Source organism: Ornithorhynchus anatinus, chromosome 1 (assembly GCF_004115215.2).
Source record: "Ornithorhynchus anatinus isolate Pmale09 chromosome 1, mOrnAna1.pri.v4, whole genome shotgun sequence".
Lineage (NCBI taxonomy): Eukaryota > Metazoa > Chordata > Mammalia > Monotremata > Ornithorhynchidae > Ornithorhynchus > Ornithorhynchus anatinus.
In genome coordinates, this window is record NC_041728.1 from 181,950,528 (window position 1) to 182,234,650 (window position 284,123).

Genomic DNA, 284,123 nt, shown 5'->3' on the forward strand with positions numbered 1-284,123 from the left:
CGCAGTTGGTAATAATAATCATAATAATAATGGAACAAGCAGTGTGGCTTAGTGGAAAGAGCCCAGGCTTGGGAGTCAGAGGTTGTGGGTTCTAATCCTGGCTCCGTACCTATTACCCTATTTATTTTGTTAATGAGGTGTCCATCCCCTCGATTCTATTCATTGCTATTAAGTTGTCGTGTTTTTGTCCGTCCGTCCGTGTTTTTGTCCCCCGATTAGACTGTGAGCCTGTCAGTGGGCAGGGATTGTCTCTGTTACCAAATTGTCCACTCCAAGCGCTTAGTCCAGTGCTCTGCACATAGTAAGCGCTCCATAAATACTATTGAATGAATGAATGAAGTCACATCTCTGGGCCTCAGTGACCTCATCTGGAAAATGGGGATGAAGACCGGAAGCCCCACGTGGGACAACCTGAAAACCCTGTCTCTATCTCAGCGCTTAGAACGGTGATCGGCCCATAGTAAGCGCTTACCAAATACCATCATTATGATTATTATTAAGCGCTTACTCTGTGTCAAGCACCGTTCTAAGCACTGGGATCTTGTCGTGTTTGACGCCGTCGTGACCGACCCATAGCGGCGCCACGGACCCATCTCTCCCAGGAGGCCTCGCCTCCATCGTTGCGGTAGCAGATCCACAGAGTTTTCTTGGGAAAAATCCGGAATCGCCTGCTTCCGTGTAGTAAATTTGAGTGTCGGCCCTCTCCCGGGCCGCCGCTGCCCAGCGCCGGGGCGTTCGGACCTGTAGCCGACGGCCTGCCGCTCGCTAGCCACTGGCCGAGCTGGGAATGGAACGGACGGGCCTCCGCTTGCCTCTCCCTCCCGAAGTCGAGACTGGTAGACGACTGGAAACCCTCCAGGTGCCACCCTGAGAGCGGGTAGCACTGGGGTAGATCCGAGCTAATCAGGTTAGACGCAGTCGCAGACCCCCCGTGGACTCCCGGTCTTCATCCCCATTTCCCAGATGAGGGAACCGAGGCCCAGAGAAGGGAAGTGATTTACCCAAGGTCACACAGCAGGCGAGGGGCGGAGCCGGGATGCGAACCCAGGTCCTCTGACGTCCAGGCCCGTCCAGCCGCTAGGCCATGCCAACCCCTGGGATAAAGAGAAGCGGCGTGGCTCAGTGGAAAGAGCACGGGTTTAGGAATCAGAGGTCGTGGGTTCGAATCCCGGCCCCGCCACCTGCCAGCCGTGTGACCTCGGGCAAGTCACTTCACTTCTCGGTGTCTCAGTTCCCTCATCTGTAAAATGGGGATTAAAGACTGTGAGCCTCACGTGGGACAACCTCATTACCCTCTATCTACCCCGGTGCTTAGAACAGTGCTCCGCACATAGTAAGCGCTTAACAAATTTTATTTATTTTGTTAATGAAATGTACATCGCCTTGATTCTATTTAGTTGCCATTGTTTTTACGAGATGTTCTTCCCCTTGACTCTGTTTATTGCCACTGTTCTTGTCTGTCTGCCTCCCCCGATTAGACTGTAACCCCGTCAAACGGCAGGGACCGTCTCCGTTACCGACTTGTTCATTCCAAGCGCTTAGTACAGTGCTCTGCACATAGTAAGCGCTCAATAAATACTATTGAATGAATGAATGAACAAATACCAACATTATTATTATTATTACTCTCTGTCTCTTAGTTACCTCATCTGTAAAAATGGAGATTAAGACTGTGAGCCTCATGTGGGACAACCTGATTCCCCTGTATCTACCCCAGCGCTTAGAACAGTGCTCTGTACATAGTAAGCACCTAACACATACCGACATCATTATTAAATGCAAGATAATCAGCCTGGAAACGTTCCCCGTTCCACACGAGTCTAAGAGAAAAGGAAAAATCGAAGGAGACTTTCCTCATCGTGAAGCCCTCGTTTTCCTCACTCGTTCTCCCTTCTGCGTCACCTTTGCGCTTGAATCTCACCCCTTTAAGAACTTGCTATTCACCCCTCCCTCCGTCCCAGAGGGCAATTAATTTCCTTTTGGGTGTTTGCCTGCTGTCCCGAGGGAGAGGAATGAATAAGCTGTCTGCCTGGGTGGATGAGAGGGTTCATAATAGTAATAATAATGCTGGTATTTGTTAAGCGCTTACTATGTGCCACGCACTGTTCTAAACCCTGGGGTAGATACAAGGTAAACGGGTTGCCCCACGTGGGTCTCACGGTCTTAATTCCCCTTTTACAGATGAGGTCACCGAGGCACAGAAAAGTTAAGTGGCCTGCCCAAGGTCACACAGCTGACAAGTGACGGAGGCAGGATTAGAACCCACACCCTCTGACTCCCAAGCCCAGGCTCTTTCCATTAGGCCATGCCTACTGAATGCCAGGCATTGTATTAAGCGCTAGGAGAGAGCCAAGCTAATTCATTCAATTGTTTTTTATCGAGCATGAGCCCGTCACTGGGCAGAGGATTGTCTCTATCTGTTGCCGAATGGTCCGTTCCAAGCGCTCAGTACAGTGCTCCGCGCATAGTAAGCGCTCAATAAATACTATTGAATGAATGAATGAGCGCTTACTGTGTGCAGAGCACTGTACTAAGCACTAATCAGGTCGGGAATGGGTCCCACTTGGGGCTCGCAGTCTTAATCCTCATTTTACAGATGAGGGAACTGAGACCCAGAGAAGCAAAATGACTCACCCAAGGCCTCCCAAGCAGACAAGTGGCGGAGTGGGGATTAGAACCCAGGTCCTCCCGACTCCCAAGCCCGTGGTCTAACCGCTAGGCCGTGCTGCTTTTCCTTCATGTTCACAGAGGAATAACCAAAGGGAGATGAGGTGAAATGACAGCAAGAGAGATGGGGGTTAGACAACAGGAAGAACTTCCTGACCGTGAGGGAGACCTTCCAGGGTCTGAACATCTACCATAACAAATTAAAAACTATCACAATAAACATTCAATAAATACCACTGATGGATTTCCCTGATGGATGAACCCTGATAGATTTCACCGATGGATGAACGTGCCGAGCACTGTTCTAAGCGCCGGGGTAGATACAGGATCATCGGGTTGTCCCACGTGAGGCTCCCAGTCTTCATCCCCATTTGACAGATGAGGGAACTGAGGCACAGAGAAGTGAAGTGACTCCCACAGTCACACAGCTGACAAGGGGCAGAGCCGGAAATCGAACCCAAGACCTCTGACTCCCAAGCCCGGACTCTTTCCACTGAGCCACGCTGCTTCTCACAAACACCATATTTATTATTATTATTACTAGGCACTTAACAAATACCATGAGAAAGGGAAACCGGTCACCATTCAGAATCCCTCCAAACATTCATTCCCACTCTCCATCTCCTCTAGGCTAAACGCCTTCCCCCTCCTCCCCAATTCCGTGGCTCAGTGGAAAGAGCACGGGCTTTGGAGTCAGAGGTCATGGGTTCGAATCCCGGCTCGGCCACTTGTCAGCTGGGTGACTGTGGGCGAGTCACTTAACTTCTCGGTGCCTCAGTGACCTCATCTGTAAAATGGGGATGAAGACTGGGAGCCCCACGTGGGACAACCTGATTCCCCTGTGTCTCCCCCAGCGCTTAGAACAGTGCTCGGCACCTAGTAAGCGCTTAACAAATACCAACATTATTATTATTATTATTATAATTGCTTTTCCCGGCAGGAATCCAGCAGCGTGGCCTAGCGGCTAGAGCCCGGGCCCGGGAGGCAGAAGGACCTGGATTCTAATCCCGTCTCCGCCACATGTCTGCTTGGGTGACTTTGGCCAAGTCACTTCATTTCTCCGGGCCTCAGTTCCCTCGTCTGTAAAATGGGGATTGAAGACCGTGAGCCCCACGTGGGACAGGGACCGTGTCCAACGCGATTAGATTATAACTACCCCAGCGCCTAGAACAGTGCTTGGCATTTAGTAAGCGCCCAACAAGCACCGTCATGATTATTATCATTTTTACCGGTTGGTTTGGTCCTGGTTTTTCTTCGTCTTTTTGAATCGTGGTACGTGGGACAGGGACCGTGCCCAACGCGATTAGTTTATACCTACCCCAGCGCCTAGAACAGTGCTTGGCATTTAGTAAGCGCCCAACAAGTACCGTCATGATTATTATCATTATTATACCGGTTGGTTTGGTCCCGGTTTTTCTGCGTCTTTTTTAATCGTGGTGACTGAAGGTTGGTGCCTTGTTCTGATAAGATGAAGGATTCACTTCCCAGCTTTTGAATGTCACCCTTCTATTAATAACCTCCGTGTCATGTCATATTAATAACAACACCGCTTCGCTGACTCATTCAGCTTGAGGTCCGTTAGTAGTCAGTGGTATCTATCGGGCGCTTGCTGTGTGCCGAGCGCTGCACTAAACACTCGGGAGAGGACAAGAGTACCAGTACTTTTATACAAGAGTATAAGAATACTAGTATTAATAATAATAATCGTAATAATGTTGGTATTTGTTAAGCGCTTACTAGATGCAGAACACTGTTCTAGGCGCTGGGGGAGATACAGGGTCATCAGGTCGTCCCACGTGCAGTCTCCATCCCCATTTTCCAGATGAGGGAACTGAGGCCCAGAGAAGTGAAGTGACTTTCTCACAGTCCCACAGCTGACAAGTGGCAGAGCCGGGATTCGAACCCCTGACCTCTGACTCCCAAGCCCGGGCTCTCTCCACTGAGCCACGCTGATATTATAATAATCATAAGAACGGTGCTGGGCACATAGTAAGCGCTTACCAAATACCATCATGATTATTATAAACAGACACGTCCCCTGCCCCCAGTGAGCTTCCAGGCCAGAGGGGGAGACGGACGTTAATATAAACAAGAAGCGGTGGGGCCGAGTGGGAGGAGAACGGGCCTGGGAGTCAGAGGAGCTGGGTTCTAATCCCGGCTCCTCCACGTGTCCGCTGAGAGATCTTGGGCAAGTCACTTCACTTATTCCTCCGTGCCTCGGTTACCTCATCTGTAAAATGGGGATTAGATCCCACTCCCTCGGGTCATGAGGGAATCAACCGTGAGCCCCATGTGGGATAATAATAATAATAATAATAATGTTGGCATTTGTTAAGCGCTTACTATGTGCAGAGCACTGTTCTACGCGCAGGGGGAGATACGGGGTCATCAGGTTGTCCCACGTGAGGGTCACAGTCCATCCCCATTTTACAGATGAGGGAAGTGAGGCACAGAGAAGTTAAGTGACTTGCCCACAGTCACACAGCTGACAAGTGGCAGAGCCGGGATTCGAACCCATGACCTCTGCCTCCTAAGCCTGGGGCTTTTTCTACAGAGCCACCCTGCTGTTCCACTTGATTCACTTCTATCTGCCCCAGTGCTTAGAACAGTGCTTGACACAGAGTATGTGCTTAACAGGTATCATAAAAAATAATCTGTAAATATGTTCATCACTTATAGATTTCAATGGTATTTATTGAAGCAGCGTGGCTCAGTGGCTCAGCCGGGCTTGAGAGTCACTTCACTTCTCTGGGCCTCGGTTTCCTCATCTGGAAAATGGGGATGAAGACTGGGAGCCCCACGGGGGACAACCCGATGACTGCGTATCTCCCCCAGCGCTTAGAACAGTGCTCGGCACCTAGTAAGCGTTTAACAAATACCAATGTTATTATTATTATCCCACGTGGGGCTCACGGTTGATTCCCTCATGACCCGAGGGAGTGGGATCTAATCCCCACTTTACAGATGAGGTAACGGAGGCACGGAGAATAAGTGAAGTGACTTGCCCAAGATCTCTCAGCGGACACGTGGAGGAGCAAGCTCATTCCCCTGTATCTCCCTCAGCGCTTAGGACAGTGCTCTGCACCTAGTAAGCGCTTAACGAATACCAACATTATTATTATTGAGGGCTTATTGTTCATTTATTCTCTCTCACGCTCTCTCCCCTGCAAATCTGTGCTACTCTCCCTCAGAAACCTCCGCTCTCTTGATCCCATCCATCTCTCCAAAGGCCTCTCTCCCCACCTTGCCCCCCGTCCTCTCTTCCCGCTCTCGATGATCAGGTCACCTCTCTCAACTCCACCTCTCTACTCATCTCAACCCTCCCTTCCCCCGACAGTCTAGAAGGGGAGACAGACATTAACAGGAATAAATAAATTACAGCTATGGATGTAAATTCTCCCTCTGCTCTCCCCCCCTTCCCCTCCCCACAGCACCTGTGTATATTTGTATTATTTATTACTCTATTTTATTAATGAGAATAATAATGTTGGTATCTGTTAAGCGCTTGCTATGTGCCGAGCGCCGTTCTAAGCGCTGGGGGGAGACACAGGGGAATCAGGCTGTCCCACGTGGGGCTCCCAGTCTTCATCCCCATTTTCTAGATGAGGTAACTGAGGCCCAGAGAAGTGAAGTGACTCGCCCACAGTCACCCAGCTGCCAGGTGGCCGAGCCGGCATTCGAACCCATGACCTCTGACTCCAAAGCCCGGGCTCTTTCCACTGAGCCACGTCTATATGATTCTATTTTACTCTATTTTATTAATGATGTGTCTATATCTATGATTCTATCCATCTATCGTGATGGTATCGATGCCTGACTACTTGCTCTGTCCTGTTGTCCGTCTCCCCCTTCTAGACCGTGAGCCCGTCGTTGGGCAGGGATTGTCTCTATCTGTTGCCGAACAATAATTTAATAACAATATTAAATAATGCCGGATTGACTGAGGTAGAAGAACAGGAAATGAATCCCCATTTTGCGGATGAGGGAACTGAGGCCCAGAGAAGTTTAGTTATTATTACTGTTATTCTTATGATATTTGTTAAGTGCTTACTTTATGCCAAGCGTGGGGCACTGTTCTAAGTGCTGGATAATGATGGCATTTGTTAAGCGCTTACTATGTGCCAAGCACTGTTCTAAGCGCTGGGGGAGACACAAGGTCATCAGCTTGTCCCACGTGGGGCTCACAGTCTTGATCCTATTTATTGCCATCGTTCTCGTCCGTCCGTCTCCCCCGATCAGACCGTGAGCCCGTCAAAGGGCAGGGACCGTCTCTATCTGTTGCCGATTTGTCCATTCCAAGCGCTTAGTCCGGTGCTCTGCACATAGTAAGCGCTCAGTAAATACTATCGAATGTACGAAGGAAAGGTTGTCCCCCATGGGGCTCACAGTGTCAATTCCCAATTTACAGATGAGGTCACTGAGGGACAGAGAATAATAATACTAATAATGTTGGTATTTGTTAAACACTTACTATGTGCCATGCCCTGTTCTCAGCGCTTGGGTAGATACGGGGTAATCAGGTCGTCCCACATGAGGCTCCCAGTCTTCATCCCCATTTTACAGATGAGGCAACTGAGGCACCGAGAAGTGAAGTGACTCGCCCACAGTCACCCAGCTGCCAAGTGGCCGAGCCGGGATTCGAACCCACGACCTCCGACTCCCAAGCCCGGCCTCTTTCCACCGAGCCACTCCACATCTGTTTAAGTGAAATGAGGATTAAAGCTGCGAGCCCTGTGTGGGATATAGAACGGGGATCAGGGAAGGAATCCTCAGCTCCAGTTCTCTCGCCCCGGTGGGGTTGGTTTCGTCTGGAAGGGAAACGAACGAAGGAAGGCAGGAGAAAAACGAAATGAGGAACAGTAGCTAGTAAAGGAATTTGTGGACCGTGGCTCTTTCCACAGATCTTCGACTCCCACCTCCTTCGGAGAAAGTGGGACCGAATAAACGCGCACGTGGCCTTGGGGCACAGAGAGGACTAACATCCATAGAGTGGCGTCCCTGGCCTCCTTTTAATTTCCTACCATCCTCCAGACTCTGGGCCTCAGTTCCCTCATCTGTAAAATGGGAATTAAGACCGTGAGCCCCATGTGGGACAGGGATTGGGTCCGACCTAATTACCTTTGATCTCCCCCCGGCGCTTGGAAAGTGCTTGGCACGTAGTAGGCGCTCAACAGATGCCGCCATCATTATTATTTTTATTATTATCATAGTAGGGGCTCGGTAATCACGACCGACTGACTGACCGAAGGAAAAACAAAGTTTCACCGTATGTCCACTGGAGGGTACATCGACCAAGCTTCCCCCCGTCCCCGGACTCACGATTCCTTTCTCCTTGCGATGTCCCGGAAGGGACGGAACGATAGGCGAAGCAGAGAAAGAATAAATAATAACAGTGTTGGTATTTGTTAAGCGCTTACTATGTGCCGAGCAGTGTTCTAAGCGCTGGGGGAGATGCGGGGCCATTAGGCTGAGGCTCACGGACTTAATCCCCATTTTCCAGATGAGGTCACTGAGGCCCTGAGAAGCGAAGTGACTCGCCCACAGTCACGCAGCTGACAGGTGGCCGAGCCGGGATTCGAATCCATGACCTCTGACTCCTAAGCCCGGGCTCTTTCCGCTGAGCCATGCTGCTTCTATGCTGAGGGGAGAAGAAGGAGAGAAGGGAAAGCATCCAAACCCTTCCACTGGCCCCTTCCGGGAAGCAGCATGGCAAGAGAAGCAGCGTGGCTCAGTGGAGAGAGCCCGGGCTTGGGAGGCAGAGGTCGTGGGTTCGAATCCCGGCTCTGCCCCTTGTCAGCTGTGTGACCGTGGGTAAGTCACTTCGCTTCTCTGGGCCTCAGTTCCCTCGTCTGGAAAATGGGGATTAACGGGGAGCCTCACGTGGGACGACCCGATGACCCTGTATCTCCCCCAGCGCTTAGAACGGTGCTCTGCACATAGTAAGCGCTTTACAGATACCAACATTATTATTATTATTATAATGGCATGAACCCGGGCCTGGGAGTCAGAAGGTTCTAATCCCGGCTCCTCCACGTGTCTACTGTGTGACCTTAGACAAGTCACTTCACTTCTCAGTGCTGCTCAGTTCCCTCCTCTGTAAAATGGGGATGAAGACTGTGAGCCCCACGTGGGACAGGGACCGTGTCCAACCTGATTTGCTTGTATCCACCCCAGCGCTTAGTACAGTGCCTGGCACAGAGTAAGCGCTTAACAAATGCCACAGAGAGGCAGCGTGGCTCAGTGGAAAGAGGCCAGGCTTAGGAGTCAGAGGTCACGGGCTCTAATCCCAGCTCCGCCGCCTGTCGGCTGTGTGACTTTGGCCAAGTCACTTCACTTCTCGGTGCCTCAGTTCCCTCCTCTGTCAAATGGGGATGAAGACCGGGAGCTTCACGTGGGACAACCTGATGACTTGTATCTCCTCCAGTGCTTAGAGCAGTGCTGGGCACATAGTAAGTGCTTAACAAATACCAACATTATTATTATTATCATTCTCTGGACCTCAGTTCCCTCCTCTGTCAAATGGGGATGAAGACCGGGAGCTTCACGTGGGACAACCTGATGACCTTGTATCTCCTCCAGTGCTTAGAACAGTGCTGGGCACATACTAAGCGCTTAAAAAATACCAATATTATTATTATTATTATTATTCTCTGTGCCTCAGTTCCCTCATCTGTCAGACGGGGATGAAGACCGTGAGCTTCACGTGGGACAACCTGATGACCTTGTATCTCCCCCAGTGCTTAGAATAATGCTTGACACCTAGTAAGCGCTTAACAAATACCAACATTATTATTATTATTATTCTCTGGGCCTCAGTTCCCTCATCTGTCAAAGGGGGATGAAGACCGTGAGCCCCACGGGGGACAACCTGATTCCCCTGTGTGTACCCCAGCGCTTAGAACAGTGCTCGGCACACAGTAAAGCGCTTAACAAATACCAACATTATTATTATTCAGGCCTGGAGTCAGTACTGACAGTCATGAAATGATTGAAACGTGTTGATGTGACAATTGCCAAGCAAATACAGATTTTCAGTCGTTGGAGCGATGACGCTCCCTTCCCCCTTCAAAGCCTTCTCGAAGGCCCACCTCCTCCGAGAGGCCTTCCCTGACTGCACCTTCCTTTTTCTCTTTTCCCGCTCCCTTCTGCGTCGCCCCGACTCGCTCCTTTTATTCATTTCTCCCTCCCAGCCCCGCGGCACTTACGTCCGCATCCGTCGTTCATTTATTTCTATTCACGTCCGTCTCCCCCTCTAGAATATCAGCTCGTTGCAAGCAGGTACCGTTTCTATTCTATTATTATATTCTACTCTCCGTTCATTCATTCCATCGTATTTATTGAGCGCTTACTGAGAAGGTTGAAGCAGTTGACAGTTTCTCCTCTCCTCGGATCGCTAACCGATAATAAAGGAACTGATAGCCAAGAGATACACCCTAGATTAAGCGTGGCTCAGTGGAAAGAGCCCGGGCTTGGGAGTCAGAGGTCAGGGGTTCGAATCCCGGCTCTGCCCCTTGGCAGCTGTGAGACTGTGGGCGAGTAACTTCACTCCTCTGGGCCTCAGTTCCCTCATCTGTAAAATGGGGATGAAGACTGGGAGCCTCACGTGGGCCAACCTGATGACCCTGCATCTCCCCCAGTGCTTAGAACAGGGCTCTGCACATAGTAAGCGCTTAACAAATAGCAACATTATTAGGAAGACTTGCTAGGAAGAGCTTAGAAAAAGTCATGAAATGTGCTGATGTAGCGAGTGCCACAGAAATACAAATTGTCGATCCTGTGGTCTTTCCGGGGACAGTGTAAAGATCCCAAAGCTGGACGGTGAATAAACAGGATGGAAAGAACATCGATTCTTTTGAAATGTGGTGTCGGAGAAGGCTTTGGCGAATACCGTGGGCGGCCCGAAAGACCAACAAATGGATTTTGGAGCAGATGAAACCGAATTGGTCTTTGGGAGGCCAAATTGTTGGACTTGGATGAGCCGATGTTGGACTATGAGGAGGCCGGGATTTCCCAGAAAAGACACTCAGGCTAGGAAAAGTCCAGGGAAAAGGCCGAAGAGGCGGACGGGCAGCGAGAGGGACAGAGACCCCATCACCCATAACGGAAGAACCGTTAGAGAGGTTCATTCATTCATTCAATAGTACTTATTGAGCGCTTACTATGTGCAGAGGACTGTACTAAGCGCTTGGGGTGAAGCAGCGTGGCTCAGTGGAAAGAGCACGGGCTTTGGAGTCAGGGCTCATGAGTTCGAATCCCGGCTCGGCCACTTGTCGGCTGTGTGACTGTGGGCAAGTCACTTCACTTCTCTGTGCCTCAGTTCCCTCATCTGTAAAATGGGGATTAAGATTGTGAGCCCCACGTGGGACAACCTGATTCCCCTATGTCTACCCCAGCGCTTAGAACAGTGCTCGGCACATAGTAAGCGCTTAACAAATACCAACATTATTATTACATATCGGTAACAGATAGAGACGGTCCCTGCCCTCTGACGGGCTCACGGTCTAATCGGGGGAGACGGACGGACGAGAACGATAGCAGTAAATAGAATCGAGGGGAAGAACATCTCATTAAAACAATAGCAAATAAATAGAATCAAGGCGAGGTACATTTCATTAACAAAATAAATGTTAATAAATAAATAAAATCCGCCGAGGTTGCGGATTATGGCAGAGGACGGCACCTTCTGGAGAAAGTGGAGTTGCTATGAATCGGAAATGACTCGATGACACTCAATAATAATGATAATAACTGAGAAGCAGCGTAGAATAATGGATAAAGCACAGGCCTGGGAGTCAGAAGGTCGTGGGTTCTAATCCTGGCTCCGCCACTTGTCAGCTGGGTGACCTTGGGCAAGTCACTTTAACTTCTCTGTGCCTCAGTTCCCTCATCTGTGAAATGAGGATTAAGACTGCGAGTCCCACGTGGGACAGGGACTGTGTCCAACCCGATTTGCTTGTAATAATAATAATGTTGGTATTTGTTAAGCACTTACACTGGGCAGAGCACTGTTCTAAGCGCTGGGGGAGATACAGGGTCATCAGGTCGTCCCACGTGAGGCTCACGGTCTTCATCCCCATTTTCCAGATGAGGTCACTGAGGCCCAGAGAAGTGAAGTGACTCGCCCACAGTCACCCAGCTGACAAGGGGCGGAGTCGGGATTCGAACCCCTGACCTCTGACTCCCATGCCCGGGCTCTTTCCACTGAACCACGCTGCTTGTATCCGCCCCAGTGCTGACTACATAGTAAGCACTTAACCAATGCCATTATCAGCAGTGTGGCTCAGTGGCAAGAGCCCGGGCTTGGGAGACAGAGGTCATGGGTTCGAATCCCGACTCCGCCCCTTGTCAGCTGGGTGACTGTGGGCGAGTCACTTCACTTCTCTGGGCCTCAGTGAGCTCATCGGGAAAATGGGGATGAAGACCCTCACGTGGGACGACCTGATGACCCTGTATCTACTCTAGTGCTTAGAACAGTGCTCTGCACACAGTAAGCGCTTAACAAATACCAACATTATCATTATCACTGCCGGGTGCAGAACGCCGTACCCAGCTCCTGGGGGGAGGACGATATACCAATAAGCCGCCGCATTCCCCGCCCATAACGAGCTGACCGTACGTAGAGTATAGAGTCTCTCGAGCGTTTAGTCCGGCGTCCGGCCCTCGGTAAGCGCTCAGTAAATGCAGCCCACTAACTGACCCTGGAGTGGGTGGGTGGAGACGCCCAAGAGAGCCGAGGGTCCGGTTTCTGGAAGATTAAAGGAGCTAAATCGGGCAGGCCGGGACGGGGAGTAACAGTAACCGTCTTTAGCAACTGCGAGAACCGGGAAACGGAAAAGAGATAAACAGGAGCAGGAAACTCTCTGACCCCCCCACCGACTGGCGGGATTTGGGGTCACCATCCGAGAACGGATTCATCCAGGGGCGGGACTGAGGCCCGGCCGGGGGAAGGGGCAGAAATTCCCAGCTCTGGGTGTGTCTGTGTGTGGGAAGGGGGGGGCCCAGAAAATAATCATAATTGTGATTATGCTAATCTAATCTAATAATCGATTAGACCGCAAGCCCGTCGATTAGACCGTAAGCCCGTCGATTGGACCGTAAGCCCGTCGGACGGCAGGGACCGTCTCCATCTGTCGCCGACTTGTTCATTCCAAGCGCTTAGTCCAGTGCTCTGCACATAGTAAGCGCTCAATAAATACTATTGAATGAATGAATGAATATTTGTTAAGCGCTTCCCAAGTGGCATCGATTCTATTTATCTTGATTCTATTTAGTGCCATCGTTCTCGTCCGTCCGTCTCCCCCGATCAGACCGTAAGCCCGTCAGAGGGCAGGGAGCGTCTCTATCTGTTACCGATCTGTCCATTCCAAGTGCTTAGTCCAGTGCTCTGCACCTAGTAAGCGCTCAGTAAATACCATTGAATGAATGAATGAATTTACTAAGCGTTGGGGTGGAGACAAGCCAATTGGGTTGGACACAGTCCACGTAGGGCTCACAGTCTTCATCCCCATTTTCCAGATGAGGTAACCGAGGCCCAGAGGCGTGAAGTGACTTGCCCGAGGTCACCCAGCAAACAGACGGCTGAGCCGACATTAGAACCCATGACTTTCTGAAGACACGGGCCTGGGAGGGTAATAATAATAATAATAATGTTGGTATTTGTTAAGCGCTTACTATGTGCAGAGCACCGTTCTAAGTGCTGGGGGAGATACGGGGTCATCGGGTTGTCCCATGTGAGGCTCACAGTTAACCCCCATTTTACAGATGAGGTCACTGAGGCACTGAGAAGTGAAGTGACTCGCCCACAGTCACACAGCTGACAAGGGGCGGAGCTGGGATTCGAACCCACGACCTCCGACTCCCCAGCTCGGGCTCTTTCCACTGAGCCACGCTGCTTAGGCTTGTTTATAATGGTGGTTTGTGTTGAGTGCTTACTATGGGCCAGGCACTGTACTAAGCGTTGGGGTGGAGGCAAGCAAATCGGGATGGACACAGTCCCCGTCCCACGTGGGGCTCACCAGTCTTTATCCCCATTTTACCGTCGAGGGAACTGAGGCACAGAGAAGTGAAGTGATTGGTCTAAGGTCACGCAGCAGACAAACGGCGGAGCCGGGATTAGAATCCACGTCCTCTGATGCCCCGGCCCGGGGTTCCATTTGGGCAGGGAATGTGTCTGCCGACTGTTGTACTGGACTCTCCGAAGCGCTTAGCACCGGACTTTACACACGGTAAGCGTTCAGTAAATACCTTGCTTGGGTTGATTTCTATTAATGCCTGTCTCCCCCTCTAGACTCTAAACTCATTGGGGCAGGGAACGTATCTGCCAACTCTGTTGAACTGTAGTCCCGCCTCCGCCGCTTGTCAGCTGGGTGACCTTGGGCAAGTCACTTCACTTCTCTGGGCCTCAGTTCCCTCATCTGGAAAATGGGGATGGAGACTGGGAGCCCCACGGGGGACGACCTCATCGCCTTGTATCCTCCCCAGTGCTTAGAACAGTGCTCCGCACATAGTAAGCTCTCAATAAATGCCATCATTATTATTATTATTGCTATTACTCTCCCAAGCGCTCAGTACAGCGCCCTGCAAACAGTAAAAGTTTGGAGAAGCAGCGTGGCTCAGTGGAAAGAGCCCGGGCTTGAGAGTCAGAGGTTGTGGGTTCCAATCCCGACCCCGCCACTCGTCTGCCCTGTGACCTTGGCCAAACCTCTTCACGTCTCTGGGCCTCAGTTCCCTCATCTGGAAAATGGGGATGAAGCCTGTGAACCCCACGTGGGACGACCCGACCATCTGGTATCTCCCCCAGCGCTCAGAACAGCGCTTGGGCTAGAGAAGCAGCGTGGCTCAGTGGAAAGAGCCCGGGCTTGGGAGCCAGAGGTCGTGGGTTCTAATCCCGACTCCGCCACTTGCCTGCTGTGTGACCTCAGGCAAGTCACTTCACTTCTCTGGGTCTCAGTGACCTCATCTGTAAAATGGGGATGAAGACTGTGAGCCTCACACGGGACAAACCGATGACCCTGTATCTACTCCAGCGCTTAGAACAGTGCTCGGCACAGAGTAAGTACTTAACAAATACCAACGTTATTATTATTATTGTTATTCTTCTCTGTGCCTCAGTTACCTCATCTGTAAAAATGGGGATTAAAAACTGTGAGCCCCACGTGGGACAATCCGATGACCCTGTATCTACCCCAGGGCTTAAAATAGTGCTCGGCGCATAGCAGGCGCTTAACAAATACTAAAATTAGTATTAATTATTATTATAGTAAGCGCTTAACGAATACCATCGTCATCATTATTCTTATTCGACAAATACCGCTGTTGGATCGATTGACGTGATTGCCCGTCTCCCCCTCTAGACTCCAAGCTCGCCGTGGGCCGGGCTCGTGTCTGCCGACTCCGTCGTCCTGGACTCTCCCGAGCGCTTAGTAGAGCGCTTAGCACCCAGCGAGCGCTCAACAGATACCGCCGACGGCCACGACGACGGGAGGAGAAAAAGCACAGGCCCCCAAGTCCTCGGCTTCCTCCTTCTCTCCCGCTGCTCCCCGGGCTCGGTGGAAAGAACCCGGGTTTAAGAGTCAGAGCTCATGGGTTCTAATCCGGGCTCCACCACCTGTCAGCTGGGTGACTTTGGGCAAGTCACTTGACTTCTCGGTGCCTCAGTGACCTCATCTGTAAAATGGGGTTGAAGACCGTGAGCCTCACGTGGGACCACCTGATGACCCTGTAACTACCCCAGAGCTTCGAAGAGTGCTCGGCACATAGTAATAATAATAATAATAATAATAATGTTGGTATTTGTTAAGCGCTTACTATGTGCCGAGCACCGTTCTAAGCGCTGGGGTAGACATAAGGGAATCAGGTTGTCCCACGTGGGGCTCACAGTCTTAATCCCCATTTTACAGATGAGGGAACTGAGGCACAGAGAAGTTAAGTGACTCGCCCACAGTCACACAGCTGACAAGTGGCAGAGCTGGGATTCGAACTCATGAATCCTGACTCCAAAGCCCGCGCTCTTTCCACTGAGCCACGCTGCTTCTCCATAGTAAGCGCTTAACAAATACCAACATTATTATTATTATTATTATTCTGTGGGTCTCAGTTCCCTCATCTGTAAATTGAGGATGAAGACTGCGAGCCTCACGCGGGTCAACCTGATGACCCTGTATCTCCTCCAGAGCTTAGAACGGTGCTCGGCACATAGTAAGCGCTTAACAAATACCGACATTATTATTATTACTATTCTCTGGCTCTCAGTTCCCTCATCTGTCAAACGGGGATGAAGACTGGGAGCCTCACGGGGGACAACCTGATGACCCCGTACCCACCCCAGGGCTTAGAACAGTGCTCGGCACATAGTACTGAGAGCTCCCCTCCTCCAGGAGGCCTTCCCAGCCTGAGCTTCCCCTTTTCCCTCTGCCCCCGCCTTCACCTCCCCTCAGCTAAGCCCCCTTTCCCCCCTCTCCCTCTCCTCCTCCCCTCTCCCTTCCCCTCCCCTCAGCACCATACTCGTCCGCTCGACCGTATATATTTTAATCCCCCTATTTATTTTGTTAATGAGATGTCCAGCCCCTCGATTCTATTTATTGTTATGGTTTTTGTCCGTCCGTCTCCCCCGATTAGGCCGTGAGCCCGTCACTGGGCAGCGACTGTCTCTATCTGTGGCCCGATTGTCCATTCCAAGCCTTCAGTCCGGTGATTAGACTGTAAAACCCGTCAAAGGGCAGGGACCGTCTCTATCTGTTACCGATCTGTCCATCCCAAACGCTTAGTACGGTGCTCTGCACGTAGTAAGCGCTCAATAAATGCTATTGAATGAATGAATGCTCTGCACGCAGTAAGCACTCAGTAAATACTATTGAAGGAATGAATGAATGGTTAGCGCTTACCAAATACCAACATTATTATTATTATTAGCAGGCCCGAGCTACTTTTCGGAGGCAGAGTGTCAGCACCAGCTGTCTCTCCCCCCTCCTCCTGTTCCTGTCCCCCTGCCCTGCTGGCTTCCCAGCCACGAGCCAAGGGCAGGTGGTCATCGGGCTATTTCGGGCCCCGGGTGGGGCCGGGCTCGGGAACAAGGGGGGGCTGAGAGATGGGCGGCTCGGTCACCCGGGTGGAGGGGATTCTTTCCGCCTCCAGAAGGGGAAAGGATCTCACTTTCGGAAGAGCGTGGAAACCCCAGACATTCTGGGGACCCTGCGTGGACTCTCCCAAGCGCTCAGTACTGTGCTCCGCACACAGGAAGAGGTCAATAAGGATGATGATATTAATAATGTTAATAATGTTGGTATTTGTTAAGCGCTCACTATGTGCAGAGCACCGTTCTAAGCGCTGGGGGAGATACAGGGTCAGCGGGGTGTCCCCCGTGAGGCTCCCGGTCTTCATCCCCATTTTCCAGATGAGGTCACTGAGGCCCAGAGACGTGAAGTTGCCAGATTGCACATTCCAAGCGCTTAGTACAGTGCTCTGCACATAGGAAGCACTCAATGAATACTATTGAATGAATGAATGAATGAATGAATGAAGTGACTTGCCCAAAGTCACCCGGCTGACAAGCGGCGGAGCCGGGATTCGAACCCTTGACCTCTGACTCCCGAGCCCAGGCTCTTTCCACTGAGCCACGCTGCTTCTCATTCCCATCCATCACTCAGTGGTATTTACTGAACGCTTACTGTGTGCAGAGCACTGTACTAAGCGGTTGGGAGAGGACAATCCAGCAGAGTTGGTAAACACGTTCCCTGACCACAGCGAGCTGGGAATGAATAGCCTCCTGGCCTAATGGAAAGAGCCCGGGCTTGGGAGTCAGAGGACCCGAGTTCTAATCCCAGCTCCGCCCCTTGTCTGTTGGGTAACCTTGGGCAAGTCACTTCCCTTCTCTGAGCCTCAGTTTCCTCACCTGTAGAATGGAGATTAGGATTATGAGCCCCCACGTGGGACCTCGACTGCGTCCAACCTGATTGTATCTACCCCAGCGCTTAGAACAGTGCCTGGCACCTAGTAAGCAGCGTGGCTCAGTGGAAAGAGCCCGGGCCTGGGAGTCAGAGGTCATGGGTTCAAATCCCGGCTCCGCTGCTTGTCAGCTGTGTGACTTTGGGCAAGTCACTTCATTCATTCATTTATTCATTCATTCATTCAATAGTATTTATTGAGTGCTTCCTATGTGCAGAGCACTGTACTAAGCGCTTGGAATGTGCAATCTGGCAACTTCACTTCTCTGGGCCTCAGTTCCCTCATCTGTAAAATGGGGATGAAGACCGGGAGCCCCACGTGGGACAACCTGATGACCCTGTATCTCCTCCAGCGCTTAGAACGGTGCTCGGCACATAGTAAGCGCTTAACAAGTCTCAACATTATTATTATTATTATTAAGCACTTAACAAATGACATAAAAAAAGAGAAGCCAAGAAGAATTAGGACAGGGAAGCAGCCTGGCCTAGTGGATAGAACACGGGCCTGGGAGTCAGAAAGTCATGGGTTCTAATCCCGGTCCTGCCACCTGTCTGCTGGGTGACCTTGGGCAAGTCGCTTCGCTTCTCTGGGCCTCAGTTCCCTCCTCTGTAAAATGGACTTGGAGCCCCACGCGGGACGGGGACTGTGTCCAACCCCATTTGCTTGTATCCACCCCAGTGTTTAGTACATCCCAGCTCTGCCATTTGTCAGCCGTGTGACTGTGGGCAAGTCATTTAACTTCTCTGTGCCTCAGTTACCTCATCTGTAAGATGGAGATTAAGTCTGTGAGCCTCCCGTGGGACAACCCGATGACCCTGTATCTCCCCCAGCGCTTAGAACAGTGCTCTGCACAGAGTAAGCGCTTAACAGATACCAACATTATCATCATTACAGTGCCCGGCACGCAGTTAGCTCTTAACAATCACCATAACTGTTATTATTATTAAATTGGTCAAGAAGGACATGTTTGCTTATCCTGGGTGGGTTGCGGCAGAGCGAAGGGGCTGGGATTCAGGTTGCCGGGGGTCAAGAAGGGAGTAGGGGGAGAGGAAGTGGAGGCAGGAATGGGGGGACGGTCTGGTGGAAAGATTTGGTCTGTGAGCCCGTCACCGGGCAGGAATCGTCTCCATCTGCTGCCGAATTGTCCATTCCAAGCGCTTAGTCCAGCGCTCTGCACATAGTAAGCGCTCAATAAATACTACTGAATGGATGAGAACAGGAGACGGGTCAGAGCTACAAGGGGGTGGGTTCACCGTGGTGAAAAATACTTTTTTATGGTATTTGTTCAGTGCTTACTATGTGCTAGGCACGTACAAAGCGCTGGGGTAGATACAAGCTAGTCAGGTTGGACCCAGTCCCTGTCCCACGTGGGGCTTTCGGTCTCCATCCCCATTTTCCAGATGAGGGAACTGAGGCCCAAAGAAGTGAGGTAACTTGCCCAAGGACACCCAGTGGACCTAAGTGGTCAGTGGGATTGGGAGGGGGGATGAAGAAAGGGAGCGAGTCCGGGCGATGCAGAAGGGAGAGGGAGAAGAGGAAAAGCGGGCGCAGTCAGGGAAGGCCTCTGGGAGGAGGTGGGCCTGCAGGAAGGTTAAAGGGAGAGTCAGATACTCATATAAAAAATATAAATCAATGGGGGGTGACCTAAGTGGTGCGGGACTGGGAGGGGGGATGAAGAGAGGGAACGAGTCGGGGCGACGCGGAAGGGAGCGGGAGAAGAGGAGAGGAGGGCGCGGTCGGGGAAGGCCTCCGGGAGGAGGTGGGCCTGCAGGACGGTTAAAGGGAGAGACAGATATTAATATGAAAAAAATATAAATCAAGGAGGGAGGGGGACCTAAGTGGTGCGGGGCTGGGAGGGGGGATGAAGAGAGGGAGCGAGTCGGGGCGACGCGGAAGGGAGCGGGAGAAGAGGAGAGGAGGGCGCGGGCGGGGAAGGCCTCTCGGAGGAGTTACTACTTCCTACTATTACTCCTGCTTCTGCTCTGCTGCTCCTCTGGTCCCCTGAAGGCCCACCTCCTCCGGGAAGCCTTCCCCGACTACACCCCCCTTTCCTCTCCTCCCTCTCCCTTCTGCGTCGCCCCGACTCGCTCCCTTTCTTCATTTCCCCCGTCCCAGCCCCGCACCGCTTACGTCCCTATCCCTCATTTATTTATTCCTATTCACGTCCATCTCCCCCTCTGGACCGTCAGCGATGGTGGGCAGGGAGTGTGTCTGTTTTATGTTCCATTTTCCTCTCCCAAGCGCTTAATAGCGTGCTCTGCACACACTAAGCGCTCAATAAATAGGATGGATCGACTGAGTGAAGCAGATTCTGATCAGAATTCTGACCCAAGGAAGGGTCCATCAGGTCCCCGGGCCGAGAAACGCTTCTCCAGGCTGAGCCGGTTTGACCAAGGATGAAGTCTCGAGGACGGAAAGATCGGGAATAGTAATCGGATTTTATTTTACCCCCTTTGACTCACTGGCTATTAAATGATGCCTATTTTATTTGCTAAATGTCCTTACTTCCTCCCATTCCTTAATAAAGCTCCCTTGTGGGAGATCAGATTCCTTAGAAGCAGCCTGGCCCAGTGGTTAGAGCCCGGGCCCGGGAGTCGGAAAGTCCTGGGTTCTAATGCCGGCTCTGCCGCTTGTCTGCTGGGTGACCTTGGGCAAGTCACTTCGCTTCTTTGGGCCTCAGTTCCCTCATCCGGAAAATAGGGATGAAGACGGGGAGCCTCATGTGGGACAGGGACTGGGTCCGACCCGATTAGCTTGGATCTATCCTAGCGCTTAGAACAGTGCTTGCCGCATAGTAAGCGCTTAACAGACATCACCATCATCATCTTCTACCCCAGTGCCTACAACTTGGGCGAGTCACTTTACTGCTCAGTGCCTCAGTTCCCTCATCTGTAAAATGGGGTTTAAGACTGTGAGCCTCACGTGGGACAAGGACTGTGTCTAACCCGATTAGCTTGTATTATAATAATCATAATAATCATAATCATAACGATGGTATTTGGTAAGGGCTTACTATGTGCCAAACACTGTTCTAAGCACTGGGGGAAATACAAGGTCATCCGGTTGTCCCATGTGGTGCTCACAGTCTTCCTCCCCATTTTCCAGATGAGGTCACTCAGGCCCAGAGAAGTGAAGTGACTTGCTCAAAGTCCCCCAGCTGACAAGCGGCGGAGGCGGGATTAGAACCCACGACCTCTGACTCCCACGCCCGGCCTCTTTCCACTGAGCCACACCTAGCGTTTAGTTCAGTGCCTGGCACATAGTAAGTGTTTAACAAGCACCTAAAACAGACATGAGAGCCCACCTGTTCATTGTTGTATTGTCCTCTCCCGAGCGCTTAGTACAGTGCTCTGCGCACAGTAAGCGTTCAATAAATACGGCAACGAATGAACGAATGGATGTCCTTAGAGGAGACACTCCCTGTGGGGCGACAAAGTGGCTTTAGCTTCAGTACTTTCCCAAGTGTTTAGTACAGTGCTCGGCACCCAAGGAACGTCCAGTAAATACCGTTACTGTAGCCCAGACTGTTCTCATTCAGTCACCATCATCATCTTGATCAACGGTATTTATTGAGCGCTTTCGGCGTGCCGAGCACTGTGCTAAGCTCTTGGGCGAATACGAAGGTAGACGCGTTCTCTGCCTTACAATCTGGAGGGTGAGACAAACGTTAATATGAATAAGATATTTAATAATCCACGATTTATAGGTATGTGCCTAAGTGTTGTGGGGTGGAGGGTGGGGCAAATATCAAATGCCCAAAGGTCACAGCTTTGAGATTAATCACAGATCAATCAGTGGCATGTATTGAGCGCTTACTGTGTGCAGAGCACTGTACTAAACGCTTGGGAGAGTACAAGAGAGTAAAGCCGATAGATTGGATCCCTGTCTACAAAGAGCTCACGGTCTAAAGAGGAAGACACACTTGAAAATAAATTACGGAAAGGGAAAATAATAGCGTTTAAACATTTATATGGAGTTGGGGTGAGTAGCAAAATGCTTAGATAAGCAGTGTGGCGTAGTGGGTAGAGCCCGGGCCTGGGAGTCAGAAAGTCACGGGTTCGAATTCCGACCCCGCCACATGTCTGCTGTGTGACCCTGGGCAAGTCACTTCATTCTCTGGGCCTCAGTTCCCTCATCTGTAAAATGGGGATTAAGACTGTGAGCCCCACGTGGGACAACCTGATTCCCCTATGTCTACCCCAGCGCTTAGAACAGTGCTCGGCACATAGTAAGCGCTTAACAAATACCAACATTATTATTATTATCATCTGGAAAGTGAGGATTAAGAGTGAGAGCCCCATGTGGAGCATGAAGCAGCGTGGCTCACTGGAAAGAGCACGGGCTTTGGAGTCAGAGGTCATGGGTTCGAACCCCGGCTCTGCCACTTGCCAGCTGTGTGACTTTGGGCAAGTCACTTAACTTCTAGGTGCCTCAGTTCCCTCATCTGTAAAATGGGGATTAAGACTGTGAGCCCCACGTGGGACAACCTGATTCCCCTATGTCTACCCCAGCGCTTAGAACAGTGCTCGGCACATAGTAAGCGCTTAACAAATACCAACATTATTATTATTATCATCTGGAAAGTGAGGATTAAGAGTGAGAGCCCCATGTGGAGCAGGGACTGACTACCTTGTATCTACCCCAGTGCTTAGAATAATAATAATGTTGGTATTTGTTAAGCGCTTACTATGTGCAGAGCACTGTTCTAAGCGCTGGGGCACATTTACAGTCTAATCGGGGGAGACGGACAGACATGTTCTTGTCTGTCCGTCTCCCCCGATCAGACCGTAAGCCCTTCAAACGGCAGGGACCGTCTCTATCTGTTGCCGACTTGTTCATCCCAAGCGCTTAGTACAGTGCTCTGCACATAGTAAGCGCTCGATAAATACTATTGAATGAATACAGGGTAATCAGATTGTCCCACATGAGGCTCCCAGTTAATCCCCATTTTCCAGATGAGGGAACTGAGGCCCAGAGAAGCGAAGCGACCTGCCCACGGTCACCCAGCTGACGAGGGGCAGAGCCGGGAGTCGGACCCATGACCTCTGACTCCGAAGCCCGGGCTCTTTCCACTGAGCCACGCTGCTTCCCATGTGGAGTGTCTGGCACATAGTCAGCGCTTAACAAATGCCTCAGTTATTATTTATCCATTCAATCAGGCATCATTCGTTCTCTCATTCACTCGGACGGTCACTTATTCATTCAGTCATTCATTCAATAGTATTTATTGAGCGCTTACTATGTGTAGACCACTGGACTAAGCGCCTGGAATGGACAACTGGGCAACAGATAGAGACCGTCCCTGCCCAGTGACGGGCTCACGGTCTAATCGGGGGAGACGGACGGACAAAACCAAGACAACTTAATGACGACAAATAGAATCAAGGGGATGGACACCTCATTAACAAAATAATTAGGGGAATAAAGTTATTCGCTCCCTTATTCAGTCACTGACTCCCTTATTCAATTCAATCGGTCATTCATTCCCGGACTGGGAGCCCGTCGTTGTGTAGGGATTGTCTCTGTCTGTTGTCGAACTGTACTTTCCCAGCGCTTAGTACAGTGCTCTGCACTCAGCGTGGCTCAGTGGAAAGAGCCCGGGCTGGGGAGTCAGAGGTCATGGGTTCAAATCCCAGCTCAGCTGCTTGTCGGCTGTGTGATTCTGATCCCGGGTCTGCCACTGTGTGACCTTGGATAAGTCACTTGCCTTCTCGGGAACCAAGGTTTCCTCATCCATAAAGTGGGGGGTTATAAATACCTATTATCTCTCCGCCTTGAGGCCGCGAACCTCGTGGGAAGCAGGGACGGGGTGGGAGGAGCAGCGAGGCCCAGTGGATAGAGCCCCGGCCTTGGAGTCGAAAGGACCTGGGTTCCGATCTGGCCCTGTGTGACCTTGCGGCTGCTGCGTGACCTCGGGCCAGTCACTTAACTTCTCTGGGCCTCAGTGACAGCTGGAAAATGGGAATAAGAGTGTGAGCCCCGTGTAGGACGGGGACTGTGTCCAACCTATCCCAGAGAAGCAGCGTGGTTGAGTCGAAAGAGGCCGGGCTTGGGAGTCAGAGGTCGCGGGTTCGAATCCCGGCTCCGCCACTTGTCAGCTGGGTGACCGTGGGCACGTCACTTCACTTCTCTGGGCCTCAGTCACCTCATCTGTATAATGGGGATGAAGACTGTGAGCCTCACGTGGGACAACCCGATGACCCTGTATCTCCCCCAGCGCTTAGAACAGTGCTCTGCACATAGTAAGTGCCTAACAAATACCAACATTATTATTATTATTACTATTAAGCACACACTCTTCCCAGAGCACTGTGCTGAGCACTTGGGAAAGTACAATAAAATAGAGTTGGTTGCCCACAAGGAACTCTCAGTGTACAAGGGGCTTAGATGCAGACCCGGAAATCATTTCCAAATAATGATAATGATAATAATGTTATTCGTTAAGCGCTTACTATGTGTCAGGCCCTGTGCTAAGCACTTGGAATGATACAAACTAATCGGGTTATAGGTAGGTGGAAGGAGGTGGGAAGCGGCATGGCTTAGTGAAAGGAGCCCAGGCCTGGGAGTTGGAAGATCTGGGTTCTAATCCCGACTCCGCCAAATGGTTGCTGTGTGACCTTGGGCAAGTCACTGAGCAGCGTGGCTCGGTGGAAAGAGCCCGGGCTTGGGAGTCAGAGGTCATGAGTTCGAGTCCCAGCTCTGCCACTTGTCAGCTGTGTGACTGTGGGCAAGTCATTTCACTTCTCTGGGCCTCAGTTACCTCCTCTGGAAAATGGGATGAAGCCTGTGAGCCTCACGCGGGACAACCTGATGACCCTGTATCTCCCCCAGCGCTTAGAACAGTGCTCTGCGCATAGTAAGCGCTTAGCAAATACCAACATCGTCACATGGTGTAGTGGTTAGAGCCCGGGCCTGGGAGTCAGAAGGAGCTGGGTTCTAATCTCCGCTCCGCCATGTGTCTGCTGTGGGACCTTGGCCAAGTCATTTCACTTCTCTGTGCCTCAGTTGTCTCCTCATTAAAAATGGACTGAGGCTGTGAACTCCATGTGGGACAGGGACCGTGTCCAACCCGATTAGCCTGTATCCACCCCAGCGCTTAGTACAGTGCCTGGCACGTAGTAAGTGCTTAACAAATGCCATTATAAGCAGCGTGGCTTAGTAGAAAGAGGCCGGGCTTGGGAGCCAGAGGTCATAGGTTCAAATCCCGGCCCTGCCACTTGTCAGCTGGGTGACTGTGGCCAGGTCACTTCATTCTCTGGGCCTCAGTTCCCTCATCTGTACAATGGGGATGAAGACTGGGAGCTCCACATGGACAACCTGATGACCCTGCATCTCCCCCAGCGCTTAGAACAGTGCTCTGCACGTGGTAAGCGCTTAACAAATACCAACATTATTATTATTATTAATAAAATGGGGATTAACTGCGAGCCTCACGTGGGACAACCCGATGACCCTGTATCTCCCCCAGCGCTTAGAACAGCGCTCTGCACAGAGTAAGCGCTTAACAAATACCATTATTTTTTTAAAAGTCTCTCGGGGAGTCATCGCCTGAACGAGACCGGGTATCTTGGGGTGGTGACATCACCCCTTTCTCGGGTCACAGTCCCGTTTCGGGGTAACGGGACTACGATGGCTTTTTTAAGAGAGGGGCCTGTGCTGTTGACTCATGCGGTTTCTGGCCGATCTTGAGACCCGGGTCTTTTTCCGGGGAGTTCTGCTTAATGCTAATAAAAAAATGATGAGGGAATACGTTAAGCGCTTACTACGTGCTCTCCTGGCCTCTTCTCCCACTCCCTTCCGCGTCGCCCTGACTTGCTCCCTTTCTTCATCCTCCTTCCCGACCCCCCCAGCACTGAGAGAAGCGGCAGGATGTACTGGGAAGATCCCGGGCCTGGGAGTCAGAAGGTCCTGGGTTCTAATCCTGGCTCCGCCGCTTGTCTGCTGGGTGACTGCGGGCAAGTTGCTTCGCTCCTCGGTTACCTCATCTGTACAAAAAGGGGGATTAAGAGAGTGAGCCCACTGTGGGACAGGGGACTGTGTCCGACTCGATTTGCTCGTATCCACCCCAGCGCTTAGTACAGTGCCTGGCACGTAGTAAGCGCCTAACAAATACTGTCATTGTCATCGCGTCCATCTCTATCATTTATTGATTTCGATTCATGTCTGTCTCCCCTTCTAGACTGTCAGCTCCTTGTGGGCAGGGGAGGGGTATATATCTTTGGGCAAGTCACTTCACTTGTCTGTGCCTCAGTTATCCCATATGTAAAATGGGGATGAAGACTGTGAGCCCCACGTGGGACAACCTGATCGCCTTGTATCCGCCTCCCGGCCCTTAGAATAATAATGTTGGCATTTGTTAAGCGCTTACTATGTGCAGAGCACTGTTCTAAGCGCTGGGGGAGATACAGGGGAATGAGGTTGTCCCACGTGAGGCTCACAGTCTTTATCCCCATTTTCCAGATGAGGGAACTGAGGCCCAGAGAAGTGAAGTGACTTGCCCACAGTCCCACAGCTGACAAGGGGCAGAGTCGGGATTGGAACCCATGACCTCTGACTCCCAAGCCCGGGCTCTTTCCACTGAGCCACGCTGCTTCTCTAACAGCGCTTTGCACATAGTAAGGGCTTAACAAATGCCATCGTTATAGTTCTGTTTATTTGTATCGATGCTATTGATGCCTGTTGACTTGTTTTGCTGTCTGTCTCCCCCCTCTAGACTGTGAGCCCGGCGTGGGCAGGGATTGTCTCTCTTTATTGCTGAGCTGTACTTTCCAAGCCCTTAGCACAGTGTTCTGCACAAAGTAAGTGCTCAATAAATACTATTGAATTGATAATAATAATAATAATAATAATAATGTTGGTATTTGTTAAGCGCTTACTATGTGCACTGTTCTAAGCCCTGGGTAGATCCAGGGTCATCGGGTTGTCCCACGTGAGGCTCACAGGCTTCATCCCATTTTACAGAAGAGAGAACTGAGGCCCAGAGAAGTGAAGCGACTTGCCCACAGTCACCCCGCTGACAAGTGGCAGAGGCGGGATTCGAACCCTTGACCTGTGACTCCCAAGCCCGGGCTCTTTCCTCTGAGCCACGTGAATGCGTCCGTTTATCGTTCCACCATTCTCTCCCAAGCAATTAGTCCAGTGCTGAGCACACGGTAAGCGCTCAATAAATACGACTGGCCGACTGACTGACCGATCTCCCTTTCCCTCTGCCCCTCTTCCCCTCCCCATTCCCCCTCCTCTCTCCCTCTGCTCGACCCCCTTCCCCTCCCCACCGCACTTGGGCCTATTTGTATAGAGAGAAGCAGTGTGGCTCAGTGGCAAGAGCCCGGGCTCGGGAGTCAGAGGTCATGAGTTCAAATCCCGGCTCTGCCACTTGTCAGCTGTGGGACTGTGGGCAAGTCACTTCACTTCTCTGCGCCTCAGTTACCCCATCTGTAAAATGGGGATTAACTGTGAGCCTCACGTGGGACGACCTGATTACCCCGTATCTGCCCCGGCGCTTAGAACAGTGCTCGGCACGTAGTAAGCGCTTCACAAATACCATTATTATTATTATATTATTTATTATTCTATTGATTTTATTAATGATGTGTCTAGATCTATGAGTCTATTAATCTATTCTGATGGTCTTGATGCCTACCTGTTTTGTTTTGTGGTCTGTCTCCCCCCTCGTAGACCGTGAGCCCGTCGTTGGGCGGGGATCGTCTCTATCTGTTGCCCAATTGTCCATTCCAAGCGCTTAGTATAGTGCTCTGCACACAGTAAGCACTCAGTAAGTACCACTGAATGAACGAATGAAGGAATCTAGCTGTTGTCTCTCCCCGGGCTCCTGGTCTTTCCGCCAGGCCATGCCGTCTCAGGTTGAATTGGAGCTTTTCAAGAGGACTTCCTGGCTCTGTTTTAGCGTCCCCCCGGCCATTACAGAGGCCGCTTGACGTGGACAACGCCGGGCGTCCTCCGACCGATGGAAACCGGGCCCTTCACGGCCCCCCCGGACAGAACTTTCTGGCTTTAGTGGCAAGAGCCTGGGCTTGGGAGTCAGAGGCCGTGGGTTCTGATCCCGCCTCCACCACTTGTCTGCCGTGTGACCTTGGGCGAGCCGCCTCGCTTCTCTGGGCCTCGGTCTCCTCATCCGTAAAATAAGGATGAAGACTGGGAGCCCCTGGTGGGACGAACCGATGACCTTGTATCTACCCCAGGGCTTAGAACAGTGCTTGGCACACAGTAAGCACGCAGCGTGGCTCAATGGAAAGAGCTCAGGCGTGGGAGTCAGACGTCACGGGTTCGAATCCCGGCTCTGCCACTTGTCAGCTGGGTGACTGTGGGCAAGTCACTTCACTTCTCTGTGCCTCATCTGTGAAATGGAGATGAAGACTATGAGCCCCATGTGGGACAAGGACTGTGTCCAACCTAATCGCCTTGTATCTACCCCCTTGCTTAGTACAGTGCCTGGCGCATAGTAAGCACTTAATAAATATCATAAAAAATATCATTGATCGATTGATTGATTGGACAGCAAGGTCCTCACACAGCCCCAGGAAGATAACAATAATAATAATAATAATAATAATGTTGGTATTTGTTAAGCTCTTACTATGTGCAGAGCACTGTTCTAAATGCTGGGGTAGATACAGGGTCATCAGCTTGTTCCACATGAGGCTCACAGTCTTCATCCCCATTTTACAGATGAGGCAAAGGGAAGTGAAGTGACTTGCCCACAGTCACCCAGCTGACAAGTGGCAGATCAAGGATTCGAACCCATGACCTCCGACTCCCAAGCCCAGGCTCTTTCCACTGAGCCACGTTGTTTCCCTAAGGAGAAACCTCTCTCCTACTTAGCCCCGCCCTTGGATCTTGTTTTCCCGATCTTTCTCGTGGTGGGCAGGAATGTGTCTATTTGTTGGAGAAGCCACGTGGCTCAGTGGCAAGAGGCCAGGCTTGGGAGGCAGAGGTCATGGGTTCGAATCCCGCCTTTGCCGTTTGTCAGCTGTGTGACTTTAGCCAAGTCACTTCACTTTTCTGGGCCTCAGTGACCTCATCTGTAAAATGGGGATGAAGTCTGTGAGCCCCACGAGGGACAACCTGATGACCTGGTATCTCCCCCAGCGCTTAGAACAGGGCTCGGCACAGAGTAAGCGCTTAACAAATACCATCATTATTATTATTATATTATTATCTTGTCTTCCTGGCCTCTCCACCGCCGCCTCCTCGCCGGGATCTCGTCTTTCTAAACCTCTTCCCCCACCCACCTCAGACCGTGAGCCCGTCGTTGGGCAGGTATTGTCTCTATCTGTTGCCAAATTGTCCATTCCAAGTTGCTTAGTACAGTGTTCTGCACAGAGTAAGCGCTCAGTAAATACTATTGAATGAATGAATGAATGAATGAATGAATGACGTCCTCCTGATCGCTCTCTCCCCCCGCCCTTCGGATCTTGTCTTCCTGGCCTCTTCCCCCTCTCCATCCCTGGATCTTGTCTTCCTGCCTCCTCCCCCCGCTTGGATCTTGTCTTAAAAACGATAATAATCATTCTGCTATTTGTTAAGCGCTTACTATGTGCCAGGCACCGTGGAGACAAACAAATCAAGTCGGACACGGTCCCCGTCCCACGTGGGGCTCCCCGTCTCCATCGCCATTTTCCAGATGAGGTCGCTGAGGCCCGGAGCGGTGAAGTTCATTCATTCATTCATTCGTATTTATCGAGCGCTTACTATGTGCAGAGCACTGTACTAAGCGCTTGAAATGGACAGATCGGTAACAGACAGAGACGGTCCCTGCTCTCTGATGGGCTTACAGTCTAATCGGGGGAGACGGACAGACAAAGACGATGGCGATAGATAGAATCGAGGGGATGGACATCTCATTAAAACAATAGCAAATAAATAGAATCAAGGCGATGTACATCTCACTGACAAAATAAATAGGGTAACGAAAATATAGACAGTCGAGCGGACGAGGACGGCGCCGAGGGGATGGGACGGGAGAGGGGGAGGAGCGGAGGGAAAGGGGGGAGAAGAGAGTTTAGCTGTGGAGAGGTGAAGGGGCAGGGGGTAGAGGGAGCGGAGGGAAAAGGGGAAGCTCAGTGTGGGAAGGCCTCTCGGAGGAGGTGAGATCTAAGTAGGGTTTCGAAGAGGGGAAGAGAATGAATTCGGCGGAGGCGAGGAGGGAGGCCGTTCCGGGACCGCGGGAGGACGCGGCCCGGGGGTCGACGGCGGGACGGGCGAGGACGGGGGACGGCGAGGAGGCGGGCGGCGGAGGAGCGGAGCCTGCGGGGTGGGCGGTAGAAAGAAGTAGAAGTGATTTGCCCAAGGCCACACAGCAGACAGTTGGTGGAGCCGGGATTAGAACCCAGGACTTTCTCACTCGCAGGCCCGTGCTCTAGCCACCGGACCGGGCCGCTTCTCTGACTTCCCGGACTCTTCCCCCCAATCACGTCGGATCTTGTCTTCCCGGTCTTTCTCCGCCGCCCGGACCTTCTCTTCCTGATCTCTCTCCTCCCGCCCCGCGGCCTCTGCCTTTGGGATCGTGTCTTCCCGGTCTCCCCCTCATCCCACCCCCAGCGTCAGGGCCCCCCACCCCCCCTTGGAGAGATGCAGCTGGGTGGAATCGCCTTCTTGGTCGGGAATGATCTGTCTGGGATGGAGGTGGGGAAACGATTCCCCAAACGTCTCCTACTTTGGCAGAAACTCTCCCAGCTTTTACGTCTGTAAAAGGAATGGAGTCCCAGACTGGAGAGAGGGGGGTCGGGGGGGGGACCGAAGGACGGGGGGTGGGGGGCCGTTTAGAGCAGCCAGACTGGGGAGAGTGGGGAGGGGCTGGGTTCGGCCATCGTGGCCTAGTGGCCGGACCCTGGGCCTGGGAGGTCGTGGGTTCTAATCCCCGCTCGGCCACCTCATTCATTCGATAGTATTTACTGAGCGCTTACTTTGTGCAGAGCACTGGACTAAGCACTTGGAAGGTACAAATCGGTAACAGATAGAGACGGTCCCTGCCCTCTGACGGGCTTACGGTCTGATCGGGGGAGACGGACGGACGAGAACAAAGGCCACTTGTCCGCCGGGTGACCTCAGGTAAGTCACTTCACTTCTCCGGGCCTCAGTTCCCTCATCTGGAAAATGGGCGATTGAGACCGTGGGCCTCACGGGGGACGGGGACCGTGTCCAACCCGATTTTGCTCGTATCCATCCCAGCGCTGTCACGGGTCCGGATCCCGGCTCTGCCCCTTGTCAGCTGGGTGACTGTGGGCAAGTCATTTAACTTCTCTGTGGCTCAGTGACCTCATCTGTAAAATGGGGATGAAGACTGTGAGCCCCACGTGGGACGACCTGATGACCCTGTATCTCCCCCAGTGCTTAGAGCAGTGCTCTGCACATAGTAAGCGCTTAACAAATACCAACATTATTATTATTATTACAGTGCCTGGCACGTAGTCACTGCCTAACGGATGCCACAGTTATTATTAATGTTAAGGCTGGGGACGAGGACCGTGTCCAACCTGATTTGGCTTGCATCTACCTCGGTGGAAAGAGCCAGGGCTTGGGAGTCAGAGGTCATGGGTTCGAATCCCGGCTCTGCCCCTTGTCAGCTGTGTAACTGTGGGCAAGTCACTTCACTTCTCTGGGCCTCAGTTCCCTCATCTGGAAAATGGGGATAAAGACTGTGAGCCTCACGTGGGACCACTTCATCACCCTGGATCTCCCTCAGCGCTTAGAACAGTGCTCTAAGCAGCGTGGCTCAGTGGAAAGAGCACAGGTTTTGGAGTCAGGGCTCATGGGTTCGAATCCCAGCTCTGCCACTTGTCGGCTGTGTGACTGTGGGCAAGTCACTTAACTTCTCTGTGCCTCAGTTCCCTCATCTGGAAAATGGGGATTAAGACTGTGAGCCCCATGTGGGACAACCCGATTCCCCTATGTCTACCCCAGCACTTAGAACGGTGCTCGGCACATAGTAAGCGCTTAACAAATACCAACATTATTATTATTATTATGCTCTGCACAAAGTAAGCGCTTAACAAATACCAACATTATTATTACTTAGTAGAGTGCCTGGCACATAGCAAGTGCTTAACAGGTACTACAATTATTATTAATATTATTATTATTCGGGCTGGGGGAGCAGGGGGAATTTGGGGGGCCACCAGACCTGGGAATAGGGGAGGGCGAGAGCTATTTGGGGGGGGAAAGGAGGTTCGAAGGATGGGGGCCAGGGTGGAATTATTTGGAGAAACTGACCTTTAAGGAGGCGGTCGGCGGGGAGAGGGGTAATAATAATAATAATGATGTTGGAATCTGTTAGGCGCTTACTAGGTGCAGAGCACTGTTCTAAGCGCTGGGGTAGACACAAGGGAATCAGGTCGTCCCACATGGGGCTCACAGTCTTAATCCCCATTTTCCAGATGAGGTAACTGAGGCCCAGAGAAGTTAAGTGACTTGCCCACAGTCACACAGCTGACAAGTGGCAGAGCTGGGATAGGATGACGGGGGGAAGACCCCGCGTAGGGCCGGGCAGAAGCCCCCTCGCCCCCACACCGTGTGCCCCGTCCCCCCTCTTCCCTTCACCCCCTTCTCTTCTCCCCCATCCCTGGGCCTGACTCCTCCCGGGCCTGCCCTGCCCGGTGATATCAGGATGAAACAATCACCATCGGGACATTCCTTCCCTTTTACAGTCACCGCTCGGGATGGGGCCGCGAAGCCGGGGGGCTGCCGTCGCTGCTGGGGAGATGGATGAGTCTGAGAGGGAACCGGGAGGCCGGGGTGGGGGGGAAGGAGAGGATGCTGAGAGACGTCTCTGACGGGGAACAAGCCTGGCCCAGTGGCTGGAGCCCGAGCCTGGGAGTCAGGGGGGCCTGGGTTCAAGTTCCGGTTCTGCCGCTCATTCATTCATTCATTCAATAGTATTTATCGAGCGCTTACCATGTGCAGAGCACTGGACTAAGCGCTTGGAATGGACGAATCGGTGAGAGATAGAGACGGTCCCTGCCCTTTGACGGGCTTACGGTCTAATCGGGGGAGACGGACAGACAAGAACAGAGTCGCTTCACTTCTCTGAGCCTCAGTTTCCTCCTCCGGAAAATGGGGATGAAGACTGTGAGCCCCATGTGGGACAGAATAACGATAGTGATAAATGTGGGTTTTTTTAAACACTTACTATGTGCCAGTCACCGTTCTAAGCGCTGGGGGAGATACAAGATAATCAGATCAGACACAGTCCCTGTCCTACACGGGGCTTTTAGTCATAATCCCCATTTTACAGCTGAGGGAACTGAGGCCAAGAGAAGTGAGGTGAGTCACCCAAGGTCACACCCAGCAGACAGGGAATGGAACAGGAATTAATGGACAACCACTGGAGCCTTCTGAGCATAATAGTTGTGGTATTTGTTGAGCGCTTACTATGTGCCAGTCACTGGAGTAAGTGCCGGTGGGGGCGGATACAAGCAAATCGGGCTGGACACAGTCCCCGTCCCGCGTTGGGCTCCCAGTCTTCATCCCCAATTTACAGATGAGAAAACTGAGGCCCAGAGAAGTGAAATGACTCGTCCAAGGTCACACAGCGGACAAGTGGGGGAGCCGAGATGAAGACCCAGGTCCTTCTGACACCCAGACCCGGGCTCTATCCATTATTGGGCCAAACTGCTTGGACACATGAACTGTATCCAACCTGATTTGCTTGTATCTACCCCAGCGCTTAGAACAATGCCTAGCACGTAGTAAGTGCTTAACAAATACCAAAAAAAAAAAAAGGAAAGAAGGAAGGGGCTTCCACGGGGAGAGCTGGGGGACAATCTTCCTTAACTCTGCTCCTCCTTGTCTCCAGTCAGTCCCACCGCCTCTGCAGCTGGGATTCAGAGAAGCAGCGTGGCTCAGTGGAAAGAGCCCGGGCTTCGGAGTCAGAGGTCATGGGTTCGACTCCCGGCTCTGCCACTTGGCAGCTGGGTGACCGTGGGCGAGTCACTTCACTTCTCTGGGCCTCAGTTCCCTCATCTGGAAAATGGGGATTAACTGTGAGCCTCACGGGGGACCACCTGATGACCCTGTATCTCCCCCAGCGCTTAGAACAGTGCTCTGCACATAGTAAGTGCTTAACAAATACCAACATTATTATTATTATTATTCCCTGACCATAATAATAATAATCATTATGGTATTTGTTAAGTGCTTATTATGTGCCAAGCACTGTACTAAGCACTGGGATGGATACAAGCAAATTGGGTGGGACACAGTCCCCATCCCCGTTCTTTTTGCGTCTCTCTCCAGGTTCCGAATCGGGATCCAGGAGAAACGAGATGGGAGAGGGAGGAGTGGAGAGGCAGAGGGAGGAGGGGAAGACCGTCAGCTGCTCAGGCAGACCCAGGAGTCCCCTTCCTCCCAGCGGCTCCCAGGCCCACAGACGCGGATCCCAGTTAATAATAACTGGTATATTCACTTCTCTGGGCCTCAGTCACCTCATCTGCAAAATGGGGCCCATTTTGCCCTTTCTCCCTCCTACTTAGAGTGTGGGACCGGATTATTTTCCTCTAGACTTTCCTCTAGACTTCTCCGCCGAGAGCGGGGAAACGTGTCTGTTGTATTATATCAATCCATCGGTCGATGGTATTTATTGAGTGCTTAATATGCGCAGAGCGCTTGGGAGAGTACAATATAACAGGGTTGGGAGACACATTCCCTGCCCTTCTAGACCGTGAGCTCGTCGTTGGGATCGTCTCTGTTTGTTGCTGGATTGTACCACCCAAGCGCTCAGTACAGTGCTCTGCACACAGTAAGGGCTCAATAGATACGATTGAATGAAAGAATGAATGCCAAGCACTGTAGTAAGCGCCAGGGCAGATACGGGATCATCAGGTCCCACGTGGGGCTCACAGGTAGGAGGGAAAACGGGGATTGAATTCTGGTTTTACCAATGAGGGAAATGGGGCTTGGAGAAGTGAAATGACTTGCCCAAGGTCACACTGCAGGCAAGTGGGGGAGGTGGGATTAGTGGGCAAGCCTTGGAAGTTTCTGATCATAATAACGGTGGCATCTATTAATAATAATAATAATAATAATAATAATAATGTTGGTATTTGTTAAGTGCTTACTATGTGCAGAGCACTGTTCTAAGCGCTGGGGGAGATACAGGGTCATCAGGCTGTCCCATGTGAGGCTCACAGTTAATCCCCATTTTACAGATGAGGGAACTGAGGCCCAGAGAAGTGAAGTGACTTGCCCACAGTCACACAGCTAAGTGGCAGAGCCGGAATTCGAACCCACGACCACTGACTCCCAAGCCCGGCTCTTTCCACTGAGCCACGCTGCTCCTCTATTAAGCACTTCCTATGTGCCGGGCACTGTACCAAGGGCTGGGTGGAGGGGATATAATAATGATGGCATTGGTTAAGCGTTTACTATGGGTCAAGCACTGTTCTAAGCGCCAGGGTAGATGCAGGGTCATCAGGTTGTCCCACGTGGGGCTCCCAGTCTTCATCCCCATTTTGCAGATGAGGGAACGGAGTCCCAGAGAAGTGAAGCGGCTCGCCCAAGGTCACACAGCAGACAAGCGACGGAGCCGGGATTAGAACCTACGTCCTCCGACTCCTAAACCCTGGCTCTTTCCACTAAGCCATGCTGCGCTGTTCATTTATTCAGTCATTTATTCATTCAATTGTATTTATTGAGCGCTCACTGTGTGCAGAGCACTGTACTAAGCGCTCGGAAAGTACAATTCGGCGACAGATAGCTGCAATCCCTACCCAACAACGGGCTGTTGGACACAGTCCCTGCCCACAAGGGGCTCACAGTCTTAATCCCCATTTGACAGATGAGGGAACTGAGGCCCAGAGAAGTGAAGTGATTTGCCCAGGGTCACACAGCAGACAAGTGGTGGAGCCGGGATTAGAACCCAGGACCTTCTGACTCCCGGGCCCGGGCTCTGGCCGCTAGGTCACGACTCTCCTCTCCGTCAAGCAGACAGCAGAAAGCACTGACCATCGCCTCCAAGTAGTCAATCAGCTCCCTCCCCATTACTGCTTCTCACTTCCTTTCCACTATCAACCAATCAATCAATCGTATTTATTGAGCGCTTACTGTGTGGAGAGCACTGTACTAAACGCTTGGGAGAGGACAACAGAGTGGGTAGATACATCTCCTGCCCACCACAGACTTAGGGTGAATATTCCTATCATAATAATAATAGTAATGTTGGTATTTGCTAAGCGCTTACTACGTGCAGAACACTGTTCTAAGCGCTGGGGGAGATACAGGGGAATGAGGTTGTCCCACGTGAGGCTCCCGGTCTTCATCCCCATTTTACAGATGAGGTCACTGAGGCCCAGAGAAGTGAAGTGACTGGCCCACAGTCACACAGCTGCCAAGTGGCAGAGCCGGGATTCGAACCCACGACCTATGAGTCCCAAGCCCGGCCTCTTTCCACTGAGCCACGCTGCTTCCCATAATAGATAATAATAAATAATATCACGATAAACAGTGTGGCCTAGTGGAAAAATCTCTGGCCTGGGGTCAGAAGGACCTGGGTTCTAATCCCGGCTCCTCCACTTGTCTGCTGTGCGACCTTGGGAGAGTCACCTCGCTTCTCTGGGCCTCAACGACCTCATCTGTAAAATGGGGATTAAGACTGGGCTCCCGCTATGGGACGTGGACTGTGTCCAACTTGATTATCTGGAGAAGCAGCGTGGCCTAGTGGAAAGAGCCCCGGCCTGGAGGTCAGAAGGACCTGGGTTCTGATTAGCGTGGCTCAGTGGAAAGAGGCCGGGCTTGGGAGTCAGAGGTCATGGGTTCGAATCCTGGCTCTGCTACTTGTCAGCTGTGTGACTGGGGCAAGTCACTTAACTTCTCTGTGCCTCAGTTCCCTCAACTGGAAAATGGGGATTTATTGTGAGCCTCACGTGGGACGACCTGATGACCCCGTATCTCCCCCAGTGCTTAGAACGGTGCTCGGCACAGAGTAAGCGCTTAACAAATACGAATACCAACATTATTATTATTATTATTATTATTACCTAATCGTTTAGCTTCATAATCGCCTCTCTCACCCCCTTTCGTCTTCTCCCACTTTTCTTCTGCGTCGTCCTGACTTTTTTCCTTTGCTTTTCCCCCTCCCAGGATTTATGCCCATATGTGTAATTTATTTATTTGTGCTAATGCTCACCCTTCATTCATACATTCCATCGTATTTTCTGAGCACTTACTGTGCGCAGAACACTGCACTAAGCCCTTGGTAGAGGAGGCTACAGCGATAAACAGTCACATTCCCTGCCCACAATGGGCTTACAGTCTAGAGTGGGGGAGGCAGGCTCGTTGTGGGCAGGGAATGTGTCTGTCCTCTCCCAAGCGCTTAGAACAGTGCTCTGCACACAGTAAGCGCTCAATAAATTCGATCGAATGAGCTTTCTGCACACATCTTCTCTCCCGCTTGGAACGTCTAACTCCCTCCCGCCCCCCACATCCGTCCACCGCTCTCCCCGTCTTCAAGGCCCTTCTGAAATCACACCTCCTCCAGGAGGCCCTCCCTGATTAACCTCTCGTCTCCGCTCTGCACACAGTAAGCGCACAATAAATACGATCGCTCGATGGATCGACTGCTCCCCGGCCCACGCTGACGTTTCAGCATTTCCGTATCACCTCAGCTCTCGGTTAGGTTCTCCCACGTCCGTCCCTCTACCACTTTTGACCTAGCTTTATACTCCATCGCTTCCTCTCTGCCTGTAATTTCTTTTAGCGTCAGCTCTCTCCTCACCCAAACCTCGTCCTCTCTCTGAATTTTCTAATACGGAAGACAACGCCGCCATCCTCTCTTTCTCCAACCCGGCCCGCACACTTTGCTCCTCCAATGCTAACCTTCTCACTTTACCTCGATCTCGTCCATCTGGCTTCCGCCCCCTCACCCACGTCCCGCCTCTGGCCCCGAACGCCCTCCCTCCTCAAATCCGCCAAACAATGACTCTTCCCCCCTTCAAAGTCCTACTGAAGGCTCACCTCCTCCCTTTTCCTCACCTCTCCCTCCCTTCCGCGTCACCTCGACTCTCTCCCTTTGCTCTTCCTCACTTCTCCCCACCCCACAGCACTTCTAATAATAACGCTGGATTTGTTTAAACGCTTACTATGTGCAGAGCACTGTTTTAAGCGCTGGGGGAGATACAGGGTGATCAGGTTGTCCCGCGTGAGGCTCACAGTCTTCATCCCCATTTGACAGATGAGAGAACTGAGGCACATAGAAGTTAAGTGACTTGCCCACAGTCACACAGCTGACAAGTGGCAGAGCGGGAATTCGAACCCGTGACCTGTGACTCCCAAGCCCGGGCTTCTTCCACTGAGCCACGCTGCTTCCCATGTACATATGTACATATGTAAAGATCTAGAATGCCATTTATTTATACTCATGCCTGTTTACTTGTTTTGATGTCCGGCTCCCCGCTTCTAGACCGTAAGCCCGGTGTGGGCAGGGATGGTCTCTCTTTATTGCTGAATTGTACTTTCCAAGCGCTTAGTACAGTGCTCTGCACACAGCAGGCGCTCAATAAATATGACTGAATGAAATGCTGTGGGCTGGGAGAGGGGAAGTACAAAGGGAGTGAGTCAGGGTGATGCAGAAGGGAATGGAAGAAAAGGAATGGGGGGCTTAGTCAGGGAAGGGGAGGAGATGGGCCTTCAGTAATAATAATAATGACAGTGTTGGTATTTGTTAAGCGCTTACTACGTGCAGAGCACTGTTCCAAGCGCCGGGGGAGATACAGGGTCATCAGGTTGTCCCACGGGAGGCTCACAGTCTTCATCCCCATTTTCCAGATGAGGTCACTGAGGCACAGAGAAGTGAAGTGACTCGACCACAGTCACACAGCTGCCAAGTGGCACAGTTGGGATTTGAACCCATGACCTCTGGCTCCCAAGCCCGGGCTCTTTCCACTGAGTCACGCTGCTTCTCTGCAGAGGATAACGCCAAGGTTCCGGGCTTGTGAGACGGGAAGGATGGTGGTGCCGTCTAGAGTGATGGGAAAGTCAGGGGGAGGACGGGGTTTGGGTGGGAAGATCAGGAGCTCGGGTTTGGACAAGTTAAGTTTGAGGTGAGGTGATCCAAGTAGGGATGTTTTTGAAAGCAGGAGGAGATGAGAGATTGGAGAGACGGAGAGAGATCAGGGCTCTGAGCTGTTGGATCGTTGTGGCCAGGGAATGTGTCTCTTTATTCTAATGTAATAATAATAATGTTGGTATTTGTTAAGCGCTTACTATGTGCAGAGCACTGTTCTAAGCGCTGGGGGAGAGACAGGCTGATCGGGTTGTCCCACGTGAGGCTCCCAGCTAATCCCCACTTTACAGATGAGGTAACTGAGGCCCAGAGAAGTGAAGTGACTCGCCCACAGTCACACAGCTGACAAGTGGCAGAGCAGGGAGTCGAACCCATGACCCCTGACTCCGGAGCCCAGGCTCTTTCCACCGAGCCACACTTCTTGTACTTTCCCAAGCGCTTAGCATACAATAAATGCTCAATAAAATGCGACTGACTGATTGACTCTCAGCCTCAAAGGTCCATAATCTTGGCGTTATCCTCAACCCAACTCTCATTCAACCCACGTCACCGAATCCCGCCGTCGGTTCCACCTTCCCAGCGTTGCTCAAGTCCGCCCTTTCCTTTCCATCCAGACTGTCGCCACGTTTATCCAAGCGCTTATTCTATCCCGCCTCGATGACCGCGGCAGCCTCCTCCCTGCCTCCCCTCTCTCCCCACTCCAGTCCAGACCTCACTCTGCCGCCCGCGTCGTTTTTCGACAAAACCTTTCGACAAAACCTTTCAGTCCACATCTCGCCCGCCTCAAGGACCTCCAGGGGTTGCCCCTCCACCTCAAAGAAAAACTCCTCACCATCAGCTTTAAAAATAATAATAATAATGACGTTGGCATTTGTTAAGCGCTTACTATGTGCCAGGCCCTGCTCTGAGCGCTGGGGTAGATAGCAGGTCGTCGGGTCGTCCCACGGGGGGCTCGCCATCTTCATCCCCATTTTACAGATGAGGTCACCGAAGCCCGGAGAAGTGAAGTGACTTGCCTAAGCTCACACCGCCGCCAAGTAGCAGAGTTGGGATTCGAACCCACGACCTTTGACTCCCAAGTCCGGGCTCTTTCCACTGAGCCACGCTGCTTCTCGCTTTATCATCTCACCCCTTCCTACCTCACCTCACGACACTTCTAGTCCAGCCCAGATCGCACACTTCGCCCCTTTTATGCCAACCTACTTTCAGAGAAGCAGCGTGGCTCAGTGGAAAGAGCCCGGAGGTCATGGGTTCGAATCACAGCTCTGCCGCTTGTCAGCTGGGTGACTTTGGGCAAATCACCTCACTTCTCTGGGCCCCAGTTCCCTCATCTGGAAAATGGGGATTAAAACCGTGAGCCCCACGTGGGACAACCTGATCACCTTGTATCCCCCAGCGCTTAGTACAGTGCCTTGCACCTAGTAAGCTCTTAACAAATACCACCATTATTATTATTACTTTCTGTGCCTCGTTCTCTCCCATCTCATCGCCGACCCCTCGTCCAAGTCCTTCCCCCGGCCTGGAATGTTCTCTCCTTTCCTACCCAACAGACGATGACTCTCCCCCGGCTTCAAACACTTACTGAAGGCCCATCTCCTCCAAGAGGTCTTCCCCGACTAAGCCTTCCTTTCCCCTACTCCCTCTCCCTTTGGCGTCTGTCCCCTTTAATAATAACGATGGTATTTGTTAAGCGCTTACTATGGACCAAGCGCTGTTCTAAGCGCTGGGGCAGATACAGGGGCATCAGGTTGTCCCACGTCGGGCTCCCGGTCTTCATCCCCATTTTCCAGATGAGGTCACTGAGGCCCAGAATAGTTAAGTGACTTGCCCACAGTCACACAGCTGACAAGTGGCGGAGCTAGATTAGAACCCATGACCTCTGACTCCCAAGCCCGGGGTATTTCCACCTGATACTCACCCCACCCTCGGCCTTATGACACTCACGTCCAAATGGGTCACGTATTTTGAAGTCGGCCTCCCACTGTAGATCGTAAGTTCTGGTCTCACAGTTCTGTTGGATTGGACTCTCCCAAACGCTTAGTACAGTGCTCTGCACACAGAAATTGCTCAATAACTTGATCGATAAGCCATCTGAGGACTAGAATTCTGCCTACTAACTCTGTTTTATCCCCCCGAGGACTTACCATAACGTTCCGCACGCAGTCCACCGTCAGCTCCTTGGGGGAAAGGATTGTACCTGTTAACTCTGTTGTCCTCTCCCAAGTGCTCCGTCCAGTGCTCTGCACACAATAGTGCTCCTTATTTTATTTATTTGCTTCTTTATTTATAATGGTATTTCTCAAGCGCTCACTATGTGCCAGGCACTGTACTAACAGCTGGGGTAGATACAGTCAAATCGGATCGGACGCAGTCCCTGACCCGCACGGGGCTCACGGTCTTAATCCCCATTTTGAGAAGAGGTAACTGAGGCCCAGAGAAGTGAAGTGACTTGCCCAAAGCCACACGGCAAAGCGGCGGAGTCAGGATTAGAACCCATGACCCCCTGACTCCCAGGCCAGTGCTCTCTCCTCTCCGCATGGAAAGAACCTGGGCTTGGAGTCAGAGGTCTTGGGTTCGAATCCCGGCTCTGCCACTTGTCAGCTGGGTGACTGTGGGCAAGTCACGTCACTTCTCTGGGCCTCAGTTACCTCATCTGTAAAATGGGGATGAAGACTGTGAGCCCCACGTGGGACAACCTGATTACCTTGTATCTACCCCAGCGCTTAGAACAGTGCTCTGCACATAGTAAGCGCTTAACAAATACCAACATTATTATTATTCTCTGGGCCTCAGTTTCCTCATCTGGAAAATGGGGATGAAGACCGTGAGCCCCACATGAGACAACCTGATGACCTTGTATCTACCCCAGAGCTTAGAACAGTGCTTGGCAGACTGTGGCCCGTCGTTGGGCAGGGACGGTCTCTATGTGTTGCCAATCTGTACCTTCCAAGCGCTTAGTACAGTGCTCTGCACACAATAAGCGCTCAATAAATACTATTGAATGAATGAATGAACAAATACCCTTATTATTATTATTAACGCCATGATGCTTCCCGTGTCAGCTCCTTGAGGGCCGGAATCGTGTTTCCATCGTGCTCTCCCAGGGACTTAGTATTGTACTCTGCAAAGAATAGGTGCTCAATAAATACTAGTGATCGACTGAACCTCGGAAGAGCTTATTGGACTCCCCACTCTCTGCTCCTCAGGACCCCGGAATCTGAGGGAGGCTGCAACAGTTAGGTCACCGGTCTAACGGGAAAAGCCGGGGGGCTGGGAGCCAGGAGACCTGGGTTCAGTCCCAGCTTGGCTACTGCCTCAATGATAAGAATAATGGTGCTATTTGTTACGCGCTTACTACGTGCAAAGCACTGTTCTAAGCGTTGGGGGGGATACAAGGTGATCAGGTTGTCCCATGTGGGGCTCACAGCCTTCACCCCCATTTTGCAGATGAGGTCGCTGAGGCACAGAGAAGTGAAGCGACTTGCCCAGTCACACAGCTGACAAGTGGCGGAGCCGAGGTTAATAACGTTGGTATTTGTTAAGCGCTTACTATGCGCAGAACACTGTTCTAAGCACTGGGGTAGATACAGGGTGATCAGGTTGTCCCTACGTGAGGCTCACAGTTAATCCCTCATTTTCCAGATGAGGCCCAGAGAAGTGAAGTGACCCGCCCACAGTCACCCAGCTGACGAGTGGCGGAGCCGGGATTCGAACCCATGACCTCTGACTCCCAAGCCCGGCCTCTTTCCACTGAGCCAGTTGTGACTCTGGGCTAGTCACTTCACTCAGTTGCCGCCTCGGTGAAACGCTCTGTACTAAGCGCTTGGGGGAGTCCAATACAACAGAGTCGGCCTATGCGTTCCCCGCCCAAAACGAGCTCACGGTCTATCATTCGGTGGTACCCGTTGAGCGCTTACCGCGTGCGGAGCGCTGTACTAGGCGCTTCGGAGAGTCCACTACGACAGAACTGGCCGACACGTTCCCCGCCCACACGTGGCCTGACGGCTACAGCCCGGGCCTGGAAGTCAGAAGGACCTGGGTTCTGATCCCAGCTCTACCGCCGGTCAACTGCGTGACCTTAGGCAAGTCACTTCACTCTTTCTGGGCCTCGGTCCCCTCATCTGGAAAACGGGGATGAGGACCGTGAGCCCCACGTGGGACGGGGACCGCGTCCAACCTGACGACTTCGTATCTGCCCCGGAGCTTAGTCGAGAGCCCGGCGCACGGTAAGGGCGTAGCGGGTCCCCCCGAACCCGCCAAAGCGAGCCGGTCGACGCCAGCGCTTAGCACGGCGCTCGGCGCCCAGTACGGGCCTGACGGAAGACAGAATCCAGTCCCTCCCGGCCCTCCCCTCCCCCGGCCTGGCCGAGCTCTCCCTTCTATAAATATCAACGTCCGCGCTCTGGTATGAGGCGGCGGTGGGGTGACGTTCCGACTTGGGACAAGATAGACAAACTTCGGCCGGGGGGCAGGGAAGAGGGTGAGTCAGAGCCGGGGGTGGGCGGCTCCGGGGAGGCCGGGCCCATTGGGAGCGGGCGCCGAGGAAGCCCCCCGCCCCCAGCCCCCGGATCACGCGGGGGCCCGTCTTCTGGGAAACCACCTCGCTGTTTGTGACAACACCCGGGGGGGGGGGGGGGCCTCGAACCCTCTCCGGTCCCTGGCTCCGCGGCGCGGAGGGGAAATCGAGGCCCGGACCCACCTCCCGCCCCCGCGAGGTCACCTTGCCGACGTGGTTGCCCGTCCCCCCTCCCTCAGCCCTTTCGGATCCGAAGCTTTGCCCACTGGACCACCCTGCCTTCCCTCAGAGGTCACGGATGGAGATTTCCACTCCGCTGACCTGGGCTGACCCCGGCCGGACCTTCCACCCGGGGCTTCTGGATATTTGTTATTTGCTGAGCGCTCCTATGTGGCAGGCACTGTACCAAGCGAATCAGGTTGGACCCAGCCCCTGTGCCACGCGGGACTCGCAGGCCCCAGGAAGCAGCGCGGCTCAGCGGAAAGAGCCCGGGCTTGGGAGTCAGAGGTCATGGGTTTGAATCCCGGCTCCACCACCTGTCGGCTGAGTGACCGTGGGCGAGTCCCTTCACTTCTCAGTGCCTCAGTGACCTCATCTGGAAAATGGGGATTAAGACCGTGAGCCTCACGTGGGACGACCCGATGACCCTGTATCTAACCCCAGCGCTCAGAACAGTGCTCTGCACGTAGTAAGCGCTTAACAAATACCAACATATTACTATTGCACAGGTGAGGTGACTGAGAGGCACGGAAGTGAAGTGACTGGCCAAAGGTCACCCAGCAGACGAGTGGAGGGGACGGGATCAGAACCCGGGTCCTCTGGCTCCCAGGCCCGGGCTGTACCCACTAGGCCGTGCTGCTTCTCTAAAATTCTTCCCTTCAGTGCGCTGTGACCCCGTCCCGGGAGCCGGGAGCGTTGGAGGGGGTGGGGGAAGGAGTGGTCGGTAGCCTTTCTGGCCCTCTGGGGGCCAATCCCGGGGGTCTCGGCAAGCCAGGGCCCAGTAGTCAGGAGGACCCGGGTCCCTTCAGCTCGGGGACGCTCCCCTCCACCGGCCGGGCCTGAGTGACCCCCTTCTCCGCCTTAGGCCTCGGGGAAGAGTTTCCCCTTCCACCACCTGGTCCCGAGCGACCCCCCCCTCCTCTTCTTAGGGCTCGGAGGGGCGCGTTTCCCCCTCCGCCACCTGGTCCCGAGCGAACCCCTCCTCTCTCTAGGCCTCAGCTTCGGGGAGGGGCCCTTCCTCCCTTGCCACCAAGCGCCCACCCTCGCTCCGCCTAGGCCCGGGGGCCCTCCAACCCGGGGGGTGGTCCCCTCCGCCCCCTAGGCCCCAGTAACCCCCTCCTCCGCCTCCCCACCCCCAGCCCGGGGGCCGTCGTCTCCTCCCCCACCCAGGCGGACACCCCGGCCCCCGCCTCCCCCCTCCCCGTCCGGCCCCGGGCGCCTCTCCCAGCCGGACGGGGGCACTGGAGAAGATGCAGCTGTCGGGGGGCGGGGCGGGACGGGGAGCCCGGGCGGGGGGACGGGCGGGGGCGATCTCGGGATGGCTACAAATAGCCGGGCCGGCCGGCGGGGGGGGGTCTCGTGTCCCCCGACTCCGCCTGGGTCGTCGTCTCGTCCTCGTCCAGCGGCAGCCTCGCAGCTCCCCGGCCAGCCCCACCATGAGCTTCTCGTCGTCGTCCAGCCAGCGCGTGTCCTCCTACCGTCGCACCTTCGGGGGCGGCCCCGGCTTTTCGGGAAGCTTCTCGGGGGGCTCCCCGCTGGGCTCCCCGTCCTTCCCCCGCGCCTCCTTCGGCTCCAAGGGCTCGGCCAGCTCGATGACCTCCCGGGTCTACCAGGTGTCCCGCAGCTCCGGCGGGGCCGGCGGAGTGGGCGGGCTGCGGGCCGGGGGGCCGCCGCGGGGGATCCCCCGCTCCTCCGCCGCCGGGGCCTACGGGGCCGGGGAGCTGCTGGACTTCTCGCTGGCCGACGCGGTGAACCAGGAGTTCCTGGCCACCCGCACCAACGAGAAGGCGGAGCTGCAGGAGCTCAACGACCGCTTCGCCAACTACATCGAGAAGGTGCGGTTCCTGGAGCAGCAGAACGCCGCCTTGGCCGCCGAGGTCAGCCGGCTCAAGGGCCGGGAGCCCACCCGCGTGGCCGAGATCTACGAGGAGGAGCTGCGAGAGCTGCGCCGCCAGGTCGAGGTGCTCACCAACCAGCGGGCCAGGGTCGACCTGGAGAGGGACAACCTGCTCGATGACCTGCAGAGGCTCAAGACCAGGTGGGTGGGACCCTCCTGACCTCTGACCTCTGGGAGAGGAGACGGCAGATCCCGGGGGCCGACGGCTCGGCCGGGCAGGGGAGGGGCGTCGGGGGAGGGTGGGCGGTCGGGGGAGGAGGGGTGGACGGGGCAGGGGAAGGGAAACAGAAGGAGAGGGACGGGAAGGAAAGGGAAGGGACGGGAAGGGAACGGGAAGGGAAAAAGAGGGAGAGAGAGGAGGCAAGAGAGGGGAGGGGAAGGAAAGGGAGCAAGGGGCAGTAAAGGAGAGGGAGGGGAAGGGGAAGGGAAAAGGAGGAAAAAAGGGGAGGCAAGAGATGGGAGGGGCAGGAAAGGGGAGACAGGAGAGGGAAGGGGAAGGAAAGGGGGGACAGGAGAGGGGAAGGGGAAGGGGAAGGGAAGGGGAGGAAGGGGCAGGAGAGGGCAGGCGGGGGAAGGGAAGGAGAAAGGAAGGAGAAGGGAAGGGGAAGGGAAAAGGAGGAAAAAAGGGGAGGCAGGAGAGAGGAAGGGAAGGAGAGGAAGGGGAAGGAAAGGGAAAGGGGGGGAAGGGAAGGGAAAGGGAAAAGGAAGTAAAAAGGGGGGAAGCAGGAGAGGGGAGGGGAAGGGAAGGGGAGGCAGGAGAGGAGAAAGGAAGGGAGGCCGGAGGGAGTTGGAGCCCCTGAGAAAGCTCTCCTGGTTCTGCAGACTTCGCAGCCTCAGGCCCACCCACCCACCCACTCGCCCACCCCCACAACCTGCACCCAGAGACCCGCTCCCCGGCAGGGCTTCGGGCCTGGGGGGCTGGCAGGGTTAGGGGGTGACCTTGTTGCGGAAGGGGGGGGATCCCAGAGCCCTCGTCCCACCCTGCGGGCCCACTGGGCCAGGGGGATGCCAAGGGTGGGGGGAACCAGGCGGGGAAAGGAGGTGGGGGGTGGGGGCGCTAGGGGACCAATGCAGACCCTTCCACTGGCGGAGGGGACTCGGTCTGCCCCAGGCACAGAGGCTAGGAAAGGTGTGTTTGTGCGTGTTCGCCTTTCGCCCACTTGGGCTCCACGGCCTAGTGGTTCGAGCCCCGGCCTGGGAGCCAGAAGGACCTGGGTTGTCATCTCAGCTCCGCCACTTGTCTGCTGTGTGACCTTGGGCAAGTCACCTCACTCCTCTGGGCCTCAGTTCCCTCATCCGGAAAAGGGGGAATTGAGACAGGGAGCCCCGTGAGGGACGGGGACGGTGTCCAACTCCATTTGCTTGTGTCCACCCCAGCCCTCAGTACAGCAACTGGAACACAGTGAGCGCTTAACAAATGCCATCATCATCATTATCACCCCCGTTCTAATCCCGGCTCTGCCACTTGTCTGCTGCGTGACCTGGGGCGGGTCACTTGGCTTCTCTGGGCCTCCGTTCCCTCATCCGGAGAAAGGGGATCGAGCCCGGGAGCCCCACGTGGGACGGGGACTGTCCCACCCAACTAGCCTGGATCTACCCCAGTGCTTAGAACGGTGCTCGGCACGTAGTGAGCGCTTAGCAGATGGTATTATTCACTCTCTTTGAACTGAATTGTATATTCCAAGCGCTTAGTACAGTGCTCTGCACAGAGTAAGCGCTCACTAAATACTAGTGAATGAAATGAATGACTGGGGGACGGTGGAGGGCGGGAGAGGGAGGGAATCCAGACTCCGGGTTCCTGCTGGAAGTGTCCGTCTCCCCTCCCCGGTCATTCATTCATTCAATAGTATTTATTGAGCGCTTACTATGTACAGAGCACTGTACTAAGCGCTTGGAATGGACAATTCGGCAACAGATAGACACAATCCCTGCCCACTGACGGGACTTCAAGGCGACTGGGAGGGAGGAGGGAGGGAACGCGGTGGAGTTGGCCAAGGCCCTAGCTCCGGCTCTCCTCTCTACCTCCCTCTCCCCGTAGGCCCTGTACCCATCAATCGATCGATCGATCAATCATTGCTATTTATTGAGGGCTTCCAGTGTGCGGAGCATTGTAATAAGCCCCGGGGAGAGCACGCCTCCTCTAGGTTAGTGCTTGACGCGTAGTAAATGCTTAACAAATAGCATTATTTTTACGATAGTAACTGCGGTATTTGTTAAGCACCTAATAATTAATGTCATTATTATAACAATATGATTGTTAATAATGTTGGTATTTTTTGTTAAGCGCTTACTATGTGCAGAGCACTATTCTAAGCGCTGGGGTAGATACAGGGGAATCAGGTTGTCCCACGTGAGGCTCCCAGTCTTCATCCCCATGTTCCAGATGAGGTCACTGAGGCCCAGAGAAGTGAAGTGACTCGCCCACAGTCACACAGCTGACAAGGGGCGGAGGCGGAATTAGAACCCATGACCTCTGACTCTCAAGCCCGGGCTCTTTCCACTGAGCCACGCTACTTCCCAGTAGTGATAATTGTGATATTTGTTAAGCCCTTACTAATGTGCCAGGCGCTCTACTAAACACTGGGGCGGATACACTCAAATCGGGTTGGACACAGTCCTTGTCCCATATGGGGCTCCCAGTCTTCACCCCCATTTTACAGATGAGGGAACTGAGGCACAGAGAAGCAAAGTGACTTGCCCGAGGCCCCACAGCGGACAAGTGGCAGAGCCGGGATTAGGATCCATGACCTTCTGATTCTCGACCCCGTGCTCTATCCGCTGCACCGTGCTGCTTCCCCTAACTGCAAGATCGTTATTCGTTCGGTCGTATTTATCGAGCGCTTACTGTGTGCAGAGCACTGTACTAAGCGTTTGTCTGGCAACAAACAGAGACGATCCCTACCGAACAACGGGCTCACGGTCTAGAAGGGCAGGGAATGTGTCTACCAACCCTGTTATATTGTACTCTCCCAAGCGCTCTGCGCATATTAAGCACTCAGTAAACACCACCGGCCGATGGACTGATAAAATATAACAGAGTTGCTAGACACGTTCTCTCACGTCGATCTTAGAGTCTAGAGGAAAATAATCCAGTCCCACACTTTAAATCGAAGGCAGTCGAAGGGCACTGAATTCCCATTTTGCAGATGAGGGAACCGAGGCAAAGAGAAGTGAAGTGACTTGCTCAAGGTCACCCAGCGGACGAGTGGCAGAGCCGGGATTAGAACCCAGGTCCTTCTGACGCCCAGGCCCGGGCGCTACCCACTAGGCCACGCTGCTTCTCGGCCACCCAAACGGAGAGGGATGGAGCCATTCTTAGGACCCGCCTGACCTGTGGGTTGGTTCTCAAGCGGGATAATCCTCCTCCTCCTCCTCTTCCTCCTCTTCCTCCTCCTCCTTCTACTCTCTTCCTCCTCCTCCTCCTCTTCCTCCTCCTCTTCCTCCTCTGTCCTCTCGCCCTCTCCCTTCTCCACTCAGGTTCTCCAATTAGGAACTGATCAATTGGCCACCACAGTGAATAGATCCCGGGCCCGGAAGTCAGAAGATCATGAGTTCTAATCCCACTCCTCCATTTGTCTGCTGGGTGACCCTGGGCAAGTCACTTCTCTGGGCCTCAGTTACCTCGTCCGTAAAATGGAGATTGAAACCGTGAGCCCCACAGGGGACTCTGTCCGACTTGATTTGCTTGTGCTCCCCCCAGTGCTTAGTACAGTGCCTGGCACGTAGTAAGACCTTAACAAACACCAACATCATCCTTATTGTCATTATTAATATCCTGTCCTGTTTTCACGCCCTTATAACATGTTGATTCTACTACAATCAGAAGTAGTCAGAAGGACCTGAGCTCATTGATTTCATCATATTTATTGAGCGCTTACTGTGTGGAGAACACTGTACTAAGCACTTGGAAGAGGACAATATTAACAATATACGCATCCATTCCCTGCCCACAACCTGCTTTCTCCTCTCCCAGTTCCCCCCGACCTTGTGTGCTGTGTGACCTTGGGCAAGTCACTTCATTTCTCAATGAGAAACAGCGTGGCTCATCGGAAAGAGCCCGGACTTAGGAGTCAGAGGTCATGGGTTCGAATCCCGGCTCCGCCGCTTGCCAGCTTTGTGACTTTGGGCGAGTCACTTAACCTCTCTGTGCCTCAGTTACCTCATCTGTCAAATAGGGATTAAAACTGTGAGCCCCAAGTGGGACAACCTGATCACCTTGTATCCCCCAGCGCTTAGAACAGTGCTTTGCCCGTAGTAAGCGCTTCCCAAATGCCACCATTTATTTTATTTTAAGTGGGAGAGCTGGAATTAGAACCCACAACCTTCTGATTTCCAGGCCCGGGCTCTCTCCACTAAGCCACGCTGCTTCCCGATTAAGGCTGTGAGCCCCAGGTGGGATGTGGACGTGACTAATTTGATGATCCTGTATCTCCCCCAACGATTAGTATAGTGCCTGGCACACAGTAAGAGCTTAACAAATACCTGATAAAAAAGCAAAAAGCTCTCTCGCATCACCCATCTCATTTTCCCCTTCACGACAACTTTGCAAATTAGGGAGCCCAACATCGTTCTCCCCGTTTTCCAGGTGAAAAAAACTGAGGTTCAGCGACTTGCTTCAGGCTGGTGGCAAGACTTGAACTCACACCCGAATCTAATCCCTTCTCTCCCTAAACCCTCCTTTCCTCTTCCCCCGCTCCCTTCTGCGTCGCCCCGACTCGCTCCCTTTCTTCATCCCCCCTCCCAGCCCCACTTACCGCTTACGTCCATCTCTGTCATTCATTTATTCATTCAGTGGTATCTATTGAGCGCTCACTGTGTGCAGAGCACTGTACTAAGCGCTTGGAAAGTCCGATTCGGCAACAAAGAGAGACAATCCCTGCCCAACAACGGGCTCACGGTCTAGAGGCGGGGAGACAGGCAGCAAAACAAGTCAACAGGCATCAACAGAGCCTGTCATTGGGCAGGGATGGTCTCCATCTGTGGCCGAATTGTCCTTTCCAAGCGCTTAGTACAGTGCTCTGCGCATAGTAAGCGCTCAATAAATACTATTAAATGAATGAATAGAAATAAATAGAATTATAGATATATAATGGATATACAAGCGGTGTGGGGCGGGGAGAGGAGGCAAGAGCAAAGGGAGCGAGTCGAGGTGACGCGGAAGGGAGGGGGAGCTGAGGAAAAGGGGGCCAAGTCCTGGAAGGCCTCTTGGAGGAGGTGGGCCTCCAGTAGGGCTTTGAAAGGGGGGAATAGATAGACGAGATAGACGAGAACGATGAGGTCAGCGCCAGAGGAGCGGAGTGGGTGGGTCCATCTCCCCCTCTAGATTATAATAATAATAACGTTGGTATTTGTTAAGCGCTTACCAGGTGCAGAGCACTGTTCTAAGCGCTGGGGGAGATCCAGGGGCATCAGGATGTCCCACGTGAGGCTCACGGTCTTCATCCCCATTTGACAGATGAGGGAACTGGGGCACAGAGAAGTTAAGTGACTTGCCCACAGTCACACAGCAGGGATTCGAACTCATGACCTCTGACTCCCAAGCCCGGGCTCTCTCCTCTGAGCCATGCTGCTTCCCATAAGCTCGCTGTGGGCAGGAAATGTACTAATAATAAGAAGAAGATGATGAATGGTATTTGTTAAGCGCTTACTATGTGACAGGCACTGTTCTAAGTGCTATTAAATGTGTCTATTATTAGTAATAATGATAATAAAAATGGTATTTGGTAAGCCCTTACTACGTGCCAAACACTGTTTTAAGTGTTGGGGTAGGTACAAGGTCATCAGGTTGTCCCATGTGGGGCTCACAGTCTTCATCCCCATTTTACAGATGAGGGAACTGAGGCCCAGAGAGTAATAATAATAATAATGGCATTTGTTAAGCGCTTACTATGTGCCAAGCACTGTTCTAAGCACTGGGGTAGGTACAAGGTCATCAGGTTGTCCCACATGGGGCTCACGATCTCCATCCCCATTTTCCAGATGAGGGAACTGAGGCCCAGCGAAGTGAAGCGACTTGCCCCAAGCCACACAGCCGACAAGTGGCGGAGCCGGGATTAGAACCCGCGACCTCCGTCTCCCAAGCCCGGGCTCTTGCCTCTGAGCCACGCTGCTTCTTCCATTGTCCTCTCCCAAGCGCTTAGTACAGTGCTCTGCCCACAGTAAGGACTGGATAGATACGACTGGACGAATGAAAGAATGAATAATAATGATGTTGGTATTTATTAAGCGCTTACTCCGTGCAGAGCACCGTTCTAAGCGCCGGGGGAGATACAGGGTCATCGGGTCGTCCCACGTGAGGCTCACGGTCCGTCTCCTCTGACCCTGGACCGGCAGCTCCTTCCGGGCAGGGAACGGATCTGTCAACTCCGTTGTCCGGACGTCGCCCAAGCGCTTAGGACAGTGCTCTGCCCATAGTGAGCGCTCCGGGCATCCCAACGATTGATGGATTCAGCGGCATTTATCGAGCGCTTACTGTGCGGCGAGCACCGGGCGAGAGTCTGGGGGAGGGCGAGGGAAAGGCACATTCCCTGCCCGCGGCGAGCTGGCCGTCTAGACTGATTTGGCCTCGCCTGCTTCTCCTGTCCTGCCCAGGCTCCAGGAAGAGATCCAGTTGAAGGAAGAAGCGGAGAACAACCTAGCGGCCTTCCGGGCGGTGAGTTTCCCTCTCCCGCAGGCCCCGCTGCCTCCCCGGCCCCGGCCCCCCTCCGGCCCGTGCTCGCCCAAGCCCCAGAGGGGCGGACTGGGCCCCAGAAGCGGCTGGGCCGGACATCCCAACCTGGGGGAGGTGGATATTCATTCGCTGAATGTATCGAGCGCTTACTGTGTGCAGAGCACTGGACTGAGCGGTCGGAGGCTACAGTTGGGCAACAGAGGCCATAATAACGACGTTGGTATTTGTTTACTGCGCTTACTATGCGCAGAGCACCGTTCTGAGCGCTGGGGAGATACAGGGGAATCAGGTGGTCCCACGTGGGGCTCACGGTCTTCATCCCCATTTTCCAGATGAGGTCACTGAGGCCCAGAGACGCGAAGTGACTCGCCCACAGTCACACAGCTGCCGAGTGGCAGAGCCGGGAGTCGAACCCGTGACCTCCGACTCCCAAGCCCGGGCTCTTGCCACTGAGCCACGCTGACCATCCCCGCCCCGACGACGGGCTCGCGGTCTGGAAGGGGGAGACGGACAGCGGAACAGAACAAGTAGGCAGACGCCATCAGAATAGATAAATGAGATACAATAATAATAAGAACGACGGCCTTTGTTAAGCGCTTACTATGTGCGAAGCACCGTTCTAAGCGCTGGGGAGGACGCAAGGCGATTGGGTTGTCCCACGTGGGGCTCACAGTCTTCATCCTCCTTTGACAGATGGGGTAACTGAGGCACAGGCACTCCCCCGGTCGTCTATCTGTCAAATTGATGACCTTGTATCTCCCCCAGCGCTTAGAGCGGTGTCCGGCACATAGTAAGCGCTTAACAGATGCCATCGTGGCTCGGTGGAAAGAGCCCGGGCTTCGGAGTCAGAGGTCATGGGTTCGACTCCCAGCTCTGTCACTTGTCAGCTGTGTGACCGTGGGCGAGTCACTTCGCTTCTCTGGGCCTCAGTTCCCTCATCTGTAAAATGGGGATTGACTGTGAGCCTCACGTGGGACGACCTGATTTCCCTGTATCTCCCCCAGCGCTCAGAACGGTGCTCTGCGCATAGTAAGCGCTTAACGAATACCGACATTATTATCATCATTATTGTTGTTATTAATAAAATGGGGTTGAAAACCGCGAGCCCCACGTGGGACGGGCACTGTGTTGCTTCCATCCACCCCAGCGCTTCGAACGGTGTGTGCCACAGAGTAAGCGCTTCACGAATATCACCGTTATCATCATCTCCCATGGGCCCGACCCCGGACCGCCTCCTCATCTGTTATTTTTCGGTTTGTTTTTTTATTCCATCTGTCCCGGGGGGCGGCCGGACCCCTCCCCTCTCCTCGCCCCGCTGTGCCCCGACCAGGACGTGGACGCAGCTACCCTGGCCCGCATTGACCTGGAGCGGCGGATCGAGTCCCTGAACGAGGAGATCGCCTTCCTGAAGAAAGTGCACGAGGAGGTGAGGACCTGGGGAGCGGGAGGGAAAGAGCCCGGGCTTGGGAGTCAGAGGTCATGGGTTCGAATCCCGGCTCTGCCACTTATCAGCTGGGTGACTGTGGGCCAGTCGCTTCCCTTCTCTGGGCCTCAGTTCCCTCATCTGTACAATGGGGATTAACTGGGAGCCTCACGTGGGACGACCCGATGACCCCGTATCTCCCCCAGCGCTTAGAACGGTGCTCTGCACGTAGTGAGCGCTTAACGAATACCAACATTATTACACCCCCATTAACTGGGCTAGTAGGAAGAGCCCGGGCCTGGGAGTCAGAGGACCTGGTTCTGATCCCGGCTCTGCCACTTGTCAGCTGGGTGACCTTAGGCAAGTCACTTCTCTGGGCCTCAGTCTCCTCAGCTGTAAAATGGGGATGGAGACCGTGAGCCCCACGGTGGACGGGACACCGCGACCAACCCCATTTGCTCGTCCCTACGTTTGTGAATAACCCCGACGGCCCCAAAGACAGACGGACTTTGGAGCAAATGAAACCAAAGAGGTCTCTGGGAGGCCAAACGGTCGGACTCGGATGAGCCGATTTTGGCCGGACGATGAGGGGGCCGGATTCCCCGGAGGAGACACTCAGGCTAGGGAAAGTCCAGGGAAAAGGCGGAAGGGGCGGAGGGGCGGTTAGATGGACAGACACCCTCACAACCGTAACGGAAGAACCGTTAGAAAGGTCGCGGATTACGGCCGAGGACGGCACCTTCTGGAGAAAGTCTATCCGTGGAGTCGCTGTGGATCGGCAACGACTCGACGGCACTTAATAATAGCCCCGGCGCCTAGTACGGTGCCAGGCACATAATAAGTGCTTAACGGATACCATCACTATTATTATTATTATTATCTACCCCAGCAATTAGAACGGTGCCTGGCATGTATTAAGCACTAAACAAATACCACTATTCTTATTATTTACCCCAGCGCTTAGATCAGTGCTTAGAATGGTACAAATACCACGGTAGCTATTACTAACACTGTAATCATTATCTATCCTAGTGCTTAGAACGGTGCCTGGCACCTAGTGAGCGCTTAACAAATACCACAATCATTAGTAGGATTATTGTCAATATTATCTACCCCGGAACTTAGAACAGTACCTGGCACGAATTAAGTGCTTAACAAATACCACAATTTTCTTCTTCTTCTTATTGTCATTATTATCTACCCCAGCACTTGGAATGGTGCCGGCACCTAGTCAGCACTTAACAAATACCATTATTAATATTATTATTGTTATTATTGTCTACCCCAGCACTTGGAATGGTGCCTGGCACACAGTAAGCTCTTAACAAATACCACAATGGATAGAGCCCGAGCCTGGGAGTCAGAAGGTCATGGGTTCTAATCCCAGCTCCGCCCCTCGTCTGCCGTGTGACCTTAGGCAAGTCACTTCACTTCTCCGGGCCTCACTTCCCTCATCTGGAAAATGGGGATGAAGACCGCGAGCCCCACGTGGGATGGGGACCGCGTCCAACCGGTTTGGCTTGGACCCGCCCCGGCGCTTAGAACAGTACTGGCACATACTAAGCTCTTAACAGATATTATTATTATTGTTATCATTAGGAGATCCGGGAGTTGCAGGCTCAGCTCCAAGAGCAGCAGGTGCAGGTGGAGATGGATGTGTCCAAGCCAGACCTGACCGCCGCCCTCAGAGACATCCGGGCTCAGTACGAGACCATCGCTGCCAAGAACATCTCCGAGGCCGAGGAGTGGTATAAATCCAAGGTGCGCCCTCCCTTTCCCCTCCTTCCCCCCTCTGTCTATCTGTCAATCGATCGATCGATCGACCGATCATCGGTATTGCTATTGTCCTTGTCTTTTACTGCCAGGTTCCTGTCTGTCCGTCTCCCCCGATTAGACCGTAAGCCCGTCAAAGGGCGGGGACCGTCTCTATCTGTTACCGATCTGTCCATTCCAAGCGCTTAGTACAGTGCTCTGCACATAGTAAGCGCTCAATAAATACTATTGAATGAATGAATGGTATTTCCCGCCAAGATCGCCTCCGAGGCCGAAGAGCGGTACGAATCCTAGGGGGACCCTCTCCTTCTCCTCCTTCCCCGTCTCTGCCTATCAGTCAATCTGCCTATCAATCGTTCGGTCGGTCAATGGTATTTATTGAGCGCTTACTGCGTGCAGAGCGCTGTACTAGGCGCTGGGAAGAGAACGATATCACAGACACATTCCCCGCCCACCACAAGCTTGAAGTCTAGAGACCGGTCTGCGGCTCCCCTCCGGCTCCCCGTCCGACCCCTCTCCCCTCCCGGCCCCGTCCCCCGCGCGCTCCGCTGGGAGCCGAACCCCTTCCGGGACCAACCCCCCGACCCTGTGTGTCCGCAGGTGTCGGACCTGACCCAGGCCGCCAACAAGAACAACGATGCCCTGCGCCAGGCCAAGCAGGAGATGATGGAGTATCGTCACCAGATCCAGTCCTACACCTGTGAGATCGACGCCCTCAAGGGCACGGTGAGTGACAGCCGGGCCCGGTGAGGGGCGGGTGGATGTGGTGAGTGACAGCTGGACCCCGTGAGTGGCAGGAGGGCCCAGTGACAGGGGGACGTGGCGAGAGGCAGCTGGGCCCGGTGAGTGGCGGGTGGAAGTGGTGAGTGGCAGCCGGGCCCGGTGAGGGGCGGGTGGATGTGGTGAGTGACAGCTGGACCCGGTGAGTGGCAGGTGGGTCCAGTGACAGGGGGACGTGGCGAGTGGCAGCTGGGCCCGGTGAGTGGCGGGTGGATGTTGTGAGTGGCAGCCGGGCCCGGTGAGTGACAGCTAGACCCAGTGAGTGGAAGCTGGACTTGGTGAGCGGCAGGTGGATGCGTTGAATGGCAGCTGGACCCGGTGAGTGGCAGGTGGATGCGTTGAGTGGCAGCTGGGCCCGACGAGTGACAGCTAGACCCGATGAGTGGCAGGTGGATGTGGTGAGTGACAGCTGGACCCCGTGAATGGAAGGTGGGCCCATTGACGGGTAGATGCACTGAGTGGCAGCTGTGGCTTAGTGGAGAGAGCCCGCGCTTAGGAGTCAGAGGTCGTCAGTTCGAATCCCGGCTCCGCCACCTGTCAGCTGGGTGACTTTGGGCAAGGCACTTCACTTTTCTGGGCCTCAATTACCTCATCTGTCAAATGGAGATGAAGACTGTGAGCCCCACGTGGGACAACCTGATCACCTTGTATCTCCCCCAGCGCTTAGAAGGGTCTTTGACCCCTAGTAGGTGCTTAACAAATCCCATCATCATCATCACGTGGTGAGTGGCAGGTGGATGTGTTGAGTGGCAGGTGGGCCCGGTGAGCGGCAGCTGGACATGGTGAGTGGCAAACTAGGCCCAGCCCGGGTTCTGAACTCTCTCAGTCGATCAGCGATGTTCACCGAGCGCTTAATACGTGCCCTTGGGAGAGGACAATAGAGTGAGTGGACATGATCCCTGCCCTCAAGGAGCTTCCAGTCTACCGGGTGCAGAACACTGTACTGAGCGCTTGGGAGAGGACAATAGAAGTAATAGACTCGATCCCTGCCCTTGAAGAGCTTCCAGTCTGTGTGCAGAACACTATACTAAGCACTTGGAAGAGTACGGAAGAGCTAGTAGAATCGATCCTTACCCTCAAGGAGCTTCCGGTCTACTACTGCTAATAATAATGATGGGATTTGTTAAGCGTTTACTATGCGCGAAGCACTGTTCTAAGCGCTGGGGGAATACAAGGTGATCAGGTTGTCCCACGTGGGGCTCCCGGTCTTCGTCCCCATTTGACAGATGAGGGAACTGAGGCACAGAGACGTGAAGTGACTTGCCCAAAGTCACACAGCTGACAAGTGGCAGAGCTGGGATTTGAACCCAAGATCATACTGTGAACAGAGCATTACTATGTGCCAGGGACCATAGTAAGCGCCGGGCTAGATGCAAACTGATCGAGTTGGGAACAGTCCCTGTCCCCCACGGAGCTCTCGGTCTTAATCCCCATTTTGCAGATGAGGTAACTGAGGCCCAGAGAAATGAGGTGACTCGCCCAAGGTCACTAACAGCAGACAAGCGGCGGAGTCGGGATTAGAACCCAGGTCCTCCGACTTCCAGGCCCGGGCTCTTTCCAGTAGGCCGCGCCGCTTCTCCGAGGTGGGATTCCACGTTCCCTGTCTTTCAGGGCAACTTTTTCGACTCCAAAGTGTACCCCCTCCACATCTCTGTGACCCACTCATATAATAATAATGATGATGGTATTTATTAAGCACTTACTATGTGCCAAGCTCTGATCTAAGCGCTGGGATAGATACGAGGTCATCAGGTTGTCCCCCGTGGGGCCCACAGTCTTCATCCCCATTTCCCAGATGAGGGAACTGAGGCCCAGAGAAGAATCCCTCCCCTCAGCACTGTGCTCATTTGTATATATTATTTATTCCCCTATTTATTTGCTAATGAGGTGTCCATCCCTTGATTCTATTTATCGTGATGATGTTGTCTTGTTTTTGTCCGTCCGTCTCCCCCGATTAGACCGTGAGCCCGTCGGTGGGCAGGGAGGGTCTCTCTCTGTTGCCGAATTGTCCATTCCAAGCGCTTAGTCCAGTGCCCTGCACATAGTAAGCGCTCAATAAATACTATTGAATAAATGGGTGAATGAATGAAGCGGCCGGCCCAAGGTCACCAGCGGAGCCGGGATGAGAACCCACGACCTCTAACTCCCAAGCCCCAGCTCTTGCCCCTGAGGCACCGTACTACTACTACTACTAATGTTGGTACTTGTTAAGCGCTTACTATGTGCAGAGCACTGTTCTAAGCGCTGGGGTAGATACAGTGGTAATCAGGTCGTCCCACATGAGGCTCACCAGTCTTCATCCCCATTTTACAGATGAGGGAACTGAGGCACCGAGAAGTGAAGTGACTTGCCCACAGTCACACAGCTGACCGGTGGCAGAGCCGGGATTCGAACCCATGACCTCTGACTCCAAAGGCCCGGGCTCTTTCATTGAGCCACCGCTGCTTCTCTTTCTTCTTACTAAGCGCTCGGAGAGGGCGCGAGACAATGATAAGCCGACACATTAGAGAAGCGGGCGTGGCTCAGTGGAAAGAGCCCCGGCTTGGGAGTCAGAGGTCATTCATTCATTCATTCAATAGTATTTATTGAGCGCTTACTGTGTGCAGAGCACTGGACTAAGCGCTCGGAATGGACAGATCGGTGACAGATAGAGACGGTCCCTGCCCGTTGACGGGCTCACGGTTCTCATCGGGGGAGACGGCACGGACGAGAACGATGGCGATAATAGAGTCGAGGGGAAAGAACATCTCATTAAAACATAGCAAATCAATAGAATCGGGGCGATGTACATCTCATTAACGAAATAAATCGGAGCGATGAAGATAGAGGACAGTCGAGCGGGACGAGCACGGTGCCGAGGGGTGGGACGGGGAGAGGGGGGAGGAGCGGAGGGAGATGGGGGAGAAGAGGGTTGAGCTGCGGAGAGGTGAAGGGGGGCGTAGAGGGAGCAGAGGGAAAAGGGGAGGTCGGTCCGGGAAGGCCTCTCGGAGGAGGTGAGCTTTAAGTAGGGTTTTTGAAGAGGGAAGGGAATGATTTGGCGGGGGCGAGGAGGGGTTCGAATCCCGGCTCTGCCCCTTGGCAGCTGTGTGACTGTGGGCAAGTCACTTCACTGTGTCTCAGTGACCTCATGTGTAAAATGGGGGATGAAGACCGGGAGCCTCACGTGGACGACCCGATGACCCCGTATCCTCCCCCGGCGCTTAGAACGGTGGTCCGCCAGAGTAAGCGCTTAACAAATACCAAGCTTCCCTGAGGCCGCCGTGCCTCGGCCCCGGCCGGCCTCCTCCCGTCCCGACGCCCTCTGACCTCCTTGTCCCCCTTGGCCAGAACGACTCCCTTGATGCGTCAGATGCGGGAGCTGGAGGAGCGCTTCGCCGGGGAGGCCAACGGCTACCAGGACAGCATCGCTCGGCTGGAGGAGGAGATCCGCCACCTCAAGGACGAGATGGCCCGCCATCTGCGCGAGTACCAGGACCTCCTCAACGTCAAGATGGCCCTGGACGTGGAGATCGCCACTTACCGCAAGCTCCTGGAGGGCGAGGAGAGCAGGTAGGGGGTGGGGATGGGGAGGACCCCGGGGGCGCTCGTCCTCTACACCGTAACCTCCGCTTTTACGATATAATGATAACGTTGGTATCTGTTAAGCGCCTACTAATGTGCCCGAGCACCGTTCTAAGCGCTGGGGTGGACCCGGGGTCATCAGGTCGTCCCACGTGGGGCTCACGGTCTTCATCCCCATTTTACAGATGAGGTGACCGAGGCACCGAGAAATTAAGCGACTCGCCCAAAGTCACCCAGCTGACAAGTGGCAGAGCCGGGGTTCGGACCCGTGACCTCTGACTCCAAAGCCCGGGCTCTTTCCAGTGAGCCACGCTGCTTCCCAATATAATAATGTTGGTATTTACTATTTCATTCATTCGATCCTATTTATTCATTCATTCATTCAATCGTATTTATTGAGCGCTTACTATGTGCAGAGCACTGGACTAAGCGCTTGGAATGGACAATTCGGCAACGGATAGAGACGGTCCCTGCCCACTGACGGGCTCACGGTCTATTTATTGAGGCTTATTGGTTGCAGATCACTGGATTAAGCACCTGGGAGAGTACATCACAACAGGAAACACGCATTTCCTGCCCACGGCGAGGGATTGTCTCTATCTGTTGCCGAACTGTCCATTCCAGGCGCTTAGCACAGTGCTCTGCACATAGTAAGCGCTCAATAAATAAAGCGCTCAATAAAGAGCTCAGAGAAGCAGCACGGCTCACTGGAAAGGGCCCGGGCTTTGGAGTCAGAGGTCATGGGTTCGAATCCCGGCTCGGCCACTTGGCAGCTGTGTGACCTTGGGCAAGTCACTTCACTTCTCGGTGCCTCAGTTACCTCATCTGTAAAATGAGGATTAATAATAATGTGGGTATTTGTTAAGCGCTTACTATGTGCCGAGCACTGTTCTAAGCGCTGGGGTAGACACTGGGGAATCAGGTTGTCCCACGTCGGGCTCACGGTCTTCATCCCCATTACCCAGATGAGGGAGGCGAGGCCCAGAGAAGCGAAGTGACTTGCCCACCGTCACCAGCTGACAAGTGGCAGAGCTGGGGTTAGAACCCACGACCTCTGACTCTCAAGCCTGACACATACCATCATTTTTTTTTTCCAGGCTGTCAATCAATGGTACTTATTGAGAGCTGACTGAGTGCAGAGCACTGTATTAAGCGCTTGGGGAGAGCCCTGTACAACCGAGTTGGTAATAATAATAGTAACAATAATTATGATGGTATTTGGTAAGCACTTACCATGTGCCTTGCGCTGTTCTAAGCGCTGGGGGAGATACCAGGTCATCAGGTTGTCCCACGTGGGGCTCCCAGTCTTCATCCCCATTGTCCAGATGAGGGAACTGAGGCCCAGAGAAGTGAAGTGACCTGTCCAAAGTCACACAGCTGACAGGTGGCAGAGCCAGGATTAGAACCCGGGTCCTTCTGTCCCCGAGGCCCTGGGCTCTACCCACTATGCCAGGCTGCTTCTCGATAGAGCACAGACCTGGGTGGTGAACCCCATGTGGGACAGGGTCTGTGTTCAACCTGATTAGCTTGTATCCACCCCAGTGCTTAGAACAGTGCTTGGAACATACTAAGTGCTTAAGAAATTCCACAGTTATGATTATTTTTAATAATAGGAAATAATAATAATGGCACTGTTCTGTAGCGCTGGGGGATACAAGGTGATCAGGTTGTCCCACGTGGGGCTCCCAGTCTTCATCCCCATTTTACCGATGGGGTCACTGAGGCACAGAGAAGTGAAGTGACTTGCCCACAGTCACACAGCGGAGAAGTGGCAGAGCCGGGATTCGAACCCATGACCTCGGACTCTCAGGCCTAGGCTCTTTCCACTGAGCCACGCTGCTTCTCTGCGAGATTACAGCGGGCATCTACTAAGCATTTAACGAACAGAAGCAGCGTGGCTCCGTGGTAAGAGCCCGGGCTTGGGAGCCAGAGGTCATGGGTTCAAATCCCACCTCAGCCGCCTGTCAGATGTGTGACTTTGGGCAAGTCACTTCACTTCTCTGGGCCTCAGTGACCTCATCTGGAAAAGGGGGATGAAGACCGGGAGCCCCACGCGGGACAACCTGATCACCTTCTATCCTCCCCAGCGCTTAGAACGGTGCTTTGCACATAGCAAGCGCTTAACAAATGCCATCGTTATTATTATTAAATACCGAAAAAGAGAGAAAAGAGTGGGGTTAGGGAACGGAAAGCCAGGAGAACCTTGGCTCGTCTGACACGAACTTTGACCTTTGAACTCCCATCCAGGATCAACCTTCCCATCCAGAGCTTCTCGGCCCTCAACTTCCGAGGTGAGTAGGGCCGGGGACGGAGAAAGGAGGCAGAACGGGGCGGCTCCATCGTATCTACTGAGCACCGACTGGGTTTCAGAACAGCGTTACTGAGCGTTCGGCGTCCACAGGGAGCCGCAGGCTAGAGACAGACGTGAATCGAATCGATAAATGACAGATCTCGGACGTCAGCGCCGTGGGGGTGCGGACGGGAGGGAGAAAGGGCCGAGTCGAAGCACGAAGGGAGACGCAGAAGGGAGCGGGAAAAGAGGAGGGGAGGGCTTAGTCTGGGAAGGCCCCCCCCGGAAGGCTTTGAGGGCGAATGCGTCTCTTTATTGTTTTATCGTCCCCTCCCCGGGGCTCACTACAGTGCTTCGCACACACTAGGCGCTCGGTAAATGCGATCGAATGAGTGAAAAGGGGTTGGCGCGGGAATCACTCGATCAACCGTATTCATTGAGCGTTCACTGTGTGCAGAGCGCCCCACGCAAGGTGGGAGATCGATCTACGGGGAGGGGATCAGACCAGGTCAGATCAGGGGATGGAGCGGGGGGCGTCTGCCTGAAGGTCGGGGGGCCGGGGGGCGTCCTGGACCCCGACCTAGCGGGATCGTTCGACAGAGACGAGCCCAGAGCAGCGAGGCTCGGAGGTCCACACCAAGAAGACAGTGATGATCAAAACCATCGAGACCCGGGATGGAGAAGTGAGTACATCCCCCCACCCCCACACCAGGCCTCGACTTCCCCCCACCATCCCATCGTCTTTCTTCCCCGTCTCCCGTCGGTCTCCCTCCCTCCGTCCACATTCCCAACCCAACTTCGCTCTCCTTTCCTTCTGTCTAATAATGACGACGACGGCATTCGTCCAAGCGCTCACCATGTGCCGGTTCTAAACGCTGGGGGAGACACCAGGTCGTCAGGTTGTCCCCTGTGGGGCTCACGGTCCTCATCCCCATTTTCCTGATGAGGAGACTGAGGCTCAGAGAAGTCACAAATACCAAGATTATTACTATGATCATCGGGTTGTCCCACGTGGGGCTCACGGTCTTCATCCCCATTTTCCAGATGAGGGAAGCGAGGCCCAGAGAAGCGAAGTGACTTGCCTAAGGTCACCCAGCAGACAAGGGGAGGAGGCGGGATTAGAACCCATGACCTTCTGACACCCAAGCCCGGGCTCTATCCATTAAGCGTGCTGCTTCTCCCTCCTTCCCCCCGGCACCTCCATTTCAGAGCATCCCCCCAACTCTTCTTCACCCCCTTTCCATCCTCCCCCGTTCTCTCCCCATCTCCCATCCTTTTTTTTCCCCTTTTCTTTTTTTTAATGGTATTTGTTAAGCGTTTACTATGTGCCAGGCACCGTCCAAAGGCCGGGGAGAGATAAAAGACAATCAGGTTGGACACGGTCCCTATCCCACATCGCACTCGCTGCCTTCATCCCCGCTTTAAAGCTGAGGGAACTTTCCAGATGGAATACTTCACTTCTCTGAGCCTCAGTGTCTTCATCTGTAAAATGGGGATGAAGAGGGGGAGTCCCACGTGGGACACCGGCTGTGTCCATCCTGATGAGCTTGTACCTACCCCAGGGCTTAGTACAGTATAAAATATACTAATAATTACAGCGGCCAGCACATAGTAAGGGTTTAACAAATGTCATTAAAAAAACCCCAACCAAAGAAAAATAGGTTCTCCTACTCCCGTCCTGTCAATAATAATAATAGTATTTGTTAAGTGCTTCTATGTGCCAAGACTAAGCGCTGGTGATAATAATGATAATGTTGGTATTTGTGAAGCGCTTACTATGTGCCGAGCACTGTTCTAAGCGCTGGGGGAGATACGGCGTAATCAGGTTGTCCCATGAGGCTCCCAGTCTTCATCCCCATTTTCCAGATGAGGGAACTGAGGCACCGAGAAGTGAAGTGACTTGCCCAAAGTCACACAGCTGACAGGTGGCGGAGGCCGGGATTAGAACCCACGACCTCTGACTCCTAAGCCCAGGCTTTTCCCACTGAGCCACGCTGCTTCTCTCATCAATCCTCCGCTACTTGTCTGCTGTGTGACCCTGGGCAAGTCACTTAACTTCTCGGTGCCTCACTTCCCTCATCTGGAAAATGGGGATTAAAGTGCGAGCCCCGTGTGGGACAACCTGATCGCCCTGTGTCTACTCCCATTGCTCAGAACGGTGCTCGGGCACATAGTAAGCGCTTGACGAATACCATAATAATAATCATTTATCAAGCGCTACTGGTGCCGAGCGCTGGACCGAGCACTTGGGAGAGGACGATAGAACGATTTAATTAATAATGCTGGGTATCTGTTAAGCGCTTACTATGTGCCGAGCACCGTTCTAAGCGCTGGGTAGACACAGGGGAATCAGTCGTCCCACGTGGGGCTCACCGTCTTCATCCCATTTTCCAGATGAGGGAACTGAGGGCCCAGAGAAGTGACTTGCCCACAGTCACCCAGCTGACAAGGGCAGAGCGGGGAATCGAACCCATGACTCCGACTCCAAAGCCCGGCCTCTTGCCACTGAGCCGCCGCTGGATTTAATATTAATATTCCCTGCCCACACTGTGCTAACTGCCTCCCGCCCCGTCTTCCACCTCCCTCTAGATCGTAAGCTCGTGGCGGGCGGGGACTCGGCGGCTCGCCCTCTCCCAAGCGCTCAGCACAGCGCCCCGCACGCCGCTAAATCCCACCGGCCGCTGTCGTTCCCCCCGCAGGTTGTGAGCGAGGCCACACAGCAACAACACGAGGTGCTCTAGAAAGCGACATCGTCCCCGGAGAGGTCCTTCCCGCCGCCCCCCCCCCCCCCAACACCCTCCTGAGACCGCCCCTCCGCCACGGCCCCGAGCCTCACCCGCCGCGGAGAACCTTCCGGAACCCGAGACCACCGCCTCACCGCCCCGCACGCTTAGCCCCCGCCCGGTGCCCGCGGGCCCCCCGACCCCCGAGCTGTCCGACGTTGGACCCGATGTGAGAAGCCCCCTCCTCGCCTCCCCCGGCCCCGAATCCTCGTCCCTGGGTCGCCCCCCGCTTCCTCCCCGACCGTCCCACCCGAGCAGGCTCGGGCCTGCTCCGTCACGGGCCCGAAGGACTGGGGGTGACGGTGGGCCGGGGGGCGGCTCCGTAATCCGGCCTCTCGACACCCCCAAACTCCCGCCTTAATAGCAATAATAACGTTGGTAATCTGTTAAGCGCTTACTGTGTGCCGAGCACTGTTCTAAGCGTGGGGTAGACCACAGCGGTCATCAGGTTGTCCCACGTGGGGCTCGCGGTCTTAATCCCCATTTTCCAGATGAGGTCACCGAGGCACGGAGAAGTGAAGTGACTCGCCCAAAGTCACACAGCTGACGAGCGGCAGAGCCGGGATTCGAACCCATGATCTCTGACTCCAAAGCCCGGGCTCTTTCCACTGAGCCACGCTGCTTCTCTAGTGTCCCCCACCCCGGGTACAGTCGGCCGATCGTGTTTATTGAGCGCCGACTGTGGTGCGAGCACTGGATAAGCGCTTCCCCCATTTCCCGCTCAGCCTCTTCCTCCAACAGGGATTGGCTGAGATGCTTCAGGTCAGTCGGTCGTACTTCTTGAGCGCCGACTGTGTGCGGAGCACTGGATAAGCGCTTCCCCCTTTCCCGCTCAGCCTTTTCCTCCAACAGGGATTGGCTGAGTTGCTTCAGTTTAGTCAGTTTAGTTCAGCTTGGTTGTACTTACTGAGCGCTTACGACAACAAAGAGACGTCCCTAGACCGTAAATTCATCATGGACGGGGAACACGTCTCCCTATTCCCTCGTAGCGTCCCGTCCCAAGCATTCAGAACAGTGCTCTGCGCGTAGTAAGCGCTCACCACATGCCACCGAAGGATCGATCGATCCCCATTTAATAATAATAACCGTAATAATAGTATTTGCCAAGCGCTTACTCTGGGCAGAGCACTGTCGAGGGGCTCCGAAGTTGGGGATAGGAGTCCCAAGGCCCCAGGCCACCACCTGTGGGCGGAGGAGACGACCAGAGCTCACCTCAGCGTCCCCTTCCCCGCCTCGCGCCCGCCTCGGTTCCCTCCCACCCCTGTGTGTCTTCTGGCCTGGCCCAGGAGGGCCGAGGAGGAGCGGGCGGCCCCCGAGGGAACCCCGAAAGTGCCGTATGTGGGAGCAGGAGCCGGAGAAGGAGAAGATGAGTGCGGGAGGCGATGCGGAGGAGAGGGAAGAGAGGCGGAGAGCGCGGCCCCGGGCCCCGGCGGGGGCGGGCGAGGCCTCACCGATCCCCCCTGCCCCGTTTTGCCCCCTCAGCCGGGGGCTTTCCGGGCAGCAACAATAAAGAGCAGAGCACACTGAAGCACGGACCCCTCCCCTCCTTTCCGCGCCGCCCGCTGCCCCCACCCGCCAGGCCCAAAGTCCGGGTTCTCTCCCCCCCTTTCTTTTTGAATGGCATTTAATACTACTACTACTAATGATGACGGTATTTCTTAAGCGCTTACTACGTGCCAAGCGCTGTTCTAAGCACGGGGGTAGTTACAAGGTCATCAGGTTGTCCCACGTGGGGCCCACAGTCTTCACCCCCGTTTGACAGATGAGGGAACTGAGGCCCAGGGAGGTGACTTGAACAAGGTCACACAGAGGACGAGTGGCGGAGCCCGGATTAGAAGCCACGGCCTTCCATTCGTTCATTCAATAGTATTTACCGAGCGACTTACTATGTGCAGAGCACCGTAACTAAGCGCTCGGAACGAACAAGTCGGCAACAGATAGAGACAGGCTCACGGTCTCATCGGGGAGACGGAACGGACGAGAACGATGGCGACAGATAGAGTCGAGGGGAAGGACGTCTCGTAAAACCGATGGCGACTAAAACAGAATCGAGGCGATGGACATCTCATTAACAGAATAAATAGGGTGATGAAGATACATACGTGCTGAGCCGTCGAGCGACGAGCAGCGGTGCCGAGGGGACGGGAAGGGAGAGGGGGAGGAGCGGAGGGAGATGGGGGAGAAGAGGGTTGAGCTGCGAAGGGGGGGGTAGAGGGAGCAGAGGGAGAAGGGGAGCTCGGTCCGGGAAGGTTCTCGGAGGAGGTGGGTTTCAAGTAGGGTTTCGAAGAGGGGAAGAGAATGAGTTGGCGGAGGCGAGGAGGGAGGGCGTCCCGGGACCGCGGGAGGACGCGGCCCGGGGGTCGACGGCGGGACGGGCGAGGACGGGGGACGGTGAGGAGGTGGGCCTCTGACTCCCAGGCCCGGGCTCTTTCCACTACAGCACGCTGAAGCGCTTACTTGTGCAGGCACTGTTCTAAGCGCTGGGTTGATACAATGTAATCGGTGGGCCAGGGACCCGTCCCCAGCCCCCGTTAGGCTCCCGGTCTTAATCCCCATTTTACGGCTGAGGGAACTGAGGCTACTTCTACGCTACAAATCGACTTGGAGAAAATTTCCAAGGAGTTTCCAAGGTTTATAATAATGCTAATAACGATGGCATTTGTTAAGCGCTTACTAGGTGCGAGCACTGTTCTAAGCGCTGGGGTGGATACAAGGTGTCAGGTGTCCCACGTGGGGTCCCAGTCTTCATCCTCATTTGACAGATGAGGTCACTGAGGCCCAGGGAAGTGCCCGAAGTCACAGAGCAGACCTGGTGGAGTCGGGATTCGAACCCATGACCTCCGACTCCCAAGCCTGTGCTCTTTCCACTGAGCCCCGCTGCTTTTCACTGGCCTCTACCTATGATAACGATAGCATTCGTTAAGCGCTAACTAAGCAGTGAAGTCGATAAAAGCGAATCGGGTCGGACCCAGTCCCTGTCTCCGCCGGGGTTCACGGTCTTAATCCCCATTTTACGGATGAGGGAACCGAGGCCCAGAGAAGCGAAGATGTTTTTGCTTGTTTCATTTTCTATTTACGTGGTATTCGTTAAGCGCTTACGATGTGCCAGGCGCTGTTCTAAGCTCGTAATCGGATCGGGGACAGTTCCTGTCTCCCCTGGGGCTCCTAGTTTTAATCCCCATTTTACAGATGGGGCAACTGAGGCAGAGAAGTGAAGTGACCCGCCCGGGGTCATCCGGCAGACAAGTGGCGGAGCCGGGATGAGAAGCCAGATCTTTCTGACCCCCGGGCCCGGGCTCTACCCACTGGGCCGTCCTCTGCTGGGGGTGAGGGGTGGTTCGGGGGGGGGGGGCGCGAGGGGATGGATGGCGATTGAGAAAAGGGGATCAAATAATAATTGTGGTATTTATTAAGTGCCTACTATATGCCGAGCACTGGGGAAGAATCAAGAGAATCAGGTCGGACCCAATCCCAGTCCCCTACCGGGCTCGCAGTCCAAGAGGGAGGAGAGAATAAGGATAATAATAATAGTAATAATTCATTATGGTATTTGTTAAGCGCTCACTAAGTGTGAGGCACTGTATTAAGCGCTGGGGAGGAGCCAAGCAAATGGGGTTGGACACGGTCCCTGTCCCACGCGAGGCTCACAATCTCAATCCCCATTTTACAGATACGGACAATGAGGCACAGGGAAGTTTAGTGACTTACCCAAGGTCACCCAGTAGGCAAGCGTGTGGAAGTGTGTAGAAGCAGCGTGGCTTAGTGGAAAGAGCCTGGGCTCGGGAGTCAGAGGTCATGGGTTCGAATCCCGGCTCCGCCACTTGTCAGCTGGGTGACTTTGGGCGAGTCACTTCACTTCTCTGGGCCTCAGTGACCTCATCTGTAAAATGGGGATGAAGACTGTGAGCCTCAGGTGGGACGACCTGATGACCCTGCATCTCCTCCAGCGCTTAGAACAGTGCTCTGCACATAGTCAGCGCTTAACAGATACCATCATTATCATTATTATAAGTGGCAGAGCTGGGATTAATAATAATGGGAATAATAATAGTGGTACTTATTAAGCACGTATTATAGGTCGAGCGTTGTCCTGAACAGTGGGGCAAATACAAGGTAATCAGGCCCCATATGGGGTTCACAGTCCACGTAGGTGGAAGGACAGGGTTTGAATCACATTTTGCAGATGAGAAAACGGAGGCCCAGAGAAGTGTAGTGACTTGGCCAAGGTCACACAGCAGACGAGTGGTGGAGTCGGAATTAGAACCCAGGTCCTTGCTCTTTCCACTAGGCCACACTGCTTCTCATCTCAGCATGGCTTGAGTGGAAAGAAGCCGGGCTTGAGAGTCAGAGGTCGTGGGTTCGAATGCCGGCTCTGCCACTTGTCAGCTGTGTGACTGTGGGCAAATCACTTCACTTCTCTGTGCCTCAGTTCCCTCATCTGTCAAATGGGGATGAAGACCGGGAGCCTCACGTGGGACAACCCGATGACCCTGTATCTCCCCCAGCGCTTAGAACGGTGCTCTGCCCATAGTAAGCGCTTAACAAATACCAACATTGTTATTATTATTATCTGCTTTCCTAACGATGATGTGGGACAAAACTGAACTAAAGGGACTGAACTCCGGGACCTGGGATGAGGTACTTGGGGGTGGGGGGCAGCGATCAGCTTAATATTAGTAATAATAGTATTTTTAAGTGCTTATTACATGCCAGGCACTGTTCTAAGCATTGGGGTAGATACAAGATAATTGGGTTGGACACAGTCCCCATCCCACATGGGGCTCATGGTCTTAACCCCCATTTTGCAGACGAGGGAACTGAGGCCCAGAGAAGCAAAATGACTCGCCCAAGGTCACACAGAAGGCAGGTGGAGGAGCCGGAATTAGAACCCAGATCCTTCTGACTCCCAGGCCCGGGATCTAGCCCCTAGACATTAGGCCATCCTGCTTCTCAGCTTGGCGACGCCGCTCACTGACTCCTTCTCTTTTCCACGCTGCGTCTCAGATGGAGCAGGGGCCTGGGAGTCAGAAGGTCACGGTCTGCCTCTTGTCTGCTGGGTGACCTTGGCCAAGTCACTACACTTCTCTGGGCCTCAGTTCCCTTATCTGGAAAATGGGGATTAAGACTGTGAGCCCCACACAGAAAAGTGCTCGGCACATAGTAAGCGCTCAACAAATGCCATTATTATCATTATTATTATTATTATACGGGACAGGGACTGGTTCCCACCTGATTTGCTTGCATCCACCCCGGTTTTTGGCCTGGCACCTAATAAGCGCTTAACAAGTACCAAAATTACTATTATTATACCATCTGCTTCTCGGCTCGATGGCATCGCCTCGCTACTCGTGGCTCGGTGGAAAGAGCCCCGGCTTGGGAGTCAGAGGTCATGGGTTCCAATTCCGCCTCTGCCACTTGTCAGCTGGGTGACTGTGGGCGAGTCACTTCACTTCTCTGGGCCTCAGTGACCTCATCTGGAAAATGGGGATGAAGACTGGGAGCCCCACATGGGACAACCCGATGACCTTGTATCTACTCCAGCGCTTAGAACAGTGCTCTGCACATAGTAAGCGCTTAATAAATACCAACATTATTATTATTACTCCCTTTCCTCATCGCCTCAGTTCCCTCATCTGTAAAATGGGGAATGAGACTGTGAGCCCCACGTGGGACGGGACTGTGTCTAACCACACTTGCTTGTATCCACCCCCGGGGTTTAGTACAGTGCCTGGCACATAGTAAGCGCTTAACAAAATATCATTATTATTATTGTATTCACCCAAACACTTAGTACAGTGCTCTGCACACAGTAAGCACTTGATAAATGATTGATCGATTGATTGATCGACCCCAGAGAATACCAATAACCCTTCGATATCTATGCTGTACAGATCACAGAAAACCCCAATAATAATAATAATGGTATTTGTTAAGCGCTTACTATGTGCACAGCACTGTTCTAAGTGCTGGGGTAGACACAGGGGAATCAGATTGTCCCACGTGGGGCTCACGGTCTTAATCCCCATTTTACAGATGAGGTCACTGAGGCACAGAGAAGTTAAGTGACTTGCCCACAGTCACACAGCTGACAAGTGGCAGAGCTGGGAATCGAACCCATGACCTCTGACTCCAAAGCCCGGGCTCTTTCCACTGAGCCATGCTTGAATAATTATGTTGGTATTTGTTAAGCGCTTACTAGGTGCAGAGCACTATTCTAAGCGCTGGGGTAGATACAGGGTAATCAGTTTGTCCCACGTGAGGCTCACTATCTTCATCCCCATTTTACAGATGAGGGAACTGAGGCCCAGAGAAGTGAAGTGACTTGCCCACAGTCACACAGCTGACAAGGGGCAGAGCCGGGATACGAACCCATGACCTCTGACTCTCAAGCCCGGGCTCTGGGTTGCTGTCCTACTCCAACCCAGCCCACCCATTTCGCTCCTCTAATGCCAACTTTCTCGCTGTCCCTCCAAGCAGCGTGGCTCGGTGGAAAGAGCCCGGGCTTTGGAGTCGGAGGTCATGGGTTCTAATCCCGGCTCTGCCACCTATCAGCTGTGTGACTGTGGCCAAGTCATTTATCCTCTCTGTGCCTCAGTGATCTCATCTGGAAAATGGGGATGAAGACTGGGAGCCTCATGTGGGACAACCTGACTACCTTGTATCTCCCCCAGCGCTTAGTACAGTGCTTGGCACATAGTAAGCACTTAACAAATACCAACGTTATTATTATCATTACTACCCCAGAGCCTAGAAGAGGACTTGGCACATGGTAAGCACTTAACAAATACCAACATTATTATTATTATTGTTATCATTGATACCCCAGAGCCTAGAACAGTAGTTGGCACATGGTAAGAGATTAACAAATAACATAGTAATAATAATTGTTATTATTATTACTATTATTATTTTCCCTCTGTCATGTTTCCCATCCCGCCTTCGCCCGTCCAGGCCTCCGGTCGCTGGTAAAACCCGGATCCAGGATTCCCCCCCCGGCTCCGCCCTCGCTCCCCTCCGGCCGCCGGTCGCTGGTAAAACCCGGATCGCAGAATCTCCGTCCCTCGCGCACGCGCCCTGGAGGGGCGGGGCTCGGTGGCTGATTCAGCCAATCGAAGCTCGCGAGTATCGATGACGTCATCGGTCTCCGGGCGGATTCTCGCCGGAGCGCCGCCCTCCCCTGCCCGCCCAGCAGGTGGCGCGAGAATGCGCATGCGCGGGTGTGGGGGGGGGTTGATGCAGGTGGTAACCGCAAAAGCAGCGTGGGTCAGCGGAAAGAGCCCGGGCTTGGGAGTCAGAGGTCATGGGTTCGAATCCCGTCTCTGCCACTGGGCAGCTGCGTGACTTTGGCCAAGTCACTTCACTTCTCTGGGCCTCAGTGACCTCATCTGGAAAAGGGGGATGAAGACTGTGAGCCCCACGTAGAACAACCTGATGACCCTGTATCTCCCCCAGCGCTTAGGACAGTGCTCGGCACCTAGTAAGCGCTTAACAAATACCAACGTTATTATTATTATTACAAGGAAGGCGAAGGGCCCGGACCACTGATGGAGTGGGTTCTTCCTCTCCTTTTTTTTTTTAATGGTCCTTGTTAAGCCCTTACTATGTGCCAGGCCCTGTTCTAAGCACTGGGGTAGATGTCATGGGTTCGAATTCCGGCTCTACCACTTGTCAGCTGTGTGACTGTGGGCGAGTCACTTCACTTCCCTGTGCCTCAGTGACCTCATCTGTAAAACGGGGATTAACTGTGAGCCTCACGTGGGACAACCTCATGATCCTGTATCTCCCCCAGCGCTTAGATCAGTGCTCTGCACATAGTAAGCGCTTAGCAAATACCAACATTATTACAAAGTTGATCAGGTTGGACCCAGTTCCTGTCCCACTTGGGGTTCACAGTTTTCACCCCCATTTTACAGCTGAAGGAACTGAGGGGTAGAGAAGTGAAGTGACTTGTCCAAGGTCACACAGCAGACAAGTGGCAGAGCTGGGATGAGAAGCCAGGTCCTTCTGACTCCCAGGCCCGGGCTCTACCTACTAGGCCACGTTGCTTCCAGCACATAGTAACCCATGAGAAGTAGTATGGCTTAGTGAAAGAGCCCGGACTTGGGAGTCAGAGGTCACGGGTTCTAATCCCAGCTCTGCCGCTTGTCAGTTGTGTGACCTTGGGCAAGTCACCTAACTTCTCTGGGCCTCAGTTCCCTCATCTGTAAAATGGGGATTGAGACTGTGAGCCCTACGGGGGACGACCTGATGACCTTGTATCTCCCCCAGCACTTAGAACACAGTGCTTGGCACATAGTAAGCACTTAACAAATACTATTATTCTTCTTCTTCTATCCCTTTACAGTTCCTGGGGCCCAGTCTGGCTACCACACATGAGGATTAGGTTCTTGGGCAGTGTGGCTCAGTGGAAAGAGCCGGGGCTTGGGAGTCAGAGGTCATGGGTTCGAATCCCGGCTCTGCCACTCGTCAGCTGTGTGACTGTGGGCAAGTCACTTCACTTCTCTGTGCCTCAGTTCCCTCATCTGTAAAATGGGGATTAAGACTGTGAGCCCCACGTGGGACAACCTGATTCCCCTATGTCTACCCCAGCGCTTAGAACAGTGCTCGGCACATAGTAAGCGCTTTACAAATACCAACATTATTATTATTCTCTGGGCCTCAGTGACCTCCTCTGTCAAATGGGGATTAAGACTGTGAGCCTCACGTGGGACAACCTGATGACCTTGTATCTACCCCAGCGCTTAGAACAGTGCTCTGCACAGAGAAAGCACTTAACAAATGCCAACATTACATTATTATTATTATTATTAATCCCCATTTTACAGATGAGGTCACCGAGGCGTAGAGAATAATGATGGTATTTGTTAAGCGCTTACTATGTGCCGAGCACTGTTCTAAGCGTTGGGGGAGATACAAGGCTACAAGGTTGGGGGAGATGCAGGCTCATCTTCCTGCAGAAACGATCTGGGCCTGACACTCCCCTTCTTAAACAACTCCAGGGGTTGCCTATCGACCTCCGCTCCAAACAAAAACTCCTCACTCTAGGCTTCGAGGCTCTCCGTCACCTCGCCCCTTCCTACCTCTCCTCCCTTCTCTCTTTCCCCTGCCCACCCCGCACGTTCCGCTCCTCCGCCGCCCGCCTCCTCCCCGTCCCTCGGTCTCGCCCGTCCCGCCGTCGACCCCCGGGCCGCGTCCTCCCGCGGTCCCGGAACGGCCTCCCTCCTCACCTCCGCCAAACTGATTCTCTTCCCCTCTTCGAAACCCTACTTAAAACTCACCTTCCCCGAGAGGCCTTCCCAGACTGAGCTCCTCTTCTCCCTCTACTCCCTCTGCCATCCCCCCTTCACCTCTCCGCAGCTAAACCCTCTTTTTCCCCTTTTCCCTCTGCTCCTCCACCTCTCCCTTCCCGTCCCCTCGGCACCGTACTCGTCCGCTCGACTGTCTATATTTTCATTACCCTATTTATTTTGTTAATGAAATGTCCATCGCCTCGATTCTATTTAGTCGCCATCGGTTTTTACGAGACGTCCTTCCCCTCGACTCTATCTATCGCCATCGTTCTCGTCCGTCCGTCTCCCCCGATGAGACCGTGAGCCCGTCAAACGGCAGGGACCGTCTCTATCCGTTGCCGACTTGTTCATTCCAAGCGCTTAGTCCAGTGCTCTGCACATAGTAAGCGCTCAATAAATACTATTGAATGAATGAATGAATGAATACAAGGTATTCAGGTTGTCTCACGTGGGGCTCCCAGTCTTAATGCCCATTTTACAAATGAGGGAACTGAGGCACAGAGAAGTTAAGTGACTTGCCCAAGGTCACACAGCAGACAAGTGGCAGATTCAGAATTCGAACCCGCGTCCTCTGACTCCCAAGCCCGGGCTCTTTCCAATAAGCCACACTTATAGCTTGTTGTGGGCAGGGAATGTGTCTGTTTCTTGTTGTGATGTACTCACTCAAGTGCTTAATCCAGTGATTTGCAACCAATAAGCCTCAATAAATACGATCGAGTGAATGAATAATAATGTTGGTATTTGTTAAGCGCTTACTATGTGCCAAGCCCTGTTCTAAGCACTGGGATAGATACAAGGTGATCACATTGTCTCCCGTGGGGGGGGTCACAGTCTTCACCCCCATTTTACAGACGAGGTGACTGCGGCCCAGAGAAGTTAAGTGAGTCACCCGAAGTCACGCAGCTGACAGGGGGCCGAGCCGGGATTAGAACCCATGACCTCTGACTCCCAAGCCCGGGCTCTTGCCACTGAGCCTCGCTGCTTCTCTACAACGTAAATTGTAATTACAATCGAGTGGTGCGGGCAGGAGAGGGGAGGTTAGGGTGGAAGGAGTAGATTTGAGCGTCGTTCATTTAGAAACAGCAGTTCCAGCTATTCGCTGTTGTAGACGTCAGTTGAAAACTGCTCAGTAAATCATAGACTCTTCCCAGATTTGACCCAATCTGGTCTAGACTTTGGGTTCATGGTGATGATGGCATTTGTTAAACGCTTACTATGTGCAAAGCCCTGTTCTAAGCGCTGGGGAGGATACAAGGAGATCGGGTTGTCCCACGTGGGGCTCGCGGTCTTAATCCCCATTTTACAGATGCGGTCACCGAGGCACAGAGAAGTGAAGTGACTTGCCCACGGTCACCCAGCTGACAAGTTCATCACTTTGGACTTTTAAAAAAAGCGATATTTGCTAAGCGCTTATTATGTGCCAGGCATTGTACTGAGGGTTGGGTAGATATATTTATTTCATTCATTCATTCAACTGTTTTTACTGGGTGCAGAGCACTGTACTAAGCCCTTGGAAAGTACAGTACAGCAAAAAAAGAGAGACAATCCCTGGCCACAACGGGCTTACATCCTAGAGGCCGGGAAACAGGCATCAAAAAAAGTAAACAGGCATCAATATAAATAAATAGAATTATAGACATATACAGATATATATATAATAATAATGTTGGTATTTGTTAAGCGCTTACTATTCATTCATTCAATAGTATTTATTGAGCGCTTACTATGTGCAGAGCACTGTACTAAGCGCTTGGGATGAACAAGTCGGCAACAGATAGAGACGGTCCCTGCCGTTTGACGGGCTTACGGTCTGATCGGGGGAGACGGACAGACGAGAACGATGGCACTAAACAGCGTCGAGGGGAAGAACATCTCGTAAAAACCGATGGCGACTAAATAGAATCGAGGCGATGTACAATTCATTAACAAAATAAATAGGGTAACGAAAATATATACAGTCGAGCGGACGAGTACGGTGCCGTGCGGATGGGAAGGGAAAGGGGGAGGAGCAGAGGGAAAAGGGGAAAATGAGGCTTTAGCTGCGGAGAGGTAAAGGGGGGATGGCAGAGGGAGTAGAGGGGGAAGAGGAGCTCAGTCTGGGAAGGCCTCTCGGAGGAGGTGATTTTTAAGTAAGGTTTTGAAGAGGGAAAGAGAATCGGTTTGGCGGAGGTGAGGAGGGAGGGCGTTCCGGGACCGCGGGAGGACGTGACCCGGGGGTCGACGGCGGGACGGGCGAGACCGAGGGACGGCGAGGAGGTGGGCGGCGGAGGAGCGGAGCGTGCGGGGTGGGCGGTAGAAAGAGAGAAGGGAGGAGAGGTAGGAAGGGGCGAGGTGATGGAGAGCCTCGAAGCCTAGAGTGAGGAGTTTCTGTTTGGAGCGGAGGTCGATAGGCAACCGCCGGAGTTGTTTAAGAAGGGGAGTGACAGGCCCAGATCGTTTCTGCGGGAAGATGAGCCGGGCGGCGGAGTGAAGAATAGACCGGAGCGGGGCGAGAGAGGAAGAAGGGAGGTCAGAGAGAAGGCCGACACGGTAGTCTAGCCGGGATATAACGAGAGCCCGTAACAGTAAGGTAGCCGTTTGGGTGGAGAGGAGAGGGTGGATCTTGGCGATGTCGTAGAGGTGAAACCGGCAGGTCTCGGTGACGGATAGGACGTGTGGGGTGAACGAGAGGGACGAGTCAAGGATGACACCGAGATTGCGGGCCTGCGGGACGGGAAGGACGGTCGTGCCATCCACGGTGATAGAGAAGTCTGGGAGCGGACTGGGTTTGGGAGGGAAAATGAGGAGCTCAGTCTCGCTCATGTTGAGTTTTAGGTGGCGGGCCGACATCCAGGTGGAGACGTCCCAGGGGCGGGAGGAGATGCGAGCCCGAAGGGAGGGGGAGAGGACAGGGGCGGAGATGTAGATCTGCGTGTCATCTGCGTAGAGACGGTAGTCAAAGCCGTGAGAGCGGATGAGTTCACCGAGGGAGTGAGTGTAAATGGAGAACGGAAGAGGGCCGAGAACTGACCCTTGAGGAACTCCAACAGTTAAAGGATGGGAGGGGGAGGAAGCTCCAGCGTAGGAGACCGAGAATGATCGGCCAGAGAGGTGAGAGGAGAACCGGGAGAGGACAGAGTCCGTGAAGCCGAGGTGAGATAAGGTATGGAGGAGGAGGGGATGGTCCACAGTGTCAAAGGCAGCAGAGAGGTCAAGGAGGATCGGAATGGAGTAGGAGCCATTGGATTTGGCAAGAAGGAGGTCATGGGTGACCTTAGAGAGAGCGGTCTCGGTAGAGTGGAGGGGACGGAAGCCAGATTGGAGGGGGTCTAGGAGAGAATGGGAGTTAAGGAATTCTAGGCATAGAATTCTAGAATTCTAGGCTTACTATGTGCAGAGCACTGTTCTAAGCGCTGGGGAAGATACAAGCTCATCAGGTCGTCCCACCTGAGGCTCACAGTCTTCATCCCCATTTTCCAGATGAGGGAACTGAGGCCCAGAGAAGTGGGCCTACAGTCACCCAGCTGACAAGTGGCAGAGCTGGGATTCGAACCCATGACCTCTGACTCTGAAGCCCGGGTTCTTTTCATTGAACCACGCTGCTAATCCAGTGCTGTGGGGCGGGGGGGGGGGGGGTGGAGCAAAGGGGGCGAGTCGGGGCGATGGGGAGGGGAGGGGGAGCAGAGGAAAAGGGGGGCTCACTGTGGGAAGCCCTCCTGGAGGAGGTGACCGTTCAGTAGGGATTTGAAGAGGGGAAGAGGGATTGTTTGGCAGATTTGAGGAGGGAAGGCGTTCCGGGCCGGAGGCGGGACGTGGGCCGGGGGTCGACGACGGGCCGGGCGAGCCGGAGGCCCGGAGAGGAGGTGAGCGGGGGCAAGAGGAGCGGAGTGTGTGGCTCGGGACGGAGGAGGACGGAAGGGCGGAGGGGGGAGGGGGCCGGGGGATGGGGGGCTTTAAAGTCTATAAAGACATTTAAAGCTTCACAGCCATTTATATTAATGTCTGTCTCCCCATCTAGACTGTAAGCTCGTCGCGGCCAGGGAACGGGTCTACCAACTCTGTTTTATCCTTAGATTGGCCTCTCCCAAGTGGTTAGTTCAATGATCTGCATTCATTCGTTCAGAAGTATTTATTGAGCGCTTACTATGTGCAGAGCGCCGGACTAAGCGCTTGGAATGGACAATTGGGCAACAGAGACAATCCCTGCCCAGTGATGGGCTCACAGTCTAAACCGGAGAGACAGATGGCAAAGCAAAACAGAACGAGACCAAAACAAGACCACATCATCAAGATGAATAGAATCAAGGGGAAGTACATCTCATTAAGAAAATAAATAGGGTAATAAATAATATATACAAATGAGCACAGTGTTGAGGGGAAGGGGGAAGAGCAGAGGGTGAGGGGGTGGGAGGGGAGCAGAGGAAAAAGGGGGCTCAGTGTGGGAAGGCCTCCCGGAGGAGGTGAGATCTCAGTAGGGCTTGGAAGAGGGGAAGAGAGTTAGTTTGTCGGAAGTGAGGAGGGAGGGCGTTCCGGGACGGCGAGAGGACGTGGCCCGGGGGGTCGACGGCGGGACGGGCGAGGACGGGGGACGGCGAGGAGGCGGGCGGCGGAGGAGCGGAGCGTGCGGGGTGGGCGGCGGAAAGAGAGAAGGGAGGAGAGGGAGGAGGGGGCGAGTGGATGGAGAGCTCTGAAGCCAAGAGTGAGGAGTTTTTGTTTCACGTGGAGGCTGATAGGCAACCACTGGAGGGTTTTGAGGAGGGGAGTGACAGGCCCAGAGCAGGCCTTTCTGCAGGAAGATGAGCCGGGCAGCGCAATGAAGAGTAGACCGGGGCGGGGAGAGACGGGAGGAAGGGAGATCCGAGAGGAGGCTGACACAATGATCCAGCCGGGATATTATGAGAGCTTGTTACCAGCACGATAGCCGTTGGGATGGAGAGGAAAGGGCGGATCTTGGCGATATTGTGAAGGTGAGATCTGCAGGCGTCGGTGACGGATCGGATGTGTGGGGTGAATGACAGAGCGGAGTCAAGGACGACATCGAGGTCGCGGGCCCGTGAGACGGGAAGGACGGCGGTGCCGTCCACGGGGACGGGGAAGTCGGGGAGAGGACGGGGTCAGGGAGGGAAGATGAGGAGCTCGGTTTTAGACGTGTCGAGTTTGAGGCGGCGGGCCGACGGCCGGGCGGAGACGTCCCGGAGGCGGCAGGAGATACGAGCCCGGAGGGAGGGGGAGAGGACGGGGGAGGAGATGGAGATCTGGGCGTCATCTGCGTAGAGATGATAGATGAAGCCGTGGGAGCGGGCTTCAAGGCTCTCTAGGCTTCAAGGCTCTCCATCACCTTGCCCCTTCCTACCTCTCCTCCCTTCTCTCTTTCTACCGCCCACCCCGCACGCTCCGCTCCTCCGCCGCCCGCCTCCTCGCCGTCCCTCGGTCTCGCCTATCCCGCCGTCGACCCCCGGGCCACGTCCTCCCGCGGTCCTGGAACGCCCTCCCTCCTCACCTGCGCCAAACTGATTCTCTTTCCCTCTTCAAAACCTTACTTAAAAATCACCTCCTCCGAGAGGCCTTCCCAGACTGAGCTCCTCTTCCCCCTCTACTCCCTCTGCCATCCCCCCTTTACCTCTCCGCAGCTAAAGCCTCATTTTCCCCTTTTCCCTCTGCTCCTCCACCTCTCCCTTCCCATCCCCACAGCACTGTACCCGTCCGCTCATCTGTATATATTTTCGTTACCCTATTTATTTTGTTAATGAATTGTACATCGCCTTGATTCTATTTAGTCGCCATCAGTTTTTATGAGATGTTCTTCCCCTTGACGCTGTTTAGTGCCATCGTTCTTGCCTGTCCGTCTCCCCCGATTAGACCGTAAGCCCGTCAAACGGCAGGGACCGTCTCTATCTGTTGCCGACTTGTTCATCCCAAGCGCTTAGTACAGTGCTCTGCACATAGTAAGCGCTCAATAAATACTATTGAATGAATGAATGAATGAGTTCACCCAGGGAGTGAGTGTAGATGGAGAACAGAAGAGGCCCGAGAACTGACCCTTGAGGAACCCCCACAGTTAGAGGATGGGAGAGGGAGGAGGAGCCCGCGAAGGAGACCGAGAAGTACATATCATTGATCGATTGATCGACTGATACAAGATGGCGTAGCGGATAGAGCACAGGCCTGGGAGTCAGAAAGTCATGGATTCTAATCCCAACTCCGCCACCTGTCTGCTGGGTGACTTCGGGCAAGTCAGTTCACTTCCCTGGGCCTCAGTGACCTCATCTGTAAAATGGGGATTGAGACCGTAAGCCCCAAGTGGGCCGGGGACTTTATCCAACATGATTTGCTTGTATCCACCTCACCGCTTGGTACAGTGCCTGGTGAAACGGTAGGCGTTTAACAAATGCCACAAGATAATCAGGTTGGACCCTGTCCCTGTCCCACATAGGGCTAACAGACTTAATTCCCATTTTGCAGATGAGGGACCTGAGAGAGAGGGAAGTGAAGTGACTTGTCCAGGGTCACACAGCAGACAAGTGGTGGAGTGGGGATTAGAACCCAGGTCCTTCTGACTCTCGGGACCGGGCCATTAGGCCACATTGCTTCTGTTGGTTCGTGTTAACCTAGAGTCCAAAATGTACTGAGCGTCCCTGACTTTTTTTTTCCATCACAGATGGGAGAATGTTTGTGAACTAGGGTTGTCTGCTACCTTCAAACACACACGCACACACAAGTCCTTGATAGATGCTTTGAGAATCAAACACCCATTTTCTTCAAAATGCTATTTGCTAAGTGCTAACTATGTGTCAGACACTGTTCTAAGCACTGGAGTGGATTCAAGTGGGGATTAAGACTGTGAGCCCCACATGGGACAACCTGATGACCTTGTACCAGCGCTTAGAACAGTGTGTCCAACCAGATTAGCTTCTGTCCACCCCAGCGCCTAATACAGGGCCTGGCATATAATAAGTGTTTAAGAGATTAGACTGTAAGCCCGTCAATGGGCAGGGACCGTCTCTGTTGCCGATTTGTCCATTCCAAGCGCTTAGTACAGTGCTGTGCACATAGTAAGCGCTCAATAAGTACTACTGAATGAATGAATGCTCGGCACATAATAAGCGCTTAATAGATACCATTTAAAAAAATGAATTCATTTGGATACGGTCTTTGTCCCACAAGGGACTCACAGTCTAAGTAGAAGGGAAAACAGGAAAACGGGAAAACCGAGCCTCAGAGACGTGACGTGATTTGCCCGAGGTCACACAGGGGTCGGTCCATCGTATTTATTGAGCGCTCACCGTGTGCAGGGCACTGTACTAAGCACCTGGGAGAGGACGATCAAATGAGAAACAGGCCCATTCCCTGCCCACAATGAGAACTTTCGGTGTAGAAGGGGAGACAGACGTTAATAGAAATCAGTGAATGACAAATACCCACGTTAGCGCTGTGGGGCTGGGATTGAGGATTAATAAAAGGGAGTCAGTTGGAGCGAAGCAGAAGGGAGGGGGAGAAGAGAGAAGGAGGGCTTAGTCTGGGAAGGCTTTTTGGAGGAGGTGGGCCTGCAATAAGGCTTTGAAGGGGGGGAGAGTCATCGTCTGTGGGATTTGAGGAGGGAGGGCCTTCCGGGCCAGAGGCGGGACGTGGGCGAGAGGTCGGCGGCGGGACGGGCGACATGGAGGCCCAAGGAGGAGGTCGGCATGAGAGGAGCGGAGCGTGCGGGCCGGGCCGGAGGAGGAGGAGAGCGGCCGGGTGAGGCGGGAGGGGGCCAGCTGTTGGACGGCTTTAAAGCCGATGGTGACCGGTTTCTCTCTGATGCAGAGACGATAATGATGTTGGTATTTGTTAAGCACTTACTATGTGCAGAGCACCGTTCTAAGAATAATGTTGGTATTTGTTAAGCGCTTACTATATGCAGAACACTGTTCTAAGCGCTGAGGAAGATACAGGGTCAGCCGGTTCTCCCACGTGAGGCTCAATCCCCATTTTACAGATGAGGGAACTGAGGCACCAAGAAGTGAAGTGACTTGCCCAAAGTCACACAGCTGACACGTGGCGGAGCCGGGAATCGAGCCCATGACCTCTGACTCCCAAGCCCGGGCTCTTTCCACCGAGCCACGCTGCTTCTCGTAATAATGGTGCTATTTGTTAAGCGCTTACTATGTGCAAAGCACTGTTCTAAGCGCTGGAGCAATACAAGGTGATCAGGTTGACCCACGTGGGGCTCACAGTCTTCATCCCCATTTTATAGATGAGGGAACTGAGGCCCAGAGAAGTGAAGTGACTTGCCCAGTCACACAGCTGGCAAGACTAGTGGCGGAGGCAGGTTTAGAACCCAGGTCCTCTGACTCCCAGGTCCGAGCTCTTTCCAGTAGGCTACGCTGCTTCTAACTGATGTATGCATATAATAATAGTGGCATTGGTTAAGCGCTTACTATGTGCAAAGCACTGTTCTAAGCGCTGGAGAGGATACAAGGTGATCAGCTTGTTCCACGTGGGGGTCTCAGTCTTCATCCCCATTTTGTAGATGAGGTCACTGAGGCCCAGAGAAGTGAAGTGACTTTCCCAAAGTCACACAGCTGACAAGCGTCAGAACCGGGATTCGAACCCATGACCTCTGCCTCCCCAGCCCGTGCTCTTTCCACCGAGCCACGCTGCTTCTCTAACGATCTATCTATGTATTTATGAATATATGTATGTATGTATCTATCTGTCTATCTTTTTCCTTCAAACTTGGAGATTGGAGAGTTTTTATTACAGCCAGAGTTCCCGACTACTATCAGTCATAAAGACACACACACAAACACACGTACACAAGCACAGAGTCACACAGTCACACAAACACACACAGAGTCCTTGCCAAAGAAGCTGGGCCATTAACAGTAATAAATACACATTGACACATATAATAATTATAGTATTTATTCAACGCTTACACCGACTAAGCACTGGGGTAGGTACAAGTCATCAGATCTCACATGGAGCGAAGTAGGAGGGCGATCAGGCATCGAATCGCCATTCTGCAGATGAGGAAACTGAGGCTCAGAGCCGTAAAACCAGTTGCCCAGGGACACACAGCGGGAGTAGAAGCAGCGTGGCTCAGTGGCAAGAGCACGGGCTTTGGAGTCAGAGGTCACGGGTTCGATTTCCAGCTCTGCCACTTGTCAGCTGTGTGACTGTGGGCAAGTCACTTAACCTCTCTGTGCCTCAGTGACCGCATCTGTAAAATGGGGATTAAGACTGTGAGCCCCACGTGGGACAACCTGATTCCCCTGTGTCTACCCCAGCGCTTAGAACAGTGCTCTGCACATAGTAAGCGCTTAACAAATATCAACATCATTATTATGTAGAGTTATTATAATTATCGTCATTCTTCTTCCAACTTGGAGATGGGAGGATATTTGTTACAAACCAGTTACCAGACACCCTCAGGCAAGAAGTCTGTCTCCCCCGACTAGACTGTAAGCCGTCAACGGGCAGGGATTGTCTCTATCTGTTGCCGAATTGTACATTCCAAGTGCTTAGTACAGTGCTCTGCGCATAGTAAACGCTCAATAAATACAATTGAATGAATGAATCAAGACACACATAGACACACAGAGTCCCTGACAGATACACTGCGGCACAAACAGGAAAATAAGCACATATTAATGCTTGCGTTCTGCAGATATCCATAGAGAGAGTCATCCTTCAAACTTGAAGATGGGATAATAATTTGTTACAGTCACCAGAAATCTTAAGGCATAAAGTCACACACAGACACACACACACAAACCCCCCCCCCCCATAAACAAATGCACCGAGACACAAACGATAATCCAAACACATCGATGCATGTATATTATAGATAAAGGTGTCCTTCCAGCTTGGAAATGGGAGTCCCACATATTGAGGCGTGAAAACTGTATGAGTGTATAAATATCTCCCTCTCTCTCTCTATCTAATCTATCTATCTATCTATCTATCTATCTATCTATCTATCTATCTATCTATATCTGTCTCTCTCTATTTATATATATTTATAGATAGATAGATGGATAGATAGATAGTTACATATATATATATAGCCGTCCTTCCAACTTGGAGATGGGAGAATATTTGTCAGAATCAGTTACCAGACAGTCCCATTGATGCCTGCGTAATATATATATTTATATATATATAGTCATCCTTCAAACTTGAAGATGGGATAATAATTTGTTACAGTCACCAGAAACCTTCAGGCATAAAGTCACACACAGACACACACACACAAACCCCCCCCCCCAAACAAATGCACTGAGACACAAACGATAATCCAAACACATCGATGCATGTATATTATAGATAAAGGTGTCCTTCCAGCTTGGAAATGGAAGTCCAACGTATTGAGGCGTGAAAACTGTATGTGTCTGTATAAATATCTCTCTCTCTCTCTCTCTCTAATCTATCTATCTGTCTGTCTCTCTATTTATATATATTTATAGATAGATAGATAGATAGATAGTTACATATATATATATATATAGCCGTCCTTCCAACTTGGAGATGGGAGAATATTTGTCAGAATCAGTTACCAGACAGTCCCATTGATGCCTGCGTAATATATATATTTATATATATATAGTCATCATTCAAACTTGGAGAAAGGAGAATATTTGTTATAATCAGTTACCGCGAACCCTCAGGCATAAAGATACAAACAGACACACACACCCAGAGTCACCCCCATAGAGCCCCCGGCAGACACACTGAGACACAGACAGTAATGAAAATGCATCGATGCATGCAGACTATAGATATCCTTCCAGTTTGGAGAGCGTGTCTGTTTGTTACATTCAGTTACCCAAATCCCTCAGGCGTAAAGATACGCACACATTCCCACATAGTCCCTGATGGATGCACTGAGGCACAAACAGTGCCTATATTCATTAATTCATTAATTCATTCAATAGTATTTATTGAGCGCTTACTATGTGCACAGCACTGTACTAAGCGCTTGGAATGGACAATTCGGCAACAGATAGAGACCATCCCTGCCCATTGACGGGCTCACGGTCTAATCGGGGGAGACGGACGGACAAAAACAATAGTAATAAATAGAATCAAGGGGATGTACATCTCATAACAAAATATATAGGGTAATAAAAATATATACAAATGGTCCCAGACTGAGCTCCTCTTCTCCCTCTACTCCCTCTGCCACCGCCCCCTTTACCTCTCCACAGCTTAACCCTCTTTTTCCCCTTTTCCCTCTGCTCCTCCACCTCTCCCTTCCCATCCCCACAGCACCGTACTCACCCGCTCAACTGTCTATATTTTCATTACCCTATTTATTTTGTTAATGAATTGTACATCGCCTCGATTCTATTTAGTTGCCATCGGTTTTTACGAGACGTTCTTCCCCTCGACTCTATTTATCGCCATCGTTCTCTTCCGTCCATCTCCCCCGATTAGACCGTAAGCCCGTCAAACGGCAGGGACTGTCTCTATCTGTTGCCGACTTGTTCATCCCAAGCGCTTAGTACAGTGCTCTGCACATAGTAAGCGCTCAATAAATACTATTGAATGAATGAATGAATGAATGAATGACTACGTGGATATTGCCCTTCTTAATTCCACGCGGGAAGCAGCGTGGCTCAGTGGAAAGAGCCCGGGCTTGGGAGCCAGAAGTCATGGGTTCGAATCTCTGATCTGCCACTTGTCAGCTGGGTGACTGTGGACAAGTCACTTCACTTCTCTGTGCCTCAGTGACCTCATCTGTCAAATGGGGATGAAGACTGTGAGCCTCACGTGGGACAACCTGATGACCCTGTATTTACCCCGGCGCTTAGAGCAGTGCTCTGCACATAGTAAGCGCTTAACAAATACCGACATTATTATTAATTCTCACCCATGTCCTGCTTCGGGCCTGGAGCCCCCTCCCTCTTTATATCAGACAGACAATTGCTCTCTTCTTTTCAAAGCCTTATTAAAGGCCCATCTCCTCCAAGAGGCCTTCCCTGACTAAGCCCTCCTTTCCTCTCTCCCTTCTGCATTATTCTTGCACTTGATTTGCTCCGTTTTTTCCCCCCTCCCTCGACCCCACATCATTTATGGCTATATTCATCAGTTATTTATTTATGTTCATGTCTCTCTACCCCTCTAGGCGGTAAACCCCCTGTGGGTAGGGAAAGTGGCTATCAACTGTTGTTATAGTGTGCTCTCATTCATTCATTCATTCATTCATTCATTCATTCATTCATTAGTATTTATTGAGCGCTTACTATGTGCAGAGCACTGTACTAAGCGCTTGGATTGGACAAATCGGTAACAGATAGAGACAGTCCCTGCCCTTTGACGGGCTTACGGTCTAATCGGGGGAGACGGACAGGCAAGAACAATGGCCATCCCAAACGCTTAGTACAGTGCCTTGCACACAGTAAGCTCTCAGTAAAGACGACTGATGGACTGAAGATGTCACTGAGAGTGGAATTCATCTGTGGCTATGTATGATCATGAAAAATCCAGGGCCATAGTTCTGTACGTATTATGTGTACAGCGAGCTGTCCCTTGTACATTCATTCATTCAGTCGTATGAATTGAACGCTTACTGTGTACTAAACGCTTGGGAGAGGACAGGAGAAGGATAAGCAGGCACATTCCCTGCCCACATAGAGCTTACGGCTCGGAGGGGGAGACAGAGAAATCAATAAATGGCAGAGATGGACCTAAGCAGTGTGGGGCTGGGAGGGGGGGGGATGAAGAAAGGGAGCGAGTCGGGGCGACGCGGAAGGGAGCGGGAGAAGAGGAGAGGAGGGCGCGGTCGGGGAAGGCCTCTGGGAGGAGGTGGGCCTGCAGGAAGGCTTTGAAGGAGGGGAGAGACGTCGTCTGTCGGACTTGAAGAAGGAGGGCGTTCCGGGCCAGAGGCGGGATGTGAGCGAGGGGTCGGTGGCGAGATGGATGAGGTCGAGGTACAGCGAGAAGGTCGGCGTTAGAGGAGCGAAGTGCGTGGGCTGGGATGGAGAAGGAGAGTAGCGAGGTGAGGCAGGAGGGGGCAAGGGGATGGATGGCTTTAAAGCCAGTAGGAGTTTTTATTTGATGCAGAGGTGGATGGGCAACGTCGGGAGGTTCTTGAGGATGGGGGAAACAAGGCCTGAATATTTCTGTAGAAAAATGATCTGGGCAGATCAGTCCTGTGTGGACTGGAGTGGGGAAAGACAGGAGGCTGGGAGGTCAGCAGGGGCGGCTAATAATAATGTTGGTATTTGTTAAGTGCTTACTATGTGCAGAGCAGTGTTCTAAGCGCTGAGGGAGATCCAGGGTCATCGGGTTGTCCCACGTGAGGCTCACAGTCTTCATCCCCATTTTCCAGATGAGGTCACTGAGGCCCAGAGAAGTGAAGTGACTTGCTCACAGTCACACAGCTGACAAGTGGCAGATCCAGGATTTGAACTCATGACCTCTGACTCCCAAGCCCGGGCTCTTTCCCCTGAGCCAGGCTGCTTCTCTACACAGTAATCAAGGCCAGGAAGAAATGCCACTGAATGAATGAATATCTGTTTTGTCTTGTTGTCCGTCTCCCCGCTTCTAGGCTGCAAACCCGTCGTTGGGTAGGGATGGTCTCTATCGGTTGCCAAATCGTGCTTTCCGAGCGCTTAGTACAGTGCTCTGCACACAGTAAGTGCTCAATAAATACCATTGAACATAAGAGATGTAGCAATGTAGCAGCACTTTGGACGGAGAGGAAAGGGCCGATTTTAGCGACGTTGTGAAGGTGCGAACCGACCGGATTTAGGAATGGCTTTTACCGTGTAGTCCTGTTGGATGTTTTCACTTTAGTGTCCTTCCCCCTCAAACCATCATACGGCATCCTCACTGAATGGATACTAAAGAATATAATAATAATTATTATTATGGTATTTATTAGATGTGTGCTGTGAGCCAGGCACTGTCCTAAGCACTGGGATACATACAAGGTAATAATAATAATAATGTTGGTATTTGTTAAGCGCTTTACTACGTGCAGAGCAGTGTTCTAAGCGCTGGGGGAGATACAGGGGAATGAGGTCGTCCCACGTGAGGCTCACAGTCTTCATCCCCATTTTACAGATGAGGGAACTGAGGCCCAGAGAAGCGAAGTGACTCGCCCACGGTCACCCAGCTGACAAGGGGCGGATCCGGGATTCGAACCCATGACCTCTGACTCCCAAGCCCGGGCTCTTTCCACTGAGCCACGCTGCAGTAATCAAGTTTCACCCGGTCGAAGTTAAAGGGGGATTGAGACCGTGAGCCCCACGTGGGACACGGACCGCGTCCGACCCGACCGGTTGGTATCTCCCCTGGCGCTCAGTACGTTGTACACGTCTAACAGATGCCACAATCTTAAAGAGAGGGCGGGAGGAGGGGCTCTTCCCGAATCCCCTCTGCGCTCCCCCTTCCCCCCTCCGGCTCCTCCGCAACCCGAGCCGGGGCCTAAAAATAGTCCCCGAGCCGCCGGCCACCCCGGTGACCTTCTGGGCCGCAGTGCCACAGGCGGGCCGGCGGACGGACGGACGGACGGCACCGGCGCGGCCTCTCCGCAGCACCTTGGGGCGGCCATGCAGGGATCCCGGGGCCCCCGGAGCGGGGGGTCGGGCCTGAGGGCCCCCCCGAGCCCGGGCGTGCCACCGAAGAGGGCCAAGGTGGGGACCGGGCCCCCGCCGGACGGCGCCCCGGTCTTTCTGAGGCAGCTGAAGGACGCGGCCGTCTTCGCCGGGGGGGGACGTGAGGCTGAGGGTGGCGGTGGAGGGGAGCCCCCCGCCCTGCCTCAGCTGGTTCCGGAACGGGGAGCCCCTCCAGGCTCCGGCCTCCGAGCCCTGGGCCCTGTGGCTCCGGGCCTGCGGGCCCGAGGACGCCGGGGTCTACACCTGCTCCGCCCGCAACCACCTGGGAGAGGCCTCTTGCAGCGCCGTCCTGGCCGTGCTGGAGGTCGGAGGTAACCGGGTGGTGGGGGGCGAGGGCGGAGGGCAGGGGGCCGGGGAGAGCCGTCGGGCCGGGCCAACCGGGGGAAGGGAGTGCTTAGTCGGTCGGTCGGTCGTATTTATGGAGCGCTTCCCGGGTGCGGAGCTCGGGGAGAGAAATCGAGCGCCCTGCCGTGTGCTTTGGAGAGTAACTAAGCACCCTAGCGTGTGCGGAACACTGGACCGAGCGCTGGGGAGGGGACGACGGGACAACAGGCGGACGTGTTCCCTGCCCACGACGAGCTGACGGTCCAGAGGGGGAGGCGGACATGGAAAGAAATCAATAAATGAGAGATGTGGACATGAGCGGTGCGAGGCTGGGAGCGGGGATGAAGAAAGGGAGCGAGGCGGGGCGACGCGGAAGGGAGCGGGAGGAGAGGAGAGGAGGCCGCGGTCGGCGAAGGCCTCTTGGAGGAGATGGGCCTTCGATAAGGCTTCGAAAGGAGGAATCGTCCGTCGGATGTGAGGAGGGAGGGCGTTCCCGGCTAGGGGGAGGATGTGGGCGAGGGGTCGCCGGAGCGATAGACGAGATGGAGGTACGGCGAGGGGATTGGCATTAGGGGAGCCAAGTGGGTGGGCTGGCTTGGGGTAGGAGAGCGACGAGGCGAGGTAGGTGGGGGCTTAGCGGAACGTCATCCCTCAGAGCTTTCGCTCTGGTCGGGGGAGGAAGGAGGAGGCTTGGAGAGGTTGGAGGTTCTGGATGGGAGGGTTCCACTGGGCCGGGGTCTTCTTGTCCGGGGCCTGGAGACCGGCGGGGCAACTGCCCTTGCAACATCTCAATCAATCAATCAGTCGTATTTCAATTGATCCTATTTTTTGAGTTCTTACTGTATGCACAGCACTAGACTAAACGTTTGGGAGAGGACAATAAAGCCGTGTTGTTAGTCGGGGTCTTTGCCCGCAAGGAGCTGACAGTCCAGAGCGGGAGACAGACCTTAATAGGAATCGATAAACGATGGGTACGGACATAAGCGTCGTGGGGCCGAGGGAATAAGGGGGCAAAATCCAAGTGCCAGACGACGCAGAAGGGAGCGGGAGAATAATGATGGTATTTTGTTAAGAGGCTGTTCTAAGCGCTGATGAGGGCCTGGTTGGGGAAGACCTCTTGGAGGAGGTGTGGGGGGGGGGAACCCCACGAATGGCCAGTGCGATCTGAGGAGCAGGGGCCCAGTGCCCCAGTTTGGCTATGGAGGGAGGACGGGTGAGCCGGGACGGGCGGTGGGTGAATTTCGGGGTGCGGGAGACCAGAAAACCGGTTGAGAGTCGACTCGCCCTGTGGGCCCAGAGGGTACGGAGGGTGTGAAGCAGGGGGGCAAGTCGGCGAGGAAGACGTGGGCAAGCCGGCCACAGGGAGGGCAAGAGGCGAGGGCGTTCCTGGGTCAGACGGCCTGAGAATCCGGGGCCGAGACCGGGTGGGAGTGTGGGATCCTCGAAGTCGGGGGGCCGCGTGAGCCCGAGGAGGGGGAGGACGGCCCAGGTGGGTCCGGGAGGCAGGTGGATGGTGGTCTCGTTGGCCATTCATTTTCATTCATTCAACTGTATTTATTGAGAGCTGACTGTGTGTAGAACACTGTACTAAGCGCTTGGGAGAGGACCATAGAATAATGAACAGATTCGATTTCCTGCCCACAAACGTGTGAATGGGGCTGTGAGGCGGACAGGGGCTGGGGGGGGGGAATATCGCTCGGCAGGAGGGAGGGAGGCAGCAGACCCCCCCCCCCCCGGCCGTCTGACCTGGAAGGACTCTGGGACCAGAACCAGGTCAAGTGAAGAAGCGTGGGGAGAAGTATGGCCTAGTGGGTGGAGCCTGGACCTCGGTGTCGGCAAGACCTGGGTTCAAATCCCGGCTCCGCCACGTGTCTGCTGTGTGATCTTGGGTGAGTCACTTCGCTTCTCTGGGCCTCACTTCCCTCATCTGTAAAACGGGGATGAAAACTGGGAGCCCCATGAGGGACAGGGACTGTGTCCAACCTGATTAACCTGCATCTCCCCCAGCGCTTAGAACAGTGCTTGGCACGGAGTAAGCGCTTAGCAAACACCATAATTATTATTCTCATTCTCTGGGTCTCAATTCCCTCATCTGTAAAATGGGGATGAAGACTGGGAGCCCCACGAGGGACAGGGACCGTGTCCAACCCGATTAACTCGCATCTATCCGAGCGCTTAGGGCAGTGCTTGGCACATAGTAATTCTTTATTATGAAGTGGGTTCTTGAATGGCAGGAATCTAGCTTGGATCAGCCCTGGCTCCTCCATCTCTGGCCTCCTCTGCCCAGGAAGGCAATCTTGTTATTATGATTAACAACCGAGAAGGAAAAAGAGTGAGGGAACAAAAAGAAGACTTCAGGGAAGGAAGCCAGCCGCCTCTTAATTGGTCTTTATGGGGCGCTTATTGAGTGAAGGGCAGTCGATCATACTTATTAAAATAATAATAATAATATTAGTACTTGTTAAGCACTTATTTTGGGCCAAGCACATTTTTCTAAATTCCAATGTGTCCCACATGGGGCTCACAGTCTTAATCCTTAATATGTAAAATGGGGATTAAGACCGTGAGCTCCATTCATTCATTCATTCATTCATTCAATCGTATTTATTGAGTGCTTACGGTGTGCAGAGCACTGTGCAAGTGCTTGGGAAATGCAACAGTAATCAGACACATTCCCTGCCCACAACGAGGGATATGGACTGTGTCCACCCTGCTTAGATGACCCCAGTGCTTAGTAGAGGGATTAGAACAGAGTAAGCGCTTAACAAATAACATAAAAATGAAAAAAAGGAAGAAAGGAAGGAAGGGAGGGAAAGGAAAACAAAGAAAAAGTGAAAGAAAGGAAAAGAAAGAGAAAGAAAGAGAGGGAGGGAGGAAGGGAGGGAGGGAGGAAGGGAGGGAGGGAGGAAGGGGAAAAGAAAAAGAAAGAGAAAAAGAAAGAAAGGAAAAGAGAAAGAAGGGAGGGAGGAAGGAAGGGAAAGAAAGAAAAAAGGAAGAAAGAAAAAGAAAAGAAAGAAAGGAGAAAGGGAAAAAGAGAAAGAAAGAGAAAGAAAGAAAAGAAAGAAGAAGAAAGGAAGAGGGGAGGAAGGAAGGAAGGGAAAGAAAGGGAGAAAGAAAGAAAAAGAAAGGAAGAAAGAAAGGGAAAGAAAAGAAAGAAAAAGGAAAGGAGGGAGGAAGGGAAAGAGGAAGGAAGGAAAGGAAGGAGGAAGAGAGGGAGGAAGGAAGGGAAAGAAAGAGAAAGAAAGAAAGGAAAAGAAAGAGAAGGAAAGACAGGGAAAAGGAGAAAGAGAAAGAAAGAAAAGAAAGAGAACATGGAAGGAAGGGAGGAAGGAAGGGAAAGAGGGAGGGAGGAATGGAGAGAAGAAGGAAGGAAGAGAAAGAAAAAAGAAAGAAAGAGGAAGGAAAGGAAGCAAGGAAGAGAAGGAGGGAGGGACGAAGGAAGGAAGAGGAAGAAAGAAAAAGAAGGAAAAGAAAAGAGGAAGGAAAGAAGGAAGGAAGGAAGGAAGGGAAGGAGGGAGGGAAGAAGCAAGAGAAAGAAAGAAAAAGAAAGAAAAGAAAGGAGGAAGGAAAGGAGGAAGGAAGGGAGGAAAGGAGGGAGAGGGATGCAGCAGGGGTGAGGCAGGAGGGATTAGCAGCAGGTGATGTTGAGGGAAGTCGAGGCTGCAGTGAGCACAGGGTGGTACGTCTCCTTTAGCGCTTAGCACAGTGTTCTGCACATCGTACGCGCTCGAATAAATACTACTGCTGGATTCTAGGGTCAGTGCGTCTGCGTACTGCTCTTCTCTTCCCAAACTCCCCGCGGCCGTGTCTAGTACCGTCCCCGACCCTGTAGCAGTTGTATGTGATAAGCACCTGTTAGGTACCAGGCCCTGTACTAAGCGCTGGGGTAGATCCCTGCTAATGGGGTTGGGCCCGGTCCCCATCCCCATTTACCAGATGAGGTCACTGAGGCCCAGAGAAGTGAAGGGACTTGCTCAAGGTCACCCAGCGGACGGGGGGGGGGGGGAGGCGCGGTCGGGATTAGAACCCAGGTCCTTCCGACTCCCAGGCCCGGGCTCTACCCACTAGGCCACGATGCTTCCCCTGACTGCAGGCTACTCAAGGTCATAAAGGGCAAAAGTTTGGGCTGCTGATTCACAGGTGCCTCGTGACGGAGGGAGGAATAAAGTGTCCTGCCTCAGCATTACTTCTCTATGGTATTTGCTGAGCGCTTACCATGTGCCGGGCACTGTATTAAGTGCCGAGTAGCTACATGGTAATGATAATAATTATGACATTTGTTAAGCGCTTACTGTGCGCCGGGAACTGTACTGAGCCCCGGGTAGGTACATGGTAATGATAATGATACAAATTACGGCATTTGTTAAGCGCTTACTATATGCCGGGAACCGTATTAAGCGCTGGGTGGGTACAGTACATGGTAAGAATAATAATTATAGCATTTATTAAGTACTTACTATGGGCCAGGAACTGTACTAAGCACTGGGTAGGGTCATGGTAATAATAATAATTATGGCATTTATTAAGCGCTTACTATGCGCCAGGAACTGTACTAAGCGCTGGGTAGGTACGTGGTAATGATAATAATACAAATTATGGCATTTGTTAAGCGCTTATTTTATGCCGGGAACTGTATTAAGCGCCGGGTAGGTACAGTACATGGTAAGAATAATAATGATCATCATGGTATTTATTAAGGACTTACTTTGCACCAGGAACCGTACTAAGCACCGGGTAGGTACGTGGTAATAATAATAATAATTATGGCATTGATTAAGTACTTACTATGCGGCAGGAACCGTACTAAGCACCGGCTAGGTACATGGTAATAATAGTAATACAAATTGTGGCATTTGTTAAGTGCTTACTATGTGCCAGGAACTCTGTTAAGCGCTGGGTAGGTACAGTACATGGTAATAATAATAATGATAATTATGGCACTTATTAAGTACATACTATGTGCCAGGAACTGTACTAAGCACTGGGTAGGTACATGGTAATGATAATAATAATTATGGCATTTATTAAGTACTTACTATGCGCCAGGAACTGTACTAAGCGCTGGAAAGGTACATGGTAATGATAATAATAATTATGGCATTTATTAAGTACTTACTATGCACCAGGAACTGTACTAAGCGCTGGATAGGTACACGGTAATAATAATACGCATTATGGCATTTGTTAAGTGCTTACTATGTGCCAGGAACTGTACTAAGCACGGAGTAGGTATATGGTAATAACGATAATAATAATGATGGCATTTGTTAAGTTCTCACTCTGTGCCAGGAACTGTACTAAGTGCTGGGTAGGAAGTACATGGTAATACTACTACTAATGATCATGGCATTTGTTAAGTGCTTACGATGTAGCAGGAACTGTACTAAGTGCTGGGTATGTACATGGTGACAATAATAATAATTATGGTATTTGTTAATTCTGTTTATTTATATTAATACTATTGAGGCCTGTCCATTTGTTTTGTTTCGGTTTGCTGTCCGTCTCCCCTCTTCTAGACCGTGAGCCCGTCGTTGGGTAGGGATGGTCTCTATTTGTTGCCGAATTGTACTCTCCAAGCGCTTAGCGCAGTGCTCTGCACAGTAAGCGCTCAATAAATACGATTGAATGAATGAATGGATTTGTTAAGTGCTTACTATGTGCCAGACACTATTCTAAGTGCTGGGTAGGTACACGATGATAATAATACTGATAATAATAATAATTATGGTATTCGTTACGGGCTTACCGTGTGCCAGGCACTGTATTAAGCGCTGGGTAGGTACACGGTAGTAATAATAATAATGATTGTAGTATTTTTTAGGGGCTTACTATGTGCCAGGCACTGTAGAAGCAGCGTGGCTCGGTGGAAAGAGCATGGGACTGGGAGTCAGAAGCCATGGGTTCGAGTCCCGACTCTGCCACCTGTCAGCTGGGTGACTGTGGGCAAGTCACTTCACTTCTCTGGGCCTTAATGACCTCATCTGTAAAATGGGGATGAAGACTGGGACCCTCACGAGGGACGACCTGATGACCCCGTATCTCCCCCAGCGCTTAAAACAGTGCTCTGCACATCGTAAGTGCTCAACAAATACCAACGTTATTATTATTATTATTTTACAGAGGAGGGAACTGAGGCCCAGAGAAGGGAAGTGACTTGCTCAAGGTCACACAGCAGATGTGCGGCAGAGCCAGGGTTAGAAGAACCCAGGTCCTTCTGACTCCCAGGAACGGGCTCTGGCCGCTAAACCACCCTGTTTCTACCATGTCTGTCATGTCGTACTCTCCCAAGCGCTCAGTACAGTGTCCTGCACATAGTAAGTGCTCAGTGGGTAACTCTGATTGATTGATCTCCTTCTAGACTGTCCGCTCCTTGAAGCCAGGGAATGTGTCTACCATCTCTGTTATTTCGTATGTTCCCAAGCGCTTACTACAGTCCTCCGCACATAGTAAGTGTCCAATCAATACCACCGATTAATCGATGTCCATCTCCCCTTCTAGACTGGAAGCTCCTTGTGGGCAGGGAACGTGTCTCCATCTCTGTTGCGTTGTCCTCTCCCAAGAGTTTAGGACAGTGCTCTGCACCCAGTAATAATAATGTTGGTATTTGTTAAGCGCTTACTATGTGCAGAGCGCTGTTCTAAGCGCTGGGGGAGATACAAGGGGTAGATACAGGTTGTCCCACGTGAGGCTGGGGGAGATACAAGGGGTAGATACAGGTTGTCCCACGTGAGGCTCGCAGTCTTCATCCCCATTTTCCAGATGAGGGAACTGAGGCCCAGAGAAGTGAAGTGACTTGCCCACAGTCACCCAGCTGACACGTGGCAGAGCCGGGATTCGAACCCATGACCTCTGACTCCCAAGCCCGGGCTCTCTCCACTGAGCAAGTGCTCAAGAGCAAGGGCCTGGGAGTTAGGGGACCTGGGTTCTGATCCTGTCTCCGCCATCCGCCTGGTAGTTGACTATGTCACTTCCCTGGGCCTCGGTGACCTCATCTGTAAAATAGGAATTAATAATAATATTTGCTTAGCGCTTATTATATCCCTGACACTGTTCTAAGCGCTGGGCAGATATGAGGTAACCAGGTTGTCCCACGTGGGGCTCCCAGTCTTCATCCATTTTCCAGATGAGGTCACTGAGGCCCAGAGAAGTGAAGCGGCTTGGCCAAGGTCACACAGCAGACAAGTGGCGGAGCCGGGATTAGAATAATAATAATAATAATAATGTTGGTATTTGTTAAGCGCTTACTATGTGCTGAGCACTGTTCTAAGCGCTGAGGTAGATACAGGGTCATCAGGTTGTTCCACGTGAAGCTCACGGTCTTCATTCCCATCTTACAGATGAGGAAACTGCCTGTCTCCCCCCTTCTAGACCGTGAGCCCGTCGTCGGGCAGGTATCGTCTCTATCCGTTGCCGAATTGGACTTTCCAAGCGCTTAGTACAGTGCTCTGCGCATGGGAAGCGCTCAATAAATACCACTGAATGAAGGAATGAATAAATACCGTAATGATTATCATTATTATTTTTTAAAAAAAAGGTCCAAGGATGTTTCTTAGCGAGTGAGAGACAACAACCCAAAACAAGTAGACAGGCATCAAGAGCCTCAATAGAAAGAAATGGAATTGTGGATATATACACATCATTAATAAAATAAATAGAATAATAAATACGGACAGGTGGTAGACACCAGTGCCGTTGGGGCGGGGAGGGGGGTAGAGCAGAGGGAGGGGGTCGGGGCGACGGGGAGGGGAGGAGGAGCGGAGGGAAAGGGGGGCTCGGGCTGGGAGGGCCTCCCGGAGGAGGTGACCTCTCAGGAGGGGAAGCTCTTTCTTAAGGCCTCGCTACGTGCCAGGCACTGTACTAAGCGCTGGGGTACGTACAAGATGGGTTGGACACAGTCCCTGTCCCACGTGAGGCTCGCAGTCTTCGTCCCCGTTTTCCGGATGAGGTCACTGAGGCCCAGAGAAGTGAAGTGACTTGCCCAAGGTCACACAGCTGACAACTGGCAGATGAATAATAATAATTGCAGTGACGTCGGTATTTGTCAAGCGCTTCCTAGGCGCCAAGCACTGTTCTAAGCGCTGGGGGAGATCCACCAAGGTCATCAGGTTGTCCCACGCGGGGCTCCCCATTTTGCAGAGGAGGGAACCGAGGCCCAGAGACGTGAAGCGATTTACCCAAGGTCACACGGCAGGCAAGTGGAGGAGTGAGCAAGAGAAGCGGCGTGGCTCAGTGGAAAGAACCCGGGCTTGGGAGTCGGGGGGCATGGGTTCGAATCCCGACTCTGCCGCTTGGCAGCTCTGTGGCCATGGGCGAGTCACTTCCCTTCTCTGGGCCTCAGTGACCTCATCTGGAAAATGGGGATGAAGACTGTGAGCCCCACGTGGGGCAACCCGATGACCCTGGATCTCCCCCAGCGCTTAGAATAGTGCTCCGCACAGAGTAAGCGCTTAACGAATACCAACATTATCATTATTATTATCGTTAATATTATGAGACCCCCCCCCCCAGTCCTTCTGACTCTCAGGCCCGGGCTCTATCATTCATTGCTTCATTCAGTCAGTCGTATTTACTGAGTGTGTACGGGGTGCAGAACACTGTACTAGGCGCTTGGGAAAGGACGATACAACATTAAACAGCGACAATCCCTGCCCACAACGGGCTCACAGTCTAGAGGGGGGGAGGCAGACATTAATATAAATAAATCAAATGTCAGAGATGGACCTGAGCGGTGCGGGGCTGGGAGGGGGGGGGACGAAGAGAGGGAGCGAGTCGGGGCGACGCGGAAGGGAGCGGGAGACGAGGGAAAGGAGGGCGCGGGCGGGGAAGGCCTCCGGGAGGAGGTGGGCCTGCAGGAAGGCTTTGAAGGAGGGGAGAGTCGTCGTCTGTCGGACTTGAGGAGAGAGGGCCTTCCGGGCCAGAGGCGGGACGTGAGCGAGGGGTCGGTGGCGAGATGGATGAGGTCGAGGTACAGCGAGAAGGTCGGCGTTAGAGGAGCGAAGTGTGCGGGCTGGACTGTGGCAGGAGAAAATAATAATAATAGTAACGTTGGTATCTGTGAAGCGCTTACTATGTGCAGAGCACAGTTCTAAGCGCTGGGGGAGATTCAGGGTCATCAGGCTGTCCCACGTGAAGCTCCCGGTTAATCCCCATTTTCCAGAGGAGGTCACCGAGGCCCGGAGAAGTGAAGCGACTCACCCACAGTCTCCCAGCTGCCGAGTGGCAGGGCCGGGATTCGAACCCCTGACCTCTAGACTGCCCAGCCCGGGCTCTTTCCGCTGAGCCACGCGGCCTCTCTAAAAGAAAAGTGAGGTAGGAGAGGGTGAGGTGGTGGACTGCTTTAAAAGCCGCGCTGCTTCTTGAGCGCTTGCTCACTCTCTGCGGAGCGCTGTCCTAAGCGCTCGGGAGAGCCCAGGAGAACAATATGTGAGACACCATCCCTGCCCACAAGGAGCTTACGGTCTAAAGGGGGAGAGCGACATCAGAGAAGCAGCGTGGCTTAGTGGAAAGAGCCCGGGTTTGGGAGGCAGAGGTCGTGGGTTCGAATCCCGGCCCCGTCACCCGTCTGCCGAGTGACTTGGGGCGAGCCACTTCACTTCGCTGGGCCTCAGTGACCTCATCTGGAGAATGGGGACTGTGAGTCCCAAGTGGGACAACCTGATGGCCTCGTATCTACCCCAGCGCTTAGAACAGTGCTTGGCACATAGTCAGCACTTAAGTGCCGTAATTATTATTCATTATTTTTATTATAAAGAAAGAACAGTTCAATAAATACCACTGATTGATTGAATGAGCGAAGGTGTGGGGGAGAAGAAGACGCTCACATGGTCCGGGGGGGGCGGCCAGATTGGTCTCGGCCAACCCCGGGATCAGGACGCGGAGAAGAGTGGGGACGCTATTGAGCTCGACCAGGAGACGGAACGGGAATTATATATCTGTAATAATAATAATAATAATAATAGTAATATTCGTTAAGCTTTTAATGCTTGCCAGGAACCAGACTAAACACTTGGGTGGATACAAGAAAATCGGATCGGGCAGAGTCCCTGTCCCACCTGGAGTTCACGGTCTCAATCCCCATTTTACAGATGAGGGAACTGAGGCGCGGAGAAGTGAAGTGACTCGCCCAAGGTCACACAGCGGATAAGTGGCGGAGCGGGGATTAGAACTCGTAGCCTTCTGACTCCCAGGCCTGTGATCTGTCGGCCGTGCCATGCTGCTACGAAGCCGTATTTGTTTATTTATATTAACGTCTGTCTTCCCCTGTAGACTGCAAGCTCGCTGCGGGCAGGGAGTATGTAATAATAATAATAATCATCATTATGGTATTTGTTAAACACTTATTAGGTGCCAAGCACTGTTCTAAGCACTGGGGTAGATCCAAGATAACCAGGTTGGACACAGTCCCCGTCCCTCAAGGGGATCACAGTCTCAATCCCCATATTACAGATGAGGCAACTGAGGCCCAGAGAAGTGAAGCGACTGGCCCAAGGTCACACATAATAATAATAATAATGATAATGTTGGTATCTGTTAAGCGCTTACTACGTGCAGAGCACCGTTCTAAGCGCTGGGGGAGATACAGGGTCATCGGGTCGTCCCACGTGAGGCTCACAGTTAATCCCCATTTTCCAGATGACGTCACTGAGGCCCAGAGAAGTGAAATGACTTGCCCACAGTCGCACAGCTGACAAGGGGCGGAGAGGGGATTCGAACCCATGACCTCTGACTTCCAAGCCCGCGCTCTTTCCACTGAGCCGCGCTGCTTCTCTAACAGTTATTATTTATCGTGATTCAGTTGTCTTGTTTTTGTCCGTCCGTCTCCCCGGATTAGACCGTGAGCCCGTCGCTGGGCAGGGACGGTCTCTACCTGTTGCCGAATTGTCCATTCCGAGCGCCCAGTCCAGTGCTCTGCACATAGTAAGCGCTCAACAAATACTATTGAATGAATGAATTAAGGAAGCAGGGCGGCCTAGCAGAAAGAGCCCGGACCTCGGTGTCAGAGGACCTGGGTTCTAATCCTGACTCCACCACTTGTCTGCTTTGTGACCTCGGGCAAGTCATTTCTCTTCCCTGTGCCTCAGTTCCCTCATCTGCCAAATGGGGATTCAATACCTGTTCTCCTTCCTCATTAGACTGCGAGCCCCGTGTGGGACAGGGACTGTGTCCAACGTGATTGACTCGTATTTAGCTCAGTGATTAGAACAGTGCTTGGCACATAGTAAGTTCTTGAACAAATATGATTATTTTTGATCATTAGTATTGTTATTATCTCCAGAATGATCTGTCCCTCTAGACGGTAAGCTCACTGTGGGCAGGGAATGGGTCTGTTTATTGTTCTACGGTCCTCTCCCAAGCGCTCAGTGGAATGAGCACAGGCTTGGGAGTCAGAGGTCATGGGTTCGAATCCCGGCTCTGCCACTCGTCAGCTGGGTGACCGTGGGCGAGTCGCTTCACTTCTCTGTGCCTCGGTTCCCTCATCTGGAAAATGGGCATTAAGATTGTGAGCCTCACGTGGGACAACCCGATGACCCTGTATCTCCCCCAGCGCTTAGAACGGTGCTCTGCACAGAGTAAGCGCTTAACAAATACCCACACTAATTAATTAATTAACCCAAGCCTGGGAATCAGAGGACCTGGGCTCTAAACTGCCTCAGTTCCCTCATCTGTAAAATGGGGATTAAGACTGTGAGCCCAAGTGGGACAACCTGATCACTAGGTATCCCCCAGTGCTTTGCACATAGTAAGCGCTTAATAAATGCCGTAGGGAAGCAGCGTGGCTCAGTGGAAAGAGCAGGGGCTTGGGAGTCAGAGATCATGGGTTCTAATCCCTGTTCTGCCACTCGTCTCCTGGGTGACTTGGAGCAAGTCACTTACTTAACTTCGCCGTGCCTCAGTTACCTCATCTGTAAAACGGGGATGGAGACTGTGAGCCCCATGTGGGGCATAGACCGCGTCCAATCTCGTTAGCTCGTGTCTTCCCCAGCGCTTGATGGAGCGCCTGGGACATAGTAAACGTTTAAGAAAAACCATTATAAAAAAAAAAATCAATCAATACATTGCATTTATTGACCAAAGAGGCCGAGGCGAAGAGGAAAATGATTTGGAAATAAGGCAGAGACTTAAAGACGAAAAGCGGGCCACGTTTCCTCATCTCCCACTCCCTTCTGCGTCGGCCCGACTCGCTCCCGTTGCTCTTCGCCCCTCCCGGTCCCTCACCGCTCGTGTCCACATCCCTTATTTTATTTATTTGTTTTGCTGTCCGTCTCCCCCGCTCCAGACTGTGAGCTCATTGTGGGCGGTGAATGTCACTGTTTCTATATTTTTATTACCCTATTTATTTTGTTAATGAGGTGTCCGTCCCCTTGATTCTATTTATTGCGATCAAGTTGTCTTGTTTTTGTCCGTCTCCCCCGATTAGACCGTAAGCCAGTCGATGGGCAGGGATGGTCTCTATCTGTTGCCGAATTGTCCGTTCCAAGCGCTTAGTACGGTGCTCTTCACACAGTAAGCGCTCAATAAATACTATCGAATGAACGAATTGTTGTGATGTGCTCTACACAAAGTATAAGTCCTTAATAAATACCGATTAAATCCAGGAACAAAAATGGCAGAGAGGCCAAAACTGAGATGGAAAATGAACATCGAGAGGAAGCGAGAGAGAGCGAGAGGGTGGAGGAGGAGGAGAAGAAAATGAAGCAATCGATCAATCAGTTATTGAGCGCTCACAATGTGCAGAGCACTGTACTAAGCGCTTGGGAGAATCCAGTACAATGGAATTAGCAGGCATGTTCCTTATGAAGCAAGCGGGAGGCTGAAGTCAGGGTGGGAAAAGCCAGGAGGAGGGGAGGCAGGCCTGGAGCTCGCTGGGGGGCAGGGAATGTGTCTGTTTATTAATGATAATGATAATAATAATAAGAATTATGGTATTTGTTAAGCATTTACTAGGTGCCACGTGCCGGGGTGAAGACAAACAAATCGGGTTGGACGCAGTCCCTGTCCCACATCGGGCTTACGGTCTCTCCATCCTCATTTTGCAGATGAGGGAACCGAAGCCCGGAGAAGTGAAGTGACTTGCCCCAGGTCACGCAAACAAGCGGCAGAGCCGGGATTAGAACCCACGACCTTCTGCCTCCCAGACCCGGGCCCTATCGGGCTGCTTCCCGTCGTTGTTTATTGTCGTGTCGTACCCGCCCGAGGGCCTAGCGCAGATCTCCGCGCACATTAAGCAGCGTGGCTTAGCGGCAAGAGCCAGGGTTTGGGAGCCAGAGGTCGTGGGTTCCAATCCCGACTCCGCCACTTGTCTGCTGTGTGACCTTGGGCAAGTCACTTCACTTCTCTGGGCCTCAGTTACCTCATCTGTAAAAATGGGGATTAAAAAAGAGAATGTGAGACCTACATGGGACAATCTGATGACCCTGTATCTACTCCAGCGCTTAGAACAGTGCTCTGCTCATAGAAAGTGCTTAACAAATACCATAATAATAATAATTATTATTAAGCGCTCAATAGATGTGACTGAATGAGAGCTGAGATGGAGCCTGCCACGCGGGCGGGTGGTTCGTGTGGACGTAGGGTGGAGGACGACCAGACAGAGGAGAGGGTGACGCCTAGGAAGCAACGTGGCACAGTGGTTAGAGCACGGGCCGGGAGAGTCAGAAGGACCCAGGCTCTAATCCCGCTTCCTACGTCTGCTGCGTGATTCGGGGCAGGTCCCTTTACCTCCCTGCGCCTCAGTTCCCTCATCTGTGAAATGGGGAGGAAGACTGTGAGCGCCATGCGGGACTCTGTCCACCCCAATTTGCTTGTAATAATAATAATAAAGAGGACGGTATTTGTAAGCGCTTACAATGCACAAAGCACTGTTCTAAGCAGCGTGGCTCAGTGGAAAGAGCCCGGGCTTTGGAGTCCGAGGTCATGAGTTCGAATCCCGGCTCCGCCACTTGTCAGCTGGGTGACTGTGGGCGAGTCACTTCACTTCTCTGGGCCTCAGTGACCTCATCTGTAAAATGGGGATTAAGACCGCGAGCCCCACGTGGGACGACCTGATCCCCCCGGGTCTACCCCAGCGCTCAGAACAGTGCTCGGCACATAGTAAGCGCTTAATAAATACCAACATTATTATTAGTAGTATTAAGCTCTGGGGGGATATAAGGTGATCAGGTTGTCCCACTTGGGGCCTCACAGTCTTCATCCCCTTTTGACAGATGAGGGAACTGAGGCAAAGAGTGACTGGCCCAAAGTCACCCAGCTGACAAACGGTGGAGCCGGGATTTGAACCCGTGATCTCTGACTCCCCAGCCCGGCCTCTCTCCACCGAGCCACGCTGCTTCCATCTCCTCCGGCGCTCAGTACAGTGTCGGGCACAGAGTAGGCACTGCCCGAACGCCGCAGTTATTATTATTAGCATCTCCTGGCCAGGGGCGTGAGATCAAGCCGGGTTGCGGGCAGGGGAGGTGTCTGTGTGTTGTTCTAGCGGTCTAGAGAAGCAGCGTGGCTTAGCGGAAAGATCCCGGGGTTGGAGGTCAGGGAACGTGGGTTCAAATCCCGCCTCCGTCAGCTGGGTGTCTCTGGGCAAGTCGCTTCGCTTCTCTGGGCCTCGGTTACCTCGACTGGAAAATGGGGCTGAAGCCCGTGAGCCCCACGGGGGACGACCCGATGACCTCGTATCTATCCCGGCGCTTGGAACGGTGCTCGGCACATAGTGAGCGCTTAACAAGTACCGTCGTCACGAGAAGCCGCGTGGCTCGGCGGCAAGAGCCCGGGCTTGGGAGTCAGAGGTCGTGGGTTCTAATCCCCGCTCCGCTGCTCGTCAGCTAGGTGACCTTAGGCAAGTCACTTAACTTCTCTGGGCCTCAGTGCCCTCGACTGTAAAACGGGGATGAAGACCGTGAGCCCCACGGGGGACGACCCGATGACCTCGTATCTATCCCGGCGCTTAGAACGGTGCTCGGCACATAGTGAGCGCTTAACAAATGGCGTCGTCATCGTTATTATGATTCACGTCCTCTGCCGGGCGCTCAGGACAGGGCTTCGCACTCAGGACTAAGCCTAATGAATCCGATCGAACGAACGGTCGAATCAAGCTCGGGGCCAAGGGGCACAGGCCGGTAGGAAGAGAAGGCTCGGGGTCAAGAGGAGTCCAGCTGTCCTGTCATTCAAACCCGCTGCCCCTTGGTTATTTTTGCCTTGGAATGTACCAAACCCCTCAGATTCTCCCTGGGCACAGGGGGCTCGAGTTACCCTCGCTCCCCCTCCACCTCCCTCCGTCCGAGAGGGTGTATCAAGTTGAGGAGGGGGCGAGTTCGAACAGCCACGCCACGTATGATCGGTGAGGGGGGTCATCGCAGGCCTGTGTTCAACCCAATTTCCTTTTAATAATATAAAAGCGGCGCGGCTCAGTGGAAAGAGCCCGGGCTTCGGAGTCAGAGGTCATGGGTTTGACTCCCGGCTCTGCCACCTGTCAGCTGGGTGACTGTGGGCGAGTCGCTTCACTTCTCTGGGCCTCAGTTCCCTCATCTGGAAAATAATAACGTTGGTATTTGTGAAGCGCTTACTATGTGCCGAGCACCGTTCTAAGCGCCGGGGGAGACACGGGGGAATCAGGTCGTCCCACGTGGGGCTCACGGTCTTCATCCCCACTTTACAGATGAGGGAACTGAGGCGCAGAGAAGTTAAGCCGACAAGTGGCTGTGGGGATTAACTGTGAGCCTCACGTGGGACAACCTGATTACTCTGTATCTCCCCCAGCGCTTAGACCAACATTATTATTATTATTTATTAAGCGCTTACTATGTGCCGAGCACCGTTCTAAGCGCTGGAGGGGAGACGAGGTGATGGAGCTGTCCCCCGTGGGGCTCCCAGTCTTCATCCCCATTTTCCAGAAGAAGCCCAGAGGGGTGAAGTGACTTGCCCAAAGTCACACAGCTGACAAGTGGTGGAGCCGGGATTAGAACCCATGACCCCCACCCCCACCCCAGCGCTTAGTACGGTAGCTGACATATGCTAAGCGCCTAACAAATACCATAATTATGTGTGTGTTCATGTGTGAGTGGGCGTTTGCCTGGGTATGTGTGTGTTTGTTGTGTATATTTGTGTTATGAGAAGCAGCGCGGCTCAGTGGAAAGAGCCCGGGCTTGGGAGTCAGAGATCACGGGTTCGAATTCCGGCTCTGCCACTTGTCAGCTGGGTGACTGTGGGCCAGTCACTTCACTTCTCTGGGCCTCAGTTATCTCATCTGTAAAATGGGGATTAAGACCGTGAGCCCCACGTGGGACATCCTGAGTCCCCTGTGTCTACCCCAGCGCTTAGAACAGTGCTCTGCACAGAGTAAGCGCTTAATAATAACCAACATTATTATTATGCCTGACTACTGATGCCTGACTACTTGTTTTGTATCGCCGTCTCCCCCTTTTAGACTGTGAGCCCGTCGTTGGGCAGGGGTCGTCTCTATCCGTGGCCGAACTGTACCTTCCAAGCGCTTAGTACAGTGCTCTGCACGCGGTGAGCGCTCAATAAATACCATTGAATGAATGAATTGTGTGCGGTTTTTGCGTATGCGTATGTTTCTAAGCGATTATGTGCGTTTGTTGTGAATACGTCTGTGTCTGCGTGTGATCGTGTCATTAGAGAAGCGGCACGGCCCAGTGGCTAGAGGCCGGGCCTGGGAGTCGGAAGGACCTGGGTTCTAAAACCTGTCTCCGCCACTTGTCTGCTGTGTGACCTTGGGCAGGTCACCTAACCGTACGCTTGTTGTGGGCAGGGAACGTGTTTATCGTTGTATCGTACTCTCCAAAGAGGTCGTACGGTGTCCCGCGCACAGAGAGCGCTCAGTAAATAGGATACATCTCTCCTTGGATGTCCTCCCGCCACCTCAAGCTCAACACGTCCGAGACCGAGCTCCTCATCTTCCCTCCCGAATCCCGTCCTCGCCCCGACTTCCCCGTCCCCGCGGGCGGCCCCGCCGTCCCTCCCGCCTCACGGGCCCGCGACCACGGTGTGGTCCTCGACTCCGCGCCCTCATTCGCCCCGCACGTCCGACCCGTCACCGAAACCGGCCGGGGTCACCTTCACGACGTCGCCGAGATCCGCCCTTTCGTCCCCAGCCAAACGGCCACCGCCTTAGTACGATCGCTCCCCCTCTCCCGCCCGGATGCCCGCGTCGGCCTCCCTTCTGACCTCCCGACCTCCTGTCTCTCCCCCACCTCGATCTATGCTTCACTCTGCTGCCCGGATTCTCTTTCTGCAGAAACTTTCAGGGCATATCACCTCCCTCCTCCCAAATCTCCAGTGTTGCCTATCCACTTCCATAGCAAACAAAAACTCCTCACTATCAGCTTTATAAAGCCCCCCACGGCCCGGCCCCGTCCTCCCTCCCCTCCCTTCCGTCCTCCATCCCGGGCCGCGCACCGCGCTCCTCTGCCGCCGCTCGCCTCCTCCCCGGGCCTCCGGCTCTCCCGGCCCGCCGAAGACCCCCGCCCCACGTCCCGCCTCTGTCCCAGGATCGCCCTCCCTCCTCAAATCCGCCAAATAATCCCACTTCCCCCCTTCAAAGCCCTACTGAAGGCCCACCTCCTCCAAGAGGCCTTCCCAGACTAAGCCTCATTTTTCCTCCGCTCTTCCTCCCTTCCATGTCGCCCTGATTCTCTCCCTTTGCTCCTCCCCCCCCCCCGCCCCACAGCACTTAGGTTCATAGAAGCAGCGGGGCTCGGTGGAAAGAGGCCGGGCTTGGGAGTCAGAGGTCATGGGTTCGAATCCCGGCTCTGCCACTTGTCAGTTGTGTGACTGTGGGTGAGTCACTTCACTTCTCTGGGCCTCAGTGATCTCATCTGTAAAATGTGAATTAAGACTGCGAGCCTCACGTGGGACGACCCGATTACCCCCTATCTCCCCCAGCGCTTAGAACGGTGCTCTGCACATACTCAGCGCTTAACAAATACCAACATTATTATAATGTTCTATTGCTATCGTTCTCGTCTGTCCGTCTCCCCCGATTAGACCGTAAGCCCGTCAAAGGGCAGGGACCGTCTCTATCTGTTACCGATTTGTCCGTTCCAAGCGCTTAATACAGTGCTCTGCACGTAGTAAGCGCTCAGTAAATACTATTGAATGAAATACTATTCAATGAATACTTCTATTTATATCGATACCTGTTTACTTGTATCGATGTCTGTCTCTCCCCCTTCCAGATCGTGAGCCCAATGGGGGCAGGGATGGTCTCTCTTTATTACTGTATCGTACCTTCCAAGCGCTTAGCCCAGTGCTCTGCACACAGTAAGCGCTCAATGAATACGATCGAATGAATGAATACGATTAAATGAATGAATGAACTTCTCTGTGCCTCGGTTACCTCATCTGTAAAATGGAAATGAAAACTTTGAGCCCCGCGTGGGAAAGGGACCAAGTCCAACCTGATCTGCTTAGAACAGGGCTCGACACATAGTGAGCGCCTAGCAAATACTATTACTATTAATTATGTGGCGAAGCGGCGTGGCTTTAGTGGAGAGAACACAGGCTTGGGAGTCAGAGGTCGTGGGTTCGAATCCCGGCTCCGCTACTTGTCAGCTGTGTGACCTTGGGCAAGTCACTTTCACTTCTCTGGGCCTCAGTTCTTTCATCTGTAAAATGGGGAGGAAGACTGTGAGCCCCACGTGGGACAACCTGATGACCTCGTATCTCCCCCAGCGCTTAGAATAGTGCTTAGCCCATAGTGAGCGCTTAACAAATACCAATATCATTATTATGTGTGCTTGTTGCATATGGTGGTGGATGATTATACATGTTTGTTGTGTAAGTGTGTGTTTGCAGGTGATTATGTGTGTCGTGTGGGTATATACCTGCATGTGATTATTTGCGTTTGTTGTGTATGTGTGTCTTTGCATGTGGTTGAGCGTGTTGTGTATGTGTGTGTTTGTTGTGAATGTGTGTATTTGTTTGAGGTGTTTGAGGTGGTGGTCTGAGGGTGTGAGTGTAACCTTGCCCACTGTGAGTGTGGGTGTGTGTAAAATGCAATGGATGGGTGTGCCTCGAACCCCACCCCACCCCCAGGAAGTGTTTAGGATTCATTCGTTCATTCAGTAGTATTTATTGAGCGCTTACTATGTGCAGAGCACTGTACTAAGCGCTTGGAAGGGACAATTCGGCAACAGAGACAATCCCTGCCCAATGACGGGCTCACGGGATTCGGGGGTCAGTTCCACTGGTGCCCTGAGCTGGGGGCTGAATTAGGGGTCGGGGGGCAGGTGGACCCAGCCCTTGCTTGATACCTTCCCGCAGCTCCCCCACCCCTGCCTGTAATAAATAATTAATAATTACGGTATTTGCTGAGCGCTTACTCTGTGCCAGGTGCTGTTCTAACTGCTGGAGTAGACAAGATAATCAGGTTGGACACAGTCCCCTGTCCCACGTGGGGCTCAAGGCTTCATCCCCATTTTCCAGATGAGGGAACTGAGGCCTAGTGAAGTGAAACGACTTGCCCAAGGACCCAGAGCAGGAGAGTGGCGGAGCCGGGATTAGAATCGATGACCTCCTGACTCCCAGGTCCGGGTCGTAGCCACTCATGCCTTCCCCCCTTCATCCCGGAGCGGTCAGGGCAGGGGTGAGCGGGGGAATGTGTCCGTTGATGGTTCTGTTGTGCTCTCCCAAGTGTTTAGTCTAGTGCTCTGCACAAAGTCAGCACTCCAGAAGTACGACTGGATGGATGGATGGAGGGATGGATGGATGGATGGATGGAGGGATGGAAGGATGGATGGAAGGATGGATGGAAGGATGGAGGGATGGATGGATGGATGGAGGAATGGATGGAGGGATGGATGGATGAATGGAGGGAGGGATGGATGGAAGGATGGAGGGATGTATGGAGGGATGGATGGATGGATGGATGGATGGATGGATGGATGGATGGATGGCTATTGTTTTTGTCTGTCTCCCCAGATTAGACTGTAAACCCATCAAAGGGCAGGGACTGTCTCTATCTGTTACCGATTTGTACAGCCCAAGCGCTTAGTCCAGTGCTCTGCACATAGTAAGCGCTCAGTAAATACTATTGGATGGATGGATGGATGGATGGATGGATGGATGGATGGATGGATGGCTATTGTTTTTGTCTGTCTCCCCAGATTAGACTGTAAACCCATCAAAGGGCAGGGACTGTCTCTATCTGTTACCGATTTGTACAGCCCAAGCGCTTAGTCCAGTGCTCTGCACATAGTAAGCGCTCAGTAAATACTATTGGATGGATGGATGGATGGATGGATGGATGGATGGATGGATGGATGGATGGATGGGGCCAGGGCCTGGGGAGAAGAAGGCCAGGCCTGGGACAGTAGTTAGGAGGGGCCCAAGAGTCCGGGAGGGGAACTGGGGACCGGGACTCTTGGGTCCATCCTGTGTCCAGCCTGGACGTTGTCACTGAAGGTTGGGGAGGGGGAATGCGGGTCTAGTCCGGGGGTCCCTGGGGCTCCACCGGCCGTCTCCCCAAGGGCCAGGACTTGCACTGGAGGGTGGACCGGGGGGCCAAGATCAGAGGAGGGAGGGACGGACGGACGGACGGATGGACGGACAGAGGGACAGAGGGGAAAGGAGAAAGGAGGAAGGGAAGGGGGAGGCAAGGCGGGAGGGAGGACGGTGGAGGCCGCAGCAGTCACAGCAGCAGGCGCAGCAGGAGGCAAAGAGGCAAACCGAGGCGGCGACGGCGGCAGAAGAACAAGGACGATGGAGAAATAAGGCGGCGACCGCGGCGGCAGCCAGGACCAGAGGGATGGAGAAGGCGGGCGGCGGCTGCAGCAGCAGAACAAGGAGGATGGAGAAAGAAGGCGGAGGCTGCAGCAGCGAGGCAAGGAGGATCGAGAACGGAGGCGGCGGCGGCGGCGGAACGAGGAGGATGGAGAACGGAGGCGGCGGCGGGACCGGAAGGATGGAGAAGGCAGGCGGCGGCTGCGGCGGAGCGAGGAGGATGGAGAACGAAGGCGGCGGCGGGACGGGAGGGATGGAGAAGGCAGGCGGCGGCTGCGGCGGAGCGAGGAGGATGGAGAACGAAGGCGGCAGCTGCGGCGGAACGAGGAGGATGGAGAACGAAGGCGGCGGCGGGACGGGAGGGACGGAGAACGAAGGCGGCGGGAGCAGCGGAACGAAAAAGATGGAGAAGGCAGGCGGCGGCTGCGGCGGAACGAGGAGGATGGAGAACGAAGGCGGCGGCGGGACCGGAGGGACGGAGAACGAAGGCGGCGGCCGCAGCGGAACGAAAAGGATGGAGAAGGCAGGCGGCGGCAGGACCAGAGGGACGGAGAACGAAGGCGGCGGGAGCAGCGGAACAAGAAAGATGGAGAGCGAAGGCGGCGGCTGCAGCGGGACAAGGAGGACGGAGAAGGAAGGCGGCGGCGGGTCCGGAGGGACGGAGAAGGCGGGCGGCGGCGGCGGCGGCAGAAGAAGGAGGATGGAGAACGAAGGCGGCGGGAGCGGCAGCGGCAGGACCCGAGGGACGGAGACCGCGGGCGGCGGCAGGAGGAGGAGGAGGAGGAGGAGGAGGAGGAGGCGGGGGAGGGGGCCGGGGGGCTCCCGCCGCCTCCTCCTCCTCCTCCTCCCGCCTCCCGTCGGGGTCCCCGCCCCCGGGCCCGCCCCCGATCCCGCCCCCGCCCCCTCCTCCGCCTCGCCCCCTCCTCACTCCGGCCCGGCCCGGCCCCACCCCCCGGCCATGAAGAAGCTCTGGGGGAAAAAACGGTTTCAGGTAAGACCGTCCGGCTGCGGGGAGGGGGCTGGGATGGGCCCTCCCCACCCCCGACCCTCCCCCCGGGCCGGGGCTTTCCTTCGGCGCCTTCCCCCCTCCGTCCCACCACCCCCTCCCCGATTCCTGGAGCCCCCCCATGTCTCCCCCCAAAGTCCGGCTCCCCTTGTCCTCCGGCCCCGTGTCCTTCCCCCCGTCCTTGGTCATCTGTGGGGGGAGGGGGGGGGTCTCCGGGCCCCCCGAGCCCCTCCCCTGCATCTCATCGGGGTCCCCGTCTCCGCGGGTCTCGCCCCCTCCCCGTAACTCACACGCACGAACCCACTCGGAGACCCCCGCGTTCCCAGGCCCTCTCGGGGCTCCCGCCCCTATATCGGGGGCCCTTACGGAGGGCCGGCCGCCCTTATATAGCCTTCCCCCCAGAGGTCCGGCCGGCCTTAGGTCGGGGGCCCTCACGGGGGTCCGCCTAGTCTCACAGCGGGGACCCTCCGAGTGGTCCGGCTGGCCTTAGAGCGGAGTCGTCCCCCCCCCCCCCCGAGGGTCGCCTGGCCTCAGAGGGGGACCCTCACAGAGGTCCGGCTAGCCTTCGGTCGGTGTCCTCTCAGGGCTCCCGTTAGCTTTATATCCGCGTCCTCACGGAGGTCCGGCTAGCCTTATAGGGGTGTCCTCACGGAGGTATGTAGCTAGCCTTCTAGAAGGACCCTTGCGGAGGTCCGGCTAGCCCTCCGTCACTGTCCTTTCAGGGGTCCGGTTGGCTTTATATCCGTGTCCTCGCGGAGGTCCGGCCTGCCTCGTAGAGGTGTCCTCGCGGAGGTCCGGCCTGCCTCGTATCGGTGCCCTCGCGGAGGCCCGGCCAGCCTGGTATCGGTGCCCTCGCGGAGGCCCGGCCAGCCTGGTATCGGTGCCCTCGCGGAGATCCGGCCAGCCTGGTATCGGTGCCCTCGCGGAGGCCCGGCTAGCCTTGTAGAGGTGTCCTCGCGGAGGCCCGGCTAGCCTTATATCGGTGCCCTCGCGGAGGTCCGGCTAGCTTCGGATCGGTGCCCTCGCGGAGGTCCGGCTAGCTTCGGATCGGTGCCCTCGCGGAGGCCCGGCTAGCCTTATAGAGGTGTCCTCGCGGAGGCCCGGCTAGCCTCGTATCGGTGCCCTCGCGGAGGTCCGGCTGGCCTTATGTCGGTGCCCTTGCGGCGCTCCGGCTAGCCTTACGTCGGTGTCCTCACGAGGTCTAGCCGGCCTTACGGAGGTGTCCTCACGGAGGTCTTGCTAGCCTTATCGAAGTATCCTCACTGGGGTCCGGCTGGTCTTATATCGGTGCCCCGCCGGAGCTCCGGCCAGCCTTACGTCGGCGTCCTCACGAGGACCGGCTCGCTTTATAGCGGCGTCCTCACGGAGGTCTAGCTCGCCTTATAGAGATGTCCTCACGGAGATCCAGCCAGCCTCACGGAAGTGTCCTCACGGAGCTCCGGCCAGCCTCACGTCGGTGTCCTCACGAGGTCCGGCTCTCATCGTATCGGTGTCCCCGCGGAGATCCGACTCGCCCTTGTATCCGGGCTCTTACAGAGCTCCGGCTAGCCTGATGCTTCACTCTGCCGCCCGGATCATTTTTCTACAAAAACGTTCGGGCCGTGTCTCCCCCCTCCACCCCCTTCCCTCAGATAGAAGCTCGCCACCGTCGGCTTTTAAGCCGTCCGTCGGCTGGCCCCCTCCCGCCTCGCTACCCTCCTACTCCGGCCCAGCCCTCGCACTCCGCTCTTCCGGTGCCAACCTACTCGCTGTCCCTCGATCGCGTCCATCTCACCGCCGACCTCTCGTCACGTCCCGCCTCTGGCCTGGCCCGCCCTCCCTCTTCGTATCCGACAGTCCCCCTTCACCGCTCCGAAGCCTCACCGGAGGCCCATCTCCTTCGAGAGGCCTTCCCTGCTTTCTTTTTCTTCCTCTCCCTTCTGCATCGCCCCGACTTTTACTCCCTTTATTCATCCCTCCCTCCCAGCCCCGCAGCACTCAAGTCCATATCCGTCGATTATTTATTTGTATTCACGTCTGTCTCCTCCTCTAGACTGTAAGCTCACTGTGGGCGGGGAATGTGTCTGTTATAATGTTATACTGAACTCTCCCCTGCGCTTAGTGCAGTGTTCTGCGCACAGTAAGGGCTCGATAAATGCGACTGACTGAATGATAGCCATATCAGTGTCCAGCTAGCCTTCTATCAGGGTCCTTTCAGACCTCCAGCTAGCCTTATATCCGTGTCCTCATAGAGGCCTCGCTTGCCTTATAGTCTGCTGTGTGACCTTGGGTAAGTCACCTCGCTTCTCCGTGCTCCAGTTCCCTCAGCTGTAAAATGGGGATGAAGACTGTGAGCCCCACGTGGGGCAACCTGATTACTTTGTATCTCCCCCAGTGCTTAGAACAGTGCTTGGCACATAGTAAGCGCTTAACAAATACCAACATTATTATTATTATACTGGGGTCCTCATCCCCTCTCCCCATATCCTTCCGTCGGGGTCCCCCCACAGCTTTCGCCGCCACCCTCCCCGGTCTGGAGCCTCTGCTCTGTTCATTCTAATAACAGTGGTACTTATTAAGCGCTTACTATGTGCCAAGCACTGTTCGAAGCGCTGGGGGAGATAATAATGTTGGTATTTGTTAAGTGCTTACTATGTGCAGAGCACTGTTCTAAGCGCTGGGGTAGACACAGGGTAATCAGGTCCTCACCCGTGAGGCTCACAGTTAATCCCCATTTTCCAGATGAGGTCACTGAGGCCCAGAGAAGTGAAGTGACTCGCCCACAGTCACCCAGCTGACAAGTGGCGGAGCCGGGGGTCGAACCCATGACCTCTGACTCCGAAGCCCAGGCTCTTTCCACTGAGCCACACTGCTTCCCCCAAGTTAATCAGGTAGGACACAGTCCCAGTCCCACATGGGGCTCACACTCTTATCCCCCTTTTACAGATCACTGAGGTACAGAGAAGTGAAGTGACTCGCCCAAAGTCACCCAGAGGACACGTGGCAGAGGCGGGATTAGAACCCAGGTCCTTCTGACTCCCGGGCCTGGGCTCCGGCAAGTCTAGTTCATATTTCTGGTCATATTTCCGTGTCCCTCGGATCATCTTCTGCCCTCCCCTCCCCGCAGTGAGTTACCGCCCCTTCCTGACCCCCCCTAGGCACACCCCCATCCCCACCTCCCACCCCCTATAGTGCTCCCACTCCTTTACAGTGCTCCCACCCCTCTACGGTGCTCCGGTCCCTCCGGGAAGCCTTGCCTCCTCCTCTATGAACATCTGCACACCTGTGGAATTAGTCGAGGTCAGAGGCTAGCGATCCATCAATCGATCAATCAATAATAATAGTAATAATGATAATCATGGCATTTGTTAAGCGCTTACTATGTCCTGGGCACAATTCTAAGTGCTGGAATAGATACAGGATCATCAGGTCGTCCCACGTGGGGCTCACAGTCTTCATCCCCTTTTTACAGATGAGGTCACTGAGGTACGGAGAATAATAATAATTATGGAATTTGTTAAGCGCTTACTCTGTGCCAAGCACTGTTCTAAGCGCTGGGGTAATATAATAATAACTTTGGTATTTGTTAAGCACTTACTATGTGCAGAGCACCGTTCTAAGCGCGGGGGTAGCTACAAGGTCATCAGGTCGTCCCGCGTGGGGCTCACGGACTCCATCCCCATTTTCCAGATGAGGTCATTGAGGCCCAGAGAATAATGATGGCATTTGTTAAGCGCTTACTCTGTGCAGAGCACTGTTCTAAGCGCTGGGCCAGATACAGGGTCGTCAGGTTGTCCCACGTGGGGCTCCCGGTCTTCATCCCCATTTTACAGATGAGGTCACTGAGGCCCAGAGAAGTGAAGCGACTGGCCCACGGTCACACAGCTGACAAATGGCAGAGTTGGGATTCGAACCCACGATCTCCGACTCCCAAGCCCGGGCTCTTGCCACTGAGCCAGGCTTTATTGAACACTTACTGTGTGCAGAGCCCAGTTCTCAGTGCTGGGGTGAGTCCAATCTACCAGAGTTGCTAGGCCTGCGCCCTTGCCCACAAGGAGCTGACGGTCTCTGGGGAGACAGACGTTGAAATAGGTGCTGTGGGGGCTTTGGTGGGCTGGGGGAAGAGGAGAGGAAGGTTGGGGGGGACACACTGGAGTGGGGAGGAAAGGGGGGAGGACGCTGCTCTCTGCTCCGGGAGGGAGCTTGCCCATCTTAGGGGGGCGAGGGGCAGGGGGCTGCACTGAGCAACTGACAGAAAAAATCCTCCTCTAATTCTGAGGAACTTCCTCTCCTTCACCAGCAGCCCCTCGTCCCCCTTTTCCCCCCCAATTCCGATGGGCTTTCTCTCCTTCCCCAGCATCGCCCCCTTCGTCCCCCCCCACTTCCTTCTCTAATTCTGAAGGTCTTTCTCTCCTTCCCCAGCAACCCCCCCACCGCCCACTTCTTCCTCTAATTCCAAAGGTTTTTCTCTCCTTCCCCAGCAGCCTCTCTCTGTTCCCCTGACTTCCTCCTCTAATTCCGAGAAACTTTCTCTCCTTCCCCAGCAGCCCCCCCCCCCCCGCCCACTTCCTCCTCTAATTCTGAGGAACTTCCTCTCCGTCCCCAGCAGCCTCTCCGTCCCCCCGCTTTCTTTTCTAATTCTGAGGGTCTTTCTCTCCTTCCTCAGCAACCCCCTCATCCCCCACTTTTTCCTCTAATTCCGAGGATTTTTCTCTCCTTGCCCAGCAGCTTCCCTCTGTCCCCCCTCTTCCTCCTCTAATTCCGAGAAACTTTCCTTCCCCAGCGGGCCTTCATCCGTCCGCTTCCATCTCTAATTCCAAGGGGCTCTCTCTCCTTCCTCAGCATCCCCCCATCTCCCCTAACTCCGAAGGGCTTTCTCTCCTTCCTCAGCAGGCCCCCCTCACTTCCTCCTCTAATTCCAAGGAGATTTCTTTCCTTTCCCAGCAGCTCCCCCCGCCCAACTTCCTCCTATAACTCACCCCCATCCCACCACCTCCTCCTCCTCTTACTCCGGGGGGCTTTCTCTCCTTCCCCAACATCCCCCCCTCCACCCACGCCCCCAAGCCCCACTCCCATTTCAAAGCCGGGGGGGGGGCGACGGCTCCGAGTTGGGGGCCGACGACGAATGGGGTGGCTGAGGCTCGAAGGGTGGGCTTGGAATCCCTCCCCAATCCGCCTCGGTTTTTGTCTTTCAGAAAACCGGCCACTCGCGACGAGCCTTCAGCCGCCTGACCCATGGTGCGTGGGACCGTGGCCGCCCTTCCCTCCCGGCCCCTGCCCCGGCCCCCTACCCCCACACCCCCACACCCCCCAACCTGTCCAGACTTCTACGGTGGGTGCTAGCCGCCCCCCAGGCGATCCCAACTCACCCCCCATCCCTCCCCAGAGCGCAGCCTCGGGCTGGTGCCTTCCTTTCGGCCTAATTACTGACCCCGGACAGGGGTCGCCGCCGGCCCCTCGGCGACCCCCGTTCGGCCCGGAAGGGGAAGGAAGATGGTCAGGAGGCCGGGCTAGGCGTGATGGGCCGAAGAGATTGGGAAGGTCCACCCTGAGCGGGGAGAATCTCGCTCACGATGGAGGAAAGAAGGGGATGTCACTCACTGTTGGCGGGAAAACCCTGACCGCTCCCCCCAGTCTTCCCCTGGGCCCAGTGTGATTGTGGGAAAGCTGGAAAGGAGCCCCAGGAATCCGGGGCGTCCGGGCTAATCGACCCGACGAGCTGAGGAATTGGGGGAGGTGAAGAGTTGGGGCGACGGGGGTTTGGGGAACCCGGGTTCCTTGAGCGGAGAGGGACTGTGGCTGTGTGACACGTGGATCACGTGTTTGGATGAGCCGGTGGGCGGGCGGGCACAGGTGGGCGACAGCACGTGAGATCCCCCCGGGGGGTGTGTGTGCGCGGTTCAGAAGGAGCGCTCGACGCTGCCTGTGTGTGTGCCCGGGAGAGAGCGTGTGTGTGCGCGCGTCTGTGTAGTTGCAACAGGCCTGTGACTTCCGGCGGCGATTTTAGCCGAGTGGGTGGATGTGAGTTCTTGGTGCAGCAGGAGGTAGCCGGGCAGGTGGGCGGTCGGGGGAAGCGGATGTGGGCACGGAGACGGGGACCCCGGGGTTCTGCCCATCCTGGACGCATTCCAAGACCCCTTCGACGTGCGGAGAGCGGGGAGAGAGGATCGCTCGCTCGATCCATCGTAGGGCTTACCGTGTGCGGAGCACTGGATTGAGTGCTCGGGAGAATCCGATAGGACGGAGTTGGTAGACGCGTGCCCTGCAATTACGGATGCGGGTAATAAGTGCCGTGGAGCCGAAGGTGGGGTGAATAGAGGGTGCAAATCCAAGGGAAAGGGTGACGCAGAAGGGAGAGGGAGGAGGGGAAATGAGGACGAGAGAAGGGAGCGTGACCCAGTGGGTAGAGCCCGGGCCTGGGCGTCGGAGGACGCGGGTTCTCATCCCGGCCCCGCCACTTGTCCGCTGTGTGACCTCGGGCGGGTCGCTTGGCTGCTCCGGGCCTCGGTTCCCTCGTCTGTAAAACGGGGATCAAGACTGAGAGCTCCGTGCGGGACGGGGTTACGTCCAACCCCGGCGCTTCGATCAGGGCTTGACCCATAGTAAGCGCTTAACAAGTACCGTCGTTAATATTAATCCTGGAGCCCTTGGTGATAGGGGAACCCGCCCGTTTCCCAGTCCCTTTCTCGGGGTGCCGGGCCCCCCGTTTCCCGCCCCTCCCCGTCAGCCGATCGAGTCCCTCCCCGTAGAAGCTCTGGTAACGGTCTGTCGATGTCTCTCTCCTGCTGCTCCTAATGGAAGCGAAGTTTTCCGCTCCTGCAGAAAGCAAAGTTACGGTAGGAAACCCTCCCCGGCCCCGCCTCGCCCCTGCTCCTCTCTCACGGGGAAGGGGGTCCCGGCCCAGCCCCCCGCCCCCTCCACCCTCCCGCCGGCCCAGAGCCGAGGACCCGGGCCCGGCCTGCAGCCGGTCGTCGGACACCCCCGGCCAGTAAGACACGGGTGTCAGTCCCCAGCGGGGGTCCTGGGAGGGGGTCCCCTTCCGCCTCCTAGGAACCCAGGGGTCCTGCCGCGGGGTCTGGCCGGGCCGGGATGCTCCGGTAGGTGGTGGGGAGATGCCCCCTCCCAGGCCGATGGAGGCGGGGCGGACCCCGCCGCTAAGGAGCACCGTGGGCATGGGGGCGTGAGCAACCGGGAGGGAACAGGGGATGGCTGCCAGGAGCAGAATGGTGTGGGAGGAACCAAGAAGGAGAGGAGGCAGGGAGATGGAAAATCCTCAGAGCATCGAGGATTCTTCAGAATGCCTTCTCCAGAATGCCAGGGCCAATGGGAAAGGCCTGGTCTCCCTCCCTGCCAGGGACAGAGAGGGGGATGGTGGGTAAGAGGGTAGGCCCGGGCAGAGCGGGGGACCGCGGGGTAGGCCCGGGCAGAGCGGGAGGACCGCCGGTAAGCGGGTAGGCCCGGGCAGAGCGTGGGGACCGCGGGTAAGCGGGTAGGCCCCGGGCAGAGCCGAGAGAGGGGCCCGGCCCCGGGGGAGGCGGGGAGGGGACCGACCGCTCACCCGGCCTCCTCCTCCAGACTCGGAGACGGGCGAGGATGAGGCCATCCATCCCCAAGGGACCCCCCGACGGGGACATCAGGACCAAGGGGCCTTCAGCATCTCCACAGGTGAGCCCGACTTAGGGCGGGGGGCGGGGGGGGGGGGTAGTTTCATTTATTTCACGTCTGCCTCCCCCTCTAGACCGTAAGCTCGTTTTGGACGGGGACCCCGTCTCTTTATTGTTCTATCGTCCTCTCCCAAGCGCTTAGTACAGCGCTCTGCGCACAGTAGGTGCTCAAAAATACGATTGAATGAATGAGCGAATCGAATGAATGAGTGCCCCACCATACTTATGTAATAATAATTCATTCATTCATTCAACAGTATTTATTGAGCGCTTACTATGGGCAGAGCACTGGACTAAGCGCTTGGAATGGACAATTCGGCAACAGATAGAGACCATCCCTGCCCAATGACGGGCTCGCAGTAATCATGGGATTTGTTAAGCGCTTACTACGCGCCAAGCACTGTTCTAGGCACTGGGGTGGATTCCACAGGGGGCTCGAGTCTTAATCCCCATTTTCCAGATGAGGTCACTGAGGCACAGAGAAGTTCAGTGACTTGTCCGAGGTCACGCAGCAGACAAGTGGCGGAGCCGGGATTAGAACCCACGTCCTCGGACTCCCGAGCCCAGACCCTTTTCACTAAGCCACGCTGCTTCTCTATGTACGTATCTAGGTACATCTATGGACGTCTATCTACGTACCCAGATAATAATAATAATGTTGGTATTCGTTAAGCACTTACTGTGTGCAGAGCACTGTTCTAAGCGCTGGGGGAGATACAGGACAATGAGGTTGTCCCACGTGAGGCTCACGGACAGATGCATCGATCCGCGTACAGGTCTGTAATGTTATTTATTCGTATTGATGATCGTCACCCGTCGCTCTAGACCGTAAGCTCGTGGTGGGCAGGGAGTGTGTATATTTTTGTAGCGTACTCCCCCAAGCGCTTAATACAGTGCTCTGCCCACCGTAAGCGCTCAAAGAATACGACTGACCGAAAGCCCTACGCAAAGTAAGCGCTCAATACGGACCAGCCGCGTGGCCCGGTGGCAAGAGCCCGCCTCGGGAGTCAGACGACGTGGGTTCTAATCCCGGCCCCGCCACCCGTCTGCTGCGTGACCTTGGGCTGGGCGCCTAATTCTCTGTGCCTCAGTTCCCTCCTCTGTCAGAGAGGGGATGAAGACCGTGAGCCCCACGAGGGACGACCCTGTATCTACCCCGGGGCCGAGAACAAGCGCTGCTTGGAGAAGCAGCGTGGCTCAGTGGAAAGAGCATGGGCTTTGGAGTCAGGGCTCATGAGTTCGAATCCCAGCTCTGCCACTTGTCGGCTGTGGGACTGTGGGCGAGTCACTTAACTTCTCCGTGCCTCAGTTCCCTCATCTGTAAAATGGGGATTAAGACTGTGAGCCCCACGTGGGACGACCTGATTCCCCTATGTCTACCCCAGCGCTTAGAACGGTGCTCGGCACATAGTAATCGCTTAACAAATACCAACATCATTATTATTATTAACAGTGCCGGGCCCAGAGTAAGCGCGTACCAAACCCCGTCGATCTTAAATACGACTGAGTAGATGAACGACTCCCAGGACCACAGTCTCCGTGTCCTCCCCTCTCTCTCTCTCTCTCTGTGTGTGCAGGGGGCTCGGACACCCTGGTGGGCACCTCCCTGGATACGCCCCCGACCTCTGTGACGGACACCTCAGAGGATCAGGCGAGCCGGTGGGGCAGCGGGCAGACCGTGCTGGAGCAGGAGGTGGGCGTCCGCGGAGGGGAGGCCCGTCGGGCCCAGAGCAGCCCAAGGCAAGCACACGGCGCCGGGCCCGGGCCGCGGCACCTGGGGGTGGAGCCGCTGGTGCGGGCGTCTCGTGCCGACCTGCCGGTGGTGGGCACAAGCTGGGGGTCAGAGGATAGCCTCTCGGTGGCCGGAGACCTGTACGGCAGCGCATTCAGCCTGTACAGAGGACGAGTCCTCTCGAACCATGTGTAAGTAACCACCTCGGCCGGGCCCGCTCCCTCTCGGCACTTCCCCGTCACGGCCCGCCTCTGCCCTCGGCACTGCCCCGTCACCGCCCCTTCTACCCGCTCGGCACTGCGCCCTTCTGCCCCTTCCCGTCACCCCGCGGCTGCCTGACCCTCTCTCATCCGTCCCGCCCGCGCCCCGATATCTCTCCGGCCTCACCGTCTCCTTCAACCGCCCCCTTCCCAGGTCTCAGCCGGCGACTGTGAAGGCCCCTTGCCATAGCCTCGTCCTAATCCAGCCTGGTCCTAATCCTCTCCCAACTAGACTCCCCCCACAGCCCTCCCCAACCCCCTTCCCCTCCCCCCCCACACGCACACTCAGACAAGGGTGTCTCCACGGGCTTCCTTCGTGCCTCCGGCCCCTTCCTTAATCTCAGGCCCCTGTCATCTTTCCATCTGCTCTTGCCCCCCCCCCTCCCATTTTCCAGTCACATTTCTGTTCCCATTTGACCTTTTTTTTTTTTTCATGGATGCCTTTGGCCCTCTGGAGGTGCTGGGAAGACCGGGGAGGGGCGAAGCAGTAGGAAAAGAGGAGTGGGGTGGGGAGAGGGGCTAAAGGGAGGAAGAGAGAGCGGGTGGAGCGAGACAGGGAGGCAGTTGGGAGAAGGTTCAGGGAAGCAAACTGAGGAGGGGGGGGCCGACAGAAGGCGGGGAGTGAGGCGGAGGGCTGGGGCGAGCGGAGGGCGGGAAGCAGAGAGGGGACGGTGGGCAGGAGGGCTGGACCAGAGTGGCAGCTCAAACCCACCTCCCTCAAGACCCTGTCCCTTTTTTGCAGCCGTTTTAATTGCGGCCCCCGCCCCCAACCTCCGCCCCCTTCCAGCTAGTTTTACTTGGCTGCTGCAGGGCTAAAAATAGCTCTGGCAGTGCCCGGGCGGGGAGCTTGGGCCAGAGAGGGTGGTAAGAGGACAGCTTGGGATCTGGGGCTGGGGAGGGGGCGGTGACGGGGTGGGGGAGGGACCAGACCTCCTCCCCTTTAAACCCACCGGCTCGTCATCTGGCGGGGGGGGGGGGGGGGAGATGGGCAACAGATGATGGCCGAGACCGGAGGCCTCTCTGAGAGGAGGGGGCCGGGAGGGAAGGGGCTTGGGGGGATGCCAGGCAGAAGCCCCGGTTGGGGGGGTCGCTCTACCCCCAGGGCACCCCCCTCCCCAACCGTGCAACCGGTCCCCACCAGAACCTGGAGTTGCCATGGTAACCTCTTGCGCACTCTGTGTGCTACAGTAGTCAGGCTTCGAGCAGAGGGAGCCACAAGCACCCGAACGCCGTCTCCTCCTCCCTGGAGAGTCATTCGTTCATTCGATCGTACGTCCCGAGCGCTTACTGTGTGCAGAGCACTGGGCTAAGCGCTTGGGAGAGGACAATAGAACAATAAGCAGACACATTCCCTGCCCACAGCGAGCTTATAATTTAAGCATCCCCCCACCCCACCTGCCCCTCATCTCCCCAGAGGGTCCATCCAACCCCCCCCCCCCACCCCCCCCCCCCCCATTTCCCTTCTCGGCAACGTCCAGCCCACCCCAAGGCCCCGATGTTTCATTCGTTCAGTCGTATTTGTTGAGCGCTTACTGGGTGCAGAGCACTGGACTGAACGCTTGGGAGAGGACAATCTGCCAACAAACGGACACATTCCCGCCCCACATCCCGTGAAAACCTGCCGCCTCCTTTCGCAGACTTCCCCAGGTGGCCCCCGTCTCAGCGAGTCAGTCGATCGTATTTATTGAGCGCTTACTGGGTGCAGAACAGTGGACTAAAGATTTGGGAGAGGGCGGTAGAACCAGAAACAGACACACTCCCTCCTTACATCCCGTGAAATAGCCTGCCCTCTCCTTTCCCGGGATTCATTCATTCAGTCGTGTTTACTGAGCGCTTACGGTGTGCAGAGCACTGTACTAAAGACTTGGGAGAGGGCAGTAGAACAAGAAACAGACACAGTAATAATAATGTTGGCATTTGTTAAGCGCTTACTATGTGCAGAGCACTGTTCTAAGCGCTGGGGTAGACACAGGGGAATCGGGTTGTCCCACGTGGGGCTCACAGTCTTCATCCCCATTTTACAGATGAGGTCACTGAGGCACAGAGAAGTGACTTGAGTTGCCCAGAGTCACCCAGCTGACAAGTGGCAGAGCCGGGATTCGAACCCATGCCCTCTGACTCCCAAGCCCGGGCTCTTTCCACTGAGCCACGCTGCTTCTCTATCCCTCCCTACATCCCGTGAAATAGCCTGCCCTCTCCTTTCCCGGGATTCATTCATTCAGTCGTGTTTACTGAGCGCTTACAGTGTGCAGAACGCTCTACTAAGCGCTTGGGCAAGTACGATTCAGCAATAAAGAGAGACAATCCCTGCCCACAACGAGCTCCCGGTCTGCGGGGTCGGGGGGGAGACAGACGTCAAAACAAGTCAGCAGACAGCCGTATAAATACATAAAACGCCCCTGTCTCGGTCAATCAGTGGTATTTATTGAGCGCTTACGGTGTGCAGAACACTCTACTAAGCGCTTGGGAAAGGACAATACAGCAATCGAACGGTGAGCTTACCGTCTAGAGGGGGAGGAGGGAGCACCCCCGCTTTCCCTAGAAAGTTCACATCCTTCAGTCCCTCATTTGTGGAGCACCTCCTGAGAAGGCAGCCCCCCCGAACCCCGCACCCCCTGATCTCGCAGCCCCTGGACCCCCACCCCACCCCGGCCCCCCGCAGATCGGCCACACCACCCTTCGTTCATCCGTCCGTTCAATCGTATTTATCGAGCGCTCGCTCTGGGCCGAACGCCGCCCTAAGCGCTTGGGAGAGGACCACATGATATAACAGACACGTTCCCCGCCCACAGCGGTATCGGACGGATCGGGCGGGCCCACATAATCATAATAAGGATAATAACTGTTATTATCGTTATTAGTAGTAGTAGTACGGTACTTGTTAAGCACTGACTATGTGCCTAGCACCGTTTTAAGCGTAGAAGCAGCGTGGCGTAGTGGATAGAGCGCGGGGTCGTGGGTTCTAATCGCGGCTCCACCACTTGTCCGCTGGGTGACACTGGGCAAGCCACTTCGCGTCTCTGGGCCTCATTTCCCGTAGAAACAAAATAATCGGGTTGGCCACGGTTCCCGTCCCCCCCGGGGTTCACAGTCTTCATCTTCATTTCACGGAGGAGGGAACTGAGGCACAGAGAAGTTAAAGTGACTTGCCCAAGGTCACACAGCAGACAATCAGGATTAGAACCCATGATCTTTCTGGCTCCCAGGCCCGGGCTCCGGCCATTAGGCCACTCTGCTTCCCAGACGCATTCCCTGCCCACAACGAGCTGACAGTCTGGGGGCGGGAAGGTGGGGGACACGGACCCAGGAAGCGGCGTGGCCTAGTGGCAAAGGCCCGGGCTCGGGAGGCGGAGGTGGCGGGTTCTAATCCCGCCCCGGCCACTTGTCTGCTGTGTGGCCTTGGGCAAGTCACTTCACTCCTCTGGCCCTCAGTTACCTCATCTGTAAAATGGGGATTAAAAGTGTGAGGCCCACGTGGGACAAGCTGATGACCCTCTATCTCCCCCAGTGCTTGGCACATAGTAAGTGCTTAACAAATGCCATCATTATTATTATCACGAATGGATAGAGAACCCAGGCGCCCCTCCCTCCCCGCCCCCTGCCCGACTCGAGTCCCCCCTGACGCCGCCTGGCTTTTCTCCCCCTTTCTGGTCCAGCAGCGTCCCGCCATGGAGAGAAGACCCCGACCCCCAGCCTCGGAAGGCCGGCGGCCCGCCGAGACCCCCGGCCCCGCCGCCCCCGTCCAAGGCGGCCCTGCTCCCGCCGCCCTCCCCTCGGATGGGCAGACGCCCCCCGCCCGGGCCCGTCCCCCCGGCCCCCGGCCCCGGAGCCCCGACGTCCCCCACGCCCCGCTCCCCGCGCCCGACCCGCACCGGCTCCCGCATCCTGGACAAGCTGCAGTTCTTCGAGGAGCGACGGCGCAGCCTGGAGCGCAGCGCTTCGCCCCAGCCCGTGCGGGCCTGGATGCCCCTGCGCAAAGCCCGCTCCCTGGACCACCCCAAGACGGAGGGCAGCCCCGGGGCGTCGAGGGAGGAGCTGCGGGAGCCCGGAGGCCTGGACCAGCGACGCCGGGCATTCCGGGAGCGGGCGGCCTCCCTGGACGAGAGGATCCGCCAGCTCAGTCCGGCCTCCCACCTGGAATTCCGCTTCTCCCAGGAATTAGGCCGCATCCGGCGCTCGGCTTCCCGGGAGGAGCTGGTGCGGTCCCACGAGTCCCTCCGCGACACCCTGCGCCGGGCCCCCTCTCCCCGAGACCCCGGGGAGCCCCCTCTCTTCCCCCCCCGACCCCCGATCCCCAAGGGTCCGGCCGGGGACGGGGGACGGGAGACCCTCGGGGAGCCGGAGACGCCCGGGTTGGGCGTCGAGAGGGGTCTCCGACCCCTGGGGTTGGGGGGCCCGAGGCCGGTCAGCCCTCGCCAAGAGGTGCGTCGCAGGGAGCGGGCCCCCTCTCCGGCCTCGGGCCGGGGTCTCCCGGAGGCCCAGAGCCCCCGGCCGGCCAGCGAGCCCCCCGAGTCCAGGACCGGGACCCCCACGGGCCGCAAGAGAGACCCTCCGGCGCAGGCCGTGCGCTTCCTGCCCTGGGCCGGGCCGGGTCAGGAGACCTCCGGCCTCCGGGATCTGGAGAAGAACCGCACCGGGCCCGAGGCGGAGAAGAGGCCTAGGAGAGGCCCGGAGGAGGACGAGCCCTGGGAGGTCCGGGGCCGCAGGGGACCGGAGGGCCGCAGCAGGGGCCGCCGGGCCCGGCCCGCCTCGCCGGACCTGGGTAATGATACCGATACTAACGATGATGGCATTGGTTAAGCGCTTACTATGTGCCAAGCACTGTTCTAAGCGCCGGGGTCCACCCGAGGTCATCGGGTTGTCCCCCGCGGGGCTCACGCTTCTTAATCCCCATTTTCCAGATGAGGTCACTGAGGCCCAGAGAAGCTAAGTGACTTCCCCAAGGCCACACGGCAGAGAAGTGGCGGAGCCGGGATTAGAACCCCGGTCCTCTGACTCCCGAGCCCGTGTTCTTGTCACTAGGCCGCCCTTACCTCCGTGTCCCTTACCTGCGTCTTCCTTTCCCTCGTTCATTAAGCGCTTACTGGGTGCGGAGCGCTGGTCTAAGCGCTTGGGAAAGTACAATACGACAATAAAGAGGACTCAATCCCTGTCCGCAACGAGTTCAGCCGTCTGGGGAGGGGGAGACAGACGTCGATACAAACCAACGGACGTCGATCCAAATAAATAAAATAGCGCGAAAGGACCTAAGCGGCGTGGGGCTGGGAGGGGGCGTTGAGGAAAGGGAGCGAGTCGGGGCGACGCGGAAGGGAGCGGGAGATGAGGGAAAGAGGGGCTCGGTCAGGGAAGGCTTCTCGGAGGAGATGGGCTTTCACCGAGGCTTTGAAGGAGGGAGAAACATTGACCTGAGGCATCTCCTCCCTCTCTCTTGCACTCATTTAGTCAGTCGTACTTACTGAGCACTTACCGTGTGCGGTACACTGGACTAAGCGTTTGGGAGAGGACAGTCCGACCTCAGACAGACACATTCCCTGCCCACAACGAGCTTACCGTCCCCGTCCCTTCCCAGCAGGTGAAGGAGTCAGTCGGTCAGTCGGTGCGTGCAGAACACTGTGCTGAGCGCTTGGGAGAGTCCACAAGAACAGACGCATTCCCTGCCCGCTACGAGGGGGAGACAGACATTCATAGAAGTAAATAAATGGCAGCCTGATAGGGAACAGGCCAGACCCTGCCCAGTTGTGGGGTCTGGTGGGCCCAGATTATTCTAGTAATTATTATTAATTATTATTATTATATGTTTAGCGCTTACTACGTGTCAGGCACCATTCTAAGCGCTGGGATAGATACAAGGGAATCGGGTCGGACGCAGTCCCTGTCCCACGTGGGGCTCGCAGTCTAGGTAGGGGGGAGAACGGGGATTGAATCCCCCTTTTACAGTTGAGGAAACTGAGGCCCAGAGAACAATAATAACAGTGGGACTTGTTAAGCGCTTACTATGTGCCAGGCACCGTACTAAGCGCCGGGGCGGATGCAGCAAATCGGATTGGACGCAGTCCCTGCCCCACGTGAGGCTCTCAATCCCCATTTGACAGATGAGGTAACTGAGGCCCAGAGAAGCGAAGGGACTTGCTCGAGGTCACACGGCAGATAGGTAACAGAGCCGGGATTAGAACCCATGACCTTCTGACTCCCGGGCCCGGGCTCTATCTACTGCGCTAGAGAAGTGAAGTGACTCGCCCAGGGCAAGCGGCGGGGCGGAGATTAAGCTATTTTTCTTCGCTGGGCCACAGATCACCCTAGCAATCCATCAATCGTTTCAGTCGTATTTCTTGAGCACTTACCGGGTGTGGAGCACTGTACTAAGCAGTCGGGAGAGCACGATATTCCAGAATCGGTGGACACGTTCCCTGCCCACAACGTGCCTCCATTCTAATCAGTAATCGATCATTTTACTTGAATGCTTACTGGGTGCAGACCAAGTGATTGGGAGAGTACAATATAACGGCGTCTCAGTGGAAAGAGCCCGGGCTTCCGAGTCAGAGGTCATGGGTTCTACTCCCGGCTCTGCCACTTGTCAGCTGGGTGACTGGGGGCAGGTCACTTCACTTCTCTGTGCCTCAGTTACTTCATCTATAAAATGGGGATTACCCGTGAGCCTCACGTGGGACGACCTGATTACCCTGCGTCTCCCCCAGCGCTTAGAACAGTGCTCTGCACATAGTAAGCGCTTAACAAATGCCAACATTATTATTATTAGATTCGTTCCCTGTCCACAAGGAGCTTACAGTCTAGAGGGGAAGACAGACATTAATATGAATAAATAATAATGAGAATAACGGTATTTGTTAAGCACCTACATGGCTCAGTGGCGAGAGCCCGGGCTTGGGAGTCAGAGGTCATGGGTTCGAATTCCGGCTCCGCCACTTGTCAGCTGGGTGACTGTGGGCGAGTCACTTCACTTCTCTGTGCCTCAGTTACCTCATCTGTAAAATGGGGATCAACTGCGAGCCTCAGGTGGGACAACCTGATGACCCTGTATCTCCCCCAGCGCTTAGAACAGTGCTCGGCACATAGTAAGCGCTTAACGAATACCAACATTATTATTATTATGTCCCAAGAGCTGGGTTAGCTACCAGATAGTCAGATAGGTCACAGTCCCCCCTTCACGTCGGACTCACAGTCTAAGGAGGAAGGAGAACGGTTATCGAACCCCCATTTTGTAGGCGAGGAAACCAAAGCCCAGAGAATGATAATGTTGGTATTTGTTAAGCGCTTACCATGTGCCGAGCACTGTTCTAAGCGCTGGGGTAGACTCAGGGGAATCAGGTCGTCCCACGTGGGGCTCACAGTCTTAATCCCCATTTTACAGATGAGGTCACTGAGGCACCGAGAAGTTAAGGGACTCGTCCAAGGTCCCCCAGCAGACGAGTGGCGGAGCCGGGATTTAAACCCAAGTCCCCAGACTCCCAGCCCCAGTTTCTTCCCACTCCCAGGAGAGGACAAATAATAAAAATGATGGTGCTATTTGTTAAGCGCTTACTATGTGCCAGGCGCTGTACTAAGCGCTGGGGTGGATACAGGCAAATCGAGTTGGTCGCAGTCCCTGTCCCACGGGGGGGCGGGGGGGCTCACAGTCTCGAATCCCATTTTACAGATGAGGTAGCGGAAGTCCAGAGAGGTGAAGTGAGTCGCCCAAGGTCACGCAGCAGACGAGGGGGGGAGTCGGGATTAGAACCCAGGTCCTTCTGATTCCCAGGCCCGGCCTGTAGCCACTGGGCCAGGCTGCTTCTCTAAATGCATGCACGGGGTGAAAACTCTGGGGAAATGGGACTACGAAACCAAGTTCACCACTCGATCTCACCGTCTCCTCCGTTAGAGTCATCGGACGATTCCTACGTCTCGGCCGAAGAGGAGCCCCTGGAGGCGCCGGTCTTTGAAATCCCCGTGGAGGGAATGGTGGTGGCCCCCGGGGCCAACGTGCTGCTCAAGTGCATTATCACAGCCAACCCGTCACCCCAAGGTGAGCCCGTGCGTGGGGAACAATGCGCTGGGAGACCCGAGAGCGAAGAGAAGTGGAGAATAATGTGCCGGGAGACCCGAGAGAGATGTGGAGTGGGGAAGGATGCGCTGGGAGACCCGAGAGCAAAGTGGAGTGGGGAATAATGTGCGGGGAGACCCGAGAATGAAGAGAAGTGGGGAATAATGTGCTGGGAGACCTGAGAGTGAAGAGAAGTGGGAAATAATGTACTGGGAGAACTGAGAGTGAAGAGAAGTGGGGAATAATGTGCTGGGAGCCCCCAGAGAGATGCGGAGTGGGGAATAATGTGCTGGGAGAACTGAGAGTGAAGAGAAGTGGGGAATAATGTGCTGGGGGACCCGAGAGCAAAGTGCAGTGGGGAATAATGAGAGGGGAGACCCAAGAGTGAAGAGAAGCGGGGAATAATGTGCTGGGAGACCCGAGAGTGAAGAGAAGCAGGGAATAATGTGCTGGGAGACCCGAGAGTGAAGAGAAGCGGGGAATAATGTGCTGGGAGACCCGAGAGTGAAGAGAAGCGGGGAATAATGTGCTGGGAGACCCGAGAGCAAAGTGGAGTGGGCAATAATGCGTGGGGAGGCCCAAGAGTGAAGAGAAGTGGGGAATAATGTGCTGGGAGACCCGAGAGTGAAAAGAAGCTGGGAATAATGTGCTGGGAGACCCGAGAGTGAAGTGGGGAATAATGTGCTGGGACACCTGAGAGAGATGTGGAGTGGGGAACGATGTGCAGGGAGACCCAAGAGTGAAGAGAAGTGGGGAATAATGTGCCGGGAGACCCGAGAGCAAAGTGGAGTGGGGAATAATGTGCTGGGAGAGCCGGGAGAGATGTGGAGTGGGAAACAATGAGCCGAGAGATCCGAGAGCTGTGAGGTGTGAGGAATATTATAATAATAACTACTATTAATAATAATGGCATTTATCAAACGCTTGCTAGGTGCCCAACACCGTTCTAAGCTCTAGGGTAGATACAAGATAATCAGGTTGGACCCAGTCCCTGTCCCACATAAGGCTCAGTCTTAATCCCCGTTTTCCGGATGAGGGAACGGAGGCCAAGAGAAGTTGAATAGCTTGCCCAAGATCAAATAGCAGACAAGTGGCGGAGCTGGGATTAGAATAATAATAACAATGATGGTCTTCGTTAAGCGATTACTGTGTGCCAGGCACCTTACTAAGCGCCGGGATGGAGACCAGCTAATCAAGTTGGACACTATCCCTGTCCCATGTGGGGCTCACGGTCTCCATCCCCATTTTCCAGATGAGGTAACTGAGGCCCAGAGAAGTAAAATGACTCACTCAAGGTCTCAGAACAGACAAGTGGCAGATCCGGGGATTAGAACCCAGGTCCTTCTGACTCCCAGGCCCAGACTCTCCCCACCAGGCCACAGACGTGCTGGGAAACTCGAGCGCGATTGGGAACGAATTGCCCGTCGACTCGTTTTGTTTTGTGGCCTGTCTCCCCCCTTCTAGACCGTGAGCCCGTCGTTGGGCAGGGACGGTATCTGGTGCCGAATGGTACTTTCCAAGCGTTTAGTCCGGCGCTCTGCACACAGTGAGCGCTCAATAAATACCACTGAATGAATGAACGGGGAGACTCAAAGGGAGCCGGGTCAAGTCTTCCCCCATTGAGAGTCCCCAAGGTGGTTGGGGGGTGGTCGCCCCCTCTGAGCTGACGGTGACCGGTCTCCCTCCCTCTGCAGTGTCCTGGCAGAAGGACGGGGTCGCCTTGAAGAGCGGCGCCCGCACCCTGATCCGGGCAGAGGGCGAACGCCACACCCTCCTCCTGCGCCAGGCTCAGCCCGAAGACACCGGCCTCTACACCGTCTTCGCTGCCAACGAGCTGGGCCAGGCCAGCTGCAACGCCACCCTCTCTGTGAAACATGGTGAGGAGCCTGGGGGGATCCAGGGAGCCGGGGCCGGGGGGACACGGACGACTTCCTGGGGTCGGCAACCCCACCATCTCCTTGGTGACTGGTCTCTAGGGGTCGGCATCTCTAAGGTCACCGTGGCGACTGACCTGTAGGAGTCAGCCTCCCCAGAACCTTCATTCATTCGTTCAATCGTATTTATGTTGGTATTTATTAAGCGCTTACTATGTTCTAAGCCTGGGTAGATAAGGGGTAATCAGGTTGTCCCACGTGAGGCTCACAGTTAATCCCCATTTTCCAGATGAGGTAACTGAGGCCCAGAGAAGTGAAGTGTCTTGCCCACGGTCACACGGCTGCCAAGTGGCAGAGCCAGGATTCGAACCCGTGACCTCTGACTCCCAAGCCCGGGGCTCTTTCCACTGAGCCATGCTGTATTTCTTGAGCGCTTACTCTGCGCAGAGCACTGCACTCAGCCCTTGGGTGAGTGCGCCGTGACAATTAACAGATACATTCCCCGCCCTCAGTGAGCTTACAGTATAGAGGACCTCCGTGGTAACTGGCCTTCGAGAATCAGCCTCCCCAGGATCTCCATGATCTGGTCTCTATGATTCATCATCCCCAGTGGGATAATAATAATAATAATAATAATAATAATAATCATCATCATCATCATTGTGGTATTTGTTAAGCACTTACTAGGTGTCAAGCATTGTTCGAGGTTCGGGGTAATAATAATAATAATGACTGTGGTATTTGTTAAGCGCTTACTAGGTGTCAAGCACTGTTTTAAGCTCTGGGGTAATAATAATAATAGTTGTGGCATTTGTTAATAATAATGTTGGTATTTGTTAAGCGCTTACTATGTGCAGAGCACTGTTCTAAGCGCTGGGGTAGATACAGGGTAATCAGGTTGCCCCACGTGAGGCTCACAGTTAATCCCCAATTTACAGATGAGGGACCTGAGGCACAGAGAAGTTAAGTGACTTGCCCACAGTCACTCAGCTGACAAATGGCAGAGCCGGGATTCGAACCCAGGTCCTCTGACTCCCAAGCCCCGGCTCTTGCCACTGAGCCACGCTGCTTCTTCTTAAGCGCTTACTGGGTGTCAAGCACTGTTCTAGGCTCTCGGGTAATAATAATAATAATAATGATGATTGTGGTATTTGTTAAGCCGCTTACTAGGTGTCAAGCACTGTTTTAAGCTCTGGGGTAATGATAATAATAGTTGTGGAATTTGTTAAGCGCTTACTAGGTGTCAAGCACTGTTCTAAGCTCTGGGGTAATAATAATAATAATCATTGTGGTATTGGTTAAGTGCTTATTAGGTGTCAAGCACTGTTCTAGGCTCTGGGGTAATAATAATAATGATGACTGTGGTATCTGTTAAGTGCTTATTAGGTGTCAAGCACTGTTCTAAGCTCTGGGGTAATAATAATAATAACTGTGGTATCTGTTAAGTGTTTGCTATGTGGCAAACACTGTTGAGTTGTTCTAAGCTTTGGGGTAGATAGAAGGTGATCAGGTTGTCCCCCGTGGGGTTCACGGTCTTCATCCCCATTTTCCTGATGAGGTCACCGAAGCCCAGAGAAGTGAGGTGGCTCGGCCAAGGTCACACAGCAGACAGGTGGCAGAGGCGGGATTAGAACCCACCTCTTCTGACTCCCAAACCTGGACTCTTGCCGCTAGCCAGGCTGCTTCTCCATAGTGACATGGGCAGCAGATGGGTGAGGGAGAGGGTGATGGTGGAGTGATTTCTCTTGGGTTCAGGGAAAATGGCAGAATTCCAGGAAGAGGGTTAAGGTCAGGATCCTTCTGGCCTCCCTAATCCCCCTCCTTCCCCCCAAACCACACACACACACACACACAAATACACTTCCCTCGCCCGCTTAGGAGAGGGGACACCAACCTTTCATTCAAGAAGCAGTTTGGCTCAGTGGAAAGAGGCCGGGCTTGGGAGTCAGAGGTCATGGGTTTGAATTCCGGCTCTGCCACTTGGCAGCTGTGGGACTGTGGGCAAGTCACTTCACTTCTCTGGGCCTCAGTGACCTCATCTGTCAAATGGGGATGAAGACTGTGAGCCTCGCGTGGGACAACCTGATGACCCTGTATCTAGCCCGGCGCTTAGAACAGTGCTCTGCACGTAGTAAGCGCTTAACAAATGCCAACGTTATTATTATTATTATTCGATCCTAACCCGGGGGCTCGGCAAAGGTGAGCCTTTGTCTGGGGCCCCATTTGCCGACTGGCTGATCTGGAAGATGGGCAGACAGGAGACAGGATGGTCTAGTGGATAGAACCCCAATCTGGGGTCAAAAAGACCTGGATTCATTCATTCATTTATTCAGTCGTATTTATTGAGTGCTTACTGTGTGAGGAGCACTGAATAATAATGATGATGATGATGATGGCACGTGTTAAGCGCTTACTATGTGCCCAGCACTGTTCTAAGCACTGGGGTAGGTTCAAGGTCATCAAGGGTGGACAAGGGAATCAGGTTGTCCCACGTGGGGCTCACGGTCTTAAACCCCATTTCCAGATGAGGGAACTGAGGCACAGAGAAGTGAAGTGACTAGCGCAAGGTCACATAGCTGATAATTGGCGGAGGTGGGATTCGAACCCATGAACTCTGACTCCCACGCCCGGGCTCTTTCCACTGAGCCACGCTGAACTGAGCGCTTGGGAGAGGACAATACAACAATAAACAGACACATTCCCTGCCCACAAGGAGCTCAGGGGGGGAGACAGACATTAATATAGATAAATAAATGAGGAATGCGGACAGAAGCGGTGCGGGGCTGGGAGGGGGGATGAAGAAAGGGAGCGAGGCGGGACGACGCGGAAGGGAGCGGGAGGAGAGGAGAGGGGGGCGCGGTCGGGGAAGGCCTCCGGGAGGAGGTGGGCCCGCAGGAAGGCTTGGAAGTGCAAGAGAGTCACCGTCTGTCGGATATGAGGAGAGGGCGGTCCGAGCGAGAGGTTGGCGGTGAGACAGGGGAGATGGAGGCCCAGGGAGGAGGTTGGCATTAGAGGAGCGAAGACTGTGGGCTGGGTTGGAACAGCAGCGCGGTGAGGTAATAATAATAATGTTGGTATTTGTTAAGCGCTTACTATGTGCAGAGCACTCTTCTAAGCGCTGGGATAGATACAGGGTCATCAGGTTGTCCCACGTGAGGCTCCCGGTCTTTGTCCCCATTTTCCAGATGAGGTCACTGAGACCCAGAGAAGTGAAGTGACTCGCCCACAGTAACACAGCTGATAAGCGGTGGAGCGGGGATTCGAACCCTTGACCTCTGACTCCCAAGCCCGGGCTCTTTCCACCGAGCCACGCTGCTTCTCTAGGAGGGGGCGAGGTGATGGACGGCTTTAAAGCCGATGTGACCGGTTTCTGTTTGATGCGGAGGTGGACGGGCAACCCCTGGAGGGACTTGACGGGGAGGGAGACTTGTCCGGAAGGTTTTTGGAAAAAAAATGATCCAGGCAGCCGAGTGAAGTAAGGACTGGAGTGGGAAGAAACGGGAGGCAGGGAGGTCAGCGAGAAGGCCGACGCGGTAATCCGGGCGCGACAGGAGCGTATTAACGTGGTAATACGCTGGGGAAGCAGCGTGGCTCAGCGGAAAGAGCCTGGGCTGCGGAGTCAGAGGTCATGGGTTCGACTCCCGGCTCTGCCGCTTGCCAGCTGTGTGACTTTGGGCGAGTCACTTCCACTTCTCTGGGCCTCAGTGACCTCATCTGGAAAATGGGGATGAAAACTGGGAGCCCCACGTGGGACAATCTGATCCCCCTGTATCCCCCCAGCGCTTAGAACGGTGCTTTGCACATAGTAAGCGCTTAACAAATACCACCATTATTATTAATGGTTTGGATGGAGAGGAGAGGGCAGATTTTAGCGACGTCGCGAAGATGGGCCCGACGGGATTCGGTGACGGACTGAATATGTGGGTTGAAGGAGAGAGAGGAGTCAAGGACAAGGACAAGGTCACGGGCTGGTGAGATGGGAAGGATGGGGGTGCCATCTACAGCCACGGGAAAGTCAGGGAGGGGACAGGCTTTGCGTGGGGAGATAAGATGATGATGGAGATGAGATAATAATAATAATAATAATAATAATGGTGTTTCTTAAGCACTTAGAATGTTCTAGGCACCGTTCTAAGCACTGGGACAATCGGGTTGGACACAGTCCCCGTCCCACTAAGGGCTCATAGTATGGCGTAGTGGATAGAGCATGAGCCTGGGCGTCACAAGGTAACGGGTTCTAATCCCGGCTCCGCCACTTGTCTGTCGTGTGACCTTGGACAAGTCGCTTCACTTCTCTGGACCTCAGTGACCTCATCTGGAAAATGGGGATGGAGGCCGAGAGCCCCACATGGGACAGACCCGATTTGCTAGTATCCATCCCAGTGCTCAGTAGAGTGCCCGGCACACAGTAAGTGCTTAACAAATGCCGTCATTATTATTTTTATTATTATTATGAATCCCCATTTTACAGAGGAGGGAACTGAGGCCCAGAGATGTGATCTGCCCGAGGTCACCCCGCGGACAGTGGGCGGAGCCAGGATCGGAACCGAGGTCCTTCTGACGCCCAGGGCCGTGCTCGATCCACTAAGCCACACTGCTTCCCTAGAAGGCTATTGGGGGATAACGATAATAATAATAATGGTATTTCTTAAGCGCTTACTATGTGCAAAGCACTGTTCTAAGCGCTGGGGGGGAGGTACAAGGTGATCGGGTCGTCCCAAGTGGGGCCCACGGTCTTCATCCCCATTTTACAGATGAAGGAACTGAGGCTGAGAGAAGCGAAGTGACTTGCCCACAGTCACGCAGCTGCCAAGTGGCAGAGCGGGGATTCGAACCCACGACCTCCGACCCCCAAGCCCACGCTCAGAGGCAGGAGTCGATGAGAATGAGTCCCAGCGAAATGAACGAAGAGAGCGAGCTGGGGTGGAGTGGGAGAGTGGAGAAGGGAGAGGGAGAGAGTCGATCGAGTGCCTTAAAGCCAAGGACCGGCGTTTCCTCACGAAGCAAACATTAGCGGTCACGAGCGTAATAAGTCTGACGAAGGCCACGACCAGAGCTGAAAATTCCTTTTTCATTTCGATTAACGGTCTCGCTTGGCCTCGAATCGACTCCTTCTGGCTCCGGCCCCGTTTCTCTCTGGCTTCAGGCCTGTGGGCCGGGACTAATTTGCGGAGAGAGGTCGCGGCTGTTTTCAAAGATCTTCAGCGAGGGAGATTTCGGTCACCTTTAGTGTTCGTCACTGTCTGACGAGACTCCTCCAAATCCGTCCCGCTGGGATTTGTCCTTTCCGCGGGGAACGTGGAAAACCCTGATATTAGTAGCAGAAGTAAATAAATGGGGATTAAGACCGTGAGCTCCATGTGGGACGGGGACTGTGTCCAACCTGGTTTGCTCGCGACCACCCCGGCCCTTAGTACGGTGCCTTTCACAAGGTCAAGCGCTTCTGCTGGGTGACCTTGGCCAAGTCACTTCTCTCCTTGGGACCTCAGTGACCTCATCCGTGAAATGGGGATTTGGGACTCTGAGTCCCACAGAGTCCAACTCTATCTGCTCGTATCCCCCCCCCCCCCCGTGCTTAGTACAGAGCCTGGCACTTAGAGAAGCAGCGTGGCTCAGTGGAAAGAGCCCAGGCTTGGGAGTCAGAAGTCATGGGTGCGAATCTCGGCTCTGCCACTTGGCAGCTGTGTGACTGTGGGCAAGTCACTTCACTTCTCTGGTCCCCAGTTACCTCATCTGTCAAATGGGGATTAACTGGGAGCCTCACGTGGGACGACCCGATGACCCTGTATCTCCCCCGGCGCTTAGAACGGTGCTCTAGTAAGTGCTTAACAAATACCAACATTATTATAGTAAGCGCTTAACAAATGCCATTATTTTTCCAGCATGTGGTACAGTGCCTAGCACATAGTAAGCACTTGACATGGACCATAATTATTATTAAGCGAGGCTTAGTGGAAAGAACCCGGGCTTGGGAGTGGGTTCTAATCCCTGCTCCGCCACTTGCCCGCTGTGTGACTTTGGGTAAGTCACTTCACTTCTCTGGGTCTCAGTGACCTCATCTGGATCATGGGGACTAAAGGCGTGAGCCCCAGGTGGGACAACCTAAATACCCTGTATCTCCCCCAGCGCTTAGAACAGTGCTTGGAACATAGTAAGCGCTTAACAAGTACCATAATTATTACTAGCAAATATTATTATTATTATTTTGGGCCCACAGAGAGCAACGCAGATGTACTAAGATACTTGGGAAAGTGCCAACATAAAGAAGGGCCAGGTTTCCCGCCCACAGGAGCTTATAGTCTAATGGGGGGGAGAAAAATATTTACAACTACTAGTATATCTGTAGATTATCGATATAATAATTCATTCATGTCCTGCCCACAGGAATTTATAGTCTAATGGGGGGGGGAGAAAAATACTTACAACTACTAGTAAATCTGTAGATTATCGATATAATAATTAATTCATATCCTGCCCACAGGAACTTATAGTCTTATGGGGAGAGAAAAATATTTACAACTGCTAGTATATCTGTAGATTATCGATATAATAATTAATTCATATCCTGCCCACAGGAACTTATAGTCTTATGGGGGAGAGAAAAATATTTACAACTGCTAGTATATCTGTAGATTATCGATATAATAATTAACTCATATCCTGCCCACAGGAATTTATAGTCTAATGGGGGAGAGGAAAATATTTACAACTACTAATATATCTGTAGATTATCGATATAATAATTCATTCATATCCTGCCCACAGGAACTTAAAGTCTAATAGGGGAAAGAAAAATATTTACAACTACTAGTGTATCTGTAGATTATCGATATAATAATCAATTCATATCCTGTCCACAGGAACTTATAGTCTAATAGGGGAAAGAAAAATATTTACAACTACTAGTATATCTGTAGATTATCGATATAATAATCAATTCATATCCTGTCCACAGAAACTTATAGTCTAATAGGGGAAAGAAAAATATTTACAACTACTAGTGTATCTGTAGATTATCGATATAATAATTAATTCATATCCTGTCCACAGGAATTTATAGTCTAATAGGGGAGAGGAAAAAATTTACAACTACTAGTATATCTTGTAAATTATCGATATAATAATTAATTCATATCCTGCCCAAGGGAACTTCTAGTCTAACGGGGGAGAGAAAAATATTTACAACTACTAGTATATCTGTAAATTATCGATATAATAATTAATTCATATCTTGCCCACAGGAACTTATAGTCTAATGGGGGAGAGGAAAATATTTACAACTACTAGTATATCTGTAAATTATTGATATAATAATTAATTAATACTAACGTTTCTCTCCCCCTCTATCCTGTAAGCTCGTTGTGGGCAGGGAAATACCAACTCTGTTATATTAAACTCTCCCGAGTGCTCAGTACAGTGCTCTGTAGTAAGTGCTCATTCGTTGTGGGCAGGGAAAGTGTCCGATTGTCATTGTATCGTCCTCTCCCAAGCGCTTAGTACAGCGCTCTGCGCACAGTAAGCCCTCAGTAAATACAACTGAATGAAATACCATAGATTGATATGCAGTAATGTATTCCCAGCGCTTAGTACAGTGATTGACATGTAGTGAGCGCTTAACAAATACCATTGTTATTATTACTGTAGTATATTATAGTAACATAGTAATCTCTGTAATGATCTGGATCTGTGTTCCCTCCTCCTCATTCCTATAGCTCCTTAAGCAATGAGGCAATCAGCGTGGCTCAGCGGGAAGAGCCCGGGCTGGGGAGTCAGAGGTCATGGGTTCAAATCCCGGCTCCGTCCCTTGTCAGCTGTGTGACCTTGGACAAGTCACTTCACTTCTCTGGGCCTTAGTTCCCTCATCTGGAAAATGGGGATGAAGACTGTGAGCCCCACGTGGGACAGCCTGATCGCCTTGTATCCGCCCCAGCGCTTAGAACAGTGCTTTGCACATAGTAAGCGCTTAACAAATGCCCTCATTATTATGATTATTATTATTACTGAATGTTCGCTGTATACAGAGTACTGTGCTAAGCACTGGGGAAAGAACAGTGGAGCAGAGTTTGTAGATGGGCAGCCTAGAGAGGGAGATAGACCTGAAAGTAATCAATCGATCAAATGTATTTATTGAGCGCTTACTGTGCGCAGAACACTGTACTAAGCGCTTGGGAGCATCTAATACAACCACGTTGGTAGATGTGTTCCCTGCCCAAAGCGAGCTTACAGTCTAGAGGGGGAATAAATTGTGAATATGGACATAATAATAATAATAATGTTGGTATTTGTTAAGCGCTTACTATGTGCGGAGTACTGTTCTAAGCGCTGGGAGAGATACAGGGTCATCAGGTCGTCCCCCGTGAGGCTCACAGTGAATCCCCATTTTCCAGAAGAGGTCACTGAGGCCCAGAGAAGTGAAGTAACTTGCCCAGAGTCACACAGCTGACAAGTGGCAGAGCGGGGATTCGAACCCATGACCTCTGACTCCCAATCCCGGGCTCTTTCCACTGAGCCACACTGCTTCTCTTCCACTGTGGACTGTGAGCTCGTTATGGGCAGGGAATGTGTCCGCTAATTCTGTTGTATGGTGCTCTCCCAAGCGCTTGGCACAGTGCTCCGCACCTAGCAAGTGCGTGATAAATAAGACTGATGGATTGATAAATGCCGTGGGGCTGAGGGCGGGTTGAATGAAGGGCACGGAAGGGAGAGGGAGAAGAGGAAACGAGGGCTGAGTCGGGGAAGGCCTCTCGGAGGAGGTGTGACTTTAATGAGGGGGGGAGAGCAGTGGTCTGTCAGGAAACGACTACAACGGTAACACGGATGGTATTTGTTAGGCGCTTACTATGTGCCGAGCACTGTTCTAAGCGCTAGGGGAGATGCAAGGTGATCAGGTTGTCCTACGTAGGGCTCACGGGCTTCATCCCCATTTTATAGTCGAGGGAGCCGAGGCCCGGAGAAGTGAAGTGAGTTGCCCCAGGGTCACACAGCAGACAAATCGTGGAGACGGGATTAGAACCCACGACCTCCCAAGCCCGGGGTCTTTCCACTAAGCCACGCTGCTCCTAGGGGGAGGGAATACAGACCAGAAGGAGGACGGGGGCGAGGGGTCGGCGCTGTAAGAGACGGGAGATGGAGGGACGGGGAGAAGGTCGGCGTTAGAGGAGCGGAGCTTGCGGGCCGGGCTGGGAGTGGGAGAGCGGCCAGGGGAGGTAGAAGGGGGCTACCTGATGGGCGCCTTCAAAGGCGTCGGGCTTCCGTTCGACGCCGAGGGCGACGGGCAACCGCTGGAGCTTGGTTGTCTTGACCTGTGAAATCCAGATTTGGCCCCAGGCTCCAGGTTGGGTCCAACTATTTATTCAGTAGTATTTATTGAGCGCTTACTATGTGCAGAGCACTGGACTAAGCGCTTGGAATGGACAATTCGGCAACAGAGGCAATCCCTGCCCATCGACGGCCTCACGGTCTAGTCGGGGGAGACGGACGGACAAAAACAAGACAACATCATCACGATAGAATCAAGAAACTAAATATCTAAAAGAGGAGAGGAGAATCACGTCCACTGCCTCCTCGCCGTCTCCCCGATTACGTAGCTCTAATCAGATCGGACAAGTCCCCGTCCCGCTAAGGAGGAGGGAGAACGGCGTTTTATCTTCCCCAATCCCTCTTTAGAGTTCAAACTTCTTTTCCCATATGTGATCTTCTTTGCCCACCAACCACTGAGGGAAAAAGGGCCCGGTGGAGTTCTCTTCATTCACAGATGGGGAAACTGAGGCTCCGAAAGGCCCCCGTTAAGGTTCCAGAGCGAAACAAGAATGGAGCCAGGCGTCGGTTCTCTTGACTTCCAGGTTGGACCCCGATCTCAGAATCTCTAGCTGGTTGGGGCCCAGTGGAAAGGGCGTGGGTTTGGAAGTCCTGGGTTCTAGTTCCATTCATTCATTCAATGGTATTTATTGAGCGCTTACTGTGTGCGGAGCGCTGTACTAATCACTTGGAAAATACAATTGGGCAACAGATAGAGACAATCCCTGCCCAGCGACGGGCTCACAGTCTAGAGGGGGGAGACGGACAACGAAACAAAACAAGTAGGCCTCAGTACCGTCAAAATAGATCAATAGAATTATACATATATACTCATCATTAATAAAATAAATAATAATAATGTCGGTATTTGTTAAGCGCTTACTATGTGCAGAGCACTGTTCTAAGCGCTGGGGGAGATAAAGGGTCATCGGGTTGTCCCACGTGAGGCTCACAATCTTAATCCCCATTTTACAGATGAGGGAACTGAGACCCAGAGAATGATAATGTTGGTATTTGTTAAGCGCTTACTATGTGCCGAGCACCGTTCTAAGCGCTGGGGTAGATCCAGGGTAATCGGGTTGTCCCACGTGAGGCTCACAGTTCATCCCCATTTTACAGATGAGGTCACTGAGGCACAGAGAAGTGAAGTGACTCGCCCACAGTCCCACAGCTGACAAGTGGCGGAGCCGGAATTCGAACCCAGGACCTCTGACTCCCAAGCCCGGGCTCTTGCCACTGAGCCACGCTGCTTCTAGATAGAGAAATAATTTATTTCTAAATAGAGAAATAAGTAATCTATACAAATATTCACAAGTGCTATGGGATAGGGAAGGGGGTAGAGCAGAGGGAGGGAGTCGGGGCGACGGGGAGCGCTTGACGAATACCATCGTTATTATTATTTTGATTTATTTATTATTCATTCATTCAATAGTATTTATTGAGTGCTTACTATGTGCAGAGCGCTGTACTAAGCGCTTGGAATGGACAATTCGGCAACAGATAGAGACAATCCCTACCCATTGACGGGCTCACGGTCTAATCGGGGGCTTAATCGTATCCCCCCCCCCCCAGTGCTTAATAGAGTGCCTGGCACACAGTAAGTGCTTACAAATACCACAATTATTCTTATTATTGAGTCCGCCACGTCTCTGCTGTGAGACCTTAGGCAAGTCCCTTCTCCTCTCTGTGCCTCAATTACCTTATCTGCAAAAATGGGGATGAAGAATGTGAGCCCCGTGTGGGACAGGGACCGTGTCCGACCTGATTAGCTTGACTCTACCCCAGCGCTCAGAACAGTGCCTGGCATATAGTAAGCGCTTAACAAATACCATTTTTTTCAAAAATGAACAGATTGGGGGAGCGTGTGGCTCAGTGGCAAGAGCTCAGGCTTGAGAATCAGGGGAGGTGGGTTCTAATCCCGCCTCCGCCACTTGTCTGCTGCGTGACCTTGGGCAAGCCACGTAACTTCACCGTGCCTCAGTTACCTTGGGAGTCAGAGGTCGTGGGTTTTCATCCCGGCTCTGCCACTTATCAGTTGTGTGACCTTGGGCAAGTCACTTCACTTCTCTGGGCCTCAGTTCCCTCATCTATAAAATGGGGATGAAGTCTGTGAGCCCCACGTGGGACACCTGATGACCTTGTATCTCCCCCAGCTCTTAGAAAGGTGCTTGGCACATAGTAAGTAATAGTTTAGTATACTAGAATATAGTATAGTGTATAGAATATAGTATACTAGTATATAGTATATATAGTATATAGAATATAGTATATCGTATACTAGAATATAGTAATAATCATGATTATTATTATTATCATCATTATTATTACCCCAGCACTTAAAACAGTGCCTGGCACATAGTAAGTGCTGAACAAATGCCGCCATCATCATTATTATTATTATTACCCCAGCACCTAGAACAGTGCCCGGCACATAGCGCTGAACAGATACAATAATAATATTTTTATTATTATTATTGTCATCATTACCTCAGCACTTAGAACAGGGCCCGGCACATAGTAAGCACTGAACAAATACCGTCATCATCATCGTTATTATTATCATCATTACCTCAGCGCTCAGAACAGGGCCCGGCACATGGTAAGCGCCGAACAAATACCATCATCATCATTATTATTATTATTATCATTACCCCAGCGCTCAGAACAGGGCCCGGCACATGGTAAGCGCCGAACAAATACCATCATCATTATTAATAGTATTATCATTACCCCAGCACTAGGAACAGGGCCCGGCACGTGGTCAGCACTGAGCAACTACCATCTAGGGGAAGCAGCGTGGCTCAGTGGAAAGAGCCTGGGTTTGGGAGTCAGAGGTCATGAGTTCGAATCCCGGCTCTGCCAGCTGGCAACTGTGTGACTGTGGGCAAGTCACTTCACTTCTCTGTGCCTCAGTTCCCTCATCTGTAAAATGGGGATGAAGACCGTGAGCCTCACGTGAGACAACCTGATGACCCTGTCTCTTGCCCAGCGCTTAGAACGGTGCTCTGCACAGAGTAAGGCCTTAACAAATACCCACGTTACAGCGTGGCTCAGTGGAAAGAGCCCGGGCTTTGGAGTCAGAGGTCATGAGTTCAAATCCCGGCTCTGCCACTTGCCAGCTGTGTGACTGTGGGCGAGTCGCTTCACTTCTCTGTGCCTCAGTTACCTCCTCTGTAAAATGGGGATGAAGTCTGTGAGCCCCACGTGGGACAACCCGATTCCCCTGTGTCTACCCCAGCGCTTAGAACAGTGCTCTGCACATAGTAAGCGCTTAACAAATACCATCATCATTATTATTATTATTATTATTATTATTACCATCATCATTATTATAATTCCCCGGTCTCTCTGCGTCCCCTCCGGTGGCCCGGAGCCCGGGTGAGTCACGTCAGGAAGGAGCGGGGCCCAAAAGCTGACCGTCCCCCGGGGTCGCAGCCGGGCAGGGTTAGAAGGAGAGCGGCCGGAGGGCCGGACGAGGCCCCGGGGGCCGCGGGGGAGGGACAGCTGGGCCCGGGGCAGGCTGTCTTACCCTACAAGGCCGCGTTTGGGCCGGTGGCCTGGAGAGAGGCCAGCGGGCAAGCGCGCAGAGACGGGGGGAAGGGAGCAGGCCGAGGAAAGGCGGAGGAGGGAACGGGCCCTTGGAGGAACCGGGAAGGCGGAGGACTTTCCCGTCGCCGTAGACGGCCTTCCCGTCTCCCGAACCCGGGACCCTGGCCTCTTCCTCGACTCCTCGCTCTCCTTCAGTCCACGCCTTCGTTCTGCCACCGAATCCCGGCGGTCCCACCTTCACGGCGTCGCTAAAATCCGTCCTTTTCCTCTCCAGCCAAACTGCTGCCACGTTCATCCAAACACTCCAGCGTGGCTTAGTGGAAAAAGGCCGGACTTGCGGGTCAGAGGTCGTGGGTTCTAATCCCCGCTCCGCCGCTTGTCCGCTGTGTGACGTTGGGCGGGTCGCTTCACTTCTCCGGGCCTCGGTTCCCTCCTCTGGAAAATGGGGATGAAGACGGCGAGCCCCTCCTGGGACAACCTGATTCCCCTGTGTCAACCCCAGCGCTTAGAACAGTGCTCTGCACATAGTAAGCGCTTAACAAATACCAACATTATTAACAAATACCATCATCATTATTATTATTATTATTACCCCAGCTGGATGACTGCAGCGGCCTCCTGGCTGACCTCCCAGCCTCCGGTCTCTCCCCTCTCCGGTCCGTTCTTCACTCTGCTGCCTGCATCATTTTTCTATAAAAATGTTCAGGACGTGTCACCTCCCTCCTCAAAAATCTCCAGTGGTTGCCCATTCACTTCCATAGCAAACAAAAACTCATCACCGTCGGCTTTAAAGCCCCCCGTCCCCCGGCCCCCTCCTCCCTCCCCTCCCTTCCGTCCTTCTCCGTCCCGGGCCGCACACTCGGCTCCTCTGCCGCCGCTCGCCTCCTCCCCGGGCCTCCGGCTCGCCCGGCCCGCCGAAGACCCCCGGCCCACGTCCCGCCTGGCCTGGTCGCCCTCCCTCCTCAAATCCCACAGACAGTTACTCCCCAAAAGCTTTAGTGAAGGCCCACCTCCTCCAAGAGGCCTTCCCAGACTAAGCCCCACTTTTCCTCATCTCCTACTCCCTTCTGCCTCACTCTGACCCCTTTCCCCTTCTCCGAACTCCACAGCACTTATGTCCCTCTCTGTCATTTTATTTATTTAATAATAATAATAATGATAATGGTATTGAAGCGCTTACTATGTGCAAAGCACTGTTCTGAGCGCTGGGAGGGATACAAGGTCATCAGGTTGTCCCACATGGGGCTCCCAGGCTTAGTCCCCATTTTAATAATAATGTTGGTATTTGTTAAGCGCTTACTATGTGCAGAGCACTGTTCTAAGCGCTGGGGGAGATACAGGGTAATCGAGTTGTCCCATGTGAGGCTCACAGTTAATCCCCATTTTCCAGATGAGGTCACCGAGGCACCGAGAAGTGAAGTGACTTGCCCACAGTCGCACAGCTGACAAGCGGCAGAGCCGGGATTTGAACCCATGACCTCTGACTCCCAAGCCCGGCCTCTTTCCATTGAGGCACACTGTTTCTGTTTTGGTATTTATTAAGCGCTTACCATGTGCAGAGCACTGTTCTAAGCACTGGGAGAGATACAAGGTAATCAGGTTGTCCCACGTGAGGCTCACAGTCTTAATCCCCATTTTACAGATGAGGGAACTGAGGCTCAGAGAAGCGAAGTGACTTGCCCACAGTCACACAGCTGACCAGCGGCAGAGCTGGAATTCGAACCCATGACCTCTGACTCCCAAGCCCGGGCTCTTTCTACTGAGCCACGCCGCTTCTACAATGCTTATTTGTATCGTTATCCATCTCGCCCCCACCGCCCCATCTAGACTGTGAGCTCGTTGTGGGCACTGAATGTCACTGTTTATTGTTGTTTTGAACTCTCCCAAGCGCTTAGTACAGTGCTCTGCACACAGTAAGCGTTCAGTAAATACGGCTGAATGAACGAATGAGGAGGGAGGAGGCCCAGGGGGGAATAAGAGAGGCGGATGATATGATTCGAGGGAGCCTACCCTTGTCCTAATCCCCTTTGACGTCTCGTCCGCCTTTGGCACCGTGGACCTCCCCCCCCCTCCTGGAAACGCTCTCCACACTCCCACCCTCCTCCTCCGTTACTAATAATAATAATTACGGCACCCGTGAGGCGTTTACTATGTGCCACGCACTTTTCTAAGCACTGGGCTACGTACGAACGAATCAGATTGGCCGCAGTCCCTGTCCCACGTGGGGAATCACAGTTTTAATAGATCGGTGAGGTCACTGAGGCCCAGAGAAGTGAAGGCACTTGCCCAAGGTCCCAGGGCACACGTGTGGCGGAGGTAGAATTAGAACCCAGGGCCTTCCGACTCCCAGGCCCGGGCTGTGGTTCTCCTCCTATCTCTCTGGCCGCTCGGGTTCAGGCTTTATCGCGGGCTTCTCCTCTGCCTCGCACCACCCAACCGTCGGGGGGTTCCCGCGAGGCTCAGTTCGGGGGTGCCTTCTGTTCTTGGCCTTGTGTCGGGAAGGACCTGGGTTCTAATCCTGGCTCTGTCCCAGTTAAGCGCTTAGTATGTGCCAGGCACCGTACTGGGCGCTGGGGTGGATCCAAGCAAATCAGGTTGCACCCAATCTCTGTCCTTCATTCATTCAATAGTATTTATTGAGCGCTTACTATGTGCAGAGCACTGGACTAAGCGCTTGGAATGGACAATTTGGCTACAGATAGAGACCGTCCCTGCCCATTGACGGGCTCAAGGTCTAATCGGGGGAGAGGGACGGACAAAAACAATAGCAATAAATAGAATCAAGGGGATGGACATCTCATTAACAAAATAAATAGGGTAATAAAAATCTATACAAATGAGCAGAGTGCTGAGGGGAGGGGAAGGGAGAGGGGGAGGAGAGGAGGGAAAGGGGGGAAAAGGGGCTTTCCTGAGGGGAGGTGAAGGGGGGGCAGAGGGAAAAGGGGAAGCTCAGTGTGGGAAGGCCTCTCAGAGGAGGTGAGCTCTCAGGAGGGCTTGGAAGAGGGGAAGAGAGTGAGTTTGGCGGAGGTGAGGAGGGAGGGCGTTCCGGGACCGCGGGAGGACGTGACCCGGGGGTCGACGGTGGGATGGGCGAGACCGAGGGACGGCGAGGAGGCGGGCGGCGGAGGAGCGGAGCGTGCGGGGTGGGCGGGAGAAAGAGAGAAGGGAGGAGAGGTAGGAAGGGGCGAGGGGATGGACGGCCTCGAAGCCTAGAGTGAGAAGTTTTTGTTTCGTGCAGAGGTGGATAGGCAACCTCTGTCCCCCGTGGGGCTCCCAGTCTCCATCCCCCTTTTAGAGTTGAGGGAACTGAGGCCTAGAAAATTCAGGTGACTTGCCCAAGATCGCACAACAGAGAATTGGCAGTGTCGGGATTAGAACCCATGACCTTCTGACCCCCGGGCCCGGACGCTACCCACTACGCCACACTGTCTCCCTTATGTCTGTCACACGTCTGTTGTGTGACCTTGGGTGAATCACTTCACTTGGGGATGAAGACTGTGAGCCCCATGTGGGACGGGGGCTGTCTCCAACCTGATTAACTTGTATCTACCCCTGTGCGTCGAACAGTGCTTGGCACATAGTAAGCTCTTAACGATATTATCATTATTATTATTATTATTATCATCGATTGCATTCACTCCTCTGGGGAACTCATTGACTCTCCCGGCTTCAACTACCTCGTCTTGGCCACTGATTCCCGAATCTACTCCGTTAGCCCTGACCTCCGTCCTGCTGTGCCGCCTCAAGGTTCCTCAATCAATCGATCGATCGGTTATATTTATTAATAATAATAATAATGATGTTGGTATTTGTTAAGCGCTTACTAGGTGCAGAGCACTGTTCTGAGCGCTGGGATAGATACAGGGTAATCGGGTTGTCCCACGTGAGGCTCACAGTCTTCATCCCCATTTGACAGATGAGGGAACTGAGGCGCAGAGAAATGAAGTGACTCGCCCGCAGTCACACGGCTGACGAGTGGCAGAGCCGGGATTCGAACCCATGACCTCCGACTCCCGAGCCCGGGCTCTTTCCGTTGAGCCATGCCGCTTCTTTATTGAACACTTACGGCGTGCAGAGCACTGGACTAAGCGCTTGGGAGAGGATAGTATAACAGAGTTGGTAGACACGTCCCCCACAAGGAGCTGACGGTCTAAAGGGGGGAGACGGACGTTAATAGAAATAAATAAACTGCGGATTTGGACATGAGTACTTTGGGGCTGGGAGGAGGGGATGAAGAAAGGTTAATTAATAATGTTGGTATTTGTTAAGCGCTTACTACGTGCCGAGCACTGTTCTAAGCGCCGGGGTAGATACAGGGTCATCGGCTTGTCCCACGTGAGGCTCCCAGTCTTCATCCCCATTTTACACATGAGGGAACTGAGGCCCAGAGAAGTTAAGTGACTTGCCCACAGTCATTATTATTATTAATTATCATTATCAATAATAATAATAATAAGTAAGGTACTTACTATGTGCCAAGCACTGTTCTAAGCACTGGGGTAGATACATGTTAATCAGGTTGGACACAGTCCCTGTCCCACGTGGGGCTCAAGGTCTCGATCCCTATTTTCCAGATGAGGGAACCGAGGCCCAGACAAGGGAAGTGATTTGCCCAAGGTCACGCAGCAGACAAGTGGAGGAGTCGGGATTAGAACTCATGACCTTCTGACTCCGGGTCCTGGCTCTACCCACTGAGCCATACTGTTTCTCAGTGCTTTGTAAATCCAAATGCAAAGGCAACACAGGTCATCTCTGTGTAATAATAATAATAATAATAATATTAGTATTAAGCGCTTACTAGGTGCCAAGCACTGTTCTAAGCGCTGGGGGGGATACAAACGGTGTTATCAGGTTGTAATAATAATAATAATAATGTTGGTATTTGTTAAGCGCTTACTATGTGCCGAGCACTGTTCTAAGCGCTGGGGTTGACATAGGGGAATCAGGTCGTCCCACTTGGGGCTCACAGTCTTCATCCCCATTTTACAGATGAGGGAACTGAGGCCCAGAGAAGTGAAGTGACTCACCCACAGTCACACAGCCGACGAGTGGCAGAGCCGGGAGTCGAACCCATGACCTCTGACTCCGAAGTCCGGGCTCTTTCCACTGAGCCAAGCGCTTACTGTGTGCAGAGTAGCGGTCTAAGCACTTGGGAGAGTACAGTCTGCGAATCGTATTTATTGAGCGCTTACTGGGTGCGGAGCACCTGGGAGAGTCCAGTAGAACAAAAAACAGACACATTCCCTGCCTACAATGACCTGACAGTCTAGAGTACTATAATAATTATAAATATCATTATACTATTAATAATAATTATTATAATAAATTACATATTTATAATATACATAATATATCATTATACTATTATGCTATACGATATTATATAATAATATGTGACTGTGGGCAAGTCACTTCACTTCTCTGTGCCTCAGTGACCTCATCTGTAAAATGGGGATTAACTGTGAGCCTCACGTGGGACGACCCGATGACCCTGTATCTCCCCCAGCGCTTAGAACGGTGCTCTGCACGTAGTAAGCGCTTAACAAATACCAATATTATTATTATACTATTATACTATACTATATTGCACTATTATTATAGTATAATAACGTACTATAATTATATGATATGAGAAGCAGCGTGGCTCAGTGGCAAGAGCCCGGCCTTGGGAGTCAGAGGTCGTGGGTTCGACTCCCGGCTCTGCCACTTGTCCGCTGTGTGACTGTGGGCGAGTCACTTCGCTTCTCTGGGCCTCAGTGACCTCATCTGGAAAATGGGGATGAACTGTGAGCCTCACGGGGGACGACCCGATGACCCTGTATCTCCCCCAGCGCTTAGAAGGGTGCTCTGCACATAGTAAGCGCTTAACCCACATTATTATTATTATTGATGATGATAGTAGAGTAAGATATGTGCCAAAGGGCTACAGAAAGGTGTGTTTAGGTGGTGCAGAAGGGCAGTGGGGGAAATGGACAGGATAACTGTGGGATTTGTTAAGCGTTTACTATGTGCCAAGCCGTGTATTAAGGCCTGAGATAGACACAAGCTCATCGATCAGTCAGTTGTATTTATTGAGCGCTTAGTGTGTGCAGAGAGCACTGTACTAAGCGCTCGGGAGAGGATAATACAGCTATTTTACCCGCACGTTCCCTGCCCACAAAGAGCTGACAGTCTAGAGGGGGAGACGGACGTGAATAGAAATACATAAATGAGGGAGGTGGACAGAAGTGGTAAGTGGGGCTGGGAAGGGGGGACGAAGAGAGGGAGCGAGTCGGGGCGACGAGGAAGGGAGCGGGAGAAGAGGAAAGGAGGGCGCGGTCGGGGAAGGCCTCCGGGAGGAGGTAAGGTTTGGAAGGGGGGAGAGTCATCGTCTGTGGGATTTGAGGAGACGAGGCGGGACGCGGGTGAGAGGTCGGCAGCGAGACAGAGGAGCCGGAGGGGCAGGGAGGAGGTTGGCGTGAGAGGAGCGGAGCCTGCGGGCCGGGCCGGAGGAGAGTAGGAGGCGAGGTAGGAAGGGGCAAGATGATAGACCCCTTTTAAACCAAGGGTGAGGAGGTCCCCTTTGCTGCGGAGGCAGTGGGAGAGACAAGGATGAACCGGTGAGAACACTGAGAAGGACAAAGAGTACGAGCTGGGGTATCGTGGGAGGAGAGAGCGGAAAAGTCGGAGGAAGAGAGCCGGCTGAACGGCTTAAAGCGGCGCCTTCTGCTTGACGATAATGACGAGGAGGGTGTTGGTTCGGCTCTTATTATAATCGGGTCTTATATAATATATAATTCAGCTCTGATATAATATACAATTATAATTACATAGAATGTAATATAATAATACAATATAATAATTATTATAATATCATCTTATTATAATTATCAGGCCTTCCCAGACTGAGCTGCCCCTTTTCCCTCTGCTCCCTCTCTGCCCCCCCTTCACCTCCCCTCAGCCGAGCCCCCTTTTCCCCCCTTTCCCTCCGCTCCTCCCCCTCTCCCTTCCCCTCCCCTCAGCACTCTGCTCATTTGGATAGATTTTTATTACCCTATTTATTTTGTTAATGAGATGTGCATCCCCTTGATTCTATTTATTGCTATTGTTTTAATGAGATGTACATCCCCTTGATTCTATTTATTGCTATCGTTTTTCTCTGTCCGTCTCCCCCGATTAGACCGTGAGCCCGTCGTTGGGCAGGGATGGTCTCTATCTGTTGCCGAATTGTCCACTCCAAGCGCTTAGTACAGTGCTGTGCACATAGTAAGCGCTCAATAAATACTACCGAATGAACGAAGGAATAATAAATAAATCAAAATAATAGTAACGATGGTATTCGTCAAGCGCTTATTGTGTGCCAAGCACTGTTCTAAGCGCTGGGGGAGGGACGGGGTCATCAGGTTGTCCCACGAGGGGCTCCCAGTCTTCATCCCCATTTTCCAGATGAGGGAACTGAGGCCCAGAGAAGTGAAGTGACTTGCCCAAAGTCACCCAGCTGCCAAGTGGCGGAGCGGGGATCGGAACCCACGACCTCTGACTCCCAAGCCCGGCCTCTTTCCACTGAGCCGCGCTGCTTCTTATGTGTCTCGAACAAGCTCAAGATAATTAGGTAATTAGAGAAGCGACGTGGCTCAATGGAAAGAGCCCGGGCTTTGGAGTCAGAGGTCATGGGTTCAGATCTTGACTCTATTTATTGCCATCGTTCTTGTCTGTCCGTCTCCCCCGATTTGACCGTAAGCCCGTCAAAGGGCAGGGACCGTCTCTATCTGTTGCCGACTTGTTCATTCCAAGCGCTCAGTCCAGTGCTCTGCACCTAGTAAGCGCTCAATAAATACTATTGAATGAATGAATGAAATCCAGGCTCTGCCACTTGTCAGCTGTGTGACTGTGGGCCAGTCACTTCACTTCTCTGTGCCTCAGTGACCTCATCTGTAAAATGGGGATTAAGACCGTGAGCCCCACGTGGGACAACCCGATTCCCCTGTGTCTACCCCCGCGCTTAGAACGGTGCTCGGCACATAGTAAAGCGCTTAACAAATACCAACATTATTATTAGGTTAGATCCCTGTCCCCTATGAGAATGACGGGGAGACGAGGCATTGAGCCCTCTTTTTGCAGTCGAGGAAACTGAGGCCCAGAGAGGCAAAGGGACTTGGGAAGCAGCTTGGCACAGAGGAAGGGCCTAACAAATATCACCATATTTCTTGTATCAAATAGGGGAAATAAGGCTTTCGTTGGGGAAGGCCTCTTGGAGGAGGAGAGCGGTGGTCTGTCGGATCGGAAGGAGGAGGGCGTTCCAGAGGCGGGACGTGGGCGAGGGGTCGGCGGCGGGACGGGCGAGCTCGAGGTGCAGTGAGGAGGTTGGCGTTGGAGGAGCAGAGGGACCGGGCTGGGTTGGAGTTGTACATTAATAATGTTGGTATTTGTTAAGCGCTTCCTATGTGCCGAGCACTGTTCTAAGCGCTGGGGAAGATACAGGGGAATCAGGTTGTTCCACGTGAGGCTCACAGTCTGGCTCAAGAGAAGCAGCGTGGCTCAGTGGAAAGAGCACGGGCTTTGGAGTCAGAGATCGTGGGTTCGAATGCCGGCTCGGCCACTTGTCGGCTGTGTGACTTCGGGCAAGTCACTTAACTTCTCGGTGCCTCAGTGACCTCATCTGTAAAATGGGGATTATGACCGTGAGCCCCACGTGGGGCAACCCGATTCACCTGTGTCTACCCCAGCGCTTAGAACAGTGCTCGGCACATAGTAAGTGCTTAACAAATACCAACATTATTATTAATCCCCATTTTCCAGATGAGGTAAGCCGAGGCACCGAGAAGTGAAGCGGCTTGCCCAAAGTCACCCAGCTGACAGGTGGCGGAGCCGGGATTAGAACCCATGACCTCTGACTCCTAAGTCCTTGCTCTTTTCACTGAGCCACGCTACTCCAAGTGCTTAGTACAGTGCTCTGCACATAGTAAGCGCTCAATAAATACTACTGAATGAATATGAGTAGGAGCACAGCCAGGTGAGGTAGGAGGGGGCGAGCCGATGGAGATTCGTCCATTCAGTCGCATTTATGATAACAACTCCGGTATTTGTTAAGCGCTTACTAGGTGCCAAGCACTGTTCGAAGCACCGAGGGGGGATACAAGATAATCGGGTCACCCCACGTGGGACTCCCGGTCTTCATCCCCATTTTCCAGATGAGGTCACCGAGGCCCAGAGAAGTGAAGTGACTGGCCCAAAGTCACCCGGCTGACAAGTGGCGGAGCCGGGATTGGAACCCACGACCTCTGACTACCAAGGCCGGGCTCTTGCCGCCGAGCCCCGCTGCTTCTCCAGAAGCAGCTTATAATGCGCTCACTCTGGGCCGAGATCTCCAGACTCGGTGGACGGGGAACCCCTCTGCCATCTAATAATAATAATGTTGGTATTTGTTAAGCGCTTCCTATGTGCAGAGCACTGTTCTAAGCGCTGGGGGAGATACGGGGTCATCGGGTTGTCCCACGTGAGGCTCACAGTCTTCATCCCCGTTTTCCAGATGAGGTCACTGAGGCCCAGAGAAGTGAAGCGACTCGCCCACGGTCACACAGCTGACAAGCGGCAGAGCCGGGAGTCGAACCCGTGACCTCCGACTCCCAAGCCCATGCTCTTTCCACTGAGCCATGCTGCTTCTCAGTTTCGTCGTACTCTCCCCAGTCCAGTGCTCTGCGTAGCGGAAGTGCTCGATAGATACGATCCATCGACTGAGGTCGGATTCCTTCTGGTGTCAGCTGAGACCTCCAGAGGGCTGGAGATTGTTTGCGTGTGAACACTGGGAGTGAAACGAGGGGACACGGGGATCGTCGCTGTTCGTTTCCCAAGCGCTTAGTGCAGTGTCGATGACGGTGGCATTTGTTAAGCCCTTACTATGTGCCAAGCACTGTTCCGGGCGCTGGGGGAGATCCGGACTTATCAGGTCGTCCCCATTTTTCAGAGAAGCAGCGCGGCTCAGTGGAAAGAGCCCGGGCTCGGGAGTCGGAGGTCACGGGTTCGAATCCCGGCTCTGCCCCTTGTCAGCTGGGTGACGGTGGGCGAGTCACTTCACTTCTCTGGGCCTCAGTGACCTCATCTGGAAAATGGGGACGAAGACCGGGAGCCTCACGTGGGACGACCCGATGACCCTGTATCTCCCCCAGCGCTTAGAACGGTGCTCTGCACCTAGTAAAGCGCTTAACAAATACCAACATTATTATTAAGTGCTTCGCAGGTATCATCATTATCATCGTTACAAGGCTTGGCAAAGAGTAAATGCTTCATAAAATACCGTAAGTAATCCTCTAGAGAGAAGCAGCACGGCACAGAGGAAAGAGCCCGGGCTTGGGAGTTAGAGGTCATGGGTTCAAATCCCGACTCCGCTGCTTGTCAGCTGTGTGACTTTGGGCAAGTCGCTTCACTTCTCTGGGCCTCAGTGACCTCATCTGGAAAATGGGGATTAAGACTGTGAGCCTCAAATGGGGCAACCTGATCACCTTGTATCCTCCCCAGCGCTTAAAACACTGCTTTGCACATAGTAAGCACTTAACCAATACCAACATTATTATTGTTATCATTAAACTCGTGGGCAGGGAACACATCTACCAACTCTAACGTTGCATTCTCCCAGGTACTCAGTACAGCGCTCTGCACACGGTAAGCAGCGTGGCCTAGAGGACAGAGCCCGGGCTTGGGAGTCCAAGGACATGGGTTCTAATCCCGGCTCTCCCTCTCATCTGCTCTGTGCCTCAGTGACCTCCTCTGTAAAATGGGGATTAAAATGTGAGCCCCATATGGGACCCGACGTGTGTCCGACCTGATTAGCTTATAGAATGATAATAATGATGATGGTATTTAAGGGCTTACTATGTGCCAAGCACTGTTCTCAACACTGGGGTAGGTTAGAGAAGCAGCCTGGCTCAGTGTAAAGAGGCCGGGCTTAGGAGTCAGAGGTCATGGGTTCTAATCCCGGCTCCGCCACCTGTCAGCTGTGTGACTTTGGGCAAGCCGCTTCACTTCTCTGGGCCTCAGTTCCCTCACCTGTCAAATGGGGATGAAGACCGTGAGCCTCACATGGGACCACCCGATGACCCCGCATCTCCCCCAGCGCTTAGAACGGTGCTCGGCACATAGTAAGCGCTTAACAAATACCAAAAGTATTATTATCGATATTATTACAAAGTCTTCGAGTTGTCCCACGTGAGGCTCGTGGTCTTCATCCCCATTTTGCTGATGAGGCAACTGAGGCACAGAGAAGTGAAGCGTTGCCCAAGATCACACAGCAGACAAGTGGCGGAGGTGGGATCAGAACCCACATCCTCTGACACCCAAGCCCGGGCTCTTGCCACTACGCCGTGCTGTTTCGCTGTATTTCCCCCAGCATTTACTACAGTGCCTGGCACATAGTAAGCGTTTAACCAATACCATTAAAAGATAACAGAGGGAGTGGCAAAAGGGAATGTCAGAAAAGGGAATTTAACATCCTGTCGCAGCCTGATCCAAGGAATTCAGGGTGACGTCACCCAGGGAAGCTCCGTCCTTTTCCCATATTCAACACTCTACCTCCCTCCCACACTTTATTAAATCCGGTTGGACACAGTCCCCGTCCCCCGTGGGATTCAAAGTCTTCATCCCCATTTTCCAGATGAGGGAACCGAGGCCCAGAGAAGTGAAGCGACTCGTCCAGTGTCACCCAGCAGATACGTGGAGGAGCCGGGATTAGAACCCACGACCTCTGACGCCCAAGCCCGGGCTGTACCCACCACGACAAGCTCCTCTCAGTCAGTCAGGAAGTCAGTGATACTTATTGAGCGCTTACTGTGTGCAGAGCACTGGTCTAAGTGTGGTGAGAGAACAGTGGGGCGGACATATCCCCTGCCCGCAATGAGCAACGTGGCTTAGTGGCAAGAGCGTGGACTTGGGAGTCAGAAGACCTGGGTTCTAATCTCGCTCCGCCGCTTGCCCGCCGTGTGACCTTGGGCAAGTCACCTAACTTCACCGTGCCTCAGTGACCTCATTTGGAAAATGGGGATGGAGACTGGGAGCCCCACGGGGGACAAGCTGATGACCTTGTATCTGCCCCAGTGCTTACAGCAGTGCTTGGCACATAGTAAGCGCTTAACAAACACCGCCAACATTATTATTATATATTGCTATTAGAGAAGCAGCGTGACTTAGTGGAAAGAGCTCGGGCTTAGGAGTCAGATGTCGTGGGTTCAAATCCCGCATCCGCCACTCGTCTGCTGTGTGACTCTGTGCCTCAGTGAACCTCAACTGGAAAATGGGGATGAAGACTGTGAGCCCCACGTGGGACCACCTGAGGTCCTTGTATCTCCCCCGGCCCATAGCGCAGTGCATAGTGAGCCTCTTGGCACGAGAAGCAGCGTGGCTCAGTGGCAAGAGCCCGGGCTTGGGAGTCAGAGGTCGTGGGTTCTAATCCCGGCTCGGCCGCTTGTCAGCTGGTGACTTCGGGTAAGTCGCTTCACTTCTCTGGGCCTCAGTGACCTCATGTGGAAAATGGGGATGAAGACCGTGAGCCCCACGTGGGACAGCCTGATCACCCTGTATCTACCCCGGCGCCGAGAACGGTGCCCGGCACGTAGTAAACGCTCAGCAAATCCCATCATTATTAGTAGTGATATTATCAGAGGGGGAGACAGAGGTGAATAGAAATGAGGGTAAGTAGCCCCTTCCCCCGGGGGGTCGACGGTCACGGTCTCTGCGCCCACCCTCCTCATCCCAGAGGAGCGGGATGTGTCAGGACCGTGCAGCCGTGAGAAGAGAAAGAACAGGCGCAGCTGCCGGGGAACGAAGCGGGGCGTGGGAGCTAAATACGGCAGCACGACGACGATAACGATGTTCCCTCGCTGCCCCTACCCCCACCCCCAGTCCCTCACCGCCACCCCCCACCCCAGATCCGGGCTCCCGTCTCGCCTCCTTCGCCGTCACCATCTCGCCGTCCCCTTCCCCAGAGCTGCGGAGGGCCGCCCCCCCCCCCCCCCCCCCCCGGGCCCCCGGGCCTCCCCGGTCAACCAGCCGCCCCCCCCGGGCCGGGGTAGCGCCAAACGGCTGAGCCTGGGACCGGTCTAGACGCCCCGCAAGCTCCCACTTCCCCGGCGGCGGGAGGCCGGGGGGCCGCGCCTCCTCGGACGGCCCAGGCCGGGCCCGGGGGTCGGGGGGCCCGGACCGAGCGGATGCAGGTGGGGGCCCCCCGCCCCCTGGGTGAGTCGGGGTGCGGCCCGTGGGCCGGCCGGGGCGGGGGGCGTCGGGGGGGGGGGGGGGGGGGTGGGGCCGGAGGGGGGCAAGCGAGCCGTTCCTGTCTCTATTTGGCAGTCGGAACGGAGCCAGGCCCGGGCCGGGCTCGAAGCCAAGGCCCGCGAGGAGCACCGGGCTCCGGCGGAGGGAGGCCCCCTCCTCGCCCCGGGCCCCCCCACGGTTCCCTCGGCCCCTCCGAGCCCACCCCCCGCCCTCCGGACCCCGCTCCCACCCCCACCGGGGGGCAGGTGTCGCCGGGGGAGCCCCTCGGGCCTAGGCCGGGGGAGAGGAGGCGTGAACCGCCCGGCGATCCGGGCGCCCGGAGGGTGGGGAGGGGGTCCTCCGGGCCGGCAGGGGCTTCCCCTGGGTCGGCCGAGCCCCTCGAGGGATCCGGATGGGGGCACGGTGGGGGGAGAGGCCGGGAAGGGGGCCGCGGTAGGCCGCAGCTGCCCTCGCTGGGCTAGCGAGGCCTGGCCGCCCCTCGTACGCCGGGGCGGGAGTCGGGGAGGGGGGTGAAGACCACCTCCCCGCAGGACCCCCGGCTGGAGGGAGGCCGCCCCGTCCCCATCCCCTGCCCAGGCTCCTGCCCTCTGCCGTCGCCGGGGTCGCCGCTCCATGCGGCCTCTCCCGCCTTTCTCCCCTCCTGCCGGGAGGTCTCTCCCGGAGGCCTCATCCCAGCCCCCATCGCCGCTCCCCAAATCCGCCTAGGCCCTCCTGGGGGTACCCCCTCGCCCCCCGGCCCCAGGATGGCCTCACATCTCCGCTTCTTCCTCCCCAGGGGCCACCGGCTCCCCCTTGGGCAGCCCCATCACGTCGGACGAGGAGTACCTGAGCCCCCCGGAGGACATGCCCGAGTCCGGGGAGCCCCCGGCTCTCGCCGCCGTGAAGGCCCCGGCCTCCCCGGAGCCCACCTGCAAGGCGCCCCCGACTTTCCAGGTCAGCCGACGGCGGCTCCCGGGGCCCGATCCGGCCCCTTCCCGCCCTCCGGCCCCGGCCGACTGCCCTCCGACCCCGCCCCGACACGGGGGCCGCCCGGTCTGGTCCCCGGAGGGCCGGGTGGCCCGGTTCGGGTCCGCTTCCCCCAGCTCGGCCCGGGGAGGGGCGTCTATTTATTAGACACTCGCTGTGTGAGGAGCGCTGTGCATGGGAAAGTCCAGTACGAGCATAAGCAGACACATTCCCTGCCCACAATGAGCTCTTTATTGCAGAGCACTGTCCTAAGCGCTCGGGAGTGTCCAATACGACAAAAAACCAGACACATTCCTTGCCCGCGGCGAGCTATTTATTAAACGCTTACTCTGTGAGGAGCGCGGTGCTAAGCGCTTGGGAAAGTCCAATACAAGAATAAGCAGACACATTCCCTGCCCATAACGAGCTATTTATTGAGCGCTGACTGTGTGCAGAGCACTGTACTAAAGGTTGGGAGACTCCAACACGACAATAAACAGACACATTCCCTGCCACAAGAAGCTATTTATTGAGCGCTGACTGTGCGCAGAGCACTGTACCAAAGGTTGGGAGACTCCAACACAACAATAAGCAGACACATTCCCTGCCCACAAAAAGAACTATTTACTGAGCGCTGACTGTGTGCAGAGCACTGTACTAAAGGTTGGGAGAATCCAACGCAACAAGAAACAGACGCATTCCCTGCCACAAGAAGCTATTTATTGAGCGCTGACTGTGCGCAGAGCGCTGTACGAAGCCTTTGGGAGAGGCCGCGCTAATATTCCGCAACTCCCCTTCCCAGGTGCCTCTGCAGGACCAGCACGTGCAGGAGGGCCACGATGTGACCATGAGCGTCCGGGTGCAGGGGGACCCCGAGCCCGTCGTCTCCTGGTGAGCGTCCGCCGGGAAAACCCGGCCCCCCCCGGACTCCCGCCGGCCCCGGCCCGGCCCCTTCCCGAGGCGGGAGGGGGGAGCGGGAAGGACCCTGACTGGGCCAGAGGGGAATGGACGGATTTGGAGAAGCAGCGCGGCTCAGTGGCAAGAGCGCGGGCTTGGGAGTCACAGGTCACGGGTTCGAATGCCGGCTCTGCCACTCGTCAGCTGTCGGACTGTGGGCAAGTCACTTCACTTCTCTGCTCCTCGGTGATCTCCTCTGGAAACTGGGGATTAAGACTGTGAGCCCCACGTGGGACCCCCTGATGACACTGTATCTCCCCCAGTGCTTGGAACAGTGCTCTGCACATAGTAAGCGCTTAACAAATACCAACATTATTATCATGATTTGGGGACGGGCAACGTGGGCTGGGTTCATTTATCCAGTCATATTTATTGAGCGCTTACTGTGTGCAGAGCACTGGATTAAGGAGCTGGGAGAGGACTATAGAACGATGAAGAGAAGCAGCGAGGCTCGGTGGAAAGAGCACGGGTTTAAGAGACAAAGGTCGTGGGTTCTAATCCCGGCCCCACCATTTATCAGCTGTGTGACCGTGGGCAAGTCACTTCACTTCTCTGGGCCTCGGTGACCTCATCTGTCAAATGGGGATGAAGACTGTGAACCCCACGGGGGACAACCCGATGACCCTGTATCTCCCCCAGCGCTTAGAACGGTGCTCTGCACAGAGTAAGCGCTTAACAAATACCAACATTATTATTATTTAACATATGAGGTAATTGAGGCGCATATGACTTGCCCAAGGTCACACTGCAGGCAAGTGACAGAGCTGGGAAGAGAACGAAGGTCTTCTGACTCCCGGGCACTGGCGTCTCCCCCAATTCGAAGCCTTGCTGAAGGCCCGTCTCCTCCCGGAGGCCTTCCCCGACCGCGCCCTCCTCTCCTCTTCTCCCGCTCCCTTCCGCGTCGCCCCGACTCGCTCCCTTTCTTCATCCCCCCATCCCAGCCCTGCACCGCTCACGTCCCTCTCCCTCATTTATTTATTCAGCCCGACGGCACTTACGTCCATATCCGTCATTTATTTATTTAGACTAACGTCCGTCTCCCACTCTAGACTGTAAGCTCGTTGCGGGCAGGGAAAGTATCTCTGTATTGTTGCATTGTACGCTCCCAAATGTTTGGTCCAGTGCTCCATGCACAGTAAGCGCTCAATAAATATGATTGACTGACTGACTGACTGACTTTCCGGTAGGCCACACTGCTTCACACTGCCCCCTGAACAGGATACCCCCAGGGTGGGCAAGGGGAACCCTCCTAATAATAATAATAATAATAATAATGTTGGTATTTGTTAAGCGCTTACTATGTGCCGAGCACTGTTCCAAGCGCTGGGGTAGGCATAGGGGAATCAGGATGTCCCACGTGGGGCTCACGGTCTTAATCCCCATTTTACAGATGAGGTAACTGAGGCACAGAGAAGTTAAGTGACTCGCCCACAGTCACACAGCTGACAAGTGGCAGAGCTGAGATTCGAACTCATAACCTCTGACTCCAAAGCCCGGGCTCTTTCCACTGAGCCACGCTGCTTCTCCTATTTCTGCCCTTCTAAGGGTAGGCCTGGTTACAGGTGGGAAGCAGCCTGGCGTAATAATAATGTTGGTATTTGTTAAGCGCTTACTATGTGCCAAGCACTGTTCTAAGCGCTAGGGTAGATACAAGGTCATCAGGTTGTCCCACACAGGGCTCCCAGTCTTCATCCCCATTTTCCAGATGAGGGAACTGAGGCCCAGAGAAGTGAAGTGACTGGCCCAAGGTCACACGGCTGGCAAGCGGCAGAGTCGGGTTTAGAACCCATGACCTCTGACCTCCAAGCCCGGGCTCTTGCCACTGAGCCACGCTGCTTCTTTCATGGCGAGAGCCCGGTCCTGGGAGTCGGAAGATCATGGGATCTAATTCCAGCTCCACCGCTTGTCAGCTGTGTGACTGGGGTAAGTCACTTCACTTCTCTGGGCCTCAGCTACCTCATCTGAAAAATGGGGTTGAAGACCGGGCTCCATTCTTGCCCCAGTCCCACAGCACTTATGTACATAGCTGTAATTTATTCAGAGTAATGTCTCTCTCCCCCGACCTAATAATGATAATAATAATAATGATGGTATTTGTTAAGCGCTTACTATGTGCCAGGCACTGTACTAGGCACTGGGGTGGATACAAGCAAATCAGGTTGGACACAGTCCCTGTCCCATGTGGGGCTCACAGTCTTAATTCCCTTGATTAGACTGTGAGCCCGTTAATATTGGTATTTGTTAAGCGCTTACTATGTGCCGAGCACTGTTCTAAGCGCTGGGGTAGACACAGGGGAATCAGGATGTCCCACGTGGGGCTCACGGTCTTAATCCTCATTTTACAGATGAGGTCACTGAGGCGCAGAGAAGTTAAGTGACTTGCCCACGGTCACACAGCTGACAAGGGGCAGAGCCGGGATTTGAACTCATGACCTCTGACTCCAAAGCCCGTGCCCTTTCCACTGAGCCACGCCGCTTTAATGGGCAGGGATTGTCTCTATCTGTTGCCGAACATTCCAAGCGCTTAGTACAGTGCTCTGCACATAGTAAGAGCTCAATAAAATACTATTGAATCAATGAATGAAAATTCCCATTTTAGAGATAAGGTAGCTGAGGCGCCGAGAAGTGAAGTGACTGGCCCAGGGTCACACAGCAAACAATGGGCGGAGCTAGGATTAGAACCCATGACCTTCTGACTCCCAGGCCTGGGCTCTGTCCATTACACCGTGATACTTCCCTAGACTTCCCTTGAGCCATGCTGTGCTAGACTGTGAGCTCACTGTGGGCAGGGAGTGTGTCTGTTTATTGCTGTAATGGACTCTCCCAAATGCTTAGTACAGTGCTCTGCACACAGTAAGTGCTCAATAAACATGATTGAATGAATGAGGGACGGGAACTGTGGCCGCCCCGATTTGCTTATATAATAATGTTGGTATCTGTTAAGCGCTTACTATGTGCCGAGCACCGTTCTAAGCGCTGGGGGAGATACAGGGTCATCGGGTCGTCCCACGTGAGGCTCACAGTTAATCCCCACTTGACAGATGAGGGAACCGAGGCCCAGAGGAGTGAAGTGACTTGCCCACAGTCACGCAGCTGACAGGTTTGCAGAGCCGGGATTCGAACCCGTGAACTCTGACTCCCGGTGCTTAAGTACGGTGCCTGGCACGTAGTAAGTGCTTAATAATAAAAATGATGATGATGATGATGGTATTTCTTAAGCGCTTACTATGTGCCGAGCACCGTACTAAGCGCTAGGGTAGATACAAGGTAGTCAGGTTGTCCCACGTGGGGCTCACAGTCTTCCACCCCATTTTCCAGATGAGGGAACGGAGGCACAGAGAAGTGAAGTGACTTGCTCGAAGTCACACAGCTGAAGTGGCTTGCCCAAGGTCACACAGCAGACAAGCGGCGGAGCCAGGATTAGAACCCGCGACCTCTGACTCCGAATCCCAGGTTCTTTCCACTAAGCCACGCTGCTTCTCGAATACCATAATTATTATTATTATTATTATTACTGAGGTGGGCCTGTGACTGAGCCCACCCTAACGACCAATCCGTCAGTCAGTTGTACTTATTGTACAACTGTACTTAATAAGGTAATAATAATAATAAGAATAGTCAGTTGTACTTAATAATAATAAGGAGAAGCAGCGTGGCTCAGTGGAAAGAGCCCGGGCCTGGGAGTCAGAGGTCACGGGTTCGAATCCCGGCTCTGCCGCTTGTCAGCTGGGTCACTGTGGGCGAGTCATTTAGCTTCTCTGTGCTTCAGTTCCCTCATCTGGAAAATGGGGATGAAGACCGGGAGCCTCACGTGGGACAATCTGATGACCCTGTATCTCCCCCGGCGCTTAGAACAGTGCTCTGCACCTAGTAAGCGCTTAACAAATACCAACATTATTATTATTATTATGATGATTATTGAGTGCTTGCTAGGTGCAGAGCACTGAACTGAGCGCTTGGGAGAGTCCAATACAACAGAGTCGGTAGACACATTCCCTGCCTACAACAAGCCCAAAGCCTAGAGCACCAAGTAAGAGAAGCAACGTGGCTCCGTGGAAAGAGCCCGGTTGGGGGAGTCAGAGAACGTGGGTTCTCTTGTCCCACTTTTGCAGACGAGGTAACCGAGGCCCCGGGAAGTGAAGTGACTTGCCCGAGGTCACACAGCAGACAAGTGGTGGAGCCGGGATTCGAACCCAGGTCGTTCTGACTCCCGGGCCCGGGCTCCACCCACTAGGTCACCCCGTTGCCCGGTGCCCGGGGCGCCGCCGTGCCCTCGGCGGGCGCTCGGCCCCCCCGGCGGGGGAGAGGAGCCCCGGGTTCAGAGTCGCGGGGTTCACCGGCCCACCTTCCCCTGCCAGGTTGAGGAACCGGCAGCCGGTCCGCCCCGACCAGCGGCGCTTCGCGGAGCAGGCGGAAGGCGGCCTCCGCCAACTGCGCATCCTGGCAGCCGAGCGCGGGGACGCCGGCTTCTACACCTGCAAGGCGGTCAACGAGTATGGCACCCGCCAGTGCGAAGCCAAGCTGGAGGTCAGAGGTGAGAGCCTCCCCCGCCCGCCCCGCCGCCCCGGACCCCAACTCCGCGTCCTGCCCCAGGCCTGGGTCGGTCCTGAGGAGCCGGAGGAGGAGAGTAGGCCCGGCTCGGGTTTTCCGGAGGAGCTGGGGGAGGAGAGCGGGCCTGGCCCGGGTCCGTCCCGAGGAAACGAGGGAAGAGAGCGGGCCCGGCTCGGGTCAGTCCTGAGGAAACGGGAAGAGTGTTGGTATCCGTCAAGCGCTGGCTATGTGCACAGCACTGTTCTAAGCGCTGGAGTAGATACAGGGTCATCAGGTTGTCCCGCATGAGGCTCGCGGTCCTCATCCCCATTTTACAGATGAGGTCACTGAGGCCCAGAGAAGGGAAGGGACTCGCCCACCGTCACCCAGCTGACAAGCGGCGGAGCCGGGATTCGAACCCATGACCTCTGACTCCCAAGCCCGGGCTCTCTCCACTGAGCCATGCTGCTTGGAGCAGGCCTGGCTCGGGTCAGTTCTGAGAAACCAAGGGAGGAGAACAGGCCCGGCCCAGGTCGGTCCCGAGAAGCCAGAAAAGGGCCAGAGTCACTCCTATTATTAAGAATAATAATAATAATGATGTTGGTATTTGTTAGGCGCTTACTATGTGCCAAGCATTGTTCTAAGTGCTGGGGGAGATACAAGGTCATCAGGTTGTCCCACGTGGGGCTCACGGTCTTAAAATCCCCACTTTACAGATGAGGAAACCGAGGCACAGAGAAGTGAAGTGACTTGCCCCCAGTCACACAGCTGACAAGTGGTAAAGCCGGGATTCGAACCCATGACCTCTGACTCCCAAGCCCGGGCTCTTTCCACTGAGCCACGCTGCTCCTCAATAATAATAATAACAATAGTAATGTTGGTATTTGTTAGGCACTTACTATGTGCCAAACACTGTTCTAAGTGCTGGTCCCCCAAGGTCATCAAGTTGACCCACGTGGAGCTCGCGGTCTTAAGATCCCCATTTTCCAGATGAGGGAACTGAGGCCCAGAGAATTAATAATGGTATTTGTTAAGCGTTTACTATGTGCAAAGCACTGTTCTAAGCGCTGGGGGGATACAAGGTGATCAGATTGTCCCACGTGGGGCTCATGGTTTTCATCCCCATTTTCCAGATGAGGGAACTGAGGCCCACAGAAGTGAAGCGACTTGTCCACAGTCCCACAGCTGACAAGTGGCCGAGCCGGGATTCGAACCCACGACCTCTGACTCCCAGGCCCGGGCTCTTTCCACTGAGCCACGCTGCTTCCCTAAGCTGCCGCTGCTCCTGAGGAGCCAGATGTAGAGATCAGACCCAGAGCAGCTCAGTTCTGCCACTTGTCAGCTGTGTGACCGGGGGCAAGTCACTTCACTTCTCGGTGCCTCAGTTCCCTCATCTGTAAAATGGGGATTAAGACTGTGAGCCCCACGTGGGACAGTCTGATTCCCCTGCGTCTCCCCCAGCGCTTAGAACAGTGCTCTGCACAGAGTAAGCGCTTAACAAATACCAACATTATTAGTTCTGAGGAGCCATGCGGGGAGAGCAGGCCCGGCCCCGGTCAGTCCCGAGGAGCCAGGACAGGAGAACAAGGGAGCGGCCGGGGTCACTCCTCAGGAGCCATTCCTTCATTCAGTAGTATTTATTGAGCGCTTACTATGTGCAGAGCACTGTGCTAAGCGCTTGGAATGGACAGTTCGGCAACAGATAGAGACCATCCCTGCCCGACGACGGGCTCACGGGCTAAATGGGGGAGACGGCAAAGCAAAACAGAACGAAACAAAAGCAAGACAACGTCATCAAGATGAATAGAATCAAGGAGATAATAATAATAATAATAATAATGTTGCTATTTGTTAAGCACTTACTGTGTGCAGAGCACCGTTCTATGCGCTGGGGGAGATACAGGGGAATCAGGTCGTCCCACGTGAGGCTCACAGTTAATCCCCATTTTCCAGATGAGGGAACTGAGGCCCAGAGAAGTGAAGTGACTCGCCCACGGTCACACAGATGACGAGTGGCAGAGCCGGGATTCGAACCCTTGACCTCTGGCTCCCAAGCCCGGCCTCTTTCCACTGAGCCGTGCTGCTTCTCAAGGAGATGTACACTTCATTGACAAAATAATAATGTTGGTATTCGTTAAGCGCTTACTAGGTGCCGAGCACTGTTCTAAGCGCTGGGGTAGACACGGGGGAATCGGGTTGTCCCACGTGGGGCTCACGGTCTTAATCCCCGTTTTACAGATGAGGGAACTGAGGCACAGAGAAGTTAAGTGACTCGCCCACAGTCACACAGCCGAATAGGGAGATAAATAATATATACAAATGAGCTCAGTGCTGAGGGGAGGGGAAGGGGGAAGAGCAGAAGGTGGGGAGGAGGGAAGGGGGAGCAGAGGGAAAGGGGGGGTTCAGTCTGGGAAGGCCTCCTGGAGGAGGGCAGCTCTCAGGAGGGCTTGGAAGAGGGGAAGAGAGTCAGTTTGGCCGAGGTGAAGAGGGAGGGCGTTCCGGGACGGCGGTGGGACGCGGGCCGGGGGTCGACGGCGGGACGGGCGAGGACGGGGGACGGCGAGGAGGCGGGCGGCGGAGGAGCGGAGCGTGCGGGCTGGGCGGTGGAAAGAGAGAAGGGAGGAGAGGGAGGAGGGGGCGAGGGGATGGACGGCCTCGAAGCCCAGAGTGAGGAGTTTTCGTTTCCTGCGAAGGTCGATAGGCGACCACTGGAGGGTTTTGAGGAGGGGAGTGACAGGCCCAGATAAGCAGGCCTGGCTGAAGTCGGCCCTGGGGAGCCAAAGGAGGAGAGCAGGCCCGGCCCAGGTCAGTCTCGAGGAGCCGGGGAAGGAGAACGGGCCCAGCTCAGGTCACCCCTGAGGAGCCAGGGGAGGAGAGCTGGTCTGGCCACGGTTCATCCGGAAGAGACGAAAGGAGAACGGGCCCAGGCCAGATCAGTCTCGAGGAAACGGGAGGAGAGGAGGAGGCCCGGCCTAGATCAGTCCTGAGGAGCCGGGACAGAGGAGAACAGGTTGGCGCCGGGGTCACCCCCGAGCTGCCGGAGGAGGAGAGGAGGCCTGGCTCAAGTTAGTCCCGAGAAGCCAAGGAAGGAGAGCAGATTCAGCCCAGCTCGGTCCCGAGAAGCTGCAGGAGGAGAGCAGACCCAGCCTAGGTCTGTCCCGAGGCGGCAGGGAAGGAGAGCCGGCCCAGCTTCGGTCAGTCCCGAGGATCCGGGGGAGGAGGACAGGTCCGGCCTAGATCGGTCTTGAGGAGCCAGGACAGGAAAACAGGCAGGAGCCGGGTACTCCTGTGTCCAACTCACTGACCTTGTATCTACCCCGGTGCTTAGTACAGCGCTTGGCACGTAGTAAGCGCTTAATAAATGCCAGAAGAGGAGAGCAGGCTGGCCCAGGTCCGTCCTGAGGAGACGAGACAGGGGAATAGGCGGGGGTCAGGGTCATTCCTGAGGATCCAGGGGAGGAGAGCAGGCCTGGCAGACGATCAGTGACATTGATTGAGCGCTTACTATGCGCAGAGCGCTGTACCAGGTGCTTGGGAGAGTATAATACAACCGAATCAGTAGGTGTGACCCCCTGCCCATAACAAGTTTGCAATCTAAGAGGACGGGCAAAGGTTAGTCCCAGGGATCCAGGAGAGGAGAACGGACTTTACAGGTCAGCCGTGAGGAAATCGGGGAGGAGAACAGGCCCGGGTCCGTCTCGAGGAGCCATGGAGCGGAGGATAGATCCGAATTGTACTTCCCAAGCGCTTAGTACGGTGCTCTGCACCAAGTCAGCGCTCAATAAATACCGTTGAATGAATGAATCTGGCTCAGGTCAGTCCCGAGGACTCGAGGGAGGAGAATTGGCTTGGCCCAGTTCAGTCCCGTGAAGCCAAGGGAGGAGAACGGCCCGGGCCCAGGTCAGTCCTAGAGAGCCAGGAAAAATGACCGGGCGCTGCCCGGGTCACTCCTCAGCAGCCGGGACGGGAGAGTCGGAACCAGAGGAGGAGAGCAGGCCCGGCCTAGGTCAGTCTCTGAAGAACCAGGACGGGAGAGCTGGTCCAGCGTAGGTCACCTCTGAGGAAGCAGAAGAAGACCAGAGAAGCAGTGCGGCCTAGCAAAAAAGAGCCTGGACCTGGGAGCCACAGGACCGGGTTTCTAATCCCAACTCTGCCACTTGGCTGCTGCGGGACCTTGGATAAGCCACTTCACTTCTCTCTGCCTCAATCACCTCATCTGTAAAACCGGATAATAATAATATCGGTATTTGTTAAGCGCTCACTATGTGCCGAGCACTTTTCTAAGCGCTGGGGGGAGACACAGGATCAGCAGGTAGTCCCACGTGAGGCTCCCAGTCTTCATCCCCATTTTCCAGATGAGGTCACTGGGGCCCAGAGAAGGGAAGTGACTTGTCCACAGTCACCCAAAGGCCAGAGCTGGGATTCGAACCCTTGACCTCTGACTCCCAAGCCCGGGCTCTTGCCACTGAGCCTCGCTGCTTCTCTAGTCGGGTCCATCCCGAGTAGCCAGGGAAGAGAGCAGGTCAGTTGTGAGGACGGAAGGGAGCAGAAGAGGCCCAGCCTGGGTCAGTCTTGAGGTAACAGAGGAGCAGAGCAGGCCCTGAATCAAGTCAGACTTGAGGACCCGGGGAACCGGGTCAGTCCCGAAGAAACGGGGGAGGAGAACAGGCTTGGCCCAGGTCAGTCCTGAGAAGCCAGGGGAGCAGAGCAGTCCCGATACTGGTCAGTCCTGAAAAAACGGGAGGCAACAGGCCCGGCTCCGGGTCGGGTTGTAAGCGCTTAACAAATACCAACACGATTAGCTGAGGGACCAGGGCAGACCAGGCCTGACGCAAGTCAGTTCTGAAGAGCCAGGAGAGGAGAGCGAGCCGGGCCCAAGCCGCTACTAAGGATCGAAGGGCAGAGAGCAGGCCCAGCTCAGGTCAGTCTTGAGGATCCAGGAGAGGAGAGGGGGGACTCGCCCAAATCAGTACCGAGGAGCCAAAGGGGCAAGCAGACCGGGCCGACTTTGGTCCTAGAAACTCGGGGAGCAAAGCCGCCCTGGCTCAGGTCAGGCCCGAGGACCCAGGGGAGCAGAGCACCCCAGCCCGAGATACCTCCACCCAGGATCGGGCAGGCTCGGGGCCCTTCCCCGACCACTGCCGGCCCCCGCCCGCCCTCTCGGCCCTACCATCCCCACGGTTCCTCCTTTCCCTTGGCATCCCTGTTCATTCATTCAGTAGTATTTATTGAGCGCTTACTATGTGCGGAGCACTGTACTAAGCGCTGCTGTTCTGGGGCTAGCCTCCTGCTCCCCGACTTCCCCCCTCCCCCATAGCCCAACTCCACCCGGGGCTGAGGCCTGGGCCGGGGCCCGTACACAGTGGCTCGCGGGGCTGTCCTGAGAATAATATCGTATCCTCTCCAGCGTTTAGAACGGTGCTTTGCATGTAGTAAGCGCTTAACAAATGCCATCCTCATCAATAATAATTATAATGATGTAGGTATTTGTTAAGCGCTTACTATGTGCCCTACTAAGCACTGAGGTAGATATAAGGTAATCGGATCGGGCACAGTCCCTGTCCCACTCAGGGCTCACGGTCTTCATCCCCATTTTACAGAAGAGGGAACTGAGGCCCAGGGTATAATAATAATGGTCTATGTTAAGCGCTTACTATGTGCCAGACACTGTACTAAGCGCTGGGGTGGGTACAAGTAAATCGAGTTGGACACACTCCCTGTCCCACTTGGGGCTCAGAGTCCCCATCCCCATTTTACAGATGAGTTGACTGAGGTGCAGAGAAGCATTAGACCGTGAACCCGTCGCTGGGCAGGGATGGTCTCTCTCTGCTGCCGAATCGGACATTCCAAGCGCTTAGTCCAGTGCTCTGCACATAGTAAACGCTCAGTAAATGCTCTTGAATGAATGAATGAATAAAGTGACTTGCTCAAGGTCACACAGCAGACAAGTGGCAGAGCCGGGATTAGGACCCAGGTCCTCCTGAGTCCCAGGCCCGTGCTCTACCCACTGGGCCGCGCTGTTTCGGAGACCCAACCCCGTCCACTTCTGCCCTTCGGTGACGTTGGGTCCCCGACCCTCCTAGAATCCGGGTCCTGGGCAAGCAGGTGGCCCGCAGGCAGATGGGCACCGGCGGTCCTACGGGGTGGGGGCTTTAGTGCCAGGGGCAGGACCTAGGGGGGCAAGAATGACAGGACCTGGGTGAGCAGGATGTGCTGCCAGCTCACTGGTTGGCATCAGAGGCGCCCCCCGGGTCCAGATTGGCGGCTGTCCCGATCTGAGAGCGTTTCGTTCCCCCTGCAGCCCATTCCACCCTCTCCCTCCTCTTCCTCCTCTTCCTTCTCCTCTTCCTTCTCCTCATCTCCTCCTGTGTCTCTCTGTTCCCACCCCGGTACCCCCGGGTCTGGGATCCCGGCCCATCTTAACCGCCGGGTGGCCCTTTTTCTTTCTTTTTTATGTTATTTGTTAAGCGCTCACTATGTGCCCGGCCCTGTACTAAGCGGCGGGGTGGGTGCAAGAGGGTGGGGTTGGACACGGTCCCTGCTATAGGTAGAGTTCGTAGTCTTAATCCCCGTTTTTCCAGATGAAGCCTCTGAGGCACAGAGGAAGTGAAGTGACTCGCCCCAGGGCACACGGCAGCCGAATGGCGGAGTCAAGATTATCATTATTATTATTAATTATCACTAGTATTATTGTTAAGCGCTTCCCGTACATCCAGCCCCGTTCTAAGCGCCGGGGCAGATACAAGCTAATCAGGATGGACGCGGTCGCTGTCCCAGCTGGGGCTCACGGTCTTAATCCCCATTTTCCAGATGAGGCCACCGAGGCACAGAGAAGTGAAGTGACTTGCCCCAGGTCACGCAGCAGACGAGCGGCAGAGTCGGGATTAGAACCCAGCTCCTTCTGTCTTCCAGGCCCGGGCTCTAGCCACTAGGAAACGCCTGGCGTGGACCTGGGCGATAAGCGGGGGCTTTTCTCTGAGGAAGAGACCCTGCGGTCAGCATTTGCTTCCACTGGGCCTCGACGGCCCCGTCAAACCAGTCCTACCGGTCGCACCCCACCTTCCTCGGGTTTCTCAGCTCTCTGACCCCCAGAGTGACCTTTGGCTCCGGACCCCATCACGGCCGCAGCCCCAGATCCGTCTCGCTTCTGTGTGATGCCGTGTGTTTAGTGCTCGTCTCCCCTCCAGCCGCCTTGGCCGTGGCACCCCCTCGCCCCGCCGTCACCCTGAAGCAAGGGGCGAGATCCCCAGAGCCCGCAGATGCCCCTTTCTTTGCCCGGTGAGGGACACTGCCTAGTAGGTAAAGCCCGGGCCTGGGAGTCGGAAGGCCACGAGTTCGAATCCCGGCTCCGCCACTTGTCTGCTGGGGGAGCTTGGGCAAGTCACTTGACTTCTCTGTGCCTCAGTGACCTTATCTGTCAGATGGGGATTAATAATAATCGTGACGATGGCATTCGTTAAGTGCTTACTACTACTAATAGTGTTGGTAGCTGTTAAGCGCTTACTATGTGCGCTAGAGCACCGGTCTAAGAGCCGGGGGAGATACGGGGTCATCGGGTTGGGGGTCATCGGGTCGTCCCACGTGAGGCTCCCAGTCTTCATCCCCGTTTTCCAGATGAGGGAACCGAGGCCCAGAGAAGCGAAGTGACTCGCCCACGGTCACCCAGCTGCCGAGCGGCAGAGCCTGGGATTCGAACCCACGACCTCTGACTCCCAAGCCCGGGCTCTTGCCGCCGAGCCACGCTGCTTCCCAACAGCGCCGGGGGAGATCCGGGGTCATCGGGTTGTCCCACGTGGGGCTCACGGTCTTCATCCTTGTTTTCCGGATGAGGTCACTGAGGCACAGAGACGTCAGATGACTGGGAGCCCCTTTTGGGACAGGGACTGTATCCAACCCGATTATCTCGTATCTCCCCCAGCGCTTAGAACAGCGCCTGGCACATAGTAAGCGCTTAACAAATACCATAATTGTTATTATCATTCTAGGACCGCCCACTTCAGGCTCATGCCGGTCTGCTGAGGCACCACTGCCCATCTGAGCCATCCTAATAATGACAATACTCATGGCGGTATCTGTTAAGCGCTCACCGTGTGCCAGGCACTGTACCGAGCACTGGGGTGAATGCGAGCCAATGGGTTTGGACACAATCCCTGCCCCACGAGGGGCTCCCAGTCTCCACCCCCATTTTCACACAAGGTCACTGAGGCCCAGAGAATAGTCACGTTGGTATTCAAGCGCTTACTCTGTGCAGAGCACCGTTCTAAGCGCTGGGGTAGATACAGGGTCATCGGGTCGTCCCCCGTGAGGCTCACAGTTAATCCCCATTTTCCAGATGGGGTCGCTGAGGCCCAGAGAAGGGAAGTGACTTGCCCACAGTCGCGTAGCTGAGAAGTGGCGGAGCCGGGATGAGAACCCATGACCTCCGACTCCCCAGCCCGAGCTCCTTCCGCTGAGCCAGGCCGCTTCGAGGTCGCACAGCGGACAGGTGGCGGAGCCGGGATTAGAACCCGTGCCCTCCTGCCTCTCAGGCCTCGCCTGCTCTGCAATCCCAGAGTCCGGTCCTTCTCGATTCCCCCCTTCAAGGGAGCCGGAGGTCCTCGGGCCCTGGGCGAGCCCCCGGCCGGGGGAGATCTCTGCGCGTGGGCAGCACTGACCTGCCGCTTGCTGACTGCAGTTTCTGTCTGTACACAGGGGAGTGAGCTCGGGGGGACGCCCGCCCCCTCTCCCGCTGCCCTCGGGCCGCCCGGCCCGGCTCAGGCCGGACACCTCGTTAGGCGCCACTCGGACCTCGGTGTGTCTCACCGCCCGGCGAGCCGGATCTCCCCCTCCCCGGCCCCGCACGGGGGCACGGCGAACTCCGGGGCGGACGGGCAGACCCCGGGGGTGGCGGCCCGGTCCCCTCCCCGCGGGGCACGGGCTCACGGGCCTTTGCCGGGGCCGGCCTCGGTTCCCGCGTCCGCGGCCGGCCGGCTCCCCGTCCGCCGTCCGTCCGTCTCTGTCTCCGTCTGGCCGGCCCACCGTAGCGATAATAACGACCGTGGTATCGGTTGAGCGCCCACTCTGCGCCGAGCGCCGCTCTGGGCGCCGGGGGAGATTCGAGGTCATCGGGTCGCCCGCGGTCCCCGTCCCGCCTGGGGCTCCCGGACGTAAAATGCCTTTTCCGGATGAGGCCCGGAGAAGTGAAGTGTCTCGCCCGAGGTCGCACCCGGGTCCTTCCGACACCCAGACCCGGGGTCCGGCCGTCAGGCCGCGCCGCTCGTCCGCGGTCGGGTCGGGGGGGAGCGGGAAGACGGGTGGGGCGGGAGGGAGGGGTCCGGCGGGAGGGTCTGCCTGGCGGGACGTGGGGTCGGGGCGAACGCCGCCCTCCTGCCCCCCGAAAGCGGGGCGCTGGGAGCCGGCGGGGTTTCCCATCGCCCCCAGAGTGGTTTTCAAATGGCACAGAACTCTTCATTTCCTAGAGACCGAAGGCTAAGCACGTCCCGTGGCCCTGGCCCTTCCGGATGGGGGGGCCGGCCGGGCGGAGGAGGAGGAGGAGGAGGAGGAGGAGGAGGCAGGGGGAGGATGGAGAGCCGGGGGGAGGGGGGGGGTCTCCTTGAGCACAACGGGGGCTGGGCCTGGCAACGCCCCGATTCTTAGCTCTAATAAAGTCCGGTTTGTACCGAGCAGTGTGCTTTGTTGCTGCGCCGTCCCAGAAGCCTCTCTCTATCCCCCCCTCTCTTTCTGTCTCTGTCTCCATCTCTCCCTCTCTCTCCTCCCCTTCCTCCCTCGTACCCTCCCGGCCCCTCGCCCCCCAACAGCGGCCAAGGGCCCCGAAGCTGCCCCCCCCCCGAGATCCCGACGGCGGGCCTCTCCCAGCTTCCTCCGGGCCCGGGGCCTTCCCCCGGCCCCTCCGCGCTAGGACGGGATCGCATCTCTCTGTCTATCTCTCTCTCTGTCCGTGTCTCTGTCCGTCGTCCCCCCCCCCCCCCCGTCCGTCCCCGGGTGTGCGTGCGTGTCCGTGTCCTCCCTGCAGCGCACCCCGAGAGCCGGTCGTTGGCGGTGCTGGCCCCCCTGCACGATGTGAGCGTGGGGGCCGGGGAGATGGCGCTCTTTGAATGCCTGGTGGCGGGGCCGGCGGACGTGGAGGTGGACTGGCTCTCCCGAGGTCGGCTGCTGCAGCCCGCGCTGCTCAGGTGCAAGATGCACTTCGACGGCCGGAAGTGCAAGCTGCTGCTCACTTCCGTGCACGAGGACGACAGCGGCGTCTACACCTGCAAACTCAGCACGGCCAAAGGTACGGGCCCCCGCCCGGGGAGGCCCGGGGACCGTCGGGGGCCGGGGGCCGGGCTGGGGGGAGGGAGGGAGGGAGGGAGGGAGGCGGGGGGTTCCCGGAGCGGGGCCCGGCCGGCCCGCTGGGGCGCCTCTTCCCGAAGGTCAAAGGTCGCAGACCTAGGCCGGGGGCATCGGATGGGGTCCCCTGAGCAGACGGGGAGACGGGGGGGACGAGGGGCAGGTCTGCGGGGGTCCCGGGGCGACAGATGGGGGGGCCGGATTGGGGGTGTCCCGGGGGGGGCAGCCGGGGCGGGGGGGGGGGGGGGGGAACAGGGACGCGGGTTTCACGGGAGGAGCCGGGTGAGAGATGGAGGACGAGGCGTTTTCATTCATCCCTTCGATGCTATCTATCTGAGAAGCGGCGTGGCTCAGCGGAAAGACCACGGGCTTGGGAGTCAGAGGTCAAGGGTTCGAATGCCGGCTCCGCCACGTGTCAGCTGTGTGACTGTGGGCGAGTCACTTCATTTCTCCGCGCCTCAGTGACCTCCTCTGTGAAATGGGGACGAAGACCGGGAGCCTCACGTGGGACGACCCGATGACCCCGTGTCTCCCCCGGCGCTTAGAACGGTGCTCTGCGCATAGTAAGCGCTTAACAAATACCAACATTATTATTACTGGGTGCAGAGCACTCTGCTAAGCGCTTGGGGGAGGACGACATAACGGCGAACGGACGATTCCCTGCCCGCGGCAGGAGGGACCGGGTGAGAGGTGGGGGATTAGGGAGCCGGGTGAGAGATGGGGCACTGGGGTGGGGTTGAGGGGGTCACAGGGGGAGCTGGGGTGGGAGATGGCTTGTAATAATAATCAGAATCATGGTATTTGTTAAGCGCTTACTATGTACTAAGCACTGTTCGAAGCCCTGGGGTAGATGCAAGCTAATCGGGTCGGACCCAGTCCCTGTCCCACCTGGGGCTCACAGTCTCCGTCCCCGTTTTCCAATTGAGGGAACTGAGGCGCAGCGCAGTGAAGTGACTTGCCCAAGGTCACACAGCAGACCACAATAATAATAATAATTGTGGTGTTTGTTAAGCGCTTACTATGTGTTAAGCACTCTTCTAAGCACTGGGGTAGATCCAGGGTAATCAGGTTGTCCCACGTGGGGCTCACACTTTGAATCCCCATTTTCCACATGAGGTCACTGAGGCCCAGAGAAGTTAGGTGACTTGCCCAAGGTCGCCCAGCGGACAAGTGGCGGAGGCGGGATTAGAACCCACGTCCTCTGACTCCCAAGCCCGGGCTCTTGCCCCGGGGCGCTGGGTGAGAGACGAGGGACTGGAGGCAGGGTTGTGGGCACGCAGAGGGGGCTGGGGTGAGAGATGGGGGTTTGCAGATGTCACAGGAGGGGATGTGGTGTGATACGGGGGCTGGGGCAGGGTTTTCACTGTCGGAGGAGGAGCAGGGGGAGAAATGGGGGACGAGGGTAATAATAATAATAATTATGGTACTTGTTAAGCGCTTACTGTGTGCCAAGCACTTTTCTAAGCGCTGGGGTCAGTACAGATTAATCAGGTTGGACCCGGCCATGGTCCCAAATAGGGCTCCAGATGAGGCAACTGAGGCCCCCGAGGAGTGAAGTGACTTGGTATTTGTTAAGCGCTTACTACGCGCAGAGCACTGTTCTAAGCGCTGCGGGAGATACAGGGTAATCAGGTTGTCCCACGTGAGGCTCACAGTTAATCCCCCTTTTACGGATAAGGTCACTGAGGCCCAGAGATGTGAAGTGACTCGCCCAAGGTCACACAGCTGCCAAGTGGCAGAGCTGGGATTCGAACCCATGACCTCTGACTCCCAGGCCCGGGCTCTTTCCACTGAGCCACGGACCTCCCCAAGGCCGCACAGCAGCCGAGTGGTGGAGGCGGGATTAGAACCCATGACTTTCTGACTCCCAGGCCCGGGCTCTATCCTCTACACCGTGGTGCTTCTCATGGCTACCTAGAAGTAATAATAATAATAATAATGTTGGTATAGTATGGCGTAGTGGATGGAGCACCGAGCTGGGAGTCAGAAGGTCAGGGGTTCGAATCCCAGCTCTGCCCCTTGACTCCCGTGTGACCTTGGACAAGTCACTTCACTTCTCTGGGCCTCAGTGACCTCATTTGTAAAATGGGGGTGGAGACCGTGAGCCCCACGTCGGGCGGGGACTGCGTCCAACCCCATTTGCTCGTCTCCACCCCGGCGCCTAGTAAGTGCTCAACAAGTACCACAATTATTATTATTATTATTATTATTATTATTAGGAGCAGGATTGTGGGTGTCCCAGAGGAAGCGGGAGGGGAGATGAGGGGCAGAGAAGTGGGTGGGTCAGGTGGATCCGGGTGAGAGTTGAGGGACGAGGGGCAGAATTATGGGGTCACTTATGGGGGGAGTTGGGGAATTAGGAGCAAGAACGTGAGAGAAGACAAGCAGCACGGCGTAGTAGCCCGGACCTGGGAGTCAGAAGGTCCTGAGTTCTAATCCCGGCTCTGCCACCTGTCTGCTGGGTGACCTGGGGCAAGTCGCTTGACTTCTCTGGGCCTCAGTTACCTCAACTGTAAAAAATGGAGATTAAGAGTGGGAGCCCGATGTGGAAGTGGGACTGTGTCCAGCCTGATTAATTTGTACTAGAGAAGCAGCGCGGCTCAGCGGAAAGAGCCCGGGCTTGGGAGTCAGAGTTCATGGGTTCGAATCCCGGCTCCGCCACTCGTCAGCTGGGTGACTGTGGGCAGGTCACTTCACTTCTCTGGGCCTCAGTTCTCTCATCTGTAAAATGGGGATGAAGACTGGGACGACCCGATGACCCCGGATCTCCCCCAGCGCTTAGAACGGTGCTCTGCACATAGTAAGCGCTTAACAAATACCAACATTATTATTATTATTATTACTACTCCAGAGCTTCAGAGCAGTGCTTGGCACATAGTAAGCGCTGAACAAGTGCTGTAATTATTATGATTATTATTATTCGATGGGGGAATAGGGGCAGGAAGAGCTAGGGTGAGAGGTGGGGGGGCTGGGGGAGGGTTTGGCGGGGGGACGGGGGAGCTTGGGTGACAGTTGGAAGACTAGAGAAGCGGTATGGTGTAATGGATAGAGCACACAGCTGGGAGTCAGAAGGTCATGAGTTCTAATCCTGACTCCGCCACACGTCTGCTGGGTGACCTGGGGTAAGTCACTTCACCTCTCTGGGCCTCAGTTCCCTCATCTGTCAAGTGGGAATGGAGACTGTGAGCCCCATGGGGGACGGGGACCGGGTCCAACCCGACCTGCTTGTCTCCCCCCCAGCGTTTAGTACAGCGCCTGGCACGTAAGAAATGCTCAACAAATACCCCCGTTATTATTGTTATTATTATTAGAGGTGGGTTTGTGATGGCCCGGGGGGAGCCGAGGAGAGAGTTGGGGGACAAGGGGCAAGGTTGGGGTTGTCCCGGGAAGGAGTTGGGTGAGAGATGGTTGACGAGGGACGAAGTCGTGAGGGTCGCAGGGGCAGCCGCGGTAATGATTATACTATTCGTTAAGCGCTTACTATGTGCTGAGCACGGTTCTAAGCGCTGGTAAAAAGTGGGGAGAATCTGGGAGTCAGATGGTGTCAGAAGTAGGGGGGGCCTGGAGTCGGCAGGGGTAGGAATGAGTCAAAGGTAACGCTGGGGGAGGGGACGATCTCCCCCTTTAGACTGTAGGTTCGTTGTGAGCAGGGAACGTGTCTGTTTATTGTTGTACCGGACCCTCCCCGGCGCTTAGTACAGTGCTCTGGACACGACAAGCGCTCGATGAATACAATCGAGTGACTGAGGAGGATGAAGCAGGGGACACTGTGAGACTCCACTTCTGGCAGCCCAGTTCATTCATTTCAATTCGTTCATTCAATCGCTTTTAGACTGTGAGCCCGGCTTTCGTTCGTTCAATAGTATTTACCGAGCGCTTACTACGTGCAGAGCGCCGTACCGAGCGCTTGGAACGGACGATTCGGCGACAGATAGAGACCATCCCTGCCCGACGACGGACTCACAGTCTAGAAGTGGGGAGACAGATAATCAAACATAACAAGCGGACAGGCATCGATAGCATCGAAAGAGATAAATAGAACGATAGATATATGCACATCATTAATAAAATAAATAGAATGATAAATATGTACAATACAGACAAGTGCGGTGGGGCGGGGAAGGGGGTAGAGCAGAGGGAAGGAGTCGGGGCCATGGAGAGGGGGAGCGGAGAGAAAGGGGGGCTCGGCGTGGGAAGGCCTCCCGGAGGAGGGGACGTCTCAGGAGGGCTCGGGAGGGGGGAAGAGAGTGAGTTTGGCGGCCGTGAGGAGGGAGGGCGGCCGGGGGTCGACGACGGGCCGGGCGAGCCGGAGGCCCGGGGAGGAGGCGAGCGGCGGCGGAGGAGCGGAGCGTGCGGCCCGGGACGGAGGAGGACGGAAGGGAGGGGAGGGACGAGGGGGTCGGGACATGGGGGGGCTTGGAAGCCAACGGTGACGAGTTTCTGTCCGATGAGGAGGTTGATGGGCAACCGCCGGAGATTTTTGAGGCCGGGGGTGACAGGCCCAGAGCCTTTCTGTAGAAAGAGAATCCAGGCAGTAGAGTGAAGCGTGGAGGCGGGAGGTCGGGAGGTCGGAAGGGAGGCCGACGCGGGCATCCGGGCGGGAGAGGAGGAGCGATCGTACTAAGGCGGTGGCCGTTTGGCTGGGGAGGAAAGGGCGGATCTCGGCGACGTCGTGAAGGTGACCCCGGCCGGTTTCGGTGACGGGTCGGACGTGCGGGGCGAATGAGGGCGCGGAGTCGAGGACCACACCGTGGTCGCGGGCCCGTGAGGCGGGAGGGACGGCGGGGCCGCCCGCGGGGACGGGGAAGTCGGGGCGAGGACGGGATTCGGGAGGGAAGATGAGGAGCTCCGTCTTAGACGTGTTGAGCAATTAGCAAAGCAAAGCGACCCCGTGGCAAGAGCCCGGGCTCGGATGTCAGGCGGCTCCAGTGGAAAGAGACCGGGCTCGGGAGTCAGAGGTCGTGAGTTCTGGTCCCGGCTCCGCCGCGTGTCAGCTGTGTGACCTTGGGCAAGTCACTTCACTTCTCTGGGCCTCAGTTCCCTCATCTGTCAAATGGGGATGAAGACCGTGAGCCCCGTGTGGGACGATCTGATTACCTTGTATCTCCCCCGGTGCTTGGCACATAGTAAGCGCTTAACAAATACCGATATTATTATTATGAATCCCATTTTTACCACTTCCCTGCTGTGTGACCTCTGGTAAGATGCGTGAAAGCCCACCTCCTCCAAGAGGCCTTCCCTGACTTCGCCCCGCCTTTCCTCTTCTCCCGCTCCCTTCCGCGTCGCCCCGACTCGCTCCCTTTCTCCATTCCCCCTCCCAACCCTACGCCGCTCTCTTAATGTCCGTCTCCCCCTCTAGACTGTCGGCTCGTTGTGGGCGGGGGATGTGTCTTTTTAACGTCCTCTTGTCCTCTCCCAAGTGCTTAGTGCAGTGCTCTGCACCCGGGAAGTGCTCAGTAAAGACGACTGAATGAATGAATGGATGAGCTGAGCCCCGAGCCACCCGAACTGATGCTCAGATTAATAATAATAATGTTGGTATCTGTTAAGCGCTGACTATGTGCAGAGCACCGTTCTAAGATACGGGGTCATCAGGTCGTCCCATGTGAGGCTCACAGTCTTCATCCCCCATTTGACAGATGAGAGGACTGAGGCCCGGAGAAGTGAAGCGACTCGCCCACGGTCACCCAGCTGGCAGGCGGCAGAGCCGGGATTCGAACCCGTGACCTCTGACTCCCAAGCCCGCGCTCTTTCCCCTGAGCCGCGCCGCTTCTCAGATTGCCTCGACCCCCTCCAGCTCTGCATCTCCCGCACTAATAAGCACCTACTACGTGCCAAACACTGTTGTAGACGCCGGGATGGACGCGAGTTCATCAGGTTGGCCCCGGTCCCTGTCCCACTCGGGCCTCACCGCCCAAATAGAAGGGAGAACAGGTATTCGTTCAAACGTATTAATTGAGCGCTCACTATGTGCAGAGCACTGGACTAAGCGCTTGGCATGGACAATGCGGCGACAGGTAGAGACAATTCCTGCCCGCTCACGGTCGAATCGACCGTAACCCCCATTCTGCCGTGGAAGAAAGCGGGGCCCAGAGAAGTAAAGCGACCTGTCCGAGGTCACGCAGCAGACGCGTGGCAGGGCCGGGATTAGAACCCAGGTCCTCTGACTCCCAGACGCCGCCTCGCCGTCGCCTCAGTCTTCGGCCCCTAGACTGCGGACGCCCAAGCCGACGCGGATGAGTTTGTTGTGGTTTTTAAAAGGCTTTAGTGCGTGAGATGCAAAGCAATAATAACGTTGGCACTTGTTAAGCGCTTACTATGTGCCGAGCACCGTTCTAAGCGCCGGGGTAGACCCAGGGGGATCAGGTTGTCCCACGTGGGGCTCCCGGTCTTCATCCCCATTTTACAGATGAGGTCACTGAGGCACCGAGAAGTGAAGTGACTCGCCCAAAGTCACACAGCTGACAAGCGGCGGGGCCGGGATTCGAACCCATGACCTCTGACTCCAAAGCCCGGGCTCTTTCCACTGAGCCACGCTGCTTCTCAGATCAGACACGCGTGGCTCACCATCGAAAAGGTCGGGGAGGCCGAGAGTCTCCCCGCCACTTCCCAGCCGTATTTATTGAGCGCTTACCGTGTGCAGAGCACTGGGCTGAGCGCCCGGGAGGGTTGGATAGAACAATAAACGGACACGCTCCCTGCCCACAGCGAGCTTAAAAAATAGAGAGATTCTATGAGAAGCGGCATGGCTCAGTGGCAAGAGCCCGGCGGGGGAGTCAGAGGTCGTGGGTTCTAATCCCGGCTCCGCCGCGTGTCAGCTGTGTGACTTCGGGCGAGTCACTTCACTTCTCTGGGCCTCAGTTACTTCATCTGGAAAATGGGGATGAAGACCGGGAGCCCCACGTGGGACAACCCGATGACCCTGTATCTCCCCCAGCGCTTAAAACGGTGCTCTGCACATAGTAAGCGCTTAACAAATACCAACATTATTATTATTCTTTTTATTCAATCAGTGCTCTGCACACAGTAAGCGCTCAATAAATACGACTGAATGAACGAATGAATGAGCCTCTATTTCACAGATGAAGAACAGAGAGAAGAGAAATGACTTGCTCAAGGTCACGCTGCAAACAACTGTACAGTGGGGGGGTGGCAAATACCTTTCATTCATCCATCCATTCATTCATTCGTATTTATTGAGCGCTTACTATGTCCAGAGCACTGTACTAAGCGCTTGGAATGGACAAAGCGGTAACAGCTAGAGACGGTCCCTGACCTTTGACGGGCGCACGGTCTAATCGGGGGAGACGGACATTGATTCATTCCATTCATTCATTCAGTCAGTCTATTTATTGAGCGCCTGTGGTGTGCAGGACACTGTACTGAGCGCTTGGGAGAGGACAATACAACACTAAACAGACACATGCCCTGCTCAAAATGAGCTGACAGTCTAGAGGCGGGAGGCAGGCGTGAATAGAAAGAATAATAATAATAATGTTGGTATTTGTTAAGCGCTCACTATGTGCCGAGCACCGTTCTAAGCGCTGGGGTAGACACAGGGAAATCGGGTCGTCCCACGTGGGGCTCCCAGTCTTCATCCCCATTTTACAGATGAGGGAACTGAGGCCCAGAGAAGTGAAGTGACTCGCCCACAGTCACCCAGCTGACAAGGGGCAGAGCTGGGATTCGAACTCATGACCTCTGACTCCAAAGCCCGTGCTCTTTGCACTGAGCCACGCAAAGAAGTTAGTACGGTGCTTGGCACACAGTGAGCGCTTAACAGATACCATCGTCAACAAAGAAATGAGGGAGGGGGACCAAAGTGGTTAAGTGGGAGTGAAGAAAGGGAGCGAATCGGGGCGACGCGGAAGGGAGCGGGAGAAGGGGAAGGGAAGGCGCAGTCAGGGAAGGCCTCTTGGAGGAGGGCACTACAGTATGGCCGAATTAGAGGAGCAGCGTGGCCTAGTGGCTAGAGCCCGACCCTGGGAGTCGGAAGGTGCCGAGTTCTAGTGCCGGCTCCGCCACCTGTCTGCTGGGGGACCGCGGGCAGGTTCCCTCACTCCTCTGTGCCTCTGTTCCCTCGTCTGGAAAGTGGGGATGAAGCCTGGGACCCCCACGGGGGACAGAGGCCGTGTCCAACCTAATTAGCGTGTATGATGATGTTGGTAGTTGTTAAGCGCTTACTATGCGCCAGGCACTGTTCTAGGCACCGGGGTAGGTACAGGGTCATCAGATTGTCCCACGTGAGGCTCCCAGTCTTCATCCCCATTTTCCAGATGAGGGAACTGTAGCACGGAGAAGCTAAATGACTCGCCCACAGCTGACAAGCGGCAGAGCCGGGATCCGAACCCTTGACCCCCGACTCCCGAGCCCGGGCTCTTGCCACTGAGCCACGCTGCTTCTCTAATAAGTGCTTAGCAGCGTGGATCGGTGGATAGAGCCCGGGCTCGGGAGTCAGAGGTCGTGGGTTCGAATCCCGGCCCCGCCGCCTGTCAGCTGTGGGACCGTGGGCGAGTCACTTCACTTCTCTGGGCCTCGGTGGCCTCCTCTGGAAAATGGGGATGAAGACCGGGAGCCCCACGTGGGGCAACCCGATGACCCCGTATCCCCCCCCCCGCCAGCGCTTAGAACGGTGTTCTGCACGTAGTAAGCGCTTAACAAAGACCAACATCATTATTATTATCATCATTATTATTATCTGTCAAATGGGGATTGAGAGCGCGAGCCCTCACGTGGAACAGGGACCGTGTCCATCCCGATTTGCTTGGATCCACCCCCAGCGCTTAGTACGGCACCTGGCATAGAGTCAGCGTTTAACAAATGCAGCGTGGCTCAGCGGCAAGAGCCCGGGCTCGGGAGTCAGAGGTCACGGGTTCGAATGCCGGCTCTGCCGCTTGTCAGCTGTGGGACTGTGGGCGGATCACTTCACTTCTCTGGGCCTCAGTTCCCTCATCTGGAAAATGGGGATGAAGACGGGGAGCCCCACGGGGGCCAACCTCATTTCCCTGCGTCCCCGGCGCTTAGCATAGCGCCTGGCCTACGGCGCTTGCCAAATGCCATCATCGAACAATTGTGATTATTATCGATTAGACCGTGAGCCCGTCACTGGGCAGGGATGGTCTCTGTTGCCGAACTGAACATTCCAAGCGCTCGGTCCAGTGCTCTGCACATAGCGAGCGCTCAGTACATGCCGTCGAATGAATCACGTACCATCATCACGGTTATCCTTCTCAGAGAGCCGGAAAGCTGGCCCCGAGCCTGCCGGAGGCGGCCGGGCCGGGCTGGGGGGGGCGGTGAGGGGGGCCCGGAGGCCGGTCCCGGGGCTCACCCCCGTCCTGTCCCGGCCTCCCCCAGACGAGCTGACCTGCAGCGCCAGGCTGAGCGTCCGTCCGTCCCTGGCCCCCCTGTTCACGCGGAAGCTGGAGGACGCGGAGGTGGTGGAGGGCCGCGGCGCCCGCTTCGACTGCAAGATCAGCGGCTCGCCGCCACCCGCAGTGGCCTGGACGCACTTCGGTAACCTCCCCGGGCCGGGTCGGGGCATCCCGCGGTCCCCCGGCCACCGCCAGCGCCACCGGCCCACGCGCTCAGGCCACCCTTCTGCGCTTCTGGGCCGCCCCCGAAGCGTTCCTTCATTCGATCGTATTTATTAAGCGTTTACCGTGTGCCGGGGACCGTACCGAGCGCTTGGGAGATCACGGCACAGCGATAAACAGTGACTCCCCCCGCCACAAGGAGCTCGCGGCCTAGAGGCCGCTCACTGCGGGCAGAACGGCGTGGCTCGGCGGCAAAAGCCCGGGCTTGGGAGTCAGAGAGCGTGGGTTCGAATCCCCGCTCTGCCCCTCGTCAGCTGTGCGGCTGTGGGCGAGTCACTTCCCTTCTCTGCGCCTCAGTTCCCTCCTCCGTCAGATGGGGATGAAGCCTCACGCGGTGACCCTGCGTCTCAGCGCTTAGGACTGTGCTCTGCGCATAGTAAGCGCTTAATAGCGTTGGTGTGTGCAGAGCACCGTTCTAAGCGCCGGGGGAGATTCGGGGTCATCAGGTCGTCCCACGCGAGGCTCCCGGTCAATCCTCATTTTGCAGACGAGGTCACCGAGGCGCAGAGAGGTGAAGTGACTTGCCCACAGTCACACAGGTGGCCTAACAAATGCCGACGTAGTGTTTTTATTTAATACGATTAAACGAACGAAGGGCCCTCCCCCCCCAGCCACCGCGCTCCTTCCACGATCTCGCCCCGGCTCCCGTTTCCCGGGCGGGGCCCACCGTCCGTGTCTGCCGCCCCCCTCCCAGGCCAGCCGGTGGAGGAGAGCGAGAACGTGCGACTTCTGCAGCAGAGGGGACTGCACTCTCTGGTCCTCGGCCACGTGGGCCGGGAGGACGAGGGGCTGTACGCGGTCAGCGCCACCAACGCCCACGGCCAGGCCCACTGCTCCGCCCAGCTCTACGTGGAGGAGCCCCGCTCCGCCGCCTCGGCCCACAGGTACCGGGCGGCGCCGACGGCCGGGAGGGCGGGCCGGGCAAGCCGGGAGGGCGGCCTGGCGGGGGCAGACTCATTCATTCATTCCGTCCGTAGCAGTAATAATAATGATAACGTTGGTATCCGGGAAGCGCTTACGATGTGCGGAGCACCGTTGTAAGCGCCGGGGGGAGATCCGGGGTCGTCGGGTCGTCCCGCGCGAGGCTCCCGGTCTTCACCCCCATTGGACAGATGAGGGAACCGAGGCCCGGAGAAGTGAAGGGACTTGCCCACGGTCACACAGCTTTTACTGCTCTGTGCCTCAGTTACCTCAACAGCAAAATGGGGATTAAGACTGTGGGACAGGGACTGGGTCCAACCCCATTATCTGGGGCCAGTCACTTGACTTCTCGGCGCCTCAGTGACCACATCTGGAAAATGGGCATGAAGACTGTGAGCCTCCCGTGGGACAACCTGTATCTCCCCCAGCGCTTAGAACAGTGCTCGGCACATGGTAAGCGCTTAACAAATACCAACACAGTGATTATTATCCTTATTAAGAACAGCGCTCCGCACACGGTAAGCGCTCAGTACGTACTACCGAACGAATGACTGGTATTAAGGACAGCACTCCACGCCCAGTAAGCGTTCGGCGTGGCTCAGTGGAAAGAGGCCGGGCTTGGGAGTCTGAGGTCATGGGTTCGAATCCTACCTCTGCCACTCGTCAGCTGGGTGAAGTGACAAGTCACTTCACTTCTCTGGGCCTCAGTTCCCTCATCTGTCAAATGGGGATGAAGACCGGGAGCCCCACGTGGGACAACCCGCTGACCCTGTGTCTCCCCCAGCGCTTAGAACGGTGCTCGCGCATAGTAAGCGCTTAACAAACACCAACATTATTATTACTATGGTATGAATGAACAGTTATCTACTTGTCAGCTGGGTGACTGTGGGCCAGTCACTTCACTTCTCTGTGCCTCAGTTCCCTCATCTGTCAAATGGGGATGAAGACCGGGAGCCCCACGTGGGACAACCCGCCGACCCTGTGTCTCCCCCAGCGCTTAGAACGGTGCTCGCGCATAGCAGCGCTTACCAAATACGAGCATCGTTATCATCGAGGACAGCGCTCCGCCCCAGGAAGCGCTCAGTAGATAGGACCGCGCGACCGAGTGATGACGGTCACCATCCTCAGCTCCAAGCTGGAAAAGATGCCGTCCATCCCGGAGGAGCCGGAGCAGGGGGAGCTGGAGCGGCTGTCGATCCCGGACTTCCTGAGGCCCCTGCAGGACGTGGAAGTGGGCCAGGGCAAAGAGGCGGCGCTGGAATGCCAGGTGGCCGGCCTGCCCTACCCCACCATCACCTGGTTCCACAACGGGCAGCGCATCCAGAGTTCCGACGAGCGCCGGGTGACGCAGTGTACGCTTCCCCGGGGGGCCGGGCGGGGAGCGGGGGCGACCCCCGTGGGGTCGGGCGGGGGACCTCTGCGAGGAGGACCGGGTTCGGGCCTTGGAATGATCATCGTAAGGATGCTGGTATTGGTTCATCCGTTCATTCGACGGTATTTATTGAGCGCTTACTATGTGCAGAGCACTGGGCTAAGCGCCTGGAATGGGCGGTTCGGCCACAGATAGAGACCGTCCCCGCCCGAGGACGGGCCCCCGCTCGGATCGGGGGAGACGGATGGACAAAAACCAGACGTCATCACGATAAATAGAATCAAGAGGATGGACGCCTCTTGGCTCAGTGGAAAGAGGCCGGGCTTGGGAGTCAGAGGTCACGGGTTCGAATCCCGGCTCCGCCCCTTGTCAGCTGGGTGACTGTGGGCGAGTCACTTCACTTCCCTGGGCCTCAGTTCCCTCATCTGGAAAATGGGGATTAAGACTGTGAGCCTCACGTGGGACGACCCGATGACCCCGTATCTACCCCGGCGCTTAGAACGGTGCTCTGCACGTAGTAAGCGCTTAACAAATACCAACACTATTATTAACAACATAATCAGGGGAATAAATAATCTATCCCAATGAGCACGGTGCTGAAGGGAGGGTACGGGAGAGGGGGAGGAGCAGGGGGAAAGGGGGGAAAGGGGGCTTAGCTGAGGAGAGGTGGAGGGGGAGCAGAGAGGGAGCGGAGGGAGCAGAAGGAAAAGGGGAAGCTCAGTGTGGGAAGGCCTCCTGGAGGAGGTGACCTCTCAGTAGGGATTTGAAGAGAAGCAGCGTGGCGCAGTGGAAAGAGCGCGGGCTTTGGAGTCAGGGCTCATGAGTTCGAATCCCAGCTCTGCCACTTGTCGGCTGTGTGACTGCGGGCGAGTCACTTCACTTCTCTGGGCCTCAGTTCCCTCATCTGTAAAATGGGGATTAAGACCGTGAGCCCCACGTGGGACAACCTGATTCCCCTGTGTCTCCCCCAGCGCTTAGAACGGTGCTCTGCACATAGTAAGCGCTTAACAAATACCAACATTATTATTATTATTATTATTATTAAGAGGGGAAGAGAGTTTGGAGGAGGTGAGGAGGGAGGGCATGAGGATTTACTGTGTGCAGAGCACTGGACTAAGCGCTTGGAATGGACAATTCGGCAACAGATAGAGACCGTCCCTGCCCAGTGCTTCACTTCTCTGGGCCTCAGCTCCCTCCTCTGGAAAACGGGGATGAAGACCGTGAGCCACATGGGACAACGGGATTGCCTCGTATCTCCCCCAGCGCTTAGAACGGTGCTTGCTCAGCTCTCTCATTCACCCCACACATCCGATCCGTCACCGAGGCCTGCCGGTCTCACCTTCACAACGTGGCCGAGATCCGCCCTTTCCTCTCCACCCAAACGGCTATCTTAATGTTACCGGCTCTCGAAATATCCCGGCTGGATTATTGCGTCAGCCTTCTCTCCGATCTCCCTTCCTCCCGCCTCTCCCCGCTCCGGTCTATTCTTCGTTCCGCCGCCCGCCTCGTCTTCCTGCAGAAAGGCTCTGGGCCCGTCACTCCCCTCCTCAAAAACCTCCGGCGGTTGCCCGTCGACCTCCGCACCGAACAAAAACTCCTCACTCTGGGCTTCGAGGCCGTCCATCCCCTCGCCCCCTCCTACCTCTCCTCCCTTCTCTCTTTCCACCGCCCACCCCGCGCGCTCCGCTCCTCCGCCGCCCGCCTCCTCGCCGGCCCCCGTCCTCCCCTATCCCGCCACTGACCCCCGACCCACGTCCTCCCGCTGTCCCGGAACGCCCTCCCTCCTCGCCTCTGCCAAACTCGCTCTCTTCCCCTCTTCAAATCCCTCCCGAGAGCTCACCTCCTCCGAGAGGCCTTCCCACACTGAGTTTCCTCTTTTCCCTCTGCTCTCTCTCTCTCTGCCCCCCCTTCACCTCCCCTCAGCTGAGCCCCCTTTCCCCCCGCTCCTCCCCCTCTCCCTTTTCCTCCCCTCAGCACCCTGCTCATTTGGATACCTTTTTATTACCCTATTTATTTTGTTAATGAGATGTCCATCCCCTTGATTCTATTTACTGCTATTGTTTTTGTCCGTCCGTCTCCCCCGATTAGACCGTGAGCCCGTCATTGGGCAGGGATCGTCTCTATCTGTTGCCGAATTGTCCATTCCAGGTGCTTAGTCCAGTGCTCTGCACATAGTAAGCGCTCAGTAAATACTATTGAATGAATGCTTGGCACGTAGTGAGCGCTTCACAGATACCAACATTATTATTATTACTGGACTGTATACATTCCTTTCCCCCCCCCCCCAACCCCAAATGCACGCTTGATCTCCCTGGGGTGGTGGCTAAGCCGTGGCACCAGTCTCCCAGTGGGGCAAGGGGAAGGGGTCACTGGGGTCTCCCCCCGCTGCAAACTTGACTCCCCTCGTTCCCCGTCTTCCCCCCGTAGACCGGGACGTGTACCAGCTGGTGTTCCCTGCCGTGGGCCCGCAGCACGCGGGCGTGTACAAGAGCGTCATCGCCAACAAGCTGGGAAAAGCCGCCTGCTACGCCCACCTCTACGTCACAGGTCAGGCTCCGACCCCCAAAAGCCCCCTCCCCACCTGGCACTCCCAGTTCGGCCCCCCCGGCCCAGGCCTGTCTGTCCCCTCCACGTGATGATGATGGTGACACCTGTTCGGCGCTTACTGTGTGCCAAGCACTGTTCGAGCGCTGGGGCAGATACAGGGTCATCGGGTTGTCCCCTGTGGGGCTCACGGTCTTCATCCCCATTTTGCAGATGAGGTCACTGAGGCCCAGAGAAGTGAAGCCAGACCGTGAGCTCGTTAATGGGCAGGGATCGTCTCTATCTGTTGCCGAATTTTCCATTCCAAGCGCTTAGTCCAGTGCTCTGCACATAGTAAGCGCTCAATAAATACCATTGAATGAATGAATGAAGCGACTCGCCCCAAGTCACCCAGCTGACCAGTGGCGGAGGCGGGATTAGAACCCACGACCTCTGACTCCCAAGCCCGGGCTCGTCCCACTGAGCCCCGCTGTTTCTCTTGTGCGGCGTGAGTTCTAATCTCGGCTCTGCCACTTTCATTCGTTCGTAACGATAATAATGGTGATATTTGTTAAGCGCTTATTATGCGCAAAGCACTGTTCTAAGCGCAGGGGGGATACAAGGTGTTCAGGCTGTTCCACGGGGAGCTCACAGTTTTCATGCCCATTTTATAGATGAGGGAACTGGGGCCCAGGGAAGCGAAGTGACTTACCCAAAGTCACGCAGCTGGCAAGCAGCGGAGCCGGGATTAGAAGCCCGGGCGTCAGAGGGACTGTGGGCAAGTCACTTAACTTCTCTGGGCCTCAATTACCTCCTCTGTAAAATGGGGATTAACTGTGAGCCTCGCGTCGGACGACCTGATTCCCCTGTATCTCCCCCAGCGCTTAGAACAGTGCTCTGCACATAGTAAGCGCTTCACAAATACCAACATTACTATTCTCTAATTCTCTAATTCATTCAGTAGTATTTATTGAGCACTTACTATGTGCCAAGCGCTACACTAAGCGCTTGGAATGGACAATCCGGCAACAGATAGAGACCATCCCTGCCCGATGACAGGCTCGTGGTCTAATCGGGGGCTGTGTGACCTTGGGCAAGTCGCTTCACTTCTCCGGGCCTCAGTTCCTTCATCTGTCATATGGGGATGCAGACTGGGAGCCCCACATGGGACAGGGACCGTGTTCAATCCGATCTGCTTGTAACCACCCCAGCGCTTAGTACATCCCCTTGATTCTCTTTAATGCTATTGTTTTTGTCCGTCCGTCTCCCCCGATTAGACCGTGAGCCCGTCGTTGGGCAGGGATGGCCCCTATCTGTGGCCCAATTGTCCATTCCAAGCGCTTGGTCCGGTGCTCTGCACATAGTAAGCGCTCAATAAATACTACCGAATGAATGAATACAGTGCCGGGCACACAGTAAGCGCTTATGGCAAGAGCCCGGGCTTGGGAGTCAGAGGTCATGGGTTCGACTCCCGGCTCTGCCGCTTGGCAGCTGTGTGACTGTGGGCGAGTCACTTCACTTCTCTGGGCCTCAGTGACCTCATCTGTAAAATGGGGATTAACCGTGAGCCTCACGTGGGACGACCTGATGACCCTGGATCTCCCCCAGCGCTTAGAACGGTGCTCTGCACATTGTAAGCGCTTAACAGATACCGAGATTATCATTAACCAATATCACAATTATTATCATTATTATCTACGCCCCCCCCCCCCCCCCCCCGCCGAACCCCGTCTCCCGCGAGCGCTCCGGACCCCTGGGAGACTTTCGGTGTGGTCTGGATCCGCACCCCGACTCCACCGGCCTCTGGTTTTCAGACGTGGTGCCCGCCCCTCCCGACGGACCCCCGCTTGTGGCAGCCGTGACCGGGAAGGTGGTCGTCCTCCGGTGGAATCCGCCCAAGAACCTGGACTCGGCCATCGGTAGGGCCGGGGGGCCGGGTGGACGGGCATGGCGAGCAGCCGGAGGGAGGCGGGGTAGACCAGGGAAGCCGGGAGGAGCGGAGCGGGGTAGGAGCGGGGTCGGCCTAGGGACGGAGAATGGGGTCAGCGGGGCGGGGGGGTCCAGACCCTCGAGACGGGATCAGCTTAACAATGTATAATAATAATAATAATTACGGTCTCTGGTATCTGTGAAATGGAGATCGAACCTGTGAGCCCCCGTGGCCTACATAACGATGGCATCTGTTAGGCGCTTACTACATGCCAAGCACTGCTCTAAGCGCTGGGGGAGATACAACAAGTCACTTAACTTCTCTGTGCCTCAGTTCCCTCATCTGTCAAATGGGGATTAACTGTGAGCCTCACGTGGGACGACCTGATGACCCCGTGTCTCCCCCAGCGCTTAGAACGGCGCTCTGCACCTAGTAAGCGCTTAACAAATACCAACATTATTACTATTATTGTTATTACAAGGTCATCCGGTTGGCCCACGTGAGGCTCCCAGTCTTCACCCCCATTTTACAGATGAGGGAACCGAGGCCCAGAGAGGAATAATAATAATGTTGGTATTTGTTAAGCGCTTACTAGGTGCAGAGCCCTGTTCTAAGCGCTGGGGGAGACACAAGGGAATCAGGTTGTCCCACGTGGGGCTCACAGTCTTCATCCCCATTTTCCAGATGAGGTCACTGAGGCCCAGAGAAGCGAAGTGACTCGCCCACAGTCACACAGCTGCCGAGCGGCAGAGCCGGGAGTCGAACCCATGACCTCTGACTCCCAAGCCCGGGCTCTTTCCACTGAGTCACGCTGCTTCTCTACCAAATGCCATCATCATCATTATTATTATTATCTACCGCAGCACCGAGAAGGGTGCCTGGCGCCGTCTTGGAACCCTCCTCGCCCTCCTCCCTCCTCACCTCCGCCAAACTCACTCTCTTCCCCTCTTCAAATCCCTCCTGAGAGGTCACCTCCTCCGAGAGGCCTTCCCGGACTGAGCTTCCCCTTTTCCCTCTGCTCCCTCTCTGCCCCCCCCTTCACCTCCCCTCAGCCGAGCCCCCTTTCCGCCCCTTTCCCTCCGCTCCTCCCCCTCTCCCTCCCCTCATCACCGTGCTCATTTGGATAGATTTTTATTCCCCTAATTATTGCAGTGTGGCTAGAGAAGCGGTGTTGCTCAGTGGAAAGAGCCCGGGCTTGGGAGCCAGAGGTCATGGGTTCGAATCCCGCCTCTGCCACTTAGCCGGGTGACCGCGGGCCTGTCACTTCCCTTCTCTGGGCCTCAGTTCCCTCATCTGTAAAATGGGGATGAAGACCGTGAGCCTCACGTGGGACGGCCCGATGACCCTGGATCTCCCCCAGCGCTTAGATCGGTGCTCTGCACATAGTAAGCGCTTAACAAATACCGACGTTATTATTCTATTTACCGCGATTAAGTTGTCTTGCTCTTTGTCCGTCCGTCTCCCCCGATCAGACCCTGAGCCCGTCGCTGGGCAGGGACGGTCTCCATCTGTCGCCCAGTTGTCCGTTCCAAGCGCTCCGTCCAGCGCTCTGCCCATAGTAAGCGCTCAGTGAATACTATCGAACGAATAAGCGCTTAAGAAATACCACGGTGACGATCCCTCGCTCTCCTCCCGCCCCCTTTCCTCCCCGCAGGCCCGGACGCGCTGTCGTACACCGTCCAACAGCAGGTGGTGGGCAGTAACCAGTGGAAAGTGCTGGCCACGGGGCTGAGGGAGCCACAGTGGACGGTCACCGCCCTGCGCAAAGGAGCCAGCTACCTCTTCCGCGTCCTCACCACCACGGCCAAGAGCAGCAGCAAACCCTCCGCCCCATCCGAGCCCGTGCGCCTACTAGAGCGGGGTGAGCTGGTGGGGGGGGACCCTGCTCCCTGGGCCTCGGCTCCTTCACTCATTCGGGCCTGGGGGGTCTGAAGGACCCGGGTTCCGATCCTGGCTCCGCCACTCATCCGCTCGGTGAGAATAATGATGATAATGATGGTATTTATTCGGCGCTTACTATGTGCCAGGCACTGTTCTAAGCCCCGGGGGGGAATACGCGGTCGTCGGCTCGTCCCACGTGGGGCTCACAGTCTTCAGCGTGGCTCGGCGGAAAGAGCCCGGGCTTGGGAGTCAGAGGTCATGGGTTCGACTCCCGGCTCTGCCGCTCGGCAGCTGGGTGACTGTGGGCGAGTCACTTGGCTTCTCTGGGCCTCAGTGACCTCATCTGGAAAATGGGGATTCACCGTGAGCCTCACGTGGGGCGACCTGATGACCCTGGATCTACCCCAGCGCTTAGAACGGCGCTCTGCACGTAGGAAGCGCTTAACAAATACCAACATCATCATCATCATCATCTCCCTTTTCCATACGAGGGAACTGAGGCCCAGAGAAGTTGTGACTTGTCCTAAATCACCCAGCTGACAAGTGGCGGAGCCGGGATTAGAACCCACGCCTTTTGACTCCCAAGCCCGGCCTCTTGCCGCTGGGTCCCGCTGCTTCTCAAGTCACTTGATAATAATAATGTTGGTATCTGTTAAGCGCTTACTATGTGCAGAGCGCCGTTCTAAGCGCTGGGGGAGATACGGGGTCATCAGATTGTCCCACGTGAGGCTCACGGTTAATCCCCGTTTTACAGATGAGGTCGCTGAGGCCCAGAGAAGCCAAGTGACTCGCCCACAGTCACACAGCTGACGAGCGGCAGAGCCGGGAATCGAACCCATGACCTCTGACTCCGAAGCCCGGGCTCTTTCCACTGAGCCACGCTGCTTCCACTTCACTTATCTTGGGCAAGTCACGTCACTTCTCTGGGCCTCAGTTCCCTCATCTGGAAAATGGGGATGAAGACCGGGAGCCCCATGCAGCGGCCAATCCGATTACTCGTCTCTGCCCCGGCTCTTAGAACGGTGCTTGGCACATAGTAAGCGCTTAACGTACCATAGTTAGCGTTATTAGCTTAACGAATAGCATAGTCATTATTAGTATGAATGCGGGAGTCCCGAGGGGAAGGCCGGGTCTCCCCCTGGGGGAGAGGGTGGGGGTGGGGCCGGGGGTGGGGCCGCGGGTCCTCACGGGGTGGGGGTCCCCTGGGTGGCAGGCCCCACCCTGGAGGAGGCCCCTGTCGCGCTGGAAAAGCCGGACGTGGTTCACGTGGTGGAGGGCCGCCCCGCTAGCGTCACCATCACCTTCAACCACGTCGAGGCCCAGATCACGTGGAGGAGGTGAGTCTCCGCCAGCCCGCCCCCGCCCTCCAGCCCCCCACCCCGGCCGGACCACCTCCTACCCCCTCACGGTCCCCCGGCCTCCATCCCACCCCGGCCTGACCCCCCCTCACCCCCCCATAAGCCTCCGGCCTCCGTCCCACCCCGGCCGGACCACCCCCCGCCTCCTCACAGGCCTCCGGCCTCCGTCCCACCCTGGCCGGACCACCCCCTCCCCACCTCCTCGCTGGCCTCTGACCTACAGCCTACCCCTGCCCGACCACCCCCCATAGCCTCGTGGGCTCCCGGACCCTAGCCCACCCCGGCCGGACCACCCCCCACCTCCTCACGGGCCCTCGGCCTCCAGCCCACCCCGTCGGGACCTCCCCCGACCTCCTCATCGGCCTCTGGCCTCCAGTCCACCCCGGCCAGACCTCCCCCCACCTCCTCACCGTCTCCTCACGGACCCCCGGCCTCCAGTCCGCCCCGGCCAGATCACCCCCCCACCTCCTCACGGGCCCTGGGCCTCCAGCCCACCCCGGCGGGACCACCCCCGACCTCCTCGTGGGCCTCTGGCCTCCAGTCCACCCGGGCCAGACCACCCCCCACCTCCTCACGGGCCCCCCACCCTGGCCAAACTGTCTCCTCACGGTCCCCTGGCCTCCATCCCCCCCCGGCCAGACCTCCTCCTACCCCCTCACGGTCCCCCGGCCTCCAGCCCACCCCGACCTGCCCGCCCCCCACCCCTCATAGGCCTCCAGCCTCCATCCCACCCCGACCAGACCAACCGCCACGTCCTCACAGACCCCCGGCCTCCAGCTGATAGTTCAGCTCATCGCACCAGTCAGTCGATCAAATTTACTGAGCGCTTACCGCCTGCAGAGCACTGTTCTAAACACTTGGGAGAGGGCGATAGAGCAATATAACAGACAGGTTCCCTGCCCTCGACGGGTTGAGGGTCACCGGTCTCCCCCGGCCCACCCCGCCCCAGCCCCCTTTCCTGGTCCCCACGCTCAATCAATCGATCAATCAATCACTGAGCGCTCACTGAATGCAGAGCACTGTCCTAAGAGTTGAATTTCAAGACACCATCCCCGCCCTCCAGGTGTTTAGTCTACAGAGGGTAGAGCACTGTACTAAGCGGTTGGGAGAGTCCAGTAGAGTTAGTAGACACAATCCATGCCCTAAAGGAGCGTCCAGTCTACTGTGTGGAGATCACTGGACTGGAACAGCGTGGCTTGGTGGCTAGAGCCCGGGCCTGGGAGTCAGGTCATGGATTCCAATCCCGGCTCCGCCACGTGTCTGCTGTGTGACCTTGGGAGAGTCATTTCACTTCTCCGGGCCTCGGTTCCCTCACCTGTCAAACGGGGATTGAGACGGCGAGCCCCACGTGGGACAGGGACTGGGTCCGACGCGATTAATTTGTATCTACTCCAGTGCTAAGAAAACTGCCGGACAAATAGCAAGCGCTTAACGAGTACCAAGATTATTATCGTTACATGCGTGGCGTAATGGATAGAGCATGGGCCTAGAGTCGGAAGGTCATGAGTTCTGATCCTGGCTCCGCCACGTTCATTCATTCAGTCGTATTTATCGAGCGCTTACTGTGTGCAGAGCACGGCGCTGAGCGCGTGGAAACAGAGACCATCCCTGCCCAACAACGGGCTCACAGTCCAGAAGGGGGAGAAAAACAAAACGAAACAAGAAGACGGGCTCTGTGACCTTGGGCAGGTCATTTCACTTCTCTGGGCCTCAGTTCCCTCTCCTGTCAAATGGGGATGGAGACCGGGAGCCCCACGTGGGACAGAGACTGCGTCCAACCCGATTCGCTTGGCTCCACCCCAGCGTTGAGTAGAGTGCCGGGCACATACTGAGCGTTTAACCAATACCTCATCATTAGAGAAGCAGCGTGGCTCAGTGGAAAGAGCCCGGGAGGCAGAGGACATGGGTTCCAATCCCGACTCTGCCGCTTGCCAGCTGTGTGACTTTGGGCGAGTCATTTCACTTCTCTGGGCCTCAGCTCCCTCATCTGGCAAGTGGGGACGAAGACTGGGAGCCCCACCGGGGACAACCTGATGACCTTGTATCCCGCCGGTGCTTAGAACAGGGCTGTGCACGTAGTAAGCGCTTAACAGATGCCAACATTAATATTATTATTATCTACCCCAGCGCTTAGAACGGCGCTTGGCACATAGTGGGCGCTTATCAAATACCCTCATTATTATTATCAGTAGAAACAATGGCTGCCCTCGAGGAGCCGCCAGCCCAACAGGGGAAGATGAGAGTGTAGTTCCCCGCCCTCACCCCTGCCGCCCCGGCCCCGCTCTCCCCACCGGCCGGGTCCTGACCCCGCTGGGACGTGTCCCCCTCCTCCCCGGGCCCTGCCCCGCGCCGCCTGTGCCCAGCCGACGGGGGGCGCTCCTGGAGGCCCGGGCGGGCGTGTACGAGCTGAGCCAGCCGGACGACGACCAGCACCGCCTGCACATCTGCCGAGTCTCCCCACGCGACCTGGGCGAGCTGACCTGCACGGCCCGGAACCGGCACGGGGCCCTCACCTGCTCCGTCACCCTGGAGCTGGCAGGTCAGCCCGCGCCTTCGGCCCGGCCGGTGCCCCTCCGTCTGACCCCGACCCGCGGGGGTCCCGGGACGAGGGGGTCCAGGCCTGCTGGGGGGGGTGGGGGCACAGAGGTCTGGGGTGGGTGGGCCCGGTCCCTTGGCGCTGGGCCTCCGTTCATTCATTCTTCATTCAGTGGCATCTATTGAGCGCTTACTGTACCGGGCAGAGCACCGTACTAAGCGCTTGGGAAGTACAATTCGGCAACAGAGAGAGATGATCGCTGCCCACACCGGGCTCACAGCCTAGAAGGGGGGAGACAGACACCAAAACAAGTAGACGGGCATCAGTAGCATCAATAGAAATAGAGTTCATTCACTCAATAGTATTTAGTGAGCGCTTACTATGTGCACAGCACTGTACTAAGCGCTTGGAATGGACAAATCGGTAACAGATAGAGACGGTCCCTGCCCTTTTGACGGGCTTACAGTCTAATCGAGTTATAGATATATACACATCATTAATAGATACATAATAATACGCATCATAATTAGAGAAGCAGCGTGGCTCAGTGGAAAGAGCACGGGCTTTGGAGTCAGAGGTCACGGGTTCGAATCCCTGCTCCGCCACTTGTCAGCTGGGTGACTGTGGGCAAGTCACTTCACTTCTCTGGGCCTCAGTTACCTCGTCTGTAAAATGGGGATGAAGACCGTGATCCCCACGTGGGACAACCTGATTCCCTTGTGTCTCCCCCGGCGCTTAGAACAGTGCTCTGCCCATAGTAAGCGCTTAACAAATACCAACATTAATTAATAAAAATAAATAGAATAATAGATAGGTACGTATAAACACAAATTTATTTCATTAATGAGGTGTCCATCCCCTTGATTCTATTTATCGTGATTATGTGGTCTTGTTTTTGTCGGTTGGTCTCCCCCGATTACACTGGGAGCCCGTCACTGGGCAGGGATGGTCTCTATCTGTTGTCAAATTGTATATTCTAAGCGCTTAGAATAGGGCTCTGCACATAGTAAGCGCCCAATAAATACTATTGAATGAACGAATGAAGTTGGGGAGCGGGGTGCAGGCCTGCCCAGGGGAGTAGGGCGGCCCAGGGCGGGTTGCCGGGAGGTGGGACCAGGTTGAGGTCGGAGAGTGGGGTCGAGGCCCGCCGGGGGAGCTCGGAGGCCCGGGGTGGGCGGACGGGCTTGGTCCCCGAGGGCCGGGACTCGGTCGAACCCCCGGGGCTGACTTACAGAGGCTCCGCGCTTCGAATCCATCATGGAGGACGTGGAGGTGGAGGAGGGGGAGACGGCGCGTTTTGCCGTGGTGGTGGAGGGGAGGCCGCTGCCCGACGTCGCGTGGTACAAGGTGAGGGGGAGATCCTGGGGCGGGAAGGCCGCCCCCGCGCCGGGGTGGAAATGGGAAACGGCGGCGGGGAGCCTTGGGCGGAGGTGACCCCGGGTCGGGGGGTGAGCTTGGCTCCCCAGGACGAGACCCTGCTGGAGGGGAGCAGCCGCGTGAGCTTCGTGGATGAGGAGAGGGAGCGCTCCCTCGTGGTGCTCGACGCCGACCCCCGGGACCGCGGCGTCTACACCTGCACGGCCCGCAACCTGGCCGGAACGGTGTCCTGCAAGGCCGAGCTGGACGTCTGCTCAGGTGAATGGCCGAGAGCCGTCGGGGGAGAAACCCGGGATTCGCCCTCCGCCCTCTGTCCCGTGCCCCCCGATCCCGGCTCCGCCACGCTGAGTACGCTGTCCGGCACCTGGTAAATGCTTAATAATAGTGTATCTGTTAAGCATTTAGTATGTGCCAGGCACCGTACTAAATGCTGGGGCACTGCGGGAAGCAGTGTGGCGTAATGGATGGAGCCCGGGCCGGGGGGTCGGAAGGCCGTGGGTTCTAATCCCGGCTCTGCCACTAGTCTGCTGTGCGCTTCCCTCTGCCTCAGTTGCCTCGTCTGTAAAATGAGGATTGAGACTGTGAGCCCCACATGAGACAGAGACTGGGTCCGACTCGATTTGCTTGTATCCGCCCGCTGCTCCGTACAGTGTCTGGCATGTAGTAAGCGCTTAACAGATACCATCGTTATTATTATCATCACTATCGTTACTCCGGGCCCGTTTTACCCAGAGGCCCCCGAGGCCCAGCCTCTCTTTCCCTCACCTCCTGCTCTTCCATCTCCTTCATCCCTTCCATCCTTCCAGACCTCTGTCCCTCCTCTGTCTCTCTCAGCCCCCATCTTCCCATCCCCGCTTTCCCCTCATTCCCCATCCCCCACCCCCCATTCCTCCACCCCCTCTGTCCCTTCCCTCCATCCCTCCATCCCTCCATCTCCATTCCACTGTCCCTCCATCTCTCCTTCCCTTCGTCCCCTCCATCTTTCCCTTTCCTCCATCCCTCCATCTCTTTGTCTCTCCATCCCTCCACCCCTCCTTCCCTCCATCCTTCCATCCCTCCACCTCCATCCCGCTGTCCCTCCTTCCCAGTAGTATCTCTCCATCCTTCCTTCCCTCCATCCTCTCCATCTCTCTCTTTCCTCTATCCCTCCATCTCTGCCCCTCCATCCGTCATCCCTCCATCCCCTCCATTTACCCATCCCTCCTTCCTTCATCCCTCCATCCCCTCCATTCGCCCATCCCTCCTTCCCTCCATCCCTCCATCCCCTCTCTTTCTCCACCCCTCCATCCCTCTGTCCCCTCCATGTCTCCCTCCATCTCAGTCCCTCCGTCCCTCCATCCCCTCCATTTCTCCATCCCTTCATCCCTCCTTCCCTCCATCCCTCCACCTCTGTCCCTCCAGCCATCCTTCCCTCTGTCCCTCCATTTCTCTGTCCCTCCCACGCTCCTTCCCTCCATCCTTCCGTCCCTCCATCTCTGTCCCTCCATCCCTCCTTCCCTCTGTCCTGTCCATCTCTCTATCCCTCCATCCCTCCTTCCCTCCATCTCTCTGTCCTCCATCCCCTCCATCCGGTCAGCAGCAATCTGTCTTTGTGCTCCAGCCCAGCCGGCCCTGGAGGCGGAAGGCGGGGAGGAGGAGGACCAGCCGCGCGGAAACAGACTCAGCGACTTCTACGACATCCACCAGGAGATCGGCCGGTGGGTCTGTCCGTGGGTCCGGCCGTGCGTCGGGGGGCGGGGGGCCGGGCGGTGGTCGGCGGTGGGGGGGTCTGTCCTTCTCCGGGTCCCAGAGGTGGGTCTCTCCTCCCCGGGCCCGCGGCAGGGGCGCGTTCTCCTACCTGCGACGAGTGGTGGAGCGCAGTTCCGGCCTGGAGTTCGCGGCCAAGTTCATCCCGAGCCGGGCCAAGCCCAAGGCGTCGGCGCTCCGGGAGGCCGGCCTCCTTTCCCGCCTGCAGCACGACCACGTGCTCTACTTCCACGAGGCCTTCGAGAAACGCCGCGGCCTCGTCCTCGTCACCGAGCTGTACCCACCCCGGCGGAGAGGGCACTCGGGGGAGTCCTGCGGTGGGTGGGAGTGGGGGCCCGGGATGTTGGTGATGACGATGACCGTATTTGTTAAGCGCTAAGTTCTAATAAGAGCCGTTGTGGGATTTGTTAATAACAATAACGATAATGACGATGGTGTTTGTTAAACGCTTACTATGTGCCGAGCACTGTTCTAAAGCTCTGGGGTAGATATAAGGTCCTCAGGTTGTCCCACGTGGGGCTCCCAGTCTTCATCCCCGTTTTCCAGATGAGGTGACTGAGGCCCAGAGAAGTTAAGTGGCTCGCCCAAAGTCAAACAGCTGACAAGTGGGGGAGCCGGGATTAGAACCCACATCCTCTGATTCCCTAAGCCCGGGCTCTTTCCACTAATAATAATAATGTTGGTATTTGTTAAGCGCTTACTATGTGCAGAGCACCGTTCTAAGCGCCGGGGGAGATACGGGGTCATCGGGTCGTCCCATGTGAGGCTCCCGGTCTTCACCCCCATTTTACAGATGAGGGAACTGAGGCCCAGAGAAGTGAAGTGACTCGCCCACAGTCCCACAGCTGACAAGGGGCAGAGCCGGGATTCGAACCCATGATCTCTGACTCCCAAGCCCGGGCTCTTTCCACTGAGCCACTAAGCCACCCTGAAGCGCTCACTAGATGCCAGGCACTGTACTAAGAGCTGGGGTGGATATGAGCAAATAATAACGATAATGATGATAGTATTTGTTAAGCGCTTACTATGTGCCAAGCACTGTTCTAAGGGCTGGGGGAGATACAAGGTCATCAGGTTGTCCCACACGGGGCTCACAGTCTTCATCCCCATTTTAAGGATGAGAGAACTAAGGCGTAGAGAAGTGAAGTGACTTGCCCAAGATCACACAGCAGCCAAATGGTGGAGCTGGGATTAGAACCCATGACCTTCTGACTCCCAGGCCCGTTCGTCCAAATCGAGTTGGACCCAGTCCCTGTCCCACATGGGGCTCCCAGGCTTAATCCCCATTTTCCAGAGGAGGTCACTGAGGCCCAGAGAAGTGAAGTGACTTGCCCGAAGTCACACAGCAGACAAGGGGCAGAGCCGGGATTAGAACCCATGGCCTCCCGACTCCCCGGCCACACGGCTTCCCACAGTGCCCCGGCATTTAGTACAGTGTCTGGTACATAGTAAATGCTTAACAGTACACTATTATTAAGCATTTACTATGTGCCAGACAGTGTACTCAGCGCTGGGGTGGATAGGAGCAAATGGGGTTGGACACTGTCCCTGTTCCACGTGGGGCTCACAGTCTCAATCCCCATTCTCCAGATGAGGGAACTGAGGCCCAGAGAATAATAATAATAATAATGGTACTCGTTAAGCGCTTACTATGTGCCGAGCACTGTTCTAAGCGCCGGGGTAGATACGAGGTCATCAGGTTGTTCCCCCATGGGGCTCCCAGTCTTCATCTCCATTTTCCAGACGAGGGAACTGAGGCCCAGAGAAGGGAAGTGACTCGCCCCAGGTCACACGGCAGACAGGCGGCGGAGGTGGGATTAGAACCCACGGCTTCTGACTCCCAAACCGGCGCTTCTGCCTCTAGGCCATGCTGCTCCGACTTACAGAGAAGCAGCGTGGCTCAGTGGCAAGAGCCCGGGCTTGGGAGTCAGAGGTCATGAGTTCGAATCCCGGCTCCGCCGCTTGTCAGCTGTGTGACCGTGGGCAAGTCGCTTCACCTCTCTGGGCCTCAGTTCCCTCATCTGGAAAATGGGGATGAACTGCGAGCCTCACGTGGGACGACCCGATGACCCCGGATCTACCCCGGCGCTTAGAACAGTGCTCGGCACATAGTAAGCGCTTAGCAAATACCAACGTTATTATTATTACGGGGTGCTCTCTGCGTGCGGGGCACTGTGCCGAGCGCTCGCAGTAATACAAAACAGAGTATCGCACAAAGCCGGTAGTGTCCAGAAGGAGGCCCTTAGAACGGCGCTTGGCCCAAAGTAAGCGCTTGAAGACCACCATCACCGGGGGCGGCCGAGGGAATCCGTAGGGTAGCGAGCGGGGCGGCGGGGGGGTGAGGGGGCGGGAGGGGGGGTCCGCCCGGGGAGGGTGGTCGCCGGTGCCCGTTTTCCCTGACTCCAGCTCAGCTGCGCAGAGGAGCTGCTTGAGAGGATGGCCAGGAAGCCGGCCCTCTGGGAGGCCGAGGTGAGGCCCGGCGGGCGGGAAGGGGTGAGGACGGGGGTGGGATGGGGGGCTCGTTGTGGGGGAGAGTCGGGGTCGGCACTGAGAGATAGGGCCGGGCCTCCTCCTCCCCCCTTCTTCCTTTCTCCTTCCTCCCGCCCGCTCTCCTCCTCTCCATTCACTCAGTTCATTCAACTGAATTTACTGAGCGCTTATCGAAACTCCTCACTGTTGGCTTCGAGGGCCCCCATCCCCCGGCCCCCTCCCACCTCCCCTCCCTTCCGTCCTCCTCCGGCCCGAGCCGCACACCGCGCTCCTCTGCGGCCGCTCGCCTCCTCCCCGGGCCTCCGGCTCGCCCGGCCCGCCGAAGACCCCCGGCCCACGTCCCGCCTCCGTCCTGGACGCCCTCCCTCCTCGGATCCACCAAACTAACTCTCTTCCCCCCTTCCGAGCCCTCCCGAGAGCTCCCCTCCTCCAGGAAGCCTTCCCACACCGAGCCCCCCTTTCCCTCTGCTCCTCCTCCCCTCCCCATCGCCCCGACTCCCTCCCTTTGCTCTACCCCACCTCCCTGCCCCATAGCACTTTGTCTGTATTACATACCTATAATTATAATTCTATTTATTTCTATTAATAATAACAATAATGATGATGATGATGGTATCGGTTAAGCGCTTACTATGTACCAAGCACTTTTCTAAGCGCAGGGGTAGATACAAGGTCATCAGGTTGTCCCCCGTGGGGCTCCCAGTCTTCATCCCCATTTTACAGATGAGGTCGCTGAGACCCAGAGAATAATAATAATAATATTGGTATTTGTTAAGCGCTTACTATGTGCAGAGCACCGTTCTAAGCGCTGGGGTAGATACAGGGTCATCGGGTTGTCCCACGTGAGGCTCGCAGTTAATCCCCATTTTACAGATGAGGTCACTGAGGCCCAGAGAAGTGAAGTGACTTGCCCACGGTCACACAGCAGACAAGTGGCAGAGCCGGGATTCGAACCCATGCCCTCTGACTCCCAAACCCGGGCTCTTTCCACTGAGCCATGCTGCTTCTCATATTAATAATGTGTAAATATCTCTAATTCTATTTATTTAAAATGATGCTACTGATGCCCGTCAAAGGGCAGGGACCGTCTCCATCTGTTGCCGACTTGTTCATTCCAAGCGCTTAGTCCAGTGCTCTGCACCTAGTAAGCGCTCGATAAATACTATTGAATGAATGAATGAATGAATGCCTGTTGACTTGTTTTGCTGTTGTCTCCCCCCTTCTAGACTGAGAGCCCGGTGTGGGCAGGGATTATCCCTATTCGTTGCCGAACTGGACTTCCTAAGCGCTTAATACAGTGCTCTGCACCCAGTAAGAGCTCAATAAATATGATCGAATGAACGAATGAATACAATTCAGCAATAAGGAGAGACCATCCCTGCCCACACCGGGCTCACAGCTTAGGAGTGGGGAGACAGACATCGATACGAGGAAAACGGGCATCAGAATAAATAAATAGAATTATTTATATTTATATGTACGTAAGAGCTGTGGGGCGGAGAGAGGGGGAAGGGCAAGGGGAGCGAGTGGAGGTAACGCGGAAGGGAGGGGGAAACTGAGGAAAAGGGGGGCTTAGTCTGGGAAGGCCTCTTCATTCATTCATTCATAATAATAGTGTTGGTATTTGTGAAGCGCTTACTATGTGCCGAGCACATAGCGCTGGGAGAGATCCAGGGTCATCAGGTCGTCCCAGGTGAGGCTCACAGTCTTCATCCCCATTTTCCAGATGAGGTCACTGAGGCACCGAGAAGTTAAGTGACTTGCCCGGGGTCGTTCAGCTGACAGGTGGCGAAGGCGGAATTGGAACCCGTGACCTCTGACTCCTTCATTCATTCATTCACTGAATTGTATTTATTGAGCGCTTACTGCGTGCAGAGCACTGTACTAAGCGCTTGGGGAGTACAATTCGGCAATAAAGAGAGACGATCCCTGCCCACGGGGGGCTTACAGTCTAGAAAGGGGAAGAGGAACATCAAAACAAGTAAAACAGGCATCGCTAGAAATAAATAGAATTATAGATACGTGTTCTTCCCTCCTCCCCCCCTCCTCCCTTCCATCTCCTCCTCCCACTCCTCCTCTTTTTCCTCCTCTTCCTCCACCTATTTTCCGTGCCTCCCCCCCATCCCTGACTTTTCCATGGATTTGAAAGCTCCGTGTCGCCCGCTGCGTATGTGATGGAGGCGTGGTGCGGGGCAGGGGGAGGGGGAGTCGGGGTGAATTAGGGGGTGCCCCCCGGGGAGTGGAGAGGAGAGGAGAGGAGGGAGGGGTTTGACTCAGAACACGGTTCCCCCCCCATAGGCGCCTCCCCCCCCTCAGTGCCCTGGGGGTGCCCAGGGCGGCCTGGCACCATCAGCCCAATGCCTCTCCCTGGGTCTGTCCTTCGTTGGTATTGATTGAGCGCTTTCCGTGTGCAGAGCACTGTACTGAGCACGGAAGGGGATTGAGCTCAGGGACTTGGTGCGGAGGGGAACTTCCCCATGAGAGGGTCCCAGGCCTCCCCCCAACTTCTTTCAGTAGCCACCCGGGGAGGGGGTCTCTCGGACTCCGAGGGAGAATCGGGTGCAGAGAAGCTACGGAACGGAGGGCCAAGGAAGCTCTGGAAGTCCAGGTGGTGGGTCTGGGAGGCCCCCGACCCGGCTTCTGTCCCCGGGGGGGACCCCGGACCCCTGGGTCCTCCCCCCACCCCGTGAGGGCCCGTCTGTCCCCACAGATCCGCGCCTACATGCGGCAGGTCCTGGAGGGGCTCCGCTACCTGCATCACAACCACGTGCTGCACCTGGACATCAAGGTGACCGGAGGCTGGCGGTGATGGGGGTGGAGGGTGAGGGCGTGGGGGGCCGGGGAGGGCGGACGGCAGTCGAGGGGCACCGTCTCTGCCCAGCTCCCGTCCCCTCGGGTCTCCCTCTCCCCCCGGGTAAAGCAGAAAGCATTTGGACAAAGCACTTCACTTCTCTGGGCCTCAGTGACCTCATCTGGCCTCCAGTGGTCAGTGACCTCATCTGTTGGTATTTGTTAAGCGCCTACTCTGTGCCGAGCACTGTTCTAAGCGCTGGGGTAGATACAGGGTCATCAGATCGTCCCACGTGAGGCTCACAGTTAATCCCATTTTCCAGACGAGGGAACGGAGGCCCAGAGAAGTGAAGTGACTTGCCCACAGTCACCCGGTAGGGTTTCGAACCCATGACCTCTGACTCCCAAGCCCGGGCTCTTTCCACTGAGCCACGCTGCTTCTCGTATGAGCCCCACGTGGGACAACCTGATGACCTTGAATCTACCCCCGGGGGGAACCCTGCTTCAGTCCTCTGGAGACCCTTCCTCAGCCCACTGGGACCCTTCCCCTCCTCAACCCCCTGGGATTCATTCGTTCGTTCGATCCTATTTATTGAGCGCTTCCTATGTGCAGAGCACTGGACTGAGCGCTTGGAAAGTGCAATTCGGCAACAGAGAGAGGCAATCCCTGCCCAACGTCGGGCTCGCAGTCTAGAGAAGGGGGAGATGGACGGCAGTACAAGTCAAGAGGCATAATAATAATAATGTTGCCGTTTGTTAAGCGCTTACTATGTGCCGAGCACTGTTCTAAGCGCTGGGGTAGATACAGGGTCGTCAGGTTGCCCAACGTGAGGCTCACAGTTAATCCCCATTTTCCAGATGAGGGAACGGAGGCCCAGAGAAGTGAAGTGACTCGCCCACAGTCACGCAGCTGACGAGTGGCAGAGCCGGGAGTCGAACCCGTGACCTCTGACTCCGAAGCCCGGGCTCTTTCCACTGAGCCACGCTGCTTCCCTCAAATCAATAAATGGAATTATAGATCTATGCATACATACATAAGTAGCGTGGGACGGGGGAACGGGGGAAGAGCAAAGAGAGCGAATCAGGGGGACGCGGAGGGGAGGAGGAGCTGAGGAAAAGGGGGGCTTAGTCTGGGAAGGCCTCTTGGAGGAGGTGGGCCTTCAGTAGGGGTTTGAAGGGGAGGAGAGTGAGTGATCCAAGTGGGATAATAATAATAATAACTACAGGGTTTCATAAGCACTTTCTAGGTGCCAAGAACTGTTCTAAGCACTGGGGTAGATATGAATGAGGTCATCAGGTTAGACCCAGTCCCTGTCCCACATGGGGCCCGCGGTCTCAATCCCCATTTTTCAGAGGAGGTCAGTGAGGCCCAGAGAAGTGACTTGCTCAAGGTCACACAGCAGACAAGCGGCAGAGCCGGGATGAGAACCCACGACCCCTGACTCCCAAGCCCGGGCTCTTGCCGCTACGCCCTCCCCTGATGATAGTAATAATCACGATGGTATTTGTTAATACTAATGTTGGTATTTGTTAAGCGCTTACTATGTGCCGAGCACTGTTCTAAGCGCTGGGGAAGACACAGGGGAATCAGGTTGTCCCACGTGGGGCTCCCAGTCTTCATCCCCATTTTACAGATGAGGTCACTGAGGCACCGAGAAGTGAAGTGACTTGCCCAAAGTCACACAGCTGACAGGTGGCGGAGCCGGGGTTCGGACCCACGAACTCTGACTCCAAAGCCCGTGCTCTTTCCAGTGAGCCACGCTGCTTCCATTTGTTGTGCGCCTACTATGTGCCGAGCACTGTTCTAAGCGCTGGAGGAGACACAAGTTCATCAGGTTGTCCCACGTGGGGCTCGCAGTTTTAAATCCCCATTTTCCAGATGAGGTCCTGAGGCACAGAGGAGTGAAGTGCTCCGTCCAAGGTCACACAGCAGACACGGGGCGGAGGCGGGATTAGAACCCACGACCTCTGACTCCCAAGCCCGGCCTCTTGCCGCTGGCCACGCTGCTTCCTTCCTCAGCCCCCCGGGGACCCTTCCCGAGCCCCCGAGGGCCTTCCCTCAGCCCCCCAGGGTCCCTTCGTCCCCCCCCGGGCCTTTGCGAAACGCTCCCCTCTTTCCTTCCCCCGGTCACTCCTCCCCGCAGCCGGAAAACCTGCTGGTGGCCGCGGGGTCAGGGGAGCAGGTGCGGCTCTGTGACTTCGGGAACGCCCAGGAGCTGAAGCTCGGGGAGCCCCAGTACTGCCAGTACGGCACCCCGGAATTCGTGGGGCCCGAGATCGTCAACCAGACCCCCGTGACCTGCGTCACTGACATCTGGTAACCCCGGGGCCGGGAAAGGGCCGGAGCACAACCGGATCGGGATGGGGACGGGCGGCGGGAGGTGGAGGTGGGGACCTGGGGGTCAGCAGGGAGAGAAATGGGGCTAGACCGGAACCTCCTTGAGGCCAGCGATCGTGTCTACTCACTCTGTAGTCCCCTTCTGAACGCCTAGTAATAATAATCATAATAGCCGTGATATTTGTGAAGCGCTTACTATGTGCCAGGCACTTTAATAATAATAATAGTGTCGGTATTTGTTAAGCGCTTACTACGTGCAGAGCACCGTTCTAAGCGCGGGGGGAGATCCAGGTTGTCCCACGTGAGGCTCACAGTCTTCATCCCCATTTGACAGGTGAGGGAACTGAGGCCCAGAGAAGTGAAGGGACTTGTCCCCAGTCATACAGCTGACAAGTGGAGGAGCCGGGATTCGAACCCATGACCTCTGACTCCCAAGCGCGGGCTCTTTCCACTGAGCCACGCTGGCGTGGTTACGAGCCAACGGGGTTGGACACGGTCCCTGTCCCACGTGGGGCTCACGGTCTCCAGCCCCATTTTCCAGAGGAGGGAACTGAGGCCCAGAGAAGTGAAGTGACTTGCCCGAGGTCACACAGCAGACAAGTGGCAGAGTCGGAATTAGAACCCATGACCTTCTGACTGCCAGGCCCGTGGTCTATCCACCAAGCCATGCCGCTTCACATGTAGTAGTCACTTCACTTCTCTGGGCCTCAGTGACCTCATCTGTAAAATAGGGATGAAGACTGGGAGCCCCACGGGGGACGACCCGATAACCTTGTATAATAATCGTGGTATTTATTAAGCGCTTACCATGTGCCGAGCACCGTTCTAAGCGCTGGGGGAGATACAAGGTTATCAGGTTGTCCCATGTGGGGCTCACAGTCTTAATCCCCATGTTACAGATGAGGTCACTGAGGCACAGAAAAATGAAGTGATTTACCCAAGGTCACGCAGCAGACAAGGGGCGGAGCCGGGATTGGAACTCACGTCCTCTGGCTCCCAAGCCCCGGCTCGTTCCACTAAGCCACGCTGCTTGTATCTACCCTAGCGCTTAGAACAGTGCTTGGCACCTAATAAGGGCTTAACAAATAGCATCATTAATAACAATAATAATAATAATGGTGGTATTTGTTAAGCTCTTACTAGGTGCCAAGCACTGTTCTAAGCGCTGGGGGCAACAGGGTGATCGGGTTGTCCCTTTGAGGCTCACAGTTTTAATCCCCGTTTTACAGATGAGGGAACTGAGGCACAGAGAAGTGAAGTGACTTGCCCACAGTCACACAGCTGATAAGTGGCAGAGCCGGGATTATTATATAGTAGATTGTCGGCTTCTTGAGGGCAGGAATCCCATCTACTATATTGTTCTCTCCCAAGCGCTCAGTTCAGTACCCTTCGTAGAGTAGGTTGTCAGCTCTTTGAGGGCAGGAATCATGTTTACTAACTGCTGTCCTCTCCCAAGCACTCAGTAATAATAATAATAATGATTGTGATAGTTGTTAAGCACTTACCAGGCACCGTACTGAGCGGTTATCCTCTCCCAAGCACTCAGTACAGAGCCCTAAATGGAGTAAATCTGCTCCTTGAGGGCAGAAATCCTGTCTACTGACTCTACTGTCCTCTTCCAAGCGCTCAGTGCAGGGCTCCACGTGCAGTAGAATATGTTTCTAAAGGGCAGGGATTGCGTCTATTAATGAATAATAACGAGGATGGTATTCGATAAGCGTTTACTATGTGCCAAGCACTGTTCTGAGCGTTGAGCAGCGTTCTAGGCGCCGGTCCTTTCCCAAGCAAGCGCTCAGTCCAGTGCTCTGCACAGAACAGGCGCCCAGTAGCTCCCGTCGATCGACGGATGGGTTGGGGGGGCTTGGGGGGCAGTTGGTGACACCCCTCTCTGTCTTCCCTCCCCAGGCCAGTGGGAGTGGTCGCCTTCCTGTGGTAAGGGTCTCTTCTGTCCCCGACTCAGAGGTCCCCACCCACCCACGCCGGGTTTTTCATTCAATAGTGCTTATTGAGCGCTTACTATGTGCAGAGCACTGTACTGAGCGCTCGGAATGGACAAATCGGCAACAGTTAGAGCCAGTTTTTGGGGTGGACGCGCGAGTAGGAGCCGGCAGGGGGGCAGAACCCCCACGAGCCTAGCCTCTGGCCTCAGCTCTCCCCCCGTCCTGTAGCTCCCCTCCGGACTGCCCCGGCCCACTGAGCCCACTCCCTGCCCTTCCGTTCCAATGATTCCCAACGTTTCCCGTTTCGGCCCCCGCCTCCCTCTCCCACTTCCTTCTAAGCCAGCTTTCCGCGACCCCGGTCCCTCAGCGACCTTATCCCAATCCTCCCAGAATCTCATCCCCATCCCCGCTTCCCTGGCCCCCACAGCGACCCTGCCTCCCTGGGATCCCGACCCCGTCGCCCCGTGACCCCACCTCTCTTTGACGCCGTCCCCTCAGTACCCCATCTTCCCGCGACCTTGACCTCCAGTGACCTTGCCTCCTTGTGATCCCGTCCCCCCGGTAACCCAGTCCTCCCAGTAACCCGTCTCCCTCCGACCCTGTCGCCCCAGTGACCCCTATCCCGGCGACCCCGGGACCCATCTCCCTCTCGGGTTGACCCCAACGACCCCATCCTCGGTGAGCCCACCTTCCCGTGACCCTGTCTCCAATGACCCATCTCCCTGTGACGGCGACCCCGAGTGCCCCCATTTCCCTGTGGCCGCGCCCCCAGAGCCCCCTCCCTGCCGCCCTCCCAGCTTGACGGGGATCTCGCCGTTCGTGGGGGAGAGCGACCGAGCCACCCTGATGAACATCCGCAACTACAACGTGGCCTTCGAGGAGAAGACGTTCGTCAGCCTCACCAGGGAGGCCCGCGGCTTCCTCATCAAGGTCCTGGTCAGGGACCGCCTGTGAGTCCGGGGTCCGGCCCGCCCCCGGCCCCTCCGACCCCTGGGCGAGGGGGCCGCCTCACCCTAACAGACCCCGTCTGGCCACCCCGAGACCCCACAGCTGCAGACCCCGGGCCAGAACTCAGCAGCCGAGATTCCCTGCTTGCCCTATCTTCGGGCTTCGTAATAACGATAATAATAATGGTATATGTTAAGCGCTTACTATGTACCAAGCACTGTTCTAGGTGCTGGACCCCACCGCCACTCCTCCTCTTCTCTCTTTTCCTGCTCCTGCTCCTCCTCCTATTCTTCCTACTCTTCCTGCTCCCACCTCCTGCTCTTCCTCTTTTTCCTCCTCCCTTCTCTTTCTGCTCTTCCTCCTTTTCCTCCTTTCTCCTCCTCTTCCTCCTCCTTTTTCTTGCTCCTCTTTCTCCTCCTCCCTTCTTCTCCTCCTCCTTTCTCTCCTCGTCCTCCTGCTCCTTCTCCCTTTTCCTGCTCCTCTTCCTCCTCCTTTTTCTTGCTCCTCTTTCTCTTCCTCCCTTCTTCTCCTCCTCCTTTCTCTCCTCGTCCTCCTGCTCCTTCTCCCTTTTCCTGCTCCTCTTTCTCCTCCTTACTCTTGCTCCTCTTTCTCCTCCTCCCTTCTTCTCCTCCTCCTTTTTCTCCTCGTCCTCCCGCTCCTCCTCCCTTTTCCTGCTCCTCTTTCTCCTCCTCCCTTCTTTTCCTCCTTTTTCTCCTCATCCTCCTGCTCCTCCTCCCTTTTCCTGCTCCTCTTTCTCCTCCATCCTTCTTCTCCTCCTCCTATTTCTCCTCCTCCTCCTGCTCCTCCTCCCTTTTCCTGCTCCTCTTCCTCCTCCAATTCTTCTTACTCTTCCTGCTCCTCCTTCTCCCTTCTCCTTCTGCTCTTCCTCCTTTTCCTTCTCCTCCTCACTTCACCTTTCTTCTCCTCCTCCTCTCCTTTCTCCTTCTCCTCCTCCCTTTTCCAGCTCCTCTTCATCCTCCTATTCTTCTTAATCTTCCTGCTCTTCCTCCCTTCTCTTTCTGCTCTTCCTCCTTTTCCTCCTCCTCCCTTCCTCCTGCTCCTCCCTTTTCCTGCTCCTCTTTCTCCTCCTCCTCCCTTTTCCTGCTCCTCTTCCTCCTCATATTTTTCCTACTCTTCCTGCTCCTCCTCCTCCTTCTCCTTCTCTTCTTTCTCCTCCTCCTGCTTCTCCCTGACCCCTTGGATGCATGAGTAGGAGCCAGTAGGGGGGCAGAAACCCCACGGGCCTCTGGCCTCAGCTCTCTCCCCGTCTCTTTCTGCCCTTTCTCCTTTTCCTCCTCTTTTCTCCTCCTCCCTTCTTCTCCTCCCTCCCCTCCTCCTCCTCCTCCCTTTTTCTGCTCCTCTTCCTCCTCCTATTCTTCCTACTCTTTCTGCTCCTCCTCCTTTTCCTCCTCCTCCTTTCCTCCCTTCTTCTCCTACTTCTCATCTTTCTCTGCCTCCTCCTGTTCCTACTCCTATTCTCCCTAATCTTCCTGCTCCCCCAGCTCCCTTCTCTTTCTGCTCCTCCTCCGTTCTGCTCCTCCCTTCTCTTCCCTCCTCCTCCTCTTCTTTCTCCTCCTCTGCCTCATCGTCGTCGTCCCCCCCCGCCCCCCGCCCCAGCCCATCCTGCTCCTCCAGGGCCCTGTTGGCCCTTGGCCCTCCCCTCAGTGTCTCTGTCCCCCCGGCAGGCGACCCACGGCAGAGGAGACCCTGGAACACCCCTGGTTCAAGGTGAATGTCCCCCCTAAGGGTAGGGGGAGCTGGAAGCAGTGTGGGGGGGCAGTCCCCGGGACCCCCTAAAATGCCTCCAGCCCCTCTGGGAAGCTGCTCCCTGCAGAACGACTGGCAACTTTGGGGCGGGCTAACTGATGAGGGGCCCGGGGCGAGGTGAGGGTGGGGGTGCACCAGGTGCTCCCCTCACCCTCCTATTGCTCTCCCCTCCCCCTCCCACTCGGCCCGCCGTGCTCGGGGGACGCAGACGCTGGCAAAGGGGGCTAACATCAGCACCGACCACCTGAGGCTGTTCCTGTCTCGCAGACGGTGGCAGGTAAGACCCTAACCCCACCCACCCTAATGATAATTATAATAACGATGAGAATAATTGTGATATTTACTTACTTGCTAAGGGCCGGGCACCGTTCTAAGCGCTGGGGGTGGATACAAGCGGCTTGGCCTAGTGGCTAGAGCCGGGGTCAGGGAGGCGGAAGGTCACGGGTTCTGTTGCCACCTCCGCCGCTTGTCTGCCGGGTGACCTTGGGCTAGTCCCTTCCCTTCTCTGGGCCTCAGTTCCCTCATCTGGAAAATGGGGATGGAGACCGTGAGGTCGAGGTGGGCCAGGGACTGTGTCCGACCCGATTTGCTCGTCTCCACTCCAGCGCCTAGTACGGCGCCCGGCCCATAGTAAGCGCTTAATGAATACCACCATTATTATTACACAAGCAGCATGGGGTAGTGGGTAGAGCCCGGGGCCCGGAGGTCAGAAGGTCACGGGTTCTCATCCCGGCTCCTCCACTCGTCTGCTGTGTGACCTTGGGCGAGTCCCTCCGCTTCTCTGGGCCTCAGTTTCCTCATCTGCAAAGCGGGGACGGAGACCGTGAGCCCCACGGGGGACAACCCCATGAGCTCGTGTCTATGTCAGCGCTTAGAACAAGGCCCGAGCCACAGTAAGGGCTTAACAGATAGGCTCATCATTGTCATTATTATTATTAAACCATCATCACGATTAGGATGATAAGCAAATGAAGGGGGGGGCGGGGGTCTGGCTGCCCTCCCGGCCCCCGCTGAACGCCCCCCTCGGCCCGCAGCGGTCCCAGGTGAGCTACAAGTGCCGTCTGGTCCTTCGGCCGATCCCGGAGCTGCTGCGGGAGCCGGGGGGCCGCGTGTCGGTGGCCGTCCCCCGCCGGCCGCCCCCCGGGGGTCTCTCCTCGTCCTCCGACTCCGAGGAGCTGGAGGAGCTGCCTTCGGTCCCGCGGCCCCTGCAGCCCGAGTTCTCCGGCTCCCGGGTCTCGCTGACCGAAATCCCCACGGAGGACGAGGCGGCCCCGACGGCCTTGGCCGAGGGGTTCGGCCGGGAGCCGGGTGTCCCCTCGACGGCGGCGGCCCCGGCCCCCGCCGGGCCGGTCCTGCGGGCCTCCCGCCCGGCTGGCCAGGCCCAGGCCGGCGACTCGGGCCGGCGGGCCGAGGACGGGAGGGTCAGCGGCCTGCGCGGACCACTGCTGGAGAGCCTGTCCGGGCCCGGCCGGGGCCCCCGGCCCAGGGACCCCCGGCTGAGCCGGGCCGCGTCCAGCGAGGCCGCCCCTGTCCGGCCGCCCCCGCCCGAGGCCCTGCGGAAGAGCAGCTCCTTCTGCCAGGGCGAGGCCCAGCCCCGGGGCCGTCACCGCCGGGCCGGAGCCCCCCTGGAGATCCCCCTGCCCCGCCTGGGTGCCCAAAGCCTCCGCCAATCGCCCTCCCTGTCTGCTGTCGGCGAGGACCGGCCCCCGGCCCTCCGGGCCCCCGGCCCCCCTTCCCCCGCTCCCCGGGCCCCCGGTCCCCCATCCCCCCCCCCCCGGGACCCCCAGGACCCCGGCCCCCCGGGGGCCCGGGGGGCCTCTCCCCGGCCGGAGGGTGAGCCGGAGGGCCGGAGGAAGGCCCCGCTCAGCCCCGACGGGGCCGGACCCCGGGAGGACCGGCCGCCCCCCGCCACGCCTTACGCCCGGGCCATACGGGCCCTGCAGCTGCCCGGTGACCCCCGGCTGACCCCGCCGGCGGTCGCCACCAGCCCCGGTCCCCAGCCGGCCCGGCCGGCCCAGCCGGCGGCCCAAGAGGCCGGAGGCCCGCCCCCCGACCTCAAGCCCGCCGGCCCGGCCTGGAGAGACACCCGGCCGCCGGCCCCGGGATTGGACTCGGAGGAGATCTTCGAGGCCAAGTTCAAGCGCGGAGGCCACTGGCCCCTGGGCCGGGGCCTGCGGCTCCTCGTCCGCTCCCGCTCTGAGGAGAGGGGACCCTCGGGCCCCTGGAGGTCCGAAGACCCCATGTACCGGCCCAGTCCGGCCGGGACCCCCCTGGAGCTGGTGAGGAGGCCTCAGCGGGCCCTCTCCGTCCAGGACCTGGCCGGGGCCGGGGCCGGCGGGGAGAAGGGCTTCGTGCGCCGCCTCTCCCTGTCCCTGGCCCAGCGGCTGCGCCGGACCCCCCCGGCCCAACGTCGGGCCTCGTGGGGTCCGCAGGACGGGGACGGGACGGAGGCCGGCGGGTCACCGGTCCTGGCCGTGCGCAGGAGGCTGAGCGCCACCCTGGAGCGGCTGTCCGGCCGCCTGCGCGGGGAGGCCGGGGGGACCCCGCCCCTGCTGGGCCGCCTGCGGAGGGCCACGTCCGAGGGAGACCACCTGCGGGCCGTCGGGCTGGGCCCCCCGCACAACCAGCTGGCCGCCCAGGTGGGCGCCTCGCCCTCGGCCGACTCTCTGGGCTCCTCGGCCAGCGCCTCCTCCGCCTCCTCAGGTGGGTCCGGAGGGGCCCGGGGGAGAAGGGAGGGTCCGCAGGACGGGGGGCAGGTCTGGGGGAGCCGGGAGGATCCGGGGAGGCGGGGGGCCTGGGGAAGCCCGGATGGGGGTCTGAAGGAGCCGTGGGAGGCCTGAAGGGGGTGGGGGGAGGTCTGGGGGAGCCAGGAGGCTCCGGAGGAGCCGTCGGGGTCGAGGAGGGCCTGGGGAAGCCGGGGGGGGGGGTCTGGAGGAGCCGTGGGAGGCTTAGAGGATGGGGGAGGTCTGAGAGACCTGTGGGAGGCCTGAGGAGGGGAGGAGGTCTAGGGGAGCCAAGAGGGTCCTGGGGGAGCCGTCGGGGTCGAGGAGGGCCTGGGGAAGCCCGGGTGGGAGTCTGGAGGAGCCGTGGGACCGGGAGAAGGAGGTCTGGAGGAGCTGGGGGAGGCCCGAGGAGGGGAGGAGGTTCTGGGGGAGCCAAGAGGGTCCTGGGGGAGCCGGTGGGGTCAGGGAGAGGCTGGGGAAGCCCGGGTGGGAGTCTGGGGGAGCAATGGGAGGTCTGAGAGGAGGGGGAGGTCTGGGGGAGCCGTGGGAGGCCTGAAGAGTGGGGAGGTCTGGGGGAGCCGTGGGAGGCCTGAGAGGAGGGGGACGTCTGGGGGAGCCAGGAGGGTCTGGAGGACCCTGTCACGGCTGACAGGGGACTGGGGAAGCCCAGGTGAGAATCTGGGGGAGCCCTGGGAGGCCCGAGGAAGGGGCGGGCCAGGGGGAAGTGGGAGGGTCCAGAGGAGGGGGGAGGTCTGGGGGAGCCAGGAGGGCCCGGGGGAGTCACTGGGGCCGAGGAGGGCCTGAGGAAGCCCGGGTGGGAATCTGGAGGAGCTGTGGGAGGCCTGAGGAGGGGTGGGGAGGTCTGGGGGAGCCCTGAGAAGAAGGGGAGCTCTGGGGGAGCCAGGAGGGTCCAGAGGAGCCGTCGGGGCCGAGGAGGGCCCGGAGAAGCCCGGGTGGGAGGCCGGAGAAGCCGTGAGGGGCTCTAACCCTGCTTTTTTTGTGGGTGGGGGGGTCCGGTCCTTCTGCAGCCCTGGGGGAGGGTCCGAGCCTGCGATCTCGCTGGGAGCGCTGGGGCCTGTCCAGGCACCGGAAAGACAAGACTTCGTCCCAGCCCAGCCTCTCCGCCAGCGCCGGGGAAGAATCCAGCCCGGACCCCCAGTATGTGCGCAGCGAGTCAGGTACCCGATGGACTCTCCTTCCGCCCGGCCTCCACGGGGACCCCTATTGCCCACCTCCCCCACCCCCGATTCTCCAGGTTTCCACCATCAATTAATCCATGAGATTTATTGAGCGCTTATTGTGTGCAGAGCACTGTACTGAGTGCTTGGGAGAGGACACTATTATTATTATTATTATGGTATTTGATAAGCGCTTGCTATGTGCCAAGCACCGTACTAAGCACTGGGGTGGAAACAAGCAAATCCAGTTGGACACAGTCCATGTCTTACATTCTTCATCCCCATTTTACAAAGTGAAATGAATATATACATATATATATATATATATTCATATATATACATATATATACTCCAGTGCTTAGAACAGTGCTTGACACATAGTAAGTGCTTAACAAACACCATTTTATATATACATACATACACACATTCTTCATCCCCATTTTACAAAGTGAAATGAATATATGATATATATACATATATATATATTCATTTCACTTTGTAAAATGGGGATGAAGAATGTATATATATATATATATGAAATGGTGTTTGTTAAGCACCTACTATGTGCCAAGCACTGTTCTAAGCACTGGAGTAGATACAAAGCAATCAGGTCGCCCCACATGGGGCTCACAGTCTTCACCCCCCTTTTCCAGATGAGGTCACTAAGGCCCAGAGAAGTGAATTGGCTCACCCGAGGTCTCGCAGCAGACAAGTGGCGGAGCCGGGATTAGAACCCACACCCTCTGACTCCCCAGTCCAGGCTCTTGCCACTCAGCCACGCTGCTTCTCACACTAGAACACGATCGCCGGCCCCGACTCTCCGCTTCTCCCCTCTCCCCGCCCCCCTGGCCAGCCAGCTGCGCCCCTTCCTCCTCTCCCCACAGCTGTGCCCACGGAACCCCAACTCCGTGCCAGCTCCGCACCGTGCCAGCCTTCCTCTTTGCCAGATGCCATGATTAGATCCGGGCGCTTAGCGCCAGCCTCCTGGTTTCCGGCCCCAGAGCCAGGCTCTTGGATCCGGGCGGCTGGTGGCGGGCCGACTCTGAGCCCCCGGCCCCGCCAACCCCCGGGACCCCCTCTCCGGAGGAGCAGGGTGGCCTAATGGATAGAGCCCGGGCCTGGGAGTCAGAAGGACCCCGGCTCCTCCGCTCATCTGCTGTGTGACCTTGAGAGAATCACTGTGCTTCTCTGAGCCTCGATTCCCTCATCTGAACAAGGGGGATTAAGAGCGTGAGCCCCGGGTGGGACAGGGGCCGTGTTCTGTCCGACCTGATGAACTTGTATCTACCCCAGCGCACAGAACGGTGCCTGGCACCTAGTAAGGGCCCAACACATACCATCATTTTTATTATCATTACCCCTGAGGCTAACCCGGCTCTCCCCGCAGACTTTCCCCCCGTCTTCCACATCAAGCTGAAGGACCAGGTGTTGCTGGAGGGGGAGGCCGTGACCCTGCTCTGCCTGCCTGCGGCCTGTCCCGCCCCCCAAATCTCCTGGATGAAAGGTACCCCGTCCTATCTTCTCCTTTCCTCTTGTCCCACGCCCTTCTGCGTCGCCCTGACTCGCTCCCTTTCTTCATCCCCCCTTCCTCATCGCACCACTTAGGCCCACATCCCTCATTTATTTCCTTCCATTCATGTCTGTCTCCCCGTCTAGACTGTCAGCTCGTTGCGGGCAGGGAATCTACTTCTGATTGTTGTCCTCTCCCAAGCGCTTAGTACAGTGCTCCGCTCCAGAAATATGATCGAATGAATGAATGAATGAATGCCCCCCCCCCCCCCCAAGCCCCACAGCATTTACAACCGTATCTATCTTTTATTCATTTCTACTCCTGTCTATCTCCCCTTCTAGACTGTCAGCGCGTTGTCGGGAGGAATATGTGTGTTCTATTATATTCTGGGGAGAATGGATTATATTCTCCCCAGCTTTTAATACAGTGCTGTGCACATAGTAAGCGCTCAATAAATACGACTGACCGAGTGACTTCTGGGACCCTCCCTCTTACCCTTCCGCTCTGCATGAGCCAAACGGGGAGAGAGGCAGCGTGGCTAAGGGGAAAGAGCCCGGGCTTGGGAGTCAGAGGTCCTGAGTTCTAATCCCAGATCTGCCACTTATCAGCTGTGTGACTTTGGGCAAGTCACTTTACTTCTCTGTGCCTCGGTTCCCTCAACTGTAAAATGGGGATTAAGACCGTGAACCCCACGGGGGACAACCTGATGACCTTGTATCTACCCCAGTGGTTAGAACGGTGCTTGGCACATAGTAAGCGCTTAAAAAATGCCATAATTATTATTATTAATATTGCATAGTGGATAGAGCCCAGGCCTGGGAGTCAGAAGGTCATGGATTCGCATGCCAGCTCCACCACTTGTCTGCTGTGTGACCTTGGGCGAGTCGCTTCACTTCTCTGGGCCTCAGTTCCCTCATCTGTCAAATGGGGATCGAGACAGTGTCTCCCACGTAGGACAGGGACTATGTCCAACCCAGTTTGCTTGCATCCACCCCAACGCTTAGTATGGTGCCTGGCACATAGTAAGCGCTTAACAAATACCATTATTATTCATTCAGTCGCATTTATTGAGCGCTTATTGTGTGCAGAGCACTGTACTAAGCACTTGGAAAGTACAATTCGGCAGCAAATAGAGAGAAAATAGAAATAGATAGAAAACAAATAGAAATATTACTATCCCTCAAACTCTTAGTGGAGTGCACTGCACGCAGTAAGCGCTCAGTAAATACGGCTGACTGTCTGATTTCGAACCCCATGCGGTACAGGGACTGTGTCCAACCCGATTTGCTTGGATCCACCCCAGCGTTTAGTACAGAGCCTCCCTCTAGACTGCGAGCTCGGTGTGGGCAGGGATGGTCTCTATTACTCTATTGTACTTTCCCAAGCGTTTAATCCAGTGCTCTGCACACAGTAAATGCTCAATAATTACGTTTGAATGAATGTCACACCGTAAGGGCTTAACAAATATTATTATCATTATTATTATTATTGTTATTATTATTCTAGGACCCTCCCCCTGCCCGAGCCAGAAGGGGAGAGACCAGGGTGAGGGCCAAAGGGGAGTAACATGTCTTAGTGGCGAGAGCCCGGGCTTGGGAGTCAGAGGACCTGGGTTCTAATCCCGGCTCCTCCCCGTGTCCTCTGTGTGGCCTCGGCCAAACCGCTTCACTTCTCCGGGCCTCGGTCGCATCGTCTGTAAAATGGGGGTGAAGACCGTGAGCCCCATGTGGGACAACCTGATGACCTTGCATCCACCCTAGCGCTGAGAACAGTGCCTGGCACGTAGTGAACGCTTAACAAATAATAATAATAGTATTTGTTTAGCGCTCACGACGTGCCAAGCTCTGTTCTCAGCACTGGGAAGAATACAAGGTCATCAGGTTGTCCCACGTGGGGATCCCAGTCTTCATCCCCATTTTCCAGATGACGGAACTGAGGCCCAGGGAAGTGAAGTGATTTGCCCAGTCACATGGCTGACAGGTGGCAGAGCCGGGATTAGAACCCTTGACCTTTGACTCCCAAGTCCGGGCTCCTGCCACTGAGCCACTCTGCTTCTCTACCGTCGTTATGATGATGACGATTATTATTACCGGGGAGGGCCCGGCGTCCCCAGAACCGGGGCTGACGCGGGACTGACATCCCCCACCCCACCCCGCAGATAAGCGGTCCCTGCAGTCGGATCCGGGGGTGACCACGGTCTCGTGCAAGGACGGCCGGCAGCTCCTGACGGTGCCACGGGTGGGCAAGCGCCACGCGGGCCTGTACGAATGCTCTGCCACCAACCCCTTGGGCAGCGCCGTCAGCTCCTGCACCTTGGCCGTGGCCCGTAAGAGATGGGGGGCGTGGGATGGGGGGCTCTGGGGAGGAGGGGGCCTAGGGATCCCGGACCTCACCCATCTTCCCTCTCTCCCCTTCCCCCGGGTTAGGCACCCCGGCCAAGCCCGCTCCTCCCGAGGTGCCGCAGAAGTACCGGGACACCGCGCTGGTCCTCTGGAAGCCCGGGGATGGACAGGCGCCCTGCAGCTACACCTTGGAGCGACGGGTGGATGGTGAGGGGCAGGGGTAGGGGCGAGGGGGTGGCGGGGAGGGGAGGGAGAGAGGTCAGAGGGCATGGGGAGCCAGGGGAGGGGGAGAGAAGCCTGAGGGGCGTGAGGGGGCCAGGGGCGAGAAAAGCTCCGGGAGCCCGGGGAGGTAAAGGCAGGGAGAGAGGTCAGAGGGCATGGGGGGGAGAGGGGAGGGAGAGAGAAGGTCGGGGGGCATGAGTGGGTCAGGAGGGAGAAAAGGTCATGGGACATGGGGAAGGGGAGAGAGAGAGGTCGGGGAGCATGGGGGGTGGAGGGAGGGAGAGAGAAGGGCGAGGAGCACGAGGGGGTGAGGAGGGAGAAAAGGTCGGGGTCATGGGAAGGTGAAGGGAGGGAGAGAGGTCGGGGGGCATGGAGGGTTAAAGGGAGGGAGGGAAAATGTCGGGGGGCATGAGAGGGCAAGGGGGAGGAAAGGTTGGGGGGCACGGGGAAGTGAATGGAGGGAGAGAGGTCGGGGGGCATGGAGGGTTAAAGGGAGGGAGGGAAAATGTCGGGGGGCATGAGAGGGCAAGGGGGAGGAAAGGTTGGGGGGCACGGGGAAGTGAATGGAGGGAGAGAGGTCGGGGGCATGGGGCGAGGGGAGGGAGAGAGAAGGTGGGGGGCATGGGGTGCGGGAAGGGAGAGAGGTCGGGGGGCATGGGGAGTGAGGGGAAGGGGAGAGAAGGTCAGGGACACGGGGAAGTGAAGGGAGGGAAAGAAGTCGGGGGCTTGGGGTGAGGGGAAGGGAAGAGAAAGTCAGGGGACGGGAGAAGTTGAAGGGGAGAAAAGGGTGGGGGGCATGGGGAGGTGAAGGGAGAAAGAAGGTCTGGGGGCGTGAGAGGGCGAGGGGGGAGAAAAGGTGGGGGGACATGGTGAGGTGAAGAGAGGGGGAGAGAGAAGGTCAGGGGAATGGGGGGGTGAGGGGAGAGGGAAAGAAGGCATGGGGGTGAGGAGAGGGGGAGAGAAGGTCAGGGGGATGTGAGAGGTTGAAGGGGAGAAAAAGTCACGGGCCATGAGGAGGTGTGAAGGGAGGGACAGAGGAGGACGGGGGCATAGGGAGGTGAAGGGAGAGAGAAGGTCAAGGGACTTGAGAGGATGAGGGGCGAGAAAAGGTCGGGGGGCATGGGGAGGTGAAGGGAGGGAGGGAGGTCTGAGGGTATGGTGGGGCGAGGGGAGGAAGGGAGAAGGTGGGGGCACGGGAGATGCTCTCCTGTCCACCCCACTGCTCGTCCTCCCGCCCGACCTGTCCTCCCCACCGGCCATCGGTGAGCTCACGCCCCGCTCTCCTTCCGTCCACCCCACTGCCCGCCTCCCCCACACCCGGCCTCCCTCTCAGGCGGCCTCCTGCCTGTCCTGTCCTCCTCTCTGGCCCTCAGTGACTTCACGGCCCGCTCTCCGTCCTCCCTCCGTCCTCTCCGCCGGCCTTCAGTGAGCTCACGCCCCGCTCTCCTTCCGTCCAGCCCACTGGCCGGCCTCCCCCACGCTCCGCTCCTCACCCACCCTGTTGAGCTCATGGCCCCCCTCCCTCCTCCCTCCATCCTCCCTTCCCTCCTTTTCTTCCTTCGTCCCTTCCCTCCACCCTTCCCTCCCTAGAAGCAGCATGATGTAGTGGCAAGACCCCGGGCCTGGGAGTCAGAAGGACCTGAGTTCTAATCCCAGCTCCGCCACTTGTCCGCTGTGTGGCCTCGGGCGAGCCGCTTCACCTCTCTGGGCCTCGGTTCCCTCATCTGGAAAATGGGGATGAAGACTGTGAGCCCTGTGCGGGACGGGGGCCGTGTCCAACCCGATCTGCTCGTATCCACCCCGGCGCTTAATACCGTGCCCGGCATAGAATGATTATATTATTCATCCATTCGATCGTATTTATCGAGCACTTGCTATGTGCAGAGCACTGGACCAAGCCTGTGGGATGACATGCAAATTCTTGAAGTGTGCCATATTGTTCTATTTATTTTTATTAATGAGGTGTATATATCTATAATTCTATTTATTTACCTGCTTTGGTGTCTCTCGCCCCCCTTCTAGACTGTGAGCCCACTGTGGGCAGGGATTTTCTCTATTTGTTGCTGAATTGTACTTCCCAAGTGCTTAGTACTGTGCCCTGCACACAGTAAGCGCTCAATCAAATACGATCGAATGAATAGCAAGCGCTTAACAAATCCCATCATTATTATCAGTATTGCTTCGCTTCTCTGTGCCTCAGTTTCCTCACCTGTACAATAGGGATGGCGACTGTGAGCCCCATGTGGGACAGGGACTGTGTCCAACCCGATTACCTTGTATCTTCTCGCTGCCCGGCCTCCTCACCCCCCTTGTTGCGCTCCCGACCCCCCTCCCTCCTCCCTCCATCCTCCTTTCCTTCCTTCCTTTTCTTTCTTCCTCCCTTCCCTCCAATAATGGTATTTATTGAGCGCTTACAGTACGCAGAGCACTGTGCCGAGCGCCCGGGAGAGTCCAGCACGCTTAGAACGGTGCTCGGCGTTACTCATTATTCCTGTTATTGTTCTTATCAGGGGAGTCAGAGTGGCTGTGCGTGAGCACGGGAATCAGCGACTGCTACTATAACGTGAGCCAGCTGCCCCTCGGGGTGGCCGTCCGCTTCCGCGTGGCCTGCGTGAACCGGGCCGGGCAAGGCCCCTTCAGCAACGCCTCCGAGAGGGTCCTCGTGGGGGCCGCAGGTCAGCGGCTCTGGCCCCCGGGGCCTCCTTTCGGCTGGACGGGGCTACCCGGGGTGGGGGCGGCCGCGCGGGAGAGGCAGCGGGGGCCTAGCGGCGAGAGCCCGGGCTGGGGGGTCAGAGGACGCGGGTTCTCATCCCGGTGGCGGCGAGCAGCCTCACTCCTCAGTTCCCTCATCTGGAAGATGGGGGTGACGACTGTGAGCCCCACGGGGGACAACCTGATGACCTCGTCTCTATCCCAGCGCTTAGAACAGTGAGTATGGTATGGTAACAAATACCATCATGATATTAATAAGAAGAATGATGGCATCTGTTAAGTGCTTACTATGGGCCAAGCACTGTTCTAAGCACTGGGGGATGCGAGGACATCAGGTTGCCCCACGTGGGGCCTCCCAGTCAACCCCCATTTTAAAGATGAGGTCGCTGAGGCCCAGAGAAGTGAAGTGACTTGCCCAAAGTCACCCAGCTGACAAGCGGCGGAGCTGGGATTAGAACCCGTGACCTCTGACTCCCAAGTCCGTGTTTTTTCCACTAAGCCACGCTGCTTTTCTTAAGAAGACCTGGCACCCAACGTTCTGGTGTGACAGCAGGGGAAGGGGGAACTAGAAACCGCGTAGATGCCCCTACCCGATACTGTTCATTCATTCAACTCAATCGTATTTATTGAGCGCTTACTGCGTGCACTGCACTAAATGCTTTGGACTGTACTAAGTAATGAACTGTAATAATGTTGGTATTTGTTAAGCGCTTACTATGTGCAGAGCACTGTCGTAAACGCTGGGGGAGATACAGGGTCATCAGGTGGTCCCACGTGAGACTCACACTTAATCCCCATTTTACAGATGAGGTCACTGAGGCCCAGAGAAGTTAAGTGACTTGCCCACAGTCACACAGTTGACAAATGGCAGAGCCGGGACTCGAACCCATGATCTCGGACTCCCAAGCCCGGGCTCTTTCCACTGAGCCACGCTGCTTCTCCTGTACTAAGTAGCGTCTAAGTATTCATCCAACAGTATTTATTGAGCGCTTACTGTGTGCAGAGCACTGGACTAAGCTCTTGGAATGGACTATTTGGCAACAGAGACAGACCATACCTGCCCAGTGACGAGTTCACAGTCTAAATGGGGGAGACTTACAGCAAAGCAAAACAGAACAAAACAACATCATCAAGATAAATAGAATCATAGAGATATACACATCATTAACAAAATAAATAGGGGAATAAATAATATATACAAAGGAGCACGGTGCTGAGGGGAGGGGAAGGGGGAGAAGCAGAGGGTCGGGGGGGGAGGGGAGGAGGAGCAGAGGGAAAAGGGGGGCTCAGTGTGGGAAGGCCTCCTGGAGGAGGTGACCTCTCAGGAGGGTTTTGAAGAGGGCAAGAGAGTCAGTTTGGCGGAGGTGAGGAGGGAGGGCGTTCCGGGACGGCGGGAGGACGGGGGCCGGAGGTCGACGGCGGGATAGGCGAGAACGGGGGACGGTGAGGAGGTGAGCGGCAGAGGAGTGGAGCGTGCGGGGCGGGCAGGAGAAAGAGAGAAGTGAGTTACCCAAGGTAACACAGCGGGCAGGCGGCAGAGCCGGGATTAGAATCCAGGTCCTCAGATTCTCACGGCTCCTCGCATTAGACCACACCACCTTCCAGTCCCCTGCCCGCTGGGCACCCACGTGGCCTAGAAAGAACGGTAAACTGGAAGCTTGACTCGAGGCCGTAAGCTCGCTGTGGGCAGGGAATGTGTCCGTTCTAGTGTTGCGTTGTCCTCTCCCTAACCCTTGGTACAGTGTTCTGCAAACGGTGAGCGCTCCATAAATACGATGGATTGGCTAAGCAGGGGGCCAAGGGGGGCGAGCTACGTGGGAAGCAGCGTGGCTTAGTGGGCAAACACCGGGCCTGGGAGTCAGAAGGACCTGGGTTCTAATCCCAGCTCCGCTACTGGTCGGCTGGGTGACCTTGGGTAAGTCACTTCACTATTCTGGGCCTCAGTTCCCTCATCTGGAAAATGGAGATGAAGACTGTGAGTCCCTTGTGGGACAGGGACAGAGTCCAACCCCAGTTGCTTCTACCCACCCCAGCACTTAGTACAGTGCCTGGCACATAGTAAGCGCTTAACAAATACCACAGTTATCAATCCAGGGAATACTGTGGCCTAGGGGATAGAGCCCGGCCCTGGGAGTCAGAAGGACCTGGGTTCTAATCCCAGCTCCACCACTTGTCTGCTGGGTGACCTGGGGCAAGTCGCTTCACTTCTCTGGGCCTCAGTTCCCTCATCTGGAAAATGGGGGTGAAGACTGGGAGCCCCACGGGGGACGGGAACTGCGTCCAAGCTGATTGGCTTGTATCTACCCCAGCGCTCAGTACACAGTAAGGGCTTAACAGATACCGCGACGCTAATAATCCGGGTGGACACTCCAGCATTCCCCGGCTCCTGAGGGCCAGTCTGGCGGCCTCTCCGGGTGACGCTTCCCTTCCCTCTCTCGCACCAGGTTCCCCGTCCGCATCTCCGGCTTTCCCGCAGCCCACCCCGGCGACCTCCGGGCCGGACAGGACGCCCTCCCTCCCGTCCCCGCCGGTCTCTCCGTCCTCCCCGGTTCCGCCCTCTACCCCGGGCTCTCCCCCCTGCCCCTCGCCGGCCTCCACCCCGGCATCCGCCCCAACCCCGGCCTCCGCCTTGACCTCTGCCCTTTCACCCGCCTCCACCCCGGCCTCCACCCTCACACCTACCCCCACTCCAGCCTCCGCCCCTCTCCCGTCTGCAGCCGCCCCCTCCTCGCCCTCCTCCCCCCTACCTCCCTCCGCTCCCGGCCGCCCCCGGCCTCCTCTCCGGGCTGGGGGTCCCCCTCCGCCGACTCCTCCGAGGAAGCGGCGCGGCCTCCCGGCCGGCCGGCCCACGCCCGGGTCTCCTGCCCCGGAGCCCCCGGCCCCCTTGTACATGGTGACCTCCTTCGTGTCCGAGTCCCCGGACCCGACCCGAGTGACCGGCGTCGGGGGGGGAAATGACCCGGGCGGCGCCCCCGCCGTCTCGCCCGGCCCCGAGGGCACCGTGCTGCGCCAGGGACCCCCCCAGAAGCCCTACACCTTTCTGGAGGAGAGAGCCAGGTAAGCGCACGTCCGGTGGGAGGCCGGGCCCGCTGCTAGCCCCAGAGGAGGCTGTGTGACCTCTGACCTCCCCTCCCGCCCGACACACCGCTCTCAGCCCTCCCTGCCCCCTCCCCCGCCCCCCTCTTGGACATCACCCACCCGCTCGAATAATCATGGTATTTGTTAAGCGTTGACTATGTGCCAAGCCCTGGATTAGATGCGAGGTCATCAGGTTGGCTCGCGCGGGGCTCGCGGTCTTCATCCCCATTTGACAGATGAGGTCACTGAGGCCCAGAGAAGTGAAGCGGCCGGCCCGAGGTCACACAGCAGACAAGTGCGGAGGCGGGATTAATAATAATAATGTTGGTATTTGTTAAGCGCTTACTGTGTGCAGAGCACTGTTCTAAGCGCTGGGGTAGACACAGGGGAATCACGTTGTCCCACGTGGGGCTCCCGGTCTTCATCCCCATTTTACAGATGAGGTAACTGAGGCCCAGAGAAGGTAAGAGACTTGCCCAAAGTCACACAGCTGACAAGTGGCCGAGCCGGGATTCGAACCCACGTCCTCTGACTCCTAAGCCCGGGCTCTTGCCACTAGGCCAGGCTGCTAGACATCCATCCCCCTTCCCAACTCCCTTACCAACCCCCGCTCTCGGCCTCCCTACGCCCCCACCCCGCCCCGTCCCTGCCCCCTCCCCATTCCAGCCCAGCTCCCTCCGTCCTGCTCTCAATCTCCCCCGCCAACCCTATTCGTTCATTCGATAGTACTTATTGAGCGCTTACCACGTGCAGAGCACTGTACTAAGTGCTTGGAATGTACTCTAAGCTCATTGTGGGCAGCGATTGTGCCTGTTTATTGCTGTACAGTGCTCTGCACACAGTAAGCGTTCAATAAAGACGATTGAATGAATGAATCCCTGCCCCCTTTTCCTGCCCCGTCTTGACATCCCTGTCCGACCCCTAACCCTCTCACACGGCCCCCATTCATTCATTGTGAGTCGTATTTATTGAGCGCTTACTGTGCGCAGAGCACTGGACTAAGCGCTTGGGAGAGGACGCTAGAACAATAAACAGACACGTTCCCTGCCCCCAACGAGCTGATAGTCCAGAGAAGGGGAGACAGACATGAATAGAAAGCAATAAATGACAGATCTGGACATAAGAAGCAGCATGGCGTAGCGGCTAGACCCCGGGCGCGGGGATCAGAAGGTCGTGGGTTCGAATCCCGGCGCCGCCACTTGTCTGCTGGGTGACCCAGGGCAAGTCTCTTCACTTCACTGGGCCTCGGTGGCCTCGTCTGTAAAATGGGGATTGAGACCGTGAGCCCCACGTGGGCCAGGGACTGCGCCCAACCCCATTTGCTTGTCTCCACCCCAGAGTTTAGAACGGTGCCTGGTACATAGTGAGCGCTTAACAAATACCATAATTATTCCAAGCGCTTAGTACGGTGCTCTACACACAGTAAGCGCTCCATAAATACGATTGAATGAATGAATGTAAGCGGTGGGGGGGATGAAGAAAGGGAGCAGGTCAGGGCGACGCAGAAGGGAGAGGGAGAAGAGGAAAGAGGGGGGCCGAGTCCAAGAAGGCCTCTTGGAGGAGGTGGGCCTCGACTGAGGCGCTGAAGGCCGGGGGAGGGTCACTGTCCGTCGTCTCCCCCGTGATGCGGCAGGGGCCGGTTCGGCGTGATCCGGGAGTGCCGGGAGAACGCGACGGGCCGACACTTCGTGGCCAAGATCGTGCCCTACGAGGCGGAGGGGCGGCGGCGGGCGCTGCAGGAATACGAGGTGCTGCGGGGCCTGCACCACGAGCGGATCATGGCTCTGCACGAGGCCTACGTCACCCCCCGCTACCTCGTCCTCATCGCCGAGAGCTGCGGGCCCCGGGAGCTGCTCTGCGGCCTCAGCGACAGGTAGGACCCCCCCCACAGATCCCCCCAGGTCCCCGACCCCCAGACCCTCCCCCGGGACCGGAGAGCGGGACGCCGGGACGCGGGAGAGGGAACATCGGAGACCCCGGGACGGGGGGTGGCGGGGGGGATCCTGGGGTGGGGGGACCCCTGAAGCGGGGGCTAGAATGAGGGGAGCGGAGACGGCGGAGACCCCCGTGATCAGGGACCCCCCCCCAAGAAGCGGGGAGCGAGGATGGGGGGCTATGGAGCCGGGAGCACGGAGAAGCGACGCCAGGGATTTGTTTTTGTGTGTTTTGGGGTATTTGTTAAACGCTTACTAAGGAAGCGCTTTGGGGAAGCAGCGTGGCTTAATGGCAAGAGCCCGGGCTTGAGAGTCAGAGGTCATGGGTTTGAATGCCGGCTCTGCCGCTTGTCAGCTGTGTGACTGGGGGCAAGTCACTTCACTTCTCTGGGCCTCACTTCCTTCATCTGTAAAATGGGGATTAAGACTGTGAGCCTCACGTGGGACAATCTGATTACTCTGTATTTACCCCAGTGCTTAGAACAGTGCTCTGCACATAATAAGTGCTTAACAAATACCAACATTATTATTATTATTACTATGTGCCAAGCACTGTTCTAAGCTCTGGGTGCTCATTCGATCGTATTTATTGAGTGCTTATTGTGTGCAGAGCACTGTACTAAGGGCTTGGAATGTACAATTCGGCAACAGAGACAATCCCTGCCCAACAACGGGCTCACAGTCTAAAAGGAGTAATAATGATAATATTCATGTTTGTTCTAAAAGGAGTAGATACAAGGTCATGAGGTTGTCCCACGTGGGGCTTACAGTCTTCCCCATTTTACAGATGAGGTCACCGAGGCCCAGAGAAGTAAAGTGACTTGCCCAAAGTCACACAGCTGATGAGTGGCAGAGCGGGGATTAGAACCCACAGCCTCTGACTCCCAAGCCCTTGCTCTTTCCACTGAGCCGTGCTGCTTCTCATTTGGGGGCCACAGGGTGGGGAACAGGGACTCGGGGGCTGGAGAGTAGGGAACAATAATAATAATAATAATAATAATGAAGATGATATTTCTTAAGCGCTTACTATGTGCCAAGCATTGTTCTAAGCCCTGGGGTTGATACAAGGTCATCAGGATGGACCCAGTCCCTGTCCCACATGGGGCTCACGCTCAATCCCCATTTTACAGAGGAGGCCACTGAGGCCCAGAGAAGTGAAGCGACTTGCCCCAGGTCACACAGCTGACAAGTGGCGGAGCCGGGATTAGAACCCACGACCTTTGACTCCCCAGCCCCGGCTCTTGCCACTAGGCCACGCTGCTTCCAGCGTGGGCCAGAGAATGGGGTGCGGGGGCGGTCGGGGATTGGGAAGCAGGGAGGAGGGTCCAGGGAACAGGGACCCCCGGACCAGAAAGTGGGTTATGGGGGCTGAGAAGCGGAAAGAGGGGAATAGGGAGCCAGGCCAGTCATTCGTTCATTCATTCGATCGTATTTATTAAGCAACTACTGTGTGCAGAGCACTGTACGAAGCGCTCGGGGAAGTACAGTACAACAATAAACAGCCACATTCCCTGCCCACAACGAGCTTACAGTCTGGAGGCGGGGAGACAGACAGCAATAAAAATAAATGAATAACAGATGTGGACATCAGGGCAGGGATCGTCTCTATCTGTTGCCGAATTGTCCATTCCAAGCGCTTAGTACAGTGCTCTGCACATAGTAAGCACTCAATAAATACTACTGAATGAATGATAATAACGATGGTATCTGTTAAGCACTTACTATGTGCCAAGCACTGTGGTGGGGGGCTGGGAGGGGGGATGAATAAAAGGAGCAAATCAGGGTGACTCAGAGGGAGGGGGAGATGAGACGGAGAAGAGCGTGGCGTAGTGGGTAGACCTTGGGCCCGGGAGTCAGGAGGTCATGGGTTCTAATCCCGGCTCCGCCACGTGTCTGCTGTGTGACCTTGGGCAAGTCACTTCACTTCTCTGGGCCTCGGTTCCCTCAGCTGGAAAATGGGGATGGAGACTCCGAGCTCCGTGTGGGACAGGGACTGAGTCCAACCCGATTTGTTTGTATCCACTGCAGCACTTAGTACGGTGCCTGGCACCTAGTAAGCGCTTAACCGATACCATAATTATGAGTATCATTATAATAGGAGAAAAAGTGGGGATCAGCCCGGGAATAATAATGATGGTTTTCGTTAAGCGCTTACTAGGTGCCAAGCGCTGTTCTAAGTGCCGGGAAGGCCTCCTGGAGGAGGTGGGCCATCGATAAGGCTTCGAAGTGGGGGGAGAGTCGTCGTCTGTGGGATTTGAGGGGGGAGGGCGTTCCGGGCCGGAGGCGGGACGTGGGCCGAGGGGCGGCGGCGGGCCGGGCGAGCCGGACGCCCAGTGAGGAAGTTAGCGGCACCAGAGGAGCGGAGTGTGCGGCTCGGCCTGGAGAAGGAGAAGGGAGGTAGGGTGGGAGGGTTGGGCAAGTCACTTTAACCTCTCTGGGCCTCAGTTCCCTCGTCGGAGAAGCAGCGTGGCTCGGTGGCAAGAGCCCGGGCTCGGAAGTCAGAGGCCGTGGGTTCTAATCCCGGCACCGCCGCTTATCGGCTGGGTGACTTTGGGCCAGTCACTTCGCTCCTCTGGGCCTCAGTGACCTCATCTGTAAACTGGGGATGAAGACCGTGAGCCCCACGGGGGACAACCTGATGACCTCGTATCTACCCCAGCGCTTAGAAGAGTGCTTGGCACATCTTACCAAATCCCCTCACTGTCATCGTTCTCGTCTCCCCCGCCGGCAGGTTCCGGTACTCGGAGGAGGACGTGGTGACCTACGTGGTCCAGCTGCTGCAGGGCCTGGACTACCTGCACGGCCGCCACGTCCTCCACCTGGACATCAAGCCCGACAACCTGCTGCTCTCGCCCTCCAACACCCTGAAGATCGTGGACTTCGGCAGCGCTCGGCCCTACAGCCCCAACGCCCTGCGACCCCTGGGCTACCGCACGGGCACCTTGGAGTTCATGGGTGGGTCACCGCCGGGCCACCCTCCCTCCCCTCCCCCTCCCACAACAACCCCCTGTCCCGGCGGGGCCTGGACTTCCCGCTCTTTCCCCCCGCAGCTCCCGAGATGGTGAAAGGGGACCCCATCGGCTCGGCCGCTGACATCTGGGGGGCCGGCGTGCTGGCCTACATCATGTGAGCCACCCCAGGCCCTCCCGGGACCCCGTCGTCTCGAGACCGCCTCCCCCCGCATCCCGGTCGGCCCTCTGGGGGGCTGCCCTTCCCCCTCCCCCCGATACACAGACACACACACACACCTCAGAACATTCCCAAGACTCGGCCCCCCTACGGTCCCCCCACCCCCCCAGCCAATTCCTGGACTCCCCCAGCCCCAGGGACCCTCCCCACATCCACCCTTCCTAGACTTTCCCGTTTCTGCCTCACCCCCCACCCAACACAGACATACACTTTCACACTCCACACCTGCCCTCCCGCACTTCCCTGCCTTTGTACCCCTACACACAAACACAACCGCCCACCCCCCTTCAGGGACCCTCCCCACGCTCTCCCTCCTTGAAACTTCCCTGCCTTTGTTCCCCCAACACGCTCTCGGCCCCCCTCCCCCCCACCAGGGACCCTCCCCACGCCCTCCCCTCCCCGGACGTCCCCGCCTCTGCCGGCCCCCTCCCCGGGGACCCTCCCTCCCCACTGAGGGTCCCCTTAATGCCCAGGTTGTCCGCTTCTCCCCCAGGCTGAGCGGCCGGTCCCCCTTCTACGAGCCCGACCCCCGGGAGACGGAGAACCGCATCGTGGGGGGCCGCTTCGATGCTTTCCAGCTGTACCCCAACACCTCCCAGAGTGCCGCCCTTTTCCTACGCAAGGTCCTCGCCGTCCACCCCTGGTGAGCCGGATTTGGGGGGACCCCCCCCCCCTTCTTGCCGACCCCCTCTTCCCTCCCTGACTGCCCCTCTCTCACTGAGGAAGCTGAGCCTCTCCCATCTCACCTCCCCTGGCCCGCACATGCACGCATTTATTAATAATAATAATAGCAATAATGGTGTTTGTTAAGCACTTCCTATGTGCCAAGCACTGTTCTAAGCACTGCGGTAGATACGAGGTCAACAGGTTGGACACAGTCCCTGTCCCACACGGGGCTCTCATTCTTAATCTCCATTTTACAGGTGAGGGAATTGAGGGCCAGAGGAGTGAAGTGATTCGCCCAAGGTCACACAGCAGACAATGATAACAAAAATAATAATTATGGTTTTTGTTAAGCGCTTACTATGTGCCAAGCACTATTCTAAGCGCTGGGGGAGATACAAGGACATCAGGTTGTCCCATGTGGGGTTCACGGTCTTGATCCCCATTTTACAGATGAGGTAACTGAGGCACAGAGAAGTGAAGCGACTTAGCCAAGGTCACCCGACTGACAAGCAGCGGAGTCGGGATTAGAACCCATGGCTTCTGACTCCCAGGCCCGGGCTCTCGCCGCTAGGCCATGCTGTTTCTCCTATGAGGGAACTGAGGCCCAGAGAGGTTAAAGTGACTTGCCCAACCCTCCCACCCTACCTCGCTTCTCCTTCTCCAGCCTGAGCCGCACACTGCGCTCCTCAACGTATTAATAATAATGTTGGTATTTGTTAAGCGCTTACTCTGTGCAGAGCACTGTTCTAAGTGCTGGGGGAGATACGGAGTCGTCAGGTTGTCCCGCATGCGGGTCACAGTCTTCATCCCCATTTTACAGGTGAGGTAACTGAGGCCCAGAGAAGTCGGGAGTCAGAGGTCATGGGTTCGAATCCCAGATCTGCCACTTGTCAGCTGTGTGACTGTGGGCAAGTCACTTCACTTCTCCGGGCCTCAGTTTCCTCATCTGTAAAATGGGGGTTAACTGGGAGCCTCACGTGGGGCAACCTGATTCCCCTGGGTCTACCCCGGCGCTCAGAACGGTGCTCTGCACATAGTAAGCGCTTCACAAATACCAACATTATGATTATTACGTGACTTGCCCTCGGTCACACAGCTGACAAGTGGCCGAGCCGGGATTCGAGCCCGTGACCCCCGACTCCCAAGCCCGGGCTCGTAGAGCAGAGGGAGGGAGTAGGATAAAAACCCAGGGCCTTCGGACCTCCAGGCTCTAGCCGCTAAGCCACGCTGCTTCTCCGCACCCTCCCCCGCCCAGGAGCCGGCCGTCGCCGCGGGACCCCCCCCGCCCCACACTCAGGGCCCGCGGTCACCACCGATGCCGCTCCCGGTCTCCGTGGTCACCGCTGCCCCGGCCCCCGGGGTCACCCCTCTGCACCCACCCCCACCCGGGAGCTGGCCCGTCACCGCGGGACTCCCACCCGTGGGTCCCGGGGGTCACCCCCGGTCCCCGGGGTCACGCCTCCGCGCCCCGTCCCCCCCGTCCAGGAGCCGTCCGTCGCTGCGGGACTGCCTGTCCCACCCGTGGCTGCAGGACGCCTACCTGATGAAGCTGCGACGCCAGACTCTCACCTTCACCACCAACCGGCTCAAGGAGTTCCTGGGCGAGCAGGGCCGTCGCCGGGCCGAGGCCGCCACCCGACACAAGGTGCTGCTGCGCCCCTACCCCGGCGGCCCCTGACCCCCGCCCGGACACCCCCTCCTCCCCCCCGCCCCCGGACCCCTGCCACCGGGACATCGCGGGGGCCGGCCGGCGGCCCTCCGGCCGGGGGACGTCGACGGGGGACGCCGGGCCTACTCGGCACCGCCAGCCGGAAGCCGGGACCGGGCGATATACCTCAACAACACCCCCCGGGCGGGGACGGCGGGGACGACGACACCCCCCCCCCCCCCCGACCCCGCCTGGGCCCTGGAGGAGAGGGGCTACGGGGCGGCGGAGGGGGGAGGACGGCGAAGGGAGAGAGGAGGCAGGGAGGACAAGGAAGCGGAGCGAGGGAGGGAAGAAGTCTTTCGGGAATGGAGGGAAGGAGGTTGGGGATCGTTGAGGAGGTGGGGGTTAAGGGGGCGAGGAGCGGGAAAAGGAGGTGAAGGGGTTGGGGGGCGAGACGGGAGGGGAAGCATGGAGCTGGGAGCGCTGAGCACGGTGCTCTGTACGCAGGGAGCGCTCCATAAATCCGACCGAGTGAAGTCCGCGGAGCAGGGTGGGGGAAACGAGGACGATAATGATAACGATGGTATTGGCTGAGCGCTTACTTTGTGCCAGGCACTGTACTGAGCGCTGGGGTGCCCACAGGCAAATCGCGTTGGACACAGTCCCCGTCCCCCGTGGGGCTCAATCCCCGATTTACAGACGAGGTCACTGAGGCACAGGGAAATGAAGTGACTGACCCAGGGTCGCGCAGCAGACGAATGGCGGGATTGGGATTAGAACCCACCACCTTCTGACTCCCAGGCCACGCTGCTTCTCCGAGGGCAGGGACGGGACGCTCAGGAAGGGGAGGGCCGGGGGTGGGGGGCAGGGAAGGCGTGAGGGTCTGTGAGAGGGGGGATGGGAGCGAGGGACGGAGGACGGGACAAGTCCGGGGGTCCGGGAGAACTAGGGGTCAGGGAGGCAGCGAGGTGGAATGGGATGGGCCGCCCACCGGCCATCTCCCTCCCTCCTCCCGGGCCCCCGGAGACCCCCGACCCGCTGTCTCCGCGAGGGTCTCCGGGGAGGCTCTCCTGCCCCATCCTCCCCCCCCACCTCCCCTATTTATTTATTTATTGACTTTTGTGAAGTCTTCCCTCCCACCCGGCCCAACTCCCACATCGCACCGACTCCCGTCCCTTCCGCTGTCTGTCTTTGGGTCAGGAATAAAGACCTCCACAGCAGGACCTCGCCTGGGGTGTTCTTGTGCGTGGGTGTCCGTGCCTCCGCGGGTGTGTGCGTGCGTGTTTCTGGGTCTGCACGCGTGTGAGGGTGTGAGAGGAAGCCCGCCTGAGGGGAGGTGCGGGAGAGGGAGACCGTGGGTGAGTAGGGAGGGGAAAGGGCTGAAGGGAAAAAAAAAAAAAAAAAAGTCTGCTTTTTCTGGTTTTTTCCTGTGGTGTTTGTCATTATTATTATTATTATTATTATATTATATTATCGTGTAGTATTTGTGGATTACGGCAGAGGACAGCGCGTGCCGGAGAAAGTAGATCCACGGAGTCGCTAGGAATCGGAAACGACTCGACGGCATTTAATGATAATAAAAAAAACCTATATAGTATAAAAAAACCCCTACATAGTATATATCATCGGAACGACCTTATGACAGAAGAGGCCTTTCCAGACTAAACCCCACTTTTCCTCATCTCTCGCTCCCTTCTGCGTCGCCCTGACTTGCTCCTTTTACTCTCCCCCCGTCTCAGCCCCGAAGCACTTACGTCCATATCTGTCCTTTTATTTAGCCCTTTGCTCTTCCCCCGTCCCCAGCCCCGAAGCAATCTGTAATTTTATAATAATAATAATTATTATTATGGTATCTGTAAAGCCCTATGTGCCGAGCACTGTTCTAAGCGCAGGGGGAGATACAGTGTAATCAGGGTGTCCCACCAGGGGCTCCCCGTCTTCATCCCCATTTTCCAGATGAGGTCACTGAGGCCCAGAGAAGTGAAGCGACTCGCCCAAAGTCACACAGCTGATCGGTGGCGGAGCCGGGATTAGAACCCACGACCTCTGACTCCCAATCCCGGGCTCTTGCCACTGAGCCACGCTGCTTTATTGATGTCTGTCTCCCCCACTCTAGACTGCGAGCTCGTTGTGGGCAGGGAATGTCACTGTTTCTTGGGTTATTGTTGTAGCGTAGTTTCCCAAGCGCTTAGTACAGTGTTCTGCACACGGTAAGCACTAAATAGATCAAATGACGAATGAAAATGGGATGTTCTGAAGAGGGTGTGTCCATGGAGCCGCTATGGGTCGGACACGACTCGACGGCATTTGAAGAAGAAGACGTACCAGCATTATCTTGTGATGATCGGTCATTCGGTCCGTCGGATTCATTGAGCGCCTTCTGTGTGCAGAGCGCTGTACTGAGCGCTTGGGAGAGTACGACGGAACAATATAACGGACACAGTCCCTGCCCCAAACGAACTGACAGTCTGGGGTGGGGGGGACGGACGTGAATAGAAACGAATAAAATGATGGATATGGACGTAAGTGGTGCGGGGCTGAGACGGGGGATGAAGAAAGGGAGCGAGTCGGGGCGACGCGCAAGGGAGCGGGAGATGAGGAAAAGTAGGGAATAGTCTGGGAAGGCCTCTTGGAGGAGGTGGGCCTTCGGTAAGGCTTTGAAGAGGGGGAGAGTCGTCGTCTGTGGGATTTGAGGAGGAGGGCGTTCCGGGCCAGAGGCGGGACGTGGGCGAGAGGTCGGCGGAGACATAGACGAGATGGAGGGACAAGGAGGAGGTGGCATGAGAGGAGCGGAGCGTGCGGCCCAGGGTGGAGGAGGAGGAGAGCGGCTGGGGGAGGGGAGGAGGGGGCGACCCCCATGGACGCCTCTAAAGCCGACCGTGATGGGTTTCTGTTTGATGAGGAGGTGGATGGGCAACCACTGGAGATTCTTGAGGAGTGGGGGAAACGTGGCCTGAATGTTATGAACGATAATGATGATGATAACTGGGGCATCGGTTAAGTGCTTACTATATAATGATGGCATTTAAGTGCTTACTATGTGCAAAGCACTGTTCTAAGCACTGGAGAGGATTCAAGGTGATCAGGTTGTCCCACGTGGGGCTCACAGTCTTCATCCCCATTTTCCAGATGAGGTCACTGAGGCCTAGAGAAGTGAAGTGACTTGCCCAAAGTCACGCAGCTGACAGGCGGCGGAGCAGGGATTTGAACCCAAGACCTCTGACTCCCCAGCCCGGGCTCTTTCCACTGAGCCACGCTGCTTCTCTGTATGTCAAGCACTGTTCTAAGCGCTGGGGTGGATGCAAGCAAATAGGCTGGACGCGGTCCCTGTCCCACATGGGGCTCACGGTCTCCATCCCCATTTTGCAGATGAAGTGATCGAGGCCCAGAGACGTGAAGTGCCCTTTTTTTTATGTCTTTTCTTAAGCGCTTACTACGTGCCGGGCACCACTCTAAACGCCGGGGTAGATACAAAGTAATCAGTTTGGACACAGTCCACGTCCCACATGGGGCTCACGGTCTTCATCCCCATTTTCTAGATAAGGTAACCGAGGCAGGAAGAAGTGAAGCAGCTTGCCCAAGGTCACCCAGCTGATAAGCGGGGGAGCCGGGATTAGAACCCAGATCCTCTCCTCTGACTCCCAGTCGAAGCAGCGTGGCTCAGTGGATAGAGCCCGGGCTGGAGAGTCAGAGGTCTTGGGTTCAAATCTCGGCTCCGCCACTTGTCAGCTGTGTGACTGTGGGCGAGTCACTTCACTTCTCTGCGCCTCAGTTCCCTCATCTGTAAAATGGGGATTAACTGTGAGCCCCACGTGGGACAACCTGATTACCTTGTATCTCCCCCAGCACTTAGAACAGTGTTCTGCACAATGTAAGCACTTATCAAATACCAACATTATTATTATTCTCTGGGCCTCAGGTCCCTCAACCGTAAAATGGGGACTGAGACTGTGAGCCCCACATGACACGACCTGATCACCTTTTATCCTCCCCAGCGCTTAGAACAGCGCTCTGCACATAGTAAGCGCTTAACAAATGCCATCGTAATTATTATTACCTCCTAGGCAGTGCTGCTTTTCCTCTAGACAATTTATTCCATGCCCATCTGCTCACCTTCCCCAGCTGAGAAACCCTCGCCAGGAAGCAGCGGTCCCGAGATCCGCTCTCTGCGATGGGCATGAAAGCCGTCCATCAAGTAGCCCCCTCGTACCTCACCTCGCTGCTCTCCTCCTCCAGCCCAACCCGCACGCTCCGCTCCTCTCGCGCCAACCTTCTCCCTGCCCCTCCGTCTCCTCCATCTCGCCACCGACCCCTCACCCACCTCCTCCTTCTGGCCTGGAACTCGTTCCCTCTTCACGCTGAAGCAGCGTGGCTCAGTGGAAAGAGCCCGGGCTTGAGAATCAGAGGTCATGGGTTCGAATCCCAGCTCTGCCACTTGTCAGCTGGGTGACCGTGGGCATGTCACTTCACTTCTCTGGGCCTCAGTGACCTCATCTGTAAAATGGGGGTGAAGACTCTGAGCCCCATGTGGGACAACCTGATGACCTCGTATCCCACCCTCCCCCCAGCGCTTAGAAAGTGCTTGGCACGTAGTAAGCGCTTAACAAATGCCATTATTGGGAAGCAGCGTGGCTCAGTGGAAAGAGCACGGGCTTGGGAGTGAGAGGTCCTGGGTTCGAATCCCTGCTCTGCCACTTGTCAGCTGTGTGACTGTGGGCGAGTCACTTCACTTCTCAGTGCCTCAGTGACCTCATCTGTAAAAAGGGGATGAAGACTGTGAGCTTCACGCGGGACAACCTGATGACCCTGTATCTCCCCTAGCGCTTAGAACAGTGCTCTGCACAGAGTAAGCACTTAACAAATACCAGCATTATTATTATTTTTATTATTAAGCGCTTATTATGTGCCAAGCACTGTTCTAAGAGCTGAGGTAGATACAAGGTCATCAGGTTTTCCCACGTGGGGCTCACGGTCTTAAACCCCATTTTACAGATGAGGTCACTGAGCCCCAGAGAAGTGAAGCGACTCGCCCAAGGTCACCCAGCAGACAAGTGGCGGAGCCGGGATTAGAACCCAGGTCCTCCTGACTCCCGGGCCTGGCCTCTAGCTACTAGGCCACGGACTCGGGGTTGGTAAACAAGTTCCTTGCCCGTAAAGCGCTTACGGTCTAGAGGTGGAGATGGCCATTCATAGAAATCAATAAATGAGGGATACGGACGTAAGTGGTAACGGGGATGAAGAAAGGGAGCGAGCCGGGGCGACGCGGAAGGGAGCGGGAGAAGAGGAAAGGAGGGCGCGGTCGGGGAAGGCCTCCGGGAGGAGGTGGGTCTCTTTTGAAGGGGGGGAGAGTGATTTTCTGTCAGATACAAAGAGGGAGGGCATTCCAGGCCAGAGGCAGGACGTGGGCGAGGGGCTGGTGACGAGGGAGACGAGATCGAGGTACAAGGAGGAGGTCGGCACGAGGGGAGCGGAGCGTGCGGCCCAGGGTGGTGGAGGAGGAGGAGGAGAGCGGCCGGGAGAGAGAGGAGGGGGGCGACCCCACGGACGACTTAGAAGCCGACGGTGACGGGATTCTGCTGGATGCGGAGGTGGATGGGCAACCACGGGAGATTTTCGAAGGGGGGAAGACGTGGACTGAACGCTTTGGTAGAAAAATGATCCCAGGCAGCAGAGCGAAGTGTGGACTGGGATTTATGGCTACTGTTCTCGTCTGTCCGTCTCCCCCGATTAGACCGTAAGCCCGTCAAAGATCAGGGACTGTCTCTATCTGTTACCGATTTGTCCATTCCAAGCGTTTAGTACAGTGCTCTGCACATAGTAAGCGCTCAATAAATACTATCGAATGAACTGTGTCAATTCCAACTGTCTTGTACGTACCCCAGCCCTTAGAACAGTGATGATGATGATGGTGGCATTTGTTAAGCACTTGCTATGTGCAAAGCAGAGTTCTAATAACAATAATAATAATGTTGGCATTTGTTAAGCGCTTACTATGTGCACAGCACTGTTCTAAGCGCTGGGGGAGATACAGGGCCATCAGGTTGTCCCCCCTGGGGCTCCCAGTCTTTATCCCCATTTTCCAGATGAGGTAACTGAGGTCCGGAGAAGTGAAGTGACCTGCCCACAGTCACACAGCTGCCAAGGGGGAGAGCCTGAATTCGAACCCATGACCTCTGACTCCCAAGCCTGGGCTTTTTCCACTGAGCTATGCTGCTTCTCTATTCTAAGCTGTGTTCTAAGCGCCGAGGGGGATACAAGGTGATCAGGTTGTCCCACGTGGGGCTCACAGTCTTCATCTCCATTTTCCAGATAAGGGAACCGAGGCCCAGAGAAGTGAAGTGACTTGCCCAAAATCACCCAGCTGCCAAGGGGCAGAGCCGGGATTCGAACCCATGACCTCTGACTCCCAAGCCCGGGCTCTTGCTACGGAGCCACGCTGCTTCCTGGCACATAGTAAGCGCTTAACAAATACCATCGTTATTCATCTAGCCCGTGAGCCCGTAGTGGGCGGGGATTGTCTCCGTTGCTGACCTGTGCTTTCCGAACGCTTAGTCCAGTGCTCTGCACACCGAGAAGCAGCGTGGCTCAGTGGAAAGAGCACGGGCTTTGGAGTCCGAGGTCATGGGTTCGTATCCCGGCTCGGCCACTTGTCAGCTGTGTGACTTTGGGCGAGTCACTTCACTTCTCGGTGCCTCAGTGACCTCATCTGTAAAATGGGGATGAAGACCGGGAGCCCCACGTGGGACAACCCGATTCCCTTGTGTGTACCCCAGCGCTTAGAACGGTGCTCGGCACATAGTAGGCGCTTAACAAATACCAACATCATCAAATCCGATTGAACGAATGAAGGAATGACCGGCAAGGGGAGAGACAGAGAGTGGCGAGGGCCGGGAGGACGGCAAAGAAGCTGATGCAATAATCAGGGATGTGCTTGGATTTGCGTGGTTGGAGTTTGGATCGAACTCCCCAAATTCCCACCCGAATCCCGTCCTCCCCCTGATTTTCCCGGCACCATAGACGTCATCGCCATCCTTCCCGCCTCCCAACTCCAAAAACCTGGCCTTATCCTCTCTCATTCAACCGGCACGTGGTGGGTCGCCAAATCCTGTCGGTTCTTTCTTCGCAACATCGCTGGATTCCACTTTTCCTCCCCATCCCGCCGGCTTCCGAGCCCATCCAACCACTTATCCTTTCCTCCCTTGACTATTCCTTCGGCGTCCTCGCTGACCTCCCTGCCTCCAGGGGTTGCCCACCCCCCTCCACATAATAATAATGATGATTATGGTACTCGTTAATAATTGTACTAACAATAACGATGATAATATTTGTTAAGCACTTACTAGATAGATGCCAAGCACTGTTCTAAGCGCCGGGGGAGATACAAGTTAATAAAAACAATAATAATGGTCATTCGTTCATTCAATCGTATTTATCGAGCGCTTACGATGTGCAGAGCACTGGACTGAGCGCTTGGAATGGACAGATCGGTGACAGACAGAGACGGTCCCTGCCCTCTGACGGGCTTACAGTCTAATCGGGGGAGACGGACGGACAAGGACAATAGCAATAATGTTGGTATTTGTTAAGCGCTTACTATGTGCAGAGCACCGTTCTAGGCGCTGGGTGAGATACGGGGTCATCAGGTTGTCCCACGTGAGGCTCACGGTCTTCATCCCCATGTGACAGATGAGGTCACTGAGGCCCAGAGAAGGGAAGTGACATGGCCACAGTCACACAGTTGACAAGGGGCAGAGTCGGGATTCGAACCCATGACCTCTGACTCCCCAGCCCGGGCTCTTTCCACTGAGCCACGCTTAATCAGGTCGGGCACCGTCCCTGTCCCACATGGGTCTCACGGTCTTAATCAGCGTGGCTTAATAGAAAGAGCCCGGGCTTCGGAGTCAGAGGTCGTGGGTTCGAATCCCGGCTCTGCCCCTTGTCTGCTGCATGATCTTGGGCAAGTCACTTCACTTCTCCGGGGCTCAGTTCCCTCATCTGGAAAATAGGGATGAAGACTGTGGGCCCCACATGGGACAACCTGCTTACCTTGCATCTACCCCAGCACTTAGAGCAGTGATTGGCACATATTTATTTATTTTTTACATAGTAAGCGCTTAACAATACCAATATTATTATTATGAATAAAATGGGGATGAGCACTGTGAGCCCCACTTGGAACAACCTGATGACCCTGGATCTCCCCCAGCGCTTAGAACAGTGCTCTGCACATAGTAAGCGCTTAACAAACACCAACATTATTATTATTGGAGAAGCAGCGTGACTCAGTGGAAAGAGCACGGGCTTTGGAGTCAGGGCTCATGAGTTCGAATCCCGGCTCTGCCACTTGTCGGCTGTGTGACCGTGGGCGAGTCACTTCACTTCTCTGTGCCTCAGTTCCCTCATCTGTAAAATGGGGATTAAGACTGTGAGCCCAATGTGGGACGACCTGATTTCCCTGTGTCTACCCCAGCACTTAGAACAGTGCTCGGCACATAGTAAGCGCTTAACAAATACCAACATTATTATTATTATTATTAGCAAACGCTTAACAAATACCAACACTATTATTAGTAGTAAGCGCTTAACAAATACCAACATTATTATTATTATTATCATTAGCAAACACTTAACAAATACCAACACTATTATTAGTAGTAATAGTAAGCGCTTAACAAATTCCAACATTATTAATATTATTAGCAAACGCTTAACAAATACCAACACTATTATTATTAGTAATAGTAAGCGCTTAACAAATTCCAACATTATTAATATTATTAGCAAACGCTTAACAAATACCAACACTATTATTAGTAGTAATAGTAAGCGCTTAACAAATACCAACATTATTAATATTATTAGCAAACGCTTAACAAATACCAACACTATTATTATTAGTAATAGTAAGCGCTTAACAAATACCAACATTATTAATATTATTAGCAAACGCTTAACAATACCAACACTATTATTAGTAGTAATAGTAAGCGCTTAACAAATACCAACATTATTAATATTATTAGCAAACGCTTAACAAATACCAACACTATTATTAGTAGTAATAGTAAGCGCTTAACAAATACCAACATTATTAATATTATTAGCAAACGCTTAACAAATACCAACACTATTATTAGTAGTAATAGTAAGCGCTTAACAAATACCAACATTATTAATATTATTAGCAAACGCTTAACAAATACCAACACTATTATTAGTAGTAATAGTAAGCGCTTAACAAATACCAACATTATTATTATCATCTGACCCCGCCCCTATCCCTGGCCTCAGGCCCCGCCCCTCCCGGCCACGCCCCCTCCCCTGACGTAACCCGTCCCCTCCCCTCCCGGCCCCGCCCCCTCCTCTGACGTAACCCCGTCCCCTGGTTTCCATTGGCTCCCGGCCCCTCCAGGCCCCGCCCCCTCCTCTGACGTAACCCCGTCCCCTGGTTTCCCTGGCTCCCGGCCCCTCCCGGCCCCGCCCCCTCCTCTGACGTAACCCCGTCCCCTGGTTTCCATGGCTCCCGGCCCCTCCTCCCTGGGCCCCGCCCCCCGAGGGGGGGGCCGGCCGCAGGAGGCGCCTGAACTACATTTCCCGAGATGCCTTTCGGGCCGGCTCTCGCGAGACGTGGAGGGTCCGGGAGAGGGGAGGGGGGGAGGGGAGGCCGGACGTGTCCGGAAGTCGGGTCCGGAGCCGGCCAACTGCAAGGTAGCGGCGGTGGGGGAGGGGGCGGCCAGGCCTCCGTGACCTTCGACCCCGCGACCCCGCCACCCCGCCACCCGCGGGTTTTCCCCCCATCCCTACGGAAGCGGCGGGGCCCAGTGGCCAGAGCCCGGGCTGGGCAGTCGGAGGTCCTGGGTTCGAATCCCGCCTCTGCCCCTTGGGTGACTGTGGGCCAGGCACTTCTCTGGGCCTCAGTGACCTCGTCTGCCAAATGGGGATGAAGACCGGGAGCCCCAACGGGGGACGACCTGATTCCCCTGGGTCTCCCCCAGCGCTTAGAACGGTGCTCGGCACGTAGGAAGCGCTTAACAAATACCAACGTTATTATTATTATTGTGGGTAAGTCACTTCGCTGGGCCTCAGTGACCTCGTCTGCAAAATGGGGGTGAAGACTGGGAGCCCCACAGGGGACAACCTGATGATCTGGTATCTCCCCCAGCGCTTAGAACAGTGCTCTGCACATAGGAAGCGCTTAAGAAATACCACCGTTAGTATTGTTATTATTATTGTGGGCAAGTCACTTTACTGGGCCTCAGTTCCCTCGTCTGCAAGATGGGGATGAAGACTGGGAGCCTCACGGGGGACGACCTGCTGACCCTGTATCTCCCCCAGCGCTTAGAACAGTGCTCTGCACAGAGTAAGCGCCTTACAAATACCAACATGATTATTATCCCTGCTCCACCAGCTGACGTCTGTGGCTCGGCTTCCCCCTGGGGTGGGAATGGGGGGTGTCTCTCTGGGGTTCTAATAATAATGTTGGTATTTGTTAAGCGCTTACTATGTGCCAAGCACTGTTCTAAGCGCTGGGGGAGGTACAGGGTCATCAGGTCGTCCCACGTGAGGCTCCCGGTCTTCATCCCCATTTTCCAGATGAGGGCACTGAGGCCCAGAGAAGTGATGTGATTTGCCCATAATAATAATAATAATAATGTGGGTATTTGTTAAGTGCTTCCTATATGCAGAGCACCGTTCTAAGCGCCGCGGTAGATACGGGGTCATCAGGTTGTCCATCGTGAGGCTCCCAGTCTTCATCCCCATTTTCCAGATGAGGTCACTGAGGCCCAGAGAAGTGAATTGACTTGCCCACAGCCCCACAGCTGACAGGTGGCAGAGGCTGGATTAGAACCCATGACCCCTGACTCCCAAGGCTGGGATCTTGCCACTGAACAGAGGGGTCTCTCCAGAGTGAGGGGTCTCTCTGCAATTGGGGGTTTCTTTGGGGTCGGGGTCTCTCTGGGATTGGGGGTCTCTGCAATTGGGGATCTCTCCGGGATTGGGATCTCTCAGGAATCAGGGGTCTCTTTGGGGTCGGAGTCTCCCTGGGATTGGGGTCTTTAATGGTATTTGTTAAGCGCTTACTATGTGCGGAGCACTGTTCTAAGCACTGGGGGAGATACGGGGTCATCAGATTACCCCACATGGGGCTCACATCTTTTAATCCCCATTTTTACAGATAAGGTCACTGAGGCCCAGAGAAGTGAAGTGACTTGCCCAAGGTCACACAGCAGACAAGGGGCGGAGTCGGGATTAGAACCCATGACCTCTGACTCCCAAGCCCAGGTTCTTGCCACTAAGCCAGGCTGTTAGGAGGGAGGGGGTCCCTCTGGGGTCGGGGTCTCTCTGGAGTCGGGGTCTCCCAGGGATCAAGGCCTCTCCAGAGTGGGGGGGTCTCTCTGGGGTTGGGGTCTCTCTGGAATTAGGGGTCACTCCTGGGTCGGGCTCTCCCAGGGATTGGGGTCTTTCAGGAGTGAGGGGTCTCTCTGAGGTCGGGTCTCTCTAGGATTGGGGTCTCTCAGGAGTTAGGGGTCTCTTTGGAATTGGAGATCTCTTTGGGATTGGGGGTTCTCTCTGGAATTAGGGGGTCTCTCTGGGGTCGGGGTCTCCCAGGGAGATCAGGGTCTCTCAGAGTGAGGGAACTCTCTGGGATTGAGGTCTCTCTGGAATTAGGGGTCTCTCTGGGGTCAGAGTCTCTCTCGGTTTGGGGTCTCTGGGGTTGGAGTCACCCAGGGATCAGGGTCTCTCCAGAGTGAGGGGGTCCCTCTGGGGTCAGGGTCTCCCCGGGATCGGGGTCCCGCAGGAGTTAGGGGTCTCTCAGGGGTTGGGGGGGGGGTCTCTCTGGAATTAGGGGTCTCTCTGGGGTCAGGGTCTCTCCAGAGTGAGGGGGTCTCCCTGGAGTCGGAATCTCTCAGGAGTTAGGGGTCTCTCGGGGATCAGGGTTTCCCTGGAATTGGGGGGTCTGTCTCCGGTCGGGGTCTCTTGGGTTTAGGGATCTCTGGGATTGGGGGTCTTTCCGAGATGGATCGGGGTCTCTGGGCTCGATATCTCAGTGATTGGGGTCTCTCTGGGATTGAAGTCTCTTGGAGAAGCAGCTTGGTTTAGTGGGTAGGGCCTGGGAGGCCCAGAGACCTGGGTTCTAATCCCGGCTCCGCCACTTATCTGCTGGGTGACCTTGGGCCAGTCACTTCGCTGCTCTGGGGCTCAATTCCCTCATCTGGAAAATGGGGATTAAGAGTGTTAGCTCCATTTAATAATTTTTGTTGGTATTTGTTAAGCGCTTACTATGTGCCGAGCACTGTTCTAAGCACTGGGGTAGACATAGGGGAATCAGGTCGTCCCACGTGGGGCTCACCGTCTTCATCTCCATTTTACAGATGAGGGAACTGAGGCCCAGAGAAGTGAAGTGACTCGCCCACAGTCACACAGCCGACAAGTGGCAGAGCTGGGATTCGAACTCATGAGCCCTGACTCCAAAGCCCGGGCTCTTTCCACTGAGCCACGCTGGTATTTGTTAAGCGCTTACTATGTGCAGAGTACTGTTTTAAGCGCTGGGATGGGTACAGGGTAATCAGGTTGTCCCACGTGAGGCTCCCGGTCTTCATCCCCATTTTCCAGATGAGGTCACTGAGGCCCAGAGAAGTGAAGTGACTTGCCCACGGTCACACAGCTGACAGGGGGGCGCAGCCGGGATTCGAACCCATGACCTCGGACTCCCAAGCCCGGGCTCTTTCCACTGAGCCCCACTACTTCTCAATAAGTTAAATAAGAAGTTAACGATGGTATTTGTTAAGCACTTACTGTGTGCTAAACACTGGGGTAGATTCATTCATTCAATCGTATTTATTGAGCACTTACTGTGTGCAGAGCACCGTATTAATAATAATGATGATGGGATCCGTTAAGCACTTACTAAGTGCCAAACGCTGTTCTAAGCACTGGGGTAGATACAAGGTAGTCAGGTAGAGAAGCAGCGTGGCTCAGTGGTAAGAGCATGGGCTTTGGAGTCAGAGATCATGTGTTCAAATCCCTGCTCGGCCACTTGTCAGCTGTGTGACTTTGGGCAAGTCACTTCACTTCTCGGGGCCTCAGTTCCCTCATCTGGAAAATGGGGATGAAGACTGGGAGCCCCACGGGGGACAGCCTGATCCCCCTGTGTCTACCCCAGCGCTTAGAACGGTGCTCTGCACTTAGTAAGCGCTTAACAAATACCAACATTATTATTATTATCTCTCTGGAGTCGGGGGGTCTCTCTGGGATCGAAGTCTCTCCCGGGCTGGGTGTCTCTGGGATCGATAGCTCAGTGGTCGGGCTCTCTCTGGGATCACCGTCTCTCTGGGATTGGTGTCCGTTAAGCGCCTACTACGTGCCGAGCACCGTTCTAAGCGCTGGGGTAGATACAGGGTCATCAGGTTGTCCCACGTGGGGCTCACGGTTAATCCCCATTTTACAGATGAGATCACTGAGGCCCAGAGAAGTGAAGTGACTCGCCCACAGTCACCCAGCCGACGAGTGGCAGAGCCAGGAGTCGAACCCGTGACCCCCGACTCCGAAGCCCGGGCTCTTTCCACTGAGCCACGCTGCTTCTCCGTGCGATCAGGATCCCCCGGACCGGGGTCAGGGATCCGTAACGGATCGGGTTCTGACTGGGTCTCGGTGGAAAGAGCCCGGGTTTGGGAGTCAGAGGTCATGGGTTCGAATCCCGACTCCGCCACCTGTCAGCTGGGTGACTGTGGGCAAGTCTCCTCTCTGGGCCTCAGTTCCCTCATCTGTCAAATGGGGATGAAGACTGGGAGCCTCACGATGGACAACCTGATGACCCCGTATCTACCGCGGCGCTTAGAACGGTGCTCTGCACATAGGAAGCGCTTAACAAATACCAACATGATTATTCCCGGGGCTCAGGCGCTGACGATGCTGAAAGCCGTGATCCTCATCGGGGGACCCCAGAAGGGTGAGGACTCCCCGGACCCCTTTGTCCCCCGAGCCCCTCGTCCCCTCCCTGCCCACGAGTCATTCATTCAGCCGTCTCTCTCCAGCGCCTGATGTGTGCGGAGCACCGTCCCGGGCGCTTGGAAAATCCAATGCAGCGATAAAGAGAGACGATCGCTGCCCGCAACGGGCTCCAGGTCGAGAGGCGGGGAGACAGTAAGGAGGCGTCGATATAAATAAATAGAATTGTAGATATATATACCTGGATACGTAAGTGGTGTGGGGCGGAGAGGAGGAGCCGAGGAGAAGGGGGGCTCAGTCCGGGAAGGCCTCCCGGAGGAGGTGACCTCTCAGGAGGGCTCGGAAGGGGGGAAGAGAGTGAGTTTGGTGGATTTGAGGAGGGAGGGCGTCCGGGACGGCGGCGGGACGGGGGCCGGGCGAGCCGGAGGCCCGGGGAGGAGGCGAGCGGCGGCGGAGGAGCGGAGCGTGCGGCCCGGGACGGAGGAGGACGGAAGGGAGGGGAGGGAGGACGGGGCCGGGGCGTGGGGGGGCTTTAAAGCCGACGGTGAGGAGTTTTTGTCTGATACGGAGGTGGATGGGCAACCGCTGGAGAATTTTGAGGAAGAGGGGGTGACGAGCCCCGAACGTTTCTGTAGAAATGATCCTCGGACGTGCTTACTGTGCGTGGAGCGCTGTCCTAAGCACTTGGGAGAGCACGATATAACAGGAAACAGACACCTTCCCTGCCCACAGTGAGTTCACAGTCTAAAGTGGGGAACGGATAGTAATAGAAATAAATGACAGATACACCGTAAGCCCGTCAGACGGCAGGGGCCGTCTCCATCTGTTGCCGACTTGTCCATTCCAAGCGCTTAGTCCAGTGCCCTGCACATAGTAAGCGCTCGATAAATGCTATTGAATGAAATACACGGACATTCGTGCCGTGGGGCTGAGGGGGGGGAGGAAGAAAGGGAGCGAGTCAGGCTGACGCAGAAGGGAGCGGGAGGAGAGGAGAGGAGGGCGCGGGCAGGGAAGGCCTCCGGGGGGAGGCGGGCTTTCAGTAAGTAGGGGAGAGCCGACGTCCGTCGGGCACGGAGAGGGAGGGCGTTGCGGGCCAGGGGTCGGAGGCGGCGGGATGGGCGAGACGGAGGGGCGGGGAGGAGGTCGGCGCGAGAGGAGCGGAGCGTGCGGGCCGGGCAGGAGGAGGAGGAGGAGGAGGAGGAGAGCGGCCGGGGGAGGGAAAAGGGGGCGACCCGATGGACGCCTTTAAAGCCGACGGTGACGAGTTTCTTTTTTGAAGCATTTTGTTGGACGAGTCGCCCCGGGTTCCCGCGAGCCCCGTCCCACAGTCCCTCTCCCCCCGACGCGACCCCCAGCCCCCCTCCCCGACCTCCGACCCTGCCGCTTTTCCCCGCAATGGGCCGGGAGGGGACTCAGGAAGAGCGCCCGCCCCGTTCCCCCTCCCTCCAGGGACGCGATTCCGACCTCTCTCCTTCGAAGTGCCGAAGCCTCTGTTCCCGGTGGCTGGAGTCCCCATGATCCAGCACCACATCGAGGCCTGTGCTCAGGTAAGCGCCTCTCCCGCTCCCCTCCGCCCCCGTGGCCCGCTCCCCGGGGAGGGGAAGGGAAACCGAGGCCCAGATGGAGGCGGGCAAGCCGGGCGACACGGGATTAAAGCCCGAGAGTCCCGACTTCCCCTCTGGCCGCCGGGGAGGGGGGCCGTTCCTCCGTGGGCCAAGTGAGGAGGCGTCTAGATGGAAGATTTCCGTCTTTCCCGGCTTTCCGTCTCTCCCGGCGGCTCTGCCGAGCTCCGGGGGGTGAGGAAGGGAACACCGCCGGCCTGCTGCCTCCCTCCGTCCATCACACTGGCTCCCACACACCCTCCCTCTGTCCCCCAGCAGCCTCCGTCCCCTTCTTTTTTTAAAAGGGTATTTCTGAAGCGCTCACTGTGTGCCACTCATTCATTCGTTCGGATTTATTGAGCGCTTGCGGCGCGCAGAGCCCTGTACTAAGCGCTTGAAAAGTACAGTTCGGCAACAAAGGGAGAGAATCCCTGCCCGCAACAGGCACACAGTCTGAAAGGGGGGGAGACGGGCATCAGTAGCATCAATATTAATAGAATTATATATATAAGAATAAGTAAACAGGCATTAATGTAAATAAGTAAAATTATAGATCTAGATATATAGACCAGCGGTGTGGGGCGGGGAGGGGGGCAGAGCAGAGGGAGGGAGTCGGGGCGATGCGGAGGGGAAGGGGAGCGGAGGAAAAGGGGGGCTCAGTCTGGGAAGGCCTCCTGGAGGAGGCGACCCTTCAGGAGGGCTCTGAGGGGGCGGGGGGGTGATGGTTCGGCGGATTTGAGGAGGGAGGGCGTTCCGGGCCGGAGGTGGGACGTGGGCCGGGGGTCGACGGCGCTTCCTAATGGAAGGAGCCCGGGCCCGGGAGTCGGAGGACCTGGGTGCTAATCCTGGCTCTGCCCCGTGTCTGCCGCGTGACCTCGGCCAAGTCACTCGGCACCTCCAGGCGTCCCTTACCCCGTCGGTAAGGTGAGGGGTTAGATCCCACTCCCTCCTACTTAGGCTCGCGAGCCCCGCGGGGGCCAGGGACTGTGTCCACCCCGATTCACCTGTAGCCACCCCAGGGCTTAGAACAGTGCTCGGCACAGAGTGAGCGCTTAACAAGTACCAGAATCCTCATCATTATGATCGTAGTTACCGAGCGCCGGGGATACGGTCATCCATGCTGCGGATTCCACGTCCCAGCCCACAACCTCCTTGCTCCGTGTACGTGCCCGCCTCCGCGGATCCATCTCCCTCCCCACCCAAGGGGTGCCCCGGACCCCTTCGGGGTGGGGGGGGGTCCGACCCGCGCCTTCCGTGTTTTTCCCCCCCCCCCGCGTCGTCCCGTGGCCCCCAGGTGCCAGGATTGCAGGAAATCCTGCTGATTGGATTCTACCAGCCGGATGAGGCTCTCAGTCGCTTTCTGGCCGGCGCCCAGAGGGAGTTCAACATCCCCATCAGGTGGGTGGCGGGGCCGGGGGGTAGGGAGGGAGAGGGTCTCGGCACCCGGGGCGCGGGGTCAGGGTGGCTCGGTGGAAAGAGCCCGGGCTCGGGAGTCGGAGATCATGGGTTCGAATCCCGGCTCTGCCCCTTGTCAGCTGGGTGAGTGTGGGCGAGTCACTTCACTTCTCTGGGCCGCAGTGACCTCGTCCGTCAAATGGGGATGAAGACCGGGAGCCTCACGGTGAACAACCCGACGACCCCGTAACCACCCCAGCGCTTAGAACAGTGCTCTGCACGGAGTAAGCGCTTAACAAATACCAACGTTATTATTGTTATTATCCTTATTGGTCCTGGGCTGGCGGTCTCAGTGAATGCCGAGAAGCAGCGCGGCGCAGTGGACGGGCCGAAGGACCTGGGTTCTGATTCCGGCTCTGCCACTTGTCTGCTGTAGGACCTTGAGCAAGTCACTTCTCTGGGCCTCAGTTTCCTCATCTGGAAAATGGGGAGGAAGACTGTGAGCCTCATGTGGGACCGGAACGGGGTCCAACCTAACTAGCTTGTATCTCCCCAGGCACTTAATACAGTGCCTGGCACAGAGTAAGGGCTTAATAATGATAATAATAATAATAATGTTGGTATTTGTTAAGCGCTTACTCCGTGCCGAGCACTGTTCTAAGCGCTGGGGTAGACACAGGGGAATCGGGTTGTCCCACGTGGGGCTCACAGTCTTCATCCCCACTTTACAGATGAGGTAACTGAGGCACCGAGAAGTGAAGTGACTTGCCCAAAGTCACACAGCCGACAAGTGGCCGAGCCGGGATTCGAACCCGTGACCTCTGACTCCAAAGCCCGGGCTCTTTCCACTGAGCCACGCTGCTTCTCGATACCATTAAAAACAAAGGATCCCCTGGAGTCCAGCGGGGATGGAGTCTCTGCCCGAATAATAATAATAACTGTAGTATTTGTTAAGCACTTACTATGTGCCAGGCGCTGTACTGAGCACGCGGGTGGGTACAAGCAAATCCCATCGGATGCAGTCCCTGTCCCTCGTGGGACTGACAGTCTCAATCCCGTTTTGCAGATGAGGTAACTGAGGCCCAGAGAAGTGAAGCGACTTGCCCAAGGTCACACAGCAGGCAAGTGGAGGAAGGAAGGAGGGAGGGAAGGAGGAAGGTAGGCAGGCAGCGGGCTCACGGGGCACACTTGGAGCGCGTGGCTTAGTGGATGGAGCCCGGGCTCGGGAGCCAGAGGTTGCGGGTTCTAATCCCGGCTCCACCACCTGTCCGCTGTGTGACTGTGGGCAAGTCACTTCACTTCTCCGTGCCTCAGTGACCTCCTCTGTCAAAGGAGGATGAAGACTGGGAGCCCCACGTGGGACGACCCGACGACCTCGTACCTCCCCCAGCGCTTAAAACAGCGCTCGGCACAGAGTAAGCGCTCAACGGATACCGGCATCGTCATTATTGTTATATCCTGGCTCCAGCACTTTGCTGCGTGACCTCGGGCAAGTCACTTCACGGCCCTGGGCCTCGGTTCCTTCATCAGGGATGAAGACTGGGAGCCCCTCATGGGACAGGGACCGTGGCCAACCCGATTCCCTTGTATCCACCCCAGCGCTTAGTACAGTGCCTGCCACAGAGTAAGCACTCAATAAGTACCGTTGTTGTTGTGGTGGTGGTTATTAGGTACTTGCAAGAGTTTGCCCCGTTGGGCACGGGCGGGGGCCTCTACCATTTTCGGGACCAGATCCTAGCCGGTGGCCCCGAGGCCTTCTTCGTGCTCAACGCCGACGTCTGCTCCGACTTCCCCCTGGCCGCCATGTTGGCGGCCCACCGGGCCCGGCCCCGCCCCTTCCTCCTGCTGGGGACCACGGTGAGGGCTGGGGGGGGGCCGGGGGGGCCGGGGGGTGGGGGGGTCCCCCCCGGGGAGGGTTTCGGGCAGCGTTCCCCCTCGTCGATACTTCATCCCAGCCCCGTTCATCCCGCTGCCCTCAGGAAGCCGGGGGGGAGTCTTCGGGAGACCGTCGATCGGTCAGTGGTGGCTTTTGAGTACGTACTGTGTGCAGAGCACTGTTCTGAGCACTTGGGAGGGTACAGTAGACTCGGGAGAGGGCGAAAATGTTAGCAGACGCCATCCCCGCCCTCGGGTTAGTAGTAGTAGTAGTCAGTATTTATTGAGCGCTTACTGTGTGCAGAGCACTGTACTAAGCGCTTGGAACGAACAAGTCGGCAACAGATAGAGATGGACGGCCTACTAGGTGCGGAGCACTGGACTGAGCGTTTGGCGGAATTAGGACACCTGATCCCTGCCCTCCAGGAGCTGACTGTCTTCAGCGTGGCTCAGCGGAAGGGGCCCGGGCTTAGGAGTCAGAGGTCATGGGTTCTAATCCCGGCTCCGCCGCTTGTCAGCTGTGTGACTTTGGGCAAGTCGCTTCACTTCTCTGGGCCTCAGTGACCTCATCTGGAAAATGGGGATTAAGACTGTGAGCCCCCCATGGGACAGCCCGATTCCCCTGTATCTCCCCCAGTGCTTAGAACAGTGCTCGGCACATAGTAAGCACTTAACAGATACCAACGTTATTATTCTGGGTGCAGAGCACTGGTGTTGATGGTATTTGTTAAGCGCTTACTGTGTGCGAAGCACCGTTCTGAGCGCTTGGGAGCAGCTGGCGAGCAGTAGGGAGGGAGGGTCAGCCGGACCTTTCTCGCACCTGATTCCCCACTGTGGTGTCCTTCCCTCAGGCTAACAGGACGCAGTCCCTCAACTACGGCTGCATGGCGGCCGACCCCGACACCCATGAGGTGAGCCCCGTCCCCTCCCCCTCGACGCCCCCGTGCCCATCTCCCCCTTTTCCGGACCCCCCGGTGCCCAGCGGGGACCAAAGGAACGACCCCTCCGCCTCCCGACCCCCGCCGAAGCCGACCCTGCCCCGGAGGGGTCATTTAGCCTTCCCGGGCCTCTCCACCCCGGAAACAAACCGGGGCCGAAGACTCGGAATCCGGCCTGTCCACGCCTGCCTCCGCCCGATACCCGGCCCGGTCTGACCCAGTCCTTTCCTGCCCCGACCCAGAACCCGGCCCAGTCTGCCCCAGTCCACTCCTGCTTCTGTCCCAGGACCGGGCCCGGCCGTGACCCCCTCGCCCCGGCCCGCCCCGGTCCCCACCTGCCTCTGGCCCAGTCCGCCCCAGTCTCCGCCGGTCTCTAACCCAGAACTCGGCCCGGTCCACCCCAGTTCCCTCTCTGCCCCTGACCCAGAACCCATCTTGGTCCACCCCGCCTGCCCCTGGCCCAGAACCTGGTCCGCCCCGTCCCCGGCCCCACCTGCCTCTGGCCGGACCCCGGCCCAGTCTGATCCAGTCCCTTCCAGCCCCGACCAAGAACCTGGCCCCGTCTGCCCCACTCCCCTCCTGCCTCTGACCCAGAGCCCAGCCCAGTCCTGCCCAGTCCTCCCCAGTCCTCCCCAGTCCTCGTCTGCCCCTGACCAAGAACCTGGCCCAGTCTGCCCCACTCCCCTCTTCCCTCTGACCCAGAGCCCAGCCCTGCCCAGTCCTCCCCAGTCCTGCCCAGTCCTCCCCAGTCCCTGTCTGCCCCGACCCAGAACCCGGCCTGGTCCACCCCAGTCTCTGCCCACCTCTAACCCAGAACCTGCTCGGTCCACCCCAGTCGCCGCTTGCCCCTGGCCCAGAGCCCGGCCCGCTCTCCCCCGTCCCCGCCTGCCCCTGGCCCAGAACCAGCCCAGTTCGCCCCAGTCCCATCCTGCCTCGATCCAGAGCCCGATCCAGTCCGACCCAGTCCCCCCCCTTCCCCTGGTCCGTAACCCGGCACTGGGCTACGGTGGACGCGACCCGAAAGTTACGCCGAGGCGCTGCTGGGAGTCCTAGTCCCAGGAATCTGCGAAGTGACCACCCCCACTTTGAGACGCCCTTCAGGGGAGCCCCAAGTCCCCCCTTGAGACCCTCACCCAGCGGTGGCCACGGTGGGCGGATCATGGCTCAGCGGAAAGAGCTCGGGCTTTGGAGTCGGAAGTCATGGGTTCGAATCCCCGCCCGGCCATTTGTCAGCTGTGTGACTTTGGGCAAGTCACTTCACTTCTCGGTGCCTCAGTTCCCTCATCTGTAAAATGGGGATTAAGACTGTGAGCCCCACGTGGGACAACCGGACTCCCTTGTGTCTACCCCAGCGCTTAGAACAGTGCTCGGCACATAGTAAGCGCTTAACAGATACCAACATAAATACCAACATGAGTCATGGGTTCGAATCTCTGCTCTGCCACTTAGCTGTGTGACTGTGGGCGAGACGCTTAACTTCTCTGTGCCTCAGTTACCTCATCTGTCAAATGGGGATGAAGACTGTGAGCCCTACGTGGGACAACCTGATGACCCTGTATCTCCCCCGGCGCTTAGAACGGTGCTCGGCACATAGTAAGCGCTTAACAGATACCAACATCATCATTAAACCCGGCCCCAACCGGTCGGCTTTCGCCCAGCGGGCTGCAGTGCGGTGATTCAGTCGATGGATCGATCCATCGGGGGTATTTATTGAGCGCTTACTGTGGGTTGAGCGCTGTACTAAGCCCTTGTGAGAGTCCAATACAGCAGAGCTAGCTGGTAGACACCTTCCCTGCCCGTAACGGGCTTAGAGTCTAAAGGGAGAGATGGACATTGATGTAAATAAATAATATATATTCAATAATTGAAAGAAACATACGTAGGTACTCTGGAGGTGGGGCGAATGTCAAGAGCCCAAAGGGCACAGATCCAAATAATAATGATGATGATGATGATGTTGGTATTTATTAAGCGCTTACTATGGGCAGAGCACTGTTCTAAGCGCTGGGGGGGGGAGATACAGGGTCATCGGGTCGTCCCACGTGAGGCTCACAGTCTTAATACCCATTTTACAGATGAGGGAACTGAGGCCCAGAGAAGGGAAGTGACTCGCCCACAGTCACACAGCTGACAAGCGGCGGATCTGGGATTCGAACCCATGACCTCTGGCTAAGTAGACATAGAAGGGAGAGGGAGCTGGGGAAAAGAGAAGCGGCATGCACAGAGAAGCAACGTGGCTTAATGGAAAGAGCCCGGGCTTGGGAGTCAGAGGTCGTGGGTTCGAATCCCGGCTCCGCCGCTTGTCAGCTGTGGGACCCTGGGCAGGTCACTTCACTTCTCTGTGCCTCAGTGACCTCATCTGTAAAAATGGGGATTTAAAAATATGAGCCCCGGGCGGGACAGCCTGATGACCCCGTAACTACCCCAGCGCTCAGAACAGCGCTCTGCACATAGTAAGCGCTTAACAAATACCATCAGGATTAAAAGAGGGCCTAATCCGGGAAGGCCTCTTGGAGGAGACGTGACTTTAATCACGCTTTGAAGGTGGGGAGAGAGTCTGGTGTATGTGGAGGAGGAGGGGACTCCAGGGTAGGGGGCTAGGGATTCAGAGAGGCAGCATGGTGTAGTAGATAGAGCCCGGGCTTGGGAGTCAGAAGATCTTGGGTTCTAATCCCGGCTCCGCCACCTGTCTGCTGTGTGACCTTGGGCAAGTCACTGTGGCTCAGTGGAAAGAGCCCGGGCTTGGGAGTCAGAAGTCATGGGTTCGAATCCCGGCTCTGCCGCTTGGCAGCCGTGGGACTCTGGGCAAGTCACTTCTCAGGGCCTCAGTTCCCTCATCTGTCAAATGGGGATGAAGACTGGGAGCCTCATATGGGACAACCTGATGACCCTGTATCTCCCCCAGCGCTTAGAACGGTGCTCTGCACAGAGTAAGCGCTTCACAAATACCAACATTATTACTTGACTGCTCTGGGCCTCAGATACCTCATCTGGAAAATGGGGATTAAGACTCAGGTGGGACGGGGACTGCGTCTAACCCGATTTGCTTGAATCCACCCACGCCTCATTCATTCAGTAGTATTAATTGAGCACTTACTATGTGTAGAGCACTGTACTAAGCGCTTGGAATGGACAGTTTGGCAACAGATAGACACCATCCCTGCCCGACGACGGGCTTACAGTCTAATCGGGGGAGGCGGACGGACAAAAGCAAGACAACATTATCACGATAAATAGAATCAAGGGGATGGACACCTCATTAACGAAATAAATAGGGGAATAAAAATATATACCGAGGAACCGTTAGGGATTTTTAATCAGAGAAACGACTTAGGACAGTGCCTGGCACAAAGTGAGCCAAAGAGAAGCAGCGTGGCTAGAGAAGCAGCGTGGCTCAGTGGAAAGAGCACGGGCTTTGGAGTCAGGGCTCATGAGTTCGAATCCCAGCTCTGCCGCTTAGCTGTGGGACTGTGGGCGAGTCACTTCACTTCTCTGGGCCTCAGTTCCCTCATCTGTAAAATGGGGATGAAGACTGTGAGCCCCACGTGGGACGACCTGATTCCCCTGTGTCTACCCCAGCTCTTAGAACAGTGCTCTGCACGTAGTAAGCGCTTAACAAATACCAACGTTATTATTATTAAGTGAGCGCTTAAATAGGATTATTGTTATTAATAAAAATAATAATAAGACCTCCCCCCAGGTCAGGCCTGCCCGATGAGCAGAGGCCTTTCCTGCCCCCGAGCCCTAACTGTGCCCTCCCAGGTCCTTCACTACGTGGAGAAGCCGAGCACGTTCGTCAGCGACATCATCAACTGCGGCATCTATCTCTTCTCTCCCGAGGCCCTACAGCCCCTGGGAGACGTCTTGCAGAACAATCAGCTGCAGTGAGACCCCCCCCCCTCGCCCCCCGCTTTCTCGGGAACCCCTCACGCCCCGCGGGACCCCCTCCCCGACCCCCAAATTCTCGCTCCCGGTGTCTGCTCTCGTGCCGTCTGAGGGCTAAAGGCCGCGGTAGGTAAGGAACGGATCAGGTGAGGCCCAGTCCTCTTCCCCATGACGGACATTCCATCCAGCGCGGCTCAGTGGAACGAGCCCGGAGTCAGAGGTCGTGGGTTCTAATCCGGCCTCTGCCGCTTGTCAGCTGGGTGACCGTGGGCGAGTCACTTCACTTCTCTGGGCCTCAGTTTCCTCATCTGGAAAATGGGGATTAAGACTGGGAGCCCCACGTGGGACAATCTGATGACCCTGTATCTCCCCCAGCGCTTAGAACAGCGCTCTGCACCTAGTAAGCGCTTAACAGATACCAACATTATTATTTATTATTGACTCCCAGGCTCATGCTCTCTCTCCTGGATCCTTTCCGTGGGCATTCTGGGTCTGACTTCCTCCTGCCTCCTTGAGCATCCCGGGCCCGACTTCCTGCTACGTCCCTGGGCATTTGGGGTTTGACTCCCCGCTCCCTTCCTGGGTACTCTGGGTCCTACTTCCCGCTCCCTTCCTGGGCACTTTCATCTGACTCCTCGCTCCCTTCCAGGGCACGTTGGACCTGATTCTCCTCTTGCTCCCTGGGCATTCTAGGTCTGCCTCCCTTCTGCCTCCCTGGGTAACAATGTTGGTATTTGTTAAGCGCTTACTATGTGCAGAGCACTGTTCTAAGCGCTGGGGGAGATCCAGGGTCATCAGGTTGTCCCACGTGGGGCTCACAGTTTTTTAATCCCCATTTTACAGATGAGGTCACTGAGGCACAGAGGAGTGAAGTGACTCGCCCACAGTCCCACAGCTGACGAGGGGCAGAGCCGGGATTCGAACCCATGACCTCTGACTCCCAAGCCCGGGCTCTTGCCACTGAGCCACGCTGCTGCTCCTTTTGGGCCTGATTCCCCTCTGCCTCCCCGGGCACTCCGGGTCTGACCGCACACCCGATCCCGTCCACTGTGGCCATCCCGGACAGGACTCAGGAGACTCTGCTGGTTTGGGGGAGGTCCCCGAGCCCAGGGTCAGTAGGTGAGGTCCGGGATGTGTGTTGGTGAAGAAGCGGCGTGGCTCGGTGGAAAGAGCCTGGACTTGGGAGTCAGAGGTCATGGGTTCCAATCCTGGCTCTGCCACTCGTCAGCTGTGCGACTGTGGGCGAGTCACTTCACTTCTCTGGGCCTCAGTGACCTCAACTGTAAAATGGGGATTAAGACTGTGAGCCTCACGTGGGACAACCTGATTACCCCGTCAGTCTCCCCCAGCGCTTAGAACGGTGCTCTGCACATAGTCAGCGCTTAACAAATACCAACATCGTTATTTGTGTGCAGGGAGAAGGGTCTCGGAGTAGCGTGGCCGCGCGGCATGGTGAGCCTGGAGCAGGACGTGTTCACCGCCTTGGCTGGCCAAGGCCGACTCTTTCTGCACCTGACGCACGGTCTCTGGAGCCAGATCAAGTCCGCGGGGTAAGCCTGGGCCCGGGGGGTCTGGGGGAGCAGGGAGGGTCTGTGGAGCCAGAGCCAATCCCCCGGGGTACGGCTGGGCCTCGGACAGCCAGACCTGGGGGGTGGCTAGGGAGCTCCGTGGAGCCAGATCAGATTCTCAGAATAAGGCAGGGCCCGAGGGAGCTGGGCCCGTGGAGGCAGAGTCATTCATTCAGTCATATTTATCGAGCGCTTACTAGGTGCAGAGCACTGGACTGAGCGCTCGGAACGGACAGTTCGGCAACAGAGAGACAATCCCCGCCCATTGACGGGCTCACGGTCTGATCGGGGGAGACGGACAAAAACAAGACAACTTGATCACGATACGTAGAATCAAGGGGATGTATAGCTCATTAATGAAATCGAATCCGTGGGGTAAGCCCGGACCTGACAGGGGCTGGGCCCGGAGAAGCCGAGCCTGGGGGGGAGCCAGGGAGGTCTGTGGAGCCGGATGAGATTCTCAGAGTAAGGCAGGGCCCGAGGGAGCCGGGCCTGGGGGAGCTAGGGGGTGTCGGGGGAGCCGGGTCAAATCCCCGGGGCGAGATCGGGCCTGGGGGAGCCGACGGGGGCCGTCTCTGGAGCCGGAACGGATTCGCGGAGTAAGGCGGGGCCCGAGGGAACTGGGTGCTTAGGGAGCCGGGGTCCGGGGGAGCCGGGTCGAAACCGTGGGGAGAGGCTGGGTCCGGGGGAGCCGGGGAGCCGCTGCACGTTCGCAGAGTAAAGCTGGGCCTGGGGGAGCTGGAGGGTCTGGGAGAGCTGCGGGGGGCGTCTGTGGTGTCCGATAAGGGTTCAGATTCCGGGTTGGGAGGGAGGAGAAGGGTCTGGGGGGGGGGGGGCTGGGGGGAGCACCCCTCCCAGGTCCTACCCTCCCCTGCCGCCCCCCCCACCCCCGCAGCTCGGCCCTCTACGCCTCCCGCCTCTACCTGAGCCGCTACCAACACAGCCATCCCGAGCGTCTGGCTCAGGACTCTCCGACCGGGCCCCGCATCCGAGGTACTCATTCGATCCTATTCGCCGAGCGCTTACTGGGTGCAGAGCACCGTACAGAGGTACCCTCCGACCCCTCCGCCCCCGACGCCTCGCACCCGTCCCCCGGGTTCTCTTCCGACCACTCTTATCCATTCGTTCCATTGTATTTATTGAGCGCTCACTGTAATGATGATTACGGTGGTATTTGTTAGGCGCTTACTGTGTGCCCGGCCCTGTACTAAGCGCCGGAGTGGATACGAGCAAATTAGTTTGGACACAGTCCCCGTCCCACGTTTGGCTCACAGTCTCGATCCCCATTTCACAGATGAGGGAACTGAGAGCCAGAGAAGTGAAATGACTTCCCCAAGGTCACCCAGCAGACAAGTGGCAGAGCCGGGATTAGAACCCAGGTCCTTGGGACCCCCCGGGGCCGGGCTGTAGCCGCTAGGAGCGTTCAGTCGTGTTTATTGAGCGCTTACCGTGGGCAGATCACTGTACTAGAGAAGCAGCGTGGCTCAGTGGAAAGAGCCCGGGCTTTGGAGTCAGAGGTCATGGGTTCGAATCCCGGCTCTGCCGCTTGTCAGCTGTGTGACTGTGAGCAAGTCACTTAACTTCTCTGTGCTTTAGTTACCTCTCTGCAAAATGGGGATGAAGATTATGAGTCTCACGTGGGACAACCTGATCAGTGCTCTGCACATAGTAACAGCTTAACAAATACCAACATTATTATTACTAAGCTTTTCCGTTATGTCATCATGAGAAGCAGCGTGACTTAGTGGAAACGGCCCAGGCTTGGGACTCAGAGGTCGTGGGTTCTAATCCCGGCTCCGCCACTCGTCTGCTGTGTGACCTTGGGCAAGTCACTTCACTTCTCTAGCCCTCAGTTACCTCCTCTGTAAAAATGGGGGTTTAAAGACGTGAGCCGCACACGGGACGATCTGATGACCCTGTATCTACCCCAGCCCTTAGAACAGTGCTCGGCACATAGTAAGCGCTTAACGAATACCATCATCATTATTATTATTATTATTATCGTTGCGCCTCCCTCTCCCAAGCGCTTAGTAGAGTCCTCTGCACCCAGCGAGCGCTCAATAAACACAGACAGTTGATTGATCGATCGATTGATTGCCTCTTCCCCCGGCTCTGATTCCAGGAAATGTTTACATCCACCCGACAGCCAAGGTCGCGTCGTCGGCCGTGGTGAGCTCTGCGGGGGGCCGGGGAGGGGCCGGGGGAGCCCCCGGCTCCCCCGCCGACCTCTGACCCTCCTTTCTCCCCCCAGCTCGGTCCTAACGTGTCCATCGGGGAGGGAGTGACCGTAGGAGAGGGGGCCCGCGTGCGAGAGTCCATCGTGTTACACGGGGCGGCCCTGCAGGTATTCACTCGTTCAGTCGTGTCGAGGGAGCGCGTACCGTGTGCCGGGCACTGTGCTAAGCGCCCGGGAGGGTCCAGTATAACAATAAACGGTCACGTTCCCTGCCCACAACGAGCTTATAGTTGTGGGGTCAGGGGAGGGGGGCAGAAGGCCAGGCATTTGAGGGGAGAGGGGCCGGGGGCCGGGTAGAGCACCGAGGCGGTGGTGGGGCGAAGAGGGACGACGGTGATCCCGGTGGCTCCCCTGAGGCACCCCCTCCTCCCCACCCCCCCGCCCTCTCCCGCGTCCTGCAGGAGCACACGTGTGTGCTGAACAGCATCGTGGGCTGGGGAAGCAGCGTGGGCCGCTGGGCCCGGGTGGAGGGGACCCCCAGCGACCCCAACCCCAACGACCCCCACGCCCGCGTGGACAGCGAGAGCCTCTTTCGAGACGGGAAGCTGCTTCCCGCCATCACGATACTCGGTAGGCTGCCCGCCCGGGGTGGGGGCGGGAGGGCGAGGGGTGGTGGGGGGCTCCACCGGCTATATGGGGGTTTGGGGTCCTGGGGAGGTAGAGACTGACCCTCCCCTGTCTCTGCCCGCTCCCCCTTTCTCTGCCTGTTCTCCATGTCTCGCCCCCTCCCCTTGTCTCTGCCTGTTCCCCACATCTCTGCTTGCTCCCCGTGTCTCTGCCCATTCCTGGGGTCTCTGCCTGTGCCCTGCATCTCTGCCCATTACCCGCATCTCCGCCTGTGCCCTGCATCTCTGCCTGCTCCTCGTGTCTCTGCCTGCTCCCCGCATCTCTGTCTGCGCCCTGCATCTCTGCCTCCTCCCCGCGTGTCTGCCCACTCTCCTTGTCTCTGCCTGTTCCTTCTACCTCTCCCTGCTCCTCACGTCTCTGAATCTCTGCCTGCGCCCCGTGTCTCTGCCTGCTCCTCATCTCTGCCTGCTACCCACATCTCTGTCTGTCGTGCATCTCCGCCTGTGCCCTGCATCTCTGCCTGCTCCTCGTGTCTCTGCCTGCTCCTCGTGTCTCTGCCTGCGCCCCGCGTCTCCGCCTGCTCCCCATGTCCCTGCCTGCTCCTCGTGTCTCCGCCTGCATCCTGCATCTCTGTCTCCTCTCTGCGTCTCCACCTGCCCCTGCGTCTCTACCCGTGCCCTGCATCTCTGCCCGCTCGCGCGTCTCCGCCCGCTGCCCACATCTCCGTCGGTCCCCTCAGGTTGCCGGGTGCGGATCCCGGCCGAGGTCCTGATCCTCAACGCCATCGTTCTCCCGCACAAGGAGCTGAGCCGAAGCTTCACCAACCAGATCATCCTCTGACCCCTCACCCCCGCCCCCTCCCCCGTCCCCGAGGACCACCTGCGGACCCGAGGGGCCACCGGGCCCAGGCTGGGTGGGGGGAGCACCGGGCCCTGGGGGTGGGCAACCGAGTCAGGGCCCGCCCCCCCTCTATTAGCATTTAAATTGGAGTCGCGGCCCGCAGGCTCATGAATAATGAATCGGATTCCCGGCTCCGAGGTGACCCTCCGCCCCAGCTCCGCCTGACCCAGGCCTTGTGGGGAAGGGGAGTCGTCCGGATCGCCCCCCGCCCTCCTCCCCCCTCACCGAGAACATGCTCTCCAGAGATTTCTGTCTCTCGCTGTCTCTGTCGCTGTGGGCCAGGGGCGGGTTGGGGAGGGGGGGGCTCTCGGGGGTCCGAACGGCCGAGAGGGGCGATGGAATGAAGACCTCATTCGTTCACTGTCGTGTTTATTAAGCGCTCACTGGGTACGGAGCGCTGGATTAAGACCTTTTAGTCTCTTCCTCCCCGCCGCCTCTGCGAGACACCTCCCCTGGATCCTGTGTGACCTTGAGCGAGTCACTTCACTTCTCTGGGCCTCAGGTCCCTCATCTGGAAAATGGGGATGGAGACTGGGAGCCCCATCTGGGACGGGGACTGGGTCCAACCCGATTTGTTGTATCCACCCCGGCGCCTAGTACAGTGCCTGCCACATGGTAAGCCCTTAAATACCACAGTAATTATTAATTATTATCCCCCAGAGGGATGCAGCTCCCCCACCCCCCAAAGTCTCCGGGTCCTGAGGTCCTCCCGTGGCCCTTCTCCCCTCCACCCCCACCCAATATCTCGCGTTGGGTCCCTCGTCGCCCCCTCCCCAAACCTCCTCCACCCCCCTCCATCTGTGGGTGCCTCCACTGGAGCTGCTAATGATCGGAATCTGCTAATTGAGACGAATCTAATTACCCGCAGAGAACGGCGTCGGGGGGCGGCCCGGGCCTGGGCTGGGGTCGCTATGCCCGTAAATCCAGGACCCTCCCGTGGGGCGGTCACGGGGAGAAACCGGGCGGAGGGCTCGGGGAAATCAGGCCTCGACTCCCTCTCCGACCATCCCCACCGTCGCCGTGACCACCCAGATTGCCCCCGCCCTCTCCGCGGGGTGGTTTGGAGGGGGGGTCTGGGTTGGGGGATGGGGCAGGGGGCCGTGTCCCCCTGCCCTCCCTGTTCTGTGTGGGTGGTGGAGGCGACGCGGCGGCTCCGTCATAAATATGATAATTTAATTATTTTCTCAGCAAAACACCGTGAAATCCAATAAGTCTATGTCAAGCCCCGGCCCCCGGGACCCCTACCCCCCCCCACCCCTTCCAGTGATAGCTGGAGGAGGGGCTAAATTGGGGGTGGGGGGGGCGGTCGGTCCTGGTAGGGGGGGTCTTGGTTTGTGTTTCTTCTCTACTCTTCCCCCCGCCACCCATTTGGAAGCCACTCTGGGGGTGGGAGGGGGCGTCGGGTCCAAAAACCCGGCCGCCCCCAACCCCTTCTCCCCGGCTCCAGAGCTGGAGAATGGACGTCTCCCCCAGAGAGTAAGGGGGTGTGGGGTATCTGTCTTGGGGAGGAGGTGTAGCCTGAGGGATGGGTTTTGGGGGGGAGGGGGTATCTCTGCTATTAAAGCTTTCATCATCCATCAAATGATAATTCAGTCCAATCGGAGTGTGTGTGGAGGGGGAAATCGTGCTTTAGAAGGGGACGGGGGGTCTGTGAGCAAGTGGTAGGGGGCCGCGCCGGGGACAGGCAGGCGAGGACGGACGTATCGTCCTCTCCCAAGCGCTTAGTACGGTGCTTGGCACCCCGCGAGCGCTCGATAAATACGATCGAATGACTGAAGCGCTGGGAAAAGAGGGTGCGGGGGAAGAGGGGGAACCCAGCACTAAGGACTCGGCGGGGAGGGGTCGCGGGCAAGCAGCCGGGGAGGCCGGGGGAGCCCCCCCGCCCGTGCGGGGCCTCACCTCGGCCCCCCCAAGTTTCCGCCACGCCGCTTCGCCCTTCCAACGCCCCTGTCGACAGAAGCGCGTTCTCTGCTTCCCCCAATTCCCAGGGCTCCCCCCCTCCTCCGCGCGTTTAACAGCCATTAGCCGAGGGAGCAGATTGCAGCTCCCCCCCCCCCCCCCGCACCCCCTCCCCGTCCCCGTCCCCCTCCCCACGTCCCCCCTTTCCCTCCCGAAGGAGGTTGAGCACAGCTGGGCGCTCCTCCACATCTGCCTCATCAGCATCCAACACAGCTGGGTGCGTTCTCTCTCTCTCTCCGTCTCCGTCTCTCCCGTAGGCCCGAGCTCTGGGAAGAGACACCGCTCCCGTCGTCCCCGCAACACGTACGCAGGTACGCACGTGCGCAGGTACACCGCCACACGCGCGTCCGCCCCCATTTATTTCCGGACACGCTATCGCCGGTCGGCGAAGGCCTGCCTCCCGCAAATAAAACACCCGCCGCTGAGCTGAAGCGGCGGCCCGAGGCGACCGACCGACAGGCAGAAAAACGCTCCGTGTCACGCTGACCCGGCCGCGCCGACCGACGCGATCTCACCCAGCCACGGTCCCGCGTCGACGGACGCCGACCGGCGGGCACGATTCCGCACCCCCCGGTGCGCCGGTCGCGCGTCGAGTAAGAGAAGCGGCGTGGCGGGGTGGATCGAGCCGGGGCCTGGGAGGCCGAAGGTCATGGGTTCTCATCCCGGGCAAGGCGCTTCACTTCTCTGGGCCTCAGTGACCTCATCGGGGAAATGGGGATCGAGAGTGTGAGCCCCACGTGGGACTGGGGCTGCGTCCACCCTATCTGCTTGTATCTCCCCCAGCGCTTAGTACAGTGCTTGGCCCCTAGTAAGCGCTCAACAGAGACCACGGTTATTATTATTACTAGATGGGGGGGTCTCTGGGTGGGTCGGGGGCACAATCGCACCCCCACGCACCCCACACAGAGAGGGGGAGCCTCTCTTGAATGCAGTTACACATTCTCCTTGCCCGTCTTGTGCCTTACCAACCGTACCTTTCCACCCCTGCTAATAATAATAGTGATGGTATTAAGTGCTTATTATGTGCCAAGCGCTGTTCTAAGTACTGGGGCAGAGACAGGGTAATCAGGTTGTCCCATGCGGGGCTCACAGTCTTCATCCCCAGTTTCCGGATTCGTTCGATCGTATTTATTGAGCGCGTACTGTGTGCAGAGCACTGAACTAATGAGGCCACTGAGGCGCAGAGAATTCATTCATTCAGTCGTATTTATTGAGCGCTTACTGTGTGCAGAGCACTGTGCTGAGAGCTTGGAAAGTACAATTCAGCAACAGAGACAATCCCTGCCCACAACGGGCCGACAGTCTAGAAGGGGGGAAGAGAAGTGAAGCGACTTGCCCAAGGTCACGTGGTAGACAAGTGGCATTAGACCCGCGCCCTCTGACTCCCAAGCCCAGGGTTGAGAGTCACAGGTCGCGGGTTCTAATCTCACTCCTCCACATAGCTGTGTGACTTTGGGCAAGTCACTTAACTTCTCTGTGGCTCAGTTATCTCATCTGGAAAATGGGGATGAAGACTGAGCCCCACGTGGGACACCCTGATGACCTTGTATCAACCCCGGCGCTCAGAACAGTGCTTTGGACATAGGAAGCGCTCAACAGATACCATAATTATTACTCCCACCCCACCGCCCACGATGGCGGATGCCCCCGTCTTCACCCACCCCTCTTCCCTCTCTCTAATCCTTCCCCACCACTGTCTCCTCCCCCCTAGGCCGAGGCGGGAGAGAGAGCCAGGGTGTCGAGGACCCCCCGCCCCTCACCCCTCCTCCAGCATGGGGGGCACGGATCGGCTTTATCGCCGGCCCCGCCGGGCGGTTATTTGGCGGCAGCTGCCGAGAACAGGCCCGAGGCCCTGTCGGGGTGGGGTCGGAGCCAGAGCACCACCTGCGGCCCCTCTCCGCCCCCACCCCGAATTGATGGACTGCCAGCCCCCCTGCACACGCGCATTGGCACACCGCACCCCGAAAGATCTGTCCCTTCAGCGTGACTCTCCGAACCTGACCCTCATCCCTTGAGACTCATCCTCTCTTCGCCTGGAGACCCCCCCCGCCCCCGCCACCCTCTCGTTTTCTATCCTCTTCTGTCCCCTCTCTTCTTTCCACCTCCTCCCCCCTCTCCTTGCTCCCCTGCCCCTCAGAGCTTTAATCCCCCCTGCTGCTTTGCCGCCTTATCTTCTCCCAGCAGCTTCTGCTGCGAAATCTTTCCCGGTTCCCTCCCCCCCACCTCCATCTCTCTCTCCCCCTCCCTTCCCCATCTCCCTCTCCTTTCTGACCTCTCTCCCCTCCTCCTCCCCCAGACCCTGCTTATCTTTATTTCCGCCTCCCCCCACCCCTTTTTTTGGCAAAATTTGTCTTCCTCTCCTTCCCCCCAACCCCGTTTTTTGGCAAATTGTCTTCCTCTCGTCCCCCCATCCCTTATTTCCAGGATTTTTCTCGTCTCCGGCCCCCTCCCCGTCCCACCTCTCTTCTTCCAGCCCGAAGCCCCCCCCTGCTCTCCGTCTGAGGGCTTTGATCCCATTGTCTTTGTCGCTGACCTTCCCCTGACCCTATTCCTCCGCCTTTGACCTCCATCGGTCGGTCCTCCCCCCCCCCCCCCCCGACTTCTACCTCCTGATTCCTCCTCGTCTCCCCGAGTCTGGCCCACCCCTAGAAGCCCCCACCCCCCTCCATTTTCCCTTCCCCGGCCTCCTTGGCTCCCCCGCGGCCTCTCCCCACCCCGCACCTCTCAACCCCCTGTCTTTGCCTCCGACTCCGAGGCTGGGGAAATCTTGGGGGAGCCCGGTGGGGGTCGTGGGCCAGTTGGATGTGGCAGGGGGCGACCACCCGAGGCCAGCAGAGAGCTGGGGGCCCGGTGGGGGTTCATCGAGGCGCTGGGTGAGCCGCAGGGCCTTGGCATTTGGGGGGCGCTGGGGAACTGTAGGAAGGGGGGGGGGCCCTAGCTGGGCCTCTAACCTGCTCCAGCCGCCGTGGAGCACGTCCTGGAGCTGCGGACCCCCTCCCACTCCCCCCGACTCTCATTAACCGCTTCTCCAGCCTCGTCCGCGGCATAAATAACCCAGATAAATCAGCCGCCCCCCGCCCCCCTCGCCCGCCCGTTTGTCACCGCCGCCAGCCCGGTCCCGGCCCCCTCCCTCTCCCCTTCCCCTCTTCGCCCCCTCCCCACCTCTGCAGAGCCAGCCCCCCCCCCCACCCTCCCCTGCACCCCACCCGGGCCTGGCTCGGGGGAGCTATTTTGGGAAGGCCGGGGCTGGAGGGCAAAGGTCACCGGGACCCTGGAAGGGGGTGGGTGGGGAGCGTCCTGGCCTTCCAAGGAAGGGGGGCGCCGAGTGGGCCCCGAATTCCAGGTCCCCCGCGTTTTAGGCGGTTGGCCAAGGTTTTTCCCGCAGCTTCTTTCCCTTGCGCCCCCCCTCCTTGCTCTCCCGCTTCCCCGCTCGGGATTTCACTCCTCTAATCTCTCCTCCTCAGTCCACTCTCCCCTAATCGCTTTCACGGCTTTTTCTCTCCCCCCGCCCCACCCGAGACCAGCTCGCCTCGCCTCCCGTGGGGAAGGGGAGGAAAGGGGGGTACGCTCCCCGTCCCTCCCAAAGGGACGGGAGACCACCCCTTAGGCCGTCCTTGGGGTCAGGGAACCACACGTAATAATAATGATGGTATTTGTTAAGCGCTTCCTCTGTGCAGAGCACTGTTCCCCCTAGGTTCATTCATTCGATCGTATTTATTGAGCGCCTACTGTGTGCACAGCACTGGGCTAAGCGCTTGGAAAGGACCCCTCTCTCCCCCCCCACGTCATCACCCGTTCCCCACCCCTTCACTCTCCCCATCAACCCCCTCCCTTCACCCCTAAGCATCCCCTTCTCCCCCCCCCCCCCCGTCCTCACCGTCTCCGGAGCACTGGACTAAGACTTTTTAGTCTCTTCTCCCCCGGTGCCCCTGCGAGACACCTCCCCCTAGATCCTGGGTGACTGTGGGTGAGCCGCTTCACTTCTCTGGGCCTCAGGTCCCTCCTCTGGAAAATGGGGATGGAGACTGGGAGCCTGGGTCCAACCCGATTTGTTTCTCTCCACCCCAGCGCTGAGTACAGTGCCCCCGGAACGTCGTAAGTGCTTCACAAAGACCACAATTATTAGTATTATCACCCCTTCACCCCCATCATCACCCTCTCCCCCCACGTCACCCCTTCTTCCTCCTCTCGTCAAATTACCATCACCCCCTCACGTCGTCATCCTCTCACTGCCGTCATCACCCCTCTTCCTCCACGCCATCACCCCTTTATCCCCCACATCACCCCCGCCCCCCACATCATCCCCTTCACCCCCATCATCACCACCCCACATTATCCCCCCATCTCCCCTCCAAGTCGTGAGGGTCCCCTTCGAAGATTGGTCCGGAGTTGAGCCTCAGAGGTCAGGCCCGCCGCCCATCCCGGGAGGGCAGCCCGGACTACCCAGGGGGCAGGGGGAGGTAGGGACGGGGTGGTGGTCGTAGGGGGCGGGTGGGGGAGAGGTTGGGCCGCGGGGCTGGAAGGGGAGGAAGCCCGGCCGGGCCCCAGGGACCGGCTGGGCAATGAGCCGGGGAAGCAGCCGTGAGGCTAAATGATGGAGATTATCACCCAACTGCAGCCGGTCGGGGAGAGCAGAGCAGAGCAAAGCGCCGGAGCGGGGGGCTTCGGGAGTGGGGGGGAACCAGGGGTGGGCGACGGAGGGCGAGGGAGCTCGGAGGTAGGTGGTGGGGGCGATGGAGGCTCCAAAGGAGGAGTTGAGGGGACCAGGAAGGCCCCTGCCCCTGGGATGGCGGGAAACCTGACTTCCAGAGCCCTTCGTGTCGACGACCCCCGAAGGAGGGGTTTGTGGGGGCGGGGTCCCTCGCGCCCTGAATAATTACAATAATAATATGGTATTTCTTAAGCGCTTACTATGTGCCTAGGCGCTGGGGTAGATAAAAGGAAATCAGGTTGGACACATCCCTGTCCCACGTGGGGCCTAGAGTCCTCCAATCCCCATTTTCCAGATGAGGGTCATTGAGGCACGGAGAAGTGACTTGTCCAAGGTCACCCAGCAGACAAATGGGGGAGCCGGGACTAGAACCCATGACGTCCTGACTCCCAGGCCCGGGCTCTACCCACCACGTCATGCTACTTCTCGTCTCTCCCGCAAGGCCGCGTACCCCAGGTCATGGGCCTCGCCCCTTTCTCGCCGTTTTTCCTCTTCCCCGGTGGTCCCTCTGGGACAGATGGAGGTGGGGGTTCATTCAGTCGTATTTACTGAGCGCTTACTGTGTGCAGAGCACTGGACTAAGCGCTTGGAAAGTACAGTCGGGGTCCTCCGGGCGAGACGGAGGGGAGATTTCCCCCCCCCATGTGGGTTGGGGGGGGTCCCCTGGGGGAGGGTGGGAAGGGGCTGGGGCACCCTTAGGCATCTGGTGGGGGGGGGGGGTGCTGTGTTTCCGGAGGGGCCGTGGGTGGAGTGGGGGGAGCTTGTGAGACTCTCCAGAGGGGTTCAGGTAGCTAGCCCAGGCCCCTCATTTCCTTGGCAGAGAACCAGACTGAAGTAACCTTAAAAAAGCAATTAAATCACCTTTAAAAAAACCTAGTAAAGGAAAATCATACCGGGAGAAAGAGGAGGAGAGCGCGGGAGGGAAGATGGGGGGGAGGAGGAGAGAGAGAGGAAATTCCCAGAGGGAGAGGAGAGAATGGGCGGACAGCAGGGGAGAAATGGGGAGGGTGGGGCTCACCGAGTTGGGATAAATGGGATTTCTGTAGAAGGTTGTTCCCGGGGGGAGGGGGTTCGTGGGACTCCCCCCTATGACTCCCCCCTATTTCTCCCCTCCATCTCCAGGGCCCTGCCAGGGTCAGGCTAGGGAAAACAAGGCCCAAGGGGGCAAAGGGAGGTGGCCTTGAAGCAGGTAAGAGCGGGTGGAAAACGCCAGTTTGATCAGGTACCCGGCTCCCTGCTGGATGCCCTTCGGGGCGAGACTGTGGTCCCCAGAGGATTGGGGGGCGGCGGGCACCTGGAGGGACGACAGTGGCCGTGGAGGTGGGGGAAGGGCAGGGGGCAGGGATGGCGGGGTCCGAGGAAGGTGATAACTCGGGTGGGATGCCCCGCTTTCTGTCCTTGGTGATCGGGGAGGGGTCGGGCTGCCCCGAAATGGGACGCACCCCCTCGGTAGGGGAGTGGGGGGCCGACTTGCTGGTGCAGCTCTGGGCGCGGAGGTTCGGGTGGGGGGAAACGTTCTCGGGCTCTAATCCCCGCCAGCTGCCGTTTCCCTCAGATCGATTCCCTTCTCACTTCGTATTTTTTTTCCCCCTGCTGCTGGTTCCGCGGCGTTGGATCGATGGAGCCGCCTCCCCCCTCCCTCCGGGCTTCCCCTCCCCGCTGCTCATTAGTGCTCCGATTAATCAGCGCTCCTCCTCCCTCCCCAGGGGGACATGTGCTCCCTTCCCCGCGAAGGCGCACACCTCTCCCCTCACCCCCCTCCAGGAGGGGCCCGCGACCCCCCCAAACCTCAGGCCGGCCTAGCCCCCCGAACCCCCTAAGATAGCCACCCTTTTTTTTACCCCTCCTCCCTCCCTCCCCTTCCAGTGGGGAACATTTTTCAGGGGTGGGGGACGGCAGAGACAGAACAGAAATCCAGTCCCTTTCCACGGTGGTCAGCTGGACCACCCCCCCTCTGCTTCTGAAAAACGAATCTGATCTCTTCCTTAGTTTCCACTGCTCCTCTCTCCCCCCACGACCCTCCACCTCTCTAAGACCCCCCCCCCCCATTTTCTCCCTTCCCTCTCTCCCTGGTCGCCCCCACACCGGTCTGCCCTTGGCAACCCTAAAGAGCACGATAGAAGCACGGCATAGTAGGGTAAAGCCCGGGCCTGGGGCCCAGAAGGTCCGTGGGTTCTGACCCCGGCTCTGCCACCTGTCTGCTGGGTGACCTTGGGCGAATCGCTTCACTTCTCCGGGCCTCGGTGACCTCCTCTGGAAAATGGGGATGGAGACTGCGAGCCCCCATGGGGGAAGGGGATCGGGTCCGACCTTTCATTCTTCCAAGTGTATTTATTGAACGCTTCCTGTGTGCAGAGCACTGGACTAAGCGCTTGGAAAGTACAAATCAGCCATAAAGAGAGACAGTCCCTTCCCGCAGTGGGTTTAAGGTCTAGAAAGTATCCATTCCAGGGCTTAGTACAGTGTCTGGCACATAGAAAGTGCTTAATAAATACCACACAATTCTCCTTCTCCTTCTTCTCCTTCTTCTCCTCCTCCTCCTCCTCCTCCTTCTTCTCCTCCTCCTCCTTCTTCTCCTCCTCCTCCTTCTTCTCCTCCTCCTCCTTCTTCTCCTCCTCCTTTTCTTCTCCTTCTCCTTCTCCTTCTTCTCCTCTTTCTCCTCGTTTTTCCTCTCCTCCTTCTTCTCCTTCTCCTCCTACTCCTTTTCTTCTCCTCTCCTCCTCCTCCTTGTTCTTCTCCTTCTCCTCCTCCTTCTTCTCCTCCTTCTCCTTCTTCTCCTCCTCCTCCTCCTCCTTCTCCTCCTTCTCCTTTTCTTCTTCTCCTTGTTCTTCTTCTCCTCCTTCTCCTGCTTCTCCTCCTTCTTCTCCTTCTTCTCCTTTTCTTCTTCTCCTTCTCCTCCTCCTCCTTCTCCTTCTCCTCCTCTTTCTTCTCTTCCTCCTTCTTCTTCAAGAAGGAGGCGGCATACCACAATTATCATTATTATTGTTATTATCGTTATTATTAAACCCTCCGGCCCCGGAGTGGGTAGGTGGGTGGGGAGCCGTCGGTAACGGTTTATGACAAGCCCGCCTCCGAAGGTCCGGGGCCGGGGGAGGAAGGGGCAGAGGGGGCTTCCAGGTTAGCATGGCGGGTTGCCGGCGAAGGCTAGCGGGACCCTGTGACGGGTCGGCCCGCGGCAGCTCCCGGGAAGCCGGTTCTCCTTGCCCTGGCTTGCTAACCTCCCTCCTCTCGCTGGGAACTCCAGAGATTCAAACAAGTGGCATGGCTGGCACCGCCTCGGAAAGTGGCTGAGGGAGCCGAACCGGGGAAGGGGCGGGCGGGTTTGGGACCCCCACCCCACCCCCCGGAGTCGGGGAGGGGGAAAGGGGTGCGCGCCCCGGCCGGGCCCCTCCGGCCACGACGGTTGGCGGGGGCTGGGCGAGGGCCCCATCGGGTGGGCGAGGGCAGCAGGATCGGGGCGACCCCGGAGACCCCCCGCCCGACCCCCCCCCACACCCCCCCGCCTCCCATCCCGCCCCCCGCCACGGGCCGGGCCGGGGAGGCCGTGGACGCGTCCCGAATGATTGAAGCTTGGCGTGGGGGCGGGGTCCGGGAGCGGCCCCCGCGGAGGAGCGGCCCTCGCGGGGGGGCGGGGGGACACGCAGGGGCTGACAGCTGTGCCCGGCCTGATAAGCGAAGCCGCAAAGAGACGATCGACGACAGAGACAAGCGGCGGCGGCGGCGGCGGCGGCGGAGCAGGAGGAGGAGGAGGAGAGGAGGAGGAGGAGGAGGAGGAGGTGGCCCGGGCTGCGGAGCTGCCGGGAGAGTGTGAGCCGCTCCTCTGACTCCCCCTGCCTCTCTCCGGGCTTCCCCTGCCTCTCCGAGACTCCCCCTGCCTCTCTCCAAGACTCCCCCTTCCTCTCTCCGGGCTTCCCCTGCCTCTCCGAGACTCCCCCTGCCTCTCCGAGACTCCCCCTGCTTCTCCGAGACTCTCCCTTCCTCTCCAAGGATCCCCCTGCCTCTCCGAGACTCTCCCTTCCTCTCCAAGGATCCCCCTGCCTCTCCAAGACTCCCCCTGCCTCTCCGTGACTCCCCTTGCCTCTCCAAGACTCCTTCTGCCTCTCCAAGGTTCCCCCTGCCCCTCCAAGGCTCCCCCCTGCCCCTCCGAGACTCCCCCTGCCTCTCTCCGAGACTCCCCCTGCCTCTCTCCGCGCTTCCCCTGCCTCTCCGAGACTCCCCTTGCCTCTCCGTCCTTCCCCTGCCTCTCCAAGACTCTCTCTGATAATCCGAGACTCTCCCTTCCTCTCCAAAACTCCCCTGCCTCCCCAAGACTCCCCCTGCCTTTTCCAGACTCCCCTTCCTCTCCCCAGGTCCCCCCGGCTCTCCAAGACCCCCCCCCCCTCCGTGCTCCCCCTGCCCCTCCGTGCTCCCCCCGCCTCCCCCAAACTCCCCCTTGCCTCTCCGAGCCTCCCCCTGCCTCCCCCAAACTCCCCCTTGCCTCTCCGAGCCTCCCGCTGCCTCCCCAAGCCTCCCCGGGCCGCCCCTCCTCTCGGGGCGAGTTTTGGGGACCCTCCGCGGAGAAGGGAAGAGCCGCCTCGGGGGGACCCCCCCAGCCCCTCACCTCCCCCCCGATGCCCATCGAGATTGTGTGCAAAATCAAATTTTCGGAGGAAGGGGAGGAGGATGCGAAGGCGAAGGCGAAGGAGGAGGGGGACGAGCAGAGCGTGCTGCTGGGGGGGTCCGGGTCCGGCCCGGCCCCCCGAGACCTGGCCACCTTCGCCCGGTCCAGCTCCCTGCACGGGCTGGGCCGCGTCTGCGGCCGCGGGCCCCGGGGACTGCGCCGGGCGCTCTGGGCGCTGGCCCTGTTGGCCTCGTTGGCCGCCTGCCTCTACCAGGCGGCGGGCTCGGCCCGGGGCTACCTGGCCCGGCCGCACCTGGCCTCCCTGGACGCGGCCACCCCGGCCCTGGGCTTCCCCGCCGTCACCCTCTGCAACATCAACCGTTTCCGCCACTCGGCCCTGAGCGACGCGGACATCTTCCACCTGGCCAACCTGACCGGCCTACCCCCCAAGGACCGCGACGGCCACCGGGCCGCCGGCCTGCGCTACCCCGAGCCGGACATGGTGGACATCCTCAACCGCACCGGTCACCAGCTGGCCGACATGCTCAAGAGCTGCAACTTCAGCGGGCACCGATGCTCCACCAGCAACTTCTCCGTGGTGAGTCCCCGGGACACCGCCCGGCCCCGGCCCGGTCCCCGACCTCCTCCCCCGCGTCCTTCTTGGGGCGACGGGGACGGTCTCTCTCCGTTGCCCGATTGTCCGTTCCAAGCGCTCGGGACAGTGCTCTGCGCGTAGTGAGCGCTCCCTAGATCCTATTGAACGAATGAATTGAATGAATGACAGCCCGGGCCCGGGGGTCAGGAGGTCCTGGGTTCCACTCCCGGCTCCGCCGCCTGTCCGCCACGTGACCTTAGGCAAGTCGCCTCGCTTCCCTGGGCCTCGGTGACCTCGTCTGGAAAATGGGGATGGACGCCGGGACCCCCCCCCGCCGGACGGGGACCGTGTCCAACCCCACTCGCTTCTCTCCACCCCCAGCGCTCAGTAGGGTGCTCGGCCCAAAGGAAGCGCTCAACGCGTACCCTAACGATGATGGATAATTGCTCCTAATAATGATGGTGGTATTTCTTAAGCGCTACTATGCGGCAAGCACTGGTTTAAGCGTTGGGGTAGAGACAAGCTATTCGGGTTGGACAAAGTCCCTGGCCCACGTGGGGCTCACAGTCTTCAGCCCCCTTTGACGGGTGAGGGAGCTGAGGCCCAGAGAAATGAAGTGACTTGACCAAGGTCGCACAGCAGGCGAGGTTCCCTCCATCCGATCCCAAGTTCCGGGCCCGGGTCCCCCGACCCTCGGTGGCTCCCCCGACTCCGGGTTGCGGTGGAGAAGGGGAAGGGGGAGTCCTGGCTAGGGCTGCCCCCTTCCCTCCCCCATCGCCACCCCCCCAAGCTGGGCCTCGCCTCCTCCGCGCCGTCCTCCGAACCGTCCTCCCCGCCGGCCCGGCCCACCCTGCCCGGTGGAGCGTCGCTCTGGGCTTCCCCGAGGTGGGCACGGAAGCCGCAGAGGCTGACGGAGGGTGACGGAGGGTCAGCCCCGACGCCCGCACCCCCCGGACCGCGGGGAGGGGAAGGGACAGAGGCGGAGGGTCGGGGGACTCGGGGCAGCCGGGTCTAGGGTCGGGCCGACTCTGCCCCTGCTCCTCGAGGGTAACAACAATAATAATAACAATCAGGGTGGTGTCTGTTCAGCGCTTACTATGTGCCAAGCACTGTTCTAAGCACCGGGATAGATACACAGTCATCAGGTGGTCCCACGTGGGGCTCGCGGACTTCATCCCCAATTTACAGACGAGGTCACTGAGGCCCAGAGAAGTGAAGTCACTTGCCCAAGGTCACCCGGCAGACAAGTGCAGAGTGGGGATTGGAACCCAGGTCCTTCATTCGTTCACTCAGTCGTATTTATTGAGCGCTTACTGGGTGCAGAGCACTGTCCTAAGCGCTTGGAAAAGTCCAATTCGGCAACAAAGAGAGACAGACAATCCCTGCCCGACAACGGGCTCACGGTCTAGAAGCGGGGAGACGGTCATCAAAACGAGTCAACAGGCAGGTCCTTCTGACTCCCCAAGCCCGGGCTTTTGCCACGAGGGTCCGGGCCTCGTCCGGGCCCACTGGGCTGGGACCCCCTTCCCCAGCCCCTCCCCTCCCCGACCTGCCTCCCCCCAGCCCCTCCCCACCCCCTCATGCAGCCCGCACAGCCGAGGTGTCAAGCTCAGAGCAGCCGCGCAGCGTCGACGCCAACAACCTCCCCCCTCCCCGGGGACCCCAATGACCCCGACTCCAGAACTCCTGGTGCGCTCGCCGCGGTCTTCCTCCTTCCCTCTTCCCCGCTCCCGCCCACACTTTCCCCTCTCACTCCGACACCTTCTCGCTTTCTTCCACTTCCTCCCGCGCTCCCGGGGCTTCCAGCTCCACTCGTGCTCCCGCATCCCCACGTGCACAGTCGGCTGGCACCCGCCTATTCTCAGCCCCCCCGTCCCCCCGCCCACCGTCTCCCGCACAGAGAGGGTGACTGCACACGTAGAGCTGAGCTGCACATCCACGCTGACCCAAGGGGTCTTCACAGTGTCAGCAGGAAGGCCCTGGGGGTCTCTTCAGAGCCCAGAGAGCCCCCCCGGGGGCTCCCCAGAGCCCCTGGGAAACCCAGGGGGTCACCCCAGTGCCAGTAGGAAGGCCTGGGGGGTTCCCTGGAGCCCCGAGAGACCCATGGTGGCTCTCCACAGGGTCAGCAGGAGGCCCTGGGAGGCTCCTCAGAACTCAGGGAGACCCCCTGGAGCTCCTCAGAGCCCCTGGGAAACCTGGTGGGGGGGGGTCTTCACGGTGTCAGCAGGAGGTCCCGGCGGCTCCCCAGAGCTCAGTGAGACCCCCTTGGAGCTCCTTAGAGCCCCTGGGGGTCTCCACAGTGTCAGCGAGGGGTTCCAGAGGCTTCCCAGAGCCCAGCGAGACCTCTGTGGGTTTCCAAGAGCAACCCGGGGTGGGGGGTCTCCACAGAGGAAAGGTAACATTTGGGGATCATTCTTTCTCTCAGGTTCGAACTTGCCTCTTTCCCAGGCTCGTCCCCTCTCTCAATCCTTCCACCCGAGACTCTGCTATAAACACCTTAATCCAATTCCCCCCTCCACACTCTCCTCCTCACAACGCCCCCCCCAACACACACAGCACTGTGCATGTGTGTCGTGGTCCCGTGTCGATGCCCAACACTCACATGAAGTGCTTCACGCAGAATGTGGGGGTCTCAGGCCCGTCGGATCCGAGGTCCCCCACCTCCCACCCCCCGGCCAGGTGTGAGTGGGTCTGTCTCAGAGCGGGGGGGGGGGGAGGGCGAGTCTCTGCCTCAACCACTCCTGTCCCCACTGTGCTGCTGGGGTGGGGGTGCCAAAGGAGTCTACTACCCGGCTGGCACAATGTCGGGGGGCGAGGGGATGACACAGCGGGGGCCTCCGGAACGCCGGTCTCCCCCCAGCTGGGTGACGTCAGCCGCTGGACCCCCGCACCGACCGACTCTGGGTCCCTGACTGGAGGGGCACTGGGGCGTTCTGAGTGATTTCCAGATGGAATTAGGCCCAGAACAAACCAGTGGTGGTGATGAAGGCGAAGAAAGAGGAGGACTGGGATCAAGATGAAGAAAGAGGAGGAGGAGGAGAAATAAGAGGACGAAAAGGGGGGGATGAGTTGGAGAATGAGGCAGCTCTTTGGGGAAGATGGGGGGGGCAGGCTGGGAAAAGAGGGGGCCCTTTTGCTCAGGAAATAGGTGGCTTGGCAACCTACTCTCCTGAGGTGTTGTGGAGCACAATTGTGATCCACCCACCAGCCACGCTGCTCTCCCTTCTCCCCTTGGCTGTTTCCCCCCACAGGGTTCCCACCTTGTCGGGGCTGGGGTTGAGGAGCGGGAGTGGGTGGGAATGGGAGTCCCTCCCCCCCACGCACACACACAATTGCCGGTGGGGGGGCTCCCACCCGTGTGCACCGTCCCTTTGTGGAGAGTCCCGTCGTCCTATCTGCCCCGGTGTGGGGAGGAGGAGAGAACTGGTCCTAGCAGGTGGTGTTGGGGTTGTAAATCAATGGCATCTTTGTGCTGCTGAGTGGGGGGTTTGTGTCTCAGTCCCCGAGGAGAGGAGGATGGGGAGGAGGAGGAGGGGAGGGGGGAGTAGGAATATAGGGGAAGAAGAAAAGGGGGAGCTGGAGGGAGAGGGGGAGGAGGGGAGAAGCGGAGGGAGAAGTGGGAATAGAGGGGAAGAAGAAAGGGGGGAGCTGAAGGGAGAGGGGGAGGAGGGGAGGAGGGGAGGGAGGAGTGGGAATAGAGGGGAAGAAGAAAGGGGGGAGCTGAAGGGAGAGGGGGAGGAGGGGAGAAGGGGAGGGAGGAGTGGGAATAGAGGGGAAGAAGAAGGGGGGAGCAGGAGGGAGAGGAGCAGGAGGAGGGGAAAAGGGGAGAGAGGAGTGGAAATATAGGGGAAGAAGAAACGGGGGGAGCTGGAGGGAGAGGAGGAGGAGGGGAGAAAGGGAAGGAGGAGTGGGAATAGAGGGGAAGAAGAAAGGGGGAGCAGGAGGGAGAGGAGCAGGAGGAAGGGGAAGGAGGAGTGGGAAAGGGGAAGAAGAAAGGGGGGAGCAGGAGGGAGAGGAGGAGGAGGGGAGAGGGAAGGAGGAGTGGGAATAGAGGGGAAGAAGAAAGGGGGAGCAGGAGGGAGAGGAGGAGGAGGGGAGAAGGGGAGGGAGGAGTGGGAATAGAGGGGAAGAAGAAAGGGGGAGCAGGAGGGAGAGGAGGAGGAGGGGAGAAGGGGAGGAAGGAGTGGGAATAGAGGGGAAGAAGAAAGGGGGAGCAGGAGGGAGAGGAGCAGGAGGAGGGGAGAAGGGGAGGGAGGAGTGGGAATAGAGGGGAAGAAGAAAGGGGGAGCAGGAGGGAGAGGAGCAGGAGGAGGGGAGAAGGGGAGGGAGGAGTGGAAATATAGGGGAAGAAGAAACGGGGGGAGCTGGAGGGAGAGGAGGAGGAGGGGAGAAGGGAAAGGAGGAGTGGGAATAGAGGGGAAGAAGAAAGGGGGAGCTGGAAGGAGAGGAGCAGGAGGAGGGGAGAAGGGGAGGAAGGAGTGGGAATAGAGGGGAAGAAGAAAGGGGGGAGCTGGAGGGAGAGGAGGAGGAGGGGAGAAGGGGAGGGAGGAGTGGGAATAGAGGGGAAGAAGAAAGGGGGGAGCTGGAGGGAGAGGAGGAGGAGGGGAGAAGGGGAGGGAGGAGTAGGAATAGAGGGGAAGAAGAAAAGGGGGAGGTGGAGGGAGAGGAGGAGGAGGGGAGAAGGGGAGGGAGGAGTGGGAATAGAGGGGAAGAAGAAAGGGGGGAGCTGGAGGGAGAGGAGGAGGAGGGGAGAAGGGGAGGGAGGAGTGGGAATAGAGGGGAAGAAGAAAGGGGGGAGCTGGAGGGAGGGGGGAGGAGGGGAGAAGGGGAAGGAGGAGTGGGAATAGAGGGGAAGAAGAAAGGGGGGAGCTGGAGGGAGAGGAGGAGGAGGAAGGGGAAAGAGGGGAGAAGAAGGAAGAGGAGAGAAGGAAAAGAGAAGGGAGGCTGGGAGAGGAAGGGGAGCAGAAGGGAGGGAGAAGAGGGCGGCGGGTAGGAGGACACAAGGGGAGTGGAAAGGGGGGAATAGAACGGATTCGTATTGCTGACTGTTTATCTGTATCGATGTCCGTCTCCTCCCCCTCTAGACTGTGACCTCGTGGTGGCCAGGCTTTGTCACTTAGCACAGTGCCCTGCACACAGTGAGCGCTTAATAAATACGGTCGAATGAAGGAAGAGGCTGGGATGGGGGGAGGAGGGGAGGATAATGTGGTCAGCCCCCGGGAGGAGAGAAGATTGTGGGGGGCGGAGGATTCCCCTGACACGGAGGAAGAGGGCCAGGTGAGAGGAGATTCCCTCACCTTTAGGCGAATCCTCGGAGATTTTCTGGGGGTGCTGGGTGACTCGGGGGTGGCAGTGGACTCTCCCCAGCGCACAGTACAGCGCTCTGCACGGAGAAGCAGCGCGGCTTAGCCGAAAGGCCCGGGCTTGGGAGTCAGAGGACGTGGGTTCCAATGCCGCCTCCGCCAGATGTCCGCCGTGGGACCTCGGGGCAAGCCACTTCACGTCTCTGGGCCTCAGTGACCTCACCTGTAAAATGGGGATAATAATGATGATGGTTTTTGCTCAGCGCTTACTATGTGCCAAGCACCGTTCTGAGCGCCGGATGAAGACTGCGAGCCCCACGGGGGACAACCCGATGCCCTCGCATCCACCCCAGGGTGTAGAACGGTGCTCGGCACGTAGTAAGCGCTCAACAAATACCAGCGTTATTGTACTCGTTAGTTATTTCTTTAGAAAGCGCTCAATACATAGGTTGGATGGGTCGATGGATGGATTGAGCCCCGGAGGCTTAGGCCTAGGCCAAGTGCAGAGTGGGGAGAGGCTGACGGCCGGGAGAGGAGGGGGACGGAATCTCCGCCGCCTTGACTCATCTGGAGAATGGGGATTAATGATAATAAAGATAATAATAATTATGGTATTCGTTAAGCGCTTACTATGTGCTGAGCACCGTTCTAAGCCCTGGGGTAGATACAGGGTAATCAGATTGTCCCACGTGGGGCTCACCATTTTTTTTAATCCCCATTTTTACAGATGAGGTAACTGAGGCCCAGAGAAGTGAAGTGACTTGCCCAAGGTCACACAGCAGACAAGGGGCAGAGCCGGGAGTCGAACCCACATCCTCTGACTCCCAAGCCCGGCCTCTTTCCTCTAAAACAGATTAAGACTGTGAGCCCCACGTGGGACAATCTGATGACCTTGTATCTACCCCAGTGCTTAGAACGGTGCTCCGCACGTAGTAAGTGCTTAACAAATACCAACATTATTATTATTATTATCATAAATTCAGCCCGCTCTCGTCCTCCCACTCGGTTCAGTCTCCGGGCCTGTTCCCCCCCACTAAACTCCTCTCTCTGTGCTCCCCTACAATAATAATAATGTTGGTATTTGTTAAGCGCTTACTGTGGGCAGAGCACTGTTCTAAGCGCTGGAGTAGATACAGAGTAATCAGGTTGTCCCACGTGAGACTCACGGTCTTCATCCCCGTTTGACAGATGAGGGAACTGAGGCCCAGAGAAGTGAAGTGACTTGCCCACAGTCCCCCAGCAGGGATTCGAACCCATGACCTCTGACTCCCAAGCCCGGGCTCTTACCGTTGAGCCACGCTGCTTCTCAACAAATACTAGAATAATAATAATTATTATGATGATTATTCCCTCCTCCCTCTGCGCCCCCCCTTCCCCACCCCCACGGGCCCTTCCTCAGTCAATCAATCCTTCAATCCTCCCTCCACGCTTCCCTCCTCCCTCTCAGGCCTCCCCTCCGGCATCCGCAGCCCAGACTCCTGGGTTCCATCCCGGCCGGATCCCAGTCGGTCAGGAAGAGGGCCGGAGGACGGGAAGGGGGACGGGGGAGCCGGGGGGGGTCTTCTCCCGGGTGGGGGGAGATGAGGATGTCGGGGAGGGCGATGGGATTTGGGGCGAGGGTCGGGAAAGGTCTCCCCCAACCCCTCCTCCTCCTCCTTTCCCCGTTCCTCGCTCTCCCCCCGCTCCCCCACTCCGCTGTGACCTTTCCTCCGGAATCCAAGTTAATAAATGTCACATTTTCCAACCTATTTTTACTCTGATAAGTGTTCCCTCCCCCAGTCCCTCGAAGCTGCCTCTGTGGCTGCCGCTGCCCTGAAATATCTCCGACCCCTTCCCCTGTGCCCCCTCCCACCTCTCCTCCATCCCGTTCACTCCCCGAGTCCTTTCAGAGGCAGGGTCGCTGCAGTCAGTCGGATTTATTGAGCGCTTACCGTGGGCAGAGCACTGTATTGAGCGCACGGGAGGGGACAATAGAGCCGAGTCGGTTGGCACGTTCTCTGCCACTCTTCCGTCCATCCGATCGTTCTTATCAAGCGCTCCTTGCGGAGCACCGTACTCCGCGCTTGGGAGGCGTCCCCTTCTTCCGTTCCGGGGGTCCTCCGCGCTCTCCCCGCTGAGCCGGGAGGCCTGGACTGTGGTCTCGGGGTGACTGGCTTCCACTGACAACACATTGTGCTTTCCAAGCGCTCAGGACGGGGCTCTGCACAAGGTAAGCGCTCAATAAATACGACCGAACGAATGAAGGCCTCAGCGGCGGGAATCCCCGACCCACCCGACGCCTCGCAGATACAAGGGAGCTCTGAAGGTGTCTGGTTGGGAGCTGGGGAGATTGGGAAGGGAAGTCGTCCATCAGGTCGCCCCCTCCTTCCTCACTTCGCTGCTCTCCTTCTCCACCCTGGCCCGCGCACTCCGCTCCTCTCACGCCAACCTTCTCCCTGGGCCTCCATCTCGCCCATCCCGCCGTCCACCTCTCGCCCACGTCCCGCCTCTGTCCTGAACGCCCTCCCTCCTCAAATCCCACAGACGATGACTCTCCCCCACTTCAAAGCCCTACTGCAGGCTCGCCTCCTCCAAGAAGCCTTCCCTGACTAAGCCCCGCTTTTCCTCTCCTCCCGCTCCCTTCTGCGTCGCCCCGACTCGCTCCCTTCCTCCATCCCCCCACTCCCAGCCCCACTCTGCTTATGTCCGTATCCTTCGTTTATTGATTTCTGTTAACGTCCATCTCCCCCTCTGGACTGTAAACTGGTTGTGGGCGGGGAAGGTTGCCGAATTGTCCATTCCAAGCGCTTAGTACAGAGCTCTGCACATAGTAAGCGCTCGATAAATACTATTGAATGAATGAATGAATGAATGTGTCTACTGTACTCTCCCAAGCACTAAATACGGTGCTCTGCACACAGTCAGCGCTCAATAACAGCATGGCTCAGGGGAAAGAGCCCGGGCTTAGGAGTCAGAGGTTCTGGGTTCTAATCCCGGCTCCGCCACCTGTCAGCTGGGTGACTTTGGGCAAGTCACTTGAGTTCTCTGGACCTCAGTGACCTCAACTGTAAAATGGGGATTGAGCCTCACGTGGGACAAACCGATGACCTTGTATCTCCCCCAGCACTCAGAACAGTGCTCGGCACATAGTAAGCGCTTAACAAATACCAACATTATTATTATTGATAATAACTACGATTGACTGACCGATAGGCTGGCAGGAAGGGGAGGAGGGGAAGCCTCTGTTGGGACCAAGGCATGGGGTATTACTGGGGTTTTGGGGGCAGAAATGACACCACTGAAGGCTCTCGGGCAATAGTATTTATTGAGAGCCTACTGTGTGCGATGCACTGAACGAAGCACTTGGGAGAGGACAGTAAGATAGGGTATTTTGCCTTCAAGGAGATTATAGCCTAACAGGGGATACTATTCTATTTAGAATATTCTATTTAGAATATTTGATTCTATTTAGTTGCCATTGTTTTTACGAGGTGTTCTTCCCCTTGACTCTATTTATGGCCATCGTTCTCGTCCATCCGTCTCCCCCGATTAGACCGTAAGCTCGTCAAACGGCAGGGACCGTCTCTATCTGTTGCCGACTTGTTCATTCCAAGCACTTAGTCCAGTGCTCTGCACATAGTAAGCGCTCAATAAATACTATTGAATTGAATAAATAAAATAAATTGTAGCTAAGGAAGGCAACAGAATATAATAATAATAATGATGATGTTGGTATTTGTTAAGTGCTTTCTATGTGCCGAGCACTGTTCTAAGCGCTGGGATAGATACAGGGTCATCAGGTTGTCCCACGTAGGGCTCACAGTCTTCATCCCCATTTTCCAGACGAGGGAACTGAGGCACAGAGAAGTGACTTTCCCAAGGTCACCCAGCTGACAAGCGGCGGAGCCGGGATTAGAACCCATGACCTCTGACTCCCCAGCACGGGCTATTTCCACTGAGCCACACCGCTTCTTGGAGAAACCACTTGACTTCACAGGGCCTGGGTTCTAATCCCAGCTCTGCCACTCGTCCGCTGCGTGACCTCGGGCAAGTCACTTCACTTCCCTGGGCTTCAGTGATCTCATCTGGAAAACGGGGATTAAGACTGTGAATCCCCTGTGGGACATGGACTGTGTCCAACCTGATTCGCCTGTCTCTACCCCAGCGCTTAGTACAGTGCCCGGCACATAGTAAGCGCTTAAGAAATACCACCATTATTAATTACTGTTAATCAGGGAGGACATTGAAGATAGGGAGAGCGGCGGTCTGTCGGATGGGAAGGGGAGGGAGCTCCCGGCAGGAGGGAGGAGGTGGTCAGCGGCGAGAGTGACCAGATCGAGGCGCGGTGAGGAGGTTGGGGTTCGAGGAGCGGAGGGTGCGGGCTGAGATGCAGTGGGAGAGCAGCGAGGACAGGTAGGAGGAGAGAGCTGATGACCTTGTATCTCCCCCAGAGCTTAGAACAGTGCTCTTAGAGAAGCAGCGTGGCTCAGTGGAAAGAGCCCGGGCTTGGGAGTCAGAGGTGATGGGTTCGAATCCCTGCTGGGTGACTGTGGGCAAGTCACTTCACTTCTCTGGGCCTCAGTGACCACATCTGGAAAATGGGGATGAAGGCTGTGAGCCTCATGTGGGACAACCTGATGATCCTGTATCTCCCCCAGCGCTTAGAACAGTGCTCTGCACATAATAAGCGCTTAACAAATACCAACATTAGTATTATTACTGCTTGGCACATAGTAAGTGCTTAGCTTGAAAGCTAAGATTCACAATGGGGCCGGAGTAGGAGGTGTGAGCGGGGGATCGGCCTCGCGTTGGGATTTACGCCGGGGGTGGAGAGGGGGTAGGGGAAACGGGGGCTCAGTCAGGGAAGACCTCTTGGAGGAGGTGTGATTTTAGGAGGACGCTGAGGGCGGGGGGAGAGCGGTGGTCCGTCGGATGGGGAGGGGGAAGGAGTCCTGGGCCGGAGGCAGGACGAGGGCGAGGGGTCGGCGGCGAGGTGGACGAGATCGGGGTGCAGGGAGTAGGTTGGCGTTAGGGGGGCGGGAAGGCCCAGTTGTGACATTTGGGGTCGATTTGAGGGAAGGATGGCAGGAGAGGGGGTGCGGGGCAGGTCCTTCTGCTCCCATCACCGCCCTCGATGGCATCTCCTTCCTTCTCCCTTGGTGGCACTGCCCACGGAGGGGGCGACTCTCGACTCTTTTGAGACTGGAAGCCCGTTGCGGGCAGGGGATGCGTCTGTTATAATAATAATAACAATGTTATTATTAATAGGGTATTATTAGGGTCTTCGGGGCAGAAATGACACCACTGAAGGCTCTCGGGCAATGATATTTATTGAGGGCCTACTGTGTGCGATGCATTGAACGAAGCACTTGGGAGAGGACAGTACGATAGAGTATTTTGCTTCAAGGAGATTATAGCCTAACAGGGGATACAGTAAAATATATTGTAGCTAAGGGAGGCAACAGAATTTAATAATAATAATAATGTTGGTATTTGTTAAACACTTACTATGTGCAGAGCACTGTTCTAAGCGCTGGGGGAGGTACAAGGTAATCAGGTCGTCCCATGTGAGGCTCCCAGTTTTCCAGATGAGGTAATGGAGGCCCAGAGAAGCGAAGTGACTTGCCCGCGATCACCCAGCGGACAAGGGGCAGAGCAGGGATTCGAACCCATGACCTCTGACTCCCAAGCCCGGGCTCTTTCCACTGAGCCGCGCTGCTTCTCTATATCCTCATATTTTCTCCTCTGTAGATGGCTAGCTTCCTCGGGATAGGGAATGTCTAGCAATTCTACTGTATTGTTCTCTCCCAAGTGTCTCTTACAGTGCTCTGCACCCTTCTTTCATTCACTGAATCGTATTTATTGAGCGCTTACTGAGTGCAGAGCACAGTTCTAAGCACTTGGGTAGAGGACACTGGAACAATAGACACATTCCCCGTCCACAACGAGCGAAGCAGCGTGGCTCAGTGGAAAGAGCAAGGGCTTGGGAGTCAGCGGTCATGGGTTCGAATCCCAGCTCCGCCAATAGTCAGCTGGGTGACCCTGGGCAAGTCACTTCGCTTCTCTGTGCCTCATTGACCTCGTCTGTAAAATGGGGATTGAAACTGGGAGCCCCACGTGGGACAACCTGATCGCCTCATCTCCCCCCAGAGTTTAGAACAGTACTTTACACACAGTAGGCGCTTAACAAATACCAACATTATTATTATTATCAGAAGGGGAGACGGACATGAAGATCAATCAATCAATGACAGATAGGGACTTAAGCGGTGTGGGGCTGGGAGGGGGAAATGAGTAAAAGGAGCGAGTCGGGGCGACGCAGAAGGGAGAGGCAGAAGGGGAGGAGGGGGGGCGTAGTCAGGGAAGGCTTCTTGGAGGAGATGGGCCTTCAATAAGTCTTGATTCTATTTATTGCTATTGTTTTTGGCTGTCTCCCCCAATTAGACCGCGAGCCCGTCGGTGGGCAGGGATTATCTCTATCTGTTG

At 56.1% G+C, this 284,123-nt stretch overlaps 4 protein-coding genes across 4 annotated transcripts in view; all 4 read left to right on the forward strand.

The window, feature by feature from the left end:
- The first annotated feature begins 44,705 nt into the window (after nucleotides 1-44,705).
- DES (desmin) lies at nucleotides 44,706-64,584 on the forward strand. The gene is given in 10 exon segments (XM_029064316.1): nucleotides 44,706-45,396; nucleotides 51,847-51,907; nucleotides 53,256-53,351; nucleotides 54,948-55,109; nucleotides 55,722-55,847; nucleotides 59,229-59,237; nucleotides 59,239-59,450; nucleotides 61,710-61,753; nucleotides 62,353-62,435; nucleotides 64,452-64,584. Coding segments are annotated over 10 exon segments (1,437 nt in total). The 5' UTR covers nucleotides 44,706-44,794; the 3' UTR covers nucleotides 64,494-64,584.
- Nucleotides 64,585-88,312: 23,728 nt separating this feature from the next.
- SPEG (striated muscle enriched protein kinase) lies at nucleotides 88,313-231,619 on the forward strand. Its single transcript, XM_029063161.1, is given in 43 exon segments — nucleotides 88,313-88,500; nucleotides 88,502-88,721; nucleotides 118,025-118,114; nucleotides 119,691-120,036; nucleotides 123,762-124,867; nucleotides 127,982-128,125; nucleotides 129,838-130,020; nucleotides 156,878-157,035; nucleotides 157,850-157,938; nucleotides 162,363-162,538; nucleotides 172,547-172,807; nucleotides 182,218-182,376; nucleotides 183,151-183,340; nucleotides 184,506-184,729; nucleotides 187,177-187,296; nucleotides 189,087-189,191; nucleotides 190,857-191,063; nucleotides 192,297-192,420; nucleotides 194,805-194,980; nucleotides 196,212-196,324; nucleotides 196,444-196,612; nucleotides 197,955-198,051; nucleotides 198,176-198,376; nucleotides 200,512-200,569; nucleotides 203,301-203,378; nucleotides 205,525-205,697; nucleotides 207,624-207,650; nucleotides 208,456-208,608; nucleotides 210,292-210,334; nucleotides 210,582-210,650; nucleotides 211,408-212,106; nucleotides 212,206-213,076; nucleotides 214,125-214,274; nucleotides 215,662-215,778; nucleotides 217,943-218,110; nucleotides 218,211-218,333; nucleotides 220,859-221,023; nucleotides 223,505-224,117; nucleotides 225,772-226,011; nucleotides 228,804-229,027; nucleotides 229,123-229,198; nucleotides 229,755-229,904; nucleotides 231,413-231,619. Coding segments are annotated over 43 exon segments (9,204 nt in total). The 5' UTR covers nucleotides 88,313-88,344; the 3' UTR covers nucleotides 231,606-231,619.
- A 9,580-nt stretch (nucleotides 231,620-241,199) lies between these two features.
- GMPPA (GDP-mannose pyrophosphorylase A) lies at nucleotides 241,200-260,744 on the forward strand. Its single transcript, XM_029074351.2, has 13 exons — nucleotides 241,200-241,283; nucleotides 245,478-245,526; nucleotides 246,975-247,072; nucleotides 248,421-248,524; nucleotides 250,192-250,378; nucleotides 251,248-251,307; nucleotides 255,097-255,218; nucleotides 256,635-256,769; nucleotides 257,683-257,780; nucleotides 258,910-258,956; nucleotides 259,039-259,131; nucleotides 259,425-259,593; nucleotides 260,330-260,744. Exons 2-13 carry the CDS (start codon nucleotides 245,487-245,489, stop codon nucleotides 260,428-260,430), a joined length of 1,254 nt encoding a protein of 417 aa, XP_028930184.1. The 5' UTR covers nucleotides 241,200-241,283; nucleotides 245,478-245,486; the 3' UTR covers nucleotides 260,431-260,744.
- A 10,890-nt stretch (nucleotides 260,745-271,634) lies between these two features.
- ASIC4 (acid sensing ion channel subunit family member 4) overlaps nucleotides 271,635-284,123 on the forward strand; it is a 40,712-nt gene continuing 28,223 nt past the window's right edge. The window contains exon 1 of the mRNA XM_029053009.2: nucleotides 271,635-272,358. Coding sequence (XP_028908842.1) covers nucleotides 271,771-272,358 — 588 coding nt within the window. The 5' untranslated portion in view covers nucleotides 271,635-271,770. The remainder of the gene's footprint in view (nucleotides 272,359-284,123) is intronic.

Excerpts from the sequence above, each read along its gene's own strand:
- GMPPA (XM_029074351.2), top strand. The coding sequence starts at position 245,487 with ATGCTGAAAGCCGTGATCCTCATCGGGGGACCCCAGAAGG. Across the intron at positions 247,073-248,420 it reads ACATCGAGGCCTGTGCTCAG|GTGCCAGGATTGCAGGAAAT; the intron begins GTAAGCGCCTCT and ends CGTGGCCCCCAG. Across the intron at positions 248,525-250,191 it reads GAGTTCAACATCCCCATCAG|GTACTTGCAAGAGTTTGCCC; the intron begins GTGGGTGGCGGG and ends GGTGGTTATTAG.